This window comes from Chiloscyllium punctatum, chromosome 41, assembly GCF_047496795.1.
Source record: "Chiloscyllium punctatum isolate Juve2018m chromosome 41, sChiPun1.3, whole genome shotgun sequence".
Lineage (NCBI taxonomy): Eukaryota > Metazoa > Chordata > Chondrichthyes > Orectolobiformes > Hemiscylliidae > Chiloscyllium > Chiloscyllium punctatum.
Genome location: NC_092779.1, coordinates 28,225,505 through 28,479,275, shown reverse-complemented (window position 1 = coordinate 28,479,275; position 253,771 = coordinate 28,225,505). Strand labels below are relative to the sequence as shown.

General features: G+C 40.9%; 1 protein-coding gene and 1 non-coding gene across 2 annotated transcripts; one reads left to right on the top strand and one right to left on the bottom strand.

The window, feature by feature from the left end:
* The first annotated feature begins 15,972 nt into the window (after positions 1–15,972).
* LOC140464960 (collagen alpha-6(VI) chain-like) lies at positions 15,973–151,467 on the top strand. The gene is made up of 34 exons (XM_072560633.1): positions 15,973–16,029; positions 33,946–34,047; positions 36,742–37,353; positions 39,450–39,515; positions 53,890–54,236; positions 56,052–56,130; positions 63,663–63,808; positions 72,635–72,727; positions 73,896–73,949; positions 78,006–78,077; positions 78,180–78,206; positions 78,341–78,385; positions 78,470–78,523; positions 82,804–82,866; positions 87,601–87,666; positions 89,623–89,676; positions 98,464–98,499; positions 100,383–100,445; positions 103,440–103,502; positions 106,406–106,468; positions 111,532–111,594; positions 117,571–117,621; positions 119,458–119,493; positions 119,599–119,661; positions 125,881–125,943; positions 130,464–130,496; positions 130,586–130,622; positions 132,934–132,948; positions 133,038–133,531; positions 135,761–135,860; positions 138,583–139,251; positions 142,072–142,180; positions 142,267–142,319; positions 150,375–151,467. Exons 2-34 carry the CDS (start codon positions 33,972–33,974, stop codon positions 150,548–150,550), a joined length of 4,041 nt encoding a protein of 1,346 aa, XP_072416734.1. The 5' UTR covers positions 15,973–16,029; positions 33,946–33,971; the 3' UTR covers positions 150,551–151,467.
* A 16,942-nt stretch (positions 151,468–168,409) lies between these two features.
* On the bottom strand, positions 168,410–168,495 carry trnastop-uca (transfer RNA opal suppressor (anticodon UCA)). The gene has a single exon. It is a non-coding gene; the product is annotated as a tRNA-Sec (tRNA).
* Between the last annotated feature and the right edge of the window lie 85,276 nt (positions 168,496–253,771).

Below are 253,771 nucleotides of genomic sequence, written 5' to 3'. Positions count from 1 at the left end.
GCCTTGTCTTACCACAAAAACAGCCATAAAACACACCACAGGAAGTTTGATTTATGATGGAGAATTTCATATAATAATTTCATTATGCTGAAGAGAAGACAGAAAAATGAAAGGTTGAAGGGGGAAATGAAGCTGGAAATATTATGGTTATAGAGGCTCCATTGCTCTTAATGGCAAGGTCTCAAACTGAATATGGATTATAGGGTGGCACTTTGCATCCAGTCAGACTGACTCCATGATGATCTGTTGTTTCTGAAAAACTGGAAGTAGAAAGCCTTAGCCAGTCCCACCCTTTACTGGATAAAGGTTCCCATGGTGATGTGGGCATAGACTGGGGTTTGCTTGTGCCAAGACCTTGGGATGTTCCACAATTTGCTGAGGCACTGGGGAATCGTCGGGCTTCCTCTTGAGGACAATGGATGTCAATGCTCTGGATTCCCTAAAGATCAGAATTAGAAAGACTGACAGACTCCTTAAAGGGTTGAGAGGAGCCCCCCTTTCTCTATTTGGACAACAAGGAGTTCTTAAACAGCCAAGGTTTTTATAATTTCCAGTGCTGACAATGAGTCATACTGGATTGTATTTTTCTGTATTTTTCTTTCTGTCAGACCTGCTGAGTTTCTCTAGCATTCTATGAGCTTGTTTTAGATATCCAGAATCCACAGTATTTTGCCTTTGCCATGAAGTGGCAACCTTGACCAGCTACCCCCGACCTTGTGCCTGAACATGCCTCTCCTCCTTTCCTCTCTCAGATGACATCAAATGCACAACTCATATCTTACAAGCATCCCTCTGCAACAGCCCTCCGGCCATCCCTCAGCTATGGCCTGGGATCTAATAGCCATCAAACATGGATATCACACAGGCATCTTCTAGGGAATAGGCGTACATTGCTCCCACATGTGCATCATAGAATCATCGAGGTGTACAGCACGGAAACAGACCCTTTGGTCCAACTCGTCCATGCCGACCAGATATCCTAAGCCAATCTAGTCCCATTTGCCAGCACTTGGTATATATCCCTCTAAGCCCTTCCTATTGATGTACCCATCCAGATGCCTTTTAAATGTCATAATTGTACCAGCCTCCACCCTTTCCTCTGACAGCTCATTCCACACACGCAGCACCCTCCGTGTAAAAACGTTGCCTCTTCGGTCCCTTTTAAATCATTCCCCTCTCACCTTAAACCTATGCCCTCAAGCTCTGGACTCCACCACCCCAGGGAAAAGATCTTGTCTATTTACCCTATCCATGCCCCTCATAATTTTGTAAGCCTCTATAAGGTCACTCCTCAGCCTCCGATGCTCCAGGGAAAACAGCCCCAGCCTGTTCAGCCTCTCCCTATAGCTCAAACCCTCCAAGCCTGGCAACATCCTTGTAAATCTTTTCTGAGCCCTTTCAAGTTTCACAACATCATTCGATAGGAGGGAGACCAGAATTGTACATGATATTCGAAAAATGGCCAACCAATGTCCTGTTCAGCCCCAACATGACTGGCCAACTCCTTTAGTCAATGCACTGACCAAAAAGGTAAAGCATATCAAATGCCTTCTTTATTATCCTATTTACCTGCTACTCCAGTTTTAAGGAACTATGAACCTGCACTCCAAGATCTTTTTATTGAGCAACACTCCCCACGATCTTACCATTATCTAGAAGATTGTGTTTAATAAAGGGGAGGGTCAGAATGATGGAATTAGTAAGGAACATGTGGTAACACGCAACCAGAAGGTGGATTTTTTTGTAATTGTCTGAAATGTTGGGAATCATCCAATTTTTTTCAACAGTCCGTTTCTCCCCATGCTACAACAGTTTGAGGAAAATGGGCCAGGTCATGCTGAGGTCAGGTTCTGCTGGAGGTTCCTTTAGTCCTGATGCAATCCACCCCCACAAACCCCAACACAGTCCAGGAATGTTCAAGAATATATTGTGCTCTTTTAACCTGTTTTTGTGTGTTTATTTAAACATAAAGACAAGAGTGAATACAGAACAATTAGAAAAATTATCTTCCCCATGCTCCTGCTTGACTTACATCAATAACTATCCATGTCATGTATACTGTAAGGTACAACAAAGCATGCAATGTTCATCAATTTTAATGAATTATGACTACATATAAATTACAAATGAAATGTGTGACAATTGCAACTGGGACAGATATATTATGGAAAATTAAATTACACTGACTTCAGTCTAGTGCCAGTGATGCTTGCTGGATACAAAGTCATGACGTGCAGCACAACTAAAGCTAATCCGATATGACTACATCCCAATCGCCTGATCCCCAATAACTTAATCTCTCCCCTAAAAATTATGATTTTTGCAACATGCACTTTATCAGAGATTCAAAGGATTTCGGAGATCAGTGGTCAAAGACCTGATACTTTCAGCATTGAGCTTTGAATCACAGGGGTACAGAATTTTTACAGAACAGAAGGAGGACATTTGACCAATCGTGTCTGCACTAGTACTCCAAATAAGCAATATGCTTCATACAATTCTGCTGTCATCTCCCTGTAAGTTACTCATTTTTTTCTGGTTCCTAATTGCCTTTTATATGTTTCATTTGGTTTCAACACATTATCAGGTCTTGAATTTCAGATTTATGATAAGGGTTTGCCCACTGTCATTTTTGCTTCTTTCATCAATTGTTTTAAATCTGTGACTTCTCACTTTTGATCATTTCTCAAGTAGAATAATTGCTTCTTATCTTCTCTATGCAGATGCCTCCATTCTGAATACCTTCATCAAATTTTCCCCTAAGTTTCTTCTTACTCAAAGGAAAACAGTTCCAACTTCTCCAACCTATCTTCATAACTGAAATTCCTGATTCCTGGAACAATTCACATGAATTGTTTCTGCATTCTCTCTAATGCTTTCTCATCTTCCCTAAAGTGCTGTGCCCAAACTAGACACAATACCCAAGTTGTAAATGAGCTAGCATGTTACACATGTTCAACGTAACATCCTTGCTCTGGTACTATATGCCTCTATTAATAAAGCCAAGGATATTGTATGCTTTCTTAAATATGTTATCAACCTTACTTGCTATCTTCATTGACTTATCCACACATAGAAACACTCTGCTCTTGCACTCCCTTTCGAACTGTGCTCTTTCATTTATATTGTCACTCCATGCGTTTTCCCACCAAATTAATCATTTTCCATTTCTCCACATTGAAGTTCATCTGACACTTCCCCACTCATTTCATTAACCTATGTGTTTTTAAGCTCTAAACTATCCTCTTGGCATTTCACAATGCTTCCATTACTGTGATATTATGTCCTGTGCATTTAGGTTTTTGTCATTAACATTTTTAAGGAAAAGTAAGGGTATCATCACTGACCTTTGAGGTCTTCCATTCCAGTCCAAAAACTGTCCATTGACCACCATTCTGTTTCCTGTCACTTAGACAGTTTCATATTCATGTTGCAACAATGTCATTAATTCTGTCAGCTACAACTTTCATCACAAGTCCACTATATGGCACTGTATCAAATGTCTTTTGGAACTCCATGTATACCACACAGGCAGCATTTCCCTTATTACCTTTTCTGTTATCTCTCCAATCATCCAGCTAGTTAGTTAAACATGCTTTTCCCTTGAGAAATCTATGCTGGCTTTCTTGAACTTATTTGTCCACATGACAATTGATTTTGTCCCAATTTATTGTTTCTAATGTTGCCCCACCATTAAAATTAAACTGACTGGATTTTAGGCGCTGGTTATCTTTTGCACCTGTTTGATACAATTCCCAAGTCTAAAGAAGAGTAAAAATGGGCAGTGTCTCTACCATTTCCATTTTGGTTTCTTTCAGATCTCCTTGAATAGGTCTTCTCTGGTTTTGCTGTTGCTGCAGAACATTCTCTTGAATACATTTTGGGAACATTTTATCCTTACTGCTCTCTCCACTACTATTATCTAATTCTATATTTAGATAATTAAAGACTCCATTACAACTAATCTGATTTTTTTTCTACTTTGTTGAAATTTTCTGGAAAATTTGTTCTTCTACTCATTGGTATCCTATAGACAATACCAAGCAGCATCTTTTCTTTAGCTTCGGTCAAATTGATTCTCCCCCGCTGGGACATCCTCTTCCTCTGGCATTGCCATCCTCCCTTTGATTAATATTACTACTCACATCCTTTTTGTCTTTTCCTATCTTTCCTGAGCACTTCATGTTCAGGGATATTTAATATGCCCTAGCCCATGTTAACTTGGGTTCTGGTTCTTCTTTAAACCTTATTTCGTAATGGTGAACAGTGCTGATTCTATCATGTGTTGTTACATTAAACCTCCACTGATATTTGTGACTTTCCACTAATGTTAGATAAAGTGTCTTTCACAGCTATACTGGTCTTTTCTACAGAGTAATAAAACTTACTGCTACCTTGATTGCCAATCTAATGATCTTGAAGTTGTACAGCTCCAATACAGTAAAAATGGAGATGTCAAAAACTTTGAAATATATTGAAACTTTAATTCCAGACCTGAAATTGTTTATACAGCTTATATCAACATTATAATTACATTGACTTGTATCATTGGATTATTATGAAAGAGTTGAAGGGATTTTGTATAGTGGACATTGACATAATACAGATATCTAATATTTTATTTTTGTACTACTACCTTCATAGGAAGGAATCATATAATCGTAAACAGCACCACCAACTACGTAGGTAGATCAGCATGTCCAAACAAATATGCAGGAAATATCATTCTTGAGCTTAGAATGATAAAGTGCCATGGTAAAGCCTTGTAAACTATAAGAAATTAATGTTTGCTGTTCAGGAAACAACACTGGAATGGGCTGACATGATGAGTAATGTTATCCAAACTTCAAGTTTGGGTGCCTAGTACTTCAGATTTACAGATGATGGCAAATGAAGGAGTGTAAGTTACGTCTGAAGAGATAGCACAGGACCTATACACTGAGTTAGAAATGTTAATGGCATTCGACAAGTTTTAATTTAGAATGGGCAAATGTAAATGACAGGAAGTAGTAGGATATAACTAAGGGTTGCAATAGCTATGGGGATTGTTGAAAGAGATCCAGCAGTATTAGGAATGGGATGCAAAATGTCTAATCACTTTGATGACTCATGATTAAGGTATGAGCATGTTGAGCCAGGGACATAGAGTTATAGAGTCATACAGACTCTTCAGTCCAACTAGTCCATGCTGAACATAATCCCAAACTAAACCAGTCCCACCTGTCTGCTCCTGGCCCATATCCCTCCAAACCTTTCCTATTCATGTACTTTTCTAAGTGACTTTTAAATATTGCAACTGCGCCTGCATTCACCATTTCCTCAGGAAGTTCATTCCATATGCGAACAAACTTCTGTGTAAAAAATTTGACCCTCTTGTTTTTTTTTTAAAATCTCTCTCCTTAAAATGCCAACTAGTCTTGAAATTACCCATCCTAAAGAAAAGACACTTACTATCGACCCTTTCTATACCCCTCATGACTTTATAAACCTCTATAAGGTCACCTCTCAACTTCTTAGGCTCCAGTGAAAGAAGTCCCAGCCTATCCAGTCTTTCTTTATAACTCAAACCTTCCATACCCAGCAACATCATGGTAAATCTCTTCTGAAACATTTCTAGCTTAATAATATCCTCCCTATAACAGGGCGACCAGAACTGGACACAGTACTACAGAAGAGGCCTTACCAATGTCCTGTACAAACTTTAACATGATTTCCTAACTCCTATACTCAAAGGACTGAGCAATGAAGGCAAGTGTGCTAAATACCTTTTTAACCATCCTGTCTAAATGTGACACAAACTTCAAAGAAGCTAATGACAAAACAGAAAATACAGTGTAAGGCTCAGGCTAGGAAATCCCCTCCATGGTCAGTATGGCCTTTCTAAGATTGCATGTTCAAGATTAAATAATCCAGGTAGAGTCTAAAGAAGGATCTAAACAGCTAAAGCTCAACTTCCTCCCCTTTATCTTCCAGCACCTTTGAAATAGAGAATAATATTCTAATAGCTTTTTTGAGTTCAGTGATCTAGATGTCAAGAATATGGAGCAAAGACTAGGATTAAATGCTAGAGATTTAGAATGAAGAACAGAGAATCCTTTTTGCATGGATGGTTATGTGGCTTGTAGAATATATTACTGGATTTGGTGAGGTTTGCTGAGAACAAGTCAAAGTTTAAGAATAAAATGTTGAAGAAAAGTGGGATAAACAGATGTGGACAGGGCAGGCACATCGTATCTTTCAATGGAATAGCAATGCCAAATCGGTGTAGCTGGGCCAAGACGGTTTCTGTGTTGCACTTCCTTTGTTATTACTGCTTTTGCATTTAATGTTGTGATGTATAAAACCCAAAGTTACCAGTTACCTACAAGAAGAAAATAATACAGGAATACAAGAGATGGAGCGGAGGAAGACCATGTGGCCTGCTGAGAATAATCATGGCTGCTGTTGGGCTTCAACTCTATTTTCCCATGCTAGATCCCATATCCTTTAATGCCCTATTTGTTTTCCTATTTGCATGCTGTAACTGCAAGCTAACTCTATGGTCCTTGTATGAGGATACACAATTTTCTCTGAATATTAACGTTTTTAAATTTCATAACTTTTTGAACATGTTCTACTTTACTATTTTTACACTAAAAGTGAATAACTATTTGCAGCCCAATCCTTGACACCTGAGGCATTTTTATTAAACTCCTCACTTCTAACAATCTCTGCAAATTTTACAGTGCAATTTTACATTTCTCTGCATTGAAACACCACCATTATACATGCAGCCATTCCTAGTGGCAGGAAACATTGCTAGTTATAAGATTTGTACCTGACACTCAGGAGGATGTACCACCCTCTAGTGGAACTCCATCACTTGCAACCATCATTTTCAGTGTAAGAATAGTAAATTAGAACATGTTTTAAAAAGGTATGAAATTTGAAATTGTTGATATTCAGAGAGAATTGTGTATCATCATATAAGCACCACAGAGTTAGCTTGCAGATACAGAATGCAATTAGGAAAACAAATAAGGCATTAAAGGATATGGGATCTAGCATGGGAAAATAGAGTTGAAGCCCAACAGCAGCCATGATTATTCTCAGCAGGCCACATGGTCTTCTTCTGCTCCATCTCTTGTATTCTGTATTATTTTCTTCTTGTAGGTAACTGGTGGCTTTGGGTTTTACACATCATAACATTATATACAAAAGCAGCAATAACAAAGACTGCAGGCAGAGCTCGGAAGTGCACCGTGATTGCAACAGAAAAGTAAATGTCAGGGCTTTACAATGGAAAGGGATTCTAGATTGCAGGCAGTTGGGAGCCGTGGGGAAAGGGAAGGCTGCCGACTCCAGGTTTGTCAGGCTGGCAGCATGGAAGGAAGGGTGAGGTGGTATTTTGTGGGGTGCCCCTGATGCATGCAGGTCAACCCTAAATGATGTGGCCCCTTTCCTTCGGACTTTTGTTCATATAAGCATTTAAGAATTAGCTTCCCATTCCCTTCAGACTGCTGATGTGAGCCATATTTTGGCCAGCCCAATTGATCTTTAATTATTTATTTTGATTTGCTGAGACAACTGCATGGCTGACCACTCCCATATTCTGGGGGTTAGCTCAGGAGTGGGCAGGAAGCTTGCAAGCTGAACACTTGGCCTATTTTATGTGCCATGTGCAGAACACCACATCATTTTTTATTTCCTTTTTTGGACTGTGGGTTAAAAAAGTGAGATACTGCATTCATCTAAAGAGATATGTGGAGATATGGCTACAACGTTAAAACTCATGTTTACTGGAGCATTGGCTGCTGCATACAATGTTACATTTTTCCTGGAACAGTGAATGCAAGAGCAAATAATGTCAATGGGCTCTGAACTAAGATACACTGTTTTGATTGGCTCCTTACCAGGTGATCATGGCCTGTTTGGACCACTACTTTGGGAAATATGAGCCTGCAAATATAGAAGGCATCAAAACATCTCTCTATGTCTCCCTCCAGTGTGGAGGTACCAGAAAATCTCCAATAATAGCTGTCTTCCACTTGCCTTTCTCTGCAAGTTCCCTGTTGAAGAAGAACTAAAACGCTTCTGTAGACAGTTGAAGGATGAATTCGCAACGAATGAAGGAAATTATTGGTACACAAACCACCGTGGGCATACAACAAAGTCCAGGAACTCTCTGCTAGGGCTTTCGACCAACTGGCTTAAATGCACCCAGGAAAGTTTCTTAAGAAATTTTCTCCCTCTAAACCTTTCACATTATGACTACTCCAGTTAATTTTGTGAATTCCCCTAGTCTGGTAGATTAGATTACTTACAGTGTGGAAACAGGCCCCTCGGCCCAACAAGTCCACACCGACCCTCCAAAGAAAGACCCATACCCCTACATTTACCCCTTCACCTAACACTGCGGGCAATTTAGCATGGCCAATTCACCTAACCTGCACATCTTTGGACTGTGGGAGGAAACCAGATCACCCGGAGGAAACCCACGCAGACACGGGGAGAATGTGCAAACTCCACACAGACAATTGCCCAAGGCGAGAATTGAACCTGGGTCTCTGGCATTGTGAGGCAGCAGTGCTAACCACTGTGCCACCGTGCATTAGTGTTACTTTGATACTTCTTTGGAATTTGCTGACATACCTGCTCTCCCATTTCTTTCAGACTTTTCAAGGAGCTATTGCGCACTCCCAGCAATGTGATTGCTTTTTTTTCTGTTTTAGGTTCGATGCATACAGCCTCATTCCAGGAGCTTTCCAAGTTGTCATCCCTACTTAGGGTTGTAATTGATTCCCTGATCAATATTGCAATACCCTCTGTCTTTTACCTCCTGCCGTGTCTCAGCTGGAGTGTTGAGCTGCAAATCCTGCTCCTCTCTCACCAATGCCTCAGTGATAGCACTTTGTTTTAACATATGCCCTCAACTCATCTGCCTTATTCATCAGGCTCCTTGCATTAAAATCAGTACCATCCAATCTCGCTAAACGTCCTTGTGCCCTAACTGGTCTTTAATTTCTGTGCTTTCTTGAGACCCTTCACCTTTTAGTTATTCATCTCACCTTACTGAACCTTCTTGCCAAGTGGATTTAAACACGGCCAAAACCACTAACAAACCTTCCTGTAAGGATGCTGATCCCGTTGTGCAACTAGTCCACCTTGTACAGGTTCTAAAGGCCTTCTTATTAAAGTTCTGCCTTCAGGTCACTAGACCTGAGAATGGGACTCTGCTTCTCTTCACAGGTGCTGCCAGACCTGCTGAGTTTCTCCAGCCATTCCTGTTTCTGTTTCTCTCCAGCCACTTATTCATCTGAACTAACCTCCTATTTCTGTACTCATTCGCACATGGCAGCTGAAGTAATCCAGAAATTATTATCTCCTGTGTCATAGTCTCTCAGGATCCCACACCCTTCCCAAGTTAGATGGTGTCAGGACATAAGTCTGATGCCAGGTTCAGTGGGTTTAATTCCTGGATGCATGCAAACATAACTCTCCTTCCTGGTAATTAAGATTCCCTACCTTGTTACAATTTGTTTTCAATGTCCTTAAGTTTCGCCCAGCAGATGTAGCCTTTTGATGTCAGGTTCACATTGAGTCAGCAACATATTGAAGTATTTTAACATATTGGAAAGCGTCGACGGAACTTTTGATGCTAAGCACAGATTAGAGAGAACAGGTATAATGTTTAGGTTGCTTGAGTGATACTAGTGTTTAGAAGAAAAGTTTGAGCATTTACAAATTCACTCGATTGACTTTTTGTGTTATGAAGAGAGATTGAGGACTTTATGTCGATGCTCTCTGAAATTTAGAAGAAATGAGAGGAGCATTAATTGAGGTATATAAGATGATAAAGGAAATACAGAAATAATGTTTCCTTGTGTCACAGTTTTAGGATAAGGAGTAGCAGATTGAAAACAGAGATGAGAAGAAATTACTTTTCGCAAAGGATCATGAATCTGTGGAATTCATTATCCCAAAGTGTGGTGGCTGCTGGGATATTGAGTACATTTAAGGAAGAAATAGGCAGAAGGTGAATGAGTAATGGGTTGAGGCGTTATGGAGAGTGGGCTGTTGAGACTGAGATGAGTTTAACCCTGATCGTACCAAATGGCAGAACAGGCTTGAGGGGTTGAACTGCCTACTCCTGCTTCTAGTTCTTAAAAGAAAAGAGTTCCAGATACTTCAAAAACACTGATCAAAATCTGTGCAAGCTATGTTCTAAAAGCGACTTGTCTGCAATAGTCCATTTTGCAGTCAAACTGTTGAGATGACAGGATCAGTGCAATCATGGCTTTGCAATTCATCTGTTTGACTTGTCACCTGATAAACTATTTTAGAGTCAACCCAATGATATAGTCACTGTGAGCCACCACCATGAGCCAAACTTTCTACTGCTTCCTTAATGGAAATAAAGAAATGATGTTATACATACCAAACCTATAATTTTATTTTTACCAGTAAGGTAAAATCAAGCCGGCAATAAACAGGTTTCTAGCAAGGACATACAACAAGGATTTTCAAAGTCATTCTCATAATTTGAACTGTAACAGATCATCATTCATCACTGAATAGCACCAATCCCCCAGTAGACACATCCAGATCGATGAAGTGATGGATGTGCTTTATCTAGAATCTAAAGCTAGGTTACCACGTTCTTGAGTTATCCATTTATCTACTAATCCTTGTGGTTGCAAAATGAACTTTGTGGCTTATTGTTACTGCACAACTGCTAGCACATTTATTTCACCTGCCTTCTGCTGCTTCTGCAGTTCAACTTTCAGTTTGTTAAAGTTCCTGCTGCCATGAGTTGCTTTCTGTATCTATAAACTAATTCCTCAGCATGTTGGTCTGCCAGTGATTGGGATTGGAAGGAAAGGGAGCTCTTGTATAGGCAGAAAAGTCTGGTGTAGCTGCAACTCCAGTGTCTGTCAAGTAGTTAAACAAGTTAAATTATCCATAAGCCAAACCAGGCAAAAATAGTTATGTAGTATGAAGACCTAACTTGTCCATTCCACACTCCAAAAGGTTCTTACCTTCTTACAAACTGATCTGTGTCCACCCTCAGCACAGGGTTAAATGTGTCTATTGTCCTGCTTTGAGCTTTTCTTTTGTTACTGGATCAACTTAAACCAGATTTTTCAGATCTCAGAATTACGTAGAAATTACAACAGCAAAACAGAACATTTAAAGTTAGTGTCTATCCTTCACATGAACTGTATAATCCTTTGTGCTCCTCTAATGGGTTAATAATGCAACATCACACCTTTCATGTAGTTTAATACTGCACCTATTGACAAAGCACTTGTATAGCGTTACTCTGTAGCACTAGAAAAGCAGACTAAGGTGAATGTCAACTTCTAGATTTCTGCACTTAACTGTGAATGGTGGAAACCTGGATTGCTTTCCAATTTATTCTATAATAAAAGTGAGCACCACTAACAAAATATGGGCCATGGCAATTGTACTGAACCTCACAGAGATTTATTTCTGAAATCTCTGAGTGCCATCTTGATCTATCAGCAAACCTATTACATGCAAGCAGTTCCAATAGCTGTAGGGGGGCGGGGGGGGGGGGGGGGGGGGCGGTGTTATAAATACAGTTATGGAGAATGTTACCCATCACATTGGTATATTGTAGTAGTTTTCAGAACATGTTCACCAGTTGTTCATAAACTATGAAATGATGATAAAGATTGTGTTACACTAATGATGACAAGGCTGTCTGGATTCAATATTCTGTCAACAAAATTGACAGGAACTCCTGGCATTCAAACATACACAGAAAAAGTGCAAACGTCTCAGTTCCAGCTTTTCAACATGCTACACTATTCCAAAGATAAGGAATTAGATTTTATTGTCATGTGTATAGAGGAGGACAGTCAAAAGTGGGCAAAGTTCCCATTCACTGGCATCATCTTCATTACAAAACCATCATTGAAATAAAAAAAACTGCAGTGATAAAATAAAGAGCCTAAAGGAAAGACACAAAATGCCCAGATCTTAAAGAAAAAAAACCCACCTAGCTCTTAAACACTTGGCCTAGATTCTTGGACAGCCTGAGAGTCTCGAACCCTTCACCAGGAGAAGCCATTGTGGCTACTGCCACTCCCTCAGATCAATGGGAGGAGATTTGCCACAGCCCAATTATCTGTTAGCACTACACTAAAGATATCCAAAAAAAAACAGTAATTTGTAAAATTTGGAGAAACTGAGCCTGTTTTATCTAACACAATCGTGTCATATGCAAGGACAGCTTATGCACCATTTACATGGCAAACAACAGATGAAGCTAAGGAGGAAAAAGAAAGGAGAGTCAACCGACACTGTACTGCTCGGGTTCCTCCGGGATGGAACAGGCAGTGGACGTGCCATTTCAACACACTGAAGGTCTGTTTTAAGACATTCCATGTGGTTTCATGATATGCATGCTGCACATAAGTTGTGCATTGGAGCCTTTGACTTGCCATGGTGGCTCAGTGCAGCTGACCTGGAGACATGCTGCAAATTGCAGGGATTATAACTGCTGCCATGTTACTGAGTGTTAACCTCAATGAACACATGTCAACTAGACACTGAGGGACTGGAGTCCTATATTTCAGACACATTATGAAGGCACTTCTATTGTTGGTATTTTCTGAGAACTCATAGTTGAATGATTGTGAGAGTGCAATCATTTAAGGTGCTGAGGAACTACCAGGACTCTTTTTCTTAAAATGGTCACCAAAGGGACACTTCGATTAAAAGGCACTAGTTGGAAGTAACATGAGATAAGTAAAAATGCTTGAACTTGCTCACTGGAAGTCACATCCCTTTGTGGTAGTTGCTTGTTCTTGATGAATGTCACATGTCTGAGTTTGGGGGTGTCAGGAGTGGAACCGTTTGCTATCATTTTGTAGTTCAGTTGTAACCGGTGAAGAAATAACACCTTCAGCTGAGCCCTTGCCACTTTCTGAGAAACCTACTTGAGGAACTAAAGTGTGAGAGCTGAAAACCCAAAACAGGAATTCTCCCTGAAAGGTTCTCAAAATTGTCCTTGCAATGTCCTGAAGACCTATATCCGAAGAGATAACAGCAAATGTCTAATGATCAGGCTAGGTGAACAAGCACATCAAAATGAAAAAAATATGAAATGTTTCATATCCTATCCATTTATTCTGTAAAAAACTAACAAATATTTTGGTCAAAGTTCTTTTTCCCAAAGTTAATCTCTTCAGAGAAAGTTTCCTTATTTTTTTCTTTAACTTGAGTGTATTTATGCAAGTGTGTTAGAGTTCTTAAAAAGTGAAAGTTATACCTGTGTACTCCAAACGGTTAGCTTTTCAACTTCATTAATAAGCCTTGATGTTATAATAAATTAATAATTTTGTTATTTATTGAAGAAATTTGATATATAGATTCTTTTTGTTCTGAAACTAATATAGATAAAACACATAATTGGCCTTATCAGTAATTGGGTAAACCATTCTAATACGTGTTGTGACCAGTGGAGTAGTGTACCTAGAAAGAGACAGTGCATTCCTCCAACCTCAATCAAAACCAATATCAATGATGCTCTGCACTACAGGGATCCTGCAAACCCTGTGAAGATTTGCACTCACTCTGCATGTGGCTCTCTGCCACAAAATAGAGCATTCAGTGTCCTTTCTTGCACTAGAGAGACCTTGTGAACTCTTGTGCTCAATCTGCATGTTCCTTTCTGGCATAAAATAGATGGCAGAGTGTTCTTTCTTGCACAGGAATGGTGGCAGACTTTACGATGTTGGAATAATCATCGGTTCCAGCCTTTAACAAGCCTTGAAAAAGCCATGGTCACCATTACAGCCGCTGGCAATGCTCTCAATGTCCCACTCAGCAGTTCCATTACTGCAGACAACAACCGCCAAATTTTAGTGGAGTTGTATTTAGTGAAGTTTCCTGTGGAGATTCATAGAGGATCGCCAGGAGAAGCCACAGTCTTGTTGCCATTGTGACTACTGCCACTGCCTCAGATCAATGGGAGGAAAGCCCTGGTTGGTTATGACCTCCGCTGAAAGCCCTCTCCCCATTTTTCTCTTTCCTATGAGCACAACTTGCACCGCCCTCTGCTCATCAAAGGAAATGCTCACCCCTGCAACCATGTCTGGGAGCAACTGGCTTTCAGATCCTTCAGTGTCTGCTACGTTATTCCCCTTGGACTTTAGCAATTTCTAGAGAATTCTCAAAAACAGCAAACATTCATTACAACTGTCAGTAAAAATCAAATGGCAACTAACTAGTAAGTAGCTGCTGATGTCATTTGGTCTGGGTGGGTCCTTCGACGAGGGTGAAGATCAGATGGGTCTGGGCCCAGGATTCCAATGGCCTGGGCTTTCCTTGAGGTTTCTGCAGTGTCTTCGTGGCAGCATGGCTAGTCTCCTTTCATTAGCTATGGTGGCAGACAGGGTCTCTCTGTGTCTGTGACTCCATGTGCATTTTCTTTGGCATCGTGGTGGGTCTGGGCTGGGGGGGGAGGGGTTGGGGGGGGGGGGGGGGGGGGCGGGGGTCAGGTCCTGGAGTCCAGAGCTAGGAAATGGATTAAGTAGACTTGATGATTTTTTAAAAAGATTCTTTTTTCTTCTTTATTATATTATCATGGAAGGACTGTTATTCTGAATGTTTATTTCTTCATTTTTCTTATATATTACTATGATTTTGTACTTTTGAAAGTCTGTAATGCTGGACTTCATAATTTTCGTAATTTTGTTTTCCCCTAAGTATTTGTACTCAAGAATCTGCACCTTTGTACTTCAGATGGCACCGTAAGTGGCGACTTGTAAACTTTTTACTGTACTCGTGTGAATACATGTGACAATAAAGCTGATTCTAATTGAAATAATGACTGGTGTGGAAGCTTGTAGCTACCGAATATCTGTCAACTTCACAAGTTTAAAAGATGGGTTAGCTGAAGCATTTAGCTCTAAAATGGCAGCACAGCAGTTTTATTAGGGTTCCTAACTGCTTTACACCATGATTGACTTACTCTGCATAGTTATGACAGAAGCTCACAGTGTTCACAAACATACTTGTCAAAATGGCAGGCTGCACTATTTTCAGAGAGGATCAGAGCAGAAAAGTGCAGGTATAAGAGTTCACCTCATTATGGACTTCTAAGGCCACTTGAAACAGCCAAAATGTGAGTACCACACATTTGATTTTTGTGCTCATATCTTTCAAGAATAATTAGTCGTGTTTTTTCCAGTGGCAAGTCAATCTTCTATAGTGGTCTAGTGGTTAGGATTCGGAGCTTTCATCGCCAATGCCCTGGTTCCACTCCTGGTCAAGGAGCAAGAACTTATTGTTTTGGGCAGCACAGTGGCCCATTGGCTAGCGCTGCTACCTCACAGCGCTATGGATCTCAGTTTGATTCCATCCTTGGGTGACTGTGCAAACTCCACACAGACATTCTCCCCAAACCTGCATGGGGTTCCCCGGGTGTTCTGGTTTCATCCCACAGTCCAAAGATGTGCAGGTTAGGTGGATTGGCCATGTTAAATTGCCCATGGTATCTAAGGATATGCAGGCTAAGTTTATTAGCCATGGTTCTGGCATTAGATTGATGAGAGGGGAGCTTGGTTTCTGTTGGATGCTCTTCAGAGTGTTGGTGTAGACTTGATGGGCTAAATGGCCTCTTTCTGCATTGTAGGTAATCTATGATTCTATCTCTGATGGTTTTCAACTCTCTGTCCTGAATAGCATTGTAAAATTGAAGCATAAATATACACTTGCAGAGTATTGTTATTAATCTGAAAATCATTCAGGTTTTATTTTGACTCATCAGGTTCCTCTCGCTTCATAATTATACCTATTATCATTAAGTCACCACTTAAGTTCATTTGGATTTAAAATTTGGTCAGTATTTCAAGGGTTAATTGGTCCTGGTTTGCCGTGACTGGGAGATGCTCACCAGTATTGGTAGTGAGAAGAGAGAGGAGGGACTTCTAACATCTTTATTAATGTGAAAGTTGCAATCCTAGCTTAGACTGTCAGAATCTCCTCTAACAGGGCAGCTCTAAATTGTTTGGAACGGTAAGTTGTACTTTCCTTTTAAAATCTTGGCACAATGCAGTTTGAACATGAAGTGTAAGCATTACATGAACAGTCTTTTTTCTTTGCTAAACTGATGAATAATAATTCAGTATTGCAGATTCCATTATAAAATGCTAGTTAGCAAATGTTAAATTTTCTAAGGATATTAAGATTGCATATTAAGTAGATTCTGTAATTATACCATTAAGTAGATTCTGTAATTATACCAATCGTTTGCATCAGAAACATAAATAATTACTATAGATGTGATTTGAAATAGTTCAGCCACTATGAAATCTGTGCCATATTTTACATTTGGAAATTAGTGTGGCTTAATGGAAAATTTAATGTTAGCTGATGTGTTTTGGAATCAATCATCAGTGTTATATAAGTTTAATGGCATTTTATGAGGTTCCTGCATTCTTTACTTTTAATTGTTTTGCATATTTGAAATACAGCATTTGCTTTATTAAAATTATGCCTGTATCTCTTTGATTTACTTGTTTTACAGCAATCCTGAAACAGAAAGTGAATTTCTATCTTCAAGCTATCTAAATAGTTACTTTTTTTAAAATCTTCAACTTATCTGAATTGTTGCATGGTTTTAATCAAAGGATCAGACTGTTTTTCATTAAAACAAATTGTTCTTAAAAACCTTTCCAAAATAATTCAGTTCATCACCCACACGTTCAGCCAACCACTTGTTAAAGCAAAAATCTCAAACATGTTTTTTTTAAAAATAAACAATTCAGAAGGTTGGAGGTACACTTCAGTCACATTTACTAAATAAAAGCAATGACAGGATGCTACACCGTTTTGAGAAGTGAAAATATGACCCAGAGTGAATCAGAAATTAGTGATAAATTAACAAATGTTCACAATCACATCAGATATCTTCTGAGTATAAACTGGTGCCATTAATGCTTTGTAACATCTTCACATACAGTCACATTAGATTTGGCTGTGGGTGGTAAGTTGAAAATGTACATAGTTATGTAATGGGGGGATATATTTTAAACTTGCTTCAGGGGAGCAGGAAAGAAAAAAAAACATTGCTCAAATAGCTCTATAATTTGAGAAGGAAGTATGTAACTTGTGAGAGTATCTTTCAACACAGAAAGAACAATGAATCCAATCAATCATCTGCAATTATAATTCTTTAAATATCACTGATTAGCTAGGTAAATAAAATAAACATAGTGAGTCTAATGTAAAGCATGTGATTCATATATACCTAATATATAATAATAAAATCCAAACACTTCAATAATTTATAAAAGTATATATTATGTACGTTTGGATTTTGAATTAGTGGCATGTTGATTTTAGACTATGGATATGAGGAGGTTTTATAAATATCTTGTCTGTATTTTCAGGGACATAATTTTAAATCATTATATGTCAGAGACTAGGTGATTGGGACTCTCCTGGAATAATAGTATGAGTTTGTTTATATTATGAGTGTTTTATGATTGAAGAGAAAAGCACTGTAAGGCATCAGCTTTCATTTGGTTTAAAAGAAATAATAGTTGCTTTTTTTGATTAATAAAAGCTCACAGATTGGAAAGTTTTTGTTTCAGCTCATAGAAGGCATGGCTGGGTTGGATTGAAGAACAGTTTTTCATGGAGAAAGGACTTAGTTCAGAGCAGTTAAGAAATAGGTTACCTCAGTTTAAGGGTTTTAGTTGAGAAATCCAGAGGAGAAGTATTTGGTGAAACCATGAAAGAGTTATCTGAAGCTAAGAAAGTTGAAGTGGTCATATTTAAAGGAAACAGGCTACCAAGCTTTCAAGACTCGGAATTCAGAGAGGCAGTTCAGTCAAACCTATAGATGTGATAGAGTAGGGGAAAAAAAGCGAACTCTGCTATATCCATTGATGGTGTTGGGATAGCTGGGATGTTGCACTGCCATATGTTTCAAAATGTTTCATTTGGTGTTATATTTAAATAACTTGGTTTGTTTCATGTTATCTTCATTTCTTTTGTGTAACAAACTTTGGTTTTATTGCTAGAACCAAATTTTTAGAATTACTCTCACTGTCTCCATGGAAAACCACCACATTAAATAGAGCAAAACAAAATATGATGTGTCAAGCCAGAGTTCAGATAATGATCTTATCTCACCATATCATCAGCTAGGCTCTTACGAAGTTTGAGTCTATTGGTTTTAAGAGAGATCTGTGTCTTTCCTTTTAAAGTAATGGGTGCATAGAGATTCTGAACATAAAACAATTCACTTGTGGTGAAGTTTATTACATAGATTTTGAAGATGGCTTTGATTGTTGCTAAGAGTTTTCAGAAAGTGGAAGAAATAATTGTGTAACATTTGAAATCTTGGACTAAAGCTAAACTGGGTGAGTTAGCTGATACATTGAAGGTACAGGTAAAGGTAGGATCGTGTAAGGAGTTGTGGAGAGTGTGTTGCTGGAAAAGCACAGCAGGTCAGGCAGCATCAGAGGAGCAGGAGAATTGAAGTTGAGCCAGAAACGTCAATTCTCCTGCTCCTCAGATGCTGCCTGACTTGCTGTGCTTTTCCAGCAACACACTCTTGACTCTGATCGTCAGCATCTGCAGTCCCGACTTTTTCCTTTGCGTGTAAAGAGGAGCTGCTTCAAGTGATTTTCCAACATTTAGAATTGGAAGATGGGAAACCTGAACTTGAGGTCACAGGTTGAATTAGCTAAGATGGAGATAGAAGACAAAGAACTAGAATTAGAGAAGAAGACATGAAAGGCTTTGAGTTAAAATGAGACTAAAAGAAGAGAAAAAAAACCAGACAATAATGGAAAGTGAGGAAAATATATTTGTTTCTTGACAGCAATTTAACATGATCCCAAGCCCATAGAGTTAGTCAAGAGGAATTGGATTCCATGAAACAAGGTGATGCTTCAGTATCAACAACATAAATTGCTGAAGAAAGTCAACACATCTGAGAGGATCAGTGGAGAGAAAGCAAAGTTAACTTTCCAGGTTAAGTGACCCTTCTACGGAAAAAAAAACCACAGATGCTTTAGTAATTCAGGTAGCTGTCACAATTTTTGAAAATTTAATTAAAAAGGAATAAAATGAAGAAAACAAGGCTGATATATTTAGCCAATCTTCTTTAATAGAAAAGAAAGAAAGAGATTTGGAGAAGAATTGCTTATCAGAGCTGCGGATAGGGCTTCAACCTGAACAGTGGGATGGTGGGTTCAGTTGCACGGAAAATTGAGGAAAAGGTCGAGGGTGCGATGTGTCTGCAAAAGCCATAAAACTTTCCAGAACAGGTAATCGGGCAGAGAGTATGGAAAGAGCCAGGAATCCCATTTCAGGTACAGCAGATAAGGGGGCAACTATACGGAAAGAGGGTAGTTAATGCAGGACTGAGGGTGTTGTACTTAAATGCATGCAGTATATGAAACAAGGTGAGGGAGCTTTCAGTACAGATTAAAATTAGTAGGTACGATATTGTGAGAATCAGGCCTGAAAGTGGATCAGGCAGGGAACGAAATATTCAAAAAATACACGCCTTATCAAAATGACAGGAAAATGGTCAGAAAGGGTGGGGTTGCCTTGTTAGTAAGAAATTAAAGTAAATCAATAGCAAGAGCTGATATAGAATCGGAAGGCATAGAACCTAGATGGGTTCGAAGAGTTTGAATGCTCCTGATGAAGGACTTGCTCTCGAAATGTCGACTCTCCTGCTCCTTGGATGCTGCCTGACTGGCTGTGCTTTTCCAGCACTCCACTCTTCGACTCTGATCTCCAGCATCTGTAGTCCTCACTTTCGCATAGAACTTGGCTGGGTAAAGTTGAGGAGTCGTAAAGGAAAAAAAGGCCCTGATGGGGATTATAGAAAAAGAGATTAGATTACTTACAGAGTGTGGAAACAGGCCCTTCGGCCCAACAAGTCCACACTGACCCTCCGAAGAGCAATCCACCTAGACCCATTCCCCTACATTTACCCCCTTCACCTAACACAACGGGCAATTTAGTATGGCCAATTCACCTGACCTGCACATTTTTGGACTGTGGGAGGAAACCGGAGCAGCCGGAGGAAACCCACACAGTCATGAGGAGAATGTACAAACACCACACAGACAGTTGCCTGAGGCGGGAATTGAACCCAGATCTTTGGCACGGTGAGGCAGCAGTGCTAACCACTGTGCCACCCTCGTACAATTATCATACAATACTAGTACAATTACCATGGGATCTTCGATATGCAGGGGGACTGGGAAAATCAGGTTGGCAGCTGATCTCAAGAAAAGGAATTTTTGGAATAACTATGAGATGACTTTAGGGACCAGCTTATGGTAGAGCCTACTAGGGAACAGGCAATTCTGGATTTTGTGATTTGTAATGACATGAAGAGAGAGCTTAAGGTGAAGGAACCCCTAGGTGATGGTGACCATAATGAGAGAGAATTCATTCTTGCAGTTTGAGGGGAAGAAGCTGGAATGAGGTGTAACGGTATTACAGCTGAATAAAGTTAACTACAAAGACATGTGGGAGCAGCTGGCCAGAGTTGATTGGATCAGGAGCCTAACAGGGAAGACTGTGGAGCAGGAGTTTCTGGAGGTAACGTGGGAGGAACAGCAGACATTCATCCTGAGAAAGAAGAACCCCCACTAAGGAGTGGATAAGACAACCATGGCTGACAAAGTAAGCCAGGGACAGCATAAAAGCAAAAGAATTGCATCCAATGTGGTGAAGATTAGTGGGAAGCCAGAGGATTGGGAAACCTTTAGAAACCAGCAGAGGATAACTAAAAAAACAATAAGATGAAATAAGAGAGCAATAAGAAAGAGGATGAAATATGAGGGTAAGCTAGCTAGCAATGTAAAAGAAGATAGCAAAAGATTTTTTAGATACTTAAATGGTAAGAGAGGAGCAAGAGAGGACATTGGACTGCTGGAAAATGAGGTTGGAGAAGGAGGAATGGGGAGCAAAGAAATGTGGAGGAACTGAATAGATACTTTGCATCAGTCTTTGTGATGGAAGATACTAGTAGCACACCAGAACTTCAAGACGGTTAGCAGACAGGAGTGAGTGTCTTGGCCATCACTGAGGAGAAGGCAAAAACCAAAAAACTGCAGATGCTGAAAATCAGAAAAAACCCCAGAAGTTGCTGGAAAAGTTCAGCAGGTCTGGGATCATCTGCGAAGACAACTCAAAATTAATGTTTCTGGTCTAGTGACCAGAATGTTGCACTGGACATGAAATGTTAACTTTGATTTCTCTTCACAGATGCAGCCAGACCTGCTAAGCTTTTCCAGTAATTCTGTTTTTGTTACAAAGGAGAAGGTGCTGGGAAAGCTGAAAGGCTAAGAAGTGGATAAATCACTTGGACCACGTAGACTACATCCTAGCGTTTTGCAAGAGATAGCTGAGGAGACTGTAGATGGTGATCTTTCATGAAACACTGTAGTCAGGGAAGTACAAATAAGCTGGAAGATGGCTAATGTAACACCTCGGTTTAAGGAGGGACGGAGGCAGAAGACAGGAAATTATAGGCTGATTTTCCTGATCTCTGCCATTGGTAACATTTTAGGATCCATCAATAGGGATGAGATTGTGGAGTACTTGGAAAGTGCATTGTAAAACAGGGCTGAGTCAGCACAGCTTTGTCAAGTCAAGATTACAGCAGTGCTGGAAAAGCAGGTCAGACAGCATCTAAATATCAGGAAAATTGATGTTTCGGGCAAAAGCCCTTCATCAGGAATGAGGCTGGGAACCTGGTCCCAAGGCCCCCAGACTCATTCCTGATGAAAGGCTTTTGCCCGAAACGCCGATTTTCCTGCTACCTGGATGCTGCCTGACCTGCTGTGCTTTTCCAGCACCACTCTAATCTCGACTCTAATCTCCAGCATCTGCAGTACCCACTTTCGCCTACAGCTTTGTCAAGGGGAAGTCAGGTCTGGCCTCTGTTAGAAATCTTTGAGGAGGTGATGAGCAAGTTAGACAAAGTAGAGCCAGTGAAGGTGATCTACTTGGATTTGCAGAAGGCCTTTGACAAGAGGCTGCTAATTTTTGTGAGAGCCCATAGTGTTAGAGGTATGATACTGGCATGGGGATAGAGGATTAGCTGACTGGCAGAAGGCAGAATGGGGGGGGGGGGGGAGGGGGATGTCTTGGTCAGGATGGCAGCTGGTGACTAGTAGAGTTCTGCAGGGGTCTATGTTGTGACCGCAACTATATACTTTATACATTAACAATTTGGATGAAGAAACAGAAGGCATTTTTGCTAATTTTGCAGAAAACGCAATGATAGCTGGAGGGACAGGTAATGTTGAGGAAGTGGGGAAGCTGCAGAAGGATTTGGAGAAGTCAGGAGAGTGGGCAAAGAAGTGGGAAAGCATGAGATTATGCACTTTTATAGGAAGAGTAGAAACATAGATTATTCTCTAAATGTGGAAACCTTTTGGAATTCTGAAGCGTAAAGAGACACAGGAGTTCTCAGGACTTCCTGAAGATTAATATGCAAGTTCAGTTGGTATTCCTGATGAAGGGCTTTTGCCTGGAACGTCGATTTCGCTGCTCGTTGGATGCTGCCTGAACTGCTGTGCTCTTCCAGCACCACTAATCCAAAATTAGGAAGACAGATGCAACATAGATATGGAGATACCAGTGTTGGATTGGGGTGTACAAAGTTAAAAATCACACAACACCAGGTAATAGTCCAACAAGTTTATTGGAAGTAGTAGCTTTCAGATCACTGCTCCTTCATCAGGTGGTTGTGAAGTATAAGATTGTAAGACACAGAATTTATAGCAAAAGTTTACAGTGTGATGTAACTGAAATTATACATTGAATAAAAAACTTGATTGTTTGTTAAGTCTCTCATCTGTTAGAATGACCATGTTAGTTTCACTTCTTTCATATGTAAATTGCAAAACGTTTTCTTAAAAAGTTACATTCTCAAGTGAGCTGTAACAATTGGTGTCAGCCCAGAGAATGTATTGGGTATTAGCACTCCTCTATGCTGCTGTCTGTGCCATAATGTTTAATGGATTCTAATCTAAAAAATGAATTAACAGAATCTTACATGAATTCATGTAGTTTTTGAGCAAAGTACAATGTAAATGTGCAAGTACAAATTCACCTCACAAACTTGTATGTGTATGTGTGCATGTGTTTGGGGGTGGGGTTGGGGAAATGGAGTTGAGTGTTTGTGAGAGAGAGTGTATGAATTTGTGTCTGTGTGAGTGTCTGTTTGTGTGTTCATTTCAGGAAGGCTAGAATACAAGAGCAGAAGTATACTACTGTGGCTCTGATCAGACTGCATTTGGAATATTGTGAGCAGTTGTGGACCCTGTATCCATGGAAGGATGTGCTGGCTTTTGAGGTGGTCCAGAGGAGATTTTCTAGAATGATCCTGGGACGAAGAGTTTGTCTTAAGAGGACCAGTTGAAATCTATACTCCATACAGATTAGAAGAATGGGGGTGGAATCTGATTGAAACTTGCAGAAAACTGAAAGGCCTGGATTGAGTAGCCATGGAGAAGGTGTTTCCACTGGTTGGAGAGACTAGAACCTGAGGACACAGTCTCAGAGTGAAGGGACAACCCTTTATAACAGAGATGAGGAGGAATTTCTTCAGCCAGAGGGTGATTAATCTGTGGAATTCATAGCTGCAGTAGGCTGCAGCATCAAAGTCATGGAGTGTATGTAAGATAGGGACATCTAGGTTCCTGATTGATAAGGGGATCAAGGGTTACAGTGAAAAGGCAGGAAAATGGGGTTGAGAAACATATCAGCCACGATTGGTGGAGCGACTCAATGGTCCAAATGGCTAATTCAGCTCATATACCATATACTCTTATGAAACAGTCATACCAAACAGCCTACTCAGAAATCAAATCAGAATCCATCCCTAAGTGTTATTATTTGGATACTAAAATCCTAATGGGGAAATGGAGACTAACTCGAATACCAGCCTTTTAGGAAATAGAAAGTAATCATCAGGTCTTCGTTCCCTTTGAGTATCACAATGAACTTTTATGGGTGCCCACAAAATTCTAAAGGCAGGTCATTAGCTGTTAAGAAAACAGAGTTTAAGGTCTTAAAACATTTTTATTGGCCAGAGTTATGTAAAGGCGTGGTCAAATGCTGCCAGACTTGCCACACACACGTCAGGAACATATTTCAACCAGATTGTGGAACAAGGCCAAGTGGTACCTAAGGAAATAAAGGCATTTTGGATTTTCCTGTGTCTAAAACATAATGTGAAATTTTGCGATATGTTGGCAGGGATGCATTTTACCTGAAATTCATTCTGAACTTCAGCACTGTTGAGGTACCTTCAACACATTTGTTGAAGACAAGCAGAAAACTGGGCCACAGGTAAGAATGTCAGAGTTATCTTGAAAACTTGAAAGCAGTGTTGACAACTGCACCAGTCTCAGTCACACCTAATTATGAAAAGGCATTTAAACCTGCTGTTGATGCCAGTGATATTGATGTAGGGGATGTTTTACTGCAGGACGATGAGATGGAGATCAAATGCCCTGTCAGTTACTTTTCAAATAAACTGAGCATCAACAAAAACATTCAATGGTTAAGGAGGAAACATTCAATCTAGTGTTGGTTCTTCATCATCTTCATGATCATGGAATCCCTTCTGTGTGGAAATAGGCCATTTGGCCCAACAAGTCCACACTGACCCCCCAAAGAGTAACCCACCCAGACCAATTCCCCTACCATATTACTCTACACTTACCCCTCACTAATGCACCTAACCTACACATCTCTGAATGCTATGGGACAATTTAGCATGGCCAAATCACCTAATCTGCACATCTTTGGATTGTGGGAGGAAACCAGAGCACCCGGAGGAAACCCACGCAGACCAGAGGAGAATGTGCAAACTCTACACATACAGCTAATGGAGGGTGGGTTCGAACTGGGATCCCTGGCACTGTGAGGCAGCAGTGCTAACCACTATGCCACCACCATATGCATATTTTAAATTATGCACCACCAACTATATGGAATAAACCATTATTTATACGAATCATAATCATTTGCATTATTTTTGGAAACATTGAGAGATAAGAAATTGTTTGTTTTGGTGGAGCTTAACTCATTAACCATATGATTTACAAATCATTTAAGTGCCTGGAACACAAATTGCTATAGTGGATGTTTTGTCAAGAGCATAATGAAGGAAATCAGAGGCTGTAATGTCCATGGAATTCCCCATATTAAAAACGGATGCTCTGTAACTTGTATATTTAATATCAATATGTTAGGGTTATTAACTATAGCTGCTAATAAACTGGATAAAGTTATGGATAGAGTAATTTGTGATGTGAGTAATTCTAGACACTTTGTACAAACTTCATTAGAAATTAAATATATGAGCTTGAAACGTTCATTGTAAGACTTCAGTCTAATTGTAAAATGATCTGGAAATTCCAGAATGTCATTTTGTGGTAACAGAACAGTTTCTGCTCTGCCAGAGTTCTTCCCCAGCCAAGATGCTTGATGAATTTCTATTGGAAGTTGGGCCAGGTAAAAGATATTTTCACCTCCTGCTGGCCTCCCCTTCCAGCAGGAAATTAATGGAGATAATGAGGTAATGAGGCATGATGTAATTAGTCAGAAAACCTCACGTCCTTCAGCTCACGAATGCAACAATATGCCAAATCTGTGAACTAATAGAAGAATCTTGGCTTGTCTCATGCCAAACATAAAGCAGTCTTGAATTATTTGCATTCTATAGTCAAGTAAGAAACTTCATCCCAAGACATTGTTGCATTACTTCTCTTCCAATCTTTACTGTCTCCACTGGTGGAGTTTGAAGGTAGAATGAGATCCATGTCAGGTATTATGGGTCATATCACTGGTATTGTGGATACATGTTCCTTTTGCATACATGGATCAGGATTGACCTGAAGTGTGGTGAGTAGTGGGTGGCAGGACATAATGGTTTTAATATCAGTATTCCCACAAAGATATCTTGGAGTGCAGGTTCATGGCTCTTCGAAAATAGAGTCGCAGGTAGATATGATAGTGAAGACAACGTTTGTATGCATTCCTTTATCGGTCAGAGCATTGAGGGTAAAAGTTGAGAGATCATGTTACGGCTATACAGGATGTTGGTTATGCCACTTTTGGAATATTGCATTCAATTCTGGTCTCCTTCCTATTGGAAGGATGTTGTGAAACTTGAAAGAGTTCAGAAAAGATTTACAAGGATGTTGCCAGGGTTGGACGGTTTGAGCTATTGGCAGAGGCTGAATAGGCTGGGGCTGTTTTCTCTGGAGCATCAGAGGCGGAAGGGTGACCTTACAGAGGTTTATAAAATCATGAGGGGCATGGGTAGGAAAATAGACAAGATCTTTTTCGCTGGGGTGGGGGAGTCCAGAACTAAAGGGCATAGGTTCAGGGTGAGAGGAGAAAGATAAAGAAGAGACCCAAGGGGCAACTTTTTCACACAGAGGGTGGTGCGTGTATGGAATGAGCTGCCAGAGGACGTGGTGTTAGCTGGTACAATTACAACATTTAAAAGACATCTGGATGGGTATATGGTTTAGAGGTATATGGGCCAAATGCTGACAAATGGGATTAGATTAGGTTATGGTATCTGGTTGGCATGGACGAGTTGGACCAAAGGGTCTGTTTCAGTGCTATACCTCTCTATGACTCTATAATAGTCGTTACATGCCATTTCCTGTATAAATGTGCCCTGAGAATGGGACTTCTCACGATGGCCCCATGAGGAAAAAAATTCAGTAACTGTAACTTAGCAGCCTTTTCACTTGTCTCAACAACAGAAGGAAGAAGCAGAGGAGTCAAGGTGATCTGAAAGGCGACTGATTTTATCACATTTGATTGGTTTTACTCTGCAACAAATAAAGAGACAGCCCTCTCCAACTATTAAGCTGAGCAGAAAACCCTTGTTGTTAATAACAACCTTGCCCCAATCAACATATTGCGCTAATCCTTACAATTATTTACAAAGGAATGGTTCCGTTGTCCTTGTCAATCTTTTACTGACAAAGTTGTACAGAAATGCTGCAAAGGACCAACATACTTTCAGAATGCTGGGCTAAATATCACAAAATTATTTAACTCCACTTCTACAAAAAAAAGCTAAAAAGTTTCATTGCGGCTGTTAAAGCCTGATAATTTTTTCATATTTGTTCACAGGATAAGGGCATCACCGGCTAGGACAGCATTTATTGCCCATTCCTAATTACCCAGAGGGCAGTTAAGAGTCAACCACATTGTAGTGGATCTAGAGCCACGTGTAGGCCAGACCAAGTAAGGATGACAGTTTAATTCCCTGATGGAGATCAGTGAACCAGATGGGTTTTTTCAACAATCAGTTCATGGGCATCATTAGAATTTTAATTCCAGAGTTTTATTGAATTCAAATTCCATCAACAACCATAGCAGGATTTGAACCTGAGTTCTCCAGAATATTATCTGAGTCTTCCTTTATAATTAAATTCCCATGGAATCATACTCCTGATCTCTAACGAAGTGGTTTTAAAATCATAGCTGCAAATAGACTGATAAATTTAGTTATTAAACCCCCTCATACACATAGATGAAAACCCACTTCCCACTAAAACAAAATCCAAACTCTAAAATGGCTATTGGAATGAGGTGGGGTGTGCATTGAAATTCTTGCAGCAACCTGGTCACTGAATCTTTATTGGTTAGCTCATAACCTGTGTCATTTGACAGGCTGGCTGCAAATGTATTACCACTTTGGGGTGATGGCCCTTTAAGAGATCAACATACAAACAAGCCTGAACGTTGTCACATGGACACAGGCTCCAGGCTCTCTGCATTGCAACAGTTGAGGCACAGGCTATATTTGGAAATTACTCTGTGCTGCAGATTTAGTTTAGCTGTAGATAAACCCACCAGAAATCTTCAAGGAAAAGAAGTCTGGGGTAAATGTCAAGGAATAAGTCTGGGTGGGTAACTCTTCGGATGGTCGGTGTGGACTTGTTGGGCTGAAGGGCCTGTGTCTACACTGTCGGGATTCTACATCTATTCTAAATTGCCATACCTATCTTGTGTTACTTTTTGACTTCAGAATATTGTTACATGGTATGCACCTGGGATGACTTTTCATTCAAAAGCACACGAAAGACGGAACCAGCCTTACAAACCTAAAGGCCAAGGGAAGCAGCAGGAAATAAAATATAACAGCAATCCAGATGTTCCCAGAGAGAAACAATATTTCTGAATTGGCCATGTTCATACAGGCAACAGCTGATTCAAGCCCATCCTATTCAAACATTATTTCAAATTTGAAAGCCTAACAGGCATCAATCTTGTGCTGGACTAAAATAAAACATGCCAAAGTACAAATAACAGGAAAAAAAAGCAAACTGCATTCAGGAACAGCCAAAAGCATATTTAAAACAAACAATCAAGGCAAAACAAATAGGGAAGCACAAAAGGGGAAACAAATTGCTGAAAGCACAGAGGAGTGTACAAAGTTAAATATAAGTGAAAAGACAATCAGACTGAAGAAGAATGGAACTGGAAAGTTACAAATTTACTGTCGGAGTTCATATTTTTTAAACAAGGGATTCCGCTATGCTTCATGGACCAAACAGCTTCAGAACTGGTTAAACAAGCTGGGACAATACTGACAACAGTTGGTAATGAGGGTTTGTACCACATTAATACTTTAGGATTATCTAGAGGACCACAGAGATCCTGCAAGGTTATGGAAAGTCCAAGAAGACTAATTGCATACAAGAGTCAATTTTAGAATTCATTGCTTAGAACTGATGAACTGGGCAAAAGCCAAGGTACCCAATTGGTCAATTTTTCAGTTAGTGTCATAACAAAGGTAAAAATTGTGACTTTTCAGATTATTGGAGCAGATAATGGAATTGGTGACTGCCTCAACACCGATTTGCTTTGATTCATTGTTGTCACGTGTACCTAAGTGTAGTGAAAAGTTTTGTTTTGTGAGCAGTACAGGCAGATCATAACTTACAAGGATATACAGAACTTTGGGTATTTCGACAGTGAGGATGCAGGTTTATGGCTGCACAGGAGGTGCACAAAAGCAAGATAATGATTGTAAAAAATATGAGAATAACATCGACTGCAGAGAGCTCGCAAAGAGTTGCCGAGTGTCAGCGCCATATTGAATCAGTTATTGAATCATTGCAAAAGAATCTCTTTGATAAAAAGAAAAGGTCATAGCATTGATTCACTGTTAGCAGAAGGCAGAAAACATGAAGCCATTCACCCATCGTGAAGCTAAGCTACATTCCAACATCTGTGCAATGTGTGGGGTCCAAACTGGTCTGCCTATATCAGAAATTCTCTTCCAACGATGCAGTCATAGGCTACAAAAGGGCGTAACCAACAGAAGACAGGCACAGCAGTCTGGCAATAGCAGCACTGAATGTAATTACCTATATAATCCTAAGCTAATATACACAGTTCACAGTTAGACAGACTCAAGTCAAGAGTCAAGATTAGAGTAGTGCTGGAAAAGCACAGCATGTCAGGCAGCATCCGAGGAGCAGGAAAATCGACGTTTCAGGTTAAAGCCCTTCATCAAGAATGAGGCCTCAAATTTGAACAAATTGTAACCAGGTGATGAACCAATTTTTTTACATTGCATTGTGCTGATGAAGTCAACCAATTAGAAACTTTTACCAAAATCAGTATTATTTTTCCAGAGAAAACTGGTAACTTACACACTCAAAACAAGATTGACATTGAAGATACAGCAAATATCCCACAGTCCAAATTCTGAAAGACACGCATCAGAATTGTTGGAACTCAATGACGAAGCAGACAACTGTGAAATTAACTGCATACAATACCTTACTTTGGTACACATACAATGCAATGGAACTATATCAATTCAGGGATATGTGTGCGCCAAATGGGGCATGAACCATGTGACAGCCTCAAAGTGTTACCCTATGTCAAACAACATCACCAAGTGAATGGTTTGCACCATGAAGTCACTCATCTTGAAGGGTGGTACAAAGAAAGAGGAGTTTCATGCTGCTATGTTACATCTCAAAGCTGCATTTCTGGTTATGGGGTTCCTAATGCCAACAGTGAGAATGACATCACCATGAGCTGTTCAAATTCTCCAAGGTGGTGGATAAGGCATAATAAAAGTGGTGTATATGTGAAACCAGCCCAAATACACAAAAGTCAAAAGATCAGTATCATACCCCACATTAAATGAAATCATAATACTGTATGGAACAACACTGAGGAGGACTAGAAGCCAGAATAGACAAATGTTTAGTATGCCAATTGAGCATAGCGAATGAGGACACACCCTGACAACTGTGAACATACTAATGACTGCAGACCAAGAACAGCCAAGAACAAAATCCACTTATCCAGATGGCTGCAATATATCAGATCGCAAGAAGTTGGGAAGCTGCCAAATCAATATATGGACTCTTGAACAACTCTATTTGTAAATTTTATAATCCCTATCTAAATCATCTAGTCCCAGTGCTTATGTGTTTTGACTTGTAGTTTACAAGAGCTATCTTTGGAAAAATAGAGATGAAGTGTTACCCTTTATGGTGTAATCTGTTTTAGTCAAATACCTGAATGTAAATCACAGGCCCACAGGCTTTCCGCACAGCACTATTCAAGGCTCAAACTGGGTCAAGGCATTATTATTTATCATACATAATATAGTTCAGCTGTAAATAAATCTACGAGTGATGTTAAAGTAAACAGAATTTGCAAGTCCCATATATGTTGCATTTAGATAACACAAGAATATCATGACAACTGGGCAGCAGAGGGATCTTCCATGCCAGGGAGGTGAGAATTTAATTAAAATTCAAATGCTTATTTCTAATGTTGCCAATCAGATCCCAAATCTATTTTAGCAATTGACAATCATATTTGGTGATTACCCCCCCACAGGAGCACTAATTGCAAAGGGAGTTTAGATCAAGGATAAGGCTAAAGGGTTGAGGATATTTTGAAACAAAATGATTTTGTTGTGGGTTATGAGGAGCAGAAGGATACCTCTGATCCCTGCGAGGAACGCCAGGGCCCCAGGTTTCTCCCTATTCATGATCAGCTGCATGTCTAACCACTTATCCCAAAACCTGGAACTAATCTCCCGGATCCTCAAGTCTTGGTGACAGTGGTCTGGTCCAGTATACAGAACTGAGGCTCAGGAATTAAAGTGACCTAGCACCTACACCACCAGTCCCATTTTCATCCGAGGAATTAAAGGCCCCTTGCAACTTTCGGAAACCAACCAGAGCTCCACCACAGCTATTGATCATTTGGAACCCATAAAACCAGGAACCCCAAAACTCATAACCATACTGGGGTTTTGAGAATCCCCGATTCAGAGTAACACCACATTTTCAGCTCACATCACAGTCTTTAATTCTTATATTGGCTAATATGTGACAGATTCAGTGCAATCTAACAGCAAAGCAATATTATACACATCTTTTAAAACAAACCTTCTTAAAACAAACAAGATTATAACTAAAACAACTCATTCTGTATTTCAGAAGTGCGTGATTTTATATCCTCCAAACATACTCTATGTGAATACTTGGTACATTCGGAATAAAACAGGTGATAGCACAAATAGAAATAAGTGTAATCTGATAGCATTACAGAGATACGGCTGTTGATAATGCAGATTAGGACCTGATAATTGGAGCTTTAGGTCATTTAGGATGGACAGAGCACTAGGAAAACATGAAGGGACAGAGTATTAAAAGAAAATTAACCAGAAGATTAATTTGTAGGAAAAATTACAGGAAAGTTATAGAAGAAAGCTATGTAGAAATATAAAAAACAGATAGTTAGAATTTGATCATAGAATCCTGACAGTATTGAAGCAGGCCATTCAGCCTATCAAGTCCACACCAACCCACCTAGACCTAGAGCATCCCACCTAGACCCAGCTCCCTACCATATCCCTGTAAATCCACATATCCTATGGCTAGTCCCCTTAGCCTACGCACCACTGAACACTATGGGCAATTTAGCATGGCCAAGCCACCTAACCTGCACATCTTTGGACTGTGGGAGGAAACTGGAGGAAGTCCAGACAGACATGGGGAGAACGTGCAAATTCCACACAGTCACTCAAAGGTGGAATTGAATCTGGATCCCTAGTGCTGTGAGGCAGCAGTGCTGACCAGTGAGCCACTAATATTTGAAAAGGAAAAAAGCTAACAAAGTGAACATTAGTTCTGAGGAATTAATAATAGAAAATAATGAGATGGCAGATAGAAAATATCTGTTTAATTTATCAGTCTTCACTTGAGATAACATCCCAGAAATAGCTGTAAATCAGGAAATAGAAGGGAGAGAGGAGCTCAGGAAAATTACAATAACCAGTGAGACTTAGCAAAGTTTTAGAGCTGCATGCCATTGAGTTCCTGACTCCTGAACTCCTTCATCCTCAAGTCTTAAAGGAAGCAGCTAATGAGATAGTTGATGCATTGCTTTCAATTTTCCAAAATACCTTTGATTTGGGGAAGGTTCTATTCAAACAGAAAATAGTACATGAAACTTATTTATTTCAAAAGGGAAGAAGACAGAAAATAGAAAATTAAGCTTAGTTCAATTAATATAGGCCAGAGGACAGATGTTAGAAGTTATTATCAAAATTATTATAGCACAGCATCCAGAAACATTCAAGTTAATCAGGCAGTCAATATGATTTTATAAAAGTGAAATACTGTTAAACCAATTAATTGGCGTTGTTTGGGGAAGCAGCATGTTCTGAAGATATAGGGGAACCAGTGAAAGTACTATATTTGGATTTCGAGAAGACATTTGATAAGGTGCCAACAAAAATATTCTGGAAGGAAATGGAAAAGAAAACAAAATCTCATGGGGTCGGGGGTAACATATTGACATGGTTACAAGATTTGTTATCTAACACATCATCTGCTACAGGGATCAGTGCTGGAGTCTCAACTTCTTCACATTTACATAGGTGACTTGGATGGAGAGACTGAAGTACAGATATTAAATTTTCTGCCGACAGTAAAGCTAGTATAAAAATAGGCTGTGAAGAGGATATAATGAAGTGATGTAGATAAAATGAGTAGACAAAGATCTGGCAAATATAGCATATTGTGGGAAAATGTAAACTTGCACCTTTCAACAATAAGAAAAAGAAAGAAACATGTTATTTAAATGCTGAGAGGTTACAAAGCTCTGAGATGGATCTGCTTACCTAGTACATGAATCACAAAAGGTTAGTTACAGCAAGCAATTAGGATATCTAATAGTATATTATTGTTTATTATGAAGGGAATCAGATATAAAAGTCAGGAGGTTTTGCTTCAGTTATGTAAGGAACTGGAGAGTCTATATCGACGTGCTGAGTGCTGTATTGGTCACCTTATTTAAGAAAGGATGTAAATGTGCTGGAAAATGTTCAGACAAGGTCTACTAGACTAATACCTGAAATGAATGGTTGCTTTATGAGGAAAGATTGGACAGGCTCAGCATATCCCTCGGAGGTTTGAGGGACTTGGTTTAAACATGAGGATCATGAGGAGTTTTGACAGGATGGAAGTGGCAATGACGTTTTCTCTTATGGTAGAATCTCATACTTGGGCTGGCAGTTTCAACATAAGAAATTTCCCACTTAAAACAAAAATGAGGAGACTTTTTGTCCTCACAGAGTATCTTTGGAACTTACTTTCTGAAAAGGAGGTGAAAGGACAGTCCTTTATTATTGTTAAAACATAGATTTTTGATCAGCAAGGGAAATGAAAGGTTGTCAGGAGTTGGTGGGAATGTGGATTAATCCAGTCAGCCATGATCTACTTGAATGGTGGAGAAGACTTGAAGGGCCAAGTGGTCTATCTCGGTTTCTATTTCATATATCCATGCATTTAACTATAACAATACAGAAAGAAATTATGAGCTACATAACATACTTAATAATTTTCTTTATATTATTCACAGGGAAAGCACTTGGAACTACTGCCAACATGGGGCTGTTTGAAACACCAGTGACCTCATTTCTTCTGACAATGTATCTGTATCTTATCAGCACTCAGCAACATGGTACTTAAATATTTTGACTTACACTAAGCAAAGTATTCTCAAGTTGGCACCTTAAGTTTTATACTTAAATAATAAGAATTTGTAGTGGTGCTTCTTTTCAGTTATGCATTCAGTTAGGGAAATCACTGAATTCAGAGGAACATTTGATTATGGAAGTGAAAATGCTTAATGTTCTATGTATTCATCTTATATCTCTGTTAAGAGTATTTTCTAACTGGTTAAACAAGTACTGCAGAGAATTGCCCTGAGGTTCTCAATTGGGTTCCTTCTGACCACTCCTATGTATCTTATACCAAAAGCTTTTCATTTTGTTCTGATGGAAATTAGGTCAGCTTTAGCATTCTATGCAGTTTCCTACTCACCTGATGACAATTTATTCATCCCCTGCTTGATTGCTGATTAACTAAGAGCCTAAAATGTTACAGATATTTGCTATCAAAGCATTGTAGGGCAGCCAATTCTTTTCCTGCAAACCCAGCCAAACTCCGAGAGGGGAATTCAGACTGGGCTGTCAGCCGGTCCAAAGCAAGGAAACATCCAAACTTAATGTAATAAAATATCACATAAAAAAAAGCACTGAAAATACTATCTCAAAAGTGTCCACACAGTGTACATATAAAGTTGCTTAATTCCAATTTGTGTTGCCCATAAAAAGAAGCCACGTTGCCATTTTAATATAATTGCTTAAATTAAATATTATTTAAATTGTTTTGCTTAAAAAAGTATCAAACTATCAGGAGTAGGCTATATCAAATTGCATAAAAGCAGATGTAGAGAGCCTCTGGAAAAATGAGGAGCAGATAGCCTGCTTCCAAGTGTTTCTGAGATAGTGAAGGCGTTGGTTATAATCTTCCATAACTCCTTCAATCTGGAAGGGTTATGAGATAACAGAATTAGAACATTGGTCTGTAAGGCTAAAGATAAGATGTCTTTTCTTACCATCTTATACATGCAATGCATAAGTGTCTGGTTATTTTCTGAGGGATTGAGCTGTTCATTCGCAGAAGTGCAGACCTCACATTATTACAATATGAATTGCAGTCTAGAAGAATGAAAGGTGACCTTACTAAAATGTGTGCGATCCTGAAGAAGCCTGAAGTGTTGGACATTGAGAATATATTTCCTCTTGTAGAGGTTCTTGTAATCAGAAATAGGGAATACAGTTTAAAGTATAATAGCTCTCATAGATTTTTGTTTTCTTTCAGAGGTTTGTTAATATGTGAAATTCTCATTTCTTAATTTTTAAAATATATACAGAGTGGGGCAGTGTTGAATGTTGTCTATCCCTAATCACACTAAAACAGAGTACCTTGCCCAGCCATGGCAGCATGATGGCTCAGTGGTTAGCACTACTGCCTCACAGCACCAGGGACCTGGGTTTGACTCTGGCCTCAGCTGACTGTCTGTGTGGAGTTTGCACATTCTCCCCGTGTCTGTGTGGGTTTCCTTCCACAGTCCAAAGATATACAGGTTTTGTGAATTGGCCATGCTAAATTGCCCATAGTGATAGGTGCATTAGTCAGGGATAAATGTTGGGGAATGGGTCTGGATGTGTTACACTTCCGAGGGTTGGCGTGAACTTGTTGCGCCAAAGGGCCTGTTTCCACACTGTAGAGAATCTAATCTAATCCATTTCAAAGCCAGTTAATGTTACCTTCTCAGCTGTGGTCTGAAGTCACATATAGGCCAAATCACCATAGGACAGCCCATTTACATCCCTGAAGTGCATTAGTGAAGCAGATGCGTTTTATAACAATTGATAATAGCTTCATGGTCACCACCCGTAGGACAAGATTTCAACTCTCATATTATTAATAGAGTGTAAATCTCACTAGCTGCCATGGTTATGTTCCTGTGACTCCACAGCATTAGCCTCTGGGTTAATATTCCAGTGACATTACCACGATGCTACCATCTCTCCCAAAAGCAGTGGATGCTGTGTTATTTAATTTATTCAAGACTGAATTAGTTAGATTTTTGTTAGATTGGTAAATCAAGGATTATGGAGTCAGAAAAGAAAGTGGAGTTAGAACCACAACCAAATAGAACATGATTTTATGGAGTAGGTTCAAACAGCTGAATGGAGAAAGTGAGGACTGCAGGTGCTGGAGATCAGAGTCGAGAGTGTGCGGTGCTGGAAAAGCACAGCGGGTCATGCAGCATCCAAGGAGCAGGAGAATTGACGTTTCGGGCAGGAGCCTGATGAAGTGCTTCTGCCTGAAACGTCGAGTCTCTTGCTCCTCAGATACCGCATGACCCGCTGTGCTTTTCCAGCATCACACACTCTCGACTCAAACAGCTGAATGGTTTACTTTTGCTTCTCGGTCTAATGCTCCTGTGTTCCTAGAGATTGTGAGAAAGCCAGTATTAATTATCAGTACTGTTTATTTCACCCAGAATGCGGTCTTCTAATCACCACATAGTTACAATTTGAGCATTCAATTGAGCTTCTCTCACAATTTCTGAAAATCTATCTAATTGAGGATTTGAGGTCAAGTCAGTTAGCATGCTAAAAAGAACAGGTTCCAGTATGAAGGTGGAATGTCAGTATAAACTTTAAACGTAGATTACAAGGAGTAAGTTCATGGAATTAGGTGCCTGAAAAATGTGAATTTGAAGATTGATGAGACTTAGTGAGACTGGAGATGTTTTGGTTTCGTTTTTGACATTATCTTCTTTTTCCCAAATTCACAGTTCATGCTGAAACTTTTGCTGATATTGCATTTTTGGTCGATGGATCTCAAAATATGGGACCCCAAGCATTTAAACAGGCACGGGCTCTTATCTTAAAAACTGTGACAAGGCTGAACATAGGAAACAATGCACACAGAATTGGGCTTGCTCAGTACAGTCATGATGCACAAGTGGAGTTTACTTTCAATACATTGAGAACCAAGAAGGATGTATTGAATTACCTGAAGAGGAGGTTCCAGTATAAAGGTGGAACATCACTAAAAACAGGCCTGGCTTTGGATTTTCTGCATAAATCTTACTTCACAGCCGATGCTGGAAGTCGAAAAAATGAAGGCATCCCCCAGATTGCAGTATTAATTACATCTGCACCATCGAACGATGATGTTGAAATTTCTTCTACTTCTTTAAGAAATGACGGAGTGATAGTTTTTGTCATTGGTGTAAAGAATTCAGACTTAAGCGAACTCCAAAAGGTTGCCTATCTTGGAAATGCTCCATTCGTTGTCAAGAGGGATAACTTCATTGGTTTTACAAATTTAGCAGTGGATTTAACTAAAACAGTCCAAAATATACAAGAATTTTTAAAGGTGGAAGTGACCAAACCACCAGCAGGTAAAACCCAAATTACTTCACTTTCACTCAGACTGGAATGATTTGCTGTTGCGAAGGCCTTTGTATTGCTTTGAATCAATTTGCTGTGTAAGAATATAGAGTGGCTGCTGCTGTCTAAAGAACATCAAATGATTATTGTGTAAAAGTTCACTATTTAAGGTTAAAAAAAAATCACACAACACCACGTTATAGTCCAACAGGTTTAATTGGAAGCACAAAACCTGTTGGACTATAACCTGGTGTTGTGTGATTTTTAACTTTGTACACCCCAGTCCAACACCAGCTTCTCCAAATCTTCGCTATTTAAAGAGTTGTTGGGCTACAAAGAAAGAATGAACTGAAACAGTAAGAGTTTTTTTTTAAATTTAATGTCTACCATATCACAGTGAGAGAGGAATATTATAAATGTTTTCTGATGTCTCATTCATTCAGAATAGGACTGAGTTTTCCAATAGCCAGATAATTGTTTCTGAAGTGTAGGAGGGTGTTGCGCGTTGGGATCCTGTGAAAACCTTGCAGTAACAAACTTGGAAGGAACTACCCTGGAAATTGAATATTCCACAAGGCAATTCCCTTACACTTTGTACTCAGAGTATCCATTTAAATTGAAGAAGAGTGCCCCACTACAATTGAGTAAATAGTTAGAAAAGTTAGATTATTAAAAACCTAGTGGAACACCTACTGATCCTAATAAGCACTTTTTCTTTGATCCCACCATTCCTTCACGTTAATAATTTATTCCTGTAATCCAAAAGGAAGACAACTGCATAATATCTGCTATATCCATTTCACTGGTGAACATAAACAGAAATTACTGGAGAAACATAGAAGATCTGGCAGCATCTAGGGTGAGCAAGCAGTTTTGAGTCCAGTGACCCTTCTTGAGAGCTAATAAGAGCCAAGGAAAGATTTATACTGGGAGGTGGGTTGGTGGGGTGAAGTGAGCAGATAATGAGAGAGACAGAGAGAGAGAGAGAGAGAGAGAGAGAGAGAGAGATGGTTAATAGTAAGCCAGGAAAGAAGAAAAGCTAATAATGAGGAACAATATATTAGTGAAACTATGTTGGCGGTGTTAAAAGCAGTCCATGTCTTTGTTCCAATTCATTCAAGGATGTGGACACTGGTTGGTCAGTATTTATTGTCCAGAGGCCAGTCGAAAATCAACCTCATTGCTGTTGGTCTGGAGACATGAGTGAATCATGAGTGGGCTTTTCTAACAGTCAGCAATGGTTTTATGGTCATGTTATGACAGAGCCTGGGGGCAGATAAAGGGCATGGAAGGAAGTGTTCAGGCTTTAAAATTATTGAATTTAATGTTGTGTCCTGAAGGATGCTGGGTTTCCAAGCAGAAAATGAGACACTATTCTTCCAGCTTGCACTGAGCCTGGCTGGAGCACTGCAGCGGAAAGGTTGGCCAGGGAACACAGTGATGCCAGGCAACTGGAAGCTGGGTGTAAATTTGATGGACCGCATGTAGCTAATCCACTAAGCGGTCACCCAGTCTGCATTTCAGTTTATGTCATTTGTATAAATACCACCTTTTGCTCGCTATTATCAGTCCCGAGGAAGGACCACTGGGACTCAGTGTTGACTATGCTTTTTCCCCACATATGCTGCCAGACCAGCTGAGTTTCTCTCGTAATTTCTGTTTTTGTTTCAGACCTTCACACCCTCACTTTTTTTTTGGTAGTGAACAAGGGTGGCACAGTAGCTCAGTGATTAGCACTGCTACCTCACTGCACCAGGGACCCAGGTTTGATTCCAACTTCAGATGACTATCTGTGTGGAGTTTGCATGTTCTCTCCATGTCTGCGTGGGTTTCCTCCGGCTGATCCAATTTCTTCCCACAGTCCAAAGATGTGCAGGTTAGGTGGATTGGCCATGCAAAATTGCCCATAATGTTCGGGAATGTGTAGGTTAGGTGGGTTAGCCATGGGAAATGCAGGGTTACAGGGATAGGGCAGGGGGTTGCTTTTCAGAGAGTCAGTGTGAATGCAATGGGCAGAATGTCTTGTTTCCGCACTGTAAGGATTCTATGTTTTCTACACTAAATAGATGTTAAATAATGAAACTTATATGTTTTTCTTTATGATTAGTGTCACCATCTATTCCCAGAAGGCCTTTGGTTCCAGATGGACCCTGTCCTGCAATTAATGTAGAAGGTAGGAGGATGTTCCTGCAGATGCTGGAACTGTACTCAAAACAAAAAGAAGGCTGGAGGTCACAGCAGGTCCGGCTGCACCCATGGAAAGAGAGCAAGCTAATGTTTTGTGTCTCGTTGACTCTTCATCAGAGCTTCATATTAGATCTCATGAAGAATCATCAAGGCTTGAAACATTAGCTTGCTCCCACTCTATGTGTGCTACCTGACCTGCTGTGCTCTCCAGTATTTCTTTGTTTTCAACAATTCAAAAGTATTGAGTAAAGTGGTTGCCTAATTCATAATTACTAAAAACAAAAACCAATTTAGCAATAATGGATTCTTGAAGATAAATTGTCAATGTGTACTTTAAACTGTATGTTTAAAATTGGATGGGATTTCCAGCATATCATGAAACAATTATCTGCCAATATAATTGTTCATTTTACAGCATGACAGAGGCTCAGATAGCCCTATTTCTCAATGAGAGTTTTGAATTTGTTTCTGATGGTAAGCGTAGGAGCAGCTAGGGGTGACACTGATTTTTTGGCATTCATCCATGGGAATGAATGCATCGCTGGCCAGGCCAGCATTCATTGCCCATCCCAGAAGGCAGTTATGAGTCAACCATATTGCTGTGGCTCTGGAGTCACCCATTAGCTAGATCAGGTAAGGATAGCCATTTCCTTCCCAAAAGGACATTAGTGAACCAGATAGGTTTTCCCCCTGACAGTGGACAACAGATTAAAGGCCACCATCAGACTCCTAACTCCAGATTGAATTCAATGGAGAAACAAGTTCCACCATCTGCCATGATAGGAGTCGAGCCCAGGTTCCCAGGGTCTCTGAGTTAATAGCCCAATGATAGTACCACTAGGCCACTGCTCCCCTCAGAAGGTGCACTGGGTCTAGGTTTGTGGGTGTGGGATTTGATGTTGCTGAGGATATAAACATAATCAGTTGCCAACACAGAATTCCCATTCTTTATTGCTGGGAGAATGAAAATATCAGCTGATCCTGTTATGACCACTCAGTTGTCCCCTTGTACCACTGGGGCAAAGTGTGGCACCAGAGATCAGCTCAACACAGACCAGCAATTAAAAGTGATGCCTTATTGGTCTGGTATTACACTGGCAATGTACACAGCCAGCAATCACTATTTTCATTTCTTTTCAAGCATTAACCCAAAGTCCATCCTTTATCTGTATTTCACTAGCAATGGTAGTGATGGTCCTTACTGTCTCTCGGGTATGAAAGCCTCATTCCTCCATGGTATAGGTTTCAGCAGCATCATGAGGCTGGTCAATTTTTATTGAACTTTGCTTCCATCATAATGCTTGGTGTATTTGACACTAAACTGCAGAGATATTTATGCACCCACCAACAATACCATGGAATATTCATATTAAAAGGGATGAGATTTATGGATGTGCAAATAATGTAATATGAGGCACTAAAAATGACATAAATAATGCACATTCCAAGCCTGATACAATTATTTGGATCAAATAGCAAAATCTGTCAGTTTTATATATGTCATCCAGGGGTCAGCCTAGACGTTTATGAACAACTTGTTAAACTGCGATTCAGTAACAGCAAACACAACCCCCATTTCACTGAGATGCACACCTCACCTTCCTGCTGCTACCCACCATCACAGTTAGCCACAATACAAAAGTAACAATCCACATAAAACAAAATTCCAGATATAATTTAGAATCCAAGCATGTGGTATTGCTACAAGCATGATTAATCATTTTCACCTAGGGGGTGAATCTTCCGTGCACCTTTGCTTGTAATCGTGCTACTGTACAGTTCTATCTTTGATGGGGAGCTGCTGACTTTCAGTGCAGGAGAAGGGCGGTGAATTCTAAAAGACCCAAACATGGACTGCACTATCTCACCAGCATTGACAGCAGTCTGGACTGGCTAACCAACAGCAAGGAACTGGTGGAGTGCCAGTGGTGGGAAGATAAAGGCTGTCATCCTGAGACAGCATAGCACGGTCATGCTCCACAATGTTACTGCCACTTGCCAATATCAGCACCTCAACCATCTGAGTAATGTGTGGGACTGATTGCAGAACTGCTATGACATCCTGAATTGCCTTTAAATGCAATGAAAGAAGGCCTATGTTTGACTGCGTACTTGTAGACATCAAGAGTTTTTCCCAGTCCTTACCCCGCACGGGTCTATGGTACAGACTCTGGGATGATTTCACTGAAGGTGGTCTCCATGCTGTAAAAATCCCAGATATGTCTCACTTCATCCAACACACACAGACATACACACAGCTCTCCTGCCTCTCCCTAATTCAACTTTCAATTTGTCCCAATTGACAGCCGATTGCTACATGGAAATAACAAATTATGTTTTCACCTGCTTCTAACGAGATTACCTTTCAGAAGAATCATATCAGACTACTGATAGAATACATTAATGTCCAACAATGCTCCTGGTCTCACTTTCAAATCTGCCTTCATAGGACTGGGGCAATTCTGCTTTAAAATCCATAGTCGACAGGCAGGAGGCTGGAAGAACACAGCAAGCCAGGTAGCATCAGAAGGTGGAGAAGTCGACGTTTCAGGTGTAACCCTTCTTTAGGACTGTGGGGGGAGCTGCAGATAAAGGGGGCAGTGGGCGCAGGGTGGTGAAGTAGGGATAGGTGAAGACAGATAGGAGGTACGACCTGGTTGGTCAATGGGAGGAATGAATCTCGTTGATGGCAGGGAGCAGTGGAAGGGAGTTGGGAGATGGGAAGGGAGGTTATTTGAGATTGGAAACTCAATGTTGAGTCCACTGGGCTGTAGGTCGAAGATGAGGTGCTGTTCCTCCAATTTGCGGTTTGGTTCTCTGTGGCAATGGAGGAGGCAAAGGATGGTCATGTCCAAAAGGGAGTCGGAAGGGGAATTAAAATAGGCAGTGACTGGAAGGTCCAGTCGGTCCCTGTGGTCCAGGCTGAGATGCTCGGCAAACCATTCCCTAAGTTTATGTTTAGTCTCTACATCGGGAGCACCTGATGCAGTAAGCTAGGTTGGAAGAGAGGCAGGTGAACCTCGGTCTCATCTGGAAGGACTGTTTGGGGCCCTGGATAGAGGTGAGGGGATGATGTGCCAGCAGGTTTTGCATCTTTTCTGGGGGTTGGGAGGTGGTATTGGTAGGGAGAATGGCCCGAAGCAAGGATTGTCAAAGAGAACAGTCCTGGCAGAAAGCAGAGAGGGGTGCAGGGGGAAGATGTTCTTGGTGTTGGGGTCAGGTTGGAGTTGGCAGAAGTGTTTAAGGATGATGTGTTGGATGTGGAGACTGGTGGGATAGTAGGATCCATAGTCATGATGTCAACATTCTGGCCTTGTTTGACAGAAGATCCAGAGGGGACTTGACAGGGTAGATGTTGAAAGGATATTTCCCATTGTAGGTGAGATTAGAACTAGGAGACACCATTTAAAAGCATAGAAATCTTCTTCTTAAAAAAAAAACAGATTTTTGTTCTCTCAAAAGTCAAGCGGTTGTGGAATGCCTTTTTTCAGAGGGCAGTGGAGGAGTATATTGAAAGCAGTGGTAAGCAGATTCTTGGCAAACCAGTGAATCAAAGGGTATCAGGGATTGGGGGCAAAGTGAAATAGAGGTCACAACCAAATCAGTCCTTATCTTATCAAATGTTGGAGCACTCTTAAGGGGCCAAATCTTCTAATCCTGCACCTAATCGTATATTTGAATGTTGGTTTAAGCTTGCACTACAACACCAAGACATTGATGATGACTTGTATGACAATGGAAGCTGGGACATAAGTATATAGGAAATGGGAGCAGGAGGAGGCCATTTGTCCCTCAAGCCTAACCCATTGAGTACAATCATGGCCACCTGCTACTTCAATTCCACTCCTCACAATTTCAGCTATGCATAGCTCATGTCCAGCTTCATGAAGGACAGCACCCCTTCCAGATTTGTGAACAAGCCCTTTGTGCGAGGGCTTGGATATTTATCCAGCTGTGAGAAGCAGTTTACCATTTGCTTAACCTCCACCCCCCACCAAAGGCAAACCGATCCATCAGGCTTTGCAATCAGTGTGACCAGCGCTGTCCATTCTTCAAACTGGACTGGTTTGATGATTCCTTTGCTTTCCAGTTTCCTGACTTCTGCCTGTACTTTTTCCTGTAAGGTAAGTGGCACTGGGCAGGCCTAGCAGAATCAGGGAATTGCTTCCTGGTTAACGTTTAAGTTGGCCTTGGCTCTTTTGATCGTCTCCAGACCTTCCTGAAGCGCTTATGGGTATTTAATTAGGACTTCACTCAGGTAGCCATTTTGCTGTTGCGAGTCTACATACAGGTGGCATCTACTTTAGTTTGCTGGCCCAGACCCTGAAGAACATTTTAACCGTTTGGCCAAGGCTCAGCTCTATTTTAGGGTTTTGCCGTGGACTGACAGAGTCCCTCTGCTCAGGATATGTCCTGCATGAGGCTGTGATTGCCTGCACTCAAGTGGTGCTCCCCAAGCTTAGTCAGTGAGATGTCAACTTCCATCAGGACACCCTGTAGCTCACATGCTCCATTTGCAGCATTTTCCACTGATAAAGCCAGTTGTGGTATCTGTTTGGAATCCACTTGGGCTTCAGCTAGTAGGTGTTTTTGCATGGTTCCATCATTAATCCCACATACTCTCAGTATCTCATTCAGGGTTAACCCAAAATCACATGCTTCAGCCAGTCATCTTAACCTCATCAAAAATCCCAGCATGGATTCTCCTGGTTCTCAAATGCCAAATAAAACCAATAGCATCTCAGAATTAAAGGAGGCTTGTGGTCATTATATTCCTAAACAAAATCCATCAACTCTTTGAAACGTTTTTGTGACAGGTGCCACAGGGAAAGTTAGGCTCCTAATAACCAACACTACTGCAGGTCCACAAGTAGTCAGAGGAATTGCTTGTTGCCTTTCGTCTGCCCCAATATCATCTACCTTGTCAGACCCAGGGAGACCCAAGATATGCAGGTGATAAACCCAATAAGCAACAAAATAGAGTCAATTATCACCAGACTTCCTTCTGGTACAGTGTTCATTACCATAAATGGTTCTCTTCAAAATGTAGAGCGCATTTCCAGGAACAGAGTCCACTCCAGTATACAAAGTGCATTGTCAGAAATATAATCCATTCCAAACTGCAGAGTCCATTCCCAAAAGCAGAGTCCATCCCGAAGGCAGCAAATACACACTCCACAGCACATACACATGTTCAGTCTCCATAGACACCTGGCCCATCCACAGAGAACGAGGCGCACTCTAAGGAACACAGTACATTGTAAAGATGCAGTTAACTCACAGGGGTTTTGCTCCATTCCTGAAGGCAGAGTCCACTCCCAAACTCCAGGACCCAGTGAATGCTCACCTCCCAGCACACACAGACACACAGGTGTTCAGTTTTACAGAGGCCTAGTCCACCGACAAAGAACCAGGCCTACCCACAGAAACAGCTCATCTGGGCAGATGTATTTTCTCACAGGGGTTCAGTCCAAACTAAAAAACAAAGTAAGCCCTGTCACAAAATCAACATTGCCCTTTTCTCAAAGTCGAAGAGAAAAGAGTAACACACAGGCTATAAATAGCCAGTGAAACAACAGTTCCCTAATGAGGCCTGAATTACACCTGAACCACACTGAATGTGTAAATCAGGTAGTTTAGAAATCAGTCCTCAATAAAAAAGGAATATCTAAAGATTTAAACACCTGTTGTTCTTCACTGTGTCCTATACCTGCACACACACGACATGGTTGCTGGGGAAAAATAAGCACTACCGCAGTTAGGCATTAGTGTGGGGGAAGTGAAAAAAAACATAACCATGAGATTAAAATCTCCTCAGTTGAAGACTGATTCTAAGAAAAAGGAAAAAAAAACAGGAGATTAGATAAAGAAAAAAAGAGAAGAAAATAAAAAAGAAATACCAGTTAACAAACTGCCTATAAAATTCCGCCAGTTCAGGAATAAGGTTCCCCCCCCAAAAAAAGCAGAAACCAACAGCAGCAGTACCACACTGTCTGTGGCCCAGCAGCACAGAGTCAGAGGAGATTCTAAATCTTGGTGAGTCCTTCACCAATGATCCAGCTTTGTCAGAGCCAGCTCTCAGTGAGTAGAACCACTGATACTCCTGTTTAATTTTTACTTTTTTTTTCTTTTCTATTTTCCTCCACACTACCGTCTACCTGTAGTAGTGCTTATTTTTCCCCAGCACCCATGTTGTGTATATGCAGGTGTCAGACGCAGTGAAGAACAAGAAGTTTGTAAATTTTTATTTATATTCCATCACCAGGAAGAAATGAAACGCCCAAGTAACCAGTGACAAGCGATGTTCTTCTTAGAGAGTAACGCTGCTGGAGCAAAAAAGTGAAGGGAAGGGCAGGGATTAAATCAAAATAGAAGCAGATTCCTGAGCAATGGCTCCCTGACGACAGCCACTACTCCTGCCGGAGGGTAGGCGTGACACGATTCGACCATGTTCCAGACAGTGATCAGGTAAAAGACAGGCAGCGCCTTGAGGGCGACCTCCAAACCGTCACGGTCAATGAACAGGAGCTGCGTGTCGTAGTTGAGGCTACGTACCTGGTGGAAAAAATACGTCGCCAGGGCGCACCACCTAGGAGGAGGCTCAACGTAAAGGTATCGCTGCAAGGCCTGAAGGCGGAAGGTCACCACCTGGGTCCGAACACACATACCAGCGACTGACTGCCCTTCTCAGTAGGGAAACTCAGGATCTGCGCAGTGACACAGTGCAAGGTTTGTGAAGGTTTGTAGCTCAGGTTAATGTTTAGGGTGTAGGTTTGCTCGCTGAGCTTTAGGTTTGATATCCAGACGTTTCATTACCTGGCTAGGTAACATCATCAGTGGCAACCTCCAAGTGAAGCGAAGCTGTTGTCTTCTGCTTTCTATTTATAAGTTTGTCCTGGATGGGGTTCCTGGGGTTTGTGGTGATGTCATTTCCTGTTCGTTTTCTGAGGGGTTGAGAGATGGTATCTAGATCTATGTGTTTGTTTATGGCGTCGTGGTTGGAGTGCCAGGCCCCTAGGAATTCTCTGGCACTTCTTTGCTTAGCCTGTCCCAGGATAGATGTGTTGTCCTAATTGAAATGGTGGTTTTTTTTCATCCGTGTGTAGGGCTACGAGGGAGAGAGGGTCGTGTCTTTTTGTGGCTAGCTGGTGTTCGTGTATCCTGGTGGCTAACTTTCTTCCTGTTTGTCCTACGTAGTGTTTGTGGCAGTCCTTGCATGGAATTTTGTAGATAACGTTGGTTTTGTTCATGGGTTGTACTGGGTCTTTTAAGTTTGTTAGTTTTTGTTTGAGAGTTTTGGTGGGTTTGTGTGCTACTAGGATTCCGAGGGGTCTCAGTAGTCTGGCTGTCATTTCTGAAACTTCTTTGATGTATGGTAAGGTGGTTAGGGTTTCTGGCTGTGTTTGGTCTGCTTGTTGTGGTTTGTTCTTGAGGAATCTGCGGACTGTATTTTTTGAGTATCCGTTCCTCTTGAATACGTTGTATAGGTGGTTCTCCTCTGTTTTCTGAAGTTCGTCTGTGCTGCAGTTTGTGGTGGCCCGTTGGAATAGTGTTCTGATACAGCTTCGTTTGTCTGTGTTGGGATGGTTGCTGGTGTAGTTAAGTATTTGGTCAGTGTTTGTCGGTTTTCTGTATACGCAGGTTTGTAGTTCTCCATTGTCCTTTCTTTCGACTGTGATGTCCAGGAATGCGAGTTTGTTGTCGGTTTCTTCCTCCTTGGTGAACTTTATGCCTGTGAGGGTGTTGTTGATGATGTTAAATGTCTCTTCTATCTTTTTTCGTTTTGTGATGACAAAGGTGTCATCTACGTAGTGGACCCAGATTTTTGGTTTGATGGTTGGTAGGGCTGTTTGTTCTAGTCTTTGCATTACCGCTTCTGCAATGAATCCTGATAATGGAGATCTCATGGATGTGCTGTTGGTTTGTTTGTAGATTATGTTGTTGAAGGTGAAGTGGGTCGTGAGGCACAGGTCCACTAGCTTCATGGTGTTTTCGTTGGTAATGTGATTGATGGTGGTTGGGGTGTGTGTGATGGTCTCTTCTAAAAGTGTGGTAAGTGTTTTCTTTGCCAGGTCGATGTTAATGGAGGTGAACAGTGCTGTTACATCGAATGAGATCATTGTTTTGTCTTCCTCTATTTTGGTGTTTTTGATGATTTTTAGGAATGCCTCTTTTTGTTCCAGAAAAAGTGAACCAATGTTCTCTGCATGTCTTTGAGAAGCCCAAAGTTGTAAAATCCCTGGGCATTTTTTGGTTTTAAAGTCCCTTAACTTTCTCTGATTTGTTTTCTCCATTGATATAAGTTGTGCTAAATGTTATTAGCCCTTTGATCATCTCCTATGTCTGGTATATAAGTTGCATTGTCTACTATGAAGATGGACAGGGAGAAAGTGATGACTGCAGGCTTCTTCAGGCCTATGTCCGAAACGTTGATTCTCCTGCTCCTTGGATGCTGCCTGACCTGCTGCGCTTTTCCAGCAACACATTTTTCAGCTTTGAAGATGGACACAAGATCTTTCTCAAAGAATAATCACTTTCAGCAGAGGAAGAGATGATTGCCAAGAAAGGCATTAAATCAATATTTTATCTTTTACCTTGCGTCTCATTTGCAACTTTTCTTGCTGAATTACCAAAGTGTGGTTTTTCTGAAGATACCAAGATTAGGGAAAAAAAAATCCATTGGATTGCCAAAAGATCTGTAAGTATTTCATTCGTGAATAATCTGTCCAAGGGGGTAATTTCATCAGGAACTCTGTTTCTTTTGCTTAGACAAAGGGAAGTTTGCAACTTATAGAGTCTCTTCAGTGTTTCTGATTTTATTTTTGCTGATGGGGTACCCAGCTGACTTCCTGGTCATGAAGTAATTTCTCTAATTGTGTGAGCCTCCTGTTTGACTCACACTGGTTCCTCACATACCTGAAGAGTGCAACGCTTTAAAATCACAACTCTGACGGGCGTTATAAGTAACCCACCCTCTCCATTATTGATTGCTCCCCTAATATTTTCACTGAGTGAGTAAATTACTTTTCCCTCTCCACTACCCCTGATAAATTTCTACGTTGAGGCTGTACCAGACATTGGTGAGGTCTCTTCAGGAGCTTTGTGTCCAGTTCTGGTCGCTCTGTTATTGGAAGGATATGAGTGGTGTGGTAGCTCAGTGGTTAGCACTGCTCCCTTACAGTGCCAGAGACCTAGGTTTGATTCCAGCCTTGGGTGACTGTCTGTGTAGAGTTTGCACATTCTCCTCCCACAGTCCAATGATGTGCAGGATGGGTGAATTGGCCATACTAAATTGCCCATATTGTTCAGGGATGTGTAGATTAAGTGCATTACTTAGGGGTTAATGTGTTTGGGTGGGAGGGTCGGTGTGGACTTGTTGGGCCAAAGGGTCTGTTTCCACACTGAAGGATTCTAGAATAATTAAGCTAGAGAGGATTCAGAAAAGCTTTACTGGGATGTAGCTGGGAATAGAGGGTTTGAGTTATAAGGATAAGCTGGGACTTTTTTCACTGGACTGTAGGAGGTTGAGGTGTGACTTTATAGGTGTTTATAAAATCATGAGGGGTATTGATAAGGTGAATTGCAAGCGTCTTTTCCCTCAGGTTAGGCATTCCAAGACAAGGGAACATATTTTAAGGTGAAGAAGAAAGACTTAAAAAAAGCATGTGGTTTGTGTGTGGAATGAATGTCCAGACAAAGTGATGGATGCGGGTACTGTTGCAATGTTTAAAAGACATTTGGCTAAGTACTGAATAAAAAAAATGTTTGGAGGGATATGGGCCAAACACAGGCAAGTAGTTTAGTTTGGGATTATGGTTGGCATGGACTGGTTGGACCAATAGGTCTGTTTCCATGCTGTAGGTCTCCCTGATTCTATGATAGTGAGGCTTCAGAAACCATCTGGTTTCAATCTGTCTGAGCTAAATGTGCTCTGCCTCTTCCAATTGGTGTCCAAGCTATTAGTTAACACTGGATAATACTGTAGGTAGTATAATCTATTTAGTGACATGCCAATTAAATTTCTTACTCACCAGAAGAATAAGAAAATTATCTTAAAATTCTTCAATGAGTTGGTTTCATTTGGTTGTGTATGTATTACAAAAATATTTTCAGATAATTGTTTCACATTATCAAATTTCTGAACTTAAAAAAAACAATTGCCATTCAAACCACTTACCTTTAAAACTTTCCCCAGTTATGAGAATGGCTAAGCTATCCATATCATCAGCTCTGGTAGAGGAAACTTTAACCAGAGGCAAGTTTCTCATGAGTCAGAGGTGAGCTGCCAATTAAGAGGGATTATTGCTTGTTAAACACTTGTTAATGGCCCGACTAGGTCATTAATATCAAGCTTCCTATTTTACCAAGCAAGCTCGACATGAAAACCACAGCAGGTGAATTCAGCTTACCACTTGCTCCAAAGTACCTCTGTGTTAAGTGGAACAAGACAGTTTTTCAGGGCATAACCTGTGGGCACCAGCCACACACACCATTTATTAGCATACATTGGCATCACATTGTTTGCAACTTCTCTTTCCATTATGGCATGTGTCTGACCTATTTGCAGGCCCCGCATGAAGAACAGATTGAATTGCAGAGCACACTGGTGACTAACATTGAAAGAATGCAGTAGGGACACTTTGCAAGCATGGATAATGTGACTGGGCTGGACTATATCTCAGGGCGTTTCACTTTCCTTCTTAGCATTCGCTTACATAGCACCTCCCTGCATACTGGCACCATTCTTGCCTTGCCAATTAGCACAATCTCAAGACCAAGCAGTTTGCCTTGCTGGACATAGTTCTCAGTCAAAGGGGTGGACATCTTGCTCTGCGGCAGTGTGCCACATCAATATTGCACCAAAACCACATGTCAGTAGTTTGTGTGATAAGCAACTCACATGCAGTAAGCAGGTAACCCTGCCTCAAACTCTTAGCACAGTGGTCATCATCATGGAAATCCATGGATGCTCCCATCAGTCAGGAGTTTCCGGAACAGTAAGTCAAGGGCAGCCTCCAATACCAGTCCAGGGGATTGGCCTCAGGGTCAGCGTGATGAGGAGCTGAAGGTAAGGCATTTATCCCTTCATCTGGACCCTTTCTGTTTTGTTATGGGCTGTCTTCTCCTCGAATCAGAGTAATGAAGGAACTAAATGAGATTAAAATGTGTGGCAATGCTTTTAGATACATTGAAATGTAAAAAAGAGCAGGATTAGGTCTTTTGGCTCTTTGAGCTGTGCCTGCTATTGATTATAAGCACAGCTGATCATCTATTTCAATAGCCTATTCCTGCTTTTCTCCCATATCCTTTGATCCTTTCAGCCTCAAGTGCTACATCCAACTCTTTGAAATCACAAAATCTTTTGGCCTTGCTTGTTTTCTCTGGTGGTAAATTCCACAGGCTCACCACTCTCTTGGGGAAGAAATTTCCCCTCACCTCAATCCTAAATGGTTTACCCCATTTCACCAGACTGTGATCCCTGTTTTTGCTCTACCTAGCCATTAGAAACAACCTCCTCGATCTACCCTGTTCGGTCCTGTTAGAATTTTCCTTGAGTTCCTCCCTCATGCTTCTGAATATAATCCAAACTGATTCAATCTCTCCTCATAAGTCGTCTCAGAATTAGCCCAGTAAATCTTTGCTGCACTCCATCAATCGCAAGAACATCATGCCACAAGTAACGAGACCAAATCTGCACACAGCATTTCAGGTGTGGTCTCACCAAGGCCCTGTAAAATTACAGCAAGACATCCCTGCTCCTATACTCCAATACTCTCACTATGAAGACCAGTATACCATTTGCCTTCTTTACCATGCTGGTGTTAGTTCTCGTGCAGGTGGGGAAAAGGTGGTGCCCAAGAAGGCAATGCAGAGGACAAGCAGGGTTCGTGGTTTGGGAGGTTAACTGGTATGAGTGCGTGTAAGGAAGGAAGGTACAGGCAATAGTGAGAATGGCTGAGCCTGAGCATTGATGGGAGATGAGTGCAATTGTGCAGGTAGCATGTGATTTGGCAGAGCAAAGACTGGCACTCACCTTGACAGAGGGGAGAAGGTCATTTTCCTTTTGATGACACTGCTGGCTGTTTCTCTCGACCATCGAGGTAGCACTGGGCAGAGTAATGACTTCTGACCACACTACCAGGGTCTGGTGATGTGGCCTCCTCTGTCAATCTTCCTGGATGAGGACTTGCCTTCTTTCAACACCATCTTTACCAGGACCTCCAGGTTCCAGTTGCGGAACCACGATGCCATCTTCTTCTTCTCTAACATTGTTTGAAAATGTTCTTGACCAAACAGTGCAGCTTCAATATGCCTCTTCTCCTCTGAGTGCTCAGCAATGTTTTAAAAATGGCACAGATGCCAGGGATGTTGGTCATTCAGTGGATATCCACTGACTGGCGAGTTCTTTTGGAACTGATGCATGTTAGGTGGGGCTGGAATTGACTAGTATGGATACCATAGAGTGGGTTAGATGGTTAATGAGATGGGTTTGGCAAGATGTGGCAAGAGGGAACTTGCTAGGTCTCGTGATGAAAAGAATCTGGTAAAAACTTGACACAATTTGTCCACAGCCAAAAAACAGTCAGATGGAGCCCCAGATGTTTATGACTATAACTTGAATCTTAAGTTAATTTTGCATGATTAAGGACTTTTGTTGGACTGGTCTCTGCCTTTCAGTTTCATTCCAATAAATGCATTTTGAGACTTAATTTTCTCATAAATTCATCAAGCTGGAGTGCTTTTATGAACTGTCAAGACAATATTGCTCCAGATAAAAATCCAGCTGTTCCGTTGCAAACTAGCTGACTAGATTTATCATAAAGCTATATGCTTTATGCACAAGTATTTGTAGATAAGATGAGAGTCATTTCTAAGCCAGTGTCCTCCCAGTCACCAAAGTGCCCTCAATACATTTTCTACTTTCTCTAACTCCACTGCATCTAGTGTACTTCCTTGTTGCACAGCTTTGGTAGTACAGCTGCTTGGTCCTGGGTTGTTTTGAGGGCTGTCTGGATGGTTCGCACTTACAGAGGATCTTCTTAGCTGACAGGTGACAGGGCTCAGAATTGAGGAGGGGCGAGTGTTGCGATGTTCACTGCTGTTCACAGGAAGAGGAGGCTTCTCCTTTGTGCTAACCCTATCCACTAGACTTCACGGAGAATCACGATACCGTCTTCCCTTCCTCTGCTGTCTTCCATCTCTATCGTGCGATGAACAGCGCAGCCTCAGAATGCCACTGCTTGTCCAAGAGGACAATGGCCTTTCAAAGGTGGTGCCGATGTAGAGAATGTTGTTCTTTCAGTGGTTACCTGCTGAGTGATGAGCTGTTCTGAAAATGTGCATGGTAAGATGGAGTGTCAGTCAGGTGTGAGCAGTGCTATAGGAGCAATTAATACAGCGAGTTTGGTAAGAAAACCTATTATGCTTTGTGGCAGAAGAGTCTTCTGGTCGATAGAATTCCAACTCAATTAATAGTCAAGTGACAATCCCCACTAGGTTATCGCATCCCCATTTGAGGGATCTCACATGTAATGTAATCTATGTGATACACAATAAACCTCTTTACTGTTCGTCAAGATTGAGCCCACCTTCTGCCAAAGACTTTGTGTCGGTGTCCTTCCTTCCATGGTATTTGTAGTTTAGACTAACAGCCACAAAAAAAGATTGGTGGCAGTGAACACAGCTTCAGCTTCTCAGGTTCACAATTATACTAACTTGCTTATCAGCTTAGAAATGGACACATGGCCGTTCACATCCTCCTTCAAATGATGTACTTTCTGTGGGTCTGTCTGAATTTCTGTAAGGTAGTTGACAAACATTACTGAATGACAATTATCCAAATAAGAGATAAACCACATATATGTGATTCCTATCTCATAGCACACAGGCATGTATTCTCATTATTTATGACATTAAACAATGAGTTATCTTAAAAATATATACTTAATGACTAAAGTTGGTACCTGTTGATGAATATCACAAGCAGGATGAATATTTTCAGATGAAAATTAAGTTATTCTAAGTTAAAAATCACACAACACCAGGTTATAGTCCAATAGGTGTAATTGGAAGCACTATCTTTCGGAGTGCTGTTCCTTCATTAGATGGTTGTTTTGCCTGATGAAGGAGTGTCGCTCCGAAAGCTAGTGTGCTTCCAATTAAACCTGTTGGACTATAACCTGGTGTTGTGTGATTTTTAACTTTGTAACCCCCAGTCCAACACTGGCATCTCCAAATCATAGGTTATTCTAGGAATCATTTTAATAGTAGTATTTTATTTTTATGTTTATCACCTATTGACATATGAAATGAAATTAATAATGTGGATTCTGATTGTTTTCATGCTCTGTGACTTGCAGACTGCATCGTTGACATTGCTGTTGGATTTGATTTCCCTGGATGGTTCGGATCACAGAATATATTTAATGGTCAACAACAATTGCAACTAAGGCTGGACGAATTTGTGCAGGGAATTACATCTGCGAGTGATATTAGTTGTATGTCTGGTGTTCAGCCAGAGATCAGAGTGGCGTTTTATGCAAAAAGTGACACAGGCCAGGTTATCTTTGACACAAAATTTGAAAACTATAGCGCTGAAATAATTCATAACCTCACATCAACACAAGCGGTATCCAAAATTGATTTTAATCTTGAGACATTGGAGGTGCTGGGCAACAAATTTGGAGAAACAACTTCAAAAGCAAAAGTAGGTATCCTTCTGTAAGAATTCTTTTCGTGAATCCCATTAATATTTTTATAATATTGCTATTATTTTGGAAACTTGGGTTTCAAAGTGAAAAAGACCATGTATAACTTTAATTTTAATGTGTATTTCTATATTGTGCATTTTAAAAAGAGTTCAGTTTTGAATCTGACGGTGGTATTGGGCGATCTGAAAATTCATTTACATATACTTAAATTAAGCCGTCATTAACCTTTGAGGTGAATAGTTTAGTGCTTTGCAAAAGTAGGAGAGAAAAAAAAAGGCTCTTGACCCAGAAAAACAGAGACAGAGGAAAAGTCTTTTAGGAAGCAAGAAGCATTTAAGTTAGGAAATGTTTGATTTTGATTTAATTTGATTTCATTTAATTTATTGTCACATGTATCTAAGTACACTGAAAAGCTTTGTTTCCTTCAGGTTTCTTTCAGAGAGGCAAGTCATTCAGAGAAAAATGCCTCTAAGAGTGGCAGTATAGTGTAGCAGTCACTAAAGTGGTGAGGGCAGAGAAAAGATGTCTAGAGTGTCTTAGAAGTTTGTAAGAGTAAGCTCAGAATCAGAAGATCATATAATATCAGAGAGGAAGATATCCTACAAGGCTATTGAATGCATTAAGGAATGCATGTTAAGGAGTATGTGAGCATTGTTAATACTTTGTTTATTAGTCTCAGGAAGCAACATCAATCAAAGAAATGAATGTAGAAATCTAATATAATGTGACCACTAAACAAGATACTTTAAACTAGAAACAATTTGATCTTTCACTGATATTTGTGTATTTTTAAGGTTGTTGTTGTGTGAAAGTATTGAATCATTATTTCTCAAGTTTCCAATAAGACCAATTCAGATGGTTCTTAATAGTGTAAAATAGTTTGTTTTCCCACTTGTGTGTAACTTTGTTATTCTTTTGCTCAAAGAATTTGGCAGCCTCTTATAAACATGTTCAGCGACTGACCTCCGTGGTAAAAAGAAATTGCAAAGATAAAACTCATAGTCTGTCAGTCAGGTTTCACTCTGGAATCTTCCTTCTCTGGTATTACCATTACATGTACCCCTGAGACTTTGTGGGACTTTATAAAATATGATTAGATAATAGCTTGATATTTGTACAGAACTTGTGAAACACATGAAACCGCATTTACTTTATCCACTCCAACTTGAAGCTTAACACATTACAAACAACGAACAATGTGTAGTGAGTGGGAGCACATAACATCAGCAGGGTAAGAAGTAAGGGAGAAAGAAACATTGGGGACACAAACATTTTCCTATTTACAACATAGCAGGGATGAAGTTAACTATCACGAGAGAATGGCAGATGGCTGCAGCACATTAATTCTGTGGGGCAGCAAATAAGTCAACTTTCACACACTGTACTGTTCAGTGGGGTGGAGCTGCTATGGTGGGGGAAAAGTCCTTCAAGAACTGCTAGTTTAAATACTCACAGAAGGCAACATGTAGAAAATGCGCCTGTTTTTCCTTCAAAATTGTTTTATAGCATTTTGATTTGTATGATTTAGTGAGGTTCCTGCATGATTCCGGCATTTGGCTAGAGTAAAGATTTGGGAGGAACTAAGTGGTAAGTGCAAACTTCCAACTTTAGGAGACTTACTGCCCCATTCTCATCCTGTGGATCAATATTACATTCTTTACCCAACATATGAGATCAATTAGATTCAGAATTCTGCCACCTGTTTAAAAATGATCAGACAATACCTGCCCCTCATGGTAACAAATAAGCATTAAATACTTTGCTCTAAACGCGTTACTTGAATAAATATATTCCAACATGATCTTTTGCAGGTCATGCTTATATTTACAGATGGCTTAGATGGCACCAAGGAGAACTTTAAAAAAACAAGCAAGAATCTGAGAGACAAAGGTACAAGTGTTATTTATTTATCCCGGTTTTATTGGGGTCTTATTAGGTCACATTGATTGTGCTATCCATTGGTTAGAATCATTGTAAAGCCTGAGTTGTTTTGGTAAACCTTATTGATGCGTCACAATAAAGTTGTAGGAACCAGAAAAGCAAAAGAGAACCCTCCTGCAGTTTAATCATTGTGGGATAATGATACACCAGCCAGCTTCAGTTTTGATTCAAGGAAGATGTAATAGAGTGAGCAAGGGGACTTAATCAGTCCAGAATGACCCCCAACTGATTGAATCACCAAAAAAGAATTAAATATTCCTCGACTTTATTGAAGGACAAACAAAGAACAAAGAAGATCACAGCACATGAACAGGTCCTTCAACCCACTGAGTCTGCACTGACACATTTTTAAAATTAAAATCTTTTGTGTCTCCATGGTCTGAATCCCTCTAAACTCTGCCTATTCTCATTTCTCTCAAAATGCCTCTTAAACATTGCTGTTGTATCTACTTCTACCACTTCCTCTGGCAGTGCATTCCAGGCACTTATCATCATCTGTGTAAAAAAGACTTGCCTCTCCTTTAAAGTTTTCCTTTTTATCTTAAAGCTATGTCCCTCTAGTAATTGACATTTCTACCCTGGAAAAAAGACTCCAAATATCCATTTTATCCATGTCTGTTATAATTTTTAAAAGTCCAATCAGGTCGCTCCACAGCTTCTGATGTTTAAGTGAAAACAAGATATGTTTGTGCAAACTCTCCTTGTATCTATAACCATCCAAATCAGGCAATATCCTGGTAAAATGTTCTGGATTGTCTCTGAATCCTCCACATCATTCTGGTAGTGTGGCGACCGAAACTATAAGCGATTTTCCAAATGTTGCCAAACTACAGTCCTATACTGGTAAAAACAAGGACTGCAGATGCTGGAAACCAGAGTCTGATTAGAGTGGTGCTGGAAAAGCACAGCAGGTCAGGCAGCATCCGAGGAGCAGGAAAATCGACGTTTCGGGCAAAAGCCCTTCATCAGGAAGCTGATGAAGGGCTTTTGCCTGAAACGTTGATTTTCCTGCTCCTCGGATGCTGCCTGACCTGCTGTGCTTTTCTAACACCACTGTAATCTAGACTACAGTCCTATACAGTTGCAACATGACCAGCAATGTTTCTATACTCTATGCCCGAACCAAAGAAGGCAAGCATGCCATGCACCTTCTTGACTACTTTATCCACTTGGGTTACCAATTTCAGGGATCTGTGCACCCGTGTGTCTAAATCTCTCTGGATGTTATACTTCGAAGTGTTCTGCCATAGACCCCAGTCATCTCTCTGGATGTTATACTTCTAAGTGTTCTGCCATAAACCCCAGTCCTTTTAAGTCATATGCTGGAGAATAACATACCCATCACCGGCTCAAAATGTCATTCCAGTTCTGCAACCTGTGAAGCAACACTGTTTGTGCAGTTACATTGAATTCCAGGAGATGAGGTGAGAGTGATAGCCCTTGACATCAATGCCACATCGGACTGAGTGTGACATCAAGATACCCTAGCAAAACTGGAATCAAAGGGTATCAAGGGGCAAAGTCTCAACTGGTTGTACTCAAGGCACAGAGGAAGATTGTTGTGGTTGCTGGAGGTCAGTCTTCTTAGCTCCAGGACATCTGTGCAGGAGTTCCTCAGAGCAGTTTCCTAGACCCAACCACCTTCAGCTGCTTTCCCAAAAGCCAGCCCTCCCTCATAACGTCAGATTCATTGCCAATGAGTAGACAACCTTCATCACCATTTGCAACTCCTCAGATGCTGAAGTAGCTTCAAATGCAACAAGGTTTGGACAATACTTGGGTTCGGGTGACAAGTGGCAAGTAACATTTGAGCCACACAAATGCAAATCAATTAGCACCCCCAATAAGAGACAATCACAGCAGTGTGTACTATCTACAAGATACACTGCAGAAATTCAGCAAAGATCCTGAGACAGCACTTTCCAAACCCATGACCATTTCCATCTAGAATGACAAGGGCAGCAGATACATTGGAACACCACAATCTGCAAGTTCCCCTCCAAGCCGCTCACCAACATGACTTAGAAATATTGTTGCCTCAAAATCCTGGAATTCCCTCCCTACCAATATTGGAGGTGTCCTACAACACTAGAGCTACAGCAGTTCAAGAAGGCAGCTCACCACCACATTCTCAAAGTTAACCAGGGATGGGCAATAACTACTGGCCAGTCAGCGACACTCACATCCCAGGAGAGAATGGAAAAAATAGTTAGGCAGTCTCTTCTCTTGTCTATTTCAGCCAATTCATGCCTTGGGTGGCTGAGAGTCTACTCTCAGTCCAAATCAATACTGGGCAATTCGATTTTCAGCTGTTGACAGCCCTTTTCTCAAATGAAGAACAGGCATTCAAACATCATCTTCAGTTGATCTATTAAGAATATGTTTGAAATCAATAGAAATATACAAACAAGAGTATGGCTCTAGAGCTGTACAGATTGGAAAGTTCAAAGACTATCCATGCTGATCAACTAAGATTGCTGTCAGCAGTTTTAGCATTTGTAACTTAAAAAGATGGAGGATTAGCAAGAAGTTTGTGCCTTCTTTTCATCCAGTAGATTGTGATCTGATGAATGTTGATTGATGACAGAATTACATTTCCTTAAGATTCCTCCAATGGTAAATTGCAACACTCATCATGAGGCCGAGTAATGACAATTCAACAATACACCGGCGGTGGAGAGGAGGAAAGATTCTCTCAATTCATCAATGCACACGATAGTTTTTTTAATATATATCACCGTGAGCTGCTGAAAAACCATTGTTCTGTCATGTCAACTGGATATTCATGTCTTTTACTTCCTAAATGAAAGTTTGGAGTCACTGACAAAATATTGAAAAGGAATGACTGGGAGTTAATGACTTCATCTGAAATACAAGTACACATTAACTCAGATAATTGTGTTCAAACAGCATAGAAGAATGCAATTGAGGACATGAACAACATGGAGTATTTATCTTTTCACTGAGTGTTCACCAATGTAAACCTTGCCAAACACTTCATAGAATGGAATCCCTACAGTGTGGAAACAGGCCATTTGGCTCAACAGGTCCACACCGATCCTCTGAAGAACATTCCACCTAGACCCATCCCTGTAACCCTGCATTGGCCATGGATAATGCAACTAACCTACACATTCCTGGACACTATTGGCAATTTATCATGACCAATCCACCTAAGGTGCCATCTTTGGACTGTAGGGCGGAACTGGAGCACCCAATGGAAATCCTTGCAGACACGGGGAAATTGTACAAGTTCCATACAGGCAGTCGCCCAAAGTTGCAATCAAACCTAGGTTCCCGGTGCTGTGAGGCAGCAATGCTAACCACTGAGCCAAACACATGTAAATAAAGGAGAAATTAATAGCAACAACAAGGTATAGTGATTGTTACAAGGGCTAGAAACATCTCTTTGTGTATGAGATCCTTGATTGGGGCTGTTAACCTGGCCAATCATGGAGCCCCAGCTGACAGATATAAACAGGAGATTCGGGGAATCTCCTCACTCCAAAGACTGGCTCTGAGCTGGCTGGTCAGAATCCATGCACTATGTACATGTAAATAAAGGGTCACTTGGTGATGGGATACCAGCCTCTGTACTGTTATTTCACAGGGACACTTAAAATATCTAAGGAAACATGGCTGGGGAGTTTTTGGAAACTATCTGAAAGTAAAAGTGAGGAGAAGATATGAAAAGAGAAAATTGAATAAAAATTGCAGCAAATCATTTCCAAACATTTGTGGATAATTTTGAATGGAATGCATTTAAGGACAATTGAGGCCCCTTACTGATCGCAGAAAAATATTGAGAGATTTAAGTGATGTGGGGCTTTTTTTAGAAACATAAATGGTTTCATTCTGGCAATGGAAAAGGTGATGAATACATTTAAAGTGATGGAAATAATGGCTTATTTACAAATAAAATCTACGTTTGATAATGAGAGGACTTGAATATTCAGAGAAAATCAGGGCCATGTTTAAAGTCTTAAAGTATAGGGTGGCATGGTGACTCAGTGGTTAACAATGCTACCTCACAACAGCAGGGACCTCGGTTCAATTCCAACCTCAGGTGACTGTCTGTGTTGCGTTTGCACATTCTCCCCATGTCTGCATGGCTTTCCTCCAGGTGCTCTGGTTTCATCCCACAGTCCAAAGATGTGCAGGTCAGGTGAATTGGCCATGCTTAACTGCCCATAATGTTAGGTGCATTCTTGATGAAGGGCTTTTGCCTGAAATATTGATTTTCTTGCTCCTTGGATGCTGCCTGATCTGCTGTGCTTTTCCAGCAACACACTCTCAACTCTGATCTCCAGCATTTGCAGACCTCACTGCCTCTTAGGTGCATTAGTCAGGGGAATGGGTCAGGGTGGGTTGTTTTTCTGAGGGTCAGTGTGGACTTGTTGGGCTGAAGGGCCTGTTCCATACTGTAGGGAATCTAATCTTCAAGATATCTTTGAAAGACTTATAACTTGTAAGTTGTTGAAACACTGAGGGTAGTATTCTAATTATCTCCCATGTTCACTGGTCAGCACCAGAAAACTGGAAATCCCCTCTTGCAATACAACTCATTCAAAAAAAAATCAGGAGCATTGTTGGGGGGGGACCGAGGATTTTCTCATGGCCATGGGATTTGTGGAGGCAGGGAAAATGAGAAAAAAAGAATCTATTTGGCAATGTATTCCCACCTCCAGCTACTTTTCCCAGGGTGCGTTGGTGGATATGCCTGGAACCTCCACATCTGTTGTTGGAAGGAAATTGAAGTCATTAAAGAGGGAATTAATGGGGATTTTCCCAACGGATATCCTCTTTCCCAACATGAGAGCAGTCTCAGGCCTGGTTTATAACCCACCAGTTGTTAGCAAGCAAAAGGAAACAGACAAGCTGTAAAGATGTGTCGAGCTGCACTGCAGAGCTTCTGAAATGCGGGCATGGAGAGGCTGCTTTACAATTCACTCTTTTTGTCACAGAGTGCTGTCATTGCCTGAATGGCAAGTCCCAGCTTCGTGAAAGTCCTTTCCCTCAGCAGCACTTCAGCGTGGCATGGCACCAACTTATACAGTTCTCCTGTCGTGGCTCAGTGGTGAGCACTGCTGCCTCACAGCGCCAGGGGCCCGGGTTTGATTCCATTCCAGTCTGTGTGGAGTTTGCACATTCTCCCTGTGTCTGCATGGGTTTCTTTTGGGTGCTGTGGTTTCCTCCCAAAGTCCAAAGATGTGCTGGTTAGATGGATTGACAGTGGTAAATTGCCCATACTGTCCAGGGTGGATTAGGCATGGGCAATGCAGGGTTGCAGAGACAGGGTGTGGGTCTGGATTGGATGCTCTTCAGAGGGGCAGTGTGGATTTGCTGGGCCAAATGGCCTGCTTCCACACTGTAGGGAATTCTATGATGGCAGGGAGCACATTTTGTGGTCTCACATGTTGCAAATTAATGGATGATAGCCATAGCTGGATAACACTCGTGGATGTTCTGATTAAAGCACATCTACAGATAAAGATGTCTTGCACTGCTGGGAAACCAACCAAAGCCATTAATTAGATATCCCCTGCATTTTGTTGGGAATCATCCCGGACAAATCTAATTTCCAGCACTGTTAGTTAAGTCTACTCTTTGATCCTGACTGGTAAATCTAGTAAGCCACTCTGAAAGGACCCGGAGAATGAAATTTGAGAGTGGTTGTGACTTTATCAGCCCCTAGCAAATCATGCGCAATAAACACTGCAAAGATAAAGCTTTCTTTGAAGAGGCTGCAGCTTATTCCACCACTTAATCCAGTCAATGGTGCCTCCTGTGTTTCCAGCATACCAAGGGGGCCTATTACCTGCTGCAGACCCTTTTGTACTCAGCGTGACCTCCAGCGATCAGCATTTTACTGTCGCCCTTCCTGACTTTCTCTCCCATATTCAGCTACAGTTTGTAACCAGACGTCTGTTGCTAGGGTTGCTGTTAGTGCGGTTGCTAGTCATACCGGTCTCCATCCAAGGTCTAATCTGCCATGAACAATTCTTTTCCATCAGGTAAGAAAGCAGCTGTGGGTGCTGAGTTAGCATGGCCATATATACTCTGAATTTCATTCGGTCCCTCATTACTGCTGAGCTCTTATTTTGTTTTCATTGGCAGAGATGCACCAAGCATCATACGTCAAAAATTCATGTCAGTGTGGTTTCAATTGTCCAGTGAACACAGTAATTGTGAGTGTGCCTCTCCGAAGGGGAGTGAAACCTGAAAATTGGCAGTTTGGAAATCAGCGCTAACAACCACGCTATCTGCTCCCAAACCGATGCACCCCTCCATGCTAAACCCTTCCCAGCCCTTAAAATGTAGCATTATTGATGGTGTCTGGATCTGACAGGATTTACTCGAATTTGTCATATCAGTGTAACAAATCCTCTCATTTTTAACAACTGCACTTGAAACTTGACATTCAACAAATAAGTTTTCTGACTCATTTCCTCAATTTCACCTACCCTTCTAAAATAGAGATTTATTCACAGCTCTCATTCCAAAATACACCAGCTGTGCTCCAGCATCTGACTCGAATAACCATTCTTGTTGCATGAATTGTAGGCAGTGTGTTCAGAAAGCTGTTCCTTATTATATTCATATAATTTTGAGAATTCCTTTTCTGCATCCTTGATTTTTAAGAAATGAAACTGTCTGTGAATCTACTTAGAAAAATGATAATAGTTCAGAAAACAAGACCTTACAGTAAATGTATATTTAAGTATTCATGGAATGTGAGTGTTTCTAGCTGGACCAGCATTTATAGCCCATCACTAGTTATCCTGGAGAAGGTTCTTGAACCGATGCAGTTCATGTGCTAAAGGTAGACTCACGTGATGATCGGGGGGGAGTTCCAGAATCCTACTGTGGTAACAGTTAAGGAACAGTGGTATATATTTCCAATTCAGGATGGTGTGTGACTTGGAGTGTTTGTGTTGCCATGTATAAGCTCCCCTTGTCCTTATAGATGTGAGTGATCATCGATTTGGAAGATATTGTCTAAGGAAAGGACTTAAATTAACTTTTCTTTTTTATCTAAAATTGTTTGGACTTGCCATTACACACTTCACAACATATTTCAATTTTTTCCCTCCTTAAAAATTGTTTTCCCTGAAGTAATAATAGTCAAAAAGTGTGGTCTTGGAAAAGCACAGCAGGTCAGGCCACATTCGAGGAGCAAGAGAGTCGACATTTCAGATATAAGCCCTTCATCGGGGATGTGGAGGGGAAGGGGGCTGAGAGATAAATAGGGGTGAGGTGGTGGGGCTGGGGAGAAGGTAGATGGGAGGGTGATAGTTGGATGCAGTTGGGAGGTAATTGTGATCGGTCGGTGGGTCGGATGGAGTGGTTCGGTGGGAAGGAAGATGAACAGGTAGGACAGATCAATAGCGTAGTGCAGTACTCAGCCATACCATAAACATCTTTAATCCTGCTCAAATCTCTGCAATATGACATAATAAATGGCAATCTTATAATTACAGGAGTCAACACCCTCATCACTGTGGCTTTGGAGGATAGTCCAGACACAAACGACATCCGTTTCATTGAGTTTGGACGAGGATTTGATTACAAAAAAAGACTATCCATTGAAATGGAGGATGTTGGAAGTGCTTTGCGTAGACAAATAGTATGTAAGCCTGGAAAAGCAGTTTTCTTTAACAATTGGATTTTTTTAATTTGATGGTTCTGATGTTTTAGTTTGCTGATTCATCCAGATATTGAAAATTATTTTATGGGGTTGCACGGTCACAGCAGGATCGTCTACACACCCCCTGTCTAGAAGGAAAGTTCATCAGAAGTTGACTCATGCTGTGGGAGACTCTGGCCCAGAGCCATAACAAGCCACTGATGGGCTGAACTGGTTAGCATTGTGGCCTCTGGCACTAACTCAGGATTAGATCCCACCTTCAGGAACTGCCAGCCAGTGTTGCTGGTTGGTAACAAAAACTGAAAGAGCTGCAGATGCTGTGAACTGGGAACCAAAAGAGACATTTGTAGATCTGGCAGCATCTGTGAAGAGAAGTCAAAGTTAACGCTTCGGTTCCGGTTCTGGTTCTGTGGAAGGGTCATGAGATCCAAAACATCAACTTTGATTTCTCTTCATAGATACTGCCAGATCTGCTGAGCTTTTCCAGAAACTTCTCTTTTTGTTTCTTGTTGGTACAGTAATGTGTCTCCTGGTGTAATGTCAGTTTTTGTAATATGAACATTGTGACAGACTGCTTACTGACAATAAATATCAGAAGATTTATTTACAAAAAACACTTTGTACATTACAACCCAACCACAGACACCAACATGTTTTGCGCTCTGTCGGATATCATGCAGATTTATTGACACTCCTGATGGATTCCAAAGTACAGCAGCCCATCATTCAAGGTGGGATGATCCCTTTATACAAGAATATCACATGGTATGATGGCACTGATATCATCCCTTAGCTTTATAAAAAGTAGATTAGATTTCCTACAGTATGGAAACAGGGCCCTTCGGCCCAACAAGCCCACACCGAACCTCCAAAGAGCGACCCCTTATATATACCTCTGACTAAAGCACCTAACACTACGGGCAATTTAGCATAGCCAAATCACCTGACCAGTACATCTTTGGATTGTGGGAGGAAACCCACGCAGACTCAGGAAGAATGTGCAAACTCAACACAGACAGTCACCTGAGGCTAGAATCAAACCCGAGTCCCTGGTGCTGTGAGCCACCATGCCACCCCTAAGTACATGCTTGTCTGATCATGGATGTAAGCAACGTCTAACGTCCCTCCTTTTGTCCTTTAAAAAATAGGATTTCTCAGATGAGAAACGTGTACAAGTACATAGATCAAAAATAAGAGGCATATTTACATACAAAGCTTGTTCTTTGATGGACATATATCATGCAACTAAATTGAGTTCTTGGATCATTCTCAGGATGCAATTGCATCCTTTCACAATGTTGTATGTTAGTTGCCTCTGTGGATTGGTATGGACTGTTCACTGTGGATGTGTTTTATCTAGTATTAACGCAATACTTTCAGTGTCTGAATCCTCATCTTGGATTACCCATAGATTATCGTATGCAATTTGAATGTGTCTAATGTTGCATATTAGAACAGAACTGTTGCAAATAGCAATGTTGTACCTTTTGGGTTGAGCATGTTTTTTCAAGAACTTCCACATATGTCATTTACATAAATAATTTGGATGCAAGCATAAGAGGTACAGTTAGTAAGTTTGCAGATGACACCAAAATTGGAAGTGTAGTGGATAGCGAAGAGGGTTACCTCAGATTACAACAGGATCTGGACCAGATGGGCCAATGGGCTGAGAAGTAGCAGAAGGAGTTTAATTCAGATAAATGCGAGGTGATGCATTTTGGGAAAGCAAATCTTAGCAGGACTTATACACTTAATGGTAAGGTCCTAGGGAGTGTTGCTAAACAAAGAGACCTTGGAGTGCAGGATCATAGCTCCTTGAAAGTGGAGACACAGGTAGATAGGATAGTGAAGAAGGCATTTGGTATGCTTCCCTTTATTGGTCAGAGTATTGAGTACAGGTGTTGGGAGGTCATGTTGCAGCTGTACAGGACATTGGTTAGGCCACTGTTGGAATATTGCGCGCAATTCTGGTCTCCTTCCTATCGGAAAGATGTTGTGAAACTTGAAAGGGTTCAGAAAAGATTTACAAGGATGTTGCCAGGGTTGGAGGATCTGAGCTACAGGGAGAGGCTGAACAAGCTGGGGCTGTTTTCCCTGGAGCGTTGGAGGCTGAGGAGTGACCTTATAGAGGTTTATAAAATTATGAGGGGCATGGATAAGATAAATAGACAAAGTCTTTTCCCTGGGGTCAGGGAGTCCAGAACTAGAGGGCATAGGTTTAGGGTGAGAGGGGAAAGATATAAAAGAGACCTAAGGGGCAATCTTTTCACGGAGAGGGTGGTATGTGTATGGAATGAGCTGCCAGAGGATGTGGTGGAGGCTGGTACAATTGCAACATTTAAGAGGCATTTGGGTGGGTATATGAATAGGAAGGGTTTGGAGGGTTATGGGCCGGGTGCTGGCAGGTGGGACTAGATTGGGTTGAGATATCTGGTCAGCATGGATGAGTTGTACCGAAGGGTCTGTTTCCATGCTGTACATCTCTATGATTCTATATCCAACCATTGATGTTATTGTATGGCTTGATCTAGGTGAAGCTGAGATAATTGTCTACATACTCCTCAATCATGTTTCTGCACCACCCTCTCTCTTTTCTCCAATAAGGCTGCATGTGCATTCAGTTGGATAGGAAGAATGTGAGATAAATGGACTGTACAACGTAAACTGGTGAGGATAGGTCCTTACACTGAAGCGTGGCTCACAATCTCAAAATGGCAATTCTGAAGTCTTGACAAATTGTCTTATATTCATGATCAATGTTTTAAGTCTATGTATAATACACTTTGTTAGACTGTTGGATTGCAGATAATGCAAAAAGGAAGTGAGATGCTGTACTGCCACTTTGTGCATATATCTTGGAATGGGCTCGGCAACATACTGAAGACAGATGTCTGACATAACCTGCTGTGGGACACTAAACATGCTGAAGATAGCAGTTAATAAAGTCGGCTAACTTGATATTGTTCACATCCTTGCCATGCTAGATGAAAGGAAATTTAATAAAATAACCTGTCACCAACATAAAGTCTTGGGTTTTGGATTTGAGATAGGTTTGTGGCAATCTTGGAACACAGTTCAAAGAGAATTTCATGCAGAATAATTGGATCTTTAAAGAGCAGGGATGGATGACACTGACATAACATGCACATTTGTATTGATCAATCTATGCCTTCGTTGATGCCAAGTAGACAGATTTGAATGGTAGTCATTTGGTTTTCCATGCAACCAATGTGGAGATGGTTCAACATGTCTTGATGTAGGACTTTGAGAATCAACACTTGCTTACTCTTGAAAATGATGTTTTTCAATAAGCCTAACCCACCTTTATACTTGTTCAGGATGTGTAGTTGTTCAGGAACCTGCTTACTGTGTTCATGTCATCTGTTAATGATGGGATGTTTTAGCTCTTGCTCTGATTATCTGATACAGCATGTTGAAATAGTTCCATTTGCTCATGACCGAAGTAAATGAGTTCAATATCAAGATTGCCCTCTACCTCAAATTCAATGACATCCACTTGTAGGTCAATGGGTACATCTTTTTTATGGGCTTATTTTGGGAGTCATGTTAGAGAGTTTGAATTTATCATTCTGGATGGTATTGGATTGGTGAACTCTCACTATAGTGTGAGCTTTATCTCCTGTAGGATACTTATATCTGATGTAACAATACAAATGCTCGCTCCTAGATCTCTACATGGATAATATGACACCAAAAAGTTCAACAGAGATTTATTACAGCTGCTGGTAGGCTTACACATTGCAATCACAGTTACTTCTGTCTCTGGGATAATAAGCTACAAATAATAATAATAATAATGTTACAAACAGCAGCACATTTTCATCAGCATGTTGTGATTCATGAGGCTCCAGTTCAGATTGAGTCTGAAACCTTTGTTGGCTCATGTCAAATGCTATGACATGGTGGTGATATTATCAACTTGCCTCTGAAAGGCATACTGCCTGTGAGATATATTGCAACAATCATAACCTCGAATTTTGATAAGAAGACATTGAAGTCATGGTAAGTGGTTCCTGCAAATAATTTCCAATGGTTTATGTTCGGGCTGGCTGACTCAGTACTTGCTAAAGAGTTATGAGGGGAATACCAAATACATCTGCCAGAATTCCCCTTTAGATATTAGAATAGTTTGCTCGGACCATTGTGACAACTTTAGACCAAAATGGGACAGGCTTGTTATTCTGCAAGCATCAACAAAATTCTATTTCTAGAATGGTTGGCTTAGATCAATCAGAATACAGTTATGTATGTTCACAGGATGAAGGGGCAATGTTCAGGGTTTGAAAGATATATTGGTTGCTGCCTTGATCTCAGTGTGATACATCTTTGTGCAGAAGATCGCTAAGAAGAGAGTCTTTCGTTGCAAAGACTGAGATGTATAAAGATAGAAAATTGAATAACTGAGGAACTTTTGCATGTCATCTTTCTCCTGGGGTGTAAGCACAACCTGTACATAAAATCCTGGCGGGGTCAGGTCCAATACAAGTGGATGAGTATATGGAACTGAAACAGTTTCTTTGGTTTGTATTAATTTGACATTTCTCGCTGTGAAAGACAAAGCCACATTTCTCACTACTTCCCAATGATTTGGTAGAGCTTGGTCTTGTCTTGGACAAAAATGTCATCAGCAATGCAAAGACAACATGGGAAATTCTCAAGAGTTCAGTCCACGTGTTGCTATAAGATATGCTGAATGGCAGTACTAAAAACAATACCGACAAGAAGGTGTTGGGAAGATAGTACACTCTGTGAATCAGGTGAAAGATATGCTGACCAATAACCAGTTAATTCATTCAACTCAATGGAGCACTTAGCACCAGAGAACCTGAGGATTGAGCTTCTCCAAACTGGGAATTTTATTGAACATCTATTCAAGATGTGATTTAGTCAGTTTGGGGTCTGAAATTGACGTACTTTACTGTCTTTTTAAGTGCTGGTGCAAGGCCTTACAGAGAATGTTGTTGTGTTCCACTGTCTCAATTTTGAGTTTGTCTTATCTTTGGACCATATTTGTGAGGAGGATTGATGCTAAGTTGGACACTGTCCTCAAGAAATAAGGTTTCATCACCTTGTAAGTTGCCGATGTGTAAAGACTGCAGATGCTGGAAGCCAGAGTCATAGATATGAAGCTGGAAAAGCACAGCAGGTCAAACAATATTGAGGAGTGGAAAGACTGAAACCCTTCTTCAGGATAGGACATCACATCGATCTGGATATAGATTTCTGAGGTCATAGATGGATTCAATTCTTCTGTCTCTGATCCCTTGGTGTTACAGTGGACATTTTTCCAGTTCATGGAAATTATGCAAATATCAGTGTACACTAAACATTGTTTCAACAATGGAGCAAGTTTCTAGTGTCCACTCAGAAGATCTATATTGACATTTGAGATTAGCAATAGCAATACGTGGAATCTCAGACCCATTATAGGCAGAGAGTTTGTCATGTGTGGGCTTCCCTTCCCCTTGCCATTTGCCAACATTTGCATCTAGGATATGGAACTGAATAATATTAGCAGCTGTACGTGTGTCAGTTTGGCTCATTGTTATCCATTTTGTCAGCAATCATAACCTTGATCAAAATGAACACTCAGCTCTTCTAACTTTATCACTGTGCTGTATCAGACTGACCGCATGTACAACTTGGATAGGATCTGGAAACTGCTTTGTTCCAGATATTTCCTGAACCTCATATTTGCACTTCATAAGTTTAAGTTTGGTTACATACTTTCCGTTGGTCTTTGACTGAACCCTCTTCCTGTGTTGTTGAGGTATCTGCTACATTGTTTCCTGACCATTAGATTCAGTACATTTGAAGGGTTTGGTGACGATTCGCCGCAGCACATTCGCCGCCGCCAATTAGCCACTGCCAGTTCGCCATCAGCGTTTCTCCACTGGGGTTGTTTGACCTCTGGAGACTATTCGCCACTGGAAATATATATATGTACTGATTGTTTTCCCTTCCGCCTGTTCTTTCATAGTTCTCAGTCTCCTTTATTTATACAACAACATAGTACATATTGATAAAAAAAAGCGGTGAAGTAAATATCATTTTATTGGTTTATACGTAAAAATGAGTTACAAACACTTGCAGTGGTGAATCGTCCTCAGCGGCCAATGGGTGGTGGCTAAGCGTCCTCAGCGGTGAAAGGGCAGTGGCTAATCGGTGGTGGTGAATCAACGGCGGCGGTGAATGGTCCCATCCCGATTTGAAGATGACAACAAAATTGGAGAGGTAGTGGACAGTAAAGAAGGTTACCACAGGGTGCAATGGGATCTTGATCAGATTGGCCAATGGGCTGAGTGTGGCAGATGGAGTTTAACTTAGATAAATGAGAGGTGCTGCATTTTGGGAAAGCAAATCTAAGCAAGACCTATAGACTTAATGGCAAGGTCCTGCGGAGTATTGCTGAACAAAGAGAATTTGGAGTGTAGGTTCATAGCTCCTTGAAAAAGGAGTCACAGGATTCTGAAGAGGCCATTTGGTATGCTTGCCTTTATTGGTCAGAGCATGCAGTATAGAAGTTGGGAGGTCATGTTGCAGCTGTGTAAGACATTGGTTAGGCCACTTTTGAATTACTATGTTCAATTTGGTCTCCCTCCCACAGGAGGGATGTTGTTAAACTTGAAGGGTTCAGAATAGATTTACAAGGATATTGCCAGGTTTGGAAGGTTTGAGCTATAGGAGAGGCTGAATAGGCTGGGGCTATTTCATTTGGGCTGTTGGAGGCTGAAGGGTTACCTTATAGAAGTTTATGATGGGCATGGATAGGGTGAATAGTCAAGGTCTTTTTCCCAGGGTAGGAGAGTCCAAAAGGTGTAGATTTAAGGTGAGAGGGGAAAGATTTAAAGGGGACCTGAGGGGCATTGTTTTCATGGAGAGGATGGTGCATGTAAGGAATGGATTGCCCAGATAAGTGGTGGCTGGCAGGTACAATTACAACATTTAAAAGGAATCTGGATGGGTATATGAATAGGAAGCGTTTAGAGGGATGTGGGCCAAATGCTGGCAAATGGGACTAGATTAATTTAGGATATTTGGTTGGCATGGATGAGTTGGACTGAAGGGTCTGTTTCTGTGTTGTACAGCTCTATGACTCCATGATTTTCTGCACATCTTTGCCCTGTGCCCCTTTGTGGTACACTACGTGCATGTGTCATAGAACGCTGTACTCTGTTTTGGTAAATGGAATAAACCACACTTGATGCAATGACTTGGGTTGTTTATTGATTTTGTTTACTGTTTTTAATCAGAGTCAAGAGCTTAAAGCTGATACTGCCACCTTCCAAAAGCAGATCAATAGTGTGTCCTTTAGCTTTATCTAAGAATGTTTTTTGAACTGATTCGATTCGTTTTGAAGCTATTGCTAGTAGTCAAATGCTAAAATTTACGCAAATGTTGAACTGACAATTTCAGAAATTGAAGATCTCTCTGAGGTCTTGTTGAAGGCAGGGTGCTGACTGAGAACAAGTATCAGAAAAATTATTCACAAAGAAATGAATATATTACAGTTCTATCACAATCATTGATATGGCCTGCGCTCTGTCTATTATGATGCTGGTTGACTTATTGACAGTCCTGATAGAGTCATAAAGCACAGAAACAAATCCTTCAGTCTATCTTATCCATGCTGACCAGGCATCCCAATTTGACCTGGTATCATTTGCCAGCATTCAGTCTGATATCCCTCGAAACCCTTCATATTCATGCACCCAACCAGATGTCTTTTAAATGTTGTAGTTGTCTCTCCACCACTTCCTCTGGCAGCTCGGTCCATACACGCACCACTCTCTGCATGAATTAGAAAGCACAACAGCATATCACTCAAGGTGGGGTTAGTACTTTTCCACAAGAATATTACATATTGTGATGTCACATGAATATCACCACTGAGCTCTGTTAAAGATACATGCTTGCCTGATCACAGTTTCTTGCAATGTCTTATAAGTAATGGGCACTTCTAGAACTGCCGGCAGAAGTCCAAAGAGGAAGGTGGTTGCTCTGGGTATGCAAGTCGGGGGTTTTAGGGCAGGGAGCAATCCTTGAGCATCGAGAGGGCATTAAAGGGGATGTTGAGCCAGGCTATGTCAGATAAATGGAAATGGATGGGTAAAATCTTGGTTTCTCGTTATGTGCACAGGGTACCCGCAGAATGTGTCACCCTCTTTCCTGTCTTTTCCCATGATGGTTGTTCAAAACAGCCTACCCACTGCTGCCCAACTTCCTATGCCAAACGTATTTATGTGCCCCTTTGACAGAAAACACAGCTGGCAGGAGCACATAAAATATTAATTCCACCACAGCTCATTTTTTCATTAGGCACAATTAACCTGTCTTTAAAGATACAGATTTCTCTTGCTGAACTGGGACATTCTGTCTGCAATATTGAAGCAAAACTGTTAGGTGATGAAGTGGAACATTTTTCTACTGTGAAGTCTGTACTGTCTAGTGAAATCCCTTAATGTTCACAGCATGACATTCCTCTTTGCCTTGTTTCAATCCTTATACAGATTATGCCAAACAATATAGCTACTTTACCTTGCTGAGAAAGATGCTTCTGCTACTACTTTCTGTATTGCAGTGGTGTTAATCTTCAAATGACCAATGATCCATGAATTATATCTTCCATCCCCTGATTGAGATCATGTCACTCCAGAGCCCATAATATTACTCTAGCATCCAATAAAGTGGTCTAATTTTAATTAGAAAATTGTACATTTTACTTTATTGTCCATCAGTGACTTCACACTGGTACCCCATAAAGATTTGATTTTGTTTTCCCAGAATGCAGTTGTAGAAAAAGAATGTTGCAATATCCCTTGCAAATGTACAGGAGAGCCAGGAGAGCGTGGTCCTCGGGGAAACAAAGGAGATGAGGTAAGAAATTGTGCAAAACATGTACCAATGTTAAACTCAATGCAAACTTAATGACCGAGAAATTTACAATTCTGGGGTCCAAAATGATGCAATGTATTTTCCTGGGCAGCAAATTAGGATGGAAGTAATTTCCACCAGTTACATCAAAAACAATGTGCTCAAGTTTCGCAAACAGGATTTAGCCTATCTATGATCCACCCAGCGAATTGTTGTCCATCAGCTTAAATACAACTGCATGAATCCCTGTGTTTTTTTTTGTGGTTAGCACTTTCTATGGTTATAGTCACAATGGGTCAAGGAGTAAATTAAATCTGGAATTGTAATTTTATGCTTCAAGCCTTGGCAACTGCAGACTTACTGCAGCTTGTGGCATTGAGAGACAACTGAAATACTCTGCCTCCTCAATGAAAAAATTCTAGCAGCTATGAAATTCTTAATGGGCACATTTTCCTGCATTACTGATGTAGAGACAAACAAAGAGCAGGGGAAGAGATGATTAAGGCAATGTTTAAGGAGCACACTTGCCTTTCCAACGTATTATCTCCCCTCGCAGTCCCGTTCCACGCATAAGAAAACATACAGAACACAGTTCATGAGGTCTTCCTCTGATTGTAGCAAGGAACCATCAATTAGTAGACTGCACTTAATCATCTGGGCTATAAGGAATCTATGCCAGCGAAAGCATGAATATACGTAACAGGGCACTAAAGTTAATGGAAGAACATATCATTCCTAAATGACTACTGCAAGAGATTTTAGTGCACAAATGGTTAGTGAAATGTTGTTTAGCACAGTTTCACTCTTTTATGACTGCCGTTACTTCTTCCCTTGTCGCTGTCTACCTTCTTTCAAATAAAGGACACAACCTCCATTCCAGCGTGCATTTTCGATCTTCAATATAGCTTCATCTTCTTTGGCTCAACTCAGCCAATTGAAGAATATTTATTTCTCCACAGCTGCAAAAAGACAGCAAACTTAAATGATGGCACAGACCTAGAACAGGCACAGCATGTTACTTTTAATGATCTGTTTTTGGAGCATGTTTGACACTCAAAGTACATAGATCACTCATGGGTGAACATTTGTCCAGCACTGCCAACACTGTTGAACTTGTAACTTGTTTGTCTCTTCTAAATACATAGTAATAATGTTAACGATGTTATTTCAGGGAAATCCAGGCACAAAAGGATTTCCAGGTTATCCAGGAGATGAAGGAGGACCAGTAAGTTGGTGCTTTCACTTTATTTTGAAAAAGAAAATACAATTCCCTCCCTATTTCCCGAATATAAAGATTGGCCTGACTTTAATTGGCTTTGAGACCTGTTGTGTTTGCTCTGCAGTAAGTCAGAGATTTTGGACAAATGTATAAAATCAAGGATAAAGAAACATATATGGGGCACAACAATGACAGCAATAACAACAACTTGCATTTTTAAAGTGTCTTTAACAGAGTAAAACAAACCGAGGTTCTTCATATAGCATGAGCAATCAAAACAAGCCATAGGCGGAGGTATTGGTGCAGGTGACAAATAGTTCAGTCAAAGAGTTTGGTTTCAAGGAGGAAAACAAAGTAGCAAGGAGAGAGCTTTAGGGAAGGAATTTCAGAACTTACGGCCTTGAGAGCTGAAGGTGTAGTTTCGAACAGCGAAGAAATTAAAATTGAATTGGAGAAGGGCAGATGCCTAGACAAGTTGTCGGGCTCGAACTAGGAGGGATTTGAAAACACAGATGAGAACTTTAAAACAATGGAGTTGCTTAACCTGAAGCTAACACGGTTCAGTCAGAACAAGGGTCTTTGGGGAAAGAAGTTTGGATAGCTTCAAGTTGCTGGAGAATAGCAAGTGTTGAGGCCAGCCAGGTGTGCACTGGAATGGTCAAGTCTGGAGGTAACAATAACATAGATGAAGGTTTTAGAAGCAGGTGAACTGAGGCAGGATCTGAGTAAGGCAATGAGCAGCCTCAGTAATAATGTTGAAATGTATGTAGCAGGTCACTTTGGGGTCAAATATGACACCAAGTGTTTCTGTATGTTAAAGGTGCTAGATAAATGCAAGTTGTTGTTGTTTAACCAACACACCTTCAAATTTATTCCAGTATTCACATCTCCTTACTTGGGCAATGATTTTAGAGTACATGGATATGAACAGGCCTCAGAGGTGCTGTTGCACCTTGCTTTGAAGTTTCCACCAAAACACACACTTCAGCTTCAGATGGTTGTCAAGGAGAGCATTGAAGTTGGCAATGAGGAAACAGAGTTTGTAGTGGGATTGCAGACAATGGCTGTATCCTTCCCACTGCTAAAATGGTGGAAATTTCTTGTCATCGATTGGAGGAGCACTCTGAACGTAGATGCAGTAGAGGGAGGTGGTGGTGATGAGGTTGAGCCTGGTGATGTCAACGTACATGTGAAAACAGACAAAGGATAACAAGGGCTAGCATGTTAATGACAAACAGAAGCATACTCAGGGTAGAATCTGGGGGGGCATACCAGATGTAATGATGCAGGAACAGGAAGCGAAGACATTGCTTTGTTGGCTATGATTGATCATATACATATTGGAAATGCATCTTAATGTAGAAACTATGGACAAAATTGTAAGGCAGATTGCATTGTTACCTCTAACCCGGTTTATGGGTACTTACTCATAATTGACTCTATAATTAGGGAGTGGTGGATACTGGAACAATCTTGGAGTTGTATTTGTGGCCAATAAATGAAAACAAATTATATTTACATAGTACATTTAATCAAGGAAAGTAATTTACAGGAATGAAGTGAGGTCAAAATAATCCAAAGGATGTCCATTAATTAAAAATCTAAAGAGATAGACTTTAAAAGATAAAGAAGGCAGAGAAGTAGAGAGATTTAAGAGGGAGGGAGAGCATAAGGCATAGACAAATGAGGCACACTCATTATTTGGTTCAAGGTATTCTTTCCGCAGCTTATCAGAACATAACCTTTCCAGTCTATTTTCATCTAATCCATAGTACATCATTACTGAACTTTTTGATCTGCATTTTCCAGTGAAGATTCTCCATCAGTAGACCTGCTGATAGACTCTTGTATGTGAAGATTTTCTCTTTTTACATATTTTCAGTGAATTCTTATGCATGTCATGAAAATATCACATTAAATACTAAATAGGTGGAGCATCCTTACTGAATTAATTAATTTTAGGCACAAAAGTTAAAAACTCAAAGACTGAATTTGGGTTGGTGGGTGGGGTGTGGCAGTTATGTTCTCCCACTTATCTTGTGTAACTGAAATAGCTGCAAAAATATCTGGGATTAAAAAAAGAGTGAATAGGAGATTCTATGCAGAAATTCAGCTCCCAGTAATAGACATAACACATGCAATTGGCAGTTTACAGTAAGGAGCGATTGATTAACACGCAATCTCCATATGCATTTAAGATACGCTTGCTGATACGTCAACAAACTTCAGAAATGTAAGTAAATCTGACTTCTTTTCCAGCTTGTTTGTTGCCCAGGCAACAAGAAGGTGGAAACTCCAAGCCCCACAAAGAAACCTTAGGCTTTCTCTACTTTCCTTCTGCCTATTGCCACGCTCAATGTCCTTTCAATTTCCTTCTCAGACCTTTAACATGAATGGCAGGAATTGTTCATTTTGGTCGTGGGAAGTGAAATCTTATCATGACCACTGTCTGTATGACTCTTTCTTGGTGTTAAAATTGGCCTGAAAAGTGCCAAAAATATTTCTTAAACTTGGAAACAAAAAAACCCACAGATTACTAGTCTCAGCCCAATGTTTATCCAACTTTACTGAGTTGATGCATTTGGAAAACTTTTACCATTTATTATGATTATCTTAGCAACATATCGAACATGACTTTATATCCAGACTCAGGGATAACTGATTCTAACATTTGTACTTCAGTGAGAGTGCTGTTTTGTAAATAAATCAACAGAACACAGCTGTTTTGTTCAGACTTCAATGGGATATAATCCCTCTGAGGACTTTTGTACCCAATATAAAATATCAAATTGTATCATGATACAAAAGCACAATTCCTCAGACCTCGCCCTCATCCCAAGTCCAAATATTCCCCAACATTTTCCAAATGAATTGTTATTTAACAATTCTGAAGACGAGTCATACCAGACTGAAAATATTAACTCTACACTGATGCTACCAGGACAGCTGAGTTACTTCAGGATTTCCTGTGTTTATTTCAGATTACCAGCATTTGCAGTAGTATGATTTTATTTGATACTTCATGGAAAATGTATTTGATAATATATCCGTGAATTGATCCTGCCAAAATACAAGTCTCTTTAAAACAGTGAGCTTTGACTACGTGTGGTAGATAGACTACTGTGGTTAGTGTAGTATAATTTGAATACTAAATGAATTAGCCTCTACATACAACAGATTAATACATAATTGAGGAACAAAATGCTTGTGGGTGAACTGAGAAAGTTAAAAATGTTCTTTTATAGAAGGAAAATCCTGATTCACTGCATACTCACCTCATACTGTTCAGTTATAGATAGTTACTTGAAAAATGGCAAGAAGTCTGGATCATTTACCATATCAATCTAATCTAATCAATATGTTATCACATGCTAACCTAACCATTTAGGTATTACTATTACTTTGTACACTTCAAGCAATACATTTTTTGTTTTTCATTTGAAAATGTACAAAAGCACCATTGATTATTATATGCCAGACAGGAGCCAAAAAAATCCTTAAAAAGCCTAAACATTAAGTTTTATTTTCCTAGTTGAAAAGTGCACCTAAACACGAAAAGAAGATAAAGTTAACTTCTGTTTACTGATAATACTTAGGAGATAAACCAACTAGAAAGGGGCTATATGGTATAAAATGATGACCAATAGATCTGAAGATCAACATAAAATATTTTAGCCTTAACGTATGTTGATGACTCCTAGGTTTGCAATGCCACCATTATTTAAACCTTTATTGCTGTCTTCATTTCCAAAATAGCATGAACATTTTCAGTACATTTTTCTGTTCTGTGTGTCAATTTGAATTGTTCTTGTTATATCTTTCTTCATCTGGAAAGTCCTTTATTTCACAGCGCGATTGAGAATTAGTTTCTTAGCAAACAACAATCCTGAACATAATTATTTGAAATTCTAACGCATTGAAATTGTGAGAATAATCTTTAAACCTTTGAAACAAACAGCACTATGTGTCCAACCATAAGCATGTGACATGGCTTATTATAGGTTTAACAATATTAGCCATTGGAAATCTCTGACTGATTTTGTTTTTTCACAATAATTTCAGGGCGACAGGGGCCCAGCAGGTACAAATGGAACTCAAGGAATGGAAGGATGTCCTGGCTCCCCAGGTCCCAAGGCAAGAAACTCCTCATTTTGAGGCATAGACAATCAATACATCTCAAATTTTTACAGTCAATATTTTATTTCACAGTTTAATTAATGAGTATCTTTTTTTTAGGGGAAATCAGGGTATCCAGGAGAGAAGGTAATATGGAACTTTATTTAATCTAAATTAAAAATTTATTTAACATTATTAAACAAAAACAGAATGTTATGTTCACTTTGACATTTCTACGTTTACCAATGTATAATCTGTATATTATGTTACCATTACAACAGGGTGGTGATGGGGACCATGGTATTGATGGAATAGCTGGAGAACAGGTAATAATTTCCTAAATTAGATCATATGAAAATATTATTTGTAGAAATGCTAATAAGTACTAATTGAGCACTGTGTTCTTACAGGGAGACCACGGAAGTCCAGGAGCACCTGGCGAAAAGGGAAACGCAGGAAATCCGGTATTGTCATCTTCTAGTAATCAGATGAAAGTACTCCCATCGACAAGTACTTAAATGTTGTCCCTTGTCTCTTCCATCCATGCAGTTTCTCTCTTTAACACACATGGTTAAGTTTTGCTTCATCATAGAACATAGAACATAGAACAGTACAGCACAGAACAGGCCATTCAGCCCACAATGTTGTGCTGACCATTGGTCCTCATGTATGCACCCTCAAATTTCTGTAACCATATGCATGTCCCGTAGTCTCTTAAATGTCCCCAATGACCTTGCTTCCACAACTGCTGCTGGCAGCGCATTCCATGCTCTCACAACTCTCTGTGTAAAGAACCCGCCTCTGACATCCCTTCTATACTTTCCTCCAACCAGCTTAAAACTATGACCCCTCGTGTTAGTCATTTCTGCCCTGGGAAATAGTCTCTGGCTATTGACTCTATCTAAGCCTCTCATTATCTTGTATACCTAAATTAGGACCCCTCTCCTCCCCCTTTACTCCAATGAAAAAAGTCCGAGCTCAGTCAACCTCTCTTCATAAGATAAGCCCTCCAGTCCAGGCAGCATCCTCTGAACCTCCACCACTCCCTCGTCAGGTCCACACACCCCACCAACCCAACCTCCACTCCTGGCACCTTCCCCTGCAACTGCAAGAAATGCAAAACTTGCGCCCACACCTCCCCCCTCACTTCCCTCCAAGGCCTCAAGGGATCCTTCCATATCCATCACAAATTCACCTGCACCTCCACACACATTATTTACTGCATCCACTGCACCCGATGTGGCCTCCTCTACATTGGGGAGACAGGCCACCTAATGGCGGAACATTTCAGAGAACACCTCTGGGACACCTGAAGCCAACCAACCCAACCACCCCGTGGCTGAACACTTTAACTCCCCCTCCCACTCCGCCAAGGACATGCAGGTCCTTAGCCTCCTCCACTGCCAGACCATGGCAACACGACGCCTGGAGAGAGAGCACCTCATCTTCCACCTAGGAACCTTCCAACCACAAGGGATGAATGCAGATTTCTCCAGCTTCCTCATTTACCCACCCCCACCTTATCTCAGTCCCAACCCTCGGACTCAGCACCGCCTTTTTGACCTGCAATCTTCTTCCCGACCTCTCCGCCTCCACCCCCTCTCCAGCCTATCACCCTCACTTTAACCTCCTTCCACCCATTGCATTCCCAATGCCCCTCCCCCAAGTCCCTCCTCCCCACCTTTTATCTTAGCCTGCTTGGCACACCTTCCTCATTCCTGAAGAAGGGCTATGCCCGAAACGTCGATTCTCCTGTTCCTTGGATGCTGCCTGACCTGCTGCGCTTTTCCAGCAACACATTTTTCAGCTCTGATCTCCAGCATCTGCAGTCCTCACTTTCTTCTGGGATAGATATTATCCAAAATATCAGGGATAAGTCCCCAGCACATCTTCACAATAGTGCAACAGGATCTCTGAGATCCATGTGAACAGGCTTGTGGACCTTCATCCCAAAGACAGCACCAATAAAAAGGAAGCACTCCCTTAGAACTGCACTGGAGTTTCTGCCCGAATTATTGTGCTGATGTCCTGCCTGGAACCCAGGACCTTGCAATTTAGAAACAAGAATGTCATGAACAAAATCACAGATGTAAGGTAATAAATCTGTTATGAGATGCTAATTTGCAGTAAATTTCATTACTCTTTTTCTATTGTGAAGTATCAAGTTAACCTGCAAATACCATTGGCTGGGTGTTATGGTATGTTCATGAAGGGGTGTGTGAAATATGATGGGTTCCTAGCACACTGGTCTCCCATCTACCTTGATCCATTCCATATAAGACGCTGTGTGGGTAAGACACTGAATAGTCCACCCACCCTAAGGTCTACTTGGCCATTAACTGCCCAATTAAGTGGCAATTAAAAACTTCAACCCACCTCTATAGCTATAATACACTGTGTTATGGCAAACAGATGAGGGTAGGAAGACTATTTTTTCATCAAAATTGATGGGGTTAATCCTAATTCAGCAGGGTACATTGGAGCCACCCTCATAAAATTGTACTCTTTTCTACCCTTTGCATCTCTCCACTTGATCTCAAGAGCCCTTCCACCTCCTGAGCATCCTCCAACCTCCTTAGGAAGCTATATCTCTTGCTGCTGTCAAAATCCAGGTGCACTTTCCCCACCAAGTACGGTATTAGCACCCTCTACTCTCTTCTGGTGCTGCTTGGACTGCAAGAGTTTCCGACCAGATTGTGTTATAGGCATATACCCCTGACAATACAAGCTCCCTGTGAACTGCTCTATCAATGCTGTCCAGTGTGACTGGCAACTCATTTACGTACAAAATGAGAAATACGCCTTCCCTGTTGAGCTGTACCTCAATAAGGATAGTATCCCAGACAACACATCATCATTGCAAGGATCTTGAGATCATCTGTACTTAATGACACACTGAAAAACGGACAAAATCAAAGCCTGTCTTTGCAGTCGGGCTGCAGTTAAAGTAGATACTGGAGACTTTGGAATTGAAACAGCTATCTGATCAATTTCAATTGTGAAATTGCAACCATATATGTAATTATGAAATCTTCTTACTTCAAAAATCAAAGACAATGCTTCATGAGCATAATTTCACTCATTGACATGGAGGATGCATGAAGCAAATGCAATCAGTCTCTCTTCATTATCCAACACATGAGAGATCACAGCCCTTACTCTGAATGGAGAGGTATCTCATGCGAGCTTAGTGTTGTTGGACATGTTGTAATGTACAATTATTGCACCGTTCACCAATTTACTTTTGCACAACCTCAGTGTTTTGTTGCACTCTAGTTTGTCCACAGAATATCCGTCCTCAAGAGTTTATGCAACAAAATAAACTTTGATATTAACTTATTGTAGAAATCGCCAGAACCAAAAAAATCCAAACACAGACATTCTGATTGTGTTGATGCATTTTTTGTTGCTTGAGCTTTACACTTGTAACCTGTCTTTGTCAATTACTCAACAATGCTTTAAAATATTTCATATTTATCTGCCTTTGCCCAACTCCCATGCTTTCCCAAATATTGAAACGCCTTCTTCAGCCAATTATCATAGGTCTGCCAGTTTGGAGCTGAAATAAGCAGCCCTCTAAAGAGCAGTCTTCCCTGAATTCCTTGCAAAATTTGATTCATTGTCCTTTGAGAAATTTCAAGAGGTTGAAGAAACACCAAATGCTAGATTCTGGAACTGAAATAGCCTCTTGTGTATGAATAGGAGAAAGTGAGGACTTGCAGGTGCTGGAGAATCAGAGTCGAAAAGGATCATGCTGGAAAAGCACAGCAAGTCAGGCAGCATCTGGGGAGCAGGAGAATCGATGTTTTGTGCATAAGCCCTTTACCAGGAATGTGGAGGGAGAAGGGGATGAGCGATAAATGGGGGTGAGGATGGGGCTTAGGAGGAAGGTATAGACAAATATAGCTTAGATTTATTATCTAACTTAAGCTGTAGATAAACATTTGTCAGATCTAATTTTGATAAAATCTGACCTCCAGACAGCACTATTTACATTCTAGCACCTAATGTATCTTATAATTCTCATATATTCCCATTGACCAGTTGCTGTTTTACAAATGTATGCATTAACTGCCCACTCCTTCAGTCAGTGCTTTCTCTGGTTATATTTTTTTTTAAAAGACTTTGGCAAAATCATCTTTCTTCTTACAGCTGCAGTACTCTGTACTCACAGATGAATAGCTCAGTACCAAATATTTGGTCCAAGCTTGGGTAACAGGACTTTGTCATAACTTTCCTACCAGATGCTGGTGTTGGGGCCCTCTACTTAGTCAGTTACAACTTAGTTCTCTCAGCAGCCCATTGTTAACCCTGACCTCTCTTGAGTCATGGTTCATCATATCCACAGGCAATGCTGTCTGGCAAGCTATGTAGAAAATTATCTTTGGTAATATCAGCAACTTTATGCCAATGTCTTCTTCTTTTAAATCAGACACAAATCTGTCCCGTACTGCTGTCCCACAGCTAATGACAATACTAAGGCTGTCAAAATGTGGTGGGCAATTTCTGTGGAAGGAGAGATTAAGGAATGGTGGATTGCAGTGACCTAGAGGTGGGAGTAAAAGCATGATGGTTTGAAATGGTGGTTAAAAAAAAACAAGAATGCAATCTTATTTGAGGAAAAGGTAGAAAGAGGTGGGCAGAGAAGATATCTCAATGTGAACATTTTTATGGTACTCAGACGTGTGTTATTACAAAACCTACTATAGTCATTTAAGAACTAATGCATTGTGCATAATTTTAGGGGAAGAAAGGTCAAAAAGGAGACATTGGTGAACATGGAATACAAGGTTTACGTGGAAACCGTGTAAGTAAAACCACATTCATATATGAATAAAATGAGATTCTGAATGGGCTATTTATTTACTTTAATTTTTAGTGTCTAGAGTTTTCATATCAGTTAGGTGGTGTTTTCTGCAGTGTAATTTGGAAAAACACTAAGAGATTAAAGAATTTGAAGATTAAATTATGTCAAATTCATTTTCTGCAAACTTCTGTGATTAAAAAAATCACCCCAACCCCAACTCACCCATCCAGGGTGAGTTTTTGCTCATTATATCTAATACCAGGACTTCAATTAAGCTCACAAAATTAAGCAAGGATAAGTTTTTAAAAATTAAGAAGTATTGATTTATTTAGCGACCAGTTTACACCAACAAAAACTAACAAATGATTTCTTAATTTTTTTTTAGAATTACTTATTATTGATTGGCTTGTTTAATTGTGTTGACCTGAACACACTCATTACAAATGTTTCTTTTTTGGATAAGCCCATTTTCAACTGTATTAATAAACCTGCATCATGATATGATTCTTAATTCAAAGAATATATTTGAATGTGAATTTCAAGAAATAGTTTCCTCAGTGCTGCTGGATTGCACTAGTTTATAGAAGATTTTATGTTCAGGAATATGCATCTGAGTTTGCGTCGAAACTTGCATTGGAGAACATGCAGAGGGAATTTTCAACAATGCCTAGACTGGAAACAGTTAGTTATTAGGAAAGATTGAATAAGTTTGCAATGGTTTGTTTGGAACAGAGGAGGCCTAATTAGAAATGTATCAAACTATGAGAAATTATATAAAGTATAAAATTACAAAAGATCCATTTCCCTTTTGATGAGGGGTCCATAACCTGGGAGCATAGATTTATGGTATGTAGAAGTTTTAAAAGAGATTAGGTGGAACTTTTTCTACCAGATGATGCTTGAGAGTTGGAACTCATGACCAGAAAGCTAGTGTTTCCAAATGAACCTATTGGATTATAGCCTGGTGTTGTGTGATTTTTAACTTTGTCCACCCTAATCCAACTCTGGCTCCTCCAAATCATGACTACAAGAAAGAATAGTGAAGGTAGAAACCCTCACAACATTTGAAAAATATCTGAAGTGGTTTGTAAAATAGGTGATAGATTAAAAGTGGGAAAGTGGGGCAAGACTGAATGGCTATTTCCAACCAGTGCAGATAAGAGGCACAGTGGCTCAGTGGTTAGCACTGCTGCTTTACAGCGTCAGGGACCCAAGTTCTATTTCAACTTTATGCAACTGTTTGTGTGGAGTTTTCAAGTTCACATTGCATCTGCATGGAATTTCTCCCATGGTCTTAAGATGTACAGGTTAGATGGATTGGGTGTGCTAAATTGCCTGCATTGTCCAGGGATATACAGGTGAAGTGGGGTTAGCCATGGGTAGGGGGTGGTGAGTATGGCTCTTCAGAGGATTGGGATTGGTATGGATTTGATGGGACATTTGGCCTACTTCCACATTGCAGGGATTTGATAAAATGCCTTAATCTACACAGTCAATGTTTATGTGTCAAAGAATTCAATTCTAAACACAAGTGCAATTTTGAAAGCGATTTGAGACTGGATTACCGATTGTAGCACTGATAACTCTTTTATCACATCAACACTACTTTTGTTTGTTTTCTTCGTCCCCAAGAGATATAGAAAGTGCTTTAATCACCAATCAGCTGAGAGTTCTGTGGGAAGACAAGTGGAGAATCATTAGTCATTCATCTTTCATCAGATTTAAAGCTTCATAACCAAGTACACAACACAGAGGGAAGGGGTGGGTGTCAGTACCTCACAACCTGTTGGCTTCAACATTGAGTTCAACAGTTGCAGATCATAAAAAACAATTTCTCACACAGCGTGTGCTGGTAATGATTTGTCTGTAAATATTTGAGTTTTCTCTAGACGTTCTCATTTCTTAAATGCATCGTTATCATCTCTTTCATCAATTTTCATTTTATCCTTCATCACTCAAATGGCTATCAAGCAGGTTATGGGCTAAAAGCCAGAAAGTGGGATGAGGCTGAAAGGCTATTTACTGACTAGTTTAGATACATGGCATGGTGGCTAAATGGCTAGCACTGCTGCATCACAGGGGCTAGGTACCCAGGTTCAATCCCACCCTTGGGGTGATCATCTATGTAGGTCATTAATGTTCTCTCTCTCTGCCCAAGGATCTTTCCCTCTCTCATCTGTTTTGGTTTGATTCTGTTCTTGGATCTTTCAATGAAAGAGGTGACAGGGAACCCTTCCTCACTGAGCATGCCAGCACCATAAGCCATTGATTGCTGCAGGAAGCAATGATTTGGCTGGAACTGGTTCACTTTTCAGGGAGCTGGTGGTTAATCTGGTTAGTTGGCAGCTCTTGTCCCCAGCAGCAAACAGCCAACATTGGGACATCAGGTTGGACCAGGTATGCGAAGAGGGCTGAGGGAGCACCTACAAGGTCCAGACTTTGAAGTGAGTTTTGAGGGTGGCAGCCTGATATGGAAAGGTGGCCCTTGATGGAAGATGCCTCCCTTATTTATACATGACCTGCCAGGCCTCTCCCCTGCTCCTGAGTCCCTCCCACCAGACTGCAAATGGAAGTCCCTTTGGTAGCTAAAATAAAAGCAAATTACTGCGGATGCTGGAATCTGAAACCAAAAGAGAAAATGCTGGAAAATCTCAGCAGGTCTGGCAGCATTTGTAAGGAGAGAAAAGAGCTGACGTTTTGAGTCTAACTGACCCTTTGTCAAAGAGTCAGTTAGACTTGAAACGTCAGCTCTTTTCTCTCCTTATAGATGCTGCCAGACCTGCTGAGATTTTCCAGCATTTTCTCTTTTGGCCCCTTTGGTAGCTGCTTGTGTGGGCACCAATTGAGGCAAAGATGGATGAAGTTAACCCGCATAGAATTGTGGGTGAGATTTTGAGGGGATGCCGTGGGAAGCCACCCCTTCTGCTGGGATGTTTGGTGGTTAAAAGCAGGAAGCCTATAGGAGAAGCAGGAGTCATTTCTGATGCTACATTGGCACACAGGGGCCATTGCATACAGTTTTAGCTGGAAGCACTGAGGCAATTGTTAGACTGTGAACCTTAGGGGGTTCATTGCTGCCCTCTCAAGGCCCCAGTGTCACATCCGACTCGAGTGGGTGTGGGGCAATTTCCTGGGTTTCAATGGTACACCTCTATGGGTATAGACCTTCAGGCCTGTGATCTGGATGTACCACTGTGCTCTCCTTGCCAGGCCTTAGAAGTGTGGTGAAGCACTCCATGCACTGTGGCCACATCCTGTCGACCACACGGATAACTGCTCATCTCCTGAACTATTCCCAGCTTTTATTGGCTGGCCTTCTCCCATCACTCTCCAGAATCAGGACACTTCACAAGATTGCCACTACCTCTATCAATGCCTCCAGGGAGGCATTAGCCAGTTGTGGGGCTGCTGCTCCTCAGGCAAGCAGCAATCTGATATTCTGCTGCATTCTGTTCCCAACCACTGACAAAGATGCCAACGTTCATAATTACATTTAGCAGATGGCCATTAACCCAGGCCTTTAAGTACATCCCACTTCCCCAAGTAATCCACAGAGCCAAATAGAACAGTGACTGGGCAACGGAGAAACCACTAGCTTTACCTGCAGAATACCATTGGACACTCACCAGTGATGATGAGCAGGATTGAGACCTCAAATTGATCCTGATGCTTAGGTCCTGACCCTGGAATGAAAATTGACCCATTAACTCTGATCCAGTCTCCAGAAAAGCTGCTGGACCTGTTGAGTATTTCCAGCTTATCTGCTTTTATGGAGATGCTCTTTCCACATCCTTTTTTACACCAGATGATGGTTGGTTTGATCATTTACGAATGAGGACTTCATGAGCTTCCACAACCCATTAAACAATGAATGGATAAGATGGTCTGGCATCCATTTCTGATGCACAGAAGTAGCCCACTGGATGCAACAGAACATTTGGAACTCAAGCTCAGGTGTATACTCACTGGTGGCTGTCTGTAACAGGGCTTTAATCCTACATTTACTCATTTAGTGAAGAGATGTTATCTGTAATGAGGTCAGCCAGATGAATCTCATGCAATAGGAGTCCCCTGATGGGGGCTGTTAATTTGATCAAATCAGGGAGCCCTGGATGACAGATAAGAACAGGAGTGTCAGACATTCTGTTCACTCAGAGCTGGATCTGAGGGAGTTGGATCAATGCTTAGGACTCTCCACATGTAAGTAAAGGGTGATTTGGCAATGAGATACCAGTCTCTGTGAAGTTATTACATTATCATTAGCCAAGAGCTCACATTAGTAATTGTGACTTTTGGCAGTGATATTCAGGTGATGTTCATATGGCGCCTTGCACAATTAAAACTGTACAACTTAAATTTGTTCACTGTAGCTCTTTTAGCAGTACCTGAAATGTCCTGTCAAAATCTGTAGACACGTGAATAGCTTACTCATACATCATCTTATTATGTTGATAAGAGTACCATATGGCACAAAGTATTGGTATAACTCTTCCACCTGTGTCAAACTGAAGAATTCAGCAACTAAAATGCAAATGTTACTCATCTTTGGCACTTTACATTCTGCTTGTTCTTATGTTAAGATAAATAACTTGGGTACAGTGTACCCACAGTTCCAATGAATTTCTCGAAAAGCTATTTCATTCAAAATTCAATCCTTCACCACAGGATACTATCAAAAAACTCTTAATTGTCTTTTATGGAATTTTCACAGGATGATTTTTCCATTTTATTTAGGGTGAACTTGGCATCACAAACAATACTCAGGGCTCAAAAGGTGAAAGAGGAGACGTTGGACGTCCGGTATGCTCTATTCATATTCAAATATGTAATGTTTCCGGGTTTATCATACCAGTGAAAAAGTAATATTGTCTGATTAATGCACGGTGATATTTATATACAACCTAGCCAGCAAATTAGTGAGGAAGGGATGCCCAGTAATGTTTGCTTCTCTACCACTGGTTTCACACAAATGGCGTCTCCTACCCAACTTCAATGTTTAATTCAATATGTACCCAAAGATAGGCTGCACACAATCGACCTCTATACATGACTGTATGTTGTGTTCTGCAAATAAAAAACATTTAGCTGTGTCATGTATTTAAACAGATTGACCATGCATTACATACAAATGTCAAGGGTACATCACTTAATGTCTGATTATATTCTAGTTGTCATTATATTTCATATTATTTGCTTATTAATCTCTCCAGTGAAAATTGGGTTTAGCAATTATTCACACAGGTTCCTTTCTAATGACATAATAATTGTTAAATTATTGTCAATCAATTTCTCTTGTCCAGAAAGTGTTTAATTTTAGGTTTCATTACAAACAGTAACAACTGTAAATTGCTTCAAGATTTAAAAAAAAATCAAATATTATGTTTATCTTATTCTATTTTCTTCCCTTCTCGTAATTAAATGTTTCCTTCTCTTCTTTTATTCATTCTTTTGTACCTTTTGACCTTCTCGGTACTCTGTTATGTTATTTCTCAATCCTTTATTTTCATTTTTATAAAGAGAAATGACCAGAATTTTGTGTAGCCATGCCTGTCTCTGTCCATTTAATTTCTATGAAGGACTGACCAAAGAGAGAGAGAGAGAGAGTGACAGAAAAAGTTAAAAATAAAGTTGAATCTCCATCAAAAATTAAAGTCTGTTTCCACAAGTTCATAAGTACAATGAGGTTGCTTCCCAATAATTAAGACTTCTCCAATATACAAACCATACTTGGACTGAAATGAACAAGTCCTAACTTTCTGTGATTAAACTTTAGTCTCCCTCTGTAGCAGGTGTGCTGGAGCTAAATGGCATTTGATGCAGTTGAATGCAAAACCAATTGTTTTCACTGTTTATAGAGGGACAACACACCCTGTATTACAACTTATCGATTTTTAGGATCTGCAATCAAGTAAAGCATCTGCTTGGTTTGCAAATAAATAATTTCAGAACTTTGTGGCCAAAGTTTTTTTTTAAAACTTAAACTTGTCTTAGCTGGTTTAATTCATGGGAAAGGTTCTGAGATGACCCACTTTAGCACACTCTGGACCAATTCTGTGTCAGCACAATGTTTACATGAGCTATGGAAACTTCAGTCTTCTCCCATACTATGACATTGCTATACATTATGTTAATGTACACAGTTAATGCCATAATTTTGAGCTTAAGTGATTAAGAAAGCATTCTTATTTAAATCCTGTTCATAAGAAAGATTGCATGCAGTCATGAGAAATTAAAACAGGTTTAATTGCATGTCCTTAAGTGAAGTTCTTTAGGAGTGAGATCATCATGATAATTCTACCTTTATCGTCTTCCTCTTCTTTTCACTAATTCAGTGTTCTTTGGCGCCCATTGCAATTACATGGAGTACTTTAACAATCCCTAGAGCAATGTAGGGCCTCTTAGCATTCTGCCTTTTGTCCACTTGAGAAAGCATTTAGTTTAAAAGCAATTATTTTGCCTTACATCCAAAAATCATGTTGATTGCAGCATCTCCAAGAGTTCAGTTACATTTTGGCGATCTCCAGGACTGGCTAGTAATTTTGAGTACTGCTCATCATCAAGCTGAAATTATGTTACTGGAATTATGGATGGGATAATTTATTAATTATTTCATTTATGGCATTAAGTAATGCAGTGTTCTGTTTTATTGGTGTAAACACATTTATCCTAAATAAATAGTGTTTTTCTGTGATGGTAAAGTTACTCAGTAAATTTCCATAAACAGAGTTGTAATAATAAGCAAGTATTTTGTTGCAGGGTGATCCAGGAGACGATGGTAATCCAGGAAAGCTGGGAGCTGCAGGAAAACCCGTAAGAACCTCTTCATTACCTCTTTTCAGAATGTCTGAAGTTACACAATTCCTGATTCTAACATAAAGTGCTCTGCTGTTAAAGCTTTTCACCACATTCATGAATTCCATAGCCTTGAATTGCTCTTATCTCAGTTCAAAAGGGTCGTCCCTTCACTCTGGGGCTGTGCCCTCAAGTCTTAGTCTCTTCTACTAGTGGAAACATCTTCTCCATGTCCATTCTGTCCAGGACTCTCAGTATTCTACAAGTTTCAGTCAGATCAACCCCCCATCTTGATCCTTCTAAACTCCATTGAGTTCCAGAGTCCTCAGCTACTCCTTTTCTGATTGATGCTGGCCTGATCCTCCCTCATGTCTTTGTTGCTATCTTTCCAGTATATTTGCATAGTCAGGTAAGACAGATCATATCCAAAGTGAGACATACCCTGTGTGAGTATATAGTTTGGGGAATTTGGATGAAATATGGAAATTTGGTGCAGAGGGAAAGAGCTGCTTTTTGCTTGTTTTTTTTGTCTCCTAGATTTGTAAGCATTTGTTTTTGAAAACAGGCTAAATTGAATCCCAGAATCAGGGGCCCAGCACAACAGAGTGACATCACAGATAAACTGTAAGTTCATTGGTTAGTGATAGCTATTAATTTGACCATCTATTGGAGGTTATTTTCAGGTTGAAGATAAACAGGGAAAAGATTTACAGGCTACAAACTAAAAAACCAGTATGAAATTTTTAAAAGTCAAATGAAGAAATAAGTAGTTGGATGCTGGGCCAGGCAAGGTGTCGTAGGTGTTTGATGTGGGAGCTGGTGGACCCCATTGTGATTCATAGTGACCATATCTATGGCAAGTGTTGGGTGTTTGAGGAACTCCAGGTCAGAGTTGATGAGCTGGAGTCTGAGCTTTGAATATTGCGACACGTGAGGGAGAGGGAGAGTTCCTGAATCCTGTGTTTCAGAAGTCAGTCACACCCCCTTAGATTAACTACCACAAATTTAGTCAGTGGTCAGGCTTGGAATGGTGTGGTTACAAGCAAAGCAGGTAGAAGGATCCAGGAGATAGTGCTGAAGGAGCCTCAGCCCTTAGCTTGCCTAGCAGATTTGAGATTCTTGCTCCCTGTGTGGGATATGTGAGTATATAGTATAAATTACTCACTTTTAGGTTGGGCGTTGTTCAATTCCTGGAGGCAGTTGGAGAGGTCAAGAGGTTATATACTTGGGTGGTTGCTTTACCCGAAACACTACTCGGGTAGTGTCTCCCACCCATCCTCCTCCACTAACCAAAAAAAGTTCTGTGCGTCATTTGATAAGGAGCCAAGCGTTTTCTTTCGTGTTTCATTTTCTCAGCGTTCTATTTGGGAATTTAGAATAGTGGGAATAGAGGTTAGGGCAGCTGAATGTTTTTCCTGCAATATGTGGGAAATAAGGATCACCTCTAGTGTCCCTGCTGACTTCATTTATGGCAAGTGCACCCAACTCCAGCTCCTCAAAAACCATGTTAGGGAACTGGAGCTGAAGCTGGATGAATTTCAGATCATTCGGGAAGCGGAGAAGGTTATTGAAAGGAGTTACAGGGAGATAGTCACTCCACAGCCACGTGAAGAAGAAAGATGGGTTACCATCAGGGGTAGGAAAGGGAAGGGAAGGTAGTACAGGGATCTCCTGTGGTGGTTTCTCAGCAACAAGTATGCCATTTTGGATACTGTTGAGGGGGGTAATTTATTAAGGATGAGCAATGGGGCACGGTCTCTGGCACAGAGTCTGTTCCTGTTGTTCTGAGGAGAAGGGGGAAGAGGAGCAGAGCATTAGTCATTGGTGACTCCATAGTTAGGGTGACAGATAGGAGGTTTTGTGGGAATGAGAGAGACTCACGGTTGGTGTTTTGCTTTCTAGATATCAGGGGTTCATGATGTCTCTGATCACCTTTTCAGGACCCTTGAGGGGGAGGGGGAGCAGTCCCAAGTGGTGGCCCACATAGGGACTAATGACATAGGTAGGAAGAAAGGTGGGGATCTAAGGCAGAAATTCAGGGAGCTAGGGTGGAAGCTTAGAGCTGGAACAAACAGAGCTGTTATCTTTAGTTTGTTGCCTGTGCCACGTGCTAGTGAGGCAAGGAACAGAGATGGTGCAGTGGGGAGGGTTTTGGGTTCTTGGATAATTGGTGCTCTTGCTGGGGAAGGTGGGACCTCGACAAACAGGATGGTCTTCACCTGAACCAGAGGGGTACCAATATCCCTGGGGGGATATTTGCTAATCCTCTTCGGGAGGGGTTTAAACTAATGCAGCAGGGGGATAAGAAACTGAATTGTAGTTCCAGTGTACAGGAGGTTGAGGGTAGTGACGTCAAGGATAGGTTTACAAGGTCATGAGAGAGTGCTGGCAATCAGGATGGGTTGGTTTGAAATGTGTGTACTTCAATGCCAGGAGCATCCAGAATAAGGTGGGTGAACTTGCAGCATGAGTTGATACCTGGGATTTCAATATTGCGGCCATTTCAGAGACATGGCTAAAGGAGGGTTAGGAATGGTTGTTGCAGATTCAGGGATTTGGATGTTTCAGTAAGAACAGAGAAGCTGGTAAAAGGGATGTGGGGTGTGGCGATGTTAATCAGGTGTAACATTACAGCAGTTGACAAAACGTTTGAGGACTCATCCACTGAGGTAGTTTGGCTGAGGTTAGAAAAAGGAAAGGAGAGGTCACCCTGTTGGGAGTTTTCTATAGGCCTCTGAATTATTCCAGCAATGTAGAGGAAAGGTAGCAAAGATGATTCTTGATAGGAGCGAGAGTAACAGGGTAGTTGTTATGGGAGATGTTAACTTGCCCAATATTGACAGACAATACTACAGTTCAAGTAGTTTAGATGGGTCAGTTTTTGTTCAATATGTGCAGAGAGAAGCCAGAGAAGAGATTGCAGAGCCTTTGGCTTTGATCTTTATGTCACCATTGTCGACAGGAGCAGTACCAGAAGACTGGAAAAGAGTAAATGCTGTTCCTTTGTTTAAGAAGGGGCGTCGGGACAATCCTGGTATTTATAGCCCAGTGAGTCTTACTTCGGTTGTGGGTAAGGTGTTGGTAAAGGTTATACGAGATACAATTTATAATCATCTGGAAAGGAATAATTTGATTAGGGGATAGTCAATACAGTTTTGTGGAGGGTAGGCTGTGGGTAACTAACCTTATTGAGTTCTTTCAGAAGTTAACAAAACAGGTGGATGAAGGTAAAGCAGTTGATGTAGTATATGTGGACTTTAGTAAGGCATTTGATAAGATTCTACACTGAAGACTATTGTACAAAATACTGATTTTTGGGATTGAAGGTGATTTAGCGATTTGGATCAGAAATTGACTATCTGAAAGAAGAGGTGGTGGTTGATGGGAAATGTTCATTCGGGAGCTCAATAAGCAGTAGTGTGCCACAAGGATCTGTTTTAGGGCAACTGCTGTTTGTCATTTTTATAAGTGGTCTGGATGTGGGTGTAGAAGGGTGCATTAGTAAATTTGTGGATGACATCAAAGTTGGTACAGTTGTGGATAGTGCTGAAGGATGTTGTAGTTTACAGAGGAACATAGATAAGTTGCAGAGCTGGGCTGAGAAGTGGCAAATGGAGTTTAATACGGAAAAGTGTGAGGTAGTTCACTTTGGAAGAAGTAACAGGAATGCAGAGTATTGGGCTAATGGTAAACTTCTTGGCAGTGTAGATGAACAGAGAGAACTCAGTGTCCAGGTGCACAAATCCTGAAAGTTGCCACCCAGGTTGATAGGGTTATTAAGAAGGCATACGGTGAGTTGGCATTTATTGGTAGGGTGATTGCGTTTTGGAGCCAGGAGGTCATGCTTCAGCTGTACAAGACACTGGTAAGGCCGCACTTGGAGTATTGCGTACAGTTTGGGTTACTGCATTGTAGGAAGGATGTGGAAGCCTTGGAAAGCATTCAGAGGAGATTTACTAGGATATTGCCTGGTATGGAAGGAAGATCTTATGATCTTATGAGGAAAGGCTGAGGGAACTGAGGCTGTTTTCATCACAGTGAAGAAGGTTGAGACGTGACTTAATCGAGACGTATAAGATAATCAGAGGCTTAGATAGGGTAGACAGTGAGAGCCTTTTTCCTCAGATGTTGAAGGCTAACACAGGGGGACATAGCTTTAAATTGAGGGGTGATAGATTTAGGACAGATACCAGGGGTAGTTTCTTTACTCAGAGAGTAGTGGGGCATGGATTCACCAATGTTAAGGGCATTTAAATGGACATTGGACATAGCATATGGATAATAATGGAATGGTGTAGGTTAGATGGGCATCAGTTTATTTTCACAGGTTGACCCAACATTGAGGGCCGAAGGGCCTGAACTGCTATGTTCTATGTTCTATATGTATGAGACTGGGGCTTTAGGGAGAATGAGCAAATTGATCATAGCACCATAGTGCAGGGAGTCATTGAAGAGGGAAGGAAACAGAAATGTAGTTGTTACTGGAGATAGTATAGTCAGGGTAATAGATACTGTTCCCTGGAGCCAAGATTGGGAGTCCTGAAGGCTGTGTTGCTTGCGTAGGGTCCGGATTCAGGATATCTGATCTGGTCTGGAAAGGAACTTGGGAGAGGAAAGATCCAGTTGTCGTGGTTCGCAAAGATACCAATGATATGGAGAGAAAGAGGTTCTGCAGGGGGATTGTGAGCAGCTGGGGGTTGAATTAAAAAGTAGAACCAAAAAGATAATAATCTCTGATTATTACCTGAGACATGAGCAAATTGATGCAAGGTCAACAAGATTAATGATGTAAACACATGGCTCAAAGCTTGGTGTGGGAGAAACAGATTCAAATTCTTGCAATGTTGGCACTAGACATGAGGAAGGAGGGAGCTGTAGTGATGGGACAAGCTCCACCTGAATCATGCTGGGACCAGCATAACTCAGACTGTAGATAGGGCTTTAAACTAAATAGTGAGGTGTGGGTTCAGCTGCATGGAAAATTATTCAGAAGTTAAAAGGGGCAGGGCTCAGCAGAGGTTATTAAAGTTTCCAGATCAAGTAATAAGACATATAGTATGGAAAGGGTCATGAATCTAACTTCAAGCGCAGCAGATAATGGGACAACAATGAGAAAGGGTGCCAGTCAATATAGGGCTGAGGGTGTTGTACTGAAATGCACGCAGTTTACAAAACAAGATAATGAGGTTGTAGCACAGATTGAAATTGGCAGGAAGATGCTGTGGGTTTCACAGAGAGACGTAGCTGCATGGGGATCAGGCTAGAAATTAAATATCCAAGGATACGCATTCTATTGATAGGCCAGGCAGATGGAGAGAGTGGGCAGGATTGTCTTGTTAGCAAGAGAAGAAATTAAATTGCTAGCTAGAAGTGGTATAGAGTGGAAGGCATAGAAATTGTGTGGGTTGTGCTGGAGAACTGCAAAGGAAAAATGATCCTGATAGGAGTCGTGTACAGGCCTCCTAGCCAGAGTCAGGACATGGGGAAGAAAATAAACGAGGAGATAGAAAGACATGTGAGAAAGGCACTATTACAACAGTCACAGGGGACCTCAGTATACAGGTGGATTGGGAAACCAGGTTGTTAGCAGATCTCAAGAAAAGAAATTGATAGAATGTCTATGAGATGGTTGTTTTTTCGAGCAGCTTGTGGTAGAGCCCTCTAGGGAACATGCATTTCTGAATTTGGTGATGTGTACTGAACAGACTTAATAAGGGAGCTTAAGGTTAAGGAACGCTGAGGAGACAGTGGCCATAACATGGTCAAATTCACCCTGTAGTTTGAGATGAAGTGACCCTTTGCTAAATTCCCATTGTAGTCCAATGCAGCGAACTCTGCACTCATCCTTATGTAATCAACTTCTTTAAGCTCAGCACCGTTGTTTTTGACCAAAGCTTCTCACTCTCAAACTGTTTGTTAAGTTTGTTAAGTTCTACCATGCATATTTGATCTGAAATGATTGTATCCCTTGCACTCCTCCCTGCTAGTTTAAAGCCCTCTCTAAGGTGGAGTGATCCAACTCCCTATGACACTGATCCCAGCATGGTTCAGGTATTGCCTATTCCATCAGAACAGTTCCCTTCTTCCCAAGTGCATTGTTGTCAGTTCCCTATGAACCGAAACCCATTCCTCCAATACCAACCTTTATGCCACGCATTTAACTCCTTCACTTTATTAACCCTATGCCAGGTTTGACCGTAGTTCAAATAGTAATGCTGAAATTATTGTCTTGGTGCTTCCACTCTTTCTAGCTTAGCTCCTAACTGGTCAAAATCTTTCAGCAGAACCTCCTTTCCAGTCCTATTGATGTCATCAATACCAACATGGATAGTGACAACTGCACCCATCCCCTCCCACTCTGAGTTTCTTTTTAGCCCAATGAGATGTCATTAACTCTGGCATGAGGCAGGCAATTGATCATGTTCCGAGAGGCTCTCAGTGTTCCCTTTAAGACTCATGTTCACGGCTGCAGAGAAGAGTGTCTATCCACCACCAACCACCGCCCTGCCCCCACCCCCCACCCAATTATTCTGTCTCCTACCACCATCATATTTCTACTTCCTCTTCCCCTACTTGAATGGCTCTGTATACCACAGTCTCTTTATTCAACCACCCTGTGGTTCCCACTACCATCCACATAACATTTCAGAGCCTCCTAGATTGGCGTTTGAAAGAGAATTGTATAAATATTGGATGGAAAAAAAAATCATTGAGTCATATGGAAAGAAAAAATGTTTCATTGAAGGAATAAATGGATGGGTCTAACAAAGAACCCACACAGGTATAATGGGCTATATGGCTCCTTTCTGTGCTGTCTCATTTTCTGATTTTGCAATATTCATGGTTTTTGCAAGGTTTGTGAAGGTTTGTAGCTCAGGCTGAGGTTTAGGGTGTAGGTTTGCTCGCTGAGCTGTAGGTTTGATATCCAGACGTTTCATTACCTGGCTAGGTAACATCATCAGTGGCGACCGCCAAGTGAAGCGAAGCTGTTGTCTCCTGCTTTCTAGTTATATCTTTCTCCTGGATGGGGTTCCTGGGGTTTGTGGTGATGTCATTTCCTGTTCATTTTCTGAGGGGTTGATAGATGGCATCTAGATCTATATGTTTGTTTATGGCGTTGTGTTTGGAGTGGCAGGCCTCTAGGAATTCTCTGGCATTTCTTTGCTTAGCCTGTCCCAGGATGGATGTGTTGTCCCAGTCGAAATGGTGGGTTTTTTTCATCTGTGTGGAGGGCTCTGAGAGAGAGAGAGAGGGTCGTGTCTTTTTGTGGCTAGCTGGTGTTCGGGTATCCTGGTGGCTAACTTTCTTCTTGTTTGTCCTACGTAGTGTTTGTGGCAGTCCTCGCATGGAATTTTGTAGATGACGTTGGTTTTGTCCATGGGTTGTACTGGGTCTTTTAGGTTTGTTAGTTTTTGTTTGAGAGTGTTAGTGGGTTTGTGTGCTACTAGGATTCCGAGGGGTCTCAGTAGTCTGGCTGTCATTTCTGAAACTTCTTTGATGTATGGAAAGGTAGTTAGGGTTTCTGGCTGTGTTTGGTCTGCTTGTCATGGTTTGATCTTGAGGAATCTGCGCCATCTATCAACCCCTCAGAAAATGAACAGGAAATGACATCACCACAAACCCCAGGAACCCCATCCAGGAGAAAGATATAAATAGAAAGCAGGAGACAACAGCTTTGTTTCACTTGGAGGTCGCCACTGAAGATGTTACCTAGCCAGGTAATGAAACATCTGGATATCAAACCTACAGCTCAGCGAGCAAACCTACATCCTAAATATTCATGGTCTTTTTTTTCTTTCTCTGGTCCCACCTCATTTCCATAGTTCTACTAGCTTGATTATCTCTTTCTTGGCAAATGTTTGCTTCCCCTAGTGTTTTACTTCAAGGTCACAACAATATCTCATCCCAGATCAACAGCTTTAAAACTGAAATGCATCCAAGGATTTAATATTGTTCCCATCTTGTGTTTCTGGACAGGATGCAAGAAGGAATTTGTTATTTTATGTACAATCTGCTTTTGGATTCTATCTCCTGATCTAACATTTTACATTTGTCTATTTTAATGACAATATTATTGTAGTTGTACAGTTACGAATGGTTCCCATTGGTTCTTCCTCGTCTCCCTAAATTCTAACTGTTCCTCCTCATTCCCTGTATTCAATTCACAAACTTCCTTTAATTTTAGATAAGGTCTTACAACCTCTATGCTGAGAAGGTGTTTTTAATCCTTGAAAGGGTTTAAAACCATTGAAATCAATATAGTTGAGATTTTAAGTTAACATCGCTGTAGTAATGGGTCAATTGTTCATAAGCAAAACATTGATGTAAATTTTAGTGTGAGTTGCATTTCAATTTTTGTTGCAGCTCCAAATTTGCACAGAATGTCAATGATAAAACATTAACTTATCTAACTCCCTTTTAATAATTCTGTTGTCCATATCTTTAGATCAAACAATTACCTCTTAAATGGAGAATGAGTCAAAATTTAATAAATTGAATTAGACTATGATTTGAATCTCTGTGCCTTCTTACTCCAGTGTAGGTTTGCCAAGTCCTGTGATGCTTCCTGTGTCCTTTCACCTTAACTTTGTGAGAAATCTGTTTGTTGCAGTTTCCGTTTTGTGCAAAAAAAAGTCAGCGCTGAGACAAATATGTAAAATCCCTTCCTTTTCACCTATTGTTCGATGCAATTGAATGACTTGAAAAGAGAAATTCTTCCTATAAAAAAAATCAGATTTGTGACTTATATAGTAAGGCTATTTTGATGATTCAACTGAAATGCTTAATGTTTTTTATTTACTTCAGGGTGTCCATGGTCACAGAGGACCACCTGGTAAAAATGTGAGTTTGTCAGTGGTTTCATTCAAACTATTCTGACTGAACATAGTAATGTGGTGCATATGGCACAATATTACCAGTGAGTTTTATTAAGTGGGACTTCAGTGAAACAAGCCAGATGGTCTGCAGTAATGTTTTCCAGTCCGGTACATTCCTCCCTTCCTATGTAACGTACAATAAGTAATGCAAAGATGCCCGCTGAGGGAATACAACCTAAATATGAAGTTCCAATTCAAAAATGCTTTTTAAATTCTTGCTGGTTGCTGAGCTGTTACATCTGTGCTTGAGGACCCTTTTGCTGTGTTTTCTCAATTAGAGAATACAGATTTGTTTATAGAATTGGAACTGTTCTTAAGCAAACAATACAGAAGCATCCTAAAATAAGCCAAATAGACTTTCTCTAGATTCACCACTAGTTTCAACAGTTCATTACAAATCTGGTGTGTATTTAGTGGATCACTGATGCACACCATACATATTTTGAAATAAAATAATCTAGGATCTCCTTTCTGTACAATGGATTTACAGCAGCATGTAATGTGATATGAGAAGCTAAATTATCTTATTCTTTATGGAAATGATGACTCATTACTAAGGTATAGTTTCCCATTGCCACTGGAAGGCTGCCAAAGAACTGCTTCTTGTGTGACCTCAAACAGCAAATAATGGCAAACTGAAATAAAACCAGAAAGTGCTGGGGAACCTCAGCAAGTCTGACAGCACCTGTGGAGATACAAATAGAATTAATGCTTCAAGTCTGATATACCTCCTCTTCAGAACTGGTTCTGTAGGAGAGTTGGATTGGACTTGAAGTGTTATCGGTCTTTCTCCCTCCACAGATACTGCCAGGAAACCAGTGACAGGCTGCAATGGAAAACAATTGAGGATTTCAAAATTGAGGTGCCCTCTCTCCAATGTTTTAAAAAAATTAACATGAAAACAGCCTTTGTGGCCAGGCCTTCAATATTGGACGAAAGGGGCAAAGGGATATCAATCTTTAAGATTGATTATGAAGAGGAATTGTTCTGTACAGCCACAGAGGGGGAGAAACAAGTTTTAAAAACACAGTAATATTTGGAAACACACTGGCATTACTAGAGCTCCACTATGAGCTATAAAGGACAAGTCAGTCCAATTGCCTCATTTGCAAATATCACTGTTTACTTCCTTCAAAGAGGGCCTTTACGTAGCAATATTGCTCTTTGGCCTGTCAGCACTTTCCAGCAGCTAAATTGTCTTCCTCTCCCTCAGGAAAGTTCCAGTTGGGCTCCTTCATCTGGCCTGAAGGTGTCATCAATCAGCCACTTGCTTCATTCAGGCCAGCTTTGCTAGCCTTGGGGGAAAATGGCCTGGGCATTGAATGGAGTGGGGAACTGGCACACTGGCCAGTGACTCTAATTTTAATATCCACTATTCCCTATCTTCAGCCCTGGCTGAGGCTGAAATTCTGTCAACAATGTCAGGTTCCAGATGTGTTACGATGAAAAGTAATCTTTAAAAGGATAAAAGAAGGAAAATCAATCTGTGAACTGCAACCTAAAAGTTATCTGCAATTTCTCAGCCTCCAATTAATTACAAGATGATCATGAATCCCAATGATAGTAATTTTAAACCTCTTTGCCCTTTCACATAATACTTGCCTGATATAGAGTGCTTCAACTTGTGACGTGGCTGTCATTTGGCTCAAAGTATTCACTGGCCGTGGGCAAGAAATTGGTTTTAATGCGAGTTTAGGTTCTATTGGAAATGACTGCTTTACCAACATTCTCATATATGTCTATCAGGGTTGCTGTTAACTCCAAACCTTAAACCACATGGTTTGGAGCATGGTAATGTTTAGAAGAGTAGAGATCATCATATAATTATATTTCTTCATGTTTGTATAGGGTCAGAATGGAAAACCCGGAAAACGAGGTCGTAAAGGCGAGCAAGGATTCCACGGTCCAAAGGTGGTCACCAGAAATTTAGTATTTAACCATTCCCCTCACACTGTAGAAACTTACTGTTTGACTGTTTCAGTTTGAATTCTGCAGTTTCATTCATTTCTTAACCCCTGTCTGTCTCCAGGATAAATGCATGTGCTTCTTCTTCCCACTTAATTCCTGCTTCCCTTAAAATACCAATTCTTACTTTTATACTTGTGACTTTATTCACATGCCCTCAAGTTCTAAACCTATCCTCACTCAGCACCATAACCATGTGTGCCATAATTTTGGGGTAAAACCAATCTCGGATATTGTGAGAAAGCAATGTGGTTAACAATCATGTTGTTCTGTTTTGATTAATGCAACGGTAATGTCCCTTCAACTAGAGGGGCAGAAAGATTGCCCAAACTGCCTTGTTCGTAAAAGGAATAAATGATTTGGGATTTCCTACAGTGTATTTAAGTATGAAAACTAATACTGCTTCGAATTTAATAGATGAGTTGGCTTTAGTGGATAATAACACAGTTTGCTCTATGCTTGAAGATTTGAGAGTGTGCCTTAATTAACTAAGACTGTTCCTATGGTACTTCATCGCATAAATAACTTGTGTAGAACAATTTAAGACACTGGATGTCACAAAGCTTAACAGTCAATGAGTAAATGTCGAAAGGATGAGCAGATAGTTGAGTTTTGTGACATTGACGGATGAGACATTGTTCTGGATTAGTGGTGCTGGAAGAGCACAGCAGTTCAGGCAGCATCCAAGGAGCTTCGAAATCGACGTTTCAGGCAAAAACCCTTCATGAGACATTGTCCAAGACACAGGAGCTAATTCTAACCTGCTCTTCTTTAATGTGGTGCCATTGATTCCTTCATGGCTACCTGAGAGGGCACAGAGAACCTCAGTTTCACTTATCCGTAAATGCTCCACCAGACAGACAACTCATAAAATATATAGGACTTTTGGCTGGAGCATAGGAGTGCCCAGGAGAGGATCAGAGATATCTTTGTGTGCATGTTCCCCAGTCAATTAAGGTCTCAGAGCAGGTGGATGAAGAACGCATATGAGATACTTGCATTAATTAGCTGAGGCATAGCGTTTAAGAGCAGGAAGATTATGCTGGAATATATAAAATCTTAAGCACAGCTAAGATGTTCCTGATGAAGGGCTTATGGCCGAAATGTTGACTCTCCTGCCCCTCGGATGCTGCCTGGCCTGCTGTGCTTTTCCAGTGCCACACCTTTCAATTCTGATCTCCAGCATCTGCAGTCCTCACTTTCCCTCACAGCTAGGATATTGTGCACTAGAATTGGAATCCACACTATAGGAGGGATGTGATGGCACTGGAAAGGGTGCAGCAGAGATTTATCAGGATATTACCTGGACTAGAGAGTTTTAAATTATGAAGAGGAATTGGATAGACTAGGCTTGTGTTCCTTGAGGAGACTGAGGAGGGACGTGATTGAGATGTCTAAAATTATGAGGGGCATAGATAGGTTGGCAGGTAGAAACTTTTCCCTTTGATGGAGGGGTCAAAGCCCAGGGGAATTTAAATTTAAGGTACGGGGCAGGAGGATTAGCAGGGATGTGAGGACTTTTTTCATCCAGACGGTGATGGGAATATGAAATTCATTGTCTGCAAGGATAGAAGAGGAGTCATAAACCCTCATAAGATTTAATAAGTTTTTAGGTATATGGGCCAAGTATTAGAAAATGGATTTTGAATAATTAGGTGCTCGTTTTTGACTGGAGCAGAGTTGATATGACAAAGGGCATTTTTCTGTGCTGTAGACCACAATGTCTCCATGACTTTATCCTTTGCTCTAAGCCAATACTGTTATCTACATATTGTGTGAACTCTGAATGCATTGCATAATACCTATAATTTGGTTACTCTGAGGTAAAACAGTTACTGATTGTAATTATTTAAGATAATCATCAGATTCTACATTAATTGAGTTCATCGTGATGTGGGTCTAGATGTAAAGGACATAACAAGGGTGTCACCCACCAGCAGTAGAGCCAGTGTGCACCCTCTCTCACTTCTTCTTTTATGAAAGCCTGTAATTGGACAGTGGTGGGCCTTCTCAGAAATCAGCAACTACTGAAGGCTTCTGGCCAAGCAGAAGTTGGAGTCTATTTTTGAACAGCAGCACCACCATGAGACTGTGGCTGCTGCTGGTAAGACACCCATCTGAAATCAAAGATCATCATTGGATGCCAAACCACAAGAAGAAAGAGAGTGGAGTTTGCTGGGGAAGGGTTGCTTTCAACAGTGCCCCCTTTATCTGATAGAGTCATAGACATGTACAACATGGAAACAGACCTTTCAGTCCAACCCATCCATGCCAACCCAATCTAGTCCCACCTGCCAGCATATCCAATAGGCACTGAATATCCTTGAAAGAATGGCTCCAATCCCCAAGCCAGGAGCTCACAATCAACCTCAACACTGCATAGGTAGCTTCTTATGCTCTCTGCATGATGAGCTCCATATCGATCACTAGACTAACATTACTGGCAGTGAGATGAGATCCTTAAGCTAAAATCAACTTCTCAATTAAAGGTTTAATTTAATGGCAGGCCAGAAAGTCTGTCCATGGGCTTTGCCACTACAGGCCTAATAGCATGAGGTGGGAAGGCAGCAAATTGCCAATCCACCCACCTCTCACCACTGCCAAACTTGTCACGGGACAGGGATTAAATTCTGCTCTTCGTATTTTCTACCTACTGCATTAAATGCATTCCTGAGAACACTAAAATTATCCATTGGAAGGAAAGATCACAAATGAGCCATATAAATTGCAATGATTTCTTTTAAAGCATTTGGAGCTGGCCTGATATAGGTTTGAGTTGGTCCTTATCTAATGGTAGGAATAGCGTTTATATATGACAGAGACTTTTCTCTCTGGTCTATGGATTATTAAATCAAGGTATTGATTATTACTTATTATAATGCAACATTGACCTGTACTTATGTCATCAGTTCCCAACTGCTGCCTTTTCACTTGTTACAGGGACCACCAGGTTCAGCTGGTCCTCCAGGTCTTAAAGGAGAACAAGGAGCCCGAGGTCAACAGGTTTGTCTTGCATCTGAGTCCTGTTACGTTGGTGGTGTGTGTAGGTTTAAGGCTAGTTTGAAAAGTTATTCTGTTGAGCTATTGTGTTGGAAATAACAGGCTAAATTAGAAATTGGATGGATATGTATCTTCATGTATGTGTACAATGGGTGTCAGTAACATGCTTCAAGGCAAAGTATTATTCTGCTCTTTCACTGAAGATTGACTGTATGAGCTGCAGACAGTGAGCAATAATGGATTAGAAATGCAGGACATTCATGCAACACAGGACCCATACATAGGTTAAGTGATTCAATGAAAATAGTAAGATTTTTGTTCTTCTCTACATTGAATTCTTACCTCATTTGCAAAGTGAAAGTATAATTTGCCACAGTGCAATTAATATTAAGAGCATGTTGCTGCGATCCCACTCATGTTCTGTGCATCTTGCATCTTCAATATATTTTCACATCGAACTGTGAAGCAGTAAACACACTTGCAAAAAGTTTGGACTTCTGAAAGAAAATCTGATCTTGATTAAATAAGATTTTAAAACATGGGGATTATGTGGGTAAAATTCAACAAGGACATTAGTCCAAATAAGAAACTTCACCTGATTTCAGTTCCATTAACTTCAACAGAACTAATGATTTCACAATGTTCAGCAATTCATGCTTGCAACTCCTCAGACATTAAAGCAGTCCATGTCCAAATGCAGCAAGGCCTGGACAACACTTAGATATGTGTTGATAGATAACAAGCATCATTCATGCCACACAAATGCCAGGCATTGACCATCTCAAATGAAAGTGAATTCAACCCTGGACATCCTATGGCATCAACATTGCCAAATCCCCCACTACCAGCATCAAAACATGACCATAAGATGATAAATTCTTCATTAAGATGGAAAGTGAAGAAGTCAAACTCAAAACTATAGCCCTGTATCTAATTAAAAGGAACTATGTAGCACAAATTGGCAAGGATGGATTGGGGAATCTTACTAAAATGTTTGATGGTGGATAGGCAATGGCTAATATTGAAACCACGCATGAATGAATCACAATTATTAATTTATGTCTAGTGCAGAAATAAACGAGGAAAGGTGACTCAACATGTCTTACAAAACAACGAGTTAGGGATAATATTAGATCCAAATTGCAGACATATAAAATTGTCAGAAAAAGTAGTGAGCCTGGGGAATGGGAATATTTCAGAATTCAGAAAAAACAGGACAAAGGTTTTATTATGAAAAGGAAAATCAAGCCTGTGTGCAGAATTGCAAGAACATAAAAACCGACCACAGAAAATTCTATGCGAAAAGAGAAAGATTAATAAAAACAAATGCAGGGCCCTTGCAGTCAGAAATGTGGGAAATTATAAAGGGGAACAAAGAAATAGAAGAAGAGTTGCACACATTCTAATATGAAGACATGTGAACACAGGAAATCTCCTAGAAATATTAAGGAAAGTGTCTAATGCAAGAGCAGAATTGAACCATTATTATAAGAAAAGGATAGCGGATATGTGTGATCACCACTACTTGTAAGTTCCTCTTCAAGCCACATGTCAGCCTGACTCAGAAATATATCATTTTTCCTTCAATGTTGCTGGGTCAAAAATTCTGGGACTGTCTTCCCAACAACATTATGGGTGTACCTACAGCACAAAGGCTGCAGCAGTTCAAGACGGCAACTCACCATCGCCACCTTAGTTAGGGATAAACAATAATTACTGGCCCAGCGTAAACATACTGGTCCACAGAATGAATAAATATAAATAAGAAATTGTTCTCTAGTAAGTTCCATGACTTTGACTCAGCAACAGGTTATGTAGTTCCAAGTCAGGATGGTGCATGGCTTAGAGGGTATCTTACAGGTGGTGGTACTCCTCACTGCCCACTCCCCTTATCTGTCTAGGTGGCTGAAGTCACGTGTTATTATATACATATGTACAACCATATACATTAAGAGCAGGAGTAGACCATTATGTCCCTTAGAATGCTTTGTTATTCAATAAGATCTTGTGGTCTCAGCTTTACATTTGCATCAATCCTCAATAGTCTCTGACTCCAGGGCCTATCGACCTCTTCCTTAAAAAAGCCAAATGGCCCTGCATCTAACAATCTATAGAGAATTAATTTCGAAACACAGAGAGAGAATTTCTCCTCACCCCATCTTAAATTGAACAATCCTTACTTTTATGCTGTGGCTCCGAGATCTAGTCTCTTCCAATGTGCTTCTTTCTCTTATCAAAACTTATCTGACTACTTACTTCATATATTCTTTTGACTTTGCTCCATCAAGTTTTGAAATTGTTGTTAAAACATTAAAATAAACAGATGTACACATTTATTAAAATAACTTGAGTGCAGAATGCCTTGAGAATGTGTTATGCATTCAAGAGTTAACATGACAAACCATCACTCAATCATTTCACCTGCTCTCAATAGCAAAATTGACTGGTAACTAGGACCCAGTATTTGTGCATGTTATTTATATTCATGAGGTACTTACCACAACGTTATTCAACACAAGATCCTTTAATCATTTTTTTTATAGAGAAAATGACATCTGATTCCTTATGAATTTGCATCTGTGTATCTGTTATATGTTCTGTCTTCAGGATGTGAGTGTTGCTGGTTAACCAGCATGTATTGCAAGTCTCTAATTGCCCTTGAGTGATTACGTTCAGAAAATTAAAACATTTGTTCACAACTTTTTTCTACCAGACATTTCCATTCTCATTTTAAATTAGCATTTTAAATGCAATGGCATGAATAAGAAACGTTTTTTAAACATTTTATATTTTTATATTTACACTGCATGTTTTTACCTTGCTAAACAATTGTCAAATCAAAGCTAAATAAAAAGGATTGCTTATACGTATGTAATTAATATTTCTTTGTCCCAATCGTATGACAGGGCCCACCAGGAAGTCCAGGACAGAGCGGACTTGATGGCATCATTGGATTAAAAGGGCAAAATGTATGTAACATCTCTTACTTATCTCACCCATTCGTATTGAGTAATTAATATGTGCCAGAACGCTTCCTATTGTTCACCATTGTTTTCAGCAGCTTGAAGCTGCTCCTTTTCAGAAACCAAGAATTTTTTGATATCTAAAAACTAGGACATCAACTAGCAATGTGTCCGCTCTAGGCAAGGTATATTCATAACACTTGTTAAAATATATTTCCAAGAATGCACAAAGTAAAATACATACTGATATTTAACACAAACAGTACTTGTTCTTTCTTTGTTTCAAACTGTTTCATCTGCAATGTTTTTGGTATTTTCCCAGACATGTGAGTTTACAATTTAAATACACTCATAAATACAAAACAAGATTAAAGCTCACCATCAGTAATTTTCCAAACTGAAAGTATGAGGCAAAAATCAGGAAGCTGGAAAGTGAAGGACTCATCAAACCATTTCAGTTTGCGGAATGGGCAGCACCAGTCATATTGATTGTGAAGCCCAATGGGTCGGTTTGCATGGAGGACTTATATGCAAAGCTGACAGGAGGCTGTCCTTCACAAAGCTGGATATGAGCCATGTGTATTTGCAATTGCCTTTTGATGTGCTACAATATGCTACAATTAATACTCATAAGTGTTTGTACCAATATATGAGGCTGACAGTTGGAGTATCATCAGCCTGTGCAATTGTTCAGTGGATGATGGAGAATATTTTACCAGGTCTACCCCAGGTCGCCATTTATCGAGGTAAAGTGCTAATATTAGGGAAGACCAATAAGGAGCACTTAAGTAACTTGGACATAGTTCTTAGAATTTATTCCTAGGCAAGAATATGCTTTAGAATAGAAAATGTGTGTTCCAAGCACCCCACATTATCTAGTTTGGTTACAGAGTTGATAAGACCAATTACACCTGTTGGAAGATAAAGTGCAGGAGTCAAAGGTACACTGACTCGCATGTCGGTATCAGATCTTGAGTCTTTCCTTGGTCTGCTGAACAATTATGGAAAGTTCATCCATAACCAGGTCTCCATCCTAGCACCTTTGCCTCAACTCTTAAAAAAGGGTCAGCTTTGGAAATGGTTGCAAAGCCAAACCATAGCTTTCAGGGAAGTGAAGAAACAGCTATCATCCTTGAGAGTATTGGCACACCATGATCCCAAGCAAGATCTGGTATTGACAAACAATGTCTCTCTGTGCATCATTGGGGTAGTAATAGCTCATAGGTGGGCCAGTGGAGAGGAATGCCCAATAGCATATGCATCCAGAGCTTTGTCTAATGTAGTGTGTAAATTTGCCCACATACAGAAGGAAGGTTTGGCGGTCACATTTGGAGTCAAGAAGTTCCACCAATACCTTTACAGATGTAAATTTGTAAGAGGATAAGGTAATTCTGCCAATAGCTTCAGGCCGAATTCAGCAGTGGGCTCTGATACTAAGTACATGTAATTACAAGTTGGAACACTTGGTCTGGGAGTCCAAGTAGCAAATGCCGAGGAATTAAGCTGACTCCTGCTGGCAGGTACACCGCCGGTGGTACCACCACTGGAAGAGTCCATAATGGTTTTAAATTTTCTGAGTTAAAAATCACACAACTCCAGGTTATAGTCCAACAGGCTTATTTGTATTACAAAGTGGCCTTAGCTTTTTTGATAGTCCCTAGACCTTCCTGAAAAAAGAACATCTGGGTCTTAGTGAGAAGATTTGTAGCTCAGTTGAGGTTCTGAATGTGGGTTTGTTCGCTGAGCTAGAAGGTTCATTTCCAGACGTTTCGTCACCCTGCTAGGTAACATCTTCAGTGGGCCTCAGGTGAAGCACTGCTGATAAGTCCTGCTTTCTATTTATATGTTTGGGTTTCTTTGGGTTGGTGATGTCATTTCCTGCAGTGATGTCATTTTCTGTAGTGAAGTCACTTCCTGTTCTTTTTCTCAGGGGGTGGTGGATGGGGTCTAACTCGATGTGTTTGTTGATAGAGTTCCAGCTGGAATGCCATACTTCTAGAAATTCTCATGCGTCTCTGTTTTGCTTGTCCTAGGATGGATGTGTTGTCTCAGTCGAAGTGGTGTCCTTCCTAGATGGGGTCTACCACCCCCTGAGAAAAAGAACAGGAAGTGACTTCACCACAGGAAATGACATCACCCACTCAAAGAAACCCAAACATATAAATAGAAGCAGGACTTATCAGCAATGCTTTGCCTGAGGCCCTCGGAAGATGTTATCTAGTAGGGTGACAAAATGTCTAGAAATGAACCTTCCAGCTCAGCGAACAAACCTACATCCAGAACATCTGGGTATTTAATTAGGACTTCACTCAGGCAGCCTTTTTCTAAACAAAAGCCAATAAATGTGAATCTTTCTCAGTCAATTTCACCCCATCAAGCTTGGGGTCAAACCTTTTACTACAATCCATGCTAATTGAACCAACTACTTCTCTTAAAAGGCTGAAACCAAAGTTGTACCTTTAACCTGTAACTGCTCCCTGGTATAGGATCTCCGTCTACTTAAGATCTTGTACAACTTAAGGGTTGGAGTTCAGAGTGAATTTTTTTCAAGATTGCTTCTGTGATCACTGAAATGGCAGTGCTAGTATCGACCTCCATTAGAACTGGGTGACCACTTAACCAGATATTTATTTTGATTGATTTTGATTTGGCTGTTGCTAAGCAATTTAACTATTCCAAACAAAATATATGGGGCCCTTTCCAGGGTGTGTATTCTGCTGGATACCAGCCTATGAGTTCTCTTACTCATTCCAGGTCCAGTAGGACTCTTGCCGACTCGAGTCTGCATACCGGCAGTGACTAGAATGGCTTGCCAGCCCAGATCCTAAAGAAAATGTTCACTGTTTGGCTGAGGCTTGGCTTTGTTTTGGGGTTTTATTGTGGGCTGACCTAGAGTCCCTCTGATCAGGATATGTCCTGAGTGAGGCTATGCAATTGCCTTCACTCAAGTGGTATCCCCTAAGCTCAGTAGGAATGGTGAGGGTTTCCACTACCATTGGGGTACAAAGTTTGGTAGAAGATTTGTAGCTCGGGTGCTCATTGTTGTGGTTCTGTTCGCTGAGCTGGGAATTTGTCTTGCAAACGTTTCGTCCCCTGTCTAGGTGACATCCTCAGTGCTTGGGAGCCTCCTGTGAAGCGCTTCTGTGCTGTTTTCTCGGGCATTTATAGTGGCCTGTCTCTGCCGCTTCCGGTTGTCAGTTCGAGTGTCCACTGTAGTGGCCGGTATATTGGGTCCAGGTCGATGTGTTTGTTATGGCACTCATCCACAGGCTCTATCAACAAACACATCGACCTGGACCCAATATACCGGCCACTACAGTGGACAGCTCGAACTGACAACCGGAAGCGGCAGAGACAGGCCACTATAAATGCCGGAGAAAACAGCGCAGAAGCGCTTCACAGGAGGCTACCAAGCACTGAGGATGTCACCTAGACAGGGGACGAAACGTTTGCAAGACAAATTCCCAGCTCGGCGAACAGAACCACAACAACCATTGGGGTAACCTGAAGCTCACATGCTCTACCTGCTGCTTTTCCCAATGATAAAGCCAGTTGTAGTGCCTGATTGAAGTCCAGTTGGACTTCAGTTATTAGGTGCTTTTGCATGGTTACATTATTAATCCCACATACCAAATGATCTCTTAGTATCTCATTAAGGGCTAAACCAAAGTCACGGACCACTGCTGGTCATCTTAACCTCATCAAAATTCCCAACATAGTTTCCCAAGTTCTTGAACTGCCGCTTAGTGCCAATAGCACCTCAGAATTAAAGGAGGTATGGAGCCGGAGCCATAATATTACTCAACTGAATCTGTCAAGTCATGAATGGTTTTCATATCTGGTGCCTCAGGGAAAGTTACTCTTCTAGTAACCAAAAGAGCTGCGGGTACACAATCCATCAGTAGAATCACTCATTGCTTTTCATCTGCCCCCAATGTCATTTGCCTGGAAAAAAATAATGCATTCTTTATTAGGCTTCAGGCTTTTGCCCAAAACATCCATTTCCCTGCTCTTCGGATGCTGCCTGACCTGCTGTGATTTTCCAGCACCACTCTAATCTAGACTTTGATCTGCAGTCCTCACTTTTTCCCAGTCTGCAGCAGGATCAAACGAGTCAAGCTTCCCAAATAATGTCATGATGCCAGAACTGCTTACCCCAACTCAAAGACTACTGATGTGAACAAATTTCTTCAGGAATGTGTTTTTCTTTCATCGCCACTGAGATAAATCCACAGAGGCCAGTATCTTGTCACCAACTCACCCTTTATTTACACATGGAGAGTCCTTGACACTGATCCACCCACCTCAGAGCTAACTCTCTGAGTGAGCAGAACCACTGGCATTCCTGTTTACATCTGTCAGCCAGGGCTCCCTGATTGGACCAGATTAACAGCCCCAATCAGGGAACTCATACTCTGTGAGGTCCTCCAGGCTGACCTTGTTGCAATCATTATGGTGCTCTTTAGTGCTACAGCCCCTGTGGTGCAGAAACCCAAGACTTTTGTTTGAAAGGGAATTTCAGGAATTGAACCAAGTGAAACTGAGGGAATGATGATGTATTTCTAATTTAGGATAGAGTGTGATTTAGAGAGGTCCTTGCATGCAGTGGTGTTCTCCTGAATCTGCTGCCCTTATCATTCTGGATAGTAGATTTTAATGGAACAAGGGAGGGCAATCTAAGGAGCCTTGGTGAGTGATTGGTGTACTCTGTTGACTGTGACTTAGTAAATGGTTCAATCTCTCCTCTTGCTTCAGCAAGTTGAGAGTTTGAAACCCACTTGGGAACATGAGCACAAAAAACAGGAGGCCATCGAAAGGGCCAGCATGAGAGAGTTCCACTCTGTTGGAAGCACAGCCTTTGAAGTGAGACATGAAACTCTGTCCTCTTGGATGGAGGTCAAAGGTGTCTTGGCACTCTTTTTCCAAGAAGGGGAAAGGATATTCTTCTTGGTAGCCTGGCTATTTATGTATGCCTTACTAACATCACATTGTCGAGTCACTAAACAAATTATTTTAAAAGGAAATGTGAAATCTGGTGCCTGCCTTCATTAATGGGATTTATTTAACAGGGCGAACCAGGAAATCGAGGGGAGAAAGGTGAAAGGGGACCAATGGGACCCCGTGGGCTAATGGTGAGCTTGTTTTCTTTTATGTATAAAATCTTTATGCTTGATCTCATGTGAAAAATGTGTGGCTAATGGTCGGGAACTGGAAATAAAGTGACAGACCCGCTCCCTATTCACCAATGGAAGTACACACAGGTAATTCAATTTCCTATTGTGAGAGTTCAGCAGAAGTTGTGGACGGATTACGTAAGCAGTTGACCGCATAATTTCTCCAGGGGTTTGTGGCTTACGCCAGCATTATGGCAGAAAATCTCAAAATCCTCTCGGAAGATCCACCCTGCATCAAACAGAGATGCAACAAGAAAGAGCTGGTGGACAGGAAAAGCCAGCCGATAATGAGCACCCTACAGTTGCACAGTCAATCATGTGAGGCAGGCAGATCCTGTGTGAGATCGGATGTCAAAAAGTCTAGATTAGTGGTAAGCTGATTGGACCTGGCGTTCAAAATTCCTGTTAATGTGAAACAAAATGTTGTCATTTTGGACATTTTCTGAGCAAGACTTCACAATTCGGCTGCGAGTATCTAAATCTATGTAATGGTCCATCGCGCATTTTTCTGAAAGACTTGTTGCCCTCAATTTTTCCCTCACTTTTCACCCCTCCTAGTCCTGAATTTTTGATGTGACACAACACAGCGGATGCCTGGCACCTTGCAGCACATCTTAAAAATGGCGATTACGACAGTACGGAAATAACGATTTGGAAAAGGCCATCCAGCCAGGCGCAGTAATGTTGCAATTATTTGCCATGAATCCACCCCAGTATGTTTCCAACACTAGCTGTCATATAATCTTAATAGAGAATCAAAAAAATAGTCTAAAACATTGCATGTGCCTGGATGGTTTATGTTGGCTGGTTGTACGAGCACAAAAGCAAAACCATTTGTAGTGTTCCTTAATACTGCCCAGATGAAATCCATGAGTGGCACAGGAAAGGCCTGGTCACCCCAACCTGTATTGTTCACGCAAAGTGAAATCTTCTGTTGGTAACAGACATCTTGGACACTTGACAGCTGGTGAAGCCAAGCTACATGTTTTCAAGTAGATCCTCCCCACCTTGAAGCACTCAGTCACATAGCAGACTTTTCCCAGTGTGCAACCCCTCACATCCTCCCCAGCATCAAGGAGCCGAGAGGTGGAGGTTGCGTCCAGTCAATCAGAGGCACTCTTCTGTACTCAGCACTGCTGCAGGAGTGATGGTGGCCGTTGCTGGTACTGCACTCACTGAGGCCTTGCTTTGAGGAGATGCTCAGGCCACAAGTAGCAAAGAATGGTAGAGGGCTGGCAATAAGGGGCAGGTGGGTGGCACTCAGCAGCCTATCAAGTTTCTCAGTGCCCTCCAGCAAACACTTCAAATTGTCACACTCACAGCATTACTGAGTGACTAAATGCTCTTGCTGCCATTAAACTCAGTCCGGCAAGGGTACAAGATTTTGCCCATCGTGTCAAATCCAATGAATTTGAGTGCGAGGTGCACTGACACCATAGATCTAAATCTTAGCCCCTGTAAAGGCTGGGATCCAGATGGCAGAAGCTAAAAGTAGCCCTTCCTGTTCATGTACTGAATGACCAGTTCCAACAAGCCCCCAGGCAAGTTTTACAGAGGAGGAACGACAGGTACCTGCCACTTAAAACCAATTAACGGAAGTGGTTGGGGATCATCCAGTTGGCCTTCAGGTTTAACTGTGAGAAGGTGGCTTCCCTAGGGCAGACAACATTCCAGACAGGCCTTGCTGAGGCCTTCCCTACCCACCTGACTGGATGTATCAGAAGTTGCAGACTGCCCTGTAGATTGAACTCCAAGCATTCATTCTACCATCACCCCCTCTAGACTTGAGCCCACAAAACACTTTTTGCCTCAAAGATATTTTCTAATCAACCTGTTCTGTGATTCTGTTATTCTGATTTTCTACAGCAGGCAGGACTTTAAACCTGGGCCTCCTGGCACAGAGGTATAGACACAGCCTTTTCACCAGAAGATCCAAAGTTTTTCCCTCGAGAGTTGGAGAGCGGGTGCCACTCCCTTGTTTACTGACTGCTTCTCCTGTCAAAGTGGGAAATCCTTAACTGGATCTCTCGGTTCAAAAGCCTGTTATCCTTAATGACCTGACTAGGGCAAAAAAAGTACAAATGGGTGACAGTTTGATGCATACTGTAGGCTTTGAATCCCTAACTGAACCTGACAGTAGTGTTTAGAAAGCTAATCAGAAAATCCTATGCAGCAATGAAGCTTGCTCATTTGGATATGTGTGGCTGAATACTAACTCTCCCACAATGTGCAGGAAGAGTTTTAACTATCGCCAATTAGACACAATTTTTACAGCATTATATGTGGCGTGTGAAGCTCCTGTCTCAGATGTAGACAGATACTTCATTATACACATAAAGCAGGCTCCCATAGCAGAAGAAGAATTTAACTTTAACCATTGCATGCCATGTTTCACCAAGTATTTAGAAACTCAGTAGTGAAAAAGAGACCAGAACCATTTATTCCAGAAGGATTTTTATGGCACTTGCATTGCCCTAGGGCCCCTCAAGAAAGCCTTCAGTCTCCCATTTGCTGATCTTGGCCTCCCTCTATGGGATGTCCCCAGATCGTCCCAGTTACAGCTATTGGTTTGATTAGGAGCAATGTCGTTGGCCTGACTGCATTTCTTCCCAGCTGGCATTCCCAAAACCCTCCCTGCCTCACCATAAGTATCGGGTCAATGGGCTGTTAACCAGAAATCAGGTTATTTCTACTTGCACTTGGAAAACAATCAGTAACAATAAGAATTTGCAACCCAGTTAAAACATTTTTGAAAATGATGCTTTGCTTCCCCCTTGTGGCTATCCATCATAACTTGGTTGTATAAAATATCTATTCCCATTTACACATTTTAAAGCTTTGGACCATGTGCAACACTATAATTTCATTACTAACATTTTCATTGTCCTTTGATACTTTCTTTGCTTTTAACTGGTGTTAATGTTTCCAAACTCCATGAGACACCTAGGCGGCAAAATCCCAGGATTAAATTAATCAGAAGCACCGGAGATGACATATAAGGCAATCAGAGGGTTACATAGGGTGGACATGTTCCTCTGATGGTGATGGCTAACACAAGGGGACATAGCTTTAAATTGAGGGGTGATAGATATTGGACAGATGTCAGAGGTAGTTTCTTTACTCAGAGAGTAATAGAGGCGTGGAACACACTGCCTGCAACAGTAGTAGACTCGCCAACTTTCAGGGCATTTAAATGGTCATTGGATAGGCATATGGATGAGAATGGAATAGTGTAGGTGAGATGGGCTTCAGATTAGTTTCACAGGTTGGAGCAACATCAATGGCCAAGGGGCCTGTACTTGCTGGAATGTTCTATGTTCTATGAGGAGCACTGGTAGCTGATCTGATCTGGTCTTACCACCACTTTTTAGCACCCCCAGAATCCTTCATCGGTTTGACATTTGAACTCTGTCACACTCACTTTGAATATAGTCAGTGATCCAGTAATCCTGTTTGTGGCTTCATTGATTAACTTAGTAAACACTTCAGCAATTATCTTAGTTGGTTGCTTAGCTTATGTTGCAAGTTTCTTGGAAATGGAGTTTTGATACTAAACAAAAGAGTTGTTCATCCATAACTGAAAGCAAGTAAACATTTACTTCAACTTTAGAACTCAAGTTTCCAATTAATAATACAGGTAGATGATCCTTTATCCAAAATTGTAGGGACCAGCTGTTTTTTTGGAATTCGGAAGTTTTCGAATGTCAGAATAAGTGACATTTTGATGGTGAAATTTTTAAAAATCTTACCGGAGGAGCAGACATACTAATTAAAACAGGCCTTGAGAGAGAATCTAGGCCTACCGGTGCTGGGTCACACCCCCTCACATCGCATCTGAGTGACATGCATCGAATGGGTGTCGACCTGGGGGCATTTGGAGAGAAACCTCAGGCCGGCCGATGCTGGGCCACATCCTCTCCCCCATGTCACATCTAGTGACACGCATCGAGTGGGTAACAACCTGGGGGTGTTCATGGACAAACCCCAGACCTGTTGGTGCTTGGCAACACCACCCACCTCCCCCCCCCCCCCCCACAACCTCGCATTTGAGTGACATGCATCGAGTGGGTTTCGACTTGGGTGAACTGTTTGCATGCCAAACAACCTCGTTAATGAGAAAAAAACTTCACAAAAAACCTTCAGATTTTGGAGCTTATTGGATTTTGGAACTTAGGGTGAAGGACAGTCTACCTGTATTACATCTTAAAGCCTTGTCACACTAGTCAACCTTTGTTCATAAGAACCATTGGCATAAGTCTAATGAATGTGCTTTAAATTGCTTCAAAACCTCCCTTTGAAGAATCTGAAATTGAGTGAACTCGAGCACTGAAGGACCATATCAGGAATTTGACCTCCATGTGATCCGCCAACATGGTGTTCAGCACATTGTATCGAACTTAACACCACTTTCAACCTTTACATCTGACGTTTAAGGACTTAGTTAACATTCTGCAGGATGACTGTTCCAATGCTGGCATACCAAATAGATGTTAATTAAAAATGGAGTCAACACACTACAATTGTAATTCCCCAAAAATGGAAGTGTTGAATTCTTGTGAGATGTTCAGATTTTAAGAATCTCAAACCCATTACAACCCCCATACCAATAATTTACAAATTAAACAGAGATGGGACAAAAGAGGCATGTTGTAAAAGTATTAATATTAAGCCGCACACATATCCTGCTACTCCCAGGCAGCTGGTGAGTATTTGCCTATTATTTGACAGATTTAGCCTGCTTGATAGATTTAACTGTGATTAGCCATCTTCCCAACAGTTCAAGGAAAGTTAGGACAGTCTCCTGGAGAAGGGTAATGCCTTTACGGCACTGCTTGTGGGCAAAGAGAAATTACCCCTACACCTTCCAAACTTCACTATCTCCCTTTAATTTCATCCCTTTCTTTAATCAAAGTCTCTCATATCAATCTCTCAAAGGATGGGTATCTGACTCCCTATTCACCCCAATCCACCCATCGCACTCCCATCATCATCTTCAAGCTCCTTATCTTGGGCGGCCAGGTTGATTTCTGGACAGGAATCATATTGTCGAAGCAAAATGTACTCCCTGCATCCATACTAGAAAGATGTAGTATTTGGGCTTTCCTCACCAAAACTCTGCTGCTTGCTGGACAAATCCCCACTGTTAATAGTGGAACTAATGTCTCAAAACAAATCTGAATCTTTACAGTGAAGAAGCAGGCCATGTGACCCATCATGTCCACACCCATCCTCCAAAGAGCATCTCACTCAGACCCAATCCCCTACCCTATAACCCTGCATTTTCCAAGGCTAAACCACCCAACCTACACACTCCTGCAAACTATGGGCAATTTAGCATGACCAATCCACCGAAACTACACATCATTGGATTGTGGGAGGAAGCCAGCGTTTCCGGAGGAAATCAGTACAGACACAGGAAGAATGTGCAAACTCCACACTGACAGTTGTCCGAGGATGGAATTGAACCTGTGTCCCTGGTGTGTGAAGCAGCGGTGCTAACCACTGAGCCACCATGCTGACCCCTATTAGATTCACGTTTCCTTGTGGAAAATAGAGCCCATTATTGATCATGATGCTGTGCTGTTTGATAAGTTCACAGAAAACTAAACTTGAGGCAACTATTGCAATTTGTTGAACTTGTTTAAAGTTAAAAATCTCACAACACCAGGTTATAGTCTAACAGGTCTGTTGTGAGATTTTTAACTTTGTCCACCCAGTCCAACACCAGTACCTCCAAGCCTTGTTTGTTTGAGTAATATGTAAATTACGCTCTCACTGATTTTCTGTCAAGCACTGGTCATTCTAAGATGTTGCAGAAAGCCTCAGACAACTGGATTTACTCCTGTTAAATTCCATCAGGAAATTGCAAAGGTAAAAATGATTGGATAATATATAATGTGTCCATAATATATCATGATATTCTTTACCAAACAGGGGCTAGATGGCAAAGATGGAATTGGTCCTCAAGGCAGAAACGGGAGAAAGGTAACAAAATAATATTCTATAGTTCCACATTGCAAAAACATGCCTTCTCTTTCTACTTTCTGTTTTAAGATCTGTACCTGAAACTATTGAATCGTTGAAAATGGTAGAATCTCATTTTGACCGATTATGCTAATGAAGTATCACCAGCTAACAATCTCCCACAGAAGAACACACATTCCTGTACACAGGATCATGTAGTATGGGCTATGTCATTTATTTTCCAAAACTATCGTGAAGACAAGAAATGGAAGAAACCATTACTATTTATGGATCAAGAACTCACTGAATAGTAAGACTTTTCAAGGGGACTTTTGGGCATAAAAGGAGTCAATCACTTCCTTTGGTTCCAAAAGTAAGAGAATTAGGAATGCTGCACTTATACATAGAAATTTGCTCTCAAAATAATGATCGTTGTGTTCATCACATTCTTGCATAACTTAAAATAGATGCTCATGGTTAATTATGTGTGTATAATAAATGTGTTTCCTTTTCCTGTTTGCACAGAGCTACTACTAGTGCTAGACAGCATTGAAAATAAGATTTTATTTTAATTTACAACGCTTCTACTGAAAAAAATCCACAATGGATTTTTGTTTTTCTTTGTAACCCTATAATAATTCATTCATTTTAATTAAGTTGATTACTATAAATGTTATAATAAGAAAATAAGTCAGATTTTTGTGACAAAAAATATTAAGCCCCAATTAGATTATTGTGTTTATTTTCTCTCATGACTTTGTTATGCAATATGAAAATACAATGTTCCTCACTAAAATGAGAAAAATGTCAAATTAAATTCAGGAATTCTAATTCTGAAAATTGGGCAAGTTAGGAGAGGATCTTTAACAGCCAGTAGATTTTTGGTGGATAACCACTGGTCTCAATTAATTTTCACTCTGCCCGCAATGATACCAGGCGAGATCACTTTACAGCCGGGTCTCAATGACACAACAATGTACAGTTCTCCAAGTTCTGGTCAGGAAGTAGGATTAAAGTAAGGACTGGCCTTCAGACATGCAAGAACCTTTTGGCTATCCATAGCATTCAAGTAAGTGTTGGGAAGGGAATTCCATATTGGATATAATGCAAGAGAAAGTGAAGGGATATTAAGACCAGGAAAGATTAAAGTTTTGTATTTGAGGCCGAGAGGAGATCTTCAGCTTCTTCTCCTTGTGGTTCCAGCAAGGAAGATGCAAAGTTCATCAGCTTCCCAATGGTCCACTCAGGCCTGTTAAACCTTTTTTTTTAAGGCCCAATGTGTTGTTAGGGGTCCTGATTAGCCTATTTAAATTAAAGGTTGACTTGTTTTGAAAGTGCAGATTTGCTGCCTCTTTGGTAGTGTCTTGCTGGGATCTTGTTAGCTTTCTAGCAAATAATTAACCCTTAGGACATTTAAAAGCACATTACCAATTTCCATTGGGTAAGTACAGTTACCATGACTCCACCTTTCCTCCTCCTCGATTAATAGGTCAAGTGAAATCATGAAGCCATTCTTTAGAAGATTTTTTACAATTCCATGAGCAATAACTAACAAAGAACATCTCTCCAGAATGTTTTATATTGTGGTAATGCAACAAAACAAAATCTTCCCCAATAAGTAAATAAGAATTATTGTTGAAATACTGCAGGTGATGACTATCTGGGAGGGTGGATGATGATTTGGTAAAAGTCTACAGAAAGACTTCAGCTTTATGATCTAACAATTAGCATTGTTTCATTCTATGCTGCAAAATCAAAATTAGGATTAATTTTTTAATCTCTAATGTTGTGTTTCCACACGGATACATAGATAGTTTTTGTCTAATTAGCCCAATAACTTTCTTTTTAATTCTATAGGGGGAACAAGGACCACAAGGCAACTTCGGTAGAAAGGTACATTTCCTGTTTATCATAAGAAATATGGTTATCTCCAACTTTAGATTACTTCATGTGGAAGATGACCCATCTTTACTTCTTTATTTATTGTCATGGTTTTAGGGAGAAGATGGACTTCCTGGTCAAAATGGAGGACAAGGAGCCAAAGGAATGAGAGGGAACAGGGTAGAAACTTCATCTAAAGCGTTACATTTTTAAAGCACAAATGTGACTTTTTACATTTACATTATCAAATTGGAGTCAAAAATAGGCTTAGTCAATTAACAGTCTATGTTTTGTAGTAAATAGAGAATTATTATAGTTTAATTAGAATTAGCATTATATTGACATCATTATAAATTTATAATATGAGGAGGTTTACTAACATTCAAAAAGAAACAAGTTATGGAAATGGTTCAAAACTCTGAACCTAAAACAAATCAGCGGATCATAGGATTTTACAATACACTGTACCAGTGCCACCTCTATGAAGAAACACTCCAATCCTGTTATTCTTTCCCAAAGGCCAGGGAATTGTTCCTGTTCAAATATTTATCCAATTTCTTTTGAAAGATTGTTTTGAAACAACTACCGTGATCCTTACAGGTATGACATTCAGATCATCATGCCTTGCTGCACAACTAAAATGTTTCTGCTTTTCACCTTTGGTTCCTTTGTTAATTCTGTCAGCCTGTGCCCTTGGTTAGTGAGATTGCTGTCAATAGAAAATTTCTCTTCAGTTATTCTTATCAAACCCTTCATGATTTTCAATACTTCTCTCAAGTTTCTCCTAGGCCTCCTCCGCTTGAAGCAGTTTCTCCAGGCTTTCCACAAACATGCAGTCTTTGATATGTACTATTCCTGTAATTCTCCTCTCTTGATACTATTCCTAAAATGTGGCAGCCAGAATTGATCACAATACTCCAGCCAGGATCCCACCAGCGTTTTATAGTGATTTATTGTAATTTCCTTACTTTTGTACTCTACTCTGTAATTAATAATGTCAAGGATCTTGTCCACCTTTTCTTAACAGCACATGTTCAGCTTCCTCCAAAGACTTATGAATGTATACCTCCAGGCCTGTCTCTTCATATAAGCCATTTACTTTAGACTGCTTCTGTTCATTCTTCCAGAAACTCGTCGCTTCAGATTTCCCTGCAGTAAATTTGATTTCCACATGTCTGCCCATTTTACCAACCAACCATGTCTTCCTGAAGCCTATTACTGGACTCATCATGGTTCATTACATTTCAGAATTCTGTGTGATCTTCAAAATCTGAAATTATATCTTGTATACACAAGTTCCACTCATTAATATACTTCAAAAGTATAATGGCCCCAGTAGTGACTGTTTTGTGGCCATAAGTGCACACTTCATTGCAGTTTGAAATCAAATGTTCACCACGTCTGTTTGTTTTCCATTCCTTAGCCAATTTTAGAATGACATAACCACACCAATTTAAGGATTTCAATTTCGCTAGCAGATCAATTATGTGGGGTTTTATTAATTGTTTTAAAGAACTGCATCATAACATCAACTTTCATTCTTCTTCAAAGTGCTTAGTCAAGTCAAACACAATGTTGTCTTAATAAATTCATGCTGACTTTAATGTTTAAAGCTTTTCTAAGTGAATCTGATCAACCGATTGATCTTGAAAAGGATTATTGACATAATTTCAGACTTTGAACATCACAAAGAACTTGGAAATGTAATGAACCATGAAGATCCAGTAATAGACTTCTGAAAGACATGGTTGCTTTGGTCAAAAGGGCAGATGTGCAAAACAAATTTTCTGCAGGGAAAAATGAAGTGATTAGCTTCAGTAGGAAGAAAGAACAGAAGCAATATTAAGTAAATTCTGCAATCTTAAATGGCTTACATGAAGGGAGAAACGTAGAGATATACATTCATAAGCCTTAAAAGGAAGCTGGACATAAACATTTACCCGCTACTGACGTTATACTGATTTACCTGCACTTGCTAATGTTATCCCAATTCCCTTTTACAAACAGGGATGTACCATCATCTCCTCATTGTTGTGCAGTGTATTGTTATTCATAATCATCTTCTACATGTCTGAGTTCTGTGGCGTGTACATGTCAAGCTTCTGTTTAGTTTAGTAAGAGGAGTCTTGTAGAGTGAACAAGGCATAGCTTATTGCATTTCTGCAATTATTCACAGATTATAAGAGTAAGACATTAGCTGTACTACAAAGAGGGCCCACCTTTGCTCCCACTATGACATCATCTCAATATATGTTGATTATTGCACTCAATCAAGTATTGGCCCTTTCAGAACCACTTTCAGCTTCTCTCCCTGCTTTTCTTTTTTTACCGATGACAATTATTGTTATATGTTGACTAAATAATTACATTTACCAATATTCCCACTCTGCCAAGTCTTTTACTTTACAAATTCAGATGGTTTGGAGGTTACACTATTCTCCCCAAATATGTTCTGTACAGATTCGGAAAAATGACACTTTAGTGAGTAGTAAGTAGTTGTGTTGACCCTCATCCTAAGAATCTGAAGTTCTCTTCTGAATTAAAATATCTTAAATTCCTTGAAATTCTTTTACAGTGAGCCTTCACCCTGCAAGAACAGGTATTTTTCTTTCCATCTCTCTTTCGGCATGTCTTGTTTTTTCTCTTAATGGTGTCTCCCATGGATTTGTATGCATTATATTTTCAATTTATAGTAGTGGACTTCTGGTCTCAATCTGCCTGCAGATCTATGCTGAAGTAGATATACTCATTGTTGATCATTTTAGACTTCCGCATTTGCTTATACAGCTGAGGCTGTGTATGACTCTGGGCAGACCACATTTAGAATATTACCTCAGGAAGGAAGTGCTGGCCTCAGAGGAGGTCCCGAGAATATATATAAGACTAATCCCAAGTTGAAGAGCTTGTCTTATCAGGAGTAGTTAAGGACTCTGGGTCTGTGCTCCAGTGGAGTTTAGAAAGATGAGAGTGATTGGGGGGGGGGGGGGGGCGGGGGGTGGTGGTGGGGTGGGGGAGAAGAGGTGGGGGAGACTGATTGAAATTTGCAGAATAAGAGAACCCTGGATAGAGTGGATATAGAAAATATGTTTCCACTAATGGGAGAGGCACAGCCTCAGAGTGAAGGGATGACCCTGTAGAATTGAGATGAGGAGGAATTTCTTCAGCCAGAGAGTGATGAATCTTAAGGATCCATTGCCACAGTGGAATCCAAGTCATTGAGTATGTTTAAGACAGAGATAGGTAGGTTCTTGATTAGTAAGAGTATTAAGGCTTGCAGGGAGAAGGCAGGAGAATAGGATTGAGAAATACATTAGCCATGATCGAATGGTAGAACAGACTTGATGGGATGAATGGTCTAATTCTGTTCCTATATCTTAGCACATGAATTATTAAGAAAATCAATATGTTCACTTCTACTTGTGTTCCCTAAAGATTCTTCTTTGCTTGATGTGGTATCCATAATAGTTGTTTAGGATTCTTCTTTTGGAGGTTATGAGATCAGGAGTTCTATTTGAACTGATCCTTTCCTAACCTTCTCAGCATCTAATGTATGACTTGAATTTGTCACAACTAGCTATTCCCTGCTGTATTGTAATCTGACTCATTCCGTTCCAGATACTTCCATTGTCTCAAGTTGGATATAAAGTTCAGTTGCTGCTTCCATTTGCATTTATTCTCAAAGTCTGCTGGTATTGGGATATAAATATTCTGCAGTTTTGATCACAGTGGAAAACATTTGTGACAAACCAGTATGGTCACAGATTTCCATCTCATTGATGGGATGAAATAAATTTCTCATTCCAACATATTTAACCTCTGAGGGTTTCTACTTATAGTTTAAGTTCCACTATGAGCTTATAAGTAAAATCTACTGGCTGATTCTTGACATTTTATTGTTTACCCCATTCAGCGTTTGAAGGAAGTTGAGGTCCCTTTGCATTCAATGCATCCCATCTAGAGTAAATATTCCTAGTTGTGGAGTAATATAGATTTTGTAATATTCAGTGTTCACATGTGTTTGAGAGTTGCTTTTATAATATCTATAATGTTGAGCATGACCCTTCCTGGACCACGTCGTTGAACCTCTGGCTGCAAGAGGTGTTACGTCAGCTGAGATAATATGGCAATATTGAGACATTGCTCTCATGTTTAACTTGACATTTATGAGGTGTCCATTCACAAAAATGTTAGCTTATCAAAATACTTTGCTCACCAAGTTCTTCGAAGAAAACTTTGCCTTACTTGCCTTGTGCATCTGTTTGTGTGGATAATTATTCAGCTTCTGCTTTTCTGTGATTGTGGTCCTTCTTTAGCATACTCTTTGAAAGTTACTTACTTTATTACAATAAAAACGGTTGGCTTGAAGAGCTGGATACTGTTCACACCTGGAAGATTTCTTTGCTCTGCGATATTTATTTTTCACTCATGGCTATTCATGTACACTTTGCTGTTCTGGAGGGATTTTTGGCTCTTTGCAAGTTTAAGGAATATATCCCCTGCTTTTGTGGTTGGAATGGTGGATTTGTACCTTTCGCAATTATACTGGAGATAGCCAAAATATTTCCTTGTTAGACCAGAAGCATTCTTTTTTTTATATAAGTTGTCCGCCTCTGATCTATTTGAAAAGATTCACCTCAATAATTGACCTGCCCTCCACTTCCGGATTATACGAGTGGCCTCATGACTCCTATTAGCTCTTTATTTTACCAGTTGTACCTTGAAATATTGTGTGCTGTGTGGTGGTACACGATCTGAGCTACAACTTGTTTTTTAAACCCTGTGATGCTTAAATTTTCTCCTTTTTATTGTGGATGTTTAGCTTTGACTCATTAAATCCCTGATGTCTGTTTGTTTACTGGCTGAACTTGGATTTGGGAACTATTCCTACAAACCAGAGTCTCATAATGCCATGCTGATCAGCTGTTATTTATATATTTATATTTTATTTTATTAATATTTTAACTATATGGGTTCATTAGATGTTTACACAGCCAAGTGTATGCATGGATAACTATGTTCTGATCTAGTGAGAAGAGACTTACAGAGTTAAACAACGTGTAATTTATTGATTCTCAGTTACAAAAATAGGCTGTACATTATAATAAAGTTGTTGAGAGAATGTAACCTTAGATCTGTCTCCCATAAGATTTTTCTTTATTCTCTGACCACACTGTTGCAGTGTCTGCTGCTTATTGTATTCAATCAAGTACAACCCCAAGTAGATCTTTCTAAACCCATATACTATATTCTTGATGAACTCCATCTTAATTCCTCTCTCACCTGTTATGATATTCGCAGTATCTTCTTCAGTGAATTCAAATGTTTAGTATTGATTTACTCCTCAAACATATCATCTACTTCCATACACAGATCTTTTTAATAGTGCCGAATGGACCCTATCCTTTCTTTGATTATTGCTTCACAGTTCATGTTTAGAAAAGATTTTTGGTTTCCCTCTTATGTTACTCACTAAGCTCCTCTTTTATATAACTGTTGCCTCTCGTTTATGTTTTGAGATCTTGCCTGAGCTTTGTTGTATGTAGCTTGGTTCTCTTGTCTATTAAATTATGAACCCATCATTTGTCAGAAGTATTCATTCAGTGTTTTATTTTAATGTCCATACCTTCAGCCATCCACAACGCTCAAATTTTGAAAGCCCTTCCTTTCTTCCAGGCTATCTTCTCTTTGAAGAAATCCCATTCCTTGTTTGCTGCTTTACCTACAAAATTTTGATTCCCTTTCAACTCTGAATTAAGTTGTCTTCAAGTTGAATATTTTTATGTTTTCCTTTTTCCTCACCATTTTTAAAAACTACTTTCTGGACAATTCCTACACTGCCTTCTTCTTTCTACCATGCCAGATTGCCATCCATTTAACATCCTCTTGAAACAGCTGTAACTGCAAGATTCCTGCCTTCTGGAATGTTGCTCCAGGAAACTCTCAGCTTCCCATATGCTGTGCAATGATGCCAACTGCTCTCACACTCAGAAACTCTGGATATGCATTTGAGGAACTGTAGGAACTTCCTGGACATATGGTTATTCAGGACATGTTGAAGTTTCCACATGGCTTAGGAATTGAAGGCAGTGGATCTGTACTGTCCCATCATGTTCAAAATTCTAGCAAATTGCATTATATATGTATATTTAACTTGATGTCCTCTTATTTCTATTTATTATTTCATTACTTATATACAATTTTAATGTAATTTAATCCATTTTAATATTGGCATCCTTTACCTAGTTAATAATTATTGAAGAATTAAATTTCCAGTATATTAAAAATCTCATTAAATTTGTCACAGGTACATATATAACTCCAATACTATTCATCATCAAGTTTAGGAATTAATATATAAGGTTCTCTGTGAAATAATGTGATGAACTCATTATCTTTTAGGGCAATGCTGGTGATTCTGGTGATCCTGGTGAACCAGGAGAGATGGGATTTACTGGATTAAGGGTAAGGCAGACAACTGCTTTGTTAAGTTAGAATGTCACCAATTTACAAATGCACATGTTTGACAGACAATATAAAACTCTCGTAAAGATGTTTGCAAATTACTTTGAATGCCACACCATTTGTGGATAGATTAGGTAGCCAATTGTTCTCAAATATTTGTCCCTGGACTTGTTGAATGTAAAGAAACACAGTGTTTTGAAAAGATACTTTAAATAACTGTCAGGAGCAATTAATGATCAATTAAATTTGAAAGAATCTAATATTTAATTACTGAGGTTCCATGCCAAGGAATTCCTTTCCTAAACCCAGCCACTTTCTGCTTCCATTAAAAGCCTCCTTAAAACCTACTTCTTTGGTGAAATGTATAGTCTCTCTTTCTAATATCACCCAGTGGTCTTCATTTTTTCAGGTGGCTGCTCAGCAGATTTAGCAAGATTGGAGATTTTAGTTCCTGTGTTAACACACATTGGGAAATTGTGTTGTTGGTTAAGATATACCACACAACTCAAGAATAGATTGGAGCTATAAATTAGAGATATACTACAAAATGCAATAATAGGAGGATTGAGCAAGTCTGCCCCTTTTAATTGCTATCCAGTAACCTGACAGAAAATATGTGTGAAGATCTGTTGGGAATAAAATTGAATTTGCAATCCTGACATAGTCAAATATTTCAACAAAATTCACTATCCATCACTGTGTGAAGAATGATCGGTAACCTGAATTACCAAAGAATTGTGAGCACCATTTATCAGCATCTTCAGGTGAGGAAAAAGAAAAAAAGGAAAGTCTAGTTTCCAACAAGTGTCAGTGTGAAGGCAAAGATCAGATTATTTGATTCATTGATTCCCGTGCGAATCATTCCATAGAAGTATCATTCTCAAACTATATTTATATAGAGTGTATCATCACAAATTCAGGCATCTCTTCTGTCCAATGTCAAACTGTGATTGTAAAGATACAGTGCACATCAGAAAGCAGGAAGAAAATGTAAAATAAATATAATGTAAAGAAGATGAAAGTAAAATTAGGATCTTACGTAATTTAAGCTACATTTTCTATTTTTTCATGGGATGAGGGTGTCACTGGCTAGGCCAGCATTTATCGCTCATCACTAATTGCCCAGAGGGCAGTTAAGAATCAATCGCATTGTTGTGGGTCTGGGGTCACATGTAGGTCAGACTAGGTAAGGAAGGCAGTTTCCCCTCCCTCAAGGACATGAATGAACCAGATGGGTTTTTCCAACAATCAACATAGTAATCATTAGACTTTTAATTTCAGATTCTTGCTGAATTCAAATTCTACCATCTGCCATGGTGGGATTTGAACTCAGACTCCAGAATGTTTCCTGGGTCTCTGGATTAGTAGTCCAGTGGTAATACCACTAGGCCATCGCCTTCCCCTTATAATATAGTATGAATTATTTCATCACCCTCAAGAAAGGTTTACAAATTTGTCCTTGATCCCCATAAATAATAAAGGAAACTGCTCACATTCTCACATCTTTATGTTCATTTCTAACTGTTTCCTTTTCACAAATGAAATTTTCTTTGGCCATAAAATTACAGAAGCCATGATAGACTTCAGTAATGCATTCGACAAGGTTCCCCATGGGAGAATGGTTGGCAAGGTTAGATCTCATGGAATACAGGGAGAACTAGCCATTTGGATACAGAACTGGCTCAAAAGTAGAAGAGAGAGTGTGGTGGTGGAGGATTGTTGTTCAGACAGGAGGCCTGTGACCAGTGGAGTGCCACAAGGATTGGTTCTGGGTACATTACTTTTCATCATTTATATAAATAATTTGGATGTGATCATAAGAAGTATAGTCAATAAGTTTGCAGATGACACAAAAATTGGAGGTATAGTGGACAGCGAAGAAGGATACCTCAGATTACAATGGGATCTTGATCAGATGGGCCAATGGGCTGAGAAGTGGCAGATGGAGTTTAATTTAGATAAATGTGAGGTGTTTAGCAGGACTTATACACTTAATGGTAAGGTCCGAGGGAATGTTGCTGAACAAAGAGACCTTGGAGTGTAGGTTTATAGCTCCTTGAAAGTGAAGTCGCAGGTAGATAGAATAGTGAAGGCGGCGTTTGGTATGCTTTCCTTTATTGGTGAGAGTATTGAGTACAGGAGTTGCGGCTGTACAGGACATTGGTTAGGCCGCTGTTGGAATATTGCATGCAATTCTTGTCTCCTTCCTATTGGAAAGATGTTATGAAACTTGAAAGGGTTCAGAAAAGATTTATAAGAATGTTGCCAGGGTTGGAGGATTTGAATATTCGGAGAGTCTGAACAGGCTGGGGCTGTTTTCTCTGAAGCATCGGAAGCTGAGGGGTGACATTATAGAGGTTTACAAAATCATGAGGGGCATGGATAAGATAAATAGACAAAGTCTTTTCCCTGGGGTCGGGAAGTCCAGAACTAGAGGGCATATGTTTAGGGTGAGAGGGGAAAGATATAAAAGAGAGGGGAATGATATAAAACATTTTCACGCAAAGGGTGGTACCTGTATGGAATGAGCTGCCAGAGGAAGTGGTGGAGGCTAGTACAATTGCAAAATTTAAAAGGCATCTGGATGTGTATATGAATAGGAAGGGTTTGGAGGGATTTGGGCAGGATGCTGGCAGGTGGGGCTAGATTGGGTTGGGATATCTGATCGGCATGGATGAGTGGGGCAGAGGGGTTTGTTTTCCATGCTGTACATCTCTATGATTCTATGTTATTTGTCTGCTTCACTTTCATAAAGTTCAATCATGTCTAACGCAGTGGTTATGCAGTTATAAGATCATAATGAATAGGACCATGGGTAGGCCCTTCAGCCCCTCAAACCTGCTCTGCCATTTAATAGGTTAATGGCTGATTCAACACTCCTTACGTCCACTTTCCTGTCCTTAGCCCAATACTCTTGATTCCACTACTGATCGAGAATATACAAATGACTTGTATCTTTTAAGTTTTGAAGTCCTTCTTTGGAATCACTCATGTGGGTAACATTTACTTAGTGCAATTTGTATATCACTGTTTTTTTTATTCACACAGGGTGGCATGATGGCTCAGTAGCTAACATTACTGCTTCACAGTACCAGGGTGCTGGGTTTGATTCCAGTCTTGTGTGAAATTTGACTGTGCAGAATCTGCTCATTCTCGCTGTGACTGTGTGGGTTTCCTCTGAGTGCTCTAGTTTCCTCCCACACTCCAAAGATGTGCAGGATAGGTGGATTGGCCATACTAAATTGCCCGTAGTGTTCAGGGATGTGCAGGGTAGGTGGGTTAGCCATGAGGAATGTGCTGACTGGCCTGCATTTATTGCCTATCCCTAGTTTCCTTTGAGAAGGTGGTGGTGAGCTGCCTCCTTGAATTCCTGCAGTCCATGTGCTGGAAGTAGACTCATAATGCCATTAGGGAGGGAGTTCCAGGATTTTGACCCAATGATAATAAAGGAACAGCAATATATTTCTAAGTCACAAGTCAAGATAGTGCTTTGGTGGGTACTTACAGATGATAGTATTTTCATTGATGGATTGGCCATGCTAAATTGCTCACAATGTCCAGGTATGTGCAGACCAAATGGAGTAGCCATGGGAAATGTAGGGTTATAAAAATAGAGTAGGGGGTTGGGTCTGGGTCTTCAGAGGGTCGGTGTGAACTTGACGGGCTGAATGGCCTGCTTCCACACTGAAGGAAATCTATCAATCCACGTTTCTATTGCCTACGTTCTTCTAGATGGTAACAGTAATGAGTTTGGAAGGTCCTGCCTAATGAGCTATGGTCAGTTTCTGTGGTACATCTTGTGGACAGTACACACTGCTGCAACTGAGCATCAGTAGTGGAGGAACAGAATGATTGGTGATGTGGAGCCGATCAAGCAAGCTGAAATCTTCTGAATGTTGTCAAGTTTCTTGAGTCTTGTAGGAGCCGCACCAATGCAAGCAAGTGGGGAGTATTCCATCACTACCTGACTGTGCCTTTTCGATGATGGACACGCTTTGGAAGTCAAAAGGAACTTTGGTGGAGGGCGTGATGGAATATCCCAGCACTTCTGGCTGGAGATAGTCACAAATGCTTCAGCATTATCTTTTACACTAGTCCATTGAGGATGGACATATTTGTAGATCCTCCTCTTCCTTTCAGTTGTTTAGTTGTCCATCACCATTCGCAACTGGATGTGGCTGGACTGCAGAGCTTAGATCTGATCTGTTAGTTGTAGAATCACTTAGCTCTTTCTATCACTTGCTGTATATGTTGCTTGGCACATAAGTAGTTTTATTTTGTAACTTCTTCTGGTTGACATTTCATTTTTAGCGATGCTTGGTGTTGGATTTCTCATGCCGTCCTATACTGTTCATTTGTTCCTAACTGAACACTTTGGACATTGAGAAATGTCTACAATATTTTGCCATTGTTACTGGATACAGCTTCTTTGTCATTAGTTCTTTTCAGTTATAAACTTCTGTAACATTATTGAAGATGCTTTATTTTATTCTAAAGCTATTTATTTTTTATCATTCTAGGGTCCCAGAGGACAACAGGGCACTTCATTTGCAGTACGTGATCCGTATGCATAATAGATATTGAAGCTTAAATTAATTCATATATTTTACATAATGTTTTAAATTGTATGTTTTTATTCCAGCCATGTAACATCATATCAACTGTGAGAGCTAACTGTCGTGAGTATGTCCTTTAACACTTACAACCATGGTAGACCAGTCACCGCTGTTTAAACAGCAGCTTGCGAGTCAAGCAATGGGTTGAGTTGCACGTTCCCTTTAGAGTTTAGAACCACCAGCCGGCTATTCCTGACATTGTATTCCTGAGGTCTGAAGGTTGGGTAACTTCCATGAGATTTTTATCTTCAGGAGTTGGGTGTGGGCTAGAGTCAGGAACAACATCTCCTGAAGCAGGCCCAAGGTGGGAGTGGATATGGAAGTGCGGTGAGACTGAAGGCTAGTTAGATGGCTTGTCTAGGGTTGCTGAGACATTATCGCAGTCCTGTACATGCTTAAAGTTCCAAGTCTTTAATCCTCTCCCAACCCTATCTCCTTGCCATTCCTTATTTTCCCTCAACACCTCAATGTCTTTCAATATCTTCAGTTATTGCCATGGTAACATGCTTCCCATGAATTCTCCGTTCCCGCTCCTTTCTGTACCAAGTACGCGCAGGATCGATGACATCTTGTTAAGTTCAGGCAACTCTTAGAAATGCTGACACAATAAGCAGAAAGGTTTTCAAAATCTCCTCTGACCAAAGAAACCTTACAAGGTAATAACTGGAATCAACCACAGTAAGTCAGAGTGTCAAACAGTAAAGCTTTAATACTTTTATTACCTTTAATCATATCTAAATAAAGAAGCAGACCATGAAAATCCACAACAATGAATAAATAACTTAAGTCATAAAGCTGTCAATTAAACAAATCTGGCATTCCCCCTCACACATTATTAAAATAACTGTAGGAAAACTGAGTTCATTAGCCATTCTTGGAGTTTAGCCAAGCAAACAATGACAAGGCCATCTAGAAAATCAAATATGTAAATTCTGTTCAATTGCTCTGATTGACACAGTTGCCTGATGGCCTCATTATGGAGGTTTTGCTGAGCTCCAAAACTGACTAATGAACAATGGACAATGTTGGCACAACTTGAAGAGTAATGATAGCTTTGTTTATCTGACACTTTTCTGAGGTTTCAATGGCTTATTTTTTTTTCTGAAATGGTTTTAAATGATTGTTTATTTGAACAAGGTTAGAGTTAGGGTAAGACATTTCAAACTTCAAAGATTCTTAGACAGCACCTTCCAACCCATGGCCACTTCCAACTCAAAGGCCAATGGCAGCAGATACTTGGGAACACTACCACCTGCAAGTTCCCCTCCAAGCCACTCACCACCCTGACTTGGAAATATACTGCCATTCCTTCACAGTTGTTGGGCCAAAATTCTGGAATTCCCTCCCTGCTGGTATTGTGGGTCAACCCACAGCAAGTGGACTGCAGCGATTCAAGAAGGCAGCTTACCACCACCCTCTCAGTAGGGATGGGCAATCAATGCTGGCCAGCCAGTGACGCCCAAGTCCCACAAATGAATTTTTAAAAAGCTTGCCAGCTGAAAGATCCTTGACCCCTCAGCAGCCTTATGAATAGATTCATGAGTTGACTGACCTGGTGGTGTTACCACTTGCTTCCAAACCTCCTGTTGTCATGAAAATTAAACAAGGGGAACAATTCAGATTTCCCCTCTGCCTTTACAAATTCCACCCTAATGTCACAGGATGTGTATGTGGGCTCGTGACTCACTGTTGAGAATGTAGATCATTTTCTTTTGTTTCTCATGGGGTGGGGGATGCAAAGAGATGATAGTTAGGGTGTCAAATACAAGGCAAAAGGAGTAGCTTTCAGAGGCTACCCTTTTGTTCTCATCAATGCCTTTGATTGCCCCCAGATTGGATCAAGTGGAATTCCCATCCCCACCCTCACCCCCACCCCTACCCTTGGCAAACCTGTCATGAGGTCCCCTTGTTTATCTGGTTAGGAATTCAAACCAGCAGGAAGGCAAGCAATTAGGGAACTGGTGAGTTGAGGCCCTTCTGGCCATTATTTCATTACAAGAGCCTTAATTGTTAGTAGCTAAGAAATAGATCACTGGACCTTCTGTGCCCAATATTAATTGGTGAGGTGGCAAAAAGTAGATGTGTACCTCACTGGGGCCAACTTGTCCATTCATTTCCCCGTCTGACCACTTCTCTCACCATTCCCAGGGAAGGGAAGAGTCTACCCTGTGATGCATTTAACTTGTCACACTTATAAGTGTAATTATTAACCAACACATCAGCATCAGCTTCACAATATAAGGTGAAAATAAACAAAGTCATAAAACGTGAAAAATTATTTGTATTTGCATTCAAATAGATTAATAATGATGGAACTTGGATCAATAATGAACCCTCAATCATTAATTTTCTCTATTCCTTTTCTTTATTACAGCTTGCTGTTTACATAGTAAGTAACTTGAATATTATGACAGTAATTTAGACAATTGGTTACATAAATGACATTGTTAATTATTAACAGCTTTTGTATTGTTCCAGGAAAAGAAGAGTGCCCTGTGTACCCCACTGAACTGGCTTTTGCTCTGGACACATCCTCAGATGTCACACTGTCCATATTTGAAAGGATGAAGGGAATTGTACTTAAACTGCTGCAGAATATTAACATCGCTGAAAGCAACTGTCCCTCTGGGGCCCGGGTGGCAGTTCTTACATACAGTAATATAGCAAGGCCTTTCATCCGGTTTTCAGACTTTAAGAAGAAGCAGTTACTTATCGAAGGAGTAGAAGAACTAGCACATGAGCGATCAACAAGAAAACGGAATATTGGCGTTGGAATGCAGTTTGTTGCAAGACATACTTTTAAACGAGTTCGTAATGGGATCCTTGTGAGAAAAATAGCTGTGTTTCTCACAAACGGAGACTCGAAAGACACCAATGCCATTGCTACTGCTGCTTCAAAATTCAGTGCTTTAGATATCATTCCAGTTGTCATTTCTTTAAAAGACATCCCAGAAATAGAACGAGCTTTTAAGGTAAGAAAATGCTCATTCCATATTTCATTCCAGTTTAATGAGTAGAATGCGAATTAATTTAAATGTTCAGAGGACTGTAGAGGGGAGAATCTTTTAATGTCTTGAGATAAAGTGTGTAATAGTCCCAAGTGTGTCTGAGATGCAAGGGGTTCATCACTGCACTATCTTAGTATTTTATTACTTTATCTGTTATGCCTTTTATTCTGTTGTCAATATTAATTAGTTTTAACCTTGTATCACATCCTCATGACTTTTATTTGTAAATAGAAGGGCTAACCCATATAAGGTAACAGATAATAGTGCTGATAATAATATTTTCTATTTACATACCTATAAATGACTTTGAGTTGTCTTTTGGTCACCTGACAATCTGTTATCATATCCTTTATTCACTTTAGTATTTCCTTTTATTTTACTGAATCCGCTTGTTTCAGAATTATGAACTCAAATTTTATTCATAGTCAAACTATTCCCTTCATGAATGCCTCTGACTGATCAAGTACTGTATTATCTGGGAAACTCTGATTTCAATCCACCTGGACCAGATCCCTTTTCTACTCAATAAATTTGGCTGTACTCCATTTGAACATTTGATTCTTACTTCATTTTCTCTGTGACTGCCCTATATCTTCTCAAATTAAAATTTATTTACCATACTGACTGATCTAAGTAGTGTACCTAAGTCTTGGAAGAAAGTTTTCCCTTCCTATGATTTATCTACCAACAAGACTTTGTGTCATCATAATTAAAATGGTCTTTATGAAGTATCACAGGTTTATTTTGTCAGGAAGTGTAGTTGTTATCTATCATCACTACCTCTACCTATTGCAAATCTAATGTTCAATCCATAAGGTAAATTTTTATTCATCTAATATGAAGATTCAAGTACATTATGTTTAGAATGTTCTTGTCTATTAGTTTACTACGTTTTCACAGTTCATCAATGAGTTGAAGCCCACCTAGAAATATCTGCATTTGAAACTGTTACACAACAACCTAAGGTGAAAAATATAACAAATAAAAACATAATTAGCAGGTCCCTGCTAGTAGATTTTTAGGTGGCTTATGGGACAGAGAACTAACTAAATGCCCATCCTGATGTTGCCAAGACTGCAACTGACCAGTTCTCAATGTTACGCAATTGGGAGTTGATGTTAGGCCTAGGTTGGCCTCTGAATGTCAACAAGCTAAGGCAGTCCCCAGAGTGGAATATGCCAACTATTCTTTATGGAAACAAGGTAGACAACAAAATTCTGCAATAATTGTAATACATCAGAGGCTCACCTGTATAATTCTTAGAATCACAAATGTACTGATTTATGTGGATTTATCCTAGGATCAGACCAAAACAGGTGATCATCCATTCCACCTTAACTTCCATCTGATGATCAGACAGCTCCAGTTCCTGAGCTAGCTAACTATTGCTCTGACACATTCTCTGATACTCCTTTCCACACAAGCAGCCTTCATGATCAATCCTTGAAATTGTTCAGTCTTCAGTATATCACATCTACACACAGTCAGTTAACCTTTCACTCATTGGCACCTGCATGTTTTCCCTGAAAAGAGGCCTGTCTCTCAGTTTTAATGACATTATCCTCCTCATGCTGTGCGTATAGGCTATTTCCTTACAGCTCTTGCATCATCCAATCAACCACATGACAGTTACATAGCACTTTTATTGCTTGCAGGAGGAGGATTATTGAGACTTTGTGTTGACCACCACTCTCACTAGTATGGTGGGATTACAGAGCTTGAGGTCAATTATATTGGCCAACAGTTCTCTGGCACAGGTTTCCCTCTCCTCAAAGCATTAAAGATTGTCAGCAATATACAGGAATGCAGAGTTGAGGTTAAAATCTGACATTAATCATGACATTATTGAAGGGCCAAGTGGTCTACTCTGTTTCCATGTTCATATGTTTGCATGTAAATAATTGATATGCAGTTTGCAATGGAAGATGCATCTTTTGCTGAATTCTTGGATGATGGGGTAAAATCCCATTGTTAAATTCTGCTCTACTTTGTATTAAGCCTCATTGTCCATCTGTCAGTATGCCTATAAGAATCATGCTTATGGTATCATCAATGTATCATGGCATCTGTGATACTTTACCATCTGCCTGTTATTTCTCTAATGGAAGACATAAAATTGATACTGCTTCAAACTACTAATGTTTGCAGATTTGTGTTTCTGAATTTTGAATTTCTTTCAACTTATTTACCAAGGTCAATAGTGAAGACAGACCTGAAGTAATCGTACTACCAAGTCAGCAACAAGCCTCCGAAGAAATATTAAACAGGTTCCTCTGGTGCACATTGTGTTTTGGTATGACTTTAAAATAGACTTGTAGATTCAGTAGTGCTGAAATTGAATACAAACCTGGAATACATTTACAAATAAAAATGTGCAGATCAATGATGAGGGCGTATTCCCTGCACCCCAATATAAATGTTGAGATTATACCCCTCCTTCACTCAGCAGGTTCACCCTGCACATCATTTGTTTTCTTTCCGAATCCAGTGAAGGAGTCCTCTTTTCCTCCTTATCCTATGATATTTCTTCCCTCTTCTACATCAATATCAACTTGTGGAAATGCATTTCCACCTGTAGTTGGTCACCTTTTGGTGTTTACTTCCCTTGATATGTGCACACATCTCCTTTCCTCAGGTCTAAAAATCCTAAGCCTAATGCAGAAATTCTGGATGTTCAGCTTTCCCAGGTACCTTTCTGTACCTTTCTAATGATCATTGCAAAATTGCTTTATGACTTCAAAGTCAAAAGCATAGGAACGTAGCAACATATTGTCTAGCTATCACCCATTGTTACAGCTAACCTGAGAATGCAACTTTTAAAAAAAAGGTTTTGTGATTTACACGTGAAAGAAGTGAAACTATCATGGTATTGAAACAGATGAAAGACTCAACAGACAATCAAGGTATTTTTTAATGTGTAATTTCAGTTACATCACACTATAAGTTTTTGCTATGAATTCTGTGTTTTAGGATTGAGTCCTCCACTATCACCTGATGAAAGCGAGACGCTCCGAAAGCTAGTGTGCTTCCAATTAAACCTGTTGGACTATAACCTGGTGTTGTGTGATTTTTAACTTTGTACACCCCAGTCCAACACCAGCATCTCCAAATCATGACCAACACACAGCACCATCTTAGGTACAAAGTACCACGCTACAATCTTAGGTGCAAAAAAAAAGCAGAGAAAATAAAGAACAAAGTTAGATTACATTCCAGATATACATTGTATAAGTTCAGAAAATAAGAATTAAAGCTAAAGATATGGACAATTATAGACTTTCTATAAGGGCTTCAATGTTGTCTGACTGGGCTCCAGGAGTTCCCAACCAGTCACCATCTTTGCTGCAGGCCCACTGGCTGTCCCCGGTTCACTTCAGGCCCACTTGCTGCTGGCCCTGCTCCCCTCTGAGCCCACTGGCTGTCCCTCCCTCTGCTTTAGGCCCATTGGTCACCATCGCTGCTCCACTCCGGTCCACCAGCTGCTGTCCCTACTCTGCTCCAGACTGCTGGGAAGAGAAGAAACAGGCAGAGAGGATAAAAAAATCACAAGGGAGAAAAAGAAAGAGAATGTTTAAAACAAGGAACAGACAGAGCAGATGAGCTCTGACTGGAGGCTCCTACTTTGCTGCCATCTCAGATCAAGTGCATCCAGAATTAAAAATATGCATCCATAATATTACTGTAGTACTGCACCAACACAAAGATAAAAGAAATTAAATCTAGTTTTAGTCCCCAGCTTGACTGCAGAATGAAGCAGCACTGAGATATCTGCCTCATGGAGTTTTACTCTACTTCACCCAGGGATTTGGAGTTACATTTGTTCACAATAAGCTAAAGCAGTTGTAATGTTTAAGACCATAAGACATAGGAGTGGAAGTAAGGCCATTCGGCCCATCGAGTCCACTCCGCCATTCAATCATGGCTGATGCGCATTTCAGCTCCACTTGCCAGCGTTCTCCCCGTAGCCCTTAATTCCTCTAGACAACAAGAACCTATCAATCTCGGCCTTGAAGACATTTAGCGTCCCGGCTTCCACTGCACTCCGTGGCAATGAATTCCACAGGCCCACCACTCTCTGGCTGAAGAAATGTCTCCGCATTTCCGTTCTGAAATGACCCCCTCTAATTCTAAGGCTGTGTCCACGGGTCCTAGTCTCCTCGCCTAACAGAAACAATTTTCTAGCATCCACCTTTTCAAAGCCATGTATTATTTTGTACGTCTCTATTAGATCTCCCCTTAATCTTCTAAACTCCAACGAATACAACCCCAGTATCCTCAGCCGTTCCTCATATGCTAGACCTGTCATTCCAGGGATCATCCGTGTGAATCTCCGCTGGACACGTTCCAGTGCCAGTATGTCCTTCCTGAGGTGTGGGGACCAAAACTGGACACAGTACTCCAAATGGGGCCTAACCAGAGCTTTATAAAGTCTTAGTAGTACATCTCTGCTTTTATATTCCAACCCTCTTGAGATAAGAGACAACATTGCATTCGCTTTCTTAATCACAGACTCAACCTGCATGTTTACCTTTAGAGAATCCTCGACTAGCACTCCCAGATCCCTTTGTGCTTTGGCTTTATTAAGTTTCTCACCATTTAGAAAGTAGTCCATTCCTATATTCTTTTTGCCAAAGTGCAAGACCTCGCACTTGCTCACGTTAAATTCCATCAGCCATTTCCTGGACCACTCTCCCAACCTGTCTAGATCCTTCTGTAGCCTCCCCACTTCCTCAGTACTACCTGCCTGTCTACCTAACTTTGTATCATCGGCAAACTTCGCTAGAATGCCCCCGGTTCCCTCATCCAAATCATTAATATATAATGCGAACAGCTGTGGCCCCAGCACCGAACCCTGCGGGACACCGCTCGTCACCGGCTGCCATTCTGAAAAAGAACCTTTTATCCCAACTCTCTGCCTTCTGTTAGATAGCCAATCCTCAATCCATTGGGGATTGGCTATCTAAGTGACTTCATCGAGGAGAAGTAATGAAATGAAGAATTGTTTTTCTTTGCAGATCAGTGTGAACCAAATGACTTGTGCATCAGAGGTGGTCAGCCAGTCCCTCTCCCAGTGAACTTGGACATGACTTTCATTGTTGATGACTTGCAGCAGATGGAATCAACACAGTCCGAAATAATTCAGACTTTCTTGACCACAATGATTGACACATTTCTGAGCACTCCAGAATCTAAAGCCTCTGGTCTTCATCCCCGGATGGGTCTGGTACAACACCCATCAAGTTACACTCCGAGATATGGGAACGATCCATTAAACCTAGAGTTTGGAGTTCTGGATTATGCCACGAAAACTTTGAAGAAGAGACACATCCAAGAACCATTCAGTGAGCTTGAGGGCACCACTGGCATTGCCAACAGTATTACATGGAGCTTGAAGAATTTCTTCTCAAACCTCACAAATCCACAAACTTACAAAGTTATCTTCACAATATTTTCAGGGGAAACAATTATTGATGGGAACAAATTACTGGAGATATCACAAGAAGCAAAATGTAAAGGTTTCACACTGTTTGCACTGGCTGTAGGGGATGTATCTAATGTCACAGTCCTCGAAGAGTTTGTCAGTTTTCCTTTTGATCAGCATTTGGTTCATCTGGATAAGGGTCTGGAGGCTGAAATCGAATATGCACAAAGGTTTGCAGTGGCTTTTCTAAAAAACCTACCAAGTAAGTGCAATTACAACCCTTTTATTTCACTATTTTGTCCCAATCCTTGATTAAATCATACTGAAGAAAGTGAGGACTGCAGTTGCTGGAGAGCCAGGGTCAAGAAGTGCGGTGCTGGAAATGCACAGCAGGTCAGGCAGCGTCCGAGGGGCAGGAGGGTCCACGTTTCGGGCATCCTGATGAAGGGCCTTTGCACAAAATGTCGACTCTCCTGCCCTTCGGATGCTGCCTGACCTGCTGTGTTTTTCCAGTGCCACACTTTCCAACTGTAAACCATATAAGAGCAATGCAAGCAGTTCTAGGCACCACACGTTAGGAGGGATATTTTAGCGCTGGTCAGAGTGCAACACAACTTTACCAGAACAATATTAGCAACTGCATTTTCACTCAAAAATCAGGCTTGCAGAATTAGGAAAATTTTCACCTCCATGAGTAAAAGTCCCTCAGAACTTTGAATTTGCATTTTTTTGGTGTGGGGTGGGTTGGTGGTAGATGGGAACAGGTAAAAATGGAGTCCAGAAAGTTAGACATTACCGAATCCCAGAAGGTCCCGGGGTGTGAGGCCGACCTAAGTGCCCCCAGCACATTGTGGATGTAATGAGAAGAAAAATGTAAATGAAACACTCCAGCTGTCATCAATCACTAACACTCAACCCCATTTACATACTGTCCCAGCCATGCCAATTGTGTCAACTCTCAATCCACTCACAACCTGTGGTTTATCATACTCTTGATGGCAATCCAATCACTTCCAGTCTTCCCATGACCCCTCATACCTTCTATATAGGCCTACCCATTTCTTGCAATCCCCATTGTCATTCATAACAACACCTACGCCAACATCCATCAACACATGCTCTCAACCAATCAGCCTTTTGCCCTTACATGGATTAGTGGTGCTGGAAGAGCACAGCAGTTCAGGCAGCATCCAACGAGCAGCGAAATCAATGTTTCGGGCTTTTGCCCGAAACGTTGATTTCGCTGCTCGTTGGATGCTGCCTGAACTGCTGTGCTCTTCCAGCACCACTAATCCAGTATTTGGTTTTCAGCATCTGCAGTCATTGTTTTTACTTTGCCCTTACATGTTGACTTACCTATTATTGTATAGGCAATGGATAGTCCTCAACACTATGTTGAGATTGCCTATACAGTGGAAACTCGATGAGCGGGCACTATTTCTTTTGGATAATTGATTATTTGGAAATCGATTTAAAGCCTTTCCTTTGGGGCTCGGAGTTTTAAAGTCTGCTCCTCGTTCAGGAGACTAGCAGTGACACACATTGCACGACACCCCGCCCCCAGCACCGCCCTCCTCCTGCCCCCAGAACCCGTCCAACCCCGCCCCAACCCCCACCTCCTGCCGCCCCCCCCCGTCCAACCCCGCCCCAACCCCCACCTCCTGCCCCCCCCCCAAACATGGTCCAAACCTGCTCCTCCCACCCTCCAAACTGGAACAACCCCATTCCCCGTGCCCCCCCAACCCCATCCAAAACCACCCCAGCCCCACAACACGGTCCAACCCCATCCCAACCCAGTCCAAACCTGCCTCCTGCACTCCCCCCATCCCCAACCAGGTCCAACACTACCCCCGCCCCCCAGCACAAAGCGCGGGAGCCCCCACCGCCACCCCACCTCCGTCCACCCCCAGTCCCTCTCCGGGGCATCTAGACTGGACACCAACAATAAAACCACTGCTGCTGTAGTTACCTTTGTGGGTTAAGTCTCCAAATAGCACTCACATACACAGCCACACACACAACCTTTTACTGCAATTTTTTTGACAGGTTCCACCTCTACCTTGTACAGGACAATGTTGGTCAGATTATCTGGGGAAAGGGGTGGGGGTGGTTTAGGGTACACCCCTCTGTTGAACTCCAGGGAAGGTGTGGGGAGAGAGAGAGAGGGCAGACGGTCAGTCATTTGGAGACTGTGCCTTTTTAATCACTGTAAACAAAAGATGCGATCACTGTTGGAAACGCTTCTTTGATGTAATGTTTCTACCGGGACCTTGAGATCTCCTTCGGATAATCTGATTTTCGGATAATTGGTATTTGGATATCAAGGTTCCCCCTGTAATAGGTAAGTTGGCATGTAGGAGCAATAACATCAACACTATGTTGAAATTAATCAAAGTTCTTAAGTGTCTATTGATGTATTCGCTATTTCAAATAAAATTTGTGATTATAATAAATTGCTAGTTAATTTTCTCATTCCTTTTGAAAACAAGCATTGGAATTCACAACACAACTTAAAAGAATTTATAAATACTTGAAGTTGTCAATTGAGCTGTGAATTTACTGGTATCTCACTGTGATAACGAATGGTTGTGAAACCAATGTCAATCCTATGATTATAACCATCAGGTTTATATATCAGCAGAGATGTGGAATAGCAAGTATATTGTTTAAGACTGTAAAAGTTATCAAATGTTTAAAGGACCAGGTTTTCGAATACCTTGAAAGTTTGACAGCTCCATTAGACAGCAACTTGAAAGTCCTCTTGACACCTAGCTTGACACCCAACTTGATTGATCTCCTGATAGCCAATTTGGTGGCTATATTGATAGCCATTTTGAGATTGTTTTTTTTTCATGTTTCTCGTAAGTGGAACAGTTCAAATGAGGTTATCCACATTCATGGTACTTATTACAGTCCCAAAGGCACCTCACCTCCCTCAAATGTGTCCCAGAAGCAAATCTGAATCTTAATTCTCCAAAAGTTATTTTGTCTCTCCAAGCTATTTTTACAGTTTAAACTCCCTAATAGATGTTTTAACCAAGAAACTTGCCTCCAATTAAATGAGTTCTTCTTTATTTTGCAGCTGGAATCAACAGCTACCCACCTCCAGATCTAGCAAAAAAATGCAGCGGAACAGAATCTCAGGAGACAGTAAAAGAAGCAGAGAAAACACCGTCCAATTATTTAGAACTGTATGCTTTGTAGATAACTTCTATCTATTGTTAAGATTGTAATAACAGACTATTCTCATTGTTAAAACTTGTCCTTTTCCTTTCAGGATGGTTGTTCAAGATGATATCGAGCAACCTCAGAGTTACACTGACAATGCCGGTAGGTAAAGGGAATTATGGACTTCAGTTTTGTGCAGGCAGCAGAACTTATGCCACTAGAGCTGAAACCAGGAGGTGAGCCCACAATGGGCAGTGACAAGACCCAAATAGGGAGGCAGTTTGGGCCATCATTCCAATTAAGTATGATAGCCCATTTTCAAGAGCTGCTAGCCTTCAGCAGTGATACCATGAATCAGTGGGGGAGGGGTGTATGCCTTCTTGAAGCTATAATATGAAAGGAGTCTCGTAATGAGTGGCCATCTCCAAGGAAGTTAAGTGATGATGGAGACACGGTGGCTATGGATCAAGGATCCAGAGGTAGTTCATGATAGTGGCTTAATCATGGAAGTGGTCATTCCTGCTGGGATGCAGGGAGATTGGGCAGGAAGTAAGGGGTGGTGGTGGGGGTGGGGGGGTGGGGTGGGGAGGTGGTGGTGGTGGTGGTGGTCAATTAATGTTGGCCATGCAATACCCATAAAGGAGTACAATCCTCCTAGCACTCACAGGAAAACTGTTAGTTTAACCAGGTAGTGTCCCCAAATGGGGTCTGCTCAATATGGGCAAGAAGTCCACAGAGGCAGTAAATGGCCCTGAATTGACTACTTCAATATCTTAATTTGTCCTCCATCCTGCCTTCATCAGCAGGCAGTTGAGCAACAACATTCCCACTATTAGCAAATCCCATGGTAGCAGATTTTGTACGCTCCCTGACATTTTCCCAGACGATGCTGCCAGTCTTTCTTGGATCCCTGCAAATGGCATGAAAAGTTTTTTTTTATTTTGATTGTGTCCAACTAAAAGAAAAAGACATTTATATATTACCTTTCACGACCACCAAGCATTTCAAAGCACTTACTGAAATGCAGTCATCATTGCAAGGTTGGAAATGATGCAGCCTATCTGTTGATAGCAAACTTTGCAGCAACTCTGGGATAATGATCAGATAATCTGTTTGTTTTTTTGCGGTATTACGGTTAGGAGCTAAATATTAGCAAGAGCACTGGGGAGAACTATCCTCTTCTTCTTTTATGTCAATCTGAGAAAGTCAGACAGGCACTTGGTTTAACATGATATCAGAAGGGTAAGACTTCCAACATTGCAACACACTTCTAGTATTGTATTGAAACGTCAACTTTGATTTTTGTGTTCAACTTGTAACCTTCTGACTCAAAGATGAGAACATAATTTACTGAGACATAGTTGCCATTGATCAATGATATAATTTTAGACTATGCAATTACAGAGCTCAACAATCAGGGCCCTCAGTATCTCAGAGTGTTGCTTGTAGGATGGTAGTCTTGGTCATCCATATTAAGGCATGTCATAAACTGTAGATCACAGCCTGGGAGTTGAGAGAACTCAATGTATTTGTATTCATTTTGCCTAAGGGTTTGTTCCAAGCCTTGACTTTGTTGTAGTATTTTGAGTGAGACCATCAAAGTATTAAGACCTTATGACAAAAAATGTAGGAACAGATGTAGGCCATTCAGCCCATTGAGTCTGCTCTGCCATTCAATGAGATCATGGCTGATCTGATTATCCTGAACTCCACTTTCCTGCCTTTTCACCATAACCCTTGATTTTCTTACTGATTAACCTTGAATATTCTTAATTTATGCAATCGGTATATCTTTCACTAAATAAGAGGCCCAAAACTGTTCACAATATTCCAACTGTGGTCTACCCAGTGCCTTGGAGAAAATGAGGACTGCAGATGCTGAAGACCAGAGTTGAAAAGTGTGGTGCTGGAAAAGCGCAGCAGGCCAGGCAGCATCCGAGGAGCAGGAGAATCGACATTTTGGGCATAAGCCCTTCTTCAGGAATTCCTGAAACGTCGATTCTCTTGCTCCTCGGATGCTGCCTGGCCTGCTGCGCTTTTCTAGCACCACACTTTTCAACTCTACCCAATGCCTTGTTTAGTTTTAACAAAATCTTTCCAGTTTTATATTCCATTTCCTTTGAAAATGAAGCCTTCTGCATGAACTTAGAAAGTGTCCAAGAACTCCAAAGACTGCGAAGGAAAAAGCAATTTCACACCACAAAAGCACTTGACATTGAATATCCCTAAGTGCAAATAACTTGAGGTTTGGCTTCCTTAAGAAAAATCCTGTTACTATATTTTTGAGTCAGTTTTGATCTGAAATTTCTTTTTTGATCTGAAGTATACAATTAAGTAGAAGCCAGCTTGCTGCAATGGAACAGTGGAAAATCAATTGCAACCTGTCATGATCATTTGTGCAAATTATATGTTGCATTTGAGATGGAATTTCTTTATCCCGTTATGCATGGCACTTTCTACTTGCAGTCCACTGCATTAGAAGCTTAGGAAGCCATTGAGATCCCGCATTGACCACCATGCTGTGCAGGCAAATGTTTGCAAATTTGTTGAAGGGATGCTATAGGAAAAATCTTGGGCAGGATTGCCTAACTGGCAGCTGCCACTTCAGGTTGAACCTTATCCCTGTCTGTTTTCAATGGAAGGAGAGCGTTCCTAATTTCAAGCAGGAGATTCCAATCAGGGGTCCTGCACAAATACAGAGACACATTCCCATTCTGACAGGTTTCTCATAGTGCAGAATTGTCTGGGGGAGAGACAAAACATGGCCCATTTACACAGCAGGTGCCTGCCCTATTCTGAAATTTATAGATCTACAATCACAGGTAGCTGCTGTCAAAAGGGACGTGTGAGGTTAGTGTGCCAGAGGGTAGGTGGGTGGGATGCTACATGGAGTATGGGTAGGGAGTCAGCTCAGTTGATGTCAAATGCATGGGGGACTAGGGTGCCAAGTAGAATACAGCGCAAAAGGGGAAAGGGGTACGGTGCTAGTTCGGTAGGATGCCAAGTGGATAGGGTGCCAAGGTGAAAAGCAGGCCAGATATGTGATGCAGTGTTTACAATAGGTTGGTGTGGGTGGGAGATATCAGGACTGGCGGGGATAGGGAAAAGCGAGTGTCAGCTTCCAGTGGGATCATGTCTGGTGGCCAGGGAAAATTGTTCAGGTCTGAAAAGGGAGAAGGGGACAGGCTGGTGCAGTATAGAAGGAGTAGAGGAAGGTGGTCCAGATCTACGGTCGAGATAGTTTCGATCTGCAGTGGGGAAAAGGGGAAATGAGTTCAGAGCGGGGAAAGGGGTTTATCAGGTTTGGTAGAGGATTTTGCTCCCAGGGGAGAAAGGAGATGTCAGGTCAGGGTCTGGAGAGGGAGATGTGCTTAGGGTTAAGTATGGGGTCAGTTGTATAGTTGCTCGGGAGTTAGACTATGGTTTTAATAAGTTAACCTTTCCTGAGTAACTATTTAATTCCATTGGAACACTCCATGTTCTCCAATTAAAATGAAGTGTTCCAGAGAATTGTCCAGTGGAATATTCAATTGCGAAGGCAACTCTTCAGAAGTCTGCTACAATGGGGATTCCCACAGTTTTCCAAGGTGCAACTTCCAACTATGCTGGCATAACAACTGTCACCTCATCAGAAAATCCAGGCCATGGTTATAGACTCATTGAGTCATAGAGGTCCATTGAGCTTGTGCTCATCAAAAACAAACATCTAACTATTGTAATCCTGTTTTCTAAAAGTTAGCCCATACAAGGCTCTGTATGCCTTGGCATCAAAAGTGCATGTTTAAATACTTCTTAAATGTTCTGCGGTTTCTACCTCTTCCATTCTTACAGGCAGTGGAGTTCCACAATCATGTCACATTCTAAATGAAAAAAATCTTTTCCTTACATTCCCTGTAAACATCTTGCCCGTTTCTTAAATATATGCCCATTGCATTCCTGTTTATGGATATGAGAGGTCAGGTTGTAAGTTTGCTCGCTGAGCTGGTAGATTTGTTCTCAGACGTTTCGTCACCATGCTGGGTAACATCATCAGTGAGCCTCTGGTGAAGTGTTGGTGTTCTGTCCCATTTGCTATTTATCTGGCTTGGTTTGATGTGGTGGGTGATATCATTTCTGTTTCTGTTTCTGAGAGGTTGGTAAATAGGGTCCAAATCGATATATTTGTTCATGGAGTTCTGGTTTGAATCCCAGGCCTCTAGAAATTCCTGTGCGTGTCTTTGTTTAGCCTGTCCCAGGATGTATGTATTGTCCCAGTCGAACTGATGTCCCTCTTTGTCTGTGTGTATGGATACTAATGATAGTTGGTCATGTCTTTTGATGGCTAGTTGGTGCTCATGTATCCTGGTGACTAGCTATCTGCTCATTTGTCCAATATAATGTTTGTTGCCGTCCTTGCAGGGTAATTTGTATATGATGTTCATTTTGCCGGTTGTTGGGGTCTTTTTAATTCATCATGAGCTGTTTCAGTGTGGTGGTATGTTTGTGAGCTACCGTGATGCCTAGGGGCTGGAGTAGTCTGGTCATCATCTCTGAGATGTCTTTAATGTATGGCAGGGTGGCTAGAGTCTCTGGGCGTATTGTGTCATCTTGTTAGGCCTATTATGCAGGAATCGGCAGACTGTGCTTATTGAGTACCTGTTGTTCCTGAATACATTGCATAGGTGTTTTTCCTTGGCTTCTTGTAGTTTCTGGGTGCTGCAGTGTGTTGTGGCTTATTTAAGTAATGTCCTGATGCAGCTCCATTTGTGGGTGTTGGGATGATTGCTCCTGTAGTTGAGTATCTGGTAAGTGTGTGTGGCTTTCCTGTAGATGCTGGTCTGCAGCTCTTCATTGGCTTTTCATTCTTGTGTGACATCTAGGAAGGAGAGTCAGTTATTGTTCTTTTCCTCTTTAGTGAACTTTATACCGGTAAGGATATTGTTTATGTGATTGTGGATTTCTTCTAATTTGTTGCATTTCGTAATGACAAAGATGTCATCCAAATAGTGGACCCAAAGCTTGGGCTGGATCATGGGAAGGGCTGTTCATTCTAACCTCTGCATAATTGCTTCTGCTAAGAGTCCTGATATTGTCCCATTGATTTGATTGTAGATCTTGTCATTGAAGGTGAAGTGGGTTGTGAGGCACAGGTTGGCTAATTTGAGGCTGCTGACCTTGCTGATAGAGTTGGTGCTGTCAGGTGTTGGTGTCCTCGGTTCATCTAGCAGTGAGGCCAGCATTTCTTTGGCCAGGATAATGTTTATTAATATGAATAGGGATATTACACTGAAGGAGACCATGACCTCGTCATCCTCGACCTTGGTGTCTTTGATGATGTAAAGGAATTCCTGGGCAGAGTCGATTGAGTGAGTTGAGTTTTCTACTCGGTATTTCGGTTTGCATTGCTTTTCCTTTGCTAGTCTGTATGTTGGTTTGCTGGGAAGTGAGATTATGGGTCTGAGGGGTGTGTTGGATCTTTTAGGTTTCATTCTTTGGGGGGGGGTCTGTCTTGTTAATTTCACCTGTCTTGTGGAGTTTCCTCAGGGATGTTGTAATACAGTTTTCTAGCTATGGAGTCAGGTCCATCGCCACCTGTTGGTATGTTTTGGTATCTGTGAGTAATGCTTTTTCAGTGTATTGTGTCCTGTTCAGGATGACCGTCATGCGCCCTTTATCTGCCGGTAGGATTACAATATTTCTGTCTTTGTGAGTCCTTCCACAGCTTTCCTTTCCAGTATGTTGAGGGTGTTCCCTTTTTATTCTGTTTCATGTTGGTGCTACTGTCTGTCTGATGGCCTGCCGGATGTCTTCCAGTTCATTGTCTTTCAGTAGATCACTGAATTCCAGTGCAGCTAGGATGTCCTTTTTATCCACATCCCTGCAGTTGAAGTTCATCCCTCATACTGGGATGGCTTTTTACGTGTCTATGAGTGGTCGGTCAGACAGATTCTTTATCCAAGTCTCTGAATTATCCGTGTTATTGCTGTGTGTGAGTTGGCCAGTTTTTCTCGCAGAACTAGTCTTTTCTTTGACTTGTTCTGCTCCTGGTTCCTGATGGAGAGCTTATGCTCGAAACTTCGATTCTCCTGCTTCCCAGATGCTGCCTGACCTGCAGTGCTTTTCCAGCACCACACTCTTGACCCTGATCTCTAGCATCTGCAATCCTCACTTTCTCCCAGTTGTTTAGTGTTGATGGCTTGTTCTAGCGTAGCTGCCCATTCATGGTCAGTTGCATTTGTGTGCAGAATGTTGTGACGCAAACTTTCGCATGTACATTTGTGGATCGGTTGTGGGCATCATTTATCATTTGTGGGGAGGCACAGTGGCTCAGTGGTTAGCACTGCTGCCTCACAGCAGCAGGGTTCCAGGTTTGATTCCAGCCTCGAGTGACTGTCTGTGTGTGGAGTTTGCACATTCACCCCGTGTCTGTGTGGGTTTGCTCCAGGTGCTCCAGTTTCCTCCCACAATACAAAGATGTGCAGATCAGGTGAATTGGCCCTGTTAAATTGCCCATAGTGTTAGGTGAATTAGTCAGAGGGAAATGGGTCTGGGTGGGTTACTCTTTGGAGGGTGGGTGGGGACTGGTTGGGCTGAGGGGCCTATTTCCACACTGTAGAGAATCTAATCTAATCTAATTTCTCATAGCATTCTGTGGCCATTCTGTTCTGCTGTTCTCCTGGCTTCTGGGATGTTGAGAGGTGCTTTGTATTTGACACAATATGGTAATACCTGTTTCCTGAGGTATTTGTGTAGCAAGTACAGTTGTTGGTGCGTGGCGCTCAATCAGATGTCATTGGTTTCCCACCTTTGGGCTAATTTGAGCAAATTGTGCCCATAGGTGTTTGAGATTTTGGAGAAGACTTGTCACTCAAGTTGTGGATCAGGTTGTAAGTTTGCTCACTGAGCTGGTAGACTTGTTCTCAGACGTTTCGTCACCATGCTGGGTAACATCATCAGTGAGCCTCTGGTAGAGCATTGGTGTTCTTTCCCGTTTGCTATTTATCTGTCTTGTTTTGTTGTGGTGGGTGATATCATTTCTGGTTCTGTTTTTGAGAGGTTGGTAAATGGGGTCCAAATCGATATGTTTATTAATGGAGTTCCAGTATGAATGCAGTGATAGTTATCATGACTTTTGATGGTTAGTTACTGCTCGTGTATCCCAGTTCAAATTAAACAATACACCCATCCTGGGACAGGCTCAACAAAGACACACATGGGAATTCCTAGAGGCCTGGCATTCATACTGGAACTCCATTAACAAATCATAGATTTGGACCTCATTTACCAACCTCTCAGAAACAGAACCAGAAATGGTTTACCCACTACAAGAAACCAAGAGAGATAAATAGCAAGCGGGACAGAACACCAGCGCTTCTCTGGAGGCTCACTGATGACAAAACACCTGAGAACAAATTTACCAGCTCAGCAAGTAAGCTTACAACCTGATCCACAATCTGAGCTACAAATCCTCTCCAAAAGCTTAAAGATATGACAGGTTAACAATCAGCGTGCTCCTTATCCAGCATTTGAATGAGCAAACCCACATGTCAGACAAGCTAACACATTTCAATGAAATGTTCACTATGGTTGTCCGGTCAAGGTGAGAAGTCTAAATGAGAAAAGAATTTGGCTTGTGCCCAACTCACTGAAGGAGTACCATCTGCCCATTTAAGAAGAGGTCATTATGAACTAATTCTGTGAGTACAATTAGAATGGATAGCACGCTGACTCAGTGGTTAGCACTGTTGCCTCACCGCGCCAGGGACCCAGTTTTGATTCTGTCCTTGGGCGGCCTTGTGGATTTTGTATGTTCTCCCTGCATTTGCATGGGTTTCCTCCGGGTGCTCCAGTTTCCTCCCACAGCCACAAAGATGTGCAGGTTAGGTGAATTGACCACGGTAAGTTGCCCCATAGTTGCCGGGGATTTGCAGGTTAGGGGGATTAACCATGGGATATACAGTGGTATAGAGATAGGGTGGGGATGCTGAGCCTGGGTGGATTGCTTTCAAAGGGTTGGTGCAGTCTTGATAGGCGGGATGGTCTCTTTCTGCACTGGTGGGATACTATGGGTTTTCCAGATAATTGAGATGGATTAAAATAATTGGCTGCCATGTATATGCAGATGTTAATAGTAAACAAACATTTTAATGCAAAAACATGTTTTGAGGGTTCTTGAGAAGTGGCAAATTTGTTTGTGTTTCGTGTTTCATCAGCATTGTCCTTTTCTGTTCTTTTCAGATGTGTGTGCACTGAATCCTGATGAAGGCAACTGTCACAATTACAGCATAAAATGGTTCTACAGTAACAAAGAGAAGGACTGCAGACGGTTCTGGTACGGTGGCTGTGGAGGAAACAAGAATCAATTTGACACCCGAAAGGAATGCCGAAAAGTGTGTCGAACATCTGTTCCATAAATCCCTTGTAAAATGCATTGGTGTTTCTTAAAGCACGTGCCTGACTGTAGAATATATTGAAACAATGCACCAGGATAATTCAAATTTGTTGTTTGAGTTGCCACTAGAGAAATAATGTCTTCATTGTAACAAAGTCGATATTGATCCTGTTTCACAGTTACATAGTTTGCCCAATCTATTGATTTTCATGGTGCCTTGACTTCTAACTGAAATCATCTGCAGACATGTTCATAAATATAAACTTGTGACATGGTAGCAAATGACATTTTGGGTCAGAAACTATTAGTATTCCCACTCACCTCTTTTACAATGCAGTTTCTGCATTGTGCAAGAATAATTAAACCACTCTTTTTAGCTGGTGCCTTTTATAAAAACAATTGAGCAACTCCAATGCTTCAACAGTCTATTTTACATATACAATTTAATACTGTTTTGGTGCATACTCTTTGAAGAGAAATTTTCAACTATTGTTTTTGTGTAAATGAACTTGAACAGTAACTTTCATTGCATTCCTGAATATTATTTTGCTTGAAGTCTTTAGATAAAATTCTTCTCGGGGAGAATGCTTAATTATTTGAAATTAAAATTGTATGTATAGTACCACGAGATTTTTGGAGAAGGAAAAGAATCACTCTGCTGCCTTCTTAAACTGTGAGCATGTGAATCAAAAAGATTTACGGATATTTGAACAATCCTCAATTTACTTTCTTGCTCACTTAAAGGTTATTTCTTTGTTAAAAATCCTAAGCTGTATTTATCATGTAATGATGCTGCTGTAGCTGCCATAACTTCGAGAGAAATGCTGAAGACATGCCATTATCACCCAGTCAGCAAATGTCAACATTGTTCCATGTGGCATAGATTGCTACCTGTTCTCGGGCTAACACACAAATAAAATCAAGAACCACAATTCTCAAGCAATGGTGCATATGATGAATTATATACTCAAGATTATACTTGAATAGGTTTACACAAGGGTTATTGTGTGCTCCTGACTCTCTCATCCTAAATTTGAAATGAGGAAGTATTTTAGAGATACCATTGAATTTGGATCAACATCTGCAATTCTTTGATTTGAAGATGTTAAAATAGGCATCAGTGTTTGGAATTTTCACAAATCTGCACTGCTCCATAAGTCTATTTCTTCATAATCTGAACGAGACGGAGGTCTTTGATCTGTGGGATCAGTAAGGATCCCCCTCCCCTCCCAGTATCTATCAACAAGTTAATACCCAACATTTTCCTTCAAACCATTGCAGGTCCAATTTTTAAATCATGTTTTTAAATTAATTGGATTAAATGTATTTTCCATATACAACTTCGAATCAAAGTATAATCTGCAGATGAAGAAAGTAAATATTGAGAAATATTATGTCAGATGCTCAGAGTATTTTTAGCTTGTTCTATGTACTGCATAGCTGGTCAATAAAATTATCCATCTGACACAATGGCAACAAATACTTTACTTTTATTTTACAATGAACTCAGGCAGTTTGACCACAAACAGTGCATTATATGATTTGGTGCACCGAGCAGAAGTCTGCTGGAGGTACATGCCAGAAATTTCGAAGTGTTTTGATCCAACTTTGCATTCCTATGAAAGAAAGTTTCTATATAACTCTGTATTTGAATTCTTGGTGTACACTCTCTTTTAATGTTTAAATGAGTTCACCCTTAAAAAAAACCCAAAATGTACATTCATCTAGCACACAGTTGTATTCTCAAATACTCATTAGGAACCATTTATTGTGATGGACCATCTGCAATTCAGGCGATGGGATTAATTCGGGTTATCGCTTTCAGGCACATCCACCACTGTAACCAGGTAGGTCCTTTAAGGGAAATATTAGTAAGAATTATCACAGGGTATAAAAGCAAAGCAAATATATTAAATCAGTTATAAACATCAGTCTTGACAATTGAAAACCATAAACAATATTAAGCTGAGAGTAAACTAACACTGAACCCCACGATAAATGTGTGAAAACATGTTATTTTTTTCAAACTAATAAACATCCCAAGGCACGAAGTGAAGGTGTGATAGGGACAAAGTGGATGTTATAACAAAGAAAGAGATGGTGGAAGGAAGATCAAACATTTATTCAAAGAAGTTGGTTTTAAGGAGGGTTTTCAAAGAAGATGGAAGTGGAGGGATTTAAGGGCGGCATTCCAGAGTGTAGGGATGAGACAGCTGCTACAGAACCATCGGAGTTAAAGAAAGGGCTAGGCTGGGCAGTAGACATTGGAGGGGTGACTAAGGAATGCAGAGGTGTGGGAAATACAAGAGACATCAGAGTCAAAAGAATGGAGAGTTCTGGATCAAGTCACAGAGACAAGAAGGACAAGGTCATTGAAAGATTTTAAGTATGAGGACATGAGTATTGAACTGAGTTGTTAGAGCCTTATGATCAATGTGCTCCAGCAAGGAAAAGGGTGATAATAAAATGAAGTTTGATGAGGGATAGAATATGGTTTTATGTCAGGTGGAACACGGGTAGAGACAAAAGAACTGCAAATGCTGGAATCCAAAATACACAGGTAGGCGGCTGGAAGAACACAGCAAGCCAGGCAGCATCAGGAGGTGGAGAATTCAACATTTCGGGTGTAGCCCTTTGTCAGGACTGGGGATGGGTTGTGGGGAGAGCAGCATATAAAGGGGGAGGCGGGAGCAGGGTGGTGAAGTGGGGATATGTGAAGACAGATAGAGGGTACGAACTGGTTAAACAGTGGGAGGAATGAATCTGGTTGGTGGCAGGGAGCAGTGGAAGGGAGGGGGAGGGGTTTGGAAGGGAGCCGGGAAATGGGTAGGGAGGTTATTTGAAATTGGAGAACTCAGTGTTGAGTCTTCCAGACTGTACAATGCCTGGACGTCATTGATGAGGAAAATGAGACATTGTTCTTCCAATTTATGCTGTGGTTTGTTTTGGCAATGTAGGAGGCTAAGGATGGTCATGTTGGAAAGGGACTGGTTTGGGGAATTGAAATGGGTGGTGACTGGGGGTCTGGTCAACCCCTGCACACCAGGCTGCAAAGCTCAGTGAACCATTCCCTAAGTTTATGTGCGGTCTCCCCTCTACCTGTCTTCACCTATCGCCACTTCACCACCCTGCTCCCGTCACCCCTTTTATCTGCAGCTGCCCCCACACCCATCCCCAGTCCTGATGAAGGGTTACACCCCAAACATCGATTTTTCCACCTCCTGATGCTGCCTGGTTTGCTGTGTTCTTCCAGCCTCCTGCCTGTGTATTATAGATGGTACATGGGAGCATTGGAATTGTTGAATCTGGAAATGACAACATTTGGTAGACAGAGCCAAAGTGGTCAATATTAGAAAATACAGTCTATGCAGGAATATAACCATGTATGCAGTATCAAAGACAGGGAGTATTATGTTATTCTATACATTCCAGACCAACGCTCAGTGTGCCTTTGAGGCAGTTACATGGCATCACAACATGTGTAGCTCCTGTATAAAGACCTTTGTTTTCACTCACTCCCTGCTCAGTGCAATGAAGTCAGTTCAGTGTGTTCAGTCAGTTGTCATGTGAAATCAGTCGTCAGTAACCACAGACTACAAATTCTATACTACTGTCAGAACCAGACCAGTGTAAATTGTTAATGTTGTATATAAACCTCAAAACATCTGTTTCACCAAGAAGTCAGTCTTTTGCATACATGCTATGTTAACTAACGTTTGGAGTTGGCTTGGCAAAAACTCAGACTCTTCATTGATTCAATGAAGCTGATTGAAATTGCTCCTTGCTTCACTACAGAGAAAGAAGCCATGTATTTGATAAGTTTCTGGTAAGTGGTTGATGTTTATTCTATTTTAAGTTTTAACTCAGCTTACAAATTAGCGGTAAAGTAAAAAAAAACTTACCAATAAGTAATGTAATGGATTAATTAATTAACACTGTAATTATGGCAGAACAGAGAATGTGTCTACTCAACAGCATGTGGAAGCTCCTGGATCCATTTATAAATTAGGGCAAACCTGTCTGCAGTGAGTATTTGAAGTTTGAGTAACCTTGACACAGAGTTTATGAGCTAGAGTTTAATCCATAAACACTCCAACACGTTAGGGATGAAGAAAGCTGCCTGAGTGTTTTAAACTAAGAAGTAGTCACACATCTGAAGACAGGATTTTGTGATTTGATTAGTTGTCAGGGACTGCAACTGTGGATGAGGCAGGAATGTGACTCGTAATTGGGACTAATTCTGTGTTTAATATGCTTGAGATTCCCTCAGCCTCATTGTGTGAGAGCGGAGTGCTTTGGGGTGGATGGGTAAACTGGCAATGGCACTGCAAGACAGGAAGCTATTCAAGTGGGGGAAGCAACAAGGAATGTAGTAATTATGTGTGGCCAGGGCGCCCAGGGTCCGAATGGCTAGGCCTGAAACAAAAATGGGTAACATTTGAGCCAAGTCCAACTTTCAGGACAAGTCATGGAGAAAGCAACCATACAAGACAAAGGCAGGCAAGGGCAAGCTTGGACTTTCATTGGAAAACAAGGCAGGTTGGAGTATCTGAGATGGCAAGCAGACCCGATCATGCCTCAGGTCCCTTCCATGACCATGTATGGAGAGGAGGACGTGCTCTTGGCTCATCATAGGATGGACGCTGAGGGTAGCCCCAACATCTTCTATACGTGACATCGGGGAACCCATTGGATGCTGTGACCTTGACCTGGGAGGTCAATTGTCGAGAGTGTGGTGGTGGAAAAGCACAGCAGGTCACGCAGCATCTGAGGAGCAGGAGAATTGACCTGTAAATTATAACTTATGTCCTCTTTTGTCTGTCTTCCTTAATGTCTTGAATGCTTGTGTGTGTGGATGGAGTAACAGAGACATTTGCCTACATTTTGAATTGTTTGTTAATATTTCTTATAACTGACTTCATTATAAAGGATTTTGCTATGGGTTTATTTAAAAAATTCAAAGAAAAGCCTTTGGGGAACAGTCTTTGGCCTACCTCAGCATGGGATAGTAGAAATACTTTGCTCTCTTGGACTTAAGAAGAGTAATCATAATTGATGTCAACAAAATCTCTTTCAGGTTAACTAAAAAGTTACCTTTAATGAATCTATTAGGAGAAAGTGAGGACTGCAGATGCTGGAGACTAGAGTTGAAAAGTGTGGTGCTGTTATATGCAGGACAGACCTCATTCCAGATATACCTTTGAACTTAAATGCCCTCTGAAATGGAGTTACAAGCCATTCAGTTCCTGGAGAAGGGCTTATGCCCGAAACGTTGATTCTCTTGCTCCTCGGATGCTGCCTGGCCTGCTGGATTTTTCCAGCACCACACTTTTCAACTTTAACTATGCTGACTTTCCCTAATTAATCCATACTTGTCCAAGTGACTATTGATTTTGATCTGAATTATTATATTTTACCCTCTGTTAAGTGATATAAAAGGGTGACATGGTGGCTCAATGGTTAGCACTGCTGCCTTACAGTGTTGGGGACCTGGGTTTGACCCCATCCTCGGGTGACTGTCTGTGTAGAGTTTGCACATTCTCCCCGTGTCTATTTGGGTTTCCTCCAGGTGCTCCGGTTTCCTCCCTCAATCCAAAGATATTCAGGTTGGGTGAATTGGCCGTGTTAAATTGTCCAGAATGTTCGGGGATGTGTAGGTTAGGTCCATTAGTCAGGGGTAAATGTAGAGTAATAGGATGAGGGAATGGGTTTGGGCTGGATGCTCTCTGGAAGGTCAGTGTGGACTTGTTGGGCTGAATGGCTTGTTTTCACACTGTCGGGATACCATGATATGGGCATCATTAGCAACCATCCCCAATTGCTCTTGAACTGAATGGCTTGTAACTCAATTTCAGAGGGCATTTAAGTTCAAAGGAATATCTGGACAATATGACAACAGACAATAGACAATAGATGCAGGAGTAGGCCATTCTGCCCTTCGAGCCTGCACCACCATTCAATATGATCATGGCTGATTATCCTTAATCAGTATCCTGTTCCTGCCTTATCTCCATAACCCTTGATTCCACAATCCTTGAGAGCTCTATCCAACTCTTTCTTAAATGAATCCAGAGACTGGGCCTCCACTGCCCTCTGGGACAGAGCATTCCACACAGCCACCACTCTCTGGGTGAAGAGGTTTCTCCTCATCTCTGTCCTAAGTGGTCTGCCCTGTATTTTTAAGCTGTGTCCTCTGGTTCAGCATTCACCCATCAGCGGAAACATGTTTCCTGCCTCCAGAGTGCCCAATTTTTTAATAATCTTATATGTCTCAATCAGATCCCCTCTCAGTCTTCTAAACTCAAGGGTATACAAGCCCAGTCGCTCCAGTCTTTCAGTGTAAGGTAATCCCGCCATTCCAGGAATTGACCTCGTAAACCTACGCTGCACTCCCTCGATAGCCAGAATGTCTTTCCTCAAATTTGGAGACCAGAACTGCACACAGTACTCTAGGTGTGGTCTCACCAGGGCCCTGTACAGCTGCAGAAGAACCTCTTTGTTTCTATACTCAATCCCTCTTGTTATGAAGGCCAGCATGCTATTAGCCTTCTTCACTACCTGCTGTACCTGCATGCTTACCTTCATTGACTGCTGTACAAGAACACCTAGATCTCTCTGTACTGCCCCTTTACCTAAATTGATTCCATTTAGGTAGTAATCTGCCTTCCTGTTCTTGCCACCAAAGTGGATAACCATACATTTATCCACATTAAACTGCATCTGCCATGCATCTGACCACTCACCTAACTTGTCCAGGTCACCCTGTAATCTCCTAACATCCTCATCACATTTCACCCTGTCACCCAGCTTAGTATCATCAGCAAATTTGCTAATGTTATTACTAATACCATCTTCTATATCATTAAATTATATTGTAAAAAGCTGAGGTCCCAATACTGATCCCTGCGGTACCCGACTGGTCACTGCCTGCCATTCCGAAATGGATCCATTTATCACTACTCTTTGTTTCCTATCAGCCAACCAAATTTCAATCCAAGTTAGCACTTTGCCCCCAATACCATGCGCCCTAATTTTGTTCACTAATCTCCGATGTAGGACTTTATCAAAAGCTTTCTGAAACTCCAGGTACACTACATCTACTGGATCTCCCTCATCCATCTTCAGAGTTACATCCTCAAAAAATTCCAGAAGATTAGTCAAGCATGATTTCCCCTTCATAAATCCATGCTGACTCTGACCTATCCTGTTACTACTATCCAGATGTATCATAATTTCATCCTTTATAATAGACTCCAGCATCTTTCCTACCACTGAGGTCAGACTAACTGGTCTATAATTTCCTGCTTTCTCTCTCCCACCTTTCTTAAAAAGTGGTACAACATTAGCCACCCTCCAATCCGCAGGAACTGATCCTGAATCTATTGAACTCTGGAAAATAATCACCAACGCATCCACGATTTCTCGAGTCACCTCCTTCAGTACCCTGGGACGTAGACCATCAGGCCCCGGGGACTTATCAACCTTCAGACCTAACAGTCTCTCCAACACCAATTCCTGGCAAATATAAATTCCCTTAAGTTCAGGTCCTTCAGCCACTGTTACCTCAGGGAGATTGCTTGTGTCTTCCCCAGTGAACTCAGATCTGAAGTACCAATTCAATTCTTCTGCCATTTCTTTGTTCCCCGTAAAATATTCCCCTGTTTCTGTCTTCAAGGGCCCAATTTTAGTCTTAACCATTTTTTTGCCTTGTACATACCTAAAAAAACTTTTACTATCCTTCTTTATATTATTGGCCAGTTTACCTTCGTACCTCATTTTTTCTCTGCGTATTTCCTTCTTAGTAATCCTCTGTTGTTCTTTAAAAGCTTCCCAGTCTTCAGTTTTCCCACTTATCTTTGCTATGTTATATTTTTTCTTTTTTAACTTTATATGTTTCTTAACTTCCCTCGTCAGCCTCGGCCACCCATGCCTCCTCCTAGGATCTTTCTTCCTTTTTGGAATGAACTGATCCTGTAACTTCTGCATTATACACAGAAATATTCACCATTGTTCCTCCACTGTTATCCCTGCAAAGGTATTGCACCATTGAACTTTGGCCAGCTCCTCCCTCATAGCTCCATAGTTCCCTTTATTCAACAGAAATATTGTCACTTCCGATTGTGCCCTCTCCCTCTCAAATTGCAGATTGAAGCTTATTGTATTATGGTCACTACTTCCCAATGGCTTCTTCACTTCGAGGTCCCTGACCAATTCTGGTTCGTTGCACAATACCAGATCCAGAATTGCCTTCTCCCTGGTCGGCTCCAGCACCTGCTGCTCTAAGAATCCATCTCTAAGGCACTCCACAAAGTCTCTTTCTTGAGGTCCAACACCATCCTGATTCTCCCAGTCTACCTGCATGTTGAAATCCCCCATAACAACTGTAGTAACATCTTTGCGACAGGAATGAGGTCTGTCCTGCATATAACAGCAGATCTCTTCGCTTAAATGACATTAGTGAACCTGATGAGTATTTACAATTGTTGACAATAGTTTAATAGTCACAATTATGGAGATGAACTTCTAATTCCAGATTTTAACAATTGAATTGTTTTGTGGGGATGTGAAGCCCTATCCTCAGGTGTTTTGGAATATTAATCCAGTGGAAATACTACCATGTGACCATCTCCCCCTAAAACCTTTCCACCTTTGTGGTTAAACTGACTGGCCAATTGTTCTAGGATTTATCCTACACATATTCTGAATAATGATGCAACATTTGCTATTCTCCATTCTCTTAAAACACCCAACTGCCTCAGAAGACTGGAAGATTACGGGCAGTGCCTTTGTAATTTTTACTTTTAGGTTCTCCAATATTCTCAGATGTATCACTTAACCTGGTGACACATAACGCCTAGTATAGCCATTGGTTCTTAGAATACCTTTTGTTCAATGTAAGCTCATTCAGTGCCTCGACTACCTGCTATTCAACTGTAATTTTGTCACATAGTAGTGATGCTTCAATGTAAGATATTGTGTTTATCAATTCGGGTCACCTTTATTGGAGGTGAAGGATTGAGTTCTATGGGGACAAAAACTCAATGGCCGCTGACCTGCGATCATTGGGCTTTATTTACCACACAAGTCAAAATGACCTGTTGGGTGTCAAAAGAATGTAGGTCAATGATTGGAACCATTACCACCAACTTTAGATTGTGAGATGTGAAGGAAATGTTCTTGAATGATGAAGATATTGTACATCCATGTATTCCGTTCACCTCAATCTTCAAAAAGGTTTAATAGTAAACTACTATCTGTTTCCACAAGAGGGCAGCAAAACTCAATATTTTGAGTAGTTTTCGTTAGATCATAAATATGACTTGTTGCTGATTTTGCTTTTAAGTTATGCAGTGCAGGCAATTGAATAAAATAATACATATAGATTTCCCAAACACATTTATGCAGCACATTCTTTGGTCAGAAAATTATTAATTAGAAACAGTTAATGCACGACTCTCACAGCTCAATGTATGAAGAAAGTGAAATTGGAAGTTTGAATGGCAAATATCTAGATCCTGCAGTTATGTAGTGTTTTCAAGATTGTAAAAGCCCTCAATAACACTGGAGCACTATTAAACAAAATTTGATATCGAGCTATTGAAGATGTTATTCAGACAGGCAACCTGGTACAAGAGATGGGTTTTAAGGAACATCTTCAGGGATTGGAGACACGGAAAGATTTAGGTAAAGGATTCCAGTTGAGCAGCATTGTTAACTGATAAGCAAAACGTATGTGGGTTTGGGAGCAGATGGGCAATTTAAAGGACTGGAATTGTTAGAGCTTTGGGAAGTTGACAGCAATTTACCAGTTTGCACCCTTAATCTCAGTATTATTTACTGTGATTATTTCACTTGATAATGTTCCTGTTTAGGCATTTTACAATGTTGAAGGAATGACATAACCTCAAGATGGTGGTGTCATTTGTCTGTAAGCTTCCATTATTTTTCCTCAATAGATAATGAACCCACCTCGCATCTTCTCCCACCTCAAACAAGCTTTCGGCAATTATAATATTTAAATTGATTTATTGTTGTCACATAGACAAATGTACAGTGAAATATTTTGTTTTGTATGCGATACAGGCAGATCATACGATACAAAAATCATAGAGGAAAAACTGAAAGAACGGTGGATGCTGGAAATCAGAAACAAAAACAGAAATTGCTGGATAAGCTCAGCAGGTCTGGCAGCTTCTGTGGAGAGAAATTAGAATTAATGTTTTGGGTCGAGTGACCCTTCCTCAGACCTTTCTGAAGAGGAGTCACTTGATCCAAAACCTTAACTCTGATTTATCTCCACAGATGCTGCCAGACAAGCAAAGATCACAGGGTGGTTGAACAAAATACAAAGTTGCAGCTGAAAAGAAGGTACATAAAAAGCAAGATCAACTTTAGATTTGAGATTTGAGAGGTCAATTCAGAAGTCTAATTGTAATATAATTGTAATAGGATTACAAAGACATAATTATCAGTCACTGTAACTGAATCTTTGAATTGAATAGAGCACACATGTGTTTTCCAGACTTATTGCTGCCATGATACTGTGGATCCTGTGCCAGTCAAACTTCCCTGAGACTTTCACACCTTGAAGCACAGTTAATAGATGGTGGAGACATTCTCTGACTACCTGGCTAATGATACATGCAAGAAACTCAGACAATGCTGCCCAGGGCACGTACCACAGAAGCAATTAACCACCTGGGCTGTGCTAGAGCAAGCAATTACGATAATGAAGCTTTGCAGTAGTTACCTTGACAAATCCATCCTTCAGCATGCAGTAATCCAGATATTCAGATCGATTGCATCCTTTTAGAACACATCAGCAGAACTGGGGCTGCAGGGTGAAGAAGGTATTGAACATTTTGCATCCTAAGTGAAGGAGGATGAGGAGCAACTTGAGAAGTGGGGGGAGAATGGAGGCATAAGCTCGAGACATGTAGTGTCCAGGTTGCCTGGGATTTTTAAATTAGGATATAGTTTACAAAGACAAATGTTGGGGACTTGTTAGTAAGCCAGAATCTGAATCCATTGGCCCCCTCTCAAGCCCCAACATAAAACAACCCAACAGTCAAACCATTCATCCCTTCCACAGCCACTCAGTGCTCATCTCGGACATGTGCTTTATCATTCTCACAAGGCAAAGGGACCACTCGTCATACTGCAGCCCAGGAAAATGCAAGAAAAAGATTTTATCATCAGAGAAATTGAACATGAAATTAATAATCAAACCTTTGGATGTGAATATAGGATGTATGGTTAGTATGTTTGCAGATGACACCAAAATTGGAGATGTCGCGGACAGCGAAGAATGTTTCCTCTGAGCACAACAGGACCTTGATCAAGTGCACCAATGGATGGCAGATAGAGTTTAATTTAGATAAATGTGAGTTGCTGCATTTTGGAAAGATAAATTAGGGCAGGACTTGTACATTTAATGGTAAGATTCTGGGGAGTGTTGCTGAACAAAGAGACCTTGGAGTGCAGGTTCATAGTTCCTTGAAAGAGGGATTACAGGTAGATAGGATAGTGAAGAAGGTGTTTGGTAAACTTGCTTTTATTGGCCAATGAATTGAATATAGGAGTTGGGAGGTCATGTTGCAGCTGTACAGGACATTGTTAAAAATCACACAACACTAGGTTATAGTCCAATAGGTTTAATTGGTCATGGTTGGAGTCCACAACCACCTGATGAAGGAGCACTGCCCCGAAAGCTAGTGCTTCCAATTAAACCTGTTGGACTATAACTTGGTGTTGTGTAATTTTTAACTTTGTACAGCCCAGTCCAACACTGGCATCTCCAAATCAGTACAGGACATTAGTCAGGCCACTTTTGGAATACTGCGTTAAATTCTAATCTCCCTCCTACATGAAAGATATTGTGAAACTTGAAAAGGTTCCGAAAAGATTGATAAAGATATTGCCAAGGTTAAAGTGTTTGAACTATCAAGAGAGGCTAAATAGGCTGGCGCTATTTTCTTTGGAGTGTCGAAGGCTGAGGGGTGACCTTATAGAAGTTTATGAAATCATGAGCGGTATGGATAGGGTAAATAGTCAAGGTCTTTTCTCCAGTGTAGGAGAGTCCAAAACGAGAAGGCATAGATTTAAAGTGAGAGGGGATGGATTTAAAAGGGAACTAAAGCATGATTTTTTTACACAGAGGGTGTGTGTGTATAGAATGAGATGCTAGATGAAGTGGTGGAGGCTGGTATAATTACTGCATTTAAAAGGCAAATGGAAGGATATATAAAAAAGAAGCGTTTAGAGGGATATGGGTCAAGTTCTGGGTCTAGTCAAATAGGACTAGATTAATTTAGAATATCCGGTCAGTGTGAACAAGTTGGACCAAAAGGTCTGTTCCATGTCAATGGCTTTATGGGTACTATTTTGAACATAATACACATAGCCAGTATAGCTTGGTTTTGTTACTTCTCCTTTTTAATTACTCATCCATGGTGTCACCCTACCCATCACTGAGGCTCAGCATTTACATCCAGCTGAGTAGCACTTGGAGCATCCCATGCCCTTTGCTGCCACATTGGCTATGTATGTTAAGCCAATTTGAGTGAGTGTTGCATGCTGTATGACTGTGCAATAGCTATTTCAATTTACCAGGTAGCGGGGAGGGGGAAAAAAATTTCTCTCTCCATCTCCAGTGATGATGCACGTTAGTTTATGTCCAACCACTGACTGCTGCAGCAGGCAGTCTGAAACATAGTTGAGAATCCATTGCAATTTTCTGCCTCAAGCCTGGTTGAGTATCTTCTCTTCTCCCACAAGCACCGAGGAAGGTATCTGTGTGTGGCAAATCAAATCTGTCTGAAGGGGAATGGATAATGTCTGTGGACATACCTCTGGGTGAGTTATTGCACTAAAATAAGTACAATGTCACTGATTAATAATCAAATGGGAATGTGAGGAGAAGCTTAGATAGAGAGGGAATGACAGTGGGACGGTCAGGATGGCAAATTGCAATGAAGAAATAAGAACCTTACCAAAGGATATAGATAGATTAGGAGAGTGGGCCAAAATGTGGCAGGTGAAGTTTAACGTGGCTCAGTGCGAGGTCATGCATTTGGTCGGAAAAATGGGAAGGTGACCTGTTATCTAAATGAGCAGAGACTTTGGGATGCTCCAGTGCAGAGAAATCTACATGTACTCGTGAATGAGTCACAGAAAACCAGCATGCAGGTACTGCAGATATTAAAGAAAACAAATAGAATGTTAGCTTTATACTTAAAGGAATAGAATATGAAGGTTACAACTATCCAAAGCACTGGTGAGAGCGCACCTAGAGTATTGTGCACAGTTTTGGTCCCATTATTTGAGGAAAGACTTAGTGGCATTGGAGGCAGTTCAGAGGAGGTTCACTAGATTGATTCCAGAGATGGGGAGGGTTGTCATATGAAGAGACATTGAACAGTGTAGGCTTATACGCTCTGGAATTTAGCAGAATGAGGAGAGATCACATTGAGGTATCCAAGATGATAAAAGATGTGGATAAAATAGACATGTTGTGGGGCATTCTCGGATGAGACGACTTTGGATAACAGACAGCAAATTTAAAACAGAGTTGAGGAGAAACCACTTTTCCCAAAGGGTTGTGAATCTGTGGTTTCTAGTAACCCAAAGTGTGGGGGATGCTGGGACAGTGAGAACATTTAAGGAGTTAGACAGATTTTTAATTGGTAAGGGGTTGAAGTTTTACAGGGAGTAGGCAGGAAAATGGGGGTGAGGAGCACATCAGCCATGGTGGAATGGTACAGCAGACCAGATGGGCTGAATAGCCTAATTCTGCTCCTATATCTTATGAATTTACGGATGGGTGCACCTGCAAGGGTATTTGAATATGGAGTGATCTATAGGAATAGACTTGGGAAGCCAATGAGATGGGTGGGGTGCGGTGGGGGGGCTGGGGGAGTGGGGGCTGAGGAGCGGGGTGGTGGAGGGGTGTTGAGGTTATATTTATCAGGATATTTTTGAACCATTCCTATCCTGGTTAGTTCAGTAAACCCTTTCTGACACTTTATCTATGAATGTCTTGCCACACTCCTGGTGCTCATCTACTCAATATCTTCCAACCATGCCTTCTTATACTGTGTGGTTGGTTTGTTCCTCTAAGCAGCATGTAACAGAAGCTCCCTGTGAGATATGACAGTCCACATCATCAATGTTGGGGAAGGATCAATGATGGGAGGTGCTGCCTTGCAATGTCATGGATCATGGGTCTGTTGCTTCAGATATTGGGTCTGGTGAAACACCTACGCAATGTTCATCCCAGTATTGTCTTATTTTTGCATATATAGCAAAGGCAAAATGTCAGGAAACATTGAGTCATCAATTGCCATGGCATTAAGCCTCTGCCTCAATGTGTCCTAACATAGAAAACATTCAGACAATATCATACTGATATGTGATGTTTTATCCATAAAACACATCATAGTAACAGCTAGTCAGTTCTCAAAGGTTACAGCAGCAGTGACAGTTCCAACTATCGCTAATCTGCTATAAGACTTTCAAGCTGACATTTACAACCATCCAGGAACAAACTAATCTGATTTGTCCAAAGGTTAAGTACATATAACATGGAATCAAATTTTACAGAAGTATAAGAATAGTAAGGGAGTAAGAGTAAGGAATTTTAACTATCCAAGTATTAGTTGGGATAGTTTCAATGTGCAGGATAACTTGCATCCAGAAGAACATTTGTCAGCCAATATTTAGAAAGCTCAATAGCTATGACAGTATATTAGTGGTAAGTTTTATGACTCATTGGAACAAACCAAGCTTTTCCAGGAATAAAGATAAAATAAAGATTTTATAAAGTACACAAAGATCCCCAATTTGCATTACTTTTAGACCCAGATTGATAGAAAGCACAGAACAAGTTTCTGTTTCTGTAGTGAACAAGATTATTGCAAGTAATTTGAGTCCAGCTAGAGGTAAGTAGTTTTAAATGATTGGCATGTAATCAGTAAAATTCTTGTTTCCTTATCAACCCACTCTTACACACACAGACCTCAAATAGACAGGGTAAAATAGATTATGGACAGAGGGAAAAGATTGGAAAGATAGTTCAGTAGTCTTTGTTCTCAGGTTCCATAGTTGAGATGATCTTAATGACTTTTCTGCTACCTGCATATTGTTTCAATTGTCTTTCTCTGGTTTCTTTCACTGGTGTGAGACACAAGAGACAGATTCATTCATAAAATGTGCCTGACTTATCTGTTAAAAATCTCAGCTTGCACCAAAGGTGCAGGAAAAAGAAGCAGTTTTCTTGAGGTTTACTATGAGTCTTAACTGCAGAGAACAGAGAGACTGTTACCATTGGGGAAACGCTGAATTCTTTCCTCTCTCTAACTTGTTCCCAGCTCCCTCCTTCCACTCCAGCTGCAGAACTAGGGACAACACTGAGATGTACTGGGAAGATCAACACCCTTGTCCCATGGGGTGGATAATCCCTGCTCATTCTCTTACCTCTGCCTACAAGTGTGCTGATATGAATAAGGCAGATGTCTATGTTCAGGGTACAATGGTGTGCTGCACATATGGGATCAATGCATTCAGATTGCCAGGGCTGCAGGAGTCCACAGGTTTGTGATCTATGTAATGTGCTTCTCCTTTAAAATGCCTCACATCAATGGGATCTGCAGCCCAATCTCTAACAAGTCAAGACACTTACTTAGTTCACTTCAGGTGTGGTCACTGTCAGTTGTCTTCATATTGTGGTGCAAAATGTCAGGCAACATTGAGTCATCCACTGCTGTAGTATTCAGCCTCTACCTCAATGGATCCTAACAGCCGGATCCCCTTCCTGATCACCGTCCCCGTGAACACAATAACACATCCCAAAGAGCCCGGCTAACCCATCTCCATGAGCTGACAGCTGCCCACCATCCCCTGCCAGCCCTTGGTGTATAAGGTGACCATGCCGTATGGTCATACACTGTGCCCCCTCTTGAACCTGACAAACACCGCCCCTCCTTTCATGAGCCCTTCTCTTCCATATTTTATCCTATACCCTCTTCCACTTACTGTTGCTCCCATTCACAATTGTGACTCCCCTCCCTTCTCCCTAGCTGCTATCCCCAGTCATCATGCATAGGTTCCTATGTCTCATTCCCATGGAGGCAGCCGATTGCTCCCCCTTAAGTTTTGTAGCCAGACCCAACAGACTGAAAGAGGCCCACTTTCTTGAAAGACTTAAACAGATGACCCCAGACAGGACATGTCCACACCCCTGACTAATGGCTGCCAATCTCCTTGACTGTATTATTCCTAATTCTTGGACTGGCTGCAATTGAGGTATTTAATTGACCATCATGTACTTCTCAGGTTTCAGACCACTGCAAATGGACACCTAATCATGCCTGACCCTGCACCCCCTCCGCACTAGATTCAGAAGTTGCCCTTGACTTACGGTGCCAGTGTCCCCTTGGTGAGGACTGTACACTTAAGACTTTGAGACATGGCCGCACATGCAAGGTGTTTGGTGGATAAGCTAGGTGTGAGGTTGGCATAGCACACTGCTGTATACGTTTCAAAGGCAGCAAGGAGCATGGGAGATAGCAGGATTATGGTAATGAGATAGAGGTTCAGCCTTGAACATAGTGAATGGTGGAGCAGGCTCAAAGGGCCAAATGGCCTCCTCCTGCCCCTCATTTCCATGTTTCCATTAGTGGTACCTCATTGAAGTCCGGATACTAATGCAGTTGGCAACAGGGTCTGTATATTTTGGCCTTTATCCGTAAGTACCACATTAATGTTACACAGTCAAATCCAACTGGACCTAAAGGTGCGGTGATTGAATTCAGAATTAAACCATTTAATAGATGCCTGAAAATGGTCAACATTGCTCTTTCAGAAATTAGAGCTAAAGTTCCAAACAGAATAAAACTAAGGGTCATGTTTATAAACTATACTCAAACAGACTGAATCTAATGGGATTGAAAATTAATTTCTGCACAGAAAAACCATGACACATTAGCTATGAAACAGAACAGGCTCAAGAGGTTGAACAGTCTACGCATGGTGCTATGCACACTCTCTGTGTGTCTGGAAATGAATGTATCCTCAGGCTGATTATGTGTGGGGCTTAGGGTCTTATTAAGGGAATTCCAACTTTAATGCATCGTAAAGTTGAAAGCCTGATTTACAACAGGCCTTGTCTTTTTAAATCTCCAGAGGGGAGAAGTTGCTCAAGTCACTTACCAGTGGAACATTTGAATTGCCAGATTTGACTTCAGACCAATTTTTATGTAATAGTTATAGTATAGAATGAGGCTGCTTGACTCACTGTTTCAGTGCTAGCTCTCTGAGTTATACACACCCACCTTTTCAGACGATAATTCAATTCCCTGTTTAATACCTCCACCATACTCTCAGGCTGAGCATTCCAGAACATTTCAACCACGTGCTGTGTGAAAAAAAGCTTCTTCCTCGTGCCAACATTGCTTCTTTTGGCAGTTACCTTAAATCTGTACTGTCTAAGTCTCAAATCCTCCATCAATGGCAATAATCTCTCCTTATTTAGACTAGATTCCCTACAATGTGGAAACAGGTCATTTGGTCCAACAAGTCCACACCAACTTCAGGAGAGAAACCCACCAAGACCCATACATTTACCCCTGACTAACGTACCTAACACTATGGGCAATTTAGCATGATCAATTTACCTGACCTGCACATCTTTGGATTGTGGGAGGAAACTGGAGCACGCAGAGGGAACTTACGCAGACGCAGGGAGAATGTACAAACTCCACACAGACAGTCACCTGAGGAGGGAATTGAACCCAGGTCCCTGGCACTGTGAGGCAGCAGTGCTAACCATGGAGCCAGCATGCTATCCACAAAGCAAGTAGAGTCACACCTGCATTACTAAGGCCACCCGAAAGGTGGAATTGAACCATCTGTTGCTAGACAGTTCCAGGTTTGAAACCTGCATCCCAGACCACTGAGGGTCATCTGGGCAAACTCGGAGCAGCCCTCTCAACATTCTGATTTCCTTTATTTACTATCCCCTCAATTCTCCAGGAGAACACTCCCATCTTCTTTGACGCATGTAACAGAAGTTCTTTATCTTTGGAACGTTCTTATGAATTATATCTGAACTCTCACTAATGCCTTCATATACTTCCTAAAGTGTGGTGCCCAAATCTGAACTCAAAGATTTATATGTTTCATGCATCATTTCTTGAACTGATTTTGTTTGCTGTATCCCATCCTGGTGGTGTCATGGTATAGCAAAATGGAATGTTAATTAATCAGAATCTTCATGTTCCTTATACAGCTATGATCAGTATTGCACTTCCTCATGTAATCAGAAGCAGAGCAGCTGAAAGACAGTAAAATACATTGACTTTGAGTCATAAGTATTGTTGGTCTTTGTGCCTTAGCAATTGAGGTTGGATTAGGTCTGTTGACTCGATAGCCAACTTGTGATGCCAACAGCATGGGTACAATCCCTGTGGTTGCTGAGGTCTCCATAAAGTTCCCACCTTCTTAAGCCTGCCTCAGCCATGGTGATCCTTATGTTGAACTTGCCGCCAGCCATCACTCCGAGATAGCAGCCCTCTGGGACTATGATGACATTACCTTACTAACATAACGCTTGGTCCTACTTTATCTGTTTCTTGAATCACCACAGAAGACCAATGTTTGGAATGTGATTCTAAAATTTTTATCCCAAATTCCACTGTCGTCGAAAGAAATTGAAGATATCATCGCAGTCCTTTCAGTTTGATGTTAGCTTTATGAGTTGTCAGCATTTCAGAGAAGAATCAGCTTTTGTAGGCCTCGTGCCTCAGCAGCCTCTGTTCAAAATGGAGCCCTTTATGCATTCTTGTAACTTCATTACTGGACTATGTACTTGTAACTGAACCATGTGCCTCTGAAATAACCCAACAACTTCAACTGCCTACCTCTGGGAAAATCCAGACCCATGTCTGCTTCAGGTAATTTCCCTGCCACGTTATTTGACAGTAATACATCCACAGAATGGTTTGCCATTTCTAAGACTTTTGGCTACAGCTTGCTAAAATCTTTAAGAGCTTCTCATTGGCCTAAAGATTCTCGCATCTACTCTACATCTCAATAGTATACGACACCTTGGGACGGTTATGCTAAATGAGGTGAATCTTTATTTAAACATAAAGCAGTAATACATACTCACAACAACACTGACTGTTTAGAAGTCCTACGAGCTAGAGTACATCTAAGGTTGTCAATTTGCTGACAAATCTCTAAATGTATCTTCAGAATATTCGACCAAACCACTCTATCCACTGCAGCAACAAGTCTTTTCAAAGTCTTTCTTTATACATCTTTCTTGATAAGACTGTTCCATCAATTATTACCCAGTTTTGACAAATTTAATTTTTTAAAAATCCCATCATTGTCCTGCATGGTAGACTCTCTCTGGGTCCAAACCCAATCTTCATGTTTGAACAAACACAGACATAGAGTGTTATCTCCAACACCCTTATCAATCTCCAATGCTGCAGCAGTGGAGGCATATTTATGTGTGTAAGCGCACACAAGGCTCCTTCGTTTTTGTGGTAGCACCTTCAGATGTTAAAACCAATTGCTGATCTTAGCAAGTCTATCTTGATCAAATTTCCTATTCTGTCTTCTTGTTTGCAAACCCATAATGCAGTTCTTCAGAAAGGGTATCATTCTTCTTTGGTATCCTATTCCTCCAACGTGAGAGAAATTCTTCACACAGCGAAAGATACAATGTAAAAGTGAGTGGCTTACAGAGGATTATCTCTTCATTTATATTTGTACTTGTCTGATAATGGGTATAGTATAGGAGGAGAGAAAGCATGAATCCACAAGCATTTACCTTCTTATCAAAGTTGTCTTTCCCACCCTTTCATTGCTGGGTTCACCAGGTGCCAGAAAGCCAATCTGATCACTGTAAAACCTGAATAGCAAATTGAGTCAAAGGTTACTAACCACACTGAGATATTTAAATTGCCAACAAACTCTGGGAGTTATTTACAGAACCTCCCCTTCTCCCTCCTCCTCCATTCAACCAAGAAGTAGATGGGTTGGAAATTATTTGGGGTTAAGGTAGGTTTTAGATTTTACATTTTACCTGACTGCAAAACAAGATTTTTGAGTTCTAAAATCCTACTCAGTGTTGCTGAAGTCTTTCTGAAATAATGAAGTCAAACACAGAAGTTAGTGAAGGTGTAGCAAGTATAATTACCTCCAACGACACACTTGGAAAACCAAAGTCACCATTTCAATGATTCACATTATTTCCTTCCCTGTCACTTTCTCAAGATGAACTATTTACTTTTCAACAGGTACATTAAACATCAGGTGATGATTCACCTTTTCCACTCTTACTCCACACATGTATTCCTTTTCCTGTGTGAATTCTGTGTATAAAGGGGAGTTTAAAAGGGATTTAGAATCTTAATTTTTTTGAGTTCAGTTATTCTAGTTATTAACCTGTAGCCAGAATCTAATTACCTGTAATAGTGATTTTGTTTTCATTTACTGGATGAGGGCATTGCCGGCAATGAGGATTATTGCCTATCCACCATTGCCCCAAGGACAGGTACAAGTCAATCAGGTTGTGTGATCTGGAGTCACATGCAGGCTAGCACAGGTTAAGGGTGGCAGTTTCCTGTGACTGCATCATGTTGTTGCACGTACAGCATACAATGGGCTCGAGGCCAAAGTTAATGTTTGTTTCAATTAAAAACAGTCCACTGAAATTCAACTTTTGTGTCAGAGCAACATCAAGCTCTTTAGGATCATAGAAATCCCTCAATGGGTGAACAGGCCATTTGGCCCATTGAGTCCACACCGACCCTCCAAAGATGATTTCATTCAGACCCACTCCCTGCATTTCCCATGGCTAATTCACCTAACCTGCACATCCACAGACATTTTAGCACATCCAATCCACCTAACCTACACATCTTTGGACTGTGGGAAGAAACCAGCGCACTTGAAGGAAACCCACAGAGGCACAGGGAGAATGTGCAAACTGCACACAGACAGTCACCTAAGACTGGAATTAAACCTGGGTGCCTAGTACTGTGAGGTAGCAGTGCTAACCATTGAGCCACCTTGCTGCTCCTTCGTTGGTTGTGGAGATGGTGATCTGGTGGCAATGTCCCTGGCCTGGTATAGCAGAGGCTCAGGATTTAAGGAATAAGAACAGAATTTACTCAAGAAGCTCAGCAGGCCTGGCAGCATCCTCATAGAGAGAAACAGAGTCAACATTTTGAAATATTAACTCTATTTCTCTCTCCACAGACACCTTCAGATCTATCTAGTTCCGCCAGCATTTGCTGTCTTTATATCAGATTTCCAGCACCTACATTTTTTTACTTTTATTTTTATATTTTGAGGACTTAGGTTCAAATCCCACCATGGCAGCTGGTAAAATTTAAACTTAATTTACAAAGTCTTGAATTGAAAGTTACCCTCAGCTACATGGTCAACATTACCATCACTTATTATTGTAAAAATCCATTTACCTCATTGGTGTCCCAAAAGCAGGACATCTGACATCTGTACCTGATCTGACTCCAGATCCACAGAAATGTGATTTACTGTTAATTACCCTCTAAAATAGCCCAAGATAATCACTTTGTCCAAGGGAAATTAGGGATTGCTAACAGAGATTATTCTTGCCAGCAAGGTCCATATTCAACGGCAGGTATAACACCGATTACATCTATTCCTTCAACTTTATCTAATATACTAAAATTGAAACATCAGAAGAGTAGTAAAATAACATCTATTTTTGAACTTAACTTTCTCTTTGATTCACAGACTGAAATTTCCATGTTATTGCTAATTCGTGCTAAATTTTTACTGCAGCCCAAAGTTTGCTTTTCCAAAGAAAAGGTAAAGCAGAAATAGCTCAAATGAAAAGCATGGGCTTGCGTCTATGAGTCTAAACAAGCCGAAAAACAAGTAATGGCTGGTTGCTTGTTAGAGCATGGTTTGAACCCAGGTAAATTGAGTGGTCATTTCTAAAGCATGCCTGTAACTCACAACATCTGCCTCCCATGAACATGAGGAGTTTACTGGGTTCTCTGCCAGACTGGTAGATGAAGTACCTCACAACCGAGGCACTTTTCAACTCTGAGAGATGGAGAGAAATAGTCTGACCATTATTACCAAGCTTTGCTGAACCTCCAACGTACTTGTGCAGTTACACTAATTCTTGAACAGTATGACCCTTCCCAGCTAACATAGGCAGCAGACATAGGCAGCAGACATACAAGAGAGGGCAAAAATTCAAGATTATATTTTCTTTACAAACATAGGCATGGAAATAGTTCTCTAGACCCTGAGTAGACTTCCACTCCTGCAATGCTAACTCCTTCACCAGGCATTGGGCTGCTTCTGTCTTTTGAACTGTACTATCACCCAAGGACTCTCCCCTCCGATTGGACAAAGTACGCAGCACTGCTAGTTCCTCCAAATCAAATCAGATCAAATCATCAAATAAGATTCTTAGAGATTGTTGGCAATTATCAGGTAGGTTAATTAGTTAAACATCAAAAACAAAGAACACCTAAAGCTAGCTGTGAACTCAAAGCTGGCAGTAGTTTCAAACAGCACATTTACGAAATAAATACTGTACACTTGTCCCAAATGCTAATGTTAAGTATATATTTGTATATTATTATGGCAGGAAGTCAGCACAAATTGGCAACAGAAATTGTGCTTATTCAACAGAAATGGCTCCTTTCAGTAAGGCCCACCTAACAAGTTGCTGGAATAGTGCTCTTCCTTACAGTGCAAAGTTATAGAAGTTCATTATTATTGTTGCTCTCTTGTTCTGTCATAGCTGTATCCTGCTCATTAAGCCGTGCAGGCTTATCATGGAGCTTGCAAACAATGTTAGTTATCTTAAAGTCATTAGTAATGTGAGTGTACCTTCAAGAACTGCTCCTAGGCTAATGGGACATAAGTACTGCTGATTATCAGTAACATGCTGTCAACTGCAGTACTTATAACAAGAGTTCATGATGATCAATGCAGTTGCTTTGGATTCAAGCCACGTAAACTAACATCGGCTCTTCCTAATGCAATCCTTCCTCTTAACTTTCCATTCCAAATATGGGGGACAAAGGTTTTCCCTTAAATATATTTTCTAATCAACCTGCTCAGAAATGTCATTACATACTTCTGGAGCATTTGGGACATGAATCCTGGCCTCTAGGTTCAGATGTTGGGATACTACCACTGCACCACAAGAGCCCTTAGCCTTGTCCTGAAAGCAAAGGTTGTGTGAGTGTTTTCAGGGAAACACAGTTAATCTTGAGAAGACAATTGATTGGGCACCATTGAAATCAGAAATTCAGACAAGACATTACAAAGGTTTACTAAATCAATTAAGTCATTAGTTTACTTCTTTGATTTAATCATCAAGTACCAGTGAAGAACCAGGAGCAATTTATGGTTGATTGTCAAAGAAAATATTTCTGGCATTTCTTTTTAAAATACAAACATTTATATAAATATTATAAACATTCAGAGTAAGTTATATACTTCAGTAATATTTGTATCACCATAGCTGTTGTTTGTTCTTAACTTGAATTGTTGCGGCTCAGAGAAGTCTTGAGTGGGGAATAGAAGGTCACATCACTTCTGGATATTGTGAACCTGCCTTCTGCCTGGCAGTGCTCGCCTGAGGTATTTTCATGTTGAGTTGGCGCGGAGGGTAGGGGCAGAACTCGGGCCACTGCCTCTGAAGAAAATGGAGGCAGATGGATGTTAACATGGATAACATCTGCCTCCATTGGCCTAGTTCAATACATGACAATTAGAAATCCTGTTTCAAAAAGTTACCTCTCCTTACCCACAACCACCCCTATCAGCCCCCATAAACCCACCACATCTCCAGGTGCCAATCTTACCCTTTGACATAACGTTTTCTTTAATGCAAGAAAGAAGAGAATGTGAACGTGAGACTCTTGTGAGCTGATCAGAGAATGGACCTGTCAATCGAATAATTGCAACAAGACAGTGGATGGCTGAATAAAGAAGTAAGTTGGGGATAGGACCTTTAAGCTTTAGATAGAATGGAGTAGCAAGAACAGAAGATACAGACCCAACAAAAGTGATCGGCTTGTGACATAGCAGCTCCAAACCTGAAGCTTTTTCTCAGAGGTATTGGAATGCAGTTAATACGAGTAAGTTATTGAACTTTCATTGAAGTATTTTCATTGCTTTGTTCAATAACTCCAAAGAAATAAAATGTGAAAATTATTGCAGAATATCACCAGACAAGTGTTAATGGTTTGTGCAACATTTCTTTGTTCATTGTTGCACGCATAACCAATTTAATATAATTTGGTTAACGCCTTTGAGATGGTCAACTGAGAACTGTGAGGATGTGGCAATTCATTCACTCCCAAATGCAACAGGCATATTTAGGTTGGAAGTTGATTACAAGTGCCATTATTCCTTTCTGAGGAACTTAATGTAAAATATATTTTGCTTTTAACATTCAGTGCTAGTGTGGGGCAGGGGTTAGCTTAGTTGGCTGGATAGTCAATGAGGAGTGATGCCAACAGTATGGGTTTGATTCCTGCACCAGCTGATGTTACAATGAAGGGTTCTCTTCTCAACAGTCAACAGTCATCTCTCTGTAATAAGCAAGTAACTCGAGATGGCAGCTTTACTTTGCATAGCCATTGGGTTCTTCCAGTTGACATTGACCTGAATCTTTGGATCAGCTGGTTGCTTCAAACATCATACAACTTCATTTTTGCCCACACATTCAATTTTCTCTCATCAAACTCTTTCTAAGGTGCCTTTGAACACACAACCAAAATGTGCTGATTTGGTTTTTGGTTTGGTTTTCAGTGTCACAGCAATGAGCTAGTCCTTTCTTTTTGGAAGCTTCTTGCTGGAAGGAGTGATTTGAGCTTGGACCACTCACATCAGTTAGGGAATTACCTCCTCTTCGTTAATTCTGCCAGCAGATGAATTGCGACTCTCAATTTCCTTCTTGGTTTACCTCTCGTATTTGATGTATAAGAAAATATCACTCTTTTGAGATAAACACTCAGTAGTTTGGTTTTCCTTGTCAAGTTCAAAAAAAAAATTTGCAAGACTGTCCAGAGCCATCTCTCCTTTTTTCATGTATTCTAAATAAATTTGTTTTCTTTATATTACTTTTACAGTTTTATTTTCCTGATGCCCCTGCCTTACTCTGAAGTTTTCTTAGATATTCCTACCACATATCAATCTCTCATTTAACTTCCAGCAATTGGCTTTAGTATATCCAATTATAATACAATGTATCATTTTCTGACAATAGCTGTACTCCTTTATTACTTTAACATTCTTCTGTCTTCTGTCTAAAACTTCCCTCCAAAGATTTTCTGTTTCATAATTTCATTGTAGATTTCTGCATTTGCCTCTGACATGTGTGCAACACTTCATAGGTATCTGTCAGAACTGCTGGTTCTCAGACCTTCAATTTTTAATGCTCATCTAAATATTTTTCAAACTTGCAGGAATGCTATTTCTGAATTCTCCTAAGATCAGAATTTCCCTCAAAATCCCAAATCTTTCCTCTTACTTCAGTGATCTAAACCACCTGTTTCTCCTGTGAAAATATCGGCAATTTTTTTTTATTCATTCATGGGAAATGGATGGCACTTACCCATCCCTAATTGTCCAGTGGGCAGTTAAGAGTCAACGGCATTACTGTGAGTTTGGAGTCACGTGCACATCAGACCAGGAAAAATGGCAGTTTCCTTCCCTGAAGGACATTAATAAAGTTGAATTAGGTTTCCGAAAACGAAATTGATAAGTTTCAGGCATAAACTCATAAACATTGAGTTTTGCTTCTTTGAAAGCTTCATACTATCAGATTGTTCTTATGACAAACTGAAGGACAGAGTCATTACTGTGCCAACCAAAACACCTTGTACAACTAAAATCCAAACCTTTTTTGGCCCCTTTGCCTGCTCAGCTACGTTCTCAAATGAGGTAAAATATTTTTGACTCCCTCCTCAGTAAACTTCAGCACCAAGCATAGATTTTCAGGTAAATTCCATCCCTCAGTGAAGTCACCTCCCTTCATCTTTACTCAAAACTTTTTTTTGCCCAGTTTATATTCTTTAATTACTTTAGCTCTTTGGATTTTATATTTTTTTAAAATTCACTCTCTTTCTGTTCTACATTTTTCTCAAAGCTTCATCAACCTCTTTCTTTGTCTCCATTTCAATTTTTCCTAACTTAATGACCCTTAGACTCCAGTGCCTGCCACTTCAATTCACCGTCAGGTTCCCTGGCCAACATTTCTGTCTCAGAGTTGCTCGACTGCTCCAGTGAGGCTCAACGCAAGCTGGAACAGCAGCACCTCATTTTCCACTTGGGGACCCTACATCCTTCAAGCTTCAATATTGAGTTCAACTATTTTCAAACCTGAACACCTTCTTCTATGTCCTTTATCACCCCAGCACCCACACCCTGACATGGGCTGCTTTCAGCACGGCCAAACTATTTTAACCTATTTATCGTCTCCATTATCAACTTTGCTTTCTCGCTGACATATTATTATCCAATCCTTTGTCTGATTAATTGTCATTCTCTTTTTGAATTCCACCTTCACCTATCTGCTCACTCCATTCTCCACACACTGTCTTCAAGATATATATCAACCTTTTCTTAGCTAATATTAGTTCTGAAGAAGATTATCGAATTATAGAACCCTGCAATGTGGAAACAAGCCCTTTGGCCCAACAAGTCCACACCGACCCTCTGGAAAGTTTCCCATCCAAACCCATCCCCTACCCTATTACTCTACATTTACCCCTAACTAACACATCCCCAAAAGCTTTGGATAATTTAACTTGGCCAATTCACCCAAACCTGCACAAACCCACACAAACGTGGGGAGAACGTGCAAATTCCACACAGACAGTCACAGAGGCTGGAATCAAACCCAGGACCCTGGCGCTGTGAGGCAGCAGTGCTAACCACTGAACCACCATGCCACCCAGAAAATGAAAACTCAGAACCACTGGGATTTGAACCTATGATTGCCTGTTTATTAGGCAGGTGCTTTAACCAACTTAGCCACAGCACCACTAACATTTACTTGACTTGAATAACATCAACTTTGCTTTCTCTCCACAGATGCTGCCAGATCTGCTGAGTTCCTTCAGATTTCCAGCATCTATGGTTCTTTGTTTTATTTCTTAACTCTATGTCTGTCTGGTTTTCTCTCTTGTCTATGTCAAGTCAGTTCTCCTTCACTTTCTCTTTTAACTACTTCTAACTGTAACATCCCAATTTCCAATTTCCTTTTTCTCTGATTCTAAATGTTGGCTAATCATTCAAAGCATCTCATCATAACGAAAAACTGTCTTTACTTCGACCTTCAGTTCATCTGTTAACTCTCTTACTTTTGTCAACGATTTCAAATAATCCACATTTAGACCTGCCACTTCTGTTCAATTCTTAAGAATGTCCAAAACCATCTTTAATCTGAGTACAATAAGCTTAACCACAATACACAAGGCTTCATATCTAGAAACAACACATCGTCATTAATTTAAAGCAAAGACACAAAGCCAAATCCAGTGAATTCAAAATCTTAGACAAGCCTCCAAGTGATATAATCCAAGTTTATGTTATTACTGCACAAGTCAAATCCCAAACAGATGTCTGGAATGAAAGATCGCATTTTGGTTTTATTTTGGCTTTAACAAGATTATCTTTCACTGAAATGCAAACGTGCAATGCTGCACATTTGGTTTTATTTACAGATCATTATTACACAAAAGAAATTAAGATATGATAGAACAACCTAAACATGTTACATATAACTTGAGATTTAAGATTTCAATAATAAATTCCCAAATCCCAACAGCACCCCTTTACAGTCCAGAAACACCAGAGAATTTCTTTCTCCATCACCTCCATTAGGTTTGATTTAATTTAATGCGGCTTCAAATCCCAATCTTTAATGTCAGACAGTCTCTTTTTTGAGCCTTCAAGCAACCTTGCTTTTTTTCAAATAACTCCTTTGGGGTTTAAATCTAATATATCTGGGCGGAAACATTCAAACTAAACTCTCTACACTGACATAACCCATTTCTTAACAGTTATAAACTACTCTCTATTCTCAAGAGCAACTGATTTACACATCCAACTTCAGTCAAGGCTTATGCAAAGTGCCAAACTGAAACAAAAACTTTCTTCTGTGCAGTGGGTATTTCCCCCAAGCCCAAACAAAAAGCCCTCAATTCCTAATGTTTCCAACCAAAGTCTAATGCTTCATGTTTATGCAGTTCACTTGTAAAGCTAATTGGTTTATTGTTTTCACAAGTACTGAGATACAGTGAAAACTGTTGTTTTGCATGCTGTCCAGGCAGACCCTCTGAATGAAAACAAAATTCCAAGATATACCAGGAAATCTCTGTCTAAATGCTTTTTCTCTTTTAAAAAATCACTATGGGCACAGCAATACAGTACTTACAAGTCAATTATTAAACAACTTCACATACAGAGACCACACCTACATAGTGCTCATACAAAATTACAACTTGAGAGTGAATGAAACTAAGATATTTATGAGTGAGAAACCTAACAGTCACAATATATGATTTCATTAATCCTCTTTACGGGCTAGTTGATGAAAGTGAATACAGAGAGTTGAAGACAGAATTAATCAGAGAGCTCATAGCTGTTGGCATTGTTGATGCACTGTAACCTGATCTTTTATAATCCAAAGAATCTCATTCTCAAGAAAGCCAAATAGTCTGTCAAATAAGCTGAGAAAAGAGTGTAATCCTCAGAGGAGAAGACAAGTCTTAGTCAAGGAGATCTAAGGTATCTGTACAGTTCATACTTGACCAGAATAAGCCATAAATTGCAGACAGTAAAGAGGCTATATTGGTCAAAGCATAATATCAAACATTGACTGGGAGTTCTATTGATAAGACTTGCCTGTTTCTTATAGTATGCAGTTCATTTGAATTTACTAATGGAACAGAGTATTCATTAGTATTATAGAATCCCTACAGTGTGGAAACAGGCCCTTTGGCCCAACAAGTACACACTGACCCTCTGAAGAATAACCCACCCAGACCTATTCTCCTACCCCATTGCTCTACATTTACCTGTGACCAATGCACCTCAACTACACATCCCTGAACACTATGGTCAATTTAGCATGGTTGATTCACTTAACCTGCACATCTTTGGATTGCAGGAGGAAACTGGAGCATCCAGAGGAAACTCACAGACACAGGGAGAATGTGCACACTCTACACAAACAGTTGCCTGAGGCTGAAATCGAACCGATCCCTCGCACCATGAGGCAGCAGTGCTAACCACTGAGCCACCGTGCCACCCATGACATAATGTCACGTGACCTTGCTCTTGTTTACAGCCATTGCATGAAGAAAATACAGTGAAATAATCTTCAACAAAGTTAATTTTTTTTTGCTCCATACACTGGGTGGCACGGTGGCACAGTGGTTAGCACTGCTGCCTCACAGCGCTGGAGACCCAGGTTCAATTCCCGCCTCAGGCGACTGACTGTGTGGAGTTTGCACGTTCTCCCCGTGTCTGCGTGGGTTTCCTCCGGGTGCTCCGGTTTCCTCCCACAGTCCAAAGATGTGCAGGTCAGGTAAATTGGCCATGCTAAATTGCCCGTAGTGTTAGGTAAGGTGTAGATGTAGGGGTATGGGTGGGTTACGCTTCGGCAGGGCGGTGTGGACTTGTTGGGCTGAAGGGCCTGTTTCCACACTGTAAGTAATCTAATCTAAAAACTCTTCAAATGTTGATTATTAGCTCAACAGGATGAAGGATATTATATGATGGCAGTAAATGAAATTCCCAGTATGGAAAAGACCCTACTGTTACTGGAATATTTCAAGCAATGGCAAGGTGAAAGCATTGATGCTTTTATCAAGTATCTATGCAAATTTGCAGAAAACTGTAAATATGGCAGTTTCAAAAGAACTGACCACTGATAGAATTGTCACAGAGTCTCAAATGACCACTTATGTTGAAGGTTGACTTAACCTGAACAAAGGCAATTAAACTGGGCAGACAAGCTTTGAAGTCTGAGGACAGGTTGATTGTTGATTTGACATGGCAGGGAGAACCATATTCCAAAAATGATCCTTTCAGGGAGGTATGTTTAATTTAAAAACAGCAATGCGGCTGCACAAAAGCAAAGGAGGCAGGAAACATATTCATCAAACACCCTAGCCAACTGTTTTCCATGTGGTGGGAATAAGCAAAGCCACAAAAATAGTTTTGTGAACAGGCTGAATGCCATTTTTGAAACGATAAAGATCATTTACAATCTCCACGTATTGTGGCAAGAAGCTTGCACAGAATAAGTCAAGGCAAAAGTGCACAACAGACAGCAAGATGCACGAAACAGCAGGTATTAATAATGTTGAGATGTGTTCCTTGGCAAGCACAAGGAACCATGCAGAAACTACTAAAAATGCTGATAGCCTAATGGAGGGAACACGTGTTTTATTTTAGATAAAAGTGAAGCAATTTCTAAGAAAGGATCACGGTTTGAAAAATATTCTGTTCATCATCATACACTAAATTAAATGGGCCAGGAGAACTCAAAGTTATTGGCCAACTGAATACAACGCTTCAATAGATAGAAAGAAAAACATAATTAGAACTGTATATGTGGTCCTAACCCATTTTGTTTTTCATTCTTAAGCAGAAAAGCCTGTACAGAATTATATCTGATTTTCAGAATAGAGGATCTGGAGAAGCGAATCAGTCTACAAATATCATAGCTGAATTTCTACACTCGGCACAGGACTAGGAAAGCTGAAGGCAGCAGACCACATTAACATTCATCGTGAAACGAAGTTGCTGCATCTGTTCACATGCAAGAAAGTTCTTCTGATATTCTTGCCGAAGGTCAAGAAGGAAACTGACTTTGTGTTGAAGCAAGAGTTAATTTCATCCATGATAGAACCAACAAGGTGTACTCAGGAATAGTACTGATGCTAAAGCTCTATTAGAATTTGTATTGAAACTATGATGCAATTTTCTTTTCTTCAAAACCATTGGGATGTCCCAGGAAAGACCTGCTTGAACACAAGGTTTAAAGAATAATGGTTTACCACAATTCAAGGTGGATAAAGGTCAAGTGACTGTAGAGTCACACAACAGAGGCAGTGATTTTGTCTCTGAAATATCTTTCCATTTCCATTTTGAACATGAGTCCATTGTTAGCAAGTGAGTACTCCAGAACATTCACAGTTCACATGTAACATTCCTTATTCCAATCCTCCTCACGTCCCTCCCCACAAATTCTTCCTCCGGTACATTGATGATGTAATTGGCGCCACTTTTCTCTCTCATTTGGAATTGGATAGATTTATTCATTTTGCTTCCAATTTCCACCCTGCCCTCACCTTCACCTGGTCCATCTCTGACTCCTCTCTTCTCTTCCTCAATTTCTCTTTTTCTTCCATTTCTGGGGATAAGCTGGCCACCAATATCCATTACAAACCCACTGACCCCCACAGTTACTTTGACTATACATGCTCACACCATCCTTCCTGCAAAGACTCCATCCCATTCCCCAGTTTCTCTGTCTCTGCAGCATCTATTCTGATGATGCCATCTTCTGCACCTCAGAAAATATCTACCTTTTTCCATAATTGAGCATTCCCTGCTATTACTGGTTGACTAGGCCCTTCGCCATGTCCGGCCTATCTCTTCCACTTTTGCTGTCACCCTTCTCTCTCTTCCCACAACAATGATAGGGTCCCCAGATCCTCACTTACCAGCACACCAGACTCTGCATCCAGAGGATCGTAAGCCACCAAATCCACTACCTCCAGAAGATTGTCACCACCAGACACATATTCCCTTCCCCTCCTTTGTCAGCATTCTGCAGGGACTATTCCCTCTGGGACATCCTGGTCCCTTCCACGTCCATTTCCAATGCCTCCGCACTCCCCTTCCTTTGGCACGTTCCTACACAATCGCAGCTGATGTAATACATGCCCATTTACCTCCTCCCTCCTTACTAGCAAGGGCATCAGCTGTACCTTCCATGTGTAGGAGCGATTTATCTGTACTTCATTCAATCTGGTCTATTGTATTCGCTGCTCACAGTGTGGTTTCCTGTGAGACAAAACACAGATGCTCTAACCACAAAAATGACCTAGAACATCCAGTTGCCTGACACTTCAACACACACCACCATGTTCCACACTAACATTTCTGTCTCAGGCTTGCTATAGTGCTTCAGTGACCCTCAGCGCACATTGGAACAACAGGGGGCCTCTCGGACTTTGTGTTGAGTTCAGTACCTTTACAGCCTGATTCCATCCTTCCACATTTTCTTACCCACCCCACACCCAATCCTGTCATGACTTGGGTTGCTTTCAGCACAGCCAACACACTTTCACCACTCTCCCTCCTATTATCACATTCTACGGTTTGCTTTCAGGACAGATTCTTCTCTGCTACCCACAGCTCTTATCATCCTTTATTTAGCTTCTCTTCAGTCCTGGCCTGCCATCCAGAATCCCCTTGTTTACCTTACACTTTCATACCTCTCTCTCTCTCTCTCTCTCTCTCTCTAGGTTCCATCTTCACTTCTCTGCTCACCACTCCTTTCTATCCCCTCCCCCACCACCATATCGCCCAACTTCATTTTCTGTATAAATACTATTGTTTCCCAACTGCTATCATTTCTAATGAAGTCATTAGATTCAAAATGTTAACTCTGTTTTCTTCCCACAGATGCTGCCAGACCTGCTGAGTTTCTTCAACAATTTTTGTTTTTGTTCCAAAGGCTTCAGAAACTGACCACATTATTAAAAATCACACAACACCAGGTTATAGTCCAACAGGTTTAATTGGAAGCACACTAGCTTTCGGAGCGACGCTCCTTCATCAGGTGAATCACCTGATGAAGGAGCGTCGCTCCGAGCGCTAGTGTGCTTCCAATTAAACCTGTTGGACTATAACCTGGTGTTGTGTGATTTTTAACTTTGTACACCCCAGTCCAACACCGGCATCTCTGAATCATGACCACATTATGTCAGTCCTCTATTTTTCTTACATTTTCTTCTCTCACCCCCAAACCCCCAACAGTGTATGGTCTTGTTTGTGTCTTAGCTACTTTGCTCTCAGTAGTGAAGACCATCCCCTCCCTTTTACATTTTAATTTGCACCCATTTTACATCTCGTTTTCTCTTTCACCACCTTTAAACATCCATTTGTCTTTTGTACTGATCCTCTACACTATCTATTACTTTCACATTTCCTCAATCTTGCCAAAAGTACTTAAAAAAGAGACCAATATTTCTCGGTCCTGAGAAGATTCATGCAGGGCTTAAAATTTTAACTCGATTTCTTTCCCTGCAGATGCTGAGTTTCTCCAGAATTCTCTGTGTTTGTTTCACACTCTAACTGCTGATCATGATGCTACATTGTGAAGGAACAGAGCTCATCTTACAGCAAGATATCGAGCAAGCACAAAGAAACTGAGGAAGAAAACTTCAATGATGATGCCACGATAATGTTGAGAGACAATAGCCAGCAGTGATGTTGACAGTAACCTCATAGCCTATTGATAGCTGATGTGTCTGCAAATGTAACGTTTGTATGTAATAGGTAGCTGCAATCAACTTTTGTTGGGATCTCCAATACCATGCTATTGACTCCTGGCTTTTGAGGTGTGAGGGATAACAGAAACATTGCTGCAACAGGTGAAATACCATGCAGACATAACTCCAACACTCAATGTTGAAAAAACTCTCTAGATTAAGTCTTCGTGCCTTAGATGATGAGCTTAGAATTGCACCATTGGGTGAGAAGCTTAATTCCGCATTACATTAGCAGCCAAACTCACTGTATTAACATCATACCTTCAAATTTCCTGTAAAACAGAGCAAGCAACTTATCTTAACAACACCCATTGCAGTTCAGAGAGTGGCAGTGCCAATCATCTAGCTTATAACCATATGCAAATACTTCATGTATGCAAGGTGATTTTGTGGACCCTTCATCTACACAACTCGTTGTCAACAAAGCCTCACATCATTGTCATGCTTTGTCTGATCCAACTCTAGCGCAACTTGTCAGCTTCAAGCATGTACATTACAGCTGAGGGAAAGCAATGACATGCACACTTGGTGGCAGGGCATTTTGTGTTTTGAGAAGCTAGCCTTCTTTTGTTTCTCTATTAACTTTTTAGTGCTAAGGTGAAGGCATGCATCCTTTTTGCCTTAGCCTGCTGGCTAGCACATGAAGTCTTCAGTGCTGAGTTAGAGACAGTCACCCTCTGTGGTTTCATGCAGAAAGGAGAGGCAGATAGTTTGTGGTGGTACGAAGCATAGAAGAGTAAAAGTTAGAGTTAGAATCAGAGAGGAGGTGGACGTTGTTGCAAAGCTACATCAACATCAGACCTGCAGTATGTAATAGCAGCTTGTGTGCTAAACACACAGCATGTGCTTGAAGAAACTGTTAATGTGTGAAAGTCAAGAGGATGAGTGTTTAGACAGGTAAGGCTGGACTCCAGTCAGTTAGGGAGAACACAACACAATAAGCAGGGCTGATCTGGTTCCAGTCCAGAACACTTGAAATGATCAGTCAGGCATTTGTTACTATGCAAGTCTGGGGATCTCTGCTGTGGACTCCGTGGATTGGGCCTCAGTCAGTGCTCAAGTCTGAGGAAGGTGAATCTGGGTGGGCTGCTGTTTGGAGGGTCGTTGCATACTTGATGGGCCAAATGGCCTGCTTCCACATTGTGAGGATTCTGTGATTCTAAGGTCAAATATAAGGAGTCTGGTATTTGTTGCAGGTCATTCAGAATGCTGTTGAGAGCTCAGTCCCTGGGATTGGGCCATGGTCAGTTGGGGTTGTCCTGCCAAATAAATCTGGGAGTGGTCCACAGTTGGTTATGGAGTCATTAATGGTCAGGAAGCTTATCAAAGTCAGTCCATCCCTCCTGGGGAAAGTGGGCAACTCTAGACTGGGAATGGACCTCATTTTACTGGGTCACTGCGGGACTGATGACAGGGATAGTGGCCAGTTACAGATAGTAAGGTGAAACCCAATAGTTAATCAAAGGGATCGAGAGCTCACAAAAGGAAAGTTCAAGCAGGTCATGATCACTCTGGCTTTGTGATCAGGAGAGTGAAGGACATGAACATGCCTGAACATCCTCAATAATGCAGATTGTTTTCTCTGCAGACTGCCACACTATGAGAGAAAAAGGGAAGTAAGCTGCCCATTGAACAACTCTCAATCTTAAATGGTACTTCACTCCCTTGAAAAGCTCATACATGGAAGCAACATTTCTCAACTGCAGTCTTAATTCCTCACTGTGGAAATTGCACAAATAACGTTTGTGACTCATTGCTTACATAAAAAATGACAAAGTGGTATTCATATTTAGCCACCAGATCAAAGCATACATTCTCATAAATAGAAATAGATTTTGTGAAAATGTAAAATGGTTGACAGAATATCAGGAGCTCATTGTGATTCCTTCATAATTGAGGTCATTGGAAAATGAAGAATGTTTTAACTGACTATTACCCTTTTACACAAATTTCAAATCCATCTTAATTTGTGATGAGACCATAGACAATTAATAAAAAAGGTAAACATCATGGGCCTCTACTTGTGTGTTCTAGGAAATGTAAACATCATAAACATTAGTTTATGTGGGAATGTTTTGTTAAATTCCTTGATATTTACAGCTCAATAAATTTCATAGCATTTCTTCCATCTGGCAAACTTTCTTTCATTTTCATTCCCACCAGTGTGGCTCACCCCAATATTAACTGTGTAAGATCATCTGCAGTGTTCACATTTTGCATACACGTTTGAATTATTGTCCCATCATTTCAGAATTCACATACATTGGTCCCAACCCTCAAACTTAGCACCACCTTCCTAACCTGCAATTTTCTTCCTGACCTCTCCGGCCCCACCCCCTCTCCAGCCTATCACCCTCACCTTAACCTCCTTCCACCTATCGCATTTCCAACGCCCCTCCCCCAAGTCCCTCCTCCCTATCTTTTATCTTAGCCTGCTGGACACACTTTCCTCATTCCCGAAGAAGGGCTTATGCCCGAAACGTCGATTCTCCTGCTCCTTGGATGCTGCCTGACCTGCTGCGCTTTTCCAGCAACACATTTTCAGCTCTGATCTCCAGCATCTGCAGTCCTCACTTTCTCCCAAAATTTGACACAATATCACTAATTAAAATGGTGACCATACTGACTACTTCCAGTGTCTCTCACATAACATAGCATGATTGTAAGACTAATGATATAAGTGCTCTGTGAATATACTGGACAAAGTAGAAGCGTCATGACAACAAATAACTTCCAATGCTGAACTAGTGGCCAACTGGATATTTTAGACTTTGTAGGTCCCATTATTGCCCTCGCTTAAACACTTTTCAGGACTTTTCGTTTCCCGTTCAGGGCATCACTGGATTGGCCAGCATTTATTGCTTTCCGAAAGACTCCCCATTGAATCTAGACAGGCTTGGAAATAATTAGCCAGATGCTAACTGGTTCAGAATGAACTCCACTCAGTCTGCTTTATTAGTAGAATGCTACACAGAATTGGTGACACCCAGCTCAGCAGGAGACCAGCGGCACAGCATAACAAGGACAGGACCTGACATTTGAAGGTTCAAAACCATGTCCTGCCACATCCAAATATGGAAACTGGTCACTCCATAAGACCATAAGACATAGGAGTAGAAGCAAGGCCAATCAGCCCATTGGAGTCCACTCTGCCATTTAATCATGGCTAATGGGTGTTTCAATTCCACTTCCCTGCACTCTCCCCGTAGCCCTTAATTCCTTGCAAGATCGAGAATTTACCAATCTCTGCCTTGAAGGCACCCAACATCCCGACCTCAACTGCGCTCGGTGGCAATGAATTCCACAGGCCCACCACTCTGAGGCAGAAGAAATGTCTCCTCATTTTCCATTCAAAATTGACCCCCTCTAAATTTAAGGCTGTGCCAACGGGTCCTAGTCTCTCGGCCTAACGAAAACAACTTCCCAGCATCACCCTTTCTAAGCCATGCATGATCTTGTAAGGTTTTATTAGATCTCCCCTCAACCTTCTAAACTCTAATGAATAAAATCCCAGGATCCTCAGCCGATCATCATTCAATCTTCATATCCCCTGCCTGATGCTAGTATTGGACACAGGACACAGGACACAGAAAGGCATGGAATGGGGGATAAAAGGGGCAACCTGGAGCTCCAGTTCTCTCTGTGTTTTGCACCTTCTTCACCAGCAGAGAGCACCACTGACTGGCATCTCCAGCTCCTTGTAGGTCATTTTTAACATCATCAGACTAACCAGACCCAGAGAGACCACCTCACAGTGAGACGATTCAAAGAGAAGAACCAGCTTGAGATGGGAGAGGAAGCCCAAATCAATTATGCAGATCCTGAAACATCAGCCAAACCTCAAAGCCTGATGAGCAGCCCATCCCAGCCTAATTGAACCAGCATTAGCAATCGGACAAGCAGTTCACATATAATAGTAGCAACCTGTGGGTAGGGTGTGGCAAAGCCTCATAAGTGTTTGTCAGAAGATTGACTTGGAGGTGCCGGCATTGGACTGGAGTATACAAAGTTAAAAATCACACAACACCAGGTTATAGTCCAACAGGTTTATTTGGAAGCATCAGGTGGTTATGGAGGATAAGATCATGATCACATTATTTACAGCTAAAGGAGTCCAGTGTCACGGAGATGTGATACATTAAACCATTTTAGATTAAATCTTTCATGTTTTAAAATTGGATGCTGGTTTCTGTTCTTTGATATGTAAATCCTAGAACTTCTTTTAAAATAAATTCTCAAGGTAGTTCAGCTTTTCTAATAATAAGTGTGAAGTCTGTCTGTGTCCCAATGTTTTGTCAGACTGGAAAGACCATCACAGTTTTACACAGATTCATGCAGTTTTTGAGCAAAATAAAATGCAATTCTGCATAAACAAATTCATCGCATAAGCTTATATGCGTGCACATGTAGGAGCGACAGAGTGAGTGTGCATGTGGGTATGAGTGCATGTGATAGAGTGTGTGTCTATTTATGTGTGTATGTGTAAGCTTGGTTAATTGCGTGTGAGTGTGAAGGGATACGTGTCTGTGAGAGGGTACATGTGTGAGCATATGAGGGAGAGAGAGAGAGAGAGAGAGAGAGAGAGAGAGAGTGTGTGTGTGTCTTGTGCTGTGGGTCACCTGTAGTGTGACATGAAGCCAAGGTCATGGTTAAGGCCATTCCCAAAGGCACCGAACTTCACTATCAGCTTCTGCTCAGCCACTCTGCTTGCCCTGAAGTCAGCCTTGGAGGATGGTCACTTGAAGGTCCGAGGCCGAATGTCCTGGACTGCTGAATTGTTCCCCAATTGGGAGGGAACATTGTCAGTCTGACTAAACATTGGAACATAGACAGACTTCACACCTATTGTTAGAAAAGCTGAACTAATTTGAGCACGCAATTCCCTCAAATCCCCTCTATACCACTTCCCCTTCACTTTAAAATTATGCTGTCTTGTCATTGACTGTTCAACTAAGGGGAACAGCTGCTTTCTATGCACCTTGTCTATGACCTTTAAAATCCTGCATATCTTTTATTAGCTCCCAGCTCAGCCTTCCCTGATCTAAAGAAGACAACTCAAGCTTATCCAGCCTCTCTTCATAGCTAATGTGCTCCATCCCAGACAACATCTTGATGAGTTTCCTCCGCACCCCCTCCAGTGCAATCACATCCTTCCTATGATACAGTGACCAGAACGGTACACACTACTCCAGCTTTGGACTCAGCAAAGTTTTGTATTTCTTTTCCTTTGGAATTCTTTCCATTAGTTTCCTCGCCACTGACTTGAGACTCTGTAATTCCCTGGTTTATCTCTACCATTCTTCGTGAAAAGTGGAACCACATTAGTTGTTTTCCAGTCCTCTGACACCTCCCCTGTGGCCAGAGAAGAATTAAAAATTTGGGTCAGAGCCCCACAATTTCCTGCATGAAAGCAGAAATTGCTGGAGAAGCTCAGCAGTACTGAAGAAGGGTTACTAGGGCTTGAAATGTTGACTCTGCTTTCTCTCCACTGACATGCTGTCAGACTTTTGGAGTTCTGCCAGCAATTTTTGTTTTTCCTTCAGTGTTCCAGCCTCCACAATTCTTTGCTTTTTGCCCTGTAATTTCCTCATTTATCATCCACAGCAGACCGAAACACAACTTGTTTGGACCCTGGCATTTGTCCACTTTTAAGCCCATCAAAACCTCCACACTCTCTATGTCAATCTGCAAAAGAGTCTTCTAGCCTCTCTTCCTGAATTGTGTACCCACATTTTCCTTCTCCTGAGTAAAGACAGACTCCTTTAATATCCTGCCAATGTCTTCTGGCTCTGTGCACAGGTTGCACCCTTGGTCCCTAATAGATCCTACTCTTTCCCTGTCGAAGAGTGTGGTGCTGGAAAAGCACAGCCGGTCAGGCAGAATCTGAGCAGCAGGAGAATTGACATTTCGAGCATAAGTGCTCTCATTCCTGATGAAGAGCTTCTGCCTGAAACGTCGATCCTTCTGCTCCTCAGATGCTGCCTGACTGGCTGTGCTTTTCCAGCACCATGCTTTTCAACTCTGATCTCCAGCATCTGCTGTCCTCGCTTTCTCCCTACTCCTTCCCTGGTCAGCTTCTTCCCTCTGATATACGTATGGTGTATCTTGAGATACTGCCTCATCTTATCTCCCCATACCTCCTCTTTGCTCTCCTAAATGTTTTTTGCCCATTACACTTCCTTACTCCACTAGGCCCTTTTATTGATTTTTTCTCTTTGTAACTGTTAATAGCCTCTCTTTAACAAGGGTTTCAACTGTTTTGTTGAAAATAATCTTTGCCTGGCATTTGTGATGAGCATATGTTACCTGTCACTTATAGAGTCACCTAGGTATTGTTCAAGTCTTGCTCCATTTGAAAATGAACTGTTTCAGAATCTGAATTGTAAATGGTGCTGAATATTGTACAATCATCAATAAACATCCCCATGCCTAATGTTCTGTTTCAGGGAGGGTCAGTGATGAAGCAATTGAAGAAGGTTGCGCCAGCAAGCTATCTGGACAACTTCCTGTAGAGATGTCCTGGAGTTGAGATGACTAGACCAGAACAACCGCAACCATCCTCCTTTGTGACAGTTAGTACTTCAACTGGAGAAGAGTTTTTCTCCAATTCCTCCAGTTTTCCGAGAGATCCTTAATGTCACATTCAGTGAATTGTTGAGGGCTATCACTCTCATGTCCCCTTTCGCATTCAGCTCTTCTGTGCATGTTTGAACCAAGGCTGTAATGTGGTGAGGGGTTAAGTGGGTGTGGAGAAACCCAAACTGAAAATTAGTGAGCAGATTATTGTGAAGCAAGTGCTGTTTAACAGCACTGTTGGTGACACCTTCTATCAGTACATTGCTGATCAAGAGTTGACGGAGCGATAATAGTCCTGATTACATTTATTCTGCTTTTTTCATACAGGACATACCTAGGCAATTTCCCACATGACTGAGTAGAGGTCAGTGTTGGAAGTGACTGGAAAAACCTGGCTAGAGATGCAGTATATTCTGACGCACAAATCACTGATGATGGAACTTTGTCAGGGTCCAGAACTTTTGTACAATTCAGTGCCTTCAGCCATCTCTTTATATCATGTGGAGTGAATCAATTAGGCTGAATACTGTCAGTTTTAATGCTGGGGACATCCGGAAGATGATGAATCAGCTACTTGTCCCTTCTGGCTGAAACAACATGGTGACAACATGATACACAACAATGCACGATTTGTAAATGGCACCAACTAGCAGAAATTGGCACGTGGTCTTTAAAGATAAAAAGACATGCTTCTGATTCAGAAAATGTCAATGAGAAACATACTACTGATTGCCGGTGACAGTGTATGCCAAAAACCAAGTAGCAATGTAAAAAAAAAATCAGAAAATGACACATAAACAAGGTGAATCCTTACAGAAAATGCAAGCCAACAGAAGAAATCTGTAGCTCGAAGGCTAGGGTACAGATGACATCACAGGGTCTGTGTAAGACATCCCAAATCTGAGTTGAGATGGTGAGTCAGCACTTCTAATGAACATTCTTGTTCCTTTGCCACATCCCTGTAAATTTTGAGGCCAAAGAAACAACTCCTAAGTTAGCTATAGTAAGTTAACTAATTTTGTAATTGTGTTCCATTGAGGAAGGCTTATCCACCAGGAACAGAAATTTCAGTGGAAAATATTGAAATACCCCCTCTACAATCCCAAAATTAGCTCCATGTGCAAGGATAGTTTTGTACAAACATCTATTGATACCTCAGTGTGACATCTTCCATTTTGTTTCAGCAATGAACAAGATTAGTTAGTTCCCTATTCTCCAGATGTATTGAGTGATATCACATTAGACTTCACACGTGCCTCATGCTTCAATGTGTAGATACTTTCATTGCCCAATAACTTGCTTGTCTTGAAATGAAACATTGATCTAAACTGTGTACTGTTCAGTTCCAAGTAGGCGATTCATCTATTTCAGTCATAAATCATTTCAAAATAGCATCTGTTAGTTCTTGGTTTTAAGCTGCAGACAGCATAAGAGTCCTAGAGCTGTACAGTATGGAAACAGATCCTTCGGTCCATACATCCATGCTGACCAGATATCCTAAATTACTCTAGTTCCATTTGCCAGCATTTGGTCCATATCACTCTAAACCCTTCCTACTCATATACCCATCCAGATGCAATTTAAATGTTAAAATCCCACAATACCAGATTATAACCTAACAGGATTATTTGGAAACACTAGGTTTCAGAAGCTACGTGATGAAGGAGGAACGCTCCGAAAGCTAATGCTCCCTAATAAACCTGTTGGACTATAACCTGGTGCTATGGGACTTTTGACCTTGTCCAACCCAGTCCAACACTGGCTCCTCCAAATCATATTTCAATGTTGTAATTGTACCAGCCTGCATCACCTCCTCTGGTAGCTCATTCCATACACGCATCACACGTGTGAATAAGTTGCCCCTTTTATATTTTTCTCCACTTACCTTCAACCTATGTCCTCTAGTTTTGGACTCCCCTACTCTGGAAAAAAGACCTTGGCTATTCACCTTTTCTATGTTCCTCGTGATTTTACAATCCTCGACAAGGTCATCCCTCAGCCTCCGACTCTCCAGGGAAAACAACCCCAACCTATTCAGCCTCACCCTATAGCTCAATCCTTCCAACCCTGGCAACGTCCTTGTAAATCTTTTGTGATCCTTTTCAAGGTTCACAACATCTTTCTTATAGCAGGGAGACATGAAATGAACTCAGTATTCCAAAACTAACCAAGTGTATAGAATTGAAAAGGCAAGCCAAGCATTTTGAATCATAACTTTCAAGCTAAATTGGTTATGTTAGAAAACCACACTCTCCTTTCTTCTAAACGATATGTAAACTGAGTGAAGTATCCAAGTATGTGTCTAAGTAATTTCTTTTATTTGTAGTTTCTATCTGAGAAAGTACTCCAATCCATGGGAGCACTGTTTGCCAACACAAACATTGATAATAGTGTTTCATTCTCTACCGCTGGATGCAGAACTATGAAGCTACAGCAACACCACAAGCCAGCTACTAAACACAGTGTCACCAATAATTGAAAATAAACAGAGCTTCTTCTTCCACTTGTAATCAAAAAAGCTTTCCTTCTTCTATATCTGCACTTTACATGGATGGTGCAAAAGTTACGAGTAATCGCCAGGCTCAGCAGGGAGCTGTGAGCCTCATTGTTTCTTATGCATTCCTGAAGAAGGGCTGATGCCCGAAACATCGATTCTCCTGTTCCTTGGATGCTGCCTGACCTGCTGCGCTTTTCCAGCAACACATTTTCAGCTCATTGTTTCTTATGCAATCCTTTCTGCTGTAACACAATAGTTGCATTCTTGTGAGACCTCGTGCCAAAGAACATTGCAAATAAAAATAATATGGAAAAACAGTTGAAAAATATTGCTCAAAATCAAAACAAATATGGTAGTTAATAAGTTTTGAGATGATCTGCAACTCAGATTGAGGTTCTGGATGCAAGTTTGCTGATTGAGCTGGAAGGTTCATTTTCAGGGATTTTGTCACCATATTAGGCAACATCATCAGTGAGCATTCGATGAAGCACTGATGGTATGGCCTTCTTTTATTTATATGTTTAGGTTTCCTTGGGTTGGTGACATCATTTGCTGTGGTGATGTCATTTCCTGTTATTTTTCTCAGGGGAGGGGTTAAATGGGATCCAAGTCAATGTGTTTGGTGATAGAGTTCCGGTTGGAATGCCATGCTTCTGGGAATTCTTGTGCGTGCTTCCATTTGGCTTGTTTGAGAATGGATGTGCTGTCCCAGACAAGGTGGTTGTTGTATGTATAAGGTCTTTCAAGCTCATTAGCTGCTTTTTTAGTGCGTTGGTGGGTTTGTGCGTTTGTGGGCTACCATGATGCCAAGAGGTCTGAGTAGTTTGCCAGTCATTTCTGAGATGTCTTTCATGTTGGCGAGAGTGGCTAGGGTTTCTGGATGCACTTTGTCTGTTTGTTTGGGTTTGTTGCTGAGAAATCGGCAGACTGTGTTCATTGGATACCTGATCTTTTTGAATACACTGTATAGGTGATTTTTCAACAAACTGCCATTCCTAGATGTCACACTAGAGTGAACAGCCAATGGGGAACTTCAGACCAGCGTCTACAGGAAAACAACACATACAGACCAAACACTGAACTACAGATGCAATCATCCCAACATCCACAAACCAAGCTGCATTAGAACATTATTCCAATGAGCCACCACACACTGCAGCACAGAGAAACTATGAAGAGCAAAGAAAAATCAACTATACAATGTCTTCAAAAAGATCAGGCATCCAGTGAACATAGTCCGCCGATTTCTCAGCAACAAACCCAAACAAGCAGACAAAGTGCATCCAGAAACCCTAGCCACTCTCCCCTGCATCAAAGACATCTCAGAAATGGCCACCAGATTACTCAGAACTCTTGGCATCATGGTAGCTCACAAACCCACCAACACACTAAACAGCAGCTAATGAACTTGAAATACCCTACACAGACAACAAGCAAAACTAATGTAATTTATAAAATACCACGCATGAATTGTAACAAACATTACATTGGACAAACAATGAACAAACAAACAGGCAGAAAACTAGCCACCGGGATACATGAACATCAACTAGCCACAAAAAGACATGACCCACTCTCACTAGTATCCTTACATATGAGTAAGGAAGGACACCACTTCGACTGGGACAACACATCCATCCTCGGGCAAGCTAAACAGAGACACACACAAGAATTCCTAGAAGCATGGCATCCCAACTCGAGCTTTATCGCCAAACACATTGACTTAGATCCCATTTACCATCCCCTGAGAAAAATAACAGAAAATGTCATCACCACAGGAAATGGCATCACCACAGCAAATGACATCACCAGCCCAAGGAACCCTAAACACAAATAGAAAGTGGGCTACACCAACAGTGCTTCATCCAGAGGCTCACTGATGATGTTACCTAGTATGGTGATGAAATGTTTGCCCAATGTCGTGTTTGTTACAGTTCTTGCAAGATATTTTGTAAATGACATTAGTTTTGCTTGCTGTATGTATAGGGTCTTTCTAGTTCATTAGCTGCTCTTCTAGTGTGTTGGTGGGTTTGTGGGTAGCTGGAAAGGCAGGCACAACTGCAGGATTTTCAGCTTTTTTTTCTGAGCACCTCATAAATTGATAAGGCTTTCTCTTTTAAGCTGGTCCCAGATAGCTTTTCAAGTGATCTTCTATCCACACACTTGGAAGCCACTCCATCTCCGCAAGTTCCGTTGTGGGTGACCTCACAGATTTGCTAGTACTGAGGCTTATTCCAGCAATACAGCTTGCTTTAAACCTTTTCTGCATTGTCTCCAATGGTGCCTAATGTAGACTCCTTTATTCTTGTTGCACAAATAATATCACGTGTTCTTTCAATACGTTCAAAGCGCTTTATAATCATCTAAGCTTCTCTTCAAGTGTTATATCCTTTCTTTAATGTTCATCACCTGCAGTGTTATCACCAGGACACTTTTTGTAAACATTCTTATCACTTTGTCCTCCCATATTTATGGGTAACACAGCAAAATTTGCAAAAGAAAGAACAAAAATTATGGAGTGCCTCTCAAAAAGCTCTTCACAGCAAAGCATGCAGGTCAACTGAAGATGCAATGTCAACTTAAGACTTTGTTGGTGTAAACATTGCATTCCTCCATGCACCGCAACACTTGTGTTGGAAATGGAAATCCTTAATAGCCAAGTCACATATACAAAAGTTCCTGTTTTATAAATAGGGTTTACCTACTCATCAATTGCATTACAGCCAATTCATGGTGACAAAACACAAGTAACAACAAAAAGCACTGTACTTCCAACTGTCAACTCCCTAATGCTGTCAATCACATTGTTAAAAGAAAAGACAAGCTTAATTACTTTTGAGATTCAAGTGAATTCTCATACAACAAGGTGGTAGGTAGAATTATAAATAAACTTTAGTCTTTTGCCCTTGCATATTATAGTCAAAGAGAATGGCACTGGAAAAGCACAGGCTGTATCTGAGGAGCAGGAGAGTCAATGTTTTGGGCATAAGCCCTTCATTGGGAACGTGCAGGGGGTGGGGTGATGAGAGTTAAGTAGGAAGGTAGATGAAGGTGGGGTAATTGTGATAGGTTGGAGGGGAGGGTGGGGCAGCTAGGTGGGAAGGAAGATGAACATGTAGGACAGGTCAAGAGTGTGGTGCTGAGTTGGAGGGTTGGATCTGGGATGAGGTGGGGGAGAGGAGATTTGGAAACGAGTGAAGTTGATGTTGATATTGTGTGGTTGAAGGGTCCCAAGGTGGAAGATGAGGTGTTCCTCCTCCAGTAGTCAGGTAGCTAGGATTTGGTGGTGATGGGGTGGGAGGGAGAGTTGATTTGGTTGGCCACAGGACAGTGGTTGTTTGGTGTGTGTGTTCCAGAAATGTTCCCTGAAATGCAATTTGGTGTTCTGTCTCCCTGATGTAGAGGAGACCACATCGAGAGCAATGGACACAGTAGATGTGCAGGAAAATCTCTGCTGGATGTGAAAAGACAGAGGTGAGGGGACAGGTGTGGGTGCAGGTTCTACACCTCTTCGGTGGAAATGGATGGTGCTGGGAGTGGAGGGTGGGTTGGTGGGGGGCATGGACCTAACGAGGGAGTTGCAGAAGGAATAGATTCTGCGGAACACAGATAGGGATGCGAATGGAAATATATCTTTGGTGGTGGAGTCTGATTGTAGATGCTGGAAATGGCAGAGGATAATGCGATGTATCTGGAGAATAATGGGGTGGAAGGTGAGGACTAGGTGGGTTTCTATCCTTGTTGTGATTAGTGGGGTGGGGTTCAAGGATGAAGGTGCAGGAAGTGGATATATTAATAAGGGAAAAAGTTAGTGGGAGTGCCATGTTATTGGGCTGATAATCTAGATGCTGAGACTAACTATCTGGAGACTGCGGTTCATAATCCTAATTTAACAGCTAGTAGAAAAGACAGAAATAAATTATTTTCATTTATATAGCACTTTTCAAGATCACTGGGTGTCCACAGCACATTACAGCCACAAAACCTGGATATTTGAAGTGAAGCCACTGTTTTAATGCCAAGTGTGTGGCGGCTAAAGTGCAAAACAGTCTCACAAGTAGCAACGTGTTAATAAAGCAGATAATCTGATTGAGGTATGAATATTTGACAAGACACTGGGGATAACTCCTCTGCTAATTTTCAAAATATTGCCACAGCAGCTTCAGTATGTGCCTATTCAGCAAGCAGAGCCTCAGTAAAATACATCATGCAAAGGTTAGCATCAGCAATGCAGCACTACTGGAAGTGTCACCCTTGCTGAAGTAGAACTTGTATTCAAACTCTTTGATTCAGAGGCAATAAACCTACCATGATACTTGGATGACTTGTCAGATAGAAATCAGGAGGAGTTAGCATTACTTTTCATGACCATGAAACTATTAGATCATGAGAGCATAAGACATAGGAGCAGAAATTCTGCTCTGCCACTCAGTCATGGCCAAAAGGTTTCTCGATCCCATTTTCCCACTTGCTCCCGGTAACCTTTGATCCCCTTGGCAATCAATAACTTAACTATCGCTGTCTTAAATATACTCAAAGACCTTGCCACCACAGCCTTCTGGGGCAATGAATTTCACAAATGTACCACTTTCTGGCTAAAGATGTTTCTCCTTATGTCCATTCTAAAAGGTCTTCCCTTTATTCTAAGGCTGTGTCCTCAGGTCCTAGTCTCTCCCACCAATGGAAACATCTTCCCAATGTCCATCTGTCCAGGTTGTTCAGTATGAAACATGGCTCAAGGATGGACAGGACTGGCAGCTTAATGTTCCAGGATATAAATACTACAGTAAGGATAGAAAGGGAGGCAAGAGAGGAGGGGGAGTGGCATTTTTTTATAAGGGATAGATTTACAGCTGTACTGAGGGAGGATATTCCCGGAAATACATCCAGGGAAGTTATTTGGGTGGAACTGAGAAATAAGAAAGGATGATCACCTTATTGGGATTATATCATAGATCGCCTAATAGTCAGCGGGAAATTGAGGAACAAATTTGTAAGGAGATCTCAGTTATCTGTAAGAATAATAGAGTGGTTATGGTAGGGGATTTTAACTTTCTAAACATAGACTGGGACTGGGATTGTGTTAAGGGTTTAGATGGAGAGGAATTTGTTAAGTATGCACAAGAAAATTTTCTGATTCAGTACGTCGATGTACCTACTAGAGAAGGTGCAAAGCTTGACTTACTCTTGGGAAATAAGGCGGGGCAGGTGACTGAGGTGTCAGTGGGGGAGCACTTTGGGGCCAGCGACCATAATTCTATTAGATTTAAAATAGTGATAGAAAAGGATAGACCAGATCTAAAAGTTGAAGTTCTAAATTGGAGAAAGGCCAATTTTGACGGTATTAGACAAGAACTTTCAAAAACTGATTGGGAGCAGATGTTCGCAGGTAAAGGGACAGCTGGAAAATGGGAAGCCTTCAGAAATGGGATAACAAGAGTCCAGAGAAAGTATTTTCCTGTTAGGGTGAAAGGGCAGGCTGGTAGGTATAGGGAATGCTGGATGACGAGAGAAATTGAGGATTTGGTTAAGAAAAAGAAGGAAGTATATGTCAAGTACTGACAGGATAGATTGAGTGAATCCTTAGAAGAGTATAAAGAAAGTAAAAGTATATTTAAGAGGGAAATCAGGAGGGCAAAACAGGGACATGAGATAACTTTGGCAAGTAGAGTTAAGGACAAACCAAAGGGAGTTTACAAATATATTAAGGATAAAGGGGTAACTAGGAGAAAATAGGGCCCCTCAAAGATCAGCAAGGTAGCCTTTATGTGGTGCCGCAGGTGATGGGGGAGTATTTTGCATCAGTGTTTACTGTGGAAAAGGACATGGAAGATATAGAGTGTAGGGAAATTGGTGGTGACATCTCGCAAAATGTCCATATTCCAGAGGAGGAAGTGCTGGATGTCTTGAAAAGCATAAAGGTGGATAAATCCCCAGGACCTGATCAGGTGTACCCTAGAACTCTGTGGGAAGTGAGAGAAGTGATTGCTGGGCCTGTTGCTGAGATCTTTGTATCATCGATAGTCACAGATGAGGTGCCGGAAGACTGGAGGTTGGCTAACATGGTGCCACTGTTTGAGAAAGGTGGTAAGGACAAGCCAGGGATCTATAGATCAGTGAGCCTGATATTGGTGGTGGCAAGCTGTTGGAGGGAATCCTGAGGGACAGGATGTACATGTGTTTGAAAAAGCAAGGATTGATTAGGGATAGTCAACATGGCTTTGTGTGTGGGAAATCATGTCTCACAAACTTGATTGAGTTTTTTTGAAGAAGTAATAAAGAGGATTGATGAGGGCAGAGCAGTGTACGTGATCCATATGGACTTCAGTAAGGCGTTCGACAATGTTCCCCATAGTAGACTGGTTAGCAAGGTTAGATCTCATGGAATACAGGGAGAACTAGCCATTTGGATACAGAACGGGCACAAAGGTAGAAGACAGAGGGTGGTGGTGGTGGAGGGTTGTTTTTCAGACTGGAGACCTGTGACCAGTGGAGTGGAACAAGGATTGGTGCTGGGTCCACTATTTTTTATCATTTATGTAAATGATTTGGGTGTGAGCATAAGAGGTATAGTTAGTAAGTTTGCAGATGACAAAATTGGAGGTATAGTGGACAGCAAAGAAGGTTAGCTCAGATTAAAATGGGATCTTGATTAGATGGGCCAATGGGCTGAGGAGTGGCAGATGGAGTTAATTTAGATAAATGCAAGGTGCTGCATTTTGGGAAAGCAAATCTTAGCAGGACTTATACACTTAATGGTAAGGTCCAAGGGAGTGTTGCTGAACAAAGAAACCTTGGAGTGCAGGTTCATAGGTCCTTGAAAGTAAAGTCACAGGTAAATAGGATATGAAGATGGCATTTGGGTATGCTTTCCTTTATTGGTCAGAGTAATGAGTACAGGAGTTGGGAGGTTATATTGCAGCAGTACAAGACATCGGTTAGGCCACTTTTGGAATATTACGTGCAATTATGGTCTCCTTCGGAAGGATGTTGTGAAACTAGAAAGGGTTCAGAAAAGATTCACAAAGATGTTGTCAGAGTTGGAGGGCTTGAGCTATCGGGAGAGGTTGAACAGTCTGGGGCTGTTTTCCCTGGATCGTCAGAGACTGAGGGGTGACCTTCTATAGGTTTATAAAATCACGAGGGGCATGAATATGGTAAATAGGCAAGATCTTTTCCCTGGGGTGGGGGAGTCCAGAATTAGTGGACATAGGTTTAGGTTGAGAGGGGAAAGATATAAAAGAGACCCAAGGCAAAACATTTTCAAGCAGAGAGTGGTGCGTGTGTGGAATGAGCTGCCAGGGGAAGTGGTGGAGGCTATTATATTTGCAACATTTAAAAGACATCTGGATGGGTATATGAATAGGAAGGGTTTGGAGGGATATGGGCCAGGTGCTGGCAGGTGGGACAAGATTGCTTTGGGATATCTGGTCGGCATGCACAAGTTGGACCTCACATTTTCCCATGAAGGGTCTGTTTCTGTGCTGTACATCTCTATGACTGTCATCTGAAAGTTTCAATCAGATTCCCCTTCATCCTTCTATACTCCATCCAGTATAGTCTCAGAGTCCTCAAACATTCCTCATATGTTAAGCATTTCATTCCTGGGATCATTTTTGTCAACCTCTCTGGACCCTCTCCAAGACCAATGCATCTTTCCTGAGGTATGGGGTCCAAAATTGCTCATAATACATTAAATGTGGTCATGTGGTCTGACCAGAGTCTTATAAAGCCTCAGAAGTACCTCCCTGCTTTTATATTCAAGTTCTTTTGAGACGAATGACAACATTGTATTTGACTTCCTAACTATCAACTTAACCTCCAAATTTACCTTGAGAGAATCCTGGACTTGGACTCCTTAATCTCTTTGCACTTCAGATTTCTGAATTTTCTCCCCATTTTGAAAATAGTCCATGCCTTTATTCTTCCAAACAAATTGCCTAAGCTCACACTTTCCCATGTTGTATTTCATCTGCCACTTCTTTGCCTACTCTCCTAACCAGTCTAAATCTTCCAGCAGCCTCCCTGCTTCCTCAATACCATCTGCACCTCTGCCTATCTTTATACCATCTGCAAACTTAGCCAGAATGCCTTCAGTTTCTCCAGATCATTAATGTATAAAGTGAAAAGTTGTGGTGCCAACACTGACCCTTGTGGAACACCACCTTCCACCCTGAGAAGGACCTTTTTATCCCCACTTGCTGCTTTTTGCCAGAGAGCCATGCTAGACCTTGCCTTTAACACCATGGGCCCTCATCTTGCCCAGCAGCCTCCTGTGTGGCACCTTATCAAAGGCCTTTTGAAAGTCTAGACAGCTAATATCCATTGGCTCTCCTTGGTCTAACCTGCTCATTACTTCCTTAAAGAATTCTAACAGATTTGTCGGACATGACGTCCCCATGATAAAACCATGCTGACTTTGCCCTATTTTACCATGCACTTCAAAGTATCCATAAATCTCATCTTTCACAATGGACTCCAAAATCTTACCAATGACTGAGGTCAGGCTAATTGACCTATAACTTCCTATCTTTTGGTTTGCTCCCTTCTTAAACATGGTGGGTTGCATTTGCAATTTTCCAGTCCTCTGGGACTCTCCCTGACTCCAGTGATAGCAGAAAGATCACTACTAAAGCCTTCACTATCTCTTCAGCTATTTCCTTCAGGACTGTAGGGTGTAGCCCATCTGATCCAGGTGATATATCCACTTTCAGACCTTTCAGTTTTTCTAGCATCTTCTCTTTGGTGATGGTCACATTACTCATCTCTGCCCCTGACTCTTTTGAATTTTTTGGATATTTCTCATTTCTTCCACCATGAAGACTGACACAAAATACTTATGCAGTTCCTCAGCCATTTCTTTGCTCCCTATTACTACTTCTCCAGCATCCATTTTCGAGCTGCCCAATTTCCATTTCTGCCTCTCTTTTGCCCATTACATATCTAAAGAAACTCTTGTAATCTTTCCAAATATTAGTGGCTAGCTTACCCGCATATTTAATCTTCTCCCTCCTTATTTCTTTCTTCGATGTCCTCTGTTGGTCTTTGTAGACTTCCCAATCACCTAGCTTCCCACGGCCCTTCACCAGACTATATGCTTTCTCTTTTGCTTTTATGCTGTCCCTGACTTTCCTGGTCGGTCATGATCGCCTCATCCTCCCTTCAGTATGCTTCTTTGTCCTTGGGATGATTTTTTTTTTCTGTGTCTCTCAAATAACTCCCAAAACTCCTGCCATTGCTGTTCCACTATCTTTCCTGCCAGGCCTCTCTCACCGTCAATTCTGGTCAACTCCTCCCTCATGCCTCTGTAGTTGCCTTTATTCAACTGTAATATTCCCAAGCATTTCTTGACCTGAAGCTCCCTTTATCAAGTATGCTTCATTGCACAACACTAAATCCAGAATTGCCTGTTCCCTTGTGGGCTCCAAAAAGCCATCTTGTAGACATTCCACAAATTCCTTTCCCTGTGATCCACTGCTAAGCTGGTTTTCCCAGTCCACCTCCATATTGAAATCCCCCATGATCACTGTAACCTTGCCTTTCTTACATGCGTTTCTAACCCTTGATGTATTTTATGTCCCAAATCCTGACTACTGTTCAAAAGCCAATGAATAACTCCCATTATGGTTTTCTTATCTTTGCAGTTTCTCAACGCTATCCACACAGAATCTACATCATCTGACCCTACTTTGTTTATTACTATTGATTTAATTTCATCTTTTACTAACAAGCCAATCCCATCCGCTCTGCTCATCTGCCTGTCTTTTTGATAGGATGTATATTCTTGGATATTTAGCTCCCAGTCTTGATCCCCTTGCGCTATGTCTCCATGATGTCAAGCACATCATACTTGCCAACTTCAATCTGCACCACAAGCACATTCACCCTCTTTCATATCCTGTGCGCATTCAGATACAACACCTTTGGTCCAGTCTCTCTTCTCATTGTTAGTTGTTTATCCAGTGTGCTTGTAGTTTGGCTCCTAACCCTTTCCAAACGCTCTGTCCTGTTTTGTGTGCCGGAGACTTTAATAATGTCTTCTGAGTTCTCCTTTCTTTTCATTTTTTCACATTTTTCAATGAAGTTGAATCTAACCTGCAGCTTTGCTTCCCATTGGTCATTATACAGAGGAACCTCGATTAGCTGAAGGCCATGGGTGTGGAGTAGTTCATTCAGATAATCGAATGCCGGATAATCAAGGTTCCTCTGTACTACTTGGAATTTTACCCTTCTCTTCCCTCTCACTTTCTAGTTTAAAGTCCTGTTGACTACCCTTTTTGTGAGAACACTGACCGCAGCTCAGTTCAGGTGGAGACTGTCCCACTGGTACAGATCCCTCCTGTTCCAATACTGATGCCAGTGACCCATGAAAAGGAACCCATCTTTCCCGCACCACTCTTTTAGCCACATGTTTACTTCCCTAAGAGGTAGACTTTCATAAAAATCCATCTGATTCTCTCATAGCCAGTAAGGCAGGAAACCTAGCATCCGTACCTAATTACTGTCACTCCGGAGCCACAGCAATGGGATTGACTTTTAACTGCCCTCTGAAACAGCAGCTATATTCAAGTACTATTAGGGGAGCAAGTGGCTCCATGGTATTATTGCTAGACTACCAATCTCGGTTAATGTTGTGGGGACCCAGGTTTGAATCCTGACATGGCAGATGGTGGAATTTGAATTCAATAAAAATCTGGAATTAAGAATCTAATGATAACCAGGAAACTGCTGTTGATTATTGAAATGAAGCATCTGGTTCACTAATATCCTTAAGGGAAGGCAACTGCTATCCTTACCTAGTCTGGCCTACATGTGACTACAGACTCTCAAATGCCTTCTGGTTAGTTGGAAATGGAAATACACATCAGCCTTATCAGTGACACTCACCTCCCAATACTGGAAGAGAAACAAAATACACTAGATGGCATTTTACCTTCTTCTTCCCTCAGCCTTGCCGTGTTGTTGAATATGAGGAGCACTCATACCATGAAACAAATAACCTCGCCATCAGCCCCCACTTGTCTCCTATGTCACCATGGGCAGGAAGGCAGATCATCCTTCAGCCTATTGGGGTCCATAAGTGAGATCCATGGCTGCTTAGTGGTGTTATTCCATCTCTGTATAGACAGAAACAAAGACAAAGCAGCAGGCTCACTGTTTTCACTGAAAGGAAATCCGTGGCCTTCTGATAATCGAGGCTCCTCTGTATAATGACTAATGGGAAGGGCAATGTCTCTTTTCAGATGTGCCGTTGTCCACCAGATCAAGATTGCATCCTACCATTTATACCTGACCTCCGAAATCCAATCCGCAACATCTTAGTCAGCCAGGACTGTCTAAGGTCCTCAGAATGACTGGAAGCTTGGGGTCTATGATACTGTTTCTCCAGGTTCTGTCAAGCAGATTGGCCCAACATCTCTCTAGGGTAGGAATTCCTCACAGATGGGGATGAATGTTGAACTCCAATTCATTGAAGACTAGCTCCAGCCTATTAGAGCTGTCAGGCAGCCAGTGCTGGACTTTGAAAGGCTTCTCAGTAAATGGAATGGGAAGTGAAAAACATGCCCTTCTGTAAATCCAGCCCACTAAGTTTTTCCAGCCACAAGATTGAAGAGCAAATGTCCATATTAATATTATAATTCTGTTTTAGAAATTCTATTTTGATTTAATAGATCAGTTAGTTCAGTTGGCTGGATGGCTGGTTTGTGGTGCAGCGTGATGCCAACAGTGTGGGTTCAATTCCCAAACCAGCTGAGGTTCCCATGAAGGACTCTCCTTCTCAACCTCTCCCATTACCTGAGGCACGGTGACCCTCAGGTTAAACCACCGCCATCTGTCTCTCTCTAGTGAGAGAGCAGCGCAATGGTCTGGTAAATGTACTTACCTCCTCTTCGTTTCTTTTTAAAGTAACACAAATTGTAAGAAAAGCAAATGAAAATAAGATTTAGTAAAGCAAGTAGGTAAAGTCACCATAGTCTTACCAAACCATAGGACTGCTCCCTCGTGTGTGTGTGTGTGTGAGATCATTGGTTGTGGTTTAACCTTTACATGACATCTTCTCCCATGTCTTTGTCCACACATGATTCTTTACTGCACAAGTTTTGAAGGGTAGTATTCAAGCCCTGAGGTTCAACATCTAATTAATCCAAACGTATGTTGACTGATGTATTTGATGAATAAAAATAAGATTTCTTTTGTCTTTTTCTAATTCTACTTTTGAAGTAAGTACTGGTACACAATCCTTTATCTGAAATTCTGAAACCTGAAAAGCCCCGAAATCTGAAATTATTTTCAGGGAGTGTGGAGCGTCATTTTGGCATGCGAACAGATGACCCAACTCCACACCCATTCGAACACGAACACGAACAGAGTGACACGGCGGCATGGCCATGCACGGGCAGGTGTTAGTTGTGTCTCAGCGCTTGCTCTTTTCACACGTGCATCTGCTATTTGGTAATTTGTTTTATTTCACTGTGAAAATGTAATTTATTCTGAAATCAGAATAATTCCAAATTCTGAAAACCAACTTGCCCCAAGGATTTTGTACCTGTATATAATCAATAAGTCTCTACTGATTATCATTTCCCTGGATGACTATACCTCTTCTCACTTGGTCTTCTGCCCACACCATGTCGCCTTCCTTTAACCTGGGTAGGTCCCTTGTAGGACATCTCCAATTATAGTTAAAAACTTGTTGTTTTTAATTAGACTCTTTGATAGTCTTGGAACTCAAACCTTGGAAGTAATCTTTTGGGTAGAATGGCAGGTTATGTTTTGGCATTTCTTCCTGTCAACTGCTCTGAAGGTGCTAAACCACACTATAGATCTGTAGCTTATGGGTGGCATCTGAAAACTTCAATTTCTCTTTAGTAGTGTTTTGACTGTTCTCACTCCATTTACACTTCCATGCTGAACTGAGGATATTGTGAGAAAATGATAAGATAATTAATTGCCTTTTTTCTCAAAATGCATAAATTAGCCATTTGAAAATTAGACCACTATTGGAGCTAACCTGGTCAGGAAAGCCATGTGTAATAAAGACCTTTAAAGTTTCAAAGACCATCTTATTAGCCATAATGTGTAAACATCGGACCTTAACTCACCTGGAAAAATAATCAACGATAATCAGATATTTGATTTGATTTATTATTGTTGTCACATGTACCTAAGTATAGTGAAAAGTGTTGTTTTGTGTGCAGTACAGGCAGATCATACTATATAAAGTGCATAAAGGTAATAGAATAGAGTGAAGAATACTATGTTACAGCTGCAGAGAAGATGCATAAAGAGTGAGATCAACATTGAAACTTAAAATCTGAGAGTGGTATTCAAAAGTTTGATAACAGTGGGGAATAAACTGTTCTTGAATCTATGCATTTAAGCTTTAATATATTCTTCCCAATGGAAGAGGTTGGAAAAGATTATAACGAGGATGGGAAAAATCTTTGATTGTGTTGACTACCTTCCTGAGGCAGGAAGAAATATAGATGGAGTCAAAAAGTGTGGCACTGGAAAAGCACAGCCGGAATTCCTGATGAAGTGTTTATGCTCAAAACATCGACTCTTCTGCTCCTCTGATGCTGCCTGATCAGCTGTGCTTTTCCAGCACCACATTTTTTGACTCTGATTTCCAGCATCTGCAGTCCTCAGTTTCTCCTAGAGGTATAGATGGAGTCAATGGATGAAAGGTTGTCTTGTGTGTTGGACTGAACTGTGTTCAGATCTCTCTGTAGTTTCTTACAGTCCTGGACAGAGCAGTTGCCATACCAAACCATGGTGCATCTATAAAAAATGGTAGGATTTCCCTTTCAACTTAAATAGATCCATCCCAGATGTTTTCATGGTTTGGTTCAGAATTGATTAGAAATTCCTCTATTCTCATCTGCACTGCAATGGCTAATGATTAGAAATCATTTATTTGATAGATCTCAATGCTGTGAGCCACCACCGAAATAACTGAGCCCATGTTCTACACACTTATGTAGCCTTGGTGTATTTGCACGAAGATTTCTGCCTGTAGTGAGGTCAGTAATCATTAGCTTTTCAATACACCAGTAAATTATTCTCAATAGGTTTCTAATGCTGTGCCACTGCGGGATTATTGTGGTCAAATCTGTGTACAGTGTTGTTGGCTTTGGGTGTATTCCTCATCTTGCATCGGCACATGACAAATTTCTTGGAGCCTTTTGAGTTTACCAGCCATTGTGCTGCAGTGAAATGAGAATGTAACTCAATCCTATGGGAACAGGAATAGGCCTTCAGCGTTCTCTTCCATTTATCATGACCATGGCTGGTCAAATGTTTTAATGCCTTTTATTCACACTCTCCTCATAACTGTTTACACCATTGGCAACCAGAACTCTGTCAATCTCAATCTTAACCATGCTCAAAGAATAAGCTTTAACAACCCTCCGGAGTAGACCAGAGGGAGGAGGGGGACAAAATGTAAAATAAGCAAACAGTAACACAGAGAAGTGAAAATATCGGTCGCACTGGAACACTATGCTGAGGTGTACAAAATAATTCTGACCATTATGTGTCATACACACATTTTACTGTTTTTTTTCTTAATAGGGAATTCAAAAGATTCACAACTCCCTGATTAAAAATAAATTCTCCTCACCATAGTCCTAAATGACATCTGCCTTATTTTTAAACTGTGTCCCTTAGTTCTAGGCTTCTCAGCCAGGGAATGATTTTTACCAGCCTTGATGCTATTTATTCCATGAAGTATTTTATAGGTTTCAGCCATTTACTCTTCAAAGCTGGAGAGAACAGTCTCAGTTTGCATGACGCCTTTTTCAAAGACAGTCTCACCATCCTGGGAATATGTCTGGTAAACCTTCATTGCACTCCATCTATGGCATTAATGGCCTTTAGAGTCATAGAGTCATAGAGGTGTACAGCATGGAAACAGACCCTTTGGTCCAACCCATCGATGCCAATCAGATATCCCAACCCAATCTCGTCCCACCTGCCAGCACTCGGCCCATATCCCTCCAAACCCTTCCTATTCATATACCCATCCAAATGCCTCTTAAATGTTGCAATTGTACCAGCCTCCACCACATCCTCTGGCAGCTCATTCTATACACGTACCACCCTCTGCATGAAAAAGTTGCCGCTTAGGTCTCTTTTATGTCTTTCCCCTCTCACCCTAAACCCTCTAGCTCTGGACTCCCCGACCCCAGGGAAAAGACTTTGTCTATTCATCCTATCCATGCTCCTCATAATTTTATAAACCTCTATAAGGTCACCTTTCAGCCTCCGACGCTCCAAGGAAAACAGCCCCAGCCTGTTCAGCCTCTCCCTGTAGCTCAGATCCTCCAACCTTGGCAACATCCTTGTAAATCTTTTCTGAACCCTTTCAAGTTTCACAACATCTATCCGATAGGAAGGAGACCAGAATTGCACGCAATATTCCAACAGTGGCCTAACCAATGTCCTGTACAGCCACAACATGACCTCCTAACTCCTGTACTCAATACGCTGACCAATAAAGGAAAGCATACCAAACACCTTCTTCACTATCCTATCTACCTGCGACTCCACTTCCAAGGATCTATGAACCTGCACTCCAAGGTCTCTTTGTTCAGCAACACTCCCTAGGACCTTACCATTAAGTGTATAAGTCCTGCTAAGATTTGCTTTCCAAAAATGCAGCACCTTGCATTTATCTGAATTAAACTCCATCTGCCACTTCTCAGCCCATTGGCCCATCTGGTCTAGATCCTGTTGTAACCCTGTGAAGAAAATCAAAATGGCACACAGTTCCTGAATATGGTCTAACCAATCCTTCATAAATTTGAAGCAAACCTTCATCACTCCTGCACTTAAACGTCCTGGTAACAAAAGTTAGAATAGAATAGGTTGGAGTGAAATAGAAGAGGTTAGAATAGAATAGAATAAGTTAGAATAAGTTAGAATAGAATCGAATAGGTTAGAATATATTAGAATCGATTAGAATAGAATAGGTTAAAATAGGTTAGAATAGAGTAGGTTAGAATAGAATATAATAGAGTAGATTAGAATTGAGTAGGTTAGAATAGAGTAGAACAGGTTAGAATAGAATAGAATAGCCTTTATTTTCTCATATACGCAATGATTATTGTGAAAAGTTTATATGTCGCCAGTTATAGCGCTAACTTAGATACGAAAGTGCTTGGGCATTGCTTCTTTAGACAATATAGAAATGAAATATCCAGAATTACAGAAATAAGAGTTCACTTCAGAAGACTATGTAGGCACCTAGTTTCCAGTCCGGACAGGGCCCTGGCTCCACACCACACTGGTAACATGCCACTCCAGAGGACCACTGCAGGAGACCGGAAGGTTGCCATGCCACACTGGGAGGCCCCTACTGGAGGAGGCCACTGTGCCAGGCCAGGAGGTTGCCAGGCCAACTTTCCATTAACCTTCCTAATAACTGGCCACAGATACATATTAGTCTTTACTGACTTATTACAAGAACATTAAAACCGCTGTATACAGCTATACTTTACAGCCTCATCCTCTTTAAGTACTCTGTGCATCAGCTCCTCTTATTATATTGGATAACTCCATTGCTCCATGTTATTCCCCAATTCTTCTGTTCTTCCCCATTCACTAAGTCTGTGCAAATTCTCCTGAAGTTGCTTTACATCTGTCTCACAGCACACATTCTCACTCAGCTTTTATATTGTCTGCAAATTTGGAAATATCATGCTTGGTCTTCACATCCAAATCATTGTAATATATTGTGAACAGCTGGAACCCAAGTACTGATCCTTGCTGAATCCTACTAGTCACAGTCTGCTCTTACAAAAAATGACTCACTCATTCTTACTCTCGATTTTCTGCCTGCTAGCCAACGCTTAATCTTTATCAATACATTGTCCAACTCCATGTGCTTCAATTTTGCCAGCCAAACCCCCAAATCCAAGTATACTTTTTTCATCATCCCCTCTCAATTTTCATAGTAAATGCTCCAAACAAATTCATCAAGCACAATTTTCCATTCACAAATCCATCTTCATTATGTCCACACAGATCATTATTATCAAGTTGTCAACTTACTACATGATTTGCAATAAAATCTTGCATTTCTCTTCGACTAATGTAATGCTGAAAAGTCTGTAGTTCCTTGCTTCCTCTCTCACTCCACTCTTAAATAGTGAGGTGACAGCTTGAGAGCTTCCAATCTGCAGGAATTATTCCAGAATCTATGGAATTTCGGAAGATTATCGCAAGTGCATTATCTACCTTTGTAGTTATATCCTTTAACACTTCAGAAAGTAGAAAACCAGCTTTTGGAGACTTATCAATTTCCAACTACATTAAACATTAACATTTTCAGTACAACCATTTTACTAACAATAATTTTCTTCAACAAAGTGGAGTCACAGATAGATGGGATAGTGAAGAAGGCGTTCAGTATGCTTTCCTTTATTGGTCAGAGAATTGAGTACAGGAGTTGGGAGGACATGTTGCAGATGTACAGGGCATCGATAAGGCCACTATTGGAATATGGCGTGCAATTCTGGTTTCCTTCCTATCGGAAAGATGTTGTGAAACTTGAAAGGGTTCAGAAAAGATGTTCAAGGATGTTGCCAGGGTTAGAGGATATGAGCTATAGGGAGAGGCTGAATAGGATAGAGCTGTTTTCCCTGGAGCAACGGAGGCTGCGGGGTGACTTTATAGAGGTTTATAAAATCATGAGGGGCATGGACAGAATAAATAGACAAAGTCTTTTCCCTGGGGTGGGGGAGTTCAGAACTAGAGGGCATAAGTTTAGGATACTAGGGAAAAGATATAAAAGAAAGCTAAGGGGCAACTTTTTCACGTAGAGGGTGGTACATGTATAGAATGAGCTGCCAAAGGAAGTGGCAGAGGCTAGTACAATTGCAACATTTAAAAGGCATCTGGATGGGTATATGAATAGGGAGGGTTTGGAGCGATATGGGCCAGGTACTGGCAGGTGGGACTAGATTGGGTTGGGATATCTGGTCGGCATGGACAGGTTGGGCCAAAGGGTTTGTTTCCATGCTGTACATCTCTATGACTCCTCAGATAACACGTACTTTGATTTACTTTCAGACAATGCTTATGTTGCAGAATAAATTGGTTTGCAACACCTGTCAGGTTATGCTTATAAAAGGTTAAGGTACCTGCTGAAATTGTGATCAACAGAGAGGGGTTAAAATGTTCTATAATAGCTAGAAACATCAACATTTCCTTGATGCTTTGAAATGTCTGTTCCCGATATGCGTTCCACCATGATGCTTGAGTTTTATTTAATTGTCGTTTTACGGATACAGAAACTTGCACTAGATGGGACAGAAATGTTGTCAGCTGATTATCCATAGAATCCATAGAATGATTGAAGAGTTGGACAGAAGTTGAAACTGGATATTCAATCATCAGTCTTGCCTTTTGCAAGGCTGCCATTAAGTCCTTGCTAATATATGCTTGAAGAACATAATAGACATTTTTGAGAATTGGCTTTTCATTGAATATAAGGCCTTCCTCTTGAATGAAACCAAAAATTATTCTAACCCTTAAGTCATGTTCACCCAAGGGTAGAACTGTCATCCATGTGGTAGATTATTCCTTTAGCCCCTACAGAACAATTTGTTGGAAAATGTCTGGTACTGAATGGCAACCAATTAAAACAAAATCTTCTGAATGGAATAACAAAATCTATTTTTGAATTTGCAATCAAAGGGATTTATAAAAATCATCACTTATATCCAACTTTGTGAACATGACATTTTTCAACAACTTTGCAAAGCTTTCACTCACTTGGGACTTTGGAGGAATTTATCTTCCTTCAGCCGTAATAGATTGAGTCAATTCTACACAAATGCAAAGAGTACCATTGAATTTAGGAATTGGAATGATTCCTGTGCACCATTCTGTTGGCGTTGTGACTGGAAAAATTTAATTCTTGTCATCTGGTATTGATCAAAGTTTTACAGATATTGCTGAAGTCCATGCAACTCGGTTTGGAAGATGAAAGTTCAAATGTGGACGAAATACAGATGAAACCCGACACATTAATCAAACTGTACTTGGGGTACAAAAATAAAAAGCTGAGAGTGAAAACTAATGTGCCAATGAAGACTGAACAGAAACAAAAGCAAGAGATCACACACAAAAACAAAGACGAGGATAAGAAGCTGTTAATTCAGACTGCAATCGTACAAATCTCCTCTAGCTGAAGTTGAACTTATGTTATTAATGGATGCAGTATCTTTCTAGACATGAAGCGACAAATGTCTTTTCATAAACAAGATATTCCATCATAACCCTTCCAGATCAGTAAATAAGTTCAGAATGTGACTTGCAGTCTAACTGCTCCCATTTTGCTAAGATAAACTCCTCTGCAAGTTTTTAATGAGAGAAATTTTGCTTTTTTAGAATCTACAATATTTCTAATATCTATATTTCCTTTGGCTGGAATGTTGTCTGCAGTTTTTCTTTGACATTTAATTTAAAATCCCTTCTGGACTATGTAAGTGAGTTTCTGTTGGTTGCAAGCGATGTGTTGATAACCATGGTGGCTTGAATGATAAAAAAAGTCCTGGTTTCTTTTAGTTATTCTTTTGATGGGACATGAGTGTCCCGAAGGCATTTGTTCCAATGTTTAGTTTAAAAGTTGGTGATTTGATCATTGAGGTATGCATTTTTATTTCTTTCCTTGGGTGTGGGCAAAACTGGCAATGTTAGCAGTTGTTGCCTGTTGCTAATTGCATTTTATCTGCATAGCTGGCTCGGGTATTCAGAGTCAACGACATTGCCACAGCTCTACATTCACATGTTGGCTAAACTGGGTAAGAATAGTACCACTGGCATATGTTCAACTCCTGCTCTACTCAACCTCCACTCCAAGATTGACAGTCATAATGGAGTAAAAAGACCATCTTATTGTTAGGAAATCTTTATAGTGCTACAGAGTGAGTCTCAAATCTAATGAATTAGTTATCAGTGGAGGAAAGCAGTATTTGGGGAGAGTAAACATAATGTGGTTGGAGAGAAGTGTATTTTGTTCCATTATTTAACTGAGTTTGGAAAAATCAACGGTATTCTCCTTGCCACACATGGTGTGAACTCCAGAAATCCAGGGGTTGGTGAAGTAAGGAATGCAGATACAATTGGAAAATTGCTATCCCCGAGATCAAACATGGATCCTGAACCATCTGGAACAGTTTGAAGTTTTCAGCATGTTGCTTGGATGGAGGAATCAGAATCATGTCCAATTGATAGTCCATTGAGATTTCTTCGGAGCTTGTTAATGGGGCATGAAGGACAACAGGATTTTTAAAGGGAAACTTGGTGAACTGAACCATCTGGGATGAGTTAGGGCCCAGCAGTCAGGTTCACAGGCGAGTGAAAGTTCTGCTCCACTTGAACCATGTGGGGACTAATGTCCTGCCAAGTCAAATAGCTCGGGCTAAACTAATTAGAAGGTAGGAAGGTTTGGGAGATGGGAAATATAGGCTTATAAGGCAAGAGCATATGGCAGCACTGCAGAATGGTTATTTGGATAAAGATACTCAAAAGTATCTTTTATCATTCAAGCCACCGTGGTTATCAACACATCACTTGCAACCAACAGAAACTCACTTACATAGTCCATAGACAGGAAAGAGTACAGTATACATAGAAAAACAGTAAATAAGGTCAAAGGAAGTAAAAATGGGAAAAAGGCAAAAATTAATGGCTAGGAGAAAGTGAGGTCTGCAGATGCTGGGGATCAGAGTCGAACAGTACGGCTCTGGAAAAGCACAGCAGGTCAAGCAGCATCTGAGGAGCAGGAGAATTGACGTTTCAGGCATAAACCCATATTCCTGATGAAGGGCTTATGCCCAAAGTGTCGACTCTCCTGCTCCTTAGATAATTCATGACCTGCTATGCTTTTCCAGTGCCACACTTTTCAACAAAAATTAATGGCTCTTTACTTGAATACTCATGGCACAAATACAAGTTAATGGGTATGATCTTATTGCCATTACAGAGACATGGTTACAAGGAGATCAAAGCTAGGAACTAAACACTCAGTGAGTATGTGACTTTTCAAAAGGTCAGGCATGAAGGAGAGTGTGATGGGGGAGCATTGTTGGTACAGACTGAAATAAGTGGTATAGCAAGAAATGATTTTGGATCAGAAGATGTAGAATCCATGTAGGTGGGAGTTAGTAGCAAAAAAGGGAAGAAGACGCTGGTAGGAGTAGCTTTTGGACCCCTACAACAACGATATGGTGGGACAAGAAATAATCTAGGAGACAATGAGGATATGTAGTAAAGGCAATGCATTAATCATAGCTGCCTTTAATCTTCATATAGATTGGAATAGTCAGACTGGCAGAGGAAACCAGGGGAAGAATTCAAAAAGTGACCATTTACGAAAATAGAATATTATAGATCCAATCAGAAATCAAGCTATTTTGGATCTAATGATGTATAATGAGGTATGTTTAATACATTATGTCAGAGTGAAAGAAAACAGTGACATGGGAGATGGTAGGACGTAGCATTCGTTTAAGAGAGAGGAACTGGAGTTGGAAACAAGTTTTAGGCTTAAATAAGGACTAGTACAAAGGAATGAAAGTAGACTTGCTGGGTTTAGGAAAAGGGGTTTAGCAGCAAAATCAGTTGCAGTATAATGGAAGAAAATAGTTCATACCTTATAGCAAATATATATTTCAGTGAGAAAGAAGGATTCTGGGAGGTGAGTTAACCAACTTGGTTAACCAGGTATGTTAAATATACTATCAAATTGAAAGATTTGGCAATTTGGCAAAGATTAGTCATAAGTCAGTGAATTGGGAACGTTTGAAAAACCAAAACAGATGAAGAGAAAATAGCAAAGTTGGGCAAAATAAACTTGGACTGTAAACTTGAAAGAAATTTCAAGTCAGACAGCAAGAGCTTCTTTCAGAATATAAAAAGGAAGAGAGAAGCCAAAGTGAACTTAGGCTCCTCAGAGAATGAGTCTGAGGAAAATAATAATGGGGAACCAGGAAAGACTTGGTGAGTTGAATACTTTGCATCAATCTTCACTGTAGAAGATACAAAATAATCAAGGGGCAAGAAAAAGGTGAGAAAATATGTATATTAAATAAATAAATATTATACTTTTGGGTGACTGTTAATGTGGAGTTTGCACATTAAACCCGTGTCTGTGTGGGTTTCCTACGGGTGCTCCGGTTTCCTCCCACTGTCCAAAGATGTGCAGGTGAGGTGGATTGGCCAAGGTAATTTGCTCATAGTGTGCAGGGATGTGCAGGTTGGATGGGTTGGCCTTGGGACATACAGGATTACAGGGGTCGGGGGTGGGTCTGTCTGGGCTGGTCTTTGGAGGGTCGGTGTGGACTCAATGGGCCTAATGGCCTGCTTCCACATTGTAGAGATTCTATGACAATAGCTGTCACTGTAGAAAAACTGGAGGAAGTAATGGGGCTAAAGTCTGATAGGTCCTCTGGACCTGATGGGAGGCATCCAATGGAACATTAAAGGAAGTATTTATGCAGAGAGTGGATGCATGATAGTAATCTTCCAAAAATCTGTAGGTTCTGGAAAATCCCAGAAGATTGGAAAATTGTCAACATAACGCTTTTATCGCTTTTATTCAAAAATGGAAGGAGACGAAAAAGGACAGGTATCTATAGGCTGGTTAGCTTAACATTCATGATTGGGAAGAATGTAGAGACTATCATAAAGGATGTAGTTGTCAGGCATTTAGAAAAATATAATATGATCAAGCAGCGAAAACATGGCCACATGAAGGTGAGACCATGCCTGACAAATTTACAAAAATTCTTTGAAGACATAACAAGCATGATAAATGAAGGGGAAGCAGTGGATGGAATATGTTTGGATTTTCAAAAGGCATTTAATAATGTACCACATGCTACTTAATATGGTAGGAGCCCACGCTGCTGTGCAGAGTATAATAGGAGATAGAGAGTGGAGATGTGGAGGTATTTTCAGCATGCCACAGGGACGAGTTCTGGGCCAATAAATATTTACAGTATGTGCTAATAGCTTGGATGAGGAACATATTTGCAGGAAACATCCTGATAGGTGGGTAGGCAAATCAAAAGTGTGATACAGAGAATCTGCAGAGGGATATAGACAGGGTAAGAGAGTGGGTAAATTTTTTGTCGATGGAATATAATGTGGGAAAATCTGAAGTTATGCAAGTTGGCATGAAGAACAGGCAGCTGAATATTACTTAAAGGGAAACAGGCTGCATAAAGTTACAATGTGGAGGTGCTGGTGTTGGACTGGGTTGGACAAAGTCAAAGTCACATTATAGTCCGACAAGTTTATTTGAAATCACAAGCTTTCAGAGCGCTGCTTCTTCATCAGGAGGAGCAGAAAGTTATAGAACAGAGGGATTTAGGAGCCCTCATGCATGAATCAGGAAAAAAAAACCTAGTCTCCAAGATCAGCAGGTAATGTGGAAGGCAAATGGTATATTGGCGTTCATGGCAAGACATGCCAGAGCATCAACATGGATACTGCCATTACATGTGGGGACACCACCCACCAAGTGCACAGCTGATCCTCAGCCAATGTTGTCTATCTCATACACTGCAGGCAAGGATGCTCCAAGGCATGATATATTAGTGAGACCATGCAGACGCTATGACAACTGATGAATGGACACCATGCAACAGTCACCAGACAGGGATGTTCCCTCCTAGAGGGAGAGCACTTCAGCAGTCAAGGACATTCAGCTTTGGATCTTTGGGCAAACGTTCTCTAAGGCAGAGTTCAGGATATGCAACAAGGCAGAGTTGCCGAGCAGAGGCTGATAGCCAAGTTCAGTATCTCTGAGGATAGTGTCAACTGGGATCTTGGGTTCATGTTGCACTACAGGTCTCTCTCCCTCAAAAACACCTGAAGAAGGAGCGAGGCTCCAAAAGCTTGTGTTTTCAATAAACCTGTTGGACTATAACTTGGTATTGTGTGATTTTTGACCTTATCCAACCCAGTCCAACACTGGCACCGCTACATCATTCAGAGCATTGAATAGCAGAAAGCTCAAAAGTCTGAATAACCTACTCCTGCTCCTATTTTTTATGCTTCTTTGTTTCTATGAATCCTGTGAGTGCCTCCCAAGTGTTAATAGGTGTTTCATCTCTGATGAAAAGTATTATTGTTCAATGAGCTATCCAAAATGTAGAGGCAGTGACATCTAAGAGAGAATTCTAAGGGATAGGAGGAACATAATAAAGATCAATCTGAAAAAATTATACTGGTCGCAGCAAGATTTCATTCTTGTAATGGATGTATTAATTGTGCACTCATTTTAATGAGTAACCTTCAGCTGCATACTATCTTCGTTCACTGAACAGTAATACTTAATGCAAGGTTAAGGAAAAAGAAAGTACGTCCTGCTCTAAATTGCATACTGAAGACATTTATATTGCTCAAGAGTGCCGTATATCCATGTGAAATAACTACTGTAAGCTATTTTTGTAATGGCTGGTGTAGTCGCCAATGAGCTATCTAAGCTGTTAAGTAAACATTCTTTGAAAACTGTTCAAAGAAACTTTATAGAGCAAGGCAATTACTTTTGGGATCTGAGTAATTCTGCTGTTAACCAACTGCCAGACCGTCAATATTCCAGCATGGATGGGATTGTGCATGAGGACAGTTGAGGTGTGTAAATCATTGCCCCGGACTTGGGGAGCAAACTGTTTTGATACACAAGTTGTTCCCTGTAACAGTGTACTAGATGGTCTGGCAGCAGCATTGCACTGAATGATATCAGTGAGCTTGGAATTGCAGTATTGAAAGGGTGAACTGTATTATAATTGCCTTGGAGTTGTGCCATGTTGATGTGTTGGGGCTGGTGCTTGGCTGATACCAACTTATCTAGACTGAGGGTGCAGGCAGTTGCTATTCTTGGCGCATATCTTGAGATGCCTGGAGAAGATGCCAGCAAACGCAGACAGCAAGTGACTCTCCTGACTTGCATGTCGGGAAATGATGCTATCTATTTTCTCTCTGTTGCCTGGGAAAATAGATAAATGAGGTGAGAGTCGGTAATAATGGTATGTGAATGCATGCATATACACCCCACTTGCTCACTAGTGAAATTCTCACCTAGCTGTTGCAATTTTAGGCAGAAAGTGACTTTTTTCCTCAACATTGAAAATCTTATTTTTCCATTTTTGCTATATGTTTCCAACTGCCTCTCATTGCCTGCACCATTCCGGGCCTGGGCTAGCTCTGTTTCATGTTTTCAATGTCTTTATACTTATCTATCTGGTCCACACCTGATCTGGCTGAATCTACACCTGTTCATTCACATGTGGCCTTTGTCTGTCCACTGGAGAAACTCTACCTGCTCATTTGGGTATGATTATTCTGAGTTCAACTGATGGAGAACTCTTAGGAAGGCATCTCCTCTAATAAATCAGTACTACTATATTGTTGAAATAAAAACAGCAAGTGCTGGAGAAACTCAATTGCACGATTGATTGGGACATAAACAGCATTTTCAAATGCAGTATCTCTCTTCTTCTTCCGTTCTCCTCATAGTACACTGAGATAGCCTAAAGTTATTCATAATGGGCAGCATGGTCGATTATTGGTTAGCATTGCTGCCTCACAGCGCCAGGGACCCAGGTTCGATCCCAGCCTCAGGAGTGGAGTTTGCACATTCTCCCCGTGTCTGCGTGGGCTTCTTCCGGGTCCTCCCATAGTCCAAAGATGTGTAAGTCAGATGAAGTGGCCATGTTAAATTACCCATGGTATTAGGTGCATCATTCAGAGGAAAATGGGTCTGGGTGGGTTACTCTTTGGAGGGTCGGTGTGGACTTGCTGGGCCGAAGGGCCTGTTTTCACACTGTAGGGAATCTAATCTAATTGTTCAATCCCAGTCTAGCCAGATCATCTTTTCAATGACATTGAACATATATGTCCCTGTAATTTGTTCTTAGCTGTCAAATTTCATTTCCTTCAATGAAAATGTTCAGTTTCAGAACATCTTTCTTTGGTTAAGCATTTTCTTTCACATTTCAGGAATCATTAACATGATTAAGACACTGTATATACTCATGTGAAAGTCAAAATGTTTAGACTAGTTTTAAAGGTTCAATTTATAGAGTCGACTAATACATGGGTACTAGCTTTGAGGGGCTGAAATTCATGCTGCAGTTTGAAATGCTGTAATATTAGCAGAAGTCAATTTGATCGCTCAACTAATCTCAAGTAAAAAGAAAAACACAATAAATTACTGTAAAAGTAATTACAGGATAAAAGCAAGGATTACTGGTAGGAAGTCTTATTGATACATACCAGTATGAAAATTTAACATGTTAAAGACTCATTGAAATCCTGCAAAATCACACTGTTCAACATTGTCATGGTATAATGGCACACTTAAAATGAAATATTTATTAAATTCTGAATGTGTAAGGGGCGGCACGGTGGCTCAGTGGTTAGCACTGCTGCCTCACAGCGCCAGGGACCCAGGTTCGATTTCAGCCTCGGGTGACTGTCTGTGTGGAGTTTGCACATTTTCCCTGTGTCTGCGTGGGTTTCCTCCGGGTGCTCCAGTTTCCTCCCACAGTCCAAAGATGTGCAGGTCAGGTGAATTAGTCATGCTAAATTGCCCATAGAGTTAGGTGCATTAGTTAGGGGGAATGGGTCTGAGTGGGCTATTCTCCGGAGGGTTGATGTGGATTAGTTGGGCCGAAGGTCTGTTTCCACACTGTTGGGAACCTAATCTAAGCGTCTTGAAGTCTCCCGCCAATTTTTTCTGTTTCCCTCCCATTTACTCTCGTATGTTATAAACCTCAGCAACAATAACAAATTGCTACAGAATTAAAGATATATGTAGCTAATACATCTCACTTCTTTTCAGATATAATGGCATAATTAAAATGATTAACATTTTAACGATATTAACATTTGGATATATAGTGAACAAAGTATAATAAATACCAATTGACTTAGTACCGCTCTGAATGAATGAATGAATCGACATGCTGTAGTAAACCAAATGGGCTAAGTAGAGTTATGAATGAATGACTGAATGAATGAATAGAGACGCAATAAACAGAGAGTGATGAGCAGAGTTACCGGTATGAATAAATAAAAGTGATTTTGAAGTGGGTTAATGGGAATGTGCAGTTTCCTTTGTAAGAGATTTATAATGCTATATAGTAGGGTTGACTTTTACACGAGATCAACTTCTACATGAGTATAAAGGCTAACTTTCATTACCTTGTGGCAGAGTCTGAAAGGGATCATGTTACTTTGTGCTCCAGCATCAATTTTCATTTTCAGATTTAATTTATGAGTTTGTTTCTCACCCTCTGCCTGATCAGAACATTTGTGTGTTTTTTGTTTTCCTTGAAATTATCACATCCAGTCATGCAGTCGTGTGGTTCTCACGTCTATTGTGATCCCAAATTAATAAAGCATCTTCATGGACGTAGATAATTTCTTTCCCTCCCCATTTGTTTTCTTGGCCCAATAACTCATCTAACATCTCCACTGAACAAGGATGTTTATAGAAAAAATAGGGTGATCCTTCACTGAAGGTTGAGTATTTGTAAGGTTGGCTTTGGAAGTTAGAGTGTTGCATCTTTATTTCTGGTATTTGTAATAATTCTTTGTCTGTCTGCTTTTATTTCCTGTTGCCAAACTTCATTATTTTGTGGAATATTCACTGGCAGCATTTGGCTTGTGAACATTTTCAATGACCGATCACATGGTAAACAATTGTAAAGATATAACTCAAGTGGTCTATCAATCTAGGTTTCACTCTGAGATCTGACTTTTCAAGTATTATCATCAACTGGGACAATAAAATGAGATTGGAAATAAATAGCTCATTCTCATTTTGTCAGGATCAGTACTTATGCACCAACTGTTCAAAATGTATCTTGATGATTTGGATGTCGGGAACAAATACAATGCTTCTATCCTCACAGTTAACACAAAGTTCCTGGGATTGTGTGCTATGAGAAAGATGCAAAACATCTTCAAGCAGATTTGGAGAGAATTAATGAGTGCATAAGGCACAGTGAATGGAATATAATGTGGAAAGTAGTAGGAGGAACAGATTGGAGTATATCTCTTAAATGGCAAGAGGATTGACAATGTGGATATACAAATGGACCTGAGTTACTTCATCAATAAGTTGTTGAAATCTAACATGTGGAAGCAACAAGCAGTTAGGAAAGTGAATCATATAGAGTACTAGCCTTTATTACAAGAGGATTTGAACACAGGAGTCGTCAAGGACAGCAGGTCAGGCAGCATCAGAGGGGCTTTTGCCCAAAATGTTGATTTTCCTGCTCCTTGGATGCTGCCTGACCTGCTGTGCTTTTCCAGCACCACTCTAATTCAGACTCGGGTTTCCAGCATCTGCAGTCCTCGTTTTTACCACAGGAGTTGTCAAGTCTTGCTCCAATTGTACAGATCCTTGATTAGACCACACCTGGAATACAGTGTGCAGTTTTGTTTTCCCTTATCTTAGGAAGGAAATTAGTGCCATAGAGGAAGTGCCACAAAGGTTCACCAGGTTTGTTCCCAGATGGCAAACTGGGCTTGTGTTCTCTAGAATTTCAAAGAATGAGAAGTGAGCTCATGGAAACCTACAAAATACTTAGAGAATAGATGCACAATTTCAAAATAAGAGGGAAGCCACTTAAGATCAAAATGAGAACAATTTCTTTTTCACTCAGCAGCATCCAAGGAGCAGGAGAGTCAATGTTTTCTGCATAAGCCCTTCATCAGGAATGAAGAAACAACGATTCTCCTGCTCCTTGGATGATGTCTGACCTGCTGTGTTTTTCCAGCACCACACTCTCAACTCTGATCTCCAGTATCTGCAGTCCTCACTTTCTCCCATAAAGTACAGATTGACCAATTTCTAAGTATTAATGACATAAAAGGACATTGAATGGTATGGAAGAAAGGCATTGTAGTGTATGGTCAGCCGTGATCGTACTGAATGGTGCAGCAGCTAGACAAGCTAACTGAGTACTACTGCTCCAAGTGGATTATGGTCAGTTTATGGTATATTGTGTTTCTTTGCAAAAATGCTATCCGTAGATGTCAAAATGTCAAACAGCCATGAATAATCCCAATGTCTCCTTTTCCACTGTAGACTTAACATTGATATGGATTGATATCTCCTTCGCTTTTTATGTTAATGTTACATGCAAGTACCCCTTCAATAGATCAGTCTAATTAATGGAAAATGAAGGCCTGCCAACTCTGGTGAATTCCAATTGCTTTAGTTGGGTTCAGTTAGGTAATTCTCTAATATATATTAAATCTTAATTTTACCTGAGCTTGTTTCTCTGGGCTTAGACAATACAGCCATTGTTTTATAGGTACTGATTTCCCCTACACCTAATTCATGTCAGGCTAACATAGTGCATCCTGGTGTAATTCTACAGATTTGCTTTGATTTCTGATGCAATCTTACTAGATCTTCCCATTTTTCTTCCCCAAGTCAGAAAATGAGTCGTCCAAATGTCGTAATATTTCAATATTTGGCTAGTCAAATTGTAGGAGGTTTGCTTTGTGAAATATCTACTTCTTCTCCTGCCTCATTTTCTGTGTCATCTTGCATTGCTTTGCCTCCTGATATGTTGCCCTGTGATGATATTACTTTAACACATTCACATGAATATAACAGAGATCGAGTGGCTTCAGTCCCTGAATATATTAATGGGTTTAGCAGTATCATTTGAAGAAAAGGGATTGTCTTTTGATAAAATCCTTTTCTTTTTCTCATCAATGTTATTCACCTTTCCTGTACAAACTGCAGAGTTTAATTCTGGTTTTCTGGTTATAATCAAAGCTGGTGCTAGGCAGTTCTTCTTTCACCTCAAAGATGCCTGATGCCATCTTGCCTTACAGAATACTTACCTCACTGCTCCAAAAAGTAATACAATCCTGCGCAGCTAAAGTGCACACCACACAATCCCAACTATCAAAGATTCTCCTGGTACTTCAATGTTCCAACTTACAGTCCAAAATTGTTGTCCTTCACATTTATCAAATAAAACTTAATTTAGATAAAGCTATAGTATGGCTAGTGCCTCTCCCTGCAACATACAAACGTATACTTGGGATGGTAAAGCAACACTTCCAGTGTAACAGAATCTCAAAGTGAGGGAAAGAACTTTCTACTTCCCAGCATTGAGAAAGTCTCAAGGATCATTTGAATCTGGTATGTTTTGCTTAATTTTGCCATCTGTTCCCATTTTATCAAAGGACCTGGAGAGTTTGAGCAGGCAGAGGGAAGACACAGAATGTGTAGAGGTGGACAAGGGCAAAGTTGCTCTGATAAACACACAATCCAGTAAAATGTAATTTTAACAAAAGCTTCAAAGTTGCACCCACACAACCAATTCTATGTGCTTCTCTTAATTCTGGTTGTCCCAAACTAACATCTGGGCCCTTACAAGCTGGAAGACAGAGGGCAGGTGGAATGGCAGCAGAGTGCATAGGGAGGGGATCTTCATACCTTTCTGCCACAATGGGATATTGACAGCAGAACAACCTACCTCCAAAGCAAGGCATTAAGGAAGAGGCAATGGAAACAACTTGCCATGAGGCTCAGATCAACAAATGCATTTTTATAAAGTAATCTGTAAACGTGATCTATATGCACTTCTGTAAGGCGTTCAACAAGGTTCCCCATGAGAGACTGACTAGCAAGGTTAGATCTCATGGAATACAGGGAGAACTAGCCATATGGATACAGAACTGGCTCAAAGACAGAAGACAGAGGATGGTGGTGGAGAATTGTTTTTCAGACTGGAGGCCTGTGACCAGTGGAGTGCCACAAGGATTGGTGCTGGGCCGTCTACTTTTTGTCATTTACATAAATGATTTGGATGCGAGCATAAGAGGTACAGTTAGTAAGCTTGCAGATGATACCAAAATTGGAGGTGTAGTGGACAGCGAAGAGGGTTACCTCAGATTACAACAGGATCTGGACCAGATGGGCCAATGGGCTGAGGAGTGGCAGATGGAGTTTAATTCAGATAAATGCGAGGTGCTGCATTTTGGGAAAGCAAATCTTAGCAGGACTTATACACTTAATGATAAGGTCCTAGGGAGTGTTGCTGAACAAAGAGACCTTGGAGTGCAGGTTCATAGATCCTTGAAAGTGGAGTCGCAGGTAGATAGGATAGTGAAGAAGGCGTTTGGTATGCTTTCCTTTATTGGTCAGAGTATTGAGTACAGGAGTTGGGAGGTCATGTTGCGGCTGTACAGGACATTGGTTAGGCCACTGTTAGAATATTGTGTGGCAATTCTGGTTTCCTTCCTATCAGAAAGATGTTGTGAAACTTGAAAGGGTTCAGAAAAGATTTACAAGGATGTTGCCAGGGTTGGAGGATCTGAGCTACAGGGACAGGCTGGGGCTGTTTTCACTGGAGCGTCGGAGGCTGAGGGGTGACCTTACAGAGGTATATAAAATTATGAGGGGCATGGATAGGATAAATAGGCAAAGTCTTTTCCCTGGGGTCGGGGAGCCCAGAACTAGAGGGCATAGGTTTAGGGTGAGAGGGGAAAGATATAAAAGAGACCTAAGGGGCAACTTTTTCATGCAGAGGGTGGTACGTGTATGGAATGAGCTGCCAAAGGATGTGGTGGAGGCTGGTACAATTGCAATATTTAAGAGGCATTTGGATGGGTATATGAATAGGAAAGGTTTGGAGGGATATGGGCTGGGTGCTGGCAGGTGGGACTAGATTGGGTTGGGATATGGACGGGTTGGACTGAAGGGTCTGTTTCCATGCTGTACATCTCTATGACTCTATGAAGGAAAAATACAGAGAAAGAGCAGGGAATCTTTTTTTTTTCCCAAGAGTTGGCACGTGGAAAAGATTGTATGGGCAATATGACCGTATGATTCTTGTCCAAAGACGTGCTGTTATATGTTCCTTTTGCCAGCATAAAACTGAACTGGTCTACCGTATAACTCAATGTCTGAACAAATCCTTTGCAGTGAAGTTTTATTGTTATGTTTAGTCTTGTTCATTTAGCCTGTCATGTTATGACACATCAATGCAGGTTTATAGGTAACCTAACAGCTGTAATTTTCTCTAAATTGATAATCCACTGAAAATATTCACTTGAAAACAATTTTCATAGCCAACAGTAACAGTAACCGGATCTGAAACATATGTGGCAGTGAAATCATAAATTAAAACCATATTTAAACAAAAACCTTAGATTCTTTACATTTATGTAATATATCCATGACCCACTAATATCATTCCTTAGTTATCTAAGTGGTAATGATCAAAACATAAGTTATTCCATAAATTTTCAAAATGATTTTAATATAGATGGACTAAAAACGTTAACTATCACCATTTCACCGAGGGAAACAAAGGAACCAAATCAATTCCCAAGAAATTATAATATAGTATGCCCAATGGTGCCAACTGGTTACATAATAATTTCCTGAAATTAGTTTAGAAAATTTAAATTTATGATTCAGACATAGCATGCTAATGGGGCTATTCCCTCAGACATTCTCGAATAAAGAATCGAAGAAGATGAAAATGTGGTGAGTGGAATTCAATCAATATTCCTCAAAGTACAATGAGAATACATTTTTTAAAAATGTTATAACTAAATTAAGAAATTCATTAAGTGATCATGTACAAAATTATGCAAATCTGACTGTCACGGGCTGTCAAGTTTGTAAGAGAGGAATGGAACAACTAGAATAGAGAGCTAACAAAATCAGAAATTGCTGGAATAATTAGCAAGTTGAGCAGCATTTGTATGGAGAGAAAGCAGAATTAACATTCTGGGTCCAGAGACCTTCTTCAGAACAAAGAACACATCCACAGTTCTTTGTGTTTTTTTTTACAATCGAGAGCTGTAATACAAAGATTCAACACATTAATACGTCAGTGTCGGAGAAATCAGCCCAATAAAGCAAAGATCACAAAATACAGATCAAAGTGAAATTAACAAGCAGTTTATTAACACGACTATATCGCAGAATAGAAATTGACTAAGTTCAAACAGAACAGACAGTTTGTCCAGGTCGCTGAACCACTCTTCCCTGAGTTGAGAATCAAGCCAGGTTTTATAGGAATCTTGTACAATGGTGCTAATTAAAATAGGGAAAATACAATGCATTTGATGATTAAGTAATCCACTTACGATGGTGATAATCGCAAAGCAGTTATCAGAAGAATGTCCTGATTGTAGACACAATGTAGCATTTTGGCAGCATCAAACAGGTTTTAGTGGGATCAGGAGATTCTAGTTCTCTTTGATGGTAGGTGAGAATATCCCTTTTAAAGCAGTAGGGTGTTTCCATTTTATCTCTTCTGTGAGTGAGGTATTCTGGTGCCTCTCCATCTGACCTGTCCTTTGTGTGGCTTTGGTATCACGGATATGAGACTGCCCTTAGGGCTGTGGGACAGCTATGTTGACTGGATCGAGAAAGCTTATTGTTAGTTTGTCTTGGGAAGTGTATTCCCTGGTCTGCAAGTGATTATGGTCATGTCTGGTTTCTCTTGTCAGCTTGTTTGGTCAGTGCTGAGGTATTCTGGGTGTTTTCTTATATGGTTTGGACAGGCTTGATTTCTGTGTTCTGTATGGCCATGCTATGGGTAGGCAGGGTGGCAGATCTTTTCCCTCAGTCAGTCAGGAGAATTCTTGGAATTCCTGAATGTTAGGCAAAAGTCATCCCTAGATAAAACTGAGATGCAGAAACCTCAGGCAGTCTCTACAGCACAGGAGAGAACCTTAATGCCCAGAGCTCATCATAGGCAGAGTCTATGAGGACTTAAAAATCTTGTAAACATGTTGCCAGGCAGCCAAACCAATACTCTTTGTGCATTGCTTGGGAGAAAAAAGCAGCAGCAGCACATCAAAGTATTGCAGGGGAAAACTGGATTTCAAGTTCATGGGAACTACAGAGCGAGACAGCAGAGGATAACAGGGCAAGAGGTCATTTCTCATGTTAAAGAACTGGAAAACCACAAACCATTTGACTAATAAAAAGGATCTGTGTATTATAAAGCACATGGGACCCAATTTCTACTGTTGCAGTAATTATCTCATGCACACAGATTTTAAAGAAGAACTTAATATTTGTTGTTCAGAATTCAATATTTCAGTGACAATTATGGAGAATGGTCAAATTGTCGGTTTGCTTGCTGGGTTTGTTCGCAAATGTTTGGTCACCATGTTAGGTAACATCATCAGTGAGCCTCCAGTGTTAGGTTATGTTATTTCTGGTTCTGTTGCTGAGAGGTTGGTAAATTAGCCCGAAGATGGGAAACCAATGCCATCTGACAGAGAACCACATGCCAACAACTATACTTGCTATACAAATACCTCAGGAAACTGGTATTACGACGTTGTGTCAAATACAAATCACCTCTCAACACCTCACAAGCCAGGAGAACAGCAGAGTAGATTGGTCGCAGAATGCCATGAGAAATGATAAATGATGCCCACAACTACCTCCACAAATGAGAAATTATGTGCCAAAAAGCTTTGGACACTAACGTGACTGACCATGAATGGACAGCTATGTTAGAACGAGCTATCAGCATTAAACAACAGCAAGCCTGGACAAAGAAAGGACGAGTCCTACAAGAAAAACTTACTAAGCTCCCAGACAGCAACAACACTAACAAATCAGAGACGTGGGTAAAGAATCTATCTGACCGACCACTCACAGACACTGAAAAAGCTGTCTGAGTACGAGCGATGAACTACAAGCACAGGGACACAGACAAAGAAGACTTCTTAGCAGCAATGGAATCCACCCTAAAAGACAACGAAATAACAGAAGAAACCCAGAAGACCATCTGACAGATGATAGTGCCAACACTAAGCAGAAAGAAAGAAGGGAACACACTTAACACACTTGTCATAGAATCATAGAATCCCCTACAGTGTGGAAACAGGCCCTTCAGCCCAACAAGTCCACACTGACCCTCCAAACAGTAACCCACACAGACACTTTCCCCTACAACTCTACATTTACCGCAGACTAATGCACCTAACCTTCAAACCCTGAACACTATGGGCAATTTAGCATGGCCAAATTCCCTGACCTGTACATCTTTGGGAGGAAACTGGAGCACTTGGAGGAAACCCACGCAGACACAGGGAGAATGTACAAACTCCACGCAGATAGACACCCGAGACGGGAATCAAACCTGGATCCCTGGTGCTGTGAAGCTCCTGGAAGGACTCAGAAATAACTGAAATGTTGTAATCTTACCTGTGGACAAGAGCACCTGACCGTCATCCTGAACAGAACACATTTGTATGTTGAAAATGTGAATACACTACTGACTGATATTGACACCTACCAACAGGTGGTGATGAACCTGACTCCACAGTTAGTAAACCGCGTTACACCAGCACTGAGGAAACTATACAGGACAAGTGGAATTAACAAGACAGACCAGAATGAAACCAGAAGGGTCCAACACACCCCAATTCTACAAATTACCAAAGGTACATAAACAAGGCCCCCCCCCCCCCCCCCCCCCCCCAGATCCATAGTCTTCCCACTTCCTGGAGTATCGACATACAGACTAGCAAAGAAACTGTAACGCAAAATGAAACACCTGGTAGATGAGTCAACCCACTCCATCCACTCCACCCAGCAATTCCTTAACATCATCAAAGATGCCAAGATAGAGGTTGACGAGGTCATGGTCTCCTTCAATGTGACGTCCCCATTTACATCAATAAGCATCACCCTAGCCAAAGAAATGCTGGCCTCACTACGAGACAAACCAGGGATACAAACACCTGCCAGCACCTCTCCATCAGCAAGGACAGCATCCTCAAACTGCTAGACCTGTGCATCACAACTCACTTTACCTTCAATGACAAAATCTACAAACAAATCAATGGGATCACCAATACCAGGATTTATAGCAGAAGCGGTTGTGCAGAGGTTAAATGAACAGCCCTTCCCATAATCCAGCCTAAGCTTTGGGTCAACTATTTGGATGACATCTTTTTCATCATGAAAAATGACAAGCTGAAGAAACCCACAGACACATAAACAATATCCTCACCGGAATAAAATTCACCAAAGAGGAAGAGGATAATAACTGACTCTCCTTCTTGGATGTCATGGTAGAATGAAAAGGCAGTGGAGAGCTGCAGACCGGTGTTTTACAGGAAAGCTGCACACACTGACGAGATACTCAACTAAAGAAGCAACCATCCCAACACACTTAAACGGAGCTACATCAAATGAGCCACAACACACTGCAGTATCCCAGAACTACAAGAAACCGAAGAAAAACACCTACAAATCGCATTCAGGAATAATGGTTACCCTATAAGCGCAGTCTGCCAATTCTTGTACAAGAGACAAAAACAGGAAGACTCAACATGCCCGGAAACTCTAGTCACCCTACCATATGTCAAAGACATTTCAGATATGACCACCAGATAACTCTGGCCCTTAGGAATCATCGTAGCTCACAAACCTACTACCAAACTAAAACAACTACTGATGAATTCAAAGGACCCCATAACCACAGCCAGCAAAATGAACGTTATATACAAATTACCCTGCAAGGACGGCAACAAACATTACATTGGACAGACGGGCAGGAAACTAGCCACCAGGATACATGAGCACCAACTAGCTACCAAAAGACATAACCAACTATCCCTGGTATCCATACACACAGACGAAGAGGGACATTAGTCCACCTGGGACAATACATCCATCCTGGCACAGGCCAAATAAAGACATGCACAGGACTTCCCAGAAGCCTAGTATCCATACCGGAACTCCATTAACAAACATATAGATTTGGACCCCATTTACTAACTTCTCAGAAACAGAACTGGAAATGGTATCACCCAACACAACAAACCAAGACCCATAAATAGCAAGTGGGACAGAACACCGACACTTCCTACTAAGAAATACAGTTTGTTTGCTGATTAAAAATAGCTTTGTGAAGTCAACAAACATATATGTGGCTGGAATAAGTTTCTAGTTCTACATGAAGAGAAATTCTCATGAGAGATAGAAGTTCCGAACTCTCTCCCTTTTGCTCCTAATCAAGGTAAATGGCACCTCACCAAACTGCATATGTGGCAGTGCGAGCATATTGGCAATGACAGCTCTCCAAATATGTTAGGCTCATCCAAGAAGAATACCACAGAAGAAGAAAAAAGATTGTGTTGCAAGTCAAAGTAATATTCAATTGAGAAATGTGTAATCAGGAGGTATTAAAGTGACCCACAGGATGTTTTCAGCTTCTGTTCACAGTGCAGGGAACACTCTATGATTTACGTGATCTCCTCCTACTCACTAATGATGTTACCTTGCATGATGAGGAAACATCTGAGAACAATCTCACCAGCTCAGTGAGCAAATTTGTGGAATAGACGTGCCAAATTGCCCATAGCGTTAGGTGCATTAGCCAGGGTTGGTGTGGATTTGTTGGGCCAAAGCACCTGTTTCCATACTGTAGGGAATCTAATCCAACATATTAGGGTTAGCAGTGTGGCCCAGTGGTTAGCACTGCACCAAGGCTCTGGGTTCGATTCCAGCCTCAGGCAACTGTGTGTATGGAATTTGCACATTCTCCCCGTGTCTGCGTGGGTTTCCTCTGGGTGCTCTGGTTTCCTCCCACAGTCCAAAGATGTGCAGGTTAGGTGAATTGGCCATGCTAAATTGCACATAGTGTTAGGTGAACTAGTCAGAGGGAAATGGGTCTGGGTGGGTTACTCTTCAGGGGGTTGGTGTGGACTGGTTGGGCCAAAGGGACTGTTTCCACACTATAGGAAATGTAGTCTAAAATCGACGATCTGATCCACAAACTGAACTCCACAATCTCAAACGGAGAATGATAGACAGCTAATTGCCCATCTCTAGTTGAGTGGAGGACGTGGAATCATCTTTTTAAAATACAAAGAATAGTTTAGTACAGTTCTGCCACTTCCAGCGGCAGTTAAGAAAGAATGCCGTTGGTGTGGGACAGGAGTGTAATAGGCTTATCTAAATAAGGGAAGCAGGTTCCTTTCCTTAAAGCACACAAATGAACCAAGTGAGGTGTATGCAGGAACTCCACAGCTACACAGTCACGTTTAGGATTTGATTTCAGGCCATGATGGAAATTAAAAGTGACATAACTGGAATGACTAACAATCAGAAACTGCCACATGTTCAACTGCTAGGACTGCTTATAAAAAAAATTGAAATAAGTTAGATAAATGAATGGATTGATGAATATCTGTTGATAGAGAGGTGAATTGCAAATCTGGACTTTAAAGCTTAAGCAACGTTTTTATAGATAATACCTCAAGTTTCCAACCAAGAAATACAGTTTGCTTGGTGATTGAAAATAGCTTTGTGAAGTCAACAAAGATATACCTGGCTGGAATAAGTTTCTAGTTCTACATGATGAGAAATTCTCATGACATGTAGAAATTACGAACTCTCTCTCTTTTGCTACTAATCAAAGTAAGTGGCACCTCACCAAAATGTTTATGTGGCAGTGCTAGAATATTGGCAAGGACAGCTCTCCAAATATGTTAGGCTCATCCAAGAAGAATGCCACAGAAGAAGAAAAAGGATTGTGTTGCAAGTAAAAGTAATATTTAATTGAGAAATTTGTAATCAGGAGATATCAAAGCAAACCGCAGAACGTTTTCAGCTGCTGATCAGCATAGTAATCTACACCTGCTCCTATTTATTATGTGATCAGCCATTTGAATAACATATTCTATTTGCATATCCATTATAAACAAATGCTGAAGTTATTTTCAAATCAAGAGGAAGAAATCCTTGCATTCATGTGGCGCCTTTCACAGCATCCTGACATCCCATTTTTAAATTTAATTTATATTTCATACATTTAAGTTTGAAGTGTAGCAAGATGTGGGATAAATTAATACCTATTGCTAATTAAGAAGCATTTCTGAAATTGTACAACAATAATCAAAAAGGTCACTTAAATTTCTAACAATGTGTCACCAACAGAATTTGTATAATTTGTTAAAATTAGTGACAACTTGCATTGATTCATTATGGAGGGAAACAAATATTACTTTGCCACAGTGGCACCAGGTGTATTACTTGCCACCCTCCTCCAGTTTTGACTATTTCAGAGTTTCCAAATTGAGGGGTACTTTATCGAAGGGCCCAAGGGCCATTTGATATCTATTTGTGTAACCCAGATGTCCATTGCCTACAAAAACTCAACTATTCATTTGGGAGGATGCTGTCCTCCCCTGTGAAAGAGATATGGGAATAAGAGAGCTTGAACCTATTTAATAGATAAATCATCTGACACCTCAAGCCTACTTTACACGTCAATAGGATCATGGCTCCTGCTATGCCTTAAGTGGAAAAAATGCACTAACCACTGTATCCCACTGTTCCAATCGAGAAATCTATTTTCGCAACTGGATGCTGCAGGAGTGCCAAGATTACATCTGGTCCATTGATTATGGGATTACTTTTTTCTGCCCATTGCATGCAGCTTCTGCTGTTTGCTGTGAAAGTTATTCTACTCCCTTGTAGCTTTGACAAGTTGACCCATCACACATAACAGAATGTGAAAATAGATAAGTCCCCTGGGCCAGATGGGATTTATCCTAGGATCCTCTGGGAAGCCAGGGAGAAGATTGTCGAGCCTTTGGCATTGATCTTTAAGTCGTCATTGTCTACAGGAATAGTACCAGAAGAGTGGAGGATAGCAAATGTGGTTCCCCTGTTCAAGAAGGGGAGTAGAGACAACCCAGGTAATTATAGACCAGTGAGCCTTACTTCAGTTTTTGGTAAAGTGTTGGAAAAGGTTATAAGAGATAGGATTTATAATCATCTAGAAAAGAATAATTTGATTAGGGATAGTCAGCATGGTTTTGTGAAGGGTAGGTCGTGCCTCACAAACCTTATTGAGTTCTTTGAGAAGGTGACCAAACAGGTAGATGAGAGTAAACCGGTTGATGTGCTGTATATGGATTTCAGCAAGGCGTTCGATAAGGTTCCTCACAGTAGGCTATTGTACAAAATGTGGAAGAATGGGATTGTGGGAGATATAGCAGTTTGGATCAATAATTGGCAGGCTGAAAGTAGACAGAGGGTGGTGGTTGATGGGAAATGTTCATCCTGGAGTCCAGTTACCAGTGGTGTACTGCAAGGGTCAGTGTTGGGTCCACTGCTGTTCGTCATTTTTATAAACGACCTGGATGAGGGCGTAGAAGGGTGGGTTAGTAAATTTGCAGACGACACTAAGGTCAGTGGAATTGTGGATAGTGACGAAGGATGTTGTAGGTTACAGAGAGACATAGATTAGCTGCAAAGCTGGGCTGAGAGGTGGCAAATGGAGTTTAATGCGGACAAGTGTGAGGTGATTCACTTTGGTCGGAGTAACCGGAATGCAAAGTACTGGGCTAATAGTAAGATTCTTGGTAGTGTAGATGTGCAGAGAGATCTCGGTGTCCAGGTACACAGATCCTTGAAAGTTGCCACCCAGGTTGACAGGGTTGTTAAGAAGGCATACAGTGTTTTAGCTTTTATTAATAAAAGGTTCGTGTTCCGTAACCATGAGGTTATGCTACCGCTGTACAAAACTCTAGTGCGGCCGCACTTGGAATATTGTGTACAGTTCTGGTCACCGCATTATAAGAAGGATGTGGAAGCTTTGGAAAGGGTGCAGAGGAGATTTACTAGGATGTTGCCTGGTTTGGAGGGAAGGTCTTATGAGGAAAGGCCGAGGGACTTGAGGCTGTTTTTGTTAGAGAGAAGAAAGTTGAGAGGTGACTTAATAGAGACATATAAGATAATCCGAGGATTAGATAGGATGGACAGGGAGAGCCTTTTTCCAAGTATAGTGACGGTGAACACGAGGGGGCATAGCATTAAATTGAGGGGTGATAGATAGAGAACAGATGTCAGAGATAGTTTCATTACTCAGAGAGTAGTAAGGGTATGGAATGCTTTGCTTGCAATGGTCGTAGATTCGCCAACTTTAAGTACATTTAAGTCGTCATTGGATGAGCAGATGGACATACATGAAATAGTGTAGGTTAGATGGGCTTCAGATTGGTATGACAGGTTGGCACAACATCGAGGGCCTGTACTGCGCTGTAATGTTCTATGTTCTATGTTCTATCCTTCCTTAGGTAAGGCGACCAATATTGCAAATATGTTTTCACAATGCTCTGTATAACTGAAACATAACATCTATACTTTTATGTTCAATTTCTGTCTTAATGAAATGTAGCATTCGATTGGCCTTCATGCTTCTATGCTGCACTTCCATACTAATGTGTTGTCTCTCATGTATTAGAATATCTAGATCCTTCTGCACATTAGAATTTCATCAGTCATTTTCTATTGAAGTGATAGTCTAGATTTTATATACTTCCTGTCAAAGAGATTTAGCCACATTATAAACCATCTGAAAGATCTTTGCCTATTCTCTCAACCTATGTAAATCCTTCTGTAGTCACTTAAGTCATCTTCACAAGATACTTTCTTACCTGTCTTTGTTTTAGCTGTTAGTTTAGTAACCATGCCTTTACTGCCCTCATTGAAGTCATTGATGTAAGTTGCAAATAGTTGAATAGGAAAGAATAAAGAAAAAGAGCAATAGAAAGGGAATTAGAATTTAAATAAAGATATCCAAAGAGAGAATGAAATCAGATAGCTAGATAAAAGAACAGAGTCAAGGAATAAAGAAGACACTCTAATTCAGAGGCCAATTTTGATTGCAATGAAGGATTTGATTGATAGAAATCCTTATTCAGTACTTATATTTATTGAGGATACACTTGAAAGATATTTTGCCTCATTTAGAGTCATAGAGATGCACAGCACGGAAACAGACCCTTCGGTCCAACTTGTCCATGCCGACCAGATATCCCAACCTAATATAGTCCTATTTGCCAGCACGTGGCCCATATCCCTCCAAACCCTTCCTATTCATATACCCATCCAGATGCCTTTTAAATGTTGTAATTGTACCAGTCTCCACCACTTCCTCTGGCAGCTCATTCCATACACCCATCACCTTCTGCGTGAACAAGTTGCCCCTTAGGTCTCTTTTAAATCTTTCCTCTCTCACCCTGAACCCATGACCTTCTAGTTCTGGATCCGCCACCTCAGGGAAAAGACCTTGTCTATATATCCTATCCATGGCCCTCATGATTTTATAAGCTTTTATAAGGTCATCCCTCAGCCTCCAATGCTCCAGGGAAAGCAGCTCCAGCCTATTCAGCCTCTCCCTATCACTTAAATCCTCCAACCCTGGAAAATCCTTGTAAATCTTTTCTGAACCCTTCCAAGTTTCACAACATCCTTCCAATAGCAGGGAGACCATAACTGAGACCAAACCTTGCGCCCACACCTCCCCCCTTACTTCCCTCTAAGGCCCCAAGGGATCCTTCCATATCCACCACAAATTCATCTGCACCTCCACACACATCATTTACTGCATCTGCTGCACCCGATGTGGCCTCCTCTACATTGGGGAGACAGGTTGCCTACTTGCGGAACATTTCACAGAACACCTCTGGGACACCCGGACCAATCAACCCAACCACCCCGTGGCTCAACACTTCAACTCCCCCTCCCACTCCACCAAGGACATGCAGGTCCTTGGACTCCTCCATCGCCAGACCATAGCAACACGACAGCTGGAGGAAAAATGCCTCATCTTCCGCCTAGGAACCCTCCAACCACAAGGGATGAACTCAGATTTCTCTAGTTTCCTATTTCCCCTCCCACCACCTTATTTCAGTACCAACCCTCGAACTCAGCACCACCTTCCTAACCTGCAATCTTCTTCCTGACTCTCCGCCCCCACCCCACTCCGGCCTATCACCCTCACCTTTACCTCCTTCCACCTATCACATTTCCAACGCCCCTCCCCCAAGTCCCTCTTCCCTACCTTTTATCTTAGCCTGCTTGGCACACCTTCCTCATTCCTGAAGAAGGGCTCATGCCCAAAACATCGATTCTCCTGCTCTTTGGATGCTGCCTGACCTGCTGCGCTTTTCCAGCAACATATTTTCAGCTCTGATCTCCAGCATCTGCAGTCCTCACTTTCTCCTAGACCATAACTGAATGCAGCATTCCAAAACTGGCCTAACCAAACGCCCTGTACACCTGCAACATGACCTCCCAACTCCTATACTGACCTCAGGTTTGAAAAGTTAACTTTTCAAATTATTTAGCTATGGGAATGTGGGCATCACTGGCTGGGCCAGCATTTATTGCCCAGAGGGCAGTTAAGAATCAGCCACATTGCTGTGGGTCTGGAGTCATTTGTAGGCCAGACCAGGTAAGGATGGCAGATTTCCTTCCCTAAAGGGCATTAGTGAACTAAATGGGTTTTTCCAACAATTGACAATGAACTCATGGTCATCATCAGATTCTTAATTCCAGATTTTCTTGAATTCAAATTCTATTATCTACTGCAACAAGATTTGAACCCAGGTACCTAAAACTTCACCGAAGTTGCAAGATTAACAGTCAAGCAATAATATCTCTACATCATCACCTCTCCCTGACATTGAGATCCAAATATATTTTGCCCACTTCAACCTCCAGCAGGGCCACTCAGTTCCTTACCACATTATAGCCTTGACTCAAACATGGACAAAAGAGGTGAATTCCCAACCTGAAGTGAAAACGACAGCCCTTGACGTCAAGGCTATATTCAACTGAGTTTGGCATCTAGGAGCTTTAGCAAAGCTGGAATCAATAGGTATCAGTAGCCAGACTTTCTGCTTGTTGGAGTTAGACCTGGCACATCAGGCGATGGTTTAGTTGTTGGAGATCAGTCATCTCAGCTCCAGGACATCTCTGCAGGGCTTTCTTAGCGTAAAGCCCAAAGCCCAAATATCTTCAGCCACTTCATCAATAACCTTCCTTCCATCTCTAGGTCACATGTTCACCAATGATTGACCAATATTCAGCACCATTTGCACCTTCTCAGGTACTGAAGCAGTCCATGTTCAAATGCAACAAGATCTGGACAAAATTCAGGCTTGGACCGACAAGTGGCAAGTAACATTCACAAAAATGCCAGGCTAATACCATCTTTAATAAGAGACATTCTAACTGCTGCCCCTTAACATTCAACTGTGTTGCCATCACTGAATTCTTCACTATCAACATATTAGGGTTTACCAATGATCAGAAACTCAAGTGGACTCACCACATAAACAAGAGCAGGTGGAGGACCGTGAATACTGTGGCGAGCAACTTACCTTCTGACTTCCCACAGCCTGTCCACCATGTACAATGCACATGTCAAGAGTGTGATGAAATACTGCCCACTTGCCTGGATTGGTGTGGCACCAATGACAATCAAGAAGCTTGACACCATCCAGGATAAAGCAGATGTTTGATTGGCCACAAACACCGATTTCCTCCACATCAATGCGCAGTCGCAGCAGTGTGTACTATCTATAAAGTGCGCTGCAGAAATTCACCAAAGATTCTTTGACAGCATGTTCCAAACTCATGACTACTTCCATCTGGAAGGACAAGGGCAGCAGCTACATGGGAACGCCACCACCTGCAAGTTCCCCTCTAAGCCACCCGACGTCCTGACTTGGAAATGCATCATTATTTTTCACTGTGGCTGGGTTATCCCTCCCTCACAGTACAGTGGGTCTATACTAGCTCTATACAACCTTCTCAAGGGCAACCAGGGATGTGCAAGGGCATCAGAGTAGCTCAGTGGTTAGCACTGCTGCCTCACAGCACCAGGGGCCCAGATGGTATTCCAGCCTCAGGCGACTGTCTGTGTGGGTTTCCTCTGGGCGCTGAGGTCTCCCGCCCACAGTCCAAAGATGTGCAGGTTAGGTGAATCGGCCATGTTAAATTGCTCATGGTGTTCAGGGATGTGCAGGTTAGGTGAATCAGCCATGTTAAATTGCTCATGGTGTTCAGGGATGTGCAGGTTAGGTGAATCGGCCATGTTAAATTGCTCATGGTGTTCAGGGATGTGCAGGTTAGGTGAATCGGCCATGTTAAATTGCTCATGGTGTTCAGGGATGTGTAGGTTAGGTGCATTAGTCAGAGGTCAATGTAAAGTAATAGGGTAGGGGAATGGGTTTGGGTGAGCTACTTATCAAAGGGTCGGGGTGGACTTGTTGGGTCAAATGGTCTGTTTCCACACTGTAGGGAGTCTATATAATAAATGCTGCTGGCCAGCGATGCCCACATCTCATGAATGAATAAATAATTAAAATATTAAGATGTCATTCCCGCATGATTTGCCCTTCGTAAAGCCATGCTGACTTTACTTGATTATGTATATATTGACAAGTGCTTGCTTTTGCATTCTTTATAATAGATTGATGATGTTAAGTTAACTCTCCTACAGTTACAAGTTTTTTTGTCTCCTTCCCTTTTGAATAAGGGTGTTACACTGCCAGTCTTCCGATTATCCAAGATTTTTCCAGGAAGATTCTTGGAAGATTACTGTCAAAACAACCATCATCTTTATTGCAAATTCCTTTATTATCCCAGAAGTCAACCCAGAGGGTCCAGGAGACTAATGGTCTTTAGCCCCATGAGTTTCTCTTGTACGTTTTCTTAGTGTATTTATTTTTGTTCCCCCTTTTCCCCCTTGATTATGTAGTATTTCTGAGATGCGACTTAGCGTCTTCTACAGAAAAAAAGAGTCCCCCTTGCTTGAAGGATCAATGATCACAAGACTATTAACATAAGGAGTGAGGAAATAAAAGGAGTTTTTTTTTCATCCAATGGGTTTAGAATCTGGAACTCGCAGCCTGTAAGGATGGTAGCAGCAGAAACCTTCATAACATTTAAGAAGACTTTAGATGTACACTTGTGGTACATACAGGAAGTAGTGCTGGAGGATTAGATTAAGGTGGTTAGGTAATGTTTTTGACTAGTGCAGACTCAATGGGCCTAAGAGCGTTTTTCTGTGTTGTAGACCTCTGTGATTGTATAACTACAGTGAAAATTGATGCAAAATATTTATTCAATGCCTCTGTCATTTCCTGGCTCCCCAGCCTAATTCTCTCAAGGGCCTACACTCACTTTGGCCTCACTTTTTCTGTCTATGTAATTGAAGAAGCTCTTACTGTTTATTTTGATATTACTTGTTATTTTACACTCAAAGTTTGTTTTCTCCCTCTTTTGTATTTGTTCACATTTTGTTGTCTATAGATTAGGAGAAGATAGTTTCCTAATGAAGAGCTTTTGCCCGAAACGGCAATTTCCCTCCTTGGATTCTGCCTGAACTGCTGCGCTTTTCCAGCACCACTCTAATCTTGTCTATAGATTACTCCATCCTGTGTCTTCTTCCCCTTTTATTTCTTAACTCCACCTATGTGGATCCTACCTTTTCAACCAAAATCAATTCTCATTGTTGTACTCATTCTATCACATATGAACAAAGCTATCCTAGCACTCTTTCCTTCCTTTCAAAAAGTCACATATACTTGAAGATTTGTTCCCTACTTTGATTTCCTGGTAACCATTACCCTTAATGATTATAGTCTATTGCTACATAATAATGGATCAAGTTGCCAGTTTGTTTTAAGGGTCTCAGTATGAGGCATTAATTGAAGAAAATGGCATTGAATGGATCCTCAACAATTAGCCTATTTCTCTTCAATATTCAGATGCTCTCTTACACACAACTGACCGTTCTTCATCACCAAATCACCTATAATATTTTTTCCCATTTCTTTTTTCCACCATCACTGTGTTTCTAGTTTCTAATTGAAAAATGAGCAATTTGCCTACGGGAAACTAATTATATTCATGCCTGTTGAGCAAGATGCTTTAGCATGGAGATATGGATGACTCACTGAGCGTTGAGTGTCTATGATCATATTGTTGGAATAAAGATTAAATTCCCTACAGTGTGGAAACAGGCCCTTTGGCCCAGCAAGTCCACATTGACCCTCCAAACAGGAACCCAGCCAGACCCATTCCCCTAACTAATGGACAATTCACCTGACCTGCATATTGTTGGATTGTGGGAGGAAACCCACACAGACACAGGGAGAACATGCAAACTCCACACAAACAGTGGCCCAAGGCAGGAATCAAACCCAGGTCCCTGGCACTATGAGGCAGCAGCGCTAACCACTGAGCCACCATGCCACCCTAAGGGATGAAGTTTTCATTCTGATGTGGAATAGGTTTAATTCCAATAGCTTTTGTCTAGTGTAACATAGTTTGTGGCTTTATTTTTTTGAAATAAACATTACCACTCTTTTGTTAAAAGTACATCAACAACTTTTTTGTCTATGTTCAGTCGTATACCTCGATGGTAAACAAAATTGGTAAACAAGTCACATTACACTGTAGTATCTGAATTGTCCAGTACCAGCCGCAATTATAACAACTCGAGTGTGTCTTTCAAAGATCACAAACTTAAGAAGGATCTATGAAACTGTAAAAATGATTACATCGAGCAATGGACAAAGAAACAGGTTCTGAAGACTTGAAATGTTTTCTCTTCACAGATGCTGCAAGATCTGCTGAGCTTCTGCAGCAATTTCAGTTTGGTTTGTTCAGATCTCTAGCATCAGCTGTTTTTTATTTATGTCAAATGTTGTTTACAAATGCACTGCTAAAGTGCTGACAAATTAATTTTTTTAGACTATCAAAAGTATAGCTTTTTCTCCTCAGACCAGACCACAATTACTCATTTTTCTGCAGTGTTTAGATCCAAGTACATGATTCAAACATCTGGACGATGGAATTTTTCCGTACTGTGAAACCATGTTCCTTGAATGCTTTCCAAATTCCTTTCTATGGGTGACACAGTTTTCATCACAATTCATGGAAAGATATTTCATGAAATTGGATCTCAGCTTTCTTTTCATTGGAATCAAGTGGGTGGAACTTATTGGCAAGCCAAGCAAGCTTTTTGAACTTTCCTCAAATTCTACCATGACGAGAATTAAAGATGGGGGACAAATTCTCATGCAAGCAAACAGTTTGCATGGTACAAAATTGTTCAACTTTGAGTAGTCACTTCTATTGGCATGAATATTCCTAGCCCTTGGACGATGTGGGCATTGGTAAGTCAAGTGGGAAAATATGGGAAGATTAGAAAAGTGAGATTCTTGACATTAGGGAAAAATTGGTCTGATTCTGCAACAGACCATCATGTTTCTCATAAGTGTTCAGACAACAGAGTGGACATGTGGTTTCAGGTGTTACATCAATATAAAGATTAAAACCACATCTACAGTGTGTGCTTAAGCACAAACACACTGAATGTGCTTCAAACAAATTGATGTGTCTCAAAGTCTAAAGAGAATGATCCTTGGTAAAGTAATGGGGATACTCTTCTCTCAACAGGTCCTGCCACAGTCAATCAAGGGCATCCTTCAACCTCAGGCCAGTGGTTTGGACATGATCCATCAGGTATTTGCGGTGGTCAGGGTCAGAGCTTCTCTACCACTACAATTTGGGGAGTGGGCCACAGTTAGCCCAGCAAGTCCAATTCAATCAGTCCTGGGATTAGTCATACCTCAGTTTGTTCAGAGATCAGTTAGGGGCTTGGTCACTCATCAGTTGGTGTTGTCCTTCCAAGTTAATTTAGGGGTAGACCATGAACATTGTTGGTCACTTGTTTACTGAAACTCAATTGATGGTGCGGGATAATCAGAGCCCACTGTTATAGGAGTGAGTCTGGACAAGTCAATTAAGGGGATTAGTGCTGAATCAAAAACAGAAATTGCTGCAAATACTCAGCGGGTCTGGCAGCATTTGTGGTGAGAAATCAGAGTTAATATTTCAGGTTCAGTGACCCTTCCTCAGAACTGCTTTCCTCCAAAATTTCCTGGTCCACCATTGTTATTTCCTCAACCTTGTCTCTTTAAGGGGTATAAGTTCACTTTGTCCTCTCTTTCCTTTTATATCTCCTTAAAGAAGCTCCTACTGTCAATTTTCATTTTACTCCCTGGTATGCTTTTTTTTTGGTTCCATTCTATCAACATAAAAATCATCAATAGTCATTGGTACCACATCTTAGAAATCTATGCCAGGTATCCTGGAAACTGCCATGACACCTATATCATTTTGAACTCTTACGCTCCTGCTTCATTTCAATGACTGGATACTTTATAATGATAGTTACTGTGCGACAAGGCTATCCTCTGCAAACATAGTTGATGGCTATGTTATATAAGTCTTTGAGGCTAAGTGTAGATACAATTCAGTTCATTCTTTGGCCGGGACTATCATGCCTGTCTGCTCTGCATTCTAAATAATAACACAATGGTCAGCGTTCCATCATTTTGATGGACTTCTGAGTTCCCTGAATGCTCTGCCCAGGCTCAGAAAAATATGTAGGTGTAATGTTCAGGATCCTGGAGGCCATTTTAGGATCCTAACCCCTCCAAGACTGTTTGGAAATTACAAGGACACAGTTTGGTTTTTTCACTGGGGGGAAGAGGAGTTCAAGAACAGAAATTTGGTTGTCATTAATTAACCCTTAAGGTAAGTTCATATCCACTTATCCCTGCATTTTAATAGTGTTTTCTGTGCATAAGGCACTCATGGAACAGACAATAGATCTCCTATAGATGAGATTTGATGCTACGATTGTTCTGTGGGCATTGGGGGTGAGTGGGAGGGGAGGTGAGTGTCTCTTGCAATATGGTCCAAAGTGTGCCAGATAATTCTTATTCTCTGCACAATGGGAGCAGCTAAAGAGGGGCATTATTGTTGCTGGAGTGCTGGGACAGTGATAACAATTTTCTGAGGATGAAGCTGGGGAAGGAGAAACATCACCTTCAGCATAATAAAGCACTGTATTATTGGACACAACAGATCTCACAGGATTTAATTGACACTCAACTCCAACAAGTCTCTTCAGAGCGTACTTATTGACTGCAAATATTTTGTTACTCAAGCAGCCGCTGTTTATTCGCAGAAATAAATGCAACTTTTTAAAATAAAATTCTTCAGTTACTCTGGTTACTCAACAATTGTTAACATTGAAGGTTTTCAACATGTGATGCTCCCACATTGAACACTGAGAAGATGTTATGTTGCCCTGGACCTCACGGAAAGCAGAACACTACCTTAGACAGAACAGTATGGTGTTTATGATGGGTAGCCTGTGTATCTTGATTCTTGCAGGTGCAATCACAATGGCAGTCAATCTGATAGATGGCAATGGAAAGCAGCAATACATTTGAGAGTGTAAACTTCGACAGCAAACTTTTTATTAACCGGCGTCTACGGGACCAGGAGTTAATGCAATATTCCACTTCATCAAGAGGTCCACATAATTTAAAGACACACATTAATATACCATCACTGTTAAACTTAATTTAAAGCATAAACCACTTAAATAACTCCGCATCTTTGCATTAAATAAAAGTTACTGGCAAAAAACCATCTCACTCGCATCCTCAAACAACTATTACATCACGGTATTTGAGGAGAAATTGACTCGAAATTGGAACAACTGTTGATATTTCCTGCAGCCATTCAACTGGCCAACAAGCAAATTTACATTGAGGTAAATAAATTACAAAACTATAATAATTGAACAGAATAATGAAGCAAACTTCGCAGTATTTGAGGTATATCATTTTTGCCGATTTATCAGTAGTATCTATTTGTAAGGTGCCAGTTAAAACAAAATTTGCTGTATTTGCAATATGGACAATTCTCTGCCCTCAGAGTGTTTCCTTTTCACTCCCCTCTGACCTTGTGCACTGTGGAGGGCAGCTCGTGGTTGGCAGCACTTGACCTGGTGTCCAACTGGGCTTTAAATATGGCACCAATGTCACAAACTCCTTGGAGGTCCTGGCAGCAGAGAATACTTTCAGATTGTTAAGCACACAATAGTGTGAGCTGAGCGTCATAGAAGGTCAGTGCAAACATAGAGAGGCGACTTGTGGAGGCTGATGGAGATCAACTCTCCAGAGCTCACGGAAAGAAAACCTTCATGAAACTCCCCGAAGTTGATGCTGAGCTGATTTTTGGTAAACTTCAGCCTGTCGTCTTTCTTAACCCCTCCTTTCATAAACTCCAAGCCCAATGATGAGACTTGCAGGCAGTCCTGGACAACACTTATCAAGGCCTGGTCAGGGTTTTCTGCAGAAGCCAATTTGTCATACCTGAAATGTGGCATAGTGGTAGATCAGGTTTGAGAGGACAGTGGAGATATTATGAAGCGATTTGTTTTTTACAAAAATAACTTGATAAATTTAGTGGTTGTAAACAACTTTTCGGTGACTTAGATTCAGAGAATGATGATTGCGTATTTGCATTACTGTATCTTTGAGATTACTAGACCACTAATGGAAGCTAAGTGGATTGCACAACCTCACTAGAGACAATTGCCTTGAAAAGTATGAATAGGCGTTACCTCTGATCCCATTAGCAAAGCAATCAGACAATATCCTGGATATTAAATTGGGTCGAAATAAATCATATTTTCTTGGCCAATGTCATTTTGGATGTGAAAACAGTTCAACCTGAAATCATGTAATCAAATAAGCCTTGTTTCTGGAATCCACAACTATATTTCACTGGGCCATTGGAGAGAAAGGATCACATGACAAACCAGCTAATCTTTTCTGTGTTTAAGTACCTGTTTTCTCTGCAGTCCAAGACAAGAACGTGAGATGCTGAAACCACAAAACGCTCTGTGGCACTCTCTTGCCCTCTTTCTGGAGATTTGTCAGTTTCCAACAACTGTTAGTTTTTGTCAGTCATGTGACACAGTCAGAACTTTCGTTTTGAGTAACAGAGTGGATCCCACAGCTGTTCAAGAACAAATAAATCATCCATCTTCATCGTAAACTACTCAAACACAAATCTCAGGAGGATCAATGAACTCAGCATGAAGCCAGGCAAGTTCAGGATCTTAACGAGTCAATTACATTTTTATTTTGTTAGACTTGAAATTACTAGACTTGAGGGGAGGCGATGGCCTAGTGGTATTATTGCTCAATTATTAATCCAGAAATGTTTTGGGAACTTGGGTTCAAATCCCGCCACGGCAGATGATGGCAACTTAAATTCAATTTTAAAAATCTGTCCATTTTCAATTATCCAGATGTTCATGAAGGAAATCTGCCATCCTTACGTTGTTTGGCCTACATGCGACTCCAGATCCACAGCAATGTGGTTGACTCTCAACTGCCCTCTGAAATGGCCTAGCAAGCCACTCAGTTGTATCAATTGCTAGAATGTCACAACAAAGAAAACAGACGAACCACCTGGCATCAACCTTGGAACCGGAAAAGACAACAGTAAACACACAAACAACCTTCCTTTTGACCATGCAACATCCTCCTTACCAACATCAGTGGGGCTAGTGCCGAAACTGAGAGACCAGGCAAGCAACAGCCTGACATAGTCATTCTTACGGATTCATACTTTACAGACAACACCGCAGACACCACCATTACCATCCCTAGATATGTCCTGTCTCACTGGCAGGACTGACCCAGCAGAGGTGGCAGCACTTTGGTATACATTCAGGAGGGAGTTGTCCTGGGAGTCCTTGACATTGACTCCAGACACCATGAAGTCTCATGGCTTCAGGTTAAACATGGGCAAATAAACCTCTTACTGGTTACCATGTACCGTCCTCCTTCAACTGATGAATCAGTACTCATCCATGTTGAACAACACTTGGACGAAGCACTAAGGGTGGCAAGGGCACAAAAAGGTACTCTGGGTGGGGGATTTCAATATCCACTACCAAGAGTAGTTCGGCAGCAGCATTACCGATTGAGTTGGTCAGGTCCTAAAGGGTATAACTGCTAGACTGGGTCTGTGGCAGGTGGTGAAGGAACCAATAAGAGGAAAAGCATACTTGACCTCATCCTTGCTAATCTGCTGGCTGCAGAAGCATCTGTCCATGAGCGTATAGGTAAAAGTGACCACCACACTGTCCTTGTGGAGGTGAAGTCCCGCCTTCACGTTGAGAATAAACTCTGTTGTGTTGTGTGGCACTATCACTCTGTTAACTGTGACAGACTTCAAACTGATCTAGCAGCTCAAGACAGGGCATCCATGAGGTGCTGTGGGCCATCAACAGCAACAGAACTGTACTCCAGCACAATCTGCAACCTCATGGTCTGGTATATCCTCCACTCAAGCCATGGTATCAACCCGGGTTCAATGGAGAGTGCAGGAGGGTATGCCAGGAGCAGCATCAGGCGTACCTAAAAATGAGGTACTAACCTGGTGAAGCTACCAATCAGGACTACTTGTGTGCCAAATAGCATAAACAGCAAGTGATAGGCAGAGCTAGGTGATCCCACAACCAACGGACCAGATCTAAGCTCTGCAGTCCTTCTACATCCAGTCGTGAATGATGGTGGACAATTAAACAACTCACTCTCCACAAATATCCCCGTCCTCAATGATGGAGGAGCCCAGGACATCAGTGCAAAAGATAAGGCTGATGCATTCGCAACAATCTTCAGTCAGAAGTGCCAAGTGGATGATCCATCTCAGGCTCCTCCAGTGGTACCCGGCATCACAGATACCAGTCTCCAGCCAATTTGATTCACTCCACGTGATATCAAGAAATGACTGGAGGCACTGGATATTGCAAAGGCAATGGGTCCTGATAACATTCTGGCAATAGTACTGAAGTCGTGTGCTCCAGAACTTGCCGTTCCCCTAGCCAAGCTCTTCCAGTATAGTTACAACACTGGCATCTACCTGACAGTGTGGAAAACTGTCCAGACATGTCCTGTACACAACAAGCAGGACAAATCCAAACTGGCCAATTACCGCCAAATCAGTCTACTCTCCATCATCAGTAAAGTGATGGAAGAGGTCATCAACAGGGCTATCAAGCAGCACCTGCTCAGCAACAACCTGCTCAGTGACGCCCAGTTTTGGTTTCGCCTGGGTCACTCAGCTCCTGATCACATTACAGCCTTGGCTCAAACATGAACAAAAGAACTGAATTCCAGAGGTGAGAGTGAGAGTGACAGTCCTTGACATCAAGGCTGCATTTGACCAAGTGTGGCATCAAGGAGCCCGAGCAAAACTGGAATCAAGGGGTATCAGGGGGCAAACACTCCGCGGGTTAGAGTCATACCTGGCACAAAGGAAGATGGTTGTGGTTGTGGAAGATCAGTTATCTCAGCTCCAGGACATCACTGCAGGAGTCCCTCAAGGTAGTGTCCTAGGCCCAACAATCTTCAATTATCTTCATCAATGACCTTCACTTTGTCATAAAGTCAGAAATGGGGATGTTCAGCAATGATTGCACAGTGTACGGCACCATTCATGACTCCTCAGATACTGAAGCAGTCCATGTCCAAATGCAACAAGATCTGGACAATATCCAAGCTTGAGCTGACAAGTGGCAAGTAACATTCGCACCACACAAATGCCAGACAATGATCATTATCAATAAGACATACTCTAACCAGGGCCCCCTCACATTCAACGGTATTACCATCACTGAATCCCCCAATGTCAACATCCTTGGGGTTACCATTGACAAGAAACTCAACTGGACTCATCACATAAACACAGTGCTACAAAAGCAAGTCAGAGACAAGGGATACTGCAGCACGTAACTCACCTCCTGATACTCCAAAATGTATCCAGCATCTACAAGGCACAAGTCAGGACTGTAATGGAATACTCCCGACTTGCCTGGATGAGTGCAACTCCAACAACACTCAAGAACCTTGACACAATCTAGGACAAAGCAACCCACTTGAGTGGCACCACATCTACAAACATTAAGCCCTCCACCACCAGCATTCAGTAGTAGCAGTGTGTACTATCTACAAGATGCACTGCAGAAATTCACCAAAGATCCTTACACATCACCTTCCAAACCCATGACCACTTCTACGTCTACTACAAGGGCAGCAGGTACTTGGGAACACCACGAGCTGCAAGTTCCCCTCCAAGCCACTCGTCACCCTGACTTGGAAATATATCGCTGTTCCTTCACAGTCGCTGGATCAAAATCCTGAAATTCTCTCCCTACCAGCAAGTGGACTGCAGCGGTTCAAAAAGGCAGCTCACCACTACTTTCTCAAGGGCAAGTAGGGATGGGCTATCAATGCTGGCCAGCCAGTGATGCCAAAGACCCACAAATAAATTTTAAAAACTATTATTCCATACCGTAATCTAAATCGATTTGCGTATGAGTTTCAGATGTGTATGTGTATTTCTCACTTGTATCACCCTATACATGTTAGTGATCATTTCATAATCCTTTAATTACAAATATAATCTCTTCCTCGGAAGGGTCATAGGACCCGAAACTTTAACTCTGATGTCTCTTCACAGATCTTGACGGACCTGCTGACATTTTCTAACAATTTCTGTTTTTGCTTCAGATTTCCAGCATCCACAGTTATTTTGTTTTCTTACAAACTCTTCCAACTTTGCTCTATTACCTCCATTCTTACATCTAAATTGCACCTTAGTGACTATATCCAATACAGCCACAATTTTATTTGGTAATTTTTGGAAATCAGAGGTTTGTTTGTTCATTATTACTTATAATTCTTTATTTTGCTTTTATCACATCTGTTTGGATCGAAGCTACCTGAATACACAAATTGGTTTTCCTCATGGTTCAAGTAACTTCAACCCCATCTTTCCAAATTCATGCCATAAAGGAATATTCAACTCTTCTGGTGATTACTTAAACCAATCTTAGAATCTCTGATTTCCCATAAGACATAATCTTACTCTTCCATTACTTCATTATGTTTATTGGGTCATTTTTCTTTTCTCAAGTTCATATGTTTTCATGCTTCTGAGTGACACGATCTGCAGAAATTTAAATTCCTCAAAATTTCAATCTCCAATCCATATCTCCCCCAGATAAACAATAACCAATTTTTTTTAAAAAAATTATTTGTTGTAATCTGATTGGGAAATCATCTCACTTCACAATATTCCTCATCCATTCCAGGAATTCTGTCAAATACCAATCTATTTGCACAGAAGCAAAACACATACAGTTAAAAGAAATTTTCCAAATTTGCTTGTTCTTTACCTCAGCCAACGAAATTAATCTGATCAGGTAATCTATCAAATCAGACATATATTGTTTCCATATAATGTTTTCCCAAAAAAATCCTACATTCAAATAATAATGTTAATAGTTAAGTGTGTACCATTTAATTTAGAACCACTGTGACTGGTATTATTAATTTGTTCTTAAAATTATAAATTTCATCCCTCCCTGTTAAGGATTGCATGGACTGCAGCAGTTCAAGAAGGTAGCCCACCCTCACCTTTTCAAGGGTAACTAGAGATGGGCAATAAATGCTGGCCCAGTCAGGAATGCCCATGTGCCACGAGTGAACAAAAAGACTAAGGTATATTTCTTTGTAAGCCCAGAAAATATTTCTTCTTGAGCGCAGTTAACAGCACCTCATGTCAAAATCAATTATCAATTTAAAATTTTCTAAGCAATTATATTCAGGCTTGGTGATTCTAAGAAAATCAGCATCAAAGTCTAGAGGTGACTATAGTTGTAAGGAATTCAACCGCAATAAGTTACAAACACTTGAAGCCTCAAAAAAGTATAAATGACAGCAAACATGAATCAGTCGAAGCTAACTTTCGGTTGAAAAGAAATGACAAAATCTTTAGATATTCATGATTTGGAGGTCCCGGTATTGGACTGGGATGTACAAAGTTAAAAATCACACAACACCAGGTTATAGTCCAACAGGTTTATTCGGAAGCACTAGCTTTCTGATACCTACTAAATGAAACAAGATCTATTTGGACAAATTTGTAAGTGTGTAATTTTCACTTTTTGAGTTAAAGTGTTTGGTCAAATGAGATTAATGATGACTCTTCTCACTCAATCTTCTGCTCTTAACTTCATTAAACATGCAAGCACGGTCATTGCCACCATTAATGTGGATTGCACAGCTGTGCTTTATGGTGATTTCACTTATGGTGCCATTTTTAAAGCCCAGCTGCACACTCTTTGAGAGACTCCAAGCCACGAACTACTGATCACACTGTAGTGCTTTGCCATCATTATAAAACACATGGCTCAGAAAGCAACGCTGACATCCTCCATCACAGATAGGAGCCTGGAGGTGCAGGCACCAGGGGTGGTGGAGAAGGAGGCAGTTCCTTTTTTTTGATTAGACTAGGTTCCCTACTGTATGGAAACAGGCCCTTCGGCCCAACAAGTCCATACCGACCCACCGAAGTGTAACCCACCCAGACCCATTCCCCATATTCACCCCTGACTATGGGCAATTTAGATTAGATTAGATTCCCTACAGTGTGGAAATAGACCCTTCGGCCCAACAAGTCCACACCGACCCACCGAAGGAGCAACCCACCCCCCCTACATTTACCCCTGACTAATGCACCTAACACTATGGGCAATTTAGCATGGCCAATTTACCTGACTTGCACATCTTTGGACTGTGGGAGGAAACCCACGCAGATACGGAGAATGTGCAAACTCCCCACAGTCACTTACCCAAAACAGGAATCGAACCTAAGTCCCTGGTGCTGTGAAGCAGCAGTGCTAACCACTGAGCCACCGTGCTGCCCAAAATATATTGAACATGAATTTGCGTGTCATTCTCTCTGACCACTGCAGAAGAACACACTATCAGTCACTCGTGGGAAACTAATCACTAAATAGTTTCTGTAATGAAGAAAACCATATGGGGAGGTCAAAAGTAATGGCATTGGTTAATGATTTCATTTTATGACTCAAGCAAATGTAAACTTAACCTTGCATTTGTGAGAATACTTGGACGTAAAAATCTTTTGGACAGAAAGATACAAAAATGTTTTAACTGGACCAGTTTTGTAAATTAATCTATGTCACAGACCTATGTATATTAGCTTCTATGGTTATTTGTTCTAAGTATCAACAATTAATGTGGATTCTTGTATGCAAACATTATTGGCAATTTTTGTAGATGTATCAATTGGGACATTCAATTATTCAGCTGGATGTGACATAACATTCTTTAAAGAGATGCATAAAGTGTTCACTGCTAACACCTTATCCTGGCAATGATCTATGGGAATTGATAAACTCAGAGGGACTAGCAGTTACAAAAGGGACATTTCTCATAAAGTGATTGACATATCAAAAAATCAACACGAAAGATATAGGAAGTCATGTCATTAAGGTGATCAGTGGTCCACAATTTATTCTGAAATTCTGTCCCCTGGTTTCTATTTGCCAGCTGTACCTGCATGTTACTTTCCAGTATGTTATGAAGGAGGATACCGAAGTTCCTGTTTGAATTTCCTTGTTGACTTTTGGAACGAAGTGCATAATCTCAGTTTTCTTCACACTGTATTCAATCTGCCAAATGTTTTCCTACTCATTAGGCATTTCCAAATATCCTCGAAGCGTCTTTGCAACTTCCTCACGCAACTCACACTTCCCTCTAATTTTGTGTCATCTGCATTTAATAGCCATATCCAAATCATTGCGTGTGTTATGACTAGGAAGCACCGATCCTTGTGGTATTCCACTAATCATAGCTTGTCAACTGTAGAATGACCCATTATCTCTTACTTTATTTTCTATTCATTAACCAAGTCTTCATCTGTGAAGAAGCAGTGCTAACAGTTTATGAATCGTTATGACTGATTTACATTTTACCAATCCGAAAGCATCCATTAACTGATACTTTGTTGTGTGGCAATTTGCTTTTGACTCATAATCTGAATTTCAGAAATTGCACATGAATCTCAAGTGCAGAATGTAATTAACTGTGGAATGGACTGCAAGCAACCTTATTGGAACACAGCCAAGTTATGAGATTGTTGTTAATTAAAACAACATGCTAAATTTTGAAAGAAGGAATTGAGAGAATATACATTAAATGATAAAATTAAAAATGTTCTTGTGTGCCCCAAAGGTGGTACCCTGTGGCAATTGTAGCAATAAAGCGTAGGATGTCCCACCCATTTTTAGTTACATTTGGTTCTGCCCAGTAATGAGGATGGGATTATTTTTGCAAGTATTTTTATATGTTACTTGAACAGTTTAAGGGTCTGTGAAGATTTAATGTCTTTAGCCAGTCAGAGAAGAGGATCTAAGCAATGACAGTACCATTAGCAGGCTGTCCAGCCCTAGAACCCATTTGCTGAATCTATGCTTTAGAAAACATTGGGGCTAAAAAGAAGCCATGGGAGCTGCTGATAGTTCAGTACAGCTGAGAATGTGGGGAAGGAAACCTCCAAGCAGTTTTGGGCTTGTTGTTGAGAAACACAGGAGAAATTCAAGGGTAGTGTCTAAGCTGCTTGATAAATAGCTGAAATTGTGCCAGTAATTAGTGCCTTTAGACCAGTGTCAGGAATCCTGGGAAACACACTCAGGAGAAAAGATTGAACTACTAGGACGTGAGCAATTATTGAGTTAGTCTGTGATGGAGTGAGGTAGAGTGTGCTTCTATCCACTGGGGAATAGTTAACTTATGGTGTTCTGCTCAGAGTGGCTACAAATGCTAGAGTTTTGCTATTAAATCAATACCAGCAGACAGTTAGAGTAGAAGTCTCTTTTCAGGAAATGCAACAGCTAGATCTTCAAAAGTGATGATTTCAAATCCTTTGTGAAGGAGGCAGAGCTACTGTCTGAGAGGATTACTTAGAAAACTAGGCACACTAGCTGTATTTAATATTTTATTAACAGAAGTTACTTGTCCCTAATCCATGCATTTTTGCCTGAAATTGTATGGTTTTCCACCCATTAATCAACTTTCATACCATGCTATTACATCCCCTTCAATACAATGTGTCATGACTTTATAAAACAGAATCCTTTCCGGCACCTTATTAAATGGTTCACGATCCTTTATGTCTAATGGCATAAACGGGAAGTGACAGCAATTTTGATCTGGCCCAATGGTGGAAATTTGGGATGTATATTGTACAGTTGTGGTTCTTGATCGTGAAACTATAGCGAATTCTTACATTTAAATGAAGGCTGTGACAATTGTATGAAGAAGATCACAATTTCCTGTTAACCCATCTTGATACAATTGTCAAATGCCTACTTTGCTGATGTGTAGCTGCAAATAGAAATTTGTTCACTGTTCTGAAATTAATAATAATTTCAATAAATAGGAAAAGCTTAAAAAAAGTTGAAATTCAGCTACATGTTCCTGTAAAAACAGCAATCATTTACATACAGAGAGAGAAAAACTGTCATTAAAAACCCCAGGATACCTTACAGGGGAAGTATCAAACAATGTTACTGTGCAAGGTGGAGAAAGATGCGAATGCATTGAGGAAAGGGATTGCAGAAAAATGTAGAACAATGTAAGCATTAAATTTCTATTATTTCCAGCACAGTTACTAAGTTCCCATTTTCTGCTCTGCCTGAACAAAATAGGCATCTGACATCATTATAATAAATCAATCATAGCAGTATCAGTGAACAGGAAACATTGATCTATTTTACACAAGTGACAGATTATAGCTTTAAATGATAAAATACAAGCAAGATTTGAGAGTTAGGGTGTAGTGACATATTCTCCTATTCTAAATGTCTGCGTTTTCTCTGGGTGCACGGTTTCCTCCTAGAGTCCAAAGATGTGCAGGTAAGGTGGAATGGCCATGCTAAATTGCCTAATA

Coding starts and splice junctions, on each gene's coding strand:
- LOC140464960 (XM_072560633.1), top strand. CDS start 33,972: ATGGGGCTGTTTGAAACACCAGTGACCTCATTTCTTCTGACAATGTAT. Junction 78,524..82,803: donor AGGGAAACGCAGGAAATCCG/GTATTGTCATCT, acceptor GCATAATTTTAG/GGGAAGAAAGGTCAAAAAGG. Junction 106,469..111,531: donor TTGGATTAAAAGGGCAAAAT/GTATGTAACATC, acceptor TTTATTTAACAG/GGCGAACCAGGAAATCGAGG.